At 40.0% G+C, this 288,009-nt stretch overlaps 6 protein-coding genes and 3 long non-coding RNA genes across 15 annotated transcripts in view; 6 read left to right on the top strand and 3 right to left on the bottom strand.

The window, feature by feature from the left end:
* LOC309478025 overlaps positions 1 to 778 on the top strand; it is a 2,109-nt gene extending 1,331 nt beyond the window's left edge. The window contains exon 2 of the long non-coding RNA XR_014198763.1: positions 1 to 778. This exon is cut by the window's left edge and continues 44 nt beyond it. This is a non-coding gene — a long non-coding RNA (uncharacterized lncRNA).
* Positions 1 to 5,547, top strand: part of galnt10 (UDP-N-acetyl-alpha-D-galactosamine:polypeptide N-acetylgalactosaminyltransferase 10 (GalNAc-T10)) — a 42,699-nt gene extending 37,152 nt beyond the window's left edge. For 3 of the 4 annotated variants that reach the window (XM_082141297.1, XM_082141298.1, XM_082141299.1), the window contains 3 exons: positions 2,002 to 2,118; positions 2,313 to 2,462; positions 3,827 to 5,547. In XM_082141297.1, the coding sequence (XP_081997423.1) occupies positions 2,002 to 2,118; positions 2,313 to 2,462; positions 3,827 to 3,988 (429 nt within the window). In that variant the 3' untranslated portion in view covers positions 3,989 to 5,547. The remainder of the gene's footprint in view (positions 1 to 2,001; positions 2,119 to 2,312; positions 2,463 to 3,826) is intronic. The other variant, XR_014198710.1, reaches the window with a different exon arrangement.
* A 3,146-nt stretch (positions 5,548 to 8,693) lies between these two features.
* Positions 8,694 to 21,457, top strand: sap30l (sap30-like). Its single transcript, XM_082141483.1, has 4 exons — positions 8,694 to 9,159; positions 10,073 to 10,195; positions 15,163 to 15,261; positions 20,866 to 21,457. Exons 1-4 carry the CDS (start codon positions 8,974 to 8,976, stop codon positions 20,992 to 20,994), a joined length of 537 nt encoding a protein of 178 aa, XP_081997609.1. The 5' UTR covers positions 8,694 to 8,973; the 3' UTR covers positions 20,995 to 21,457.
* Positions 21,458 to 69,214: 47,757 nt separating this feature from the next.
* Positions 69,215 to 115,953, top strand: larp1 (La ribonucleoprotein 1, translational regulator). Its single transcript, XM_082141236.1, has 19 exons — positions 69,215 to 69,715; positions 79,629 to 79,690; positions 84,376 to 84,441; positions 85,776 to 85,923; positions 87,076 to 87,210; positions 88,751 to 88,897; positions 90,587 to 90,749; positions 93,819 to 93,963; positions 94,403 to 94,577; positions 95,218 to 95,375; positions 96,536 to 96,904; positions 99,198 to 99,321; positions 100,758 to 100,963; positions 101,098 to 101,204; positions 101,766 to 101,923; positions 102,718 to 102,862; positions 112,289 to 112,398; positions 112,481 to 112,608; positions 114,002 to 115,953. Exons 1-19 carry the CDS (start codon positions 69,448 to 69,450, stop codon positions 114,293 to 114,295), a joined length of 3,108 nt encoding a protein of 1,035 aa, XP_081997362.1. The 5' UTR covers positions 69,215 to 69,447; the 3' UTR covers positions 114,296 to 115,953.
* A 2,407-nt stretch (positions 115,954 to 118,360) lies between these two features.
* Positions 118,361 to 131,070, bottom strand: faxdc2 (fatty acid hydroxylase domain containing 2). The gene is made up of 8 exons (XM_082139972.1): positions 130,969 to 131,070; positions 130,377 to 130,477; positions 130,151 to 130,254; positions 129,711 to 129,832; positions 125,292 to 125,497; positions 121,886 to 121,991; positions 121,641 to 121,807; positions 118,361 to 119,077 (listed from the first exon to the last, which is right to left on the bottom strand). Exons 1-8 carry the CDS (start codon positions 130,975 to 130,977, stop codon positions 118,918 to 118,920), a joined length of 975 nt encoding a protein of 324 aa, XP_081996098.1. The 5' UTR covers positions 130,978 to 131,070; the 3' UTR covers positions 118,361 to 118,917.
* Positions 131,071 to 137,860: 6,790 nt separating this feature from the next.
* On the top strand, positions 137,861 to 162,097 carry LOC309477949 (uncharacterized protein). The gene is made up of 9 exons (XM_082141476.1): positions 137,861 to 138,351; positions 138,942 to 139,188; positions 139,472 to 141,320; positions 154,757 to 154,842; positions 155,128 to 155,244; positions 155,456 to 155,587; positions 155,973 to 156,089; positions 161,310 to 161,426; positions 161,854 to 162,097. Exons 4-9 carry the CDS (start codon positions 154,793 to 154,795, stop codon positions 161,951 to 161,953), a joined length of 633 nt encoding a protein of 210 aa, XP_081997602.1. The 5' UTR covers positions 137,861 to 138,351; positions 138,942 to 139,188; positions 139,472 to 141,320; positions 154,757 to 154,792; the 3' UTR covers positions 161,954 to 162,097.
* Positions 150,117 to 154,325, bottom strand: LOC309477481. Its single transcript, XR_014198656.1, has 3 exons — positions 154,257 to 154,325; positions 150,312 to 153,973; positions 150,117 to 150,276 (listed from the first exon to the last, which is right to left on the bottom strand). It is a non-coding gene; the product is annotated as an uncharacterized lncRNA (long non-coding RNA).
* Positions 162,098 to 162,120: 23 nt separating the features above from the next.
* LOC309477794 (NACHT, LRR and PYD domains-containing protein 3-like) lies at positions 162,121 to 267,199 on the top strand. Of its 4 annotated transcripts, none has more exons than XR_014198705.1 (9): positions 162,121 to 163,646; positions 164,043 to 164,216; positions 166,388 to 166,504; positions 166,934 to 168,727; positions 169,125 to 169,298; positions 192,910 to 193,083; positions 226,739 to 226,824; positions 227,110 to 227,226; positions 234,701 to 234,734. XR_014198705.1 is itself a non-coding variant. In XM_082141205.1 (9 exons), the coding sequence occupies exons 1-9, from the start codon at positions 162,259 to 162,261 to the stop codon at positions 267,068 to 267,070; spliced, it is 4,176 nt and encodes a 1,391-aa protein (XP_081997331.1). In that variant the 5' UTR covers positions 162,121 to 162,258; the 3' UTR covers positions 267,071 to 267,199. The 4 variants fall into 4 exon arrangements, 2 of the variants coding, with proteins under 2 accessions (XP_081997331.1, XP_081997332.1); XM_082141205.1 differs by lacking the exons at positions 192,910 to 193,083; positions 226,739 to 226,824; positions 227,110 to 227,226; positions 234,701 to 234,734 and adding exons at positions 237,446 to 237,619; positions 246,518 to 246,691; positions 264,061 to 264,234; positions 267,064 to 267,199; XR_014198704.1 differs by lacking the exon at positions 169,125 to 169,298.
* Positions 202,339 to 203,642, bottom strand: LOC309478053. The gene is made up of 2 exons (XR_014198790.1): positions 203,525 to 203,642; positions 202,339 to 202,860 (listed from the first exon to the last, which is right to left on the bottom strand). It is a non-coding gene; the product is annotated as an uncharacterized lncRNA (long non-coding RNA).
* Positions 267,200 to 288,009: the final 20,810 nt, after the last annotated feature.

Genomic DNA, 288,009 nt, shown 5'->3' with positions numbered 1-288,009 from the left:
GCTGAACGAGTCGCTGCACAGATACACAACAGGAGTCAGATTTCCTTCATCACGAGAGTGAGACATTGACTAACAAGATGATGAGGAATATTTAGTGTCAAAGCGAAATGTAAAAGCGCCTATATAAGCGAATTTGTCATTGCACTGATTTGTTGTTGTGTTTTTCATTTAGAATAATAGGCTAATGAACTAATTCAAGCAATCTGCCCCGAATTGGCACTAATTTGAAAGTGAAACTAAAATGCGCACGGACACACGTGTCTATGGGCAGAACAGAGCGACGCGGACAGACGCATTTTAGTGTCGCTTTCAAATTAGCACCAGTTCAGGGCGGATTGCTTGAATGGTGAGATGTTAAATGAAAAACACAACAACAAAACAGTGCTACTCCGCACCACTATGAATGCCCGTGCGTTTTACTTTTGCCTTTAAATTAGCGCTTTAAAACCCCCACCGGTGACACCGGTATTACCAGTGTTGTCACACATCGATTAACCAGTGGGAAAATATCCTCACCGTCACATCCCTAGTCAGGAATAATAAAAACTTCTTTCCCACTCCAGTACTGAATGGGACATTCTGGTCGACAAATCTGTATTTTATAACAGTAAACACTCTTTTCATGTAGTCAGCCAATCAGAACAGTGTGTGGGTGGAGTCAGCCAATCAGAACAGTGTGTGGGTGGAGTCAGCCAATCAGAACAGTGTGTGGGTGGAGTCAGCCAATCAGAACAGTGTGTGGGTGGAGTCAGCCAATCAGAACAGTGTGTGGGTGGAGTCAGCCAATCAAAACAGTGTGTGGGCGGAGTCTCGCGGCGAGTGCACGGCACCAGAGAGTAATCTTGACGGCACTCGCAAGAAAATGGATAAGTACATAATCAAATTCACAAATATTACACCATTTAAACATTATTAAAATACATAGGCTGAGTTACTAAAACAATCTTTGTCAAAGAATACACTTGTTTGTTCACAGTTTGAACGTTCTTGTTTCCATTTGTTTAATTTGAAGATCTGAGGTGAATGTTCAGAGTCACATGACACGCTTTTAACATAAAATAAAGCACATAAACAGCACCTGAGATCATCATCGCCACACTTTGTGTTTGTTGTTCCAGCGCGACGACACAGAAAAATAGAAACCGTTTCTAGAATAGAGGCGTCGCGTGTCGCCGGCGCGGCTGGTTAGGACACACACTGATTAACATGGAAAACAACCTTTTATCGCACGTTGCGGCGAGGGTAGTTAGGACACGGTGTAAAACGTGATTGACACAACGTGAGGTCATTTTTTATTTTTTAATGTGCATTAATTTCTGACTCTGTGTGCGAAGACCTTAAATATTGTGCACCAATTAAACACAGTCACAGTCACTGTAGACAAAGATGTCCGTGTCAGGCTTGGGAGAGCAGACTTAAGTTTGGTCTCATTTTAAAGACCCTTGGCAGATTATGGTCTAAATGTCTAAAGACACACCTTTTTCTACATCACCTGACCAATTAATACTAGCACTTACCTTTTCTGTTCTATACTATTCTATTTGTTTTGTTTTTTTCTGGTTATAAAAAACCCTTGTGATTGGTTCTGTGCTAGACTAAAGACTCTCTTTCAGGTCGGGCCGATTTTCAGCTTTGTCGTGCGTCGTTTGTCGTGCAGTGTATGATCGGATACACTGTGTATGATCGCACTGTATAGTGTGAGCACATAAATGCTGAGCTTTGGCTTTACCTCGCATGCGATCGTCTCGCTCAGTGTGAGTGTATCTTGCTGAATTCTCACAGACATCGTACAGTGTCTGCCTGCCTTTACTGAGACTGGTTACAGCACTGTAACACTGTTCCCTCTTGCTGGTCTGATTGCTTCTATTGTTCTCATTTGTAAAGTCGCTTTGGATAAAAGCGTCGGCTAAATGATTATGTAAATTATTGTTGAAGTAAAAAAAAAAAAAAGGTTAAATAGTGTTTGCAGTGACACCGAGTGTGTGTGTGTGTGTGTTCCAGCTGCGTAACGTGGGCTCCGGCCTCTGCATGGAGAGCAAGCACTTTTCCTCGGGATCCCCGATCCGCCTGGAGAAGTGCCTGAAGGAGCGAGGCGAGCCGAGCTGGAGTCACGGTCAGGTGAGAGGCAGCGCTTGTACAGGAGCATTAGATGATGCTGAATGCTGTAATGTGGATAATGATGTGTGTGTGTGTGTGTGTGTGTGTGTGTGTGTGTGTGTGTGTGTGTGTGTGTGTGTGTGTGTGTGTGTGTGTGTGTGTGTGTGTGTGTGTGTGTGTGTGTGTGTGTGTGTGTGTGTGTGTGTGTTCTGCAGGTGTTCACGTTCGGGTGGAGGGAGGATATCCGTGTTGGAGACCCGCTTCACACTAAGAAGGTGTGCTTCGACGCCGTGTCCAACAACAGCCCCGTCACGCTCTACGACTGCCATGGGATGAAGGGTAACCAGCTGTGGGCCTACAGGAAGGTACTAGCCCACGCTAACACACTGTTATCTCTGTGAAGCTGCTCTGATCTGGATCGTTAAAAGCGCTGTATAATAAATGTGACTTGACTTGACTGTCCAGATCTTGCACAGCTGAGAGTCTGATGTCTGAGCTCTGTAAAGCTCCAGCTCTTCTCTATATCAGTGTCAGTGTTTCTGAACTCCTGAAACGCCTCCGCTGTAGTCTTGAGTTTCTCCCGGGAACGAACACGTCACAGTATTCCTCATTATAATAATTCATACACAGAATAAAGTGGCGGGGCCTGGTTGAGTTAGTTAGTAGTGTGTTAAGGGGTAAGGGGCGGGACATTTCCCAAACACACTCGAAGCGCTCGACCAATCACAACACACTGCTCCAGCCGACCAATTAGAGCACAGTGTGCTTTTCAGAAGGAGGGGCTTCATAGAGACAGGAAGTAAACAGAGCGTTACTGACAGACTGGGAAGAGAGGAGCCGCAACAATGGAGAATATGAGGAATATAAGGTACTCGAGGCTGTGCTGTATCGTGTGTCGTGCCGAACAACCCCTTCAGCCGTGACTTATTCCCGATACAGCACAGCCTCGAGTACCTTATTGCTTTTTACTACAAAATACATAAAAATATGTATCAATGCAACTTTCATGAAGTAAAATCCTTCCTTCCGCTGGAAAAAAATAGTCCCTGGCCGTAAACAGCAGCAGAAGTTAAACACATCATTTCTCCATTAGATGGCGGCAGAGACTGTCTTTATGAGTGAGTCGCTCAGAGAAGACTTTTATATTGAAACGGCTGAAAGTTGTTGTGAGAAGCAAGATGTAACTGATGAATGACTAGCGTGTCACAGGAAAACCCCTGAACTGTTTAAAGGACAAGATATCCAGCAGACATTCAAACTAATGTTTTATTACAAATATAGGACTGACCTGAAGGAAATGCTACTGTAAAAGCAGGAACTCTTACTCAATCTCTCACAATACTCTATAAGCTTCAATGAACGATATCAATGAGATCAAACATATGTTTACGTTGCTAAGAGTGGTTGCTAGGGGTGTTGTGAAGTGATACAGAGAACCGTTTATCGTGAATAAAACACAGCTATTGACCAATCAGAGTCTGGAACTTGTATATTTACAACATGTTTTTGAAGCGCTGACCATTGTAGCCAATCACAGACATATCCGATGAGCGTGTGAGCACAATGGCCAATCAGAGGTGTTTACGTGTTTAGAGGCGCTCAAAGCGTCACATTACAAGTTTCAGTGCCGACTTGGTACCGAAGTCAGTACTTTTGACAACACTAGTTAAGGATGAAGGTTCTGTGAGCAAATGATAATGTGTGTGTGTGTGTGTGTGTGTGTGTGCAGGATAAGAGCATCTATCACCCCATCAGTAACAGCTGTGTGGACTGTAGCGCTGCACAGAAGCGGATCTTCATGAACTCCTGCGACTCCTCGTCTCCCAGTCAGCAGTGGCTCTTCGGGAACACCAACGCCACCGTCCTGGACTCCTTCAACAGCGGCCAGTGAGCCGGATCCTGCGGTGACGCGCTGGTGAAGCTCTCGTGGAGACACACCTCTCGTGCCTTTACTGAACTCATGTGCGTCTGATCGTCTGCGGACGCTGGAACCGTCTTCATCTCAGTGCTAACTTCCACTCCTGCTGCTAATGCTACTGTTGAGGAGAGAGAACGGGCTCGCGTGTCAGTGTTTGCAAGGCTGCGCGTTATTGATGTTCCTCAATCCGCTCAGACTGGGTTTCTGTGATGAAGGGCCCTGTCACACACCCGGCACATACGGTTTATGCTAGTTTCAGCCCGACGCAGTTTTCATTTTCACGTCCTGCGACACGTTGTTTAAATAGCAAAATGCATTTGCGCCCATCTGTGGCCCATGGGCTGCTGGTCTGAGAACGAGTGTGTGTTCTAGCGCAGTGTTGGACCGTTGCTGTTATGAGGAACTGAAATAGACTGAGACAACTGAACTCTGCTCTAAAGTCAGTGGCGCAGGATTTTATTTTCTTATTTTAAAGAGCACGTTAGTAATATGAGCCTATCGGCGGGTCACAACGCACATGCACTCTGCTTATTACACACACACACACACACATACACACACTCTGCTTATTACACACACACACACACAGCTTTAACCTCGCGCACGTGCAGATCTGTTTCCTCACTAGAGAAGCGCTCAGTCTTTCCGCTTGTAAATTCCTCCATGTAAATAGCGAATCCGCCATGACACGAGCGCAACTGGCTTTTAAAGGGAAAGGGAGATGAGACTCTGATTGGTTTATTGCACGTTATGCCCAAAACACACCCATTACTCATTAAGAGAATAGAGACAAAACACACCCATTACTCATTAAGAGAATAGAGACAAAACACACCCATTACTCATTAAGAGAATAGAGACAACACTTTTAGACCAGCGCCGGAAGTGCCGACCATTTTACCTGTCGTTAAACTAGCACAAGTGGGTTCAGACACTGAGTGCTCTTGCGCTGTAGACCATGAGCTTAGATCCTTAAATTAGGGCCCTAAAGCTTAGATGAGCTTTGCGTTTTTAAGGAAAGGTTGGAAATCTCACACCGACAGCGATGATGTCACTGTATATGGGGAGTTGCAGGGATGCACCATAGATATCGGTATCGGTCCGTAATTGGTCATTTTTTACTGTGACGGTTATCGGTCGGATAAGAGGATTAGGTCGATATGTTAAAGCCATTATATGGGGGATTATTTCCTCCGTGGGCTTTGATTCGTGCCTTCAGCGTGACGTGACATCATGCATGAAGTCTATCAGTTGTAAACGATGTTCTTTCCCAGAGTCTTCTTAAAGTTTTAGTTTTTTTTTATTAACCAACACCTTTTTGCAAAACATATACATTGTACAAATCCAAATATTGTGTATCGTCGAATACGAGAATTCTGCAGCATAACTGAGTTACTGAGTTACAGCGGTGGAAGAGTAGAAACTGGAGACTTTTTAGAGGAAAAGAGAAAGAAAAATATACTGTCAAACCAACAATTATTCATTCATCAAAAAATTATTAACAAAGATGAATAAATACTGTAACAAATGTATTGCTCATTGTTAGTTTGTGTTAGTTTATACATTAATCAATGTTAACTAATGAACCTTATTGTAAAGTGTTACCGAAAAACTAGATTTATCGGCTAATATATCAGTTATCGGTTCATATGTCCGTTAAATCTGAGGACTGTTGATTCACACACACTCTCAGTGCCGGACACGACACACACACACACTCTCAGTGCCGGACACGACACACACACACACTCTCAGCGCCGGACACGACACACACTCTCAGTGCCGGACACGACACACACTCTCAGTGCCGGACACGACACACACTCTCAGCGCCGGACACGACACACACTCTCAGCGCCGGACACGACACACACTCACACGACACACACTCTCAGCGCCGGACACGACACACACTCTCAGGACACACACACACACACTCAGCGCCGGACACGACACACACTCTCAGCGCCGGACACGACACACACTCTCAGCGCCGGACACGACACACACTCACACGACACACACTCTCAGTGCCGGACACGACACACACTCTCAGCGCCGGACACGACACACACTCACACGACACACACTCTCAGTGCCGGACACGACACACACTCACACGACACACACTCTCAGTGCCGGACACGACACACACTCTCAGTGCCGGACACGACACACACTCTCAGTGCCGGACACGACACACACTCTCAGTGCCGGACACGACACACACTCTCAGTGCCGGACACGACACACACTCTCAGTGCCGGACACGACACACACTCTCAGCGCCGGACACGACACACACTCACACGACACACACTCTCAGCGCCGGACACGACACACACTCACACGACACACACTCTCAGTGCCGGACACGACACACACTCTCAGTGCCGGACACGGCACACACTCTCAGTGCCGGACACGACACACACTCTCAGTGCCGGACACGACACACACTCTCAGTGCCGGACACGACACACACTCTCAGCGCCGGACACGAGCGCGCCGCCTTGCAAACACTGCTATAATCCCTCAGGAGATGCAGTCATTAATGTTCCCTGTAGACATCGAACGCTTATTAATCTGGCCGTTTATCCGGGTCATTCCACAGAAGTGTGTGTGGTTTATTATCCATCTTCTGTTTGTGTGTTTATACACATTTTTTTGTTTTTGTTTTAGTGGACATAATATTTTATTAGAAAACCTTGACGGTGTATCAGCCCTGTTTACTGGAGTGATGCGGAGTCAGTGGCATGTACAGTCAAACTAAACCATATTCAGACACCAGATATAACTTTTGATATTTTTTAATTAGTGTGTGCAGGACAATATAGTTCATTTCTGTAAGTGAGGAGAACAAAATACAGTAAACTGAGACATATTACACCCAATAATTCTTCATACAATGAAAATTATAAAAATTTGGGAGCAAAACTGATTGGGACACTTTGAGCTGATCATGTTTTGCTGAAGTGTGTTTAATTGCTAATGCTCTTTTTACACACAGACTGAACACAATGAAGCATTGCTTGGTGATTGGTTGAGCTAAACTGGTATTATCTAATTGTGTAGTTAAATTTAACAGCTGACAGATATTCAACATAATTCATGTGTGAGACAGTCTAACAGAAGGACGGACAAAACCAGTCAAATATCAACTGAGTTCTGCTCATATTTTATTACCATTCTCTGAACTATAGTGAATAACCTGTGATAATGTGAGAAATGTTGAAGGTGTCTGAATACATGTTGGTTTGACTGTATATGTGTTTTCTGTGAGGGAAAATCTGAGATATTTAGTCCTGGTCATGTGATTTAGTACAGTAACAACAGTGTGGAATGACCCAACTATAAACCTCCAAGGTTTTGTGATGTTTTCCCACTGGTTCTCCACTGGTTCTCCACGATCCTGACGGTTCTCGATCAGCGCTTCCAGCCCAAAGACGGGATCTGCTCATGTCCCAGTGTTCGGTTCCTGACGCACACAGATAAACTTGAACCCAGTCCATGTGCCTTCAATCCCAGACTCTCTTGTAGAAGCATTTGACCTGTTTTTACCATTGAGTATTTTTGCAGATTATCTCTCAAGCACTTTTACATGTTCCTCTAAAGTTGATCTGTCCTGCACTTTCAGAGCCTATTTTCCAGTATGAATGAGATTTTTGTAACTTCTGTAGATTTGAAAGTGTTTCCTGAAGTGAGTGATTGCTCTGCTGTTGTTGTTTCTGGTGGACCACTGTGTCCAAAAGCACATGCAAAAACTATTGGACAAAAATCTAATGCTGTACGTTTGAACTGAATTGTTTGAAGACCAGCTTTTGTTTGTTGAATCTGATGGTTTGGTGGGAAATCTTGGGAATGCTGGTATTTTTATACTGATGCATTAAAATGGTTCTGATGGCACATCATATGTTATTATCACTGGAGTCATCTGTTCAGCTGTGTTATTTATCTTCATTTGTATCAATGTTTTTTTCTCTCTTGTAGTACCAACACTTGCTGTCTTATTCTGACCAGATGAAGGCCACAATACAGAAACACTTCAACTAACTTTTTTGTTTGGAATTGTAAGGATGATATACAGTTTATGAATTATTCTCTTACAGGATTGGTGAGATTATGATCCTGCATCACAGGACTGTAGTAAACATATTACACATGAATAGAGATTAACATCATTAAATAACTTGCAGTGCTTTGACCGTGAATAAAGCACTTTTTGAGTGTTTTTCTTCCGCAGGTCCACAGATGTCAATCACCAAAGATGGGAAACACAATTTCCTCCCCTGTAAAAGTCGGTAACCCATTTAGCTTTTTTATCGATGTACAAGCGTTCAATCTCAATTACAATAGCACTTTTTAGGACACTTCAAACAACATAACGCCTCAAGAAAGGCTATTTTATCTATATTACAATATTCGTCGGTGTTTTTTTTTCATACTAAGACATTCGGGTTTAGTTACTGAAGTTCCATGAAAGAGTCGAGTGTGTGTGTGTGTGTGTTTGAGTCATTTGAAGTGCACTAGTGAGGCGTTATTTCATGACATCAATGGCAGCGATCAGGAAGTTCAGTTTGAGCGACAGGCGCTCTAGCCAATCGGAATCAAAGACACGAGCTCGGCGGCCCGCCTTTGTCGGAAAACAACCAATGGGTGTTCAAAGCCACAGCTTCCGGTTTCTCTCAGGACATGTTTCATTGTACGGCGTACATTGTTGAGATGAGCTCGACTGTTGCTCGGTAGTTCGGCGCGTGTCAGATCCGCAGTTTCCGCGCACGCACGTTCGGTTCTGCTCGCGGGACCGAGTCCGGTGATCCAGTGAAGCCGCAGGATCTTTAGCGGCCCGGGTCCGCAGTGTTGCTGAGATTCTCCGTCCGTTAGTTCGTTGGTTTGCAGCGCGTCGAGCTCGTTAAGCTGCGTTGACGTCGCGTCGCTGCTCGCCGCCTCTGCCCGGTATGAACGGGTTCAGCACGGAGGAGGACAGCCACGACGGGCCGCCCGCGCCGCCGTTCTTCGGGCAGAGCTGCTGTCTGATAGAGGACGGGGAGCGGTGCGGGCGTCCGGCGGGGAACGCGTCGTTCAGCAAGCGCATCCAGAAGAGCATCTCGCAGAGGAAACTCAAGCTGGACATCGATAAGAGCGTAAGCCGCTTCTCTCCCGAACACCGAGCCGCGTCCCTCACTGCTCACTATAGCACAACACTCGTATAATAAACACCGATTTTGTTTTCGATTTGATACCGATGCTTTCAAAGGCCAGTATCCTCTATCAGTTCCGTTACCTCTAAACTGAACTTTAAAATGGTTTTATTTATTAATTAAATTACTAAAAGAGTAAAATGGGTAATGATACCCACTTAAAATTATATATAAAAAAACATTTTAACATTCAGTACTTCTTAATTGCAACTTATTTGAATATATTTTCGCTTACACATGGTGACAACGTGCTATAGTGGTAACCATGGAAATCTACTAATACTATAGTTGAGCTGGAGTCACTGTGGTAAAGCCATGGTTGATCTTCATAAGGTGCCGCTGACCCCTACTAACACTGGGTACAGAATATACTTATTAATATGTTGTAGTTCTACTACTCTATTATTCGCTAACATAGGTTATTTGTCCAATATTGTGCATTACGTTTCTTGTTAAATAAAATCGCTGGTAAAAGACACTTTTGTTTCAATATTTGTTAATTTGAGTATCGATACTTTCTCACACCAGTACTCACACCAGTATTGTTACTCCAGTGTTGATGTCTGGGTAATACGGGTGCTAAACACTGAACCTAACCTCATATTCCTGATGTGTTTGTCCTGTCAGTGTTTGACGTCTCCTGTCATCCATCCTCCACGTCTTCATGATGCTCTTGTAAATATAAAATAGTTTTCTTAAGTGCGTCTTCAGTCTGTAAATGCCGACACTGACAGCCATGAACAAATGTCACCAGTCACACACTTCCATAGTGTGTGTTAAATGTCATTTCATTGGTTATGTGCTTGAGTCCAGTTTCCTGCATATTCAAGAAACCTAAACCTTGTTTTCCATGTAGGTTCGGCATCTGTACATCTGTGACTTCCACAAGAACTTCATCCAGAGCGTTCGCAACAAACGCAAGAGGAAGACCAGCGATGACGGCGGAGAGTCACCTGACCATGATGTCGAAGTCCCCGAGGTAATGTGTCAGTGTTTCTGAAACGCCTCCACTGTAGTCTTGAGTTTCTTCCGGGAACGAACACGTCACAATCTTCCTCATTATAATAATTCATACGCAGAATAAAGGGGCGGGGCCTAGTTGAGTTAGTTAGTAGTGTGTTAAACTGGTGGTTATGGAAAGGGGCGGGACATTTCCCAAACACACTCGAAGCGTTTGACCAATCACAACACACCGCTCCAGCCGACCAATCAGAGCACAGTGTGCTTTTCAGAAGGAGGGGCTTCATAGAGACATGAAGTAAACAGAGCGTTACTGACAGACTGGGAAGAGAGGAGCCGCAACAATGGAGAATATGAGGAGAATAATCAACATTCAAGCAGGAAAACCGGTTCTAGTAGAGCCTGAAAACATCATCAAGACTTCGCACAATATGACCTCTTTAAAATCTTCTGTCCTTTCAGGGCTTTTTGGGTTTGTAGTGTAAATGCTGCATTGATGCACACTCTGTTTGCTCCAGCTGTAGAATGTGATGTTTATTAAAGTAAAGACTGAGAAGAGCAGAGCAGGGTAGTGGTGTTGGGAAGGTCAGAGGTCATATGCCACACACTGCAAACGGGTCATTCGTCTCAACTCAACCAGAGATTGGTAGGTTTATTAGTTAAATCTGTTGACTTTAGCCATCTTTGTTGCATTATATGCCAACGGTGACACTTCTTGTGTAATTTTCCACAAGTTTGCTTGCCTGTAACTCAAGAAGTATTAAAGGGATAGTTCACTCAAAAATGAAAATTGTGTCATCACTTACTCAACCTTGTGTTGTTCTAAACCTGTATGGGTTTCCCTGTTCTGTTGAACACAAAAGAAGATATTTTGAAGAATGTCGGTAACCAAACAGTTGATGGACCCCATTGACTTCCATAGTGGGGAAAAAAAAAATACTATGGAAGTCAATGGGGTCAAGGGCAGTCTGGGGTGATTTTGAGTGGCTCGATATGTTGGATTATCTGCATTTATTTATTGCTATATAAATAAGTGTTACGCAGGCTGTGGTCAGCAGGCACGAGACGAGTACATGTTCAGTAGTGAAACCGAAACTAAACAGTGTTAAAAGTGAAGTGGAGGAAACAAGAGAATGTCAAAGTGACGCCGGTTTCACACTGCACGCGTTAGCAGTGCGTATTTTTTTCGGCGCCCATGTTAACAGATTAGAGCATTCACACCGCACGCAGAGGCGGCGCAGCAGTGCGGAGCAGGAGCAGAGCAGGAACAGCAGTGCCGCGATCGTTTCGGCACCGAGTCCATTTTTGCTGCGCCGCTTACGCTGAATTAAAGTGACAATGCATTGATCATGGCCGAAATACACCGCAGTTTTATCCAAAAAGCACATTGATGATATCTATTGTGTTTTAAACAGTCAATCAAATGACCAACAGCAATTTAAAAAGAAAACAAATGTCCAAAAACAAACTTGTTGCCCGAACAATAAAAACAAAGATGAACCAAAAGTTATATAAATGAAATTATTAATAAAATAAGCTTCTTGACAAGTCTTTTCTCTTAAATGTATTTGAAAACGAAATAAAGCAATGCCAACTCACCCATTATAGAGTACTCTGTCTGTACACACGCCGCGGTTCAGCCGCGCGTGACTAAAGGCTAATTTATACTTCTGCGTCGAGTGTACGCCGTAGTGTACGTCGTAGGCTACGCACGTAGGCGACGCCGTCGTGAGCATTTATACTTCTGCGAATGTCTGTGTTGCTCTGCAGTTACACCGCCGAAACGCTAGTTGGCGCGGGTGGGTTTTAATGTTCCACTGTGTTTACATTCCTCGCGGCTGTTTTGAGTTTAGGTTTCTACGAGCAATGGCGACTGAAGGAGTCATACAGATGGCTGTATTTCCGCACTTCTTCAAGCAATCTCTCGGTCACTTGGTCTATTTCCATGGCTCTTCACTGATCTTCGTAATTTAAAAATGGCGGGCGGGCGTTGCAGAGTGCAGAAGATCATTCCGGAAATGCGTAGGAGGAAACGCGATGCTATCCAGCCGACCAATCACAGATCTTGCGGTCCGCGTCGCCGCGACGCGTAGTTACATTTTTGAGGAGGTGCGCGTCAGGGTACGGCGAAGGGTACGACGTATGGTACACGTCAATGCGTATGCTACGCCGTACCTTCTACGCGCACCCGACGCAGAAGTATAAATTGGCCTTAACGCTGCTAGTGTGAAAGCAAAACGCGCGTGTCCTGCTCACCATACGCACTGCTCCTGCGCTGCTTATGCTCTGCTAACGCGTGCAGTGTGAAGCCGGCGTAAGGGTCCCCATAACAGAACATAAACCTGACAATGAGCTCGTTAGGATATTTCTATATGTATAACCGTTAGTTCCGATCCTCGAATCTCACTTTACGAGAGGCTTTCTGCTGATGTCACCAGTATCGGCATTGTTCGTCTCTGCGCGTTCTTGGCAGCCTGTCACTCAGTGCAGTTACACTGTTACACCACTAGGTGGCGGCAGGGGACTGTCTTTGAGTGAGTTATTAAACCGTTCATTCAATGAAAATGTAAAAAAATACGGATTGATTCAAAGATAGATGTAATGAAACAAGGTGTTAATTATTTAAATATTTCATTTTAACTTTGAGCTCTACTTTTATGGGTAACACTGAAGCTGATGCGTAAACTCAGACATCAATGGCATTGATTCATTGTTTTGAGCAAACACTGGTCAGTTGAATTGGTTTCCTCTCCACAGATGTACGTGGGGAAGATGCTGGGTCATAAGCCATATAATTAACTACATAAAGTTCAATTTTATATTGTTATTGCTGAACGCAGACGCTTTCAGTAAGATGCAGGCCGATAGTCTAGAAACTAACATTTATTTACAAATCCAGGTCTGCTTTATATGTTTACGAAGGCTATGCTTAAAATACAGTCACATTAAGGCTAATTCACACAGTTCGTTGGGCTCTGTCCCGTTGGCTTTTACGGCTCTACTGTGAGCTACGAGGGGTTAATTCAGTGGACTACGGTTCTGTTGACCCTGTCAGCCCACATGATTTCATCTGGTGATAATTGTTTAACAGCAAAATCGCTAGTGAAAAGTCTTTTCGTCCAATTCAAATAGTGATTTGCTTCTAATCGAGGTTTGTAATGTTGTGATTCATATTTTAGCTGGTTGGTTTGGTTTAGGGCTGGGTATTGACACACATTTCACAATTCGATTCTATTTCGATTCAATATTGATTGTTTTGGATATCAGGTAGGGTAGAGTGGGGGGAAACGCCCCCCTGGATGTACAATACATGGCAAATTTCCAATCTCTTAACAAATCTCAACTATGGGAGTCAGTGGTAGCCTATAGGCTTCATTAGCCCACTATAATATTGAAGGTAAAAATGAACTGATTTGTAAAAATTTAAAGGGTTAGTTAACCCAAAAAATGAAAATGATGTCATTAATGACTTACCCACATGTCACTCCAAACCCGTAAGACCTCCGTTTCTCTTCTGAAGACATCTTAAGATATTTTAGATTTATTCCGAGTGCTTTCTGTCCCTCCATTGAAAGTCAATGGACGGTATACTGTTCACGTCCATAAAGGTAATAAAGACATCATCAAAGTAGTCCATGTGACATCAGTGGGTTAGTTAGAATGTTTTGAAGCATCGAAAATACATTTTGGTCCAAAATTAACAAAAACTACGACTTTATTCAACATTGTATTCTCTTCCGGTCTGTTTTCCATCCGCGTTCACGAGTCCACAGTGACGCTGCTGACGTGTTATCTGGTGCGCCCGAGCTTCGGTTACAGTCTGAGGGAGAAGCACGGTGTATGAATAAAGTTGTAGTTTTTGTTAATTTTGGACCAAAATGTATTTTCGATGCTTCAAAACATTCTAACTAACCCACTGATGTCACATGGACTACTTTGATGATGTCTTTATTACCTTTATGGACGTGAACTGTATACCGTCCATTGACTTTCAATGGAGGGACAGAAAGCACTCGGAATAAATCTAAAATATCTTAAGATGTCTTCAGAAGAGAAACGGAGGTCTTACGGGTTTGGAGTGACGTGGGTAAGTCATTAATGACATCATTTTCATTTTTGGGTGAACTAACCCTTTAAATTACACTTATTTATTTTTATAATAATAAAGTTATATGAAATGTAAACATTTAAATGGTTGCTGTCATAAAAACTTGCTAGGTTTATTCAAACATGCATTAAACATTGAAGAACATTAAAAATGATATTGAATATGTAATATGGTGCATATATTTAGCAGAATGTTCCTCTAGAGTTTATTTTTCTCGCTGACTGATGAGTTTATGGTCACTGGATATGGTTTTTCTGAGGTAAATGTGACGTTACATGACATTGTTTACAAGCTGTTGAAACACTGACTGAGCAATTCCATGTCACATGATACGGACTTCGATAAGTTGTACTCTACCTTCTAACACACTTTCAGATGCTCATTCATGTTTATTTCGCACTGTAACTGGTGTTAAGGCGGAAGAGAAGATCATGTGCTTCTCTAGAGCTGAGCCTGAACGATCTCATTTATGTTTTGGAATTTCGTAAGAAAATGGACGTAATTTGAAATCTGAGACTTTGTTTCATATCAATAGTAACAAAGCACAAAGATTATTGCAATTTATTGGATGGGATGCAGCGCTACAATGTTCCATTCATTCATCAGCTGAAAACAGGATGACTAATCGATTCTTGGGATTTAAGAATCGATATCGGTTCGTAAAAATGAGAATCGATTAAAATCGAGAAATCAATATTTTTTTACCCAGCCCTAGTTTGGTTCATGGCTTATAACAAAGACTTTATTAAAATCCCTATGGGAAGAATATTTCAATGGCACGGGAAGCCTGGGTGAACCCTGATGCAGCAGAGGCTGCTGGGATTGCTGCAGTGATGATGTGTGTGTGTAACTGTATTGATGTGTGTGTTCTGGGTCAGGTGGATCTGTTCCAGCTGCAGGTCAACACACTGAGACGCTACAAGAGGCACTACAAAATCCAGACCAGACCTGGACTCAACAAAGCCCAGCTAGCAGAGGTACTGCCCAAAACTCAATATTATCAATTTCAAAAACTAACAAAAATCGAATTTTCATATCATAATAATTAGGGCTGGTCCGAATACCATTTTTTGAGCTTCGAAGCTTCGGTAGTAATGAACATGGAATATTCGAAGCTTCGGAGAGAGGGTGCTGAACATATTCTTCTCTCTAATAAAGGCAGGAATCTCTATGTGTCGGTATATCCGTTTGCATTTTGATTATTTCGAGAACCGTTCATCCAATCGACTTCACTGGGAGTGCAGTGTCGTATTTGGTGCAATATAGATGGACATGCGAGACGCGACACATTCAGAATTAATAAACTTTTAATAAACTACAGAACAGCGCGAGCGGGAAGCGGCGCACCTCACGCTCCGCTGCACTAGTGTTATAAAACGCACGCACACAGGTCTGTTAAATTAAGCAATACTTTTAAGGTAGTCTCATATTTTTCTGACTAACAAATTACTGACACAGTAGATTTAAAAAAAGAAAAACGAAATTTAAATGAAGAAAAACGAAATTTAAATAAAGAATTTAATTTTGTATTTAAAACGAAATTTAAAATAAATAAAAAAACGAAATTTAAATAAAGAAAAACAAAATTTAAATAAAGGAAAAAACGAAATTTAAATAAAGAAAAACGAAATTTAAATAAAGAAAAAACGAAATTAATTTAAATTAAAAACAAGATTAATTTAGATTGATAATAACGGGTAAAAAGGCTAATACATTTTGTTTCTATTATTCTATTTTCCACAATGTCAAAGCAACGCAGCTTAACTCAAAACACAAGCTCAGGCATGCACTTCGGTCCATACAAACTCCGCTGTTCTGCGCTCTAGCCAGAGAACACTCCCGTTGCTGGAACACTGGGGTCGGTTCTATTTCTAGCATGCACGCGTTTTCCGCGTGGCTCGAGCCGCGCCTGAGACGCGTGTCTCACGCAGGCAGTGTGCAAACTCCAACCTGTTAACATGGGAGCCGAAAAACGCTCACGCCACGCAGCCAGTGTGTTGCCGGCCTTATTCAAGCGCGAATGAGAACCGTTTCGCGGGGGATCCCAGGTGTGGCCAAAAACAAAACAAATTTTCAAATCGAATACCAACCCACCGAACGAATATTCGAATATTCGGGTCCAGCCCTAATAATAATTGCTGAAGCTTTATTTACTGAATTAAGTTAGCAAAACTCAGGTGTTGGAATTATTCGCTGTAGTGTTGTCACGGTACCAAAATTTCAGTATTCGGTACCGATACCAGTGAAAATCCACGGTTCTCGGTACCAATTTCGGTACCAAAGCTTAATTTAGATTAAATTTACATAATTATATTAAAGTGTATATCACAAAGATGGAAACTGTAGTATTAAAAACACTTTACAATAAGATTCCATTTGTTAGATAACATTAGAAAAATGACCTAACAAAAAAAACAATAGTTATATACTGTCGCAATTATTCTCCTTTAGGGGTTAATTTAAAAATACATTTTTAAAATCAAAAGTTAACATTATTTCTGTTAACATTATTTAATGCACAATGAATGAAGTGAACAAACATGACCAATCAAGTGTTTTGTATTAAATAACATTCACAAACGTTAATTAATGTTGTAAAAATATATTGTTCACTCAATGTGAATAACGCATTAAGTGATGTTAATGAATGGTATCTTATTGTAGCATTACCAAACTATACAGGAGATAAAATGTTTTATTTGACTTGACTATACTTTTATTTAATCCAAAACTGTATTCATATTTAACTTTAAAAGGGCTTTTTAAACCTGCTAAGAGTTATCCAGCCAAGAATAAGACTAGAACTGCTTTTCTGACGGACTGATATTAATGACGGCTTTTTTATTTCTCATCTCCATAAATATATCTAGTAGTAAAGCTAATGCAAGGGCTAGAAATCAATTAATAGGCCTATGTCACACTTCCTCGTCGTCATGGAGAGCGCAGTTCGCACAAGCGTTTGTACTCCCGTGGCGTCTGTCGTTGCTATGCATCCGTGAACGCACATGGAAAAGCGAGCGCGCCGCTTCTATTATGATCGCGCTTGCCGCGCGCCATTTGAAATAACGTATCTGCACGCGCAAAAACATCAGCACCACATCAGCAGCAGCACCGCCGATCGCCATCAGCGCTTTTATGAAGAGGACGCAACTGCACGCGCTTCGGGCATGCACGCGCATCAAGTACCGGGTTTGAAAAAACCTGGTACCGTGACGTAAAAAAAAAAATAGTACCGACTTGGTACCGAAGTACCGGGTCTTTTGACAACACTAATTCGCTGTGTTTTGAAATGCTCACGATAACAATACCATACATGTTCATGATATACTGTATTACCATATATACAGTTGCAATCGAAATTGTTCAATCTCCACTGCAAATCAGGTTTATTGGCAACATTTACAGATGTTCAGCTGTTTGCAGTGAACAAATCAAACAAAAGTGATTGAGACAGCTCAACACAACAAAAGTTTCAAGTGGTTTCTCCAAATAGAACTGAAAATGGATCTTTTAATGACTTCTGCAGTCTCAAAATTATTCACCCCCTTCATGGCAAGCATCTTTAGCACAAGAACACACTTTTGCTGTAAACGAGATGTATAACAGACAGCAGCTTCTGTTTCTGAGGGATCTGAGCAGTTCCTCATGAGCAACGGCCTCCAGTTCAGGGATATTCCTGGGTTTGCTGCTGCAACCGCCTTCAACCCCGTCCAGTTAGTGTAACCACTGTTCCTTTAACTCTGAACTTGCAAACTATGCTTCCAACGGTGTCTCTGGGAACGTTTAGTTCCTTCCCTATCTTTTTGTATCCTGTTTCTTGTTTGTGAAGGGCGACGATATCTTCTCTTAACATTTTGGACCGTTCTTTTGACTTAACCATATTTCTAACAGATTCTGATATTTCATGTGTTCTAGCTCAAGCACACCTGGTGCAGCTAATGAAGCCCTTGATTAGTGAGACAACTCCTGTTTTGCAGATTTGTGCTGGAAACTGCAGAAGTCATTAAAAGTTGCAGTTTCAGTTAAATTTGGGGAAACCACTTGAAACATTTGCTGTTTGAGCGATTTCAATTACTTTTGTCTATTTGTTCATTGCAAACAGCTGCAAGTCTGTACATTTTGCTAGTGATGCACCGAAATGAAAATTCTGGGCCAAAACCGAAAATTTAGGATGCACTTGGCCGAAAACCGAAACTGAAGCCGAAAATGGGTTCTTTTAAATACTTATACTCTCTCTCTCTCTCTCTCTCTCTCTCTCTCTCTCTCTATATATATATATATATATATATATATATATATATATATATATATATATATAATTTGAATTTCTTGAATTTAATGGATATGAAATGAAAAATCACAATATGTGATGCGATCTGGGAAAACCCACCACATGGTGAAATTTGACCTATTACAGGTTTTGATATAATATGGAAGCTGGTATCAAGCCCTTTCCAAATCTGTTTTTATTTTTATCATAGCTTGTTGGTAGCAAAAGTTATGTTTATCTGAAGTCGGCCGATCGCTATGATTTTCTGGAACGGAATTTTGAGAAAAACAGGTTTAATAACGGTCACCGTCGGGACGCTTGGCACTCTTTTTTTTTTTAAACAGGATTGGCGTGAAATGCGCACTAATACACATTCACTGTACATGTTATGTGGTTTATTTTATAGGTAAACTATCTTTGTAGTGTTAAGAGACGGACAGGTGTGTGGGATATACGGCGATCACCTCTGCCGGGTGTTAGAGAAAATGGTCGCATAGAATGCATTAGAGAAAGAGAGTATTTTCAGCTTGACACTATCGCTGTTTTTCTGCACTAAACAAGGGAATTTTGCCAAGATATTTTCGGAGATAAGAGAAAAGATGTTATAGAATAATAATTTAATAAAAAAAAAAATTTGACAAAAAACTGACATTCAAACTATTTTGGAATTGACTGAAAACGGCCCAGCGCGACATCCGGCGGGTTTTCCCAGATCGCATCACATATAATAATCAAACTTTTATTAACACTTACATAACAAAACATTAAATATTTGTAACAATAAATATAAATAATAATACCAAATAATATTATTCTTCAAGTTTTATGTTCCATCAAATAAAATAGTTTTTTAAAAGTTGTGCAAAAAAAAATCCACAATTTTGGAGATTTTTGCAGAACAAATGTTACATATTATATTGCAACTTTGGTGTCCTCTCGTATAGGGCTGTCACTTTTGTGAAAAAATCCTGTTAGATTTTTGAGACATAAGTGTTCATTGAATCGTTAGTAAATTGCCTATATTTGGCGTTGATCCGTTTTCAACACCAAATATAGGCAAATCCACGGACAACTAACAGGCATTAGGACGAACGTAAAGAGGGCGCTTGAGACGCGCACAAGTCAGCAATGTGGACTGCCATAACATCAATGAAAAACATTACTGAAGGCTACATATTATGCACTATATTATGCAGAAATAGGCTGTGTGTGTGTGTGTGTGTGTGTGTGTGTGTGTGTGTGTCAGAACCTGCAGTTGCTGTGTGACACGCGTTCGCTGCGGGCGTATCGTGACGAGCTGTACGCGCTCAGAGAGAAGGCCGTTAAAATCGATTCTCTATTTTCGTTTTCGAAACTTGTGTTGGTTGGTCCGATCGATTGTGCGATAAGTGACAGCCCTCTGACATGCTTAATCTTTGATAGGCAGACGCGTGATAACAGCTCGACAGTGAGTGAAACCTAAGCGCTTGCGCACGGATGGGAGGGGCGGGTGACATTCATTTTCGGTTTACGTTTTCGGCTGTTTTTTTTATTTCGACCCGAAACCGATAATGCCATTTTCGGCCGAACATTTTCGGCGGCCGAAATTTCGGTGCACCCCTACATTTTGCCAATAAACCTGGTTGCAACTGTATATACACCGCTGTTCAAAAGTTTTGGATCGGTAAGATTTTTTATATTTTAGAAAGTTCACCAAGGCTGCATTTATTTGATTAAAAATACACAATTTTTTTTTTAAATATGACAATGTAAATCAGCTGTTTTCTATGTTATAATAGTGGTGTAATTTATTCCTGTGATCAAAGCTGAATTTTCAGCATCATTACTCCAGTCTTCAGTGTCGATCCTTCAGAAATCAGTATAATATGATGAATTGAAGATCAAGAAACATTCATTATTATCAATGTTGAAAACCGTCGTGTTCAATGTTTTTTTTTTTTAATGAATAGAAAGTTCCAAAGAACAGCATTTAATTTTGTATTTTTAATAAAATAAATGCAGCCTTGCTGAGCTTTCAAAAACATTACAAATCTTACCGATCCAAAACTTTTGAACGGCAGTGTATTTATATCCACACACGTCTAATCCACAGCAATAATTATATTTTACAGTGTAACTGCTTTGTCAAAACGGTTCATAACTAGTGAAGTGAGCTTAATAATGCAATTTCAGTGAAGTAGTGTATATGATTTCCTTGGCAACAGGAACACACTTTTAAATCTGTCAGCCAATGAGAATCCAGCATTCAGCAGTGTCAGCAGAGTTCACTCAGTGCTTGTGTTGGTAATGTGCTTTTTTGTTTCTTCTCCAGACTGTGAGCCGTCACTTCCGGAATATTCCAGTCAACGAGAAGGAAACGCTCACATACTTTATTTATATGGTGAAGAGCAGTAAAAGCCGGCTGGACCAGAAGTCAGAAGGGAGTAAACAAGTGGAATAAGATCTCAGACACACACGCGTGTCTCGACTCATGTTAGCTGGCTTTAAATCTCTGTTTGAATGCTTTCTGTGCAGACGTTGTTTCTGTACATGTCCAACATCAGGTGACACATGGGAGTCACTGCAAATCAGTGCGGATGATGATGATGAAGGGTAACTGCTTCAACTTCTGTGCCAAACAACAATATAACCACCGCTGTTTGAGTGACAAACATCACCGAGAGGACCTGAATGAAACCACGAGACACTGAATGACTGCTAATGCCAAAACTCCCAGAAGAGCCGGTTTCCTTCATACTGCCGTGTAGGGTTTCTCTGTTTCTGTTCTTTTGCTTTCAGCTCCATGTCTCTGCTTTTATATGACTGCTGTATATCTGCTCTATTGCATTTTTTTGTAGATTGTAATGTTAGTTTTCTTCCTTTTGTTTGAAATAATCAGAGTAAATACAGTTCTTGTGGCACTACTAATATTTCCGTTTATTATTTTTAAATGCATTCCACCTGTGGCATCTTACATGACTGTCAGTGTATTAGTGCTGTCAAATGGATTAATCATATCTTACATAAGTGTTATATAATGTGAATATCTTATTTTATATATATGTATGTATATATATGTATGTATGTATATGTGTATATCTAACTTTTATGTTAGATGTGATTTGTCGATTTGACAGCACTATATAGCATGTCCCACGTCCAGAGGTAAGTTGTAAGTCCAATCATTGGGGAATATATGATTGATTCTCATTTCAAATAAAGATATGAACATAAATGAGTTGTTCATGGGTCAGTGACAAGCAAGAAGAAAAAACATCAAACGAACGTCTTGTTTCACCTGACTAATTAAACCTGCAGTGAGCGATTTCCGAGAAATGCTGTTGTAGGTGGATCGGACCAGACCAACCAACACAAAACGCTTAAAGCCAATCAGCGGTAGGGGGCGTATCCTCTCGTGATGGGGGAGGAGAGAGAGTAAGTCAATCAGCAGTAGGGGGCGTGTCCACTCATGATGGTAGAGGAGAGTAAGCCAATCAGCTGTAGGGGGTGTGTCCTCTCGTGATGGGGGAGGAGAGAGAGTAAGCCAATCAGCAGTAGGGGGTGTGTCCACTCATGATGGGGAGAGAGCCAATCAGCAGTAGGGGGCATGTCCTCTAGTGATGGGGGAGGAGAGTAAGCCAATCAGCAGTAGGGAGCGTGTCCACTCATGATGGGAGAGGAGAGTAAACTAATCAGCAGTAGGGGGTGTGTCCTCTCGTGATGGGAGAGGAGAGTAAACTAATCAGCAGTAGGGGGTGTGTCCACTCATGATGGGAGAGGAGAGTAAACTAATCAGCAGTAGGGGGTGTGTCCTCTCGTGATGGGAGAGGAGAGTAAACTAATCAGCAGTAGGGGGTGTGTCCACTCATGATGGGAGAGGAGAGTAAACTAATCAGCAGTAGGGGGTGTGTCCTCTCGTGATGGGGGAGGAGAGAGACGATAGGGTGATTCAGTCAGGGTGCTTCTCAATATCCCTCTTCGTCTCCTCTCTACTCCATCCTATGACCCAGAAACCGATCGAGCTCAGCCATCTTGAAGGACATCTTAATTCTCTAATTGCACCACGAGGATCGAGGAGTGAGGAGATTAGCGAGGATACACGGGTGTATCCTTTGCGGGAGGGGTTTTATCCACTAAACGTGACGCACGTATAAATTCTCCTCCCCCATCACATCTGTCACAATCATTTTAATTTATACTTTACCTTTGCAGTTTATACAAACCACACATCTCACATATTTCAACAGGACATCTTGCTTTATTATTATTTATTATTAATTTCTTAAATAATCAAGCCTTAACAGCATAAGGGCAGATCCTTTGAGCGCAGTGGAGTGACGCTCGAGTGATCAAGTATTCCAATGTATAAATAAACTTTCCTTCGATTCCTCCGTCCTCGCTTCTTTTCCTTGCAGCCTTCCCTCGCACCCTACAGGGGGAGGAGCTGAGATGTGAGGAAAGGAAACGAGGATGCACAAATAAGAATCGAGAAGCACCCATAGATGCGCACCTTCTCCAGATGACGACACAGCTGTTCCACGATTGGCCGAATCCACCACGACAACGATTACGTGTGTTTCGTGAGAAAACATGACATGAAATGGGCTGATGGCATAATATGGCTGTGTGCATTGTCCTATTTGCCAAGTTCAAGGGTCTATCAAAAGACTGGTACTTAAAAAAACAAACAAAGTGGTCAAAATTTGGCTTTCATTAGGGCAGTACATTATATTTCAAGGCCTTAGGTCTGGTTTAACACATACTCTATGGCGGCCAAGAAACCACACCGTGAAATGGGCTGATGGTGCAATAGGTGTCTCAGTGTGCATTGTCTATCTATTATAGAAAACTAAATAGGGGCAATAGTCTGGAAATGCTAATATTTTTCCATACTCTGCTTTATTTTTTTCATACTTTTCCAGACCTGGAAATTACTTAAATCAAATTCCATACTTTTCCAAACTGCGTAGGAACCCTGTATTTCACTACAGCTGTGGTAAGTATGCAAACACCACGCGAGTGTCACTACGGGAAGCAGAAAGTGTCTGACTTCATGTCTCTGTTTTAATCGGTTACATCCACCAGCAGTCGATGTCCAACACAACTTTCATTTGTTTCATTACTGGATCAAGCCGTTTTTGAACAAATCTCTTAAATTAATGATTCAATGACAAAATAAAAAAAATTAACAGTCATTTGTCACCACCTACTGGTGTAATAATAGAAATAATAATATGTTTCACGAGTTCACACTTACATACAATTTGAGGGGGTAAAGTGTAATGGGTATTTGGCGTGCTGTCCGGGGAGGGCTGCGAGCTTGGAGTTCGGCCCGAACCCAGAGTACTCCCTCAAAAAGGCTAAAGAGCAGAGGACAGCCGCCGGACTAAAGACCCCCCCAAATGAGTGCCGAGTTTGGCGGGCTGGCATCTCGATAAGGGGGCTGGATGCTTGACCAGGAGGGCCGTGATGGCGGCTCACTGCACCGGACTGACGGGCCCTGCTGGCCTGCGAACGGGGAGTAGTTGTATTTTGGAACGACCAATCGGGAGAGTTTGCGCCTTTCTTGATGGGAGCAGTTCACGGCAGATCACGGACGGCGGACCGGAGTGACAATTCCGGTCTGTGCATACGGGAAAGTTCTTGTTGCGTCCGCTGTGAGACCAATGCTTGCTGGACAGAAAGAGAAAACAGGGAAGAGGAAGATGAGTACTTGACCGGGAGATTTTATCACTGCGTCCACTGTGAGACGAAATGCTCACTGGACAGAAGAGAAAACGTAAGTGCTCTACCGGGAAAGTTCTCGCTGCGTCCGCTGTGCGACTAAATGCTCGCTGGACAGAAAGAGGAAACAGGAAAGAGGAACACGTGTGCTCGATTTTTTATTATTATTTTTTTTTTACACGGGGGGTTTTAATCAATGAGGGTTTGGTGAGCTTTTGTAATGCGGAACCGGTTGGTCCTGATATAGTTTTGGAAAGCATCTGGGGACCATCTCCCAAAGGCTTGGATCTGCTGTTGGGAGAGGCCTTTTTGGGCTGCTGAAGTTGCTGCCCCGATACGGAATGAGTGACTTGAAAAATTCTTTGCTGGAATGCCTGACTGTTGGAGAACAGATTTGAGGTGTTTCTGGAACCAAAAACGTGTCACAGGTTTTTTGGATTCGTCTATGAACTGCGGTTCCAGAGGAGATTTAACCTGAGAGCTTCTCCATTGCAGATATGCCAGAATTGACTGGTATGATTGGATTGGTGATGAGAGGTTAAAAATGTAGATGAAATTACCTTTATTGGTTTGGTCAGTCTTACTTTGTTTAATCAAATATGAGATTGTTTCACCATCTAGTACTGACAAGTCTGAGATGGTGGGGTGGATTTTTGGGTCGAATTTGGAAGTGATAGCGAGTTCTGAGCATCTAAGAAAACCAAAAAAAGGCTAGGATAAACATAGCGTAGAGTGTGCGGGCGTTACTGCCCGGTAGCCTGTGCAGAGGGCGTGAATACATTTGGTGAGAATGTCTGGCGTTATGGGTTGTCTGGCGTCGGGACGGGTGGGCAGCTTGTTTGAGCTACTGGAGCTGCCGGCCACTGGAAGTGGGCGGGGTTGTAACCTGTTGGGTAAAACTGTTGAAATGGTTGGGCCTGTGCTGCTAGCGACGATAGCCTCACGTTAGTGTCTGCGACGGGAGCTGGAGGCCACTGAAAAGGAAAAGGGTTATGAACAGCGGGAGTATAAAACTGAGTGGCTGTGGGGAGGCCGCTGGGCCCGGCAGTATGCAGCGCTGCGGCAGCAGAAGCGTGGTGGAGGGCTGGGCCTCATCGAGAGGTGGGAGTGGACCTGCCATGGCAGAATCTGGGGGCGCGGCCCAGGCTCGCTTAAGGCCTGTTTCTGCGGCTCGATGGGCGATGCGAGCCGGATCTTGTGCAGGAGAACGACGGTGGTGACTGGGCAGGCGACTTTTGGGCCCTGCGGGCTTTGCTCTGCCTGTGGGTCGTCTTGGGAGTTGACTGTAAGGAAACGTACAGATCATACAGCTCCGCTTTGTTCATTTTTCACGAAGCCTGTATGTCTGAATTACCCAGCGCTTGCCTCAATCCAGCTACAGTCTATTTCCCGATAGGTGGGATCGTCGGGACGGCCGAGCGGTAGGAGAAGGCCGGGGAGGAAGATGGAAGTCTTGCCGGGGGCGGCGAAGACTGGCCTCGACGTCTTGGTGAGCGCAGGGCTGTTCGGGCCGGTGTGCGGCCGCGTGAAGAAGCCTGGGGCTCAGGTGCAACGTCCGGTGTACGAGGAATGGTCGTGGGACCGGCGGAATGCGAAGGCGCATCCATGGCGATGTTTGCTTCTTCGTCAGATGGAGAGCTTAGTCGTTGAGACATGGTAGCAGAGCGGCGAACCAAGAAGCTACTAAACTGCTGCAAAACTGTCAATGGATTGAGGTGAGACTGCTGAGTGTATATATACCTTTTACCATTGATTGCTGAGTGCTCTCCACTTGTGTTAATTATCTGAACGTGCTCCTCCCGAACTTTGTTAATAAAACATCATTGTCAGGCTTCTGGGTGGATGAAGTAGGAGGCGAACTCGAGGATGAAGAAACAAGGTTTTAATTCTCAATATTAACAAATACAAACAAAAAGGGAGCGTGTGCTCAGAGTACAGATATAACACTGACAAAAACCATTAACATAAACATTGACCGACAAGTGCAGGGTGAACAGAAGGAACTTAAATACACAGACAGATGAACACAAGACAGGTGATGCTGATGATGATGATGACGAACAGGTGGGTAATGAAGGGAGTGAGTTCAGGTGTGGCAACAAGGAGGATTCTGGGAACTGTAGTGAAGACGAAGACAGGACGATGACAGATGGTGAATGTGACAATCATATAATGATAATACATTTTATCTGTAAAACATCTTTTTCATACTTAAACTCAAAGCACAACGACATGTCACAAAATGCAAAACAATAATTAAGTATATAATAGCAATAATCACAATAATTTCAAATGAAAAACTTGTATGTGTTTTGAGAAGTTTCATAAAAAAATCTAAAGGAGCATTCCTAATAGAAGCAGGTAATGAATTCTGAAACTGTTGTGGAAAAGAAACAATTCTGGAGCATTGCAAGAAAAAGCCTTCCCTTTCAATGGTTTTAGGTTTACAGAGAGGCTGATTGAGAGAAAACCAGAGAGAACAGGACGGTATGGATGGTGTCCCATGTACTGCTTTATAAGTTAAAATCAGAACCAATATGTGAACTGGAAGCCAGTGCATTTGAAGAAGCACAAGGGTGTTGGCGTAAAGATGTACAAGTCAAGACACAAGCAGCTGAAATTTTGTATTTATCGCAACCTCTTAATAGAATTTGCTGGTAGGCCTGAAAAAAGTAAATTACAGTAATCAAGCCTCGATGTAATAAAGGCATGAATAAGACTTTTTGCATCAGGCCTAGAAAGAAAAGGTCTAATATGGATGATATTGTGAAGATACTTTTTTAACATTAAAAATCACACCCAAATTCCTCACCTGGACAGAAAGGGAAATTAGCCTATTGTCCATGGTAAAATAAAGTTCTTACACTTGTTAACATTAATTGAATTTAAGAAAGTTGTTTCATCCATGCCTTTATTTCCAGCAAACAAGCAGAGAGAGTAAAAGTCCTTGCACACTGAGTCCGACATTTTCATATGCGTTTTTTCGTATTTGTCATCCTAAAAATTTGTCAGGCACACACTGAGTCTGATGAGTATTAATTAATCGGTTGCGAAAAAAATAGCAAAACAATACAAAATGAAGTCTTAAAGCAGTGAGGATGATTTTGTTGTCCTCTCTCTTAAAAAGAGAAAAAGGAAATATTGGGTCCATCCAATCCTGAGACTGCGTAGAGAGGAAGGAGAGCTCGCTGTGGGATTATCCCGAGCCATTAAAACTTCACTTTAGGGTGCCAGTGATCGCGTCTGAAGCACGTCTGTCAACTCAGTCCAATGGTGAGACGCAACGTCACAGGCAGGTGAAGTCACAACCAGGAAAGCATAAAAGCACATCCGGAATGACTTCAATTAGCCGAAGCAAGTCGATCACAGGGATGAAGGAATTATGGCAGGCGATGGTTCCCTTATCAGTGAACAATGGTTACAGTCGTAAACTAAGACCTTCCCTTTCAAGGGAACTCGTGCTGCGTCAAGGACGCTTTGGAAACGACAATGCCCAAAAGCCATGCTTACAAGTAGTGTTGTCAAAAGTACAGACTTTGGTACCAAATTTTTTAAATGTGATGCTTTGAGCGCTGTTGAGCCAAATTGTACACACACCTGATTGCCCATTGTGTTCATGCACTCATTGGATATGTCTTATATGTGATTGTGATTGGCTACAATGATCAACGCATAGATCTCCTTCTCTTTTAAGAGAAGTTATGGCTAGAAGAAACACTGTCTTTAAGACCAGAACTTTTACTGAAACAGTTTCAAGGGATATCTGGGATATTTATGAGCGCATGTCTCTTGTGGGAAGAAAAAGCAGGAAAAGGGGGCGGCTGTGCAGTTGGGAGTGGCTGAACCGGGACCTCCAAGAGTTGAACCAGGGGAACAGAGCGCAATTCTTCAGGGGAGAGGCTGATCCTCTCTGAGCGAGGAACAATCTCAGGATGAGTCTTTAAAAATGCTTTTGAACAGGTACATTCTATCGATGGTCAACCTCTCCAGCCTGCTCGTCAGCTTTCCTAACCATATTTTGCTATTTTAAAAGTTGTATCGAGTGACCCAAGACACTCAGACCAAAAAAATACAACCCAGTTATTAGTACCAAAAAGCCGTCGGGAAATGCTTTTCCAGGCGGCTCATTGTAATCCCATGGCTGGACATTTAGGACAAGCAACGACACTAAATCGTCTCATGACCCGATTCTTTTGGCAGGGAATTCACGAGAACGTGTGCAGGTGGTGCGTGGCTTGTTTTGAGTGTCAGCTGGTAAATCCACCGGCCTCCCCAAAAGCCCCTTTGCACCCTCTTCCTCTAATGCAGGTCCCCTTCGAAACCTCATCGGGCCATTAGAACGATCGGCACATGGGCATCCTGTCACAGGGTAAGCCTGTGACTATGCACGGACTGAACACGCGCACACACACACGCACATTTCATACATACACCGGCATCATGTTAACACGGTCTGTTTGCCGGCACTGACAATCATGTATACACGGACTTGTGTAGAATTTTATGCTTTTGTATGTTTAAAGGTGTGTTGTGGTGTATTATGTCCTGTATGTTGATATTACCTGGTTTACGCGAGATATATGGGGAATCAGTGGCTGTAACATCAGCGCATATAACATGATAGGATTGTTGTCTTATGTACAGAAATAAATCACCCCACCATTATTATTTGATTTATATGGTTTATTAAGTACAGTGTTAAGAATGTTACAAATATACTTACCACATTTCACGAGTCATTTGCCAAACCTGTTCAGTTAAAAATCCGGTCTATTTATACATGGTGTTAGCGCCATCTTGGTAGCGCGTCACCGGGGGTTCCATCTATCATAGCTGTACAAAAGAAATGTTTTATGAGTTATTTGTTTGATTATTTGTGTGTACATAATGTGTGTGTTATGTGTGTATCTGCAGATATGAGTTGTTGTATTTATTATTATTATATGTATATGTTATTTATGTGAAACATAAATTACCTTTTCAAATAGTACGTCCCGGACCAGGGGAGGAGTTAGGCCTATAAAAAGGCTCCAGAAATTTAGTATGGGGATGGGAAGTGCTGTTTGTGTCGTGCGGCTGCAAGTACAGGTCAGAGTTTGTCTTGTTAATATAATTTATTTTGATCATGTGTCTAGTGCAGTTTGTATTTTGTTGCATTTAAGTTTTGTTTTGTTTTTGTGTTTTTTTTCACAATTATTGAGTGACTCAACGTGTGGCAAATAAAATGCACTCTTGAACCTGACCAACGGCTTCCTCTGTCACTTTGGGCCTCCATCCGCTACTGCTATCCTAACACATCCCTTTGGATTAGTGATTGTAGACTATGCAACACGATACCCAGAGGCAAGAGATCCTCACTGATCAAGACATGGTGTTTATGTCACGTACTGCTTGCATTGCTTTCTACTTTGAGTTCTAAATTACTCGCGAAGTGGCAAGGACCCTTTGAGGTCACACAGTGAATTGGAGATCTCAATTATGAGGTAGTTCGGTTGGATGGGAGCAGAGCACGTCAAATTTATCACCTCAACCTCCTTAAAAAATGGAGTGAGGCAGAGTCAGTGATGCTAGTCGATGACAGTTAGTGGAGAAGAGGATCTATTGATGTGAGGGAATTACCGATTGTTAAGTTGAAAGAAAGAAAAGTTGAAAGAAAGAAAAGTTGAAATTTTGATTCACGGTCTATAAGGGCCGCCAAAACAGCCCTAGAGGCCTGTGAGTAATTTGCAAGAAATGAGCCATCTAATTATATCAGCACCTTTGTGTTTTTCACGTGTGTAAATTATTGTACATCACGTGATTTTGCGCATACGTCCATGCAGGGGCGTAGCACCAAATTTTGGGCCCTGGGTACAAACCATCTTGCTGGGCCCCGTACCAAATACCATAGTGATACCAATGGGTGGGGTGTTGCATTTTTATCATAAAAATACTTAAAATGTAAACAAAATAAGCCACACTCTGATTAATATATTTTTGTTTTATTGTCAAAAGTACAAGATAATTGATGATTATTTGTCTGTTTAAAATAAATGCAGACTATAGAATCACAGGGTACACTAACCGCCAAACTAGACATTCAGTCTTTGAATTACGTTTTTAAAATAAGTCATTTTCAATCATTAAGATGTGCATTAAACTGAGAACAATCCTGTACTTAATGTAAGAGCGTGCGCGAGCTAATTTGCATAACATTGCGGTAAAATAGGCGCTAACGATCTGTGTTTTCGCGGGTGTTAGATTTTGACAATGGAGGGAAATATACAGTGTTTTCATGTAAACTTCTGACTCTGGGGAGAACTGCAGCAGAAGAGGAGACAAGCTGCGCATCTGCCTGGAGTGGCAGTGTGTTGAGCTCCCAGCTCCGCCTCCGTCTGCTTCTCACTCCGTTATTTACCCAGAAACATTGTTTGCTCGCTATGTAGGCTAGGTTGTGATACTATAAAGTATTGATATATAATTCAAATAGAGTACGAACATAAATGTATGCTATTCTACCTGGAGTAGATATTTATGTTAAAACAATGTCAATGCTCGATGATGCATTTGGAGCTCACCTTTCTTTTCAAAAAACTGAGTGAGCAACTGCTTGCCCTCATTTGCCTTTCTCTCTTTAATCTTCTTTTCTTTTCGTTTTTGAGCCCCTGATTTTCCTTTCTTAAGGAAAGACATGACTCTTCCCCTGTCTTCCTTGTAGTAGTTTCTTTTAATAACCTTTTATAACGTGCATCGTGGCGAGTGGAAGGATGACAACAGGTAAGTTGTTTGCATTTAATCACAGCAGCTGCGCTGACAACAAGCTCCAACAACCACAACACATATATCAATCCCTCCGCCTCTGAGCGGGCACTATTTAACCTTAGTATATGTGCGCGGCACTATATACTACATCCTCCTTTCTTATAACAAACAAAATCAAAAGTTTATCTTTAGCAGATAAGATGTAAAATGCAGCTTAGCTGAAACAATATTTCAATGTGTATCAATCAGGGATACATTCAACTTAAACTGAACATGTCATTGCAGATCTACTGTTTCCCTTTTTTTTCTTTTTTTTTTTTTATAAACACAACATCAGCCCAATATTGTATGCACTTATTGGCTTAACACATAGTCTCTGAATCTAACTGGAGGCCTAATAACTCGGCCGCTTCTGGTTTGACCCATTTGTGGAGGAGGAGAAGGCTCCATACATGCAGTCTCATCAGCACCGGTAGGAGCATCTGGGGTGCTGTCTTGCTCATCATCGAGACAGTCCGGTTCAGTATACACCTGAATGTTACTGGGTGTCTTCCTCAGGTGTCTCCTGTTGCGCCTGTACTGCTGTCCAGATGATGTCACTATGTCATAGGACCGTGGTTCAGCGCATTTCGCTTTGACAACAGCAGGACGCCATCCTCGTTCAGTTTGCATGTGAACAGTCCCACCAAGCGGCAGCACCGGAAGTTTCTTTGTGCCTCTGTTGTAATAAGCACGCTGTCTTCGCTGGAGGTCCTGAAGAGTAGAATGTGCATTAGTTGGTACTGCAGGTTGCAGCACTGTGCTTGAGCTGGGTAAAGTGCTTCTCAGGACCCTGCCCATAAGCAGTTGTGCTGGAGAATAGCCCATACCTGTGACGGGTGTGTTCCTGAGAGTTAGAAGTGCCAGAAATGGGTCAGTGTTGGTTTGTTTGGCCTTCTTTAACAGGTACTTAACAGTCATCACTGTTCTCTCGGCCAGGCCATTTGACTGCGCATAGCCTGGGCTGGAGTGAGTGAGCTTAATTCCCCATGCTGTGGCAAACTTTCTCATTTCTTGGCTTGCAAAAGGCACATGGTCGCACACAATCTCTTTAGGTATTCCCACTCTGGCAAATACCGATTTAATCTTGTTAATGACTGTGTGTGCTGTCTTGTCTCTTATGTTTAGTACTTCCGGGTATTTGGAGAAATAATCTACAACCAGAAGAAATGACTGACCACTGATTTCAAATATGTCAGCTCCTACTTTCAGCCAAGGAAGCTCTGGGATTTCATGAGAGATCATCGGCTCCCTCTGGTGGCGAGGTTGGAACTGCTGGCAAGTTGCACATTCCTCAACCATTTTTTCAATGTCTCTTGTCATACCTGGCCAATACCAGTGTACTCTGGCCAGAGCTTTGGTGCGCTGCATGCCTTGGTGTGCCACATGCAGCCTCTGTAACATGTCTGACCTCATTTTACTTGGTAGAATAATTCTGTCTCCTGCAAACATTATTCCTTCTCTTATTGACACAGAGTGCCTAATAGGCCAGTAATGTATCACCTTTTTGTCGACTTGTTTTCTGTGATGTGGCCAGCCCTGCCTGTGAATGTCCAGCAACGTTTGCAATATGACGTCGTTTTGTGTCTCAAACTTTAACTGTACCAGGGTCTCTGGGCTTAGGGCCTCTGTTGGCTCAAGAGCATAGATCACTTTTTCGTCAAAAATGTCACATTGACTCTGTTGCTCATGTGTAGTTGCTCGTGAGAGTGTGTCTGCGATCAGTAACTCTTTACCTGGCGTGTAGATTACATTCAGGTCGTAGCGTTGCAGCTGAAGTAGCATCCGCTGTAGTCTGGACGGAGCTGTTCCCAGTGGCTTTCTCAGGATCGTTTCCAAAGGTTTGTGATCCGACTGCACATTAACCTTGACTCCATAGGCGTACTGGTGAAAGCGCTTCACTGAAAACACGATAGCCAGAAGCTCCTTCTCTATCTGTGCATAGTTTTTCTCTGTGTCAGTTAGAGCTCTGGATGCATAGGCGATGGGATGTCCATCTTGCATTAGACATGCGCCTAAACCGTCCTTGGATGCATCTGCTTGTATCACGACAGCTTTCTTTGGGTCAAAGAATTTGAGAACAGGGGCTGTTACAAGCGCATTTTTTAGACTCTTTACAGCTTCCTCATGTTCGTGTTGCCATTGCCAAGCACTGTCCTTTCTCAGCAGCTGTCTCAGTGGCGCTGTGGCTGTGGCTTCTCCAGGTATGTACTGTGAGAGATACTTGATCATCCCAAGCATTCGTTGCAGAGCCGGTCTGTCTGTGGGTGATGGCATGTCAACTATTGCCTTAACTTTTGCATCGTCTACTTTAACACCCTCTGAGGTCACAACATGACCCATGTATTTAACACTGTTCACCTTGTATTGGATCTTCTCTTTGTTGAATTTGACGTTAGCCTCCTTTGCTCTAGTCATCACTTTTTGCAGTATTTCGTCGTGTTCCTTTTCTGTGGATGCAGCGATAATCATGTCATCAGCAATTATGTGAACACCCGTGATGTCCCCAAATGTCTCGCAGTTGCGTTGCTGAAAAACTTCACTCGCCGACTTGATTCCAAATGGTAGGCGCTTAAACCTATAGCGCCCCCATGGCGTGTTGAAAGTGCACAGTAGCGACGACTCCTTGTCCAGCTTTATTTGCCAATAGCCGTCTTTCTCATCCAGCACTGTGAAGATTTTCTTACCAGCTAGTTTACATAACACCTCATCTGCTGTGGGAATAGAGTAATGCTGTCTCAAAATAGCTTTATTTAAGTCAGTAGGGTCTAGGCAAACCCTCAGCTTCTTCTTGTCTTTCTTTTCTGTGACTACAAGGCTATTGACCCATGTCGTTGGCTCAGTCACTTGTTCAACAACGTCTGCTTTTAGCAGGTCATCAAGCGTGTCTCTCAGTCTGTCCATAACTGCCAGTGGTATTTTCCTGCAGCCATGTATGACAGGAGTGACTGTAGGGTCAATGTGGATGTGATGTTCACCTGAGAACTCACCAAGTCCTTCAAAGACACTCGCATGTTGTTTTAGCAGCTCCTCTTTTGTAGTTGGGAACTTGACTTCGAGCGTGTCAATGTCCATCCTCTTTATCAGACCTAACGCTTCACATGCATCCTTGCCTAGGATAGCTGTGTCTGAGTGGTTTGACACATAGAACAGCAGGTTGGATTTGGTTTTGGCATTGGAGCACTCCAGTGAGATTGTCCCTTCTGGTTTCAGCTTAACACCACCGTACGCCACCAACACAGTCTTTGTCGGTTTTAGTTGCAAGTTTATTCGTTTTTCACGCCTGGCTTTTCTCTTCAGTGTTTTGTACACAGCCTGCGGTAGTACATTTGTTTCTGCTCCTGTGTCTAACTTAAACTTAACAGACATGTCTCCAGCATCTATGTCTGCATACCATGAATTGTCTCTTTTAGTGCTTATTTGGTCAATATTCACTGTCCCAATGAAAAGTGTGTCTATTTCTGAGCTCAAATCATGCATTTTCATCTTATGTGTTGCTTTTGTAGTCTCACACATCTTTGCGTAATGATTGAGCTTACCACACTTTCGGCACGAGACTCCAAATGCTGGGCAAAGCCTTGGTTGATGTGACTTTCCACATTTCCTGCACACTTGATCCTTTATTTTCCTGCTGTCACTCTGGACTTGTAGTTTTCGTCCCTGTTTCCATTGTTGGTTGTCTTTACCTTTGGTCTTGTTCACTGCATGTATTGCTCTCTCTTGTGTTGTAGTACTCATTGCTTGTATTTGTGCTTTGGCAGTCTCCGCTGCTCTGCAGATGTCGATCGCCCTCTCCAGCGTGAGATCTGACTCTCTTAACAGCCTTTCCTTGAGCCGTGGATCATTCAAACTGAACACAATCTTGTCTCTGATCATGTCATTTTCTGATGCACCAAATTCACAGTCTTTGCTTTTCTGTCTCAACTCAGTCACATATTTCTCAATGGTGACTGACTCTGACATGGGATGAGCCCAAAACTGATGTCTTTCAAACACTGTGTTTTTCTTTGGCTGGCAATATGCTTTAAATGCATATAAAATATCATCCACTGTTAGCTCTGCTTCATCTGCTTGTACAACGTCTAGTGTGTTGTATACCTCGAGAGCATCTTCTCCGAGTGCATGCAGTAAGATAGCTACCTGTACTTTAGCTTCCTTTCCGTCAGCACCACTTGCAGTCATGTATATTTGAAAGCGTTGTTCCCATCTTCTCCAGTTTTCACTTATATTGCCTGTTAGCACCAGCGGGGACGGTAGTTTGAACTGTTCCATCTCTTCCCCGCTCTCGAGCGTAGCTGCCTGCTCGCTGACGCTAGCTTAGCCCTTAGTAAAAGTCCGTGTCTAACTTGGGCAAAATAAAAAAAAAAATTTTTTTTTTTTTTATCGGCGCACTGGACCAGCTTCTGACACCATGTAGTAGTTTCTTTTAATAACCTTTTATAACGTGCATCGTGGCGAGTGGAAGGATGACAACAGGTAAGTTGTTTGCATTTAATCACAGCAGCTGCGCTGACAACAAGCTCCAACAACCACAACACATATATCAATCCCTCCGCCTCTGAGCGGGCACTATTTAACCTTAGTATATGTGCGCGGCACTATATACTACATTCCTAGTTCCTATCACGGCTCACTCCAGCTCCTGTCTCATCAACTGATTCACCGACCGCAGGTCCACAGCAGAAGCACCTGAACTGCGGGTCGTACCATTTACATTGATTCGAGAGGGGTGGTGGGGCCCTGCACAGCATGAAAATGACTTTTTTTTATACCAAACCAGTGCCTAACTACAAGTTTAGTTTTGCACAAGAACTTTTTTATTTGTACATAAATGCTATACAAATGTTAGTGCATATATATGTATGTATAGAAAACTGACTTCTAAGGGCCCCCCCCCTGCCTCGGGCCCTGGGTACTCGGTACCCTTTACCCCCCCCCCCCCCCCCCCCCCTTTACGACGCCCCTGCGTCCATGACATTCATGCCATATGGTAGAACTCCTCATTCTGAGCAACTCTGCGTCTAGGACCGCAGCTGTAACGGTCACCAGCTGGACTGTCCTTGAGAGCCACCAGAGGGCACTCCACATCAGACAATCACGTTCACTCTCAGACTACATTTCCCATACTCACTGCCCGGACTCATCTCTGATCACTCATCACATTCACCTGTACCTCATTATCACTGATTGCATTCACCTATGTCCCATCATCCTGTTAGTCTCAGCCTATTTATACCATGTTCACTCATTCACTTACTGTTAAGTTTTGTATGTTGTTGCACTGCACTTCTGAGCATTTTCCCTGGTTTTCATGTCTCTTGGTAGTGATGGCAAAATGAGGCTTCCTGAACCACTGATACCTCGCAGCCCATTGCTTCAGCCAAAGGTTCATTACTCGAAGCTTCATTCAGCATTGCTCACTAGTGACACCTAGCTACTGTGCAAAGAAATAGCAGACAAATTCATTCATTCTGAACCAGTGTCACTGGCTTACACAAGTGACATTCTGAATCATTTTAGAGGTTACATTTATAAATCACACCATTTTATACATGGAATCAAATGTTAAATGATTTGACATTCTAACCTTCAATTACACTGTCATTAAATTCTCTGGCAGTAATCATCATGAATTAGGTTTCATCTGATTGGAAAAACAGTAATAAACAGTATAATATGTCTATTGGCTTTTTTGTCAAGGAGCTCGCTTTTTATACATGGACACCCCAATTTTATACACAATATATTTTTTAGAAAAATATATATATTTTAGAAAAATATTTGTATAAATAAAAATTAGAGGTCGACCGATTCATCGGTCGGCCGATTAATCGGCCGATTTTTTGCATTTTTTACATAATCGGCATCGGCCAATATCCAAGTGTATCAAGCCGATTATTAGGCGGGCGCATCTGTGGACAGCCTAGTGTTGTTGTTGTGGAACACGTGTTCGACGCACGCTGCGCCTAGAGTCATTTTCCAGCTGAGTGAGCAGAGCTCATCCAGTGCCTAAGGAAGGAGCTAAGTTCCTTGGAGAAAACTCCTTTATATTTAATTAAAAACTTTTGATATGTTACTGCCAACTTAGAGAAAAAACATGAATAGGCGACATGACGTTCGGCTACTTTGAAATTGATAGCGTAGTTGAGATTGCATTATCACAGCAGAAGGGTTGCTATCATGTTACAGTAAGTAAGCAAGAATTTACAGACAGTGAATCTGAGACTTTTATTTGTTCTGTTTGTGTGTCTTATATTTGAGAGGGTTGTCACTCAATGCAGAGAAATAAGTCATAAAAAAAAGAGACCAACTATAGGCTAGTGAAGGACTGGCTTTGCTTTGCTAGCGTCGTCGTTGCTAGGGTTGGGTATACAGACAGACCCGGTGCTAATACGGCACTGGTGCCTTAACGACCGGACCGAATATCAACGCGGATTTCTGTGCTTCATTTCGGTGCTACTGCTATGTCTGTGCTTCTCTTGGATGCTCTGAAAACGGACGTTAGAATAACAGAAACATCGCTTCGCTGCACGTGACGCTAGTCAGCAGCTAACTTTAGCATTCCGTTAGCAAGTAGCTGGATTAAACACGGTTAAAATGCTGGCCAAACAGTGTAAAGTGTGACTGTATTTCACTGTAGACTAGGGGTGGAACGGTACATGTATTCATATTGAACCGAATCGGTACAGGCTTCACGGTTCGGTGTATAAATTTCCACGGAGAATACACGCTATAAAAATAAATAAAACTCGTGTGCAAAGTAATGCGGAACTACTGTTAGATACGCGGGTTCTTTAGGGACACCTAATCTGTAGCCCCGCCTTAGCTCAGGCTGCAATGTAAAGATTGCAATGCTGGGATATGTTGTGTGTGTCAGAGCCATAGAGAGAGAGAGTTGCGACACTCTTTGATGTCGCCGCTATGGCTGTCACGTGGTTCATGTAAGCCCCAATAGTTCCAAAACGTACGCTGGCTGTCATGTTCTTCTATGGGACAGACAGCAGCGATTGCATTATTGAACGGTAAATATAAAATAAAACACACACCCAAGTACTTTTTCAGCTGTTATAGCATTATTGCATTTTGTTAATGTCAGTTTTGCAATTTGGAGATACGTTTTAGGCTATATTTTTGGAGGGAAAAGCTTATAGTGTTCATGTTCGCATGGGTAGTAGCACTGGCTTTAGCGGCTCTAACTTAACTTTTCCATATCATTCATCTGATGATGGACGTCTCATGATATTTATTTTAGCACAACTGGGCTGTATTAGGCTATTGATTCCCGTGATTTTGCTTATAAATTTTGATTCAGCCATTAGCCTACCTTCATGATCACGCAAGAGGTCTGCCGTGGCGGTCCGTTCAGAATTCGCTTAGAAGCTAGCTCACTTCTTCTGATGAAAGTGGCCACCCCCCAGGACCACAACGTGAAACATGATCATGTTAAGACTAAGAATATTATTTTAAGATTAAGCCATACACATTATCAAAACTATAACAGATTAAAAACGAATTTAAGCATGGCTGATACAAATGAAGGTTTTCAAATAAAATATTTTTTATTAAACAATGACAGACAACAAAAATGTGTGCTTGTGTGTGTGAACAAGAAAAACAAAAACCAGGGGCAGGTGATCCATGAAACAGACAGGACTGGTGATGGCCATAACAATCCTAAAGGTCCAGCATTGTTCTCACAAGCCGCTTCACTCAAGACAATAATAACATAATGAAAAGTTAGTATATCCCAAAAAATTTAATTAAATAAAAGTTGCTATAAAGGTGGTAGCGATTCATTACCGAACTCTTAGCTGACGAAGTCGCGCTAGCTAACTAACGTTAGCTAGCAGGCAGTGCTTGAAAATTGGTTGAAACAACCAACATAAAATATAAATAATTACGCTGTGCATGTACAAATGAAGACCAGTATAAGCATCGCAAAGGGCCTCTGATACAATATAGACAGTTGACAATTCAAAAGAGGTCGATATTTCGGCAACTTAACTCTGGAACAACTCGACGCGCAGCAATGTAAGTGAATGGTGTCCAACGCCCAAATGACAGTGTTTGGAACTATTCCGATCTTCATATCCCGGAAGTAGGCGGTTAAAAGCGCCGCCATTATTTACAACGGAGGTCTATGGGAGTGTCGCAACTCTCTCTCTCTATGGCACTGGTGTGTGTGTGTGTGTGTGAGAGAGAGAGAGAGAGAGAGAGAGAGAGAGATAGGCGCGGGCGCGATCGAAATGTCGCGTGTGTTTAAAGTCGCAAAGTGTTTACTTATATTTGTGTGTGCGCGCGCGTGTGTGTGAGGCGCGGGCGCGATCGAACAGTGGAAACATAAAAACATACTCCGTCATTTTGTTTATCAGGACATCATTCAAACTGCAAAGTGTTTAAGTTACTGTTAATTAAAATGTTAAGGAAAACAAATATATTAATCTGAAATGTAGCAAATTAATTTTCAATTCATTCAGGTACAATTACCAAACATATCTCAAGGTCTTTTTGTCTTTTGTACAAGTGCAGATTGGTAAAGTGTTCAATAAATGTTTTTGTTGAGAAATTTTGTCTATCTTAAGTAATTATTTGTGTTACTTTTTATCTTTCAAATAGAGGTTAAAAACAAGCGCATAATCGGCCAAATATCGGCCAAAATAAATCGGCAGCATTTATCGGCCATCGGCCGACCTGGATTTCAAAAGATCGGCATCGGCATCGGCCTGAAAAAACCCATATCGGTCGACCTCTAATAAAAATATGCATTTATTTATTTTGTACTCGCTGTTGATGTATGTAACATTTCATTTGCAATAATAAAAAGACATGAGCAGACATTTGTCCATTACTGTGTATAATATAAAATATGTATCTTTCTCTGTGCAGAGTCACACACACAGTTAATTAAATATTCATTAATTGTTTGGATAGTGACAGTATGAACAACAACAGTGACACTGTGTTGAGTGCAGTGCTTATGTTGGAGGGAGTGTAATAAAGTAAACTGCAACAGAATAGTCTGGAAGGAAGGATTACAATCGATTTTTATTGAGAAACAGAATTATTTCAAGTGTGTTGGGGTAACACACTTATTTAAAAAATGCCAGTGCCAGCTGGTATAAATGAGGATACTGATGCTTCTGTTGAGCCCAGACAGGGGAGGATTCCCTCTTTCTTGCTGGCTCCAATTTCCAGGAAAAAGGAAGAGTCACAAAAAGCAAACAAATCCAAAAGGACAATCCAAATAAAAGAATCCAGAGCAATCCAAATATTCTTATCTAATTAATATAACAAGACTATAATATAGCTAAGCCTACTATAATTAATAATAACAATATACTATAACTATTCTAACCTGATAATGTAATAATATACAGCCATAACAATGATAGTTCTCTAACTCTCTGACTCTTTAACACTACTACAACTGCATTTACTACTACTGACAACACCCACAAGGTGGCGCGAGTTTCGAACCGCCTTTTATCCAGAAGCGACACTCAGACCGAACCGATGACGTATCCACACAAACCGAGGCCTCGTTTGTCATCAGTCACGTGATTTTCACGTTAACAACACAAGCCTCGAATCGCGGCTTCATCTGGCACGCCCATTTTTTCTCGACACAAGCTCCGACGCCTCGGTTCAAATGTCACATCACTATCTCTTGGTTTTTGGATTTCTTGCCTGTTCCCTGGATTACTCTCTTGCCTCTGACCCCTGCCTGTTTTGTTTTGTTTGTTTGGACTGTCTACTTGTGTTTTGACCCTTTGCCTGTTTATTGGATTTCGTCTTTGGATTACCCCTTAATGAAGCTGCATTTGGATCCTCAACCTTCGTGTCTCGGAGCAGTTCGTAACAGAAAACTTCGCCAACACTGATCTAGCAGCCAAGTAAGACCCAGATCCATCATGAATCCAGCAGCACAGATCATGCGTCTCCGTCAGGGAGACCAGCCCATAGAGGTATACGTCATGGACTTTTTGGAGCTGGCTCGCTTGACCTGTATGGACGAGTTATGTCTCATGATCTTTTTTCGTGGAGGACTATCCGAGCCGCTTAGCTCCATAATGCCACTTTATCACCCTAGCTGGACTCTAAAACAGTATGTTGACCTGGCCCTGCAACTGAGTGGCTCAACTTTTTCTGTGGGTGTCACATCTGCCGAGCCTGAGCTTCACGTCATGCCCACTCTAGTGTTGGCAACTCCTGTGCTAACACCGCTCACCAGCGCAGTCACACCTGAGCCTCATCCCGCCGTGGCAGAGCCTGTACTTCACGCCAGTCCAGCCGAGCCTGCACTTCACGCCAGTCCAGCCGAGCCTGCACTTCACGCCAGTCCAGCCGAGCCCGCACTTCACGCCAAATCTGCCGAAGCCAAGGCAGTATGCGTCATGCCCGCCGCCCCTGAGACTGAGAGCGTCATGCCCGCCGCGCCTGAGACAGCAAGCGACATGCCCGCCAAGCTAGAGCCTTCACTGCTGGTCTCGTCCAGCACAGAGCCCTCTTCACCGCTGGTTCCGTCCATCTCAGAGCCCTCTTCGCCGCTGGTCCTGCCCAGCTCAGAGCCCTCTTCGCCGCTGCTTCCGTCCAGTTCAGAGCCCTCTTCATCGCTGGTCCTGTCCAGCTCAAAGCCCTCTTCATCGCTGGTCCTAACCAGCTCAGAGTCCTCTTCGCCGCTGGTCCCGTCAAGCTCAGAGCGCGCTGATCCTAAGCCAGAGCCAGAGCTTCACGTCAGTCCTGCCGAGCCAGAGCCAGAGCTAGAGCTTCACGTCAGTCCTGCCGAGCCAGAGCTAGAGCTTCACGTCAGTCCGGCCGAGCCAGAGCCAGAGACTGTGTACGCCACGTCTTCCACGCCTGTGTCTTCGGACGAGATGGCCGACTCCACGCCTGTGTCTTCGGACGAGATGGCCGACTCCACGCCTGTGTCTTCGGACGAGATGGCCGACTCCACGCCTTTGTGTTCCGACGAGACGGCCGACTCCACGCCTGTGTCTTCGGACGAGATGGCCGACTCCGCGCCTGTGTCTTCGGACGAGATGGCCGCCGCATCCTCTGAGCCCGTTCCTGTTCCTGAAACCGTTCCTGTTCCTGAGCCCGTTCCTGTTCCTGAACTGTCGGAACCGCCTTGGCCGCCTGAAGGGTCGTCTCCGCCCCGGCCGCCTGAAGGGTCGTCTCCGCCCCGGTCGCCTGCGCTGCCTGCTCCGCCCCGGTCGCCTGCGCTGCCTGCTCCGCCCCGGTCGCCTGCGCTGCCTGCTCCGCCCCGGTCGCCTGCGCTGCCTGCTCCGCCCCGGTCGCCTGCACTGCCTGCTCCGCCCCGGTCGCCTGCACTGCCTGCTCCGCCCCGGTCGCCTGTACTACCTGCTCCGCCCCGGTCGCCTGCACTGCCTGCTCCACCCCGGTCGCCTGCACTGCCTGCTCCACCACAGTCTCCAGGTCCTCTTCCGCTCCACGGGCCTGGCCCTCCATCCCGCACCCGGGTCCGCCTCCGCTCCACCACCCTCCTGGTCAATTTAGGAGCGTCTGGAATCCGCTCCTTAAAGGGGGGGCTATGTAACGGTCACCAGCTGGACTGTCCTTGAGAGCCACCAGAGGGCACTCCACATCAGACAATCACGTTCACTCTCAGACTACATTTCCCATACTCACTGCCCGGACTCATCTCTGATCACTCATCACATTCACCTGTACCTAATTATCACTGATTGCATTCACCTGTGTCCCATCATCCTGTTAGTCTCAGCCTATGTATACCATGTTCACTCATTCACTTACTGCGAAGTTTTGTATGTTGTTGCACTGCACTTCTGAGCATTTTCCCTGGTTTTCATGTCTCTTGGTTTTTGGATTTCTTGCCTGTTCCCTGGATTACTCTCTTGCCTCTGACCCCTGCCTGTTTTGTTTTGTTTGTTTGTTTGTTTGTACTGTCTACTTGTGTTTTGACCCTTTGCCTGTTTATTGGATTTCGTCTTTGGATTACCCCTTAATGAAGCTGCATTTGGATTCTCAACCTTCGTGTCTCGGAGCAGTTCGTAACAGCCGCTTTCAATCAAATCTTTTGTTAAAAATGTTAGATAATTTCAAAAACAACTTTGGCGAACTAGTCCTTGGTTTTTTGCTCAACCTCGATAAAACCACTGCGGCACAATTCTTGGGACTCTCTAGTTCCATAATTATCAAAACATGTTGTACTTTGTCCTTTGCATAGCTATAGACCAATTATAGGTTTGTAAATATCCGGGATGCGCGCGCATCGTGGTTGCAGAAAGACCTGTTTAACAGCTGATCATTACACGGATACGGATAAGAATAATACTAATAGCTCGATTTAAAACATTTTTTATATATATATTTGAGTTTATATTTAATTTTCGGAATGTTCTCCGCATATTTTTTTTACCACTTTTGGTCCCGACATGCGCAGTAGAACCTGCGTGACGCTGTGTGACGTAGGGTGATAACTCCCCTATAGCAGGGTCCTTTAGAAAACAGGCATGGCCAAGTGCATGCAAAAGCCTATCATTCCTAGATGAAAACTGCGACATATGATTCTAAAGCAGTATACAAACATTTATGGATGTCAAGCCATAGGTGGTGCTTTAACTGTTACAAAAGTGAAAAAAGCTTTAAAAAAGCATGTATTTCCTTAGTAAACTGCCTGTATAGGCTGTAAATTGTCTTTTCCATCTATAATCTAAGAGATTACAAACTTGCTAATAAAACATAATACCTTTTTACACATCAGTGGATATTAAACGTCACGCCCAACATGTAAACTCATCTACTCACTAGCTTTCTCAGCCTAATTTTTGTTTATAATCACAAATGCAAAGCACAACAACTTTGACCTTCTCCAAAGGTTCCCCTTGTCAAAAACAATCAAACTTCACTACTAACTTTAGATTAAATTACTTTATTAAAGGCAATTCCATTTTTGCTTAGTCTGAATATCAAATTATTTACAATACATTGGTCATCTGAACATGAACATCTGCTCATTTAGACACCTTCGGGCAATGCTTTTTCTTATGCTCATGTAGACTGGATAATCCAGTGAAACCAGCCACATGAAGAGCATTGGTGCGGTTTCTCTCCGGTATGAACTCTCTCATGCGTTTTCAGGTTTCCTGATGTAGTGAAGGTCTTCCCACAGAGTGAGCACTTGAACGGTTTCTCTCCGGTATGAATTCTCTCATGTGACTTCAGGTTTCCTGATGTAGTGAAGGTCTTCCCACAGAGTGAGCACTTGAACGGCTTCTCTCCGGTATGAACTCTCTTATGTGTTTTTAAGCCACCGGATTTAGTGAAGGTCTTCTCACAGAGTGAGCACTTGAACGGTTTCTCTCAGGTATGAACTCTCTTATGTGTTTTTAAGCCACCGGATTTAGTGAAGGTCTTCTCACAGAGTGAGCACTTGAACGGTTTCTCTCCGGTATGAACTCTCTCATGTGACTTCAGGTTTCCTGATGTAGTGAAGGTCTTCCCACAGAGTGAGCACTTGAACGGTTTCTCTCCGGTATGAATTCTCTCATGCGACTTCAGGTTTCCTGATCTAGTTAAGGTCTTCCCACAGAGAGAGCACTTGAACGGTTTCTCTCCGGTATGAATTCTCTCATGCGACTTCAGGTTTCCTGATCTAGTGAAGGTCTTCCCACAGAGAGAGCACTTGAACGGTTTCTCTCCGGTATGAATTCTCTCATGCGACTTCAGGTTTCCTGATGTAGTGAAGGTCTTCCCACAGAGAGAGCACTTGAACGGTTTCTCTCCGGTATGAACTCTCTGGTGTGTTTTTATGCTATCGTATGTAGCGAAGGTCTTCCCACAGTCAAAGCACATATATGGTTTAACTCCAGTATGGGTACGCTCATGACGTTCTAACATCTGCAGATATATAAAACTCTTTCCACACAAAAAACAAAAGTAAGGCTTCACACCAGTATGAACTTTAAGGTGTTTTCTTAAGTTTGATGCCACGATGAAGTTTTTATCACACTGATCACAGCTGAACGATCTCACTCCAGAGTGAAAGCGCAGATGATCTTCGAGAAACCTTTTGGTTGTGAAACTCTTGCCACACTGAGTGCATGTGAACGGTTTTTCTCCAGTGTGAATTCTCATGTGTCTCTTAAGTTTTTCTTTCTGAGCAAAACTATTTCCACACTGAGTGCATGAGAACGGTTTTTCTCCAGTGTGAATTCTCATGTGTCTCTTAAGTTTTTCTTTCTGAGCAAAACTATTTCCACACTGAGTGCATGTGAACGGTTTTTCTCCAGTGTGAATTCTCATGTGTTGTTTTAGGCCATATTTCCGAGCAAAACTCTTGCCACACTGAGTGCATGAGAGCAGTTTTTCTCCAGTGTGAATTCTCATGTGTCTCTTAAGTTCTTCTTTCTGAGCAAAACTATTTCCACACTGAGTGCATGAGAACGGTTTTTCTCCAGTGTGAATAATCATGTGTGTTTTTAGGCCATCTTTCCGAATGAAACTCATTCCACACTGAGAGCAGGTGAAAGATCCTTTTGACTCCAGTTTTTCCAGCTTGTTTCGGTGTTAAACTCCTTTCAGTCTGTGAAACGACAGTGTTTCCATCTTCAGGTTTTTGAAACTGATGGTGTTTGTCTTCATTCACTTCTATTGAGTCTAAAATATTAACAAAAACCATTAAATTCTCAAAATTCAAATAAAGGAGGACAAATGTGAAAAATATATATAGAGGAAGTTGTAAATGTATTTTTATTGAAACATGTTCTTTAAAAATGAAAACATTGAGTTAACCCAAAAAGTACCGGTTTTAAAAAGGAATGGTTCAGAATAAAATCAACCTAGGGTCCTTTGCACCCTTGCGAAGGTGTTTGGCTCGAGATCATGGTGCAAAGGACCTTAGGTTGATTTTACTCCGAACCATCCCTTTAAGTCAATTTAACACGATGCACATATCTTCACAGACATACTATACCATACCATCTAGATAGCATATGCTATATATGCTATGTAGCCTAACAGATATGGTATATCTGGAATAAACAAATCTTATTTGTTATATGTTGTGTTTACCAGCTTTCATTTATTCATTATGCCTACATAAAATGTTGCTCAACACATCTCATAATTGTACAAATTGTCATGTAAACCATCAGCCAGTAACGAAAATAATGTACAACATTGGTTAATTTCAAGTCGGATATGACGAAACAATATTCGATAACGTCTCAGTTTACTGTTTTAACCTTGGTTCCCTGAGAGACGGGAACAAGACATACAGTGGGGAGATCAAGTATTTGATACACTGCCGATTTTGCAGGTTTTCCGACTTACAAAGCATGTAGAGGTCTGTCATTTTTATCATAGGTACACTTCAACTGTGAGTGACGGAATCTAAAACAAAAATCCAGAAAATCACATTGTATGATTTTTAAATAATTCAAATGCATTTTATTGCATGACATAAGTATTTGATCACCTACCAACCAGTAAGAATTCCGGCTCTCACAGACCTGTTAGTTTTTCTTTAAGAAGCCCTCCTGTTCTCCACTCATTACCTGTATTAACTACACCTGTTTTAACTCGTTACCTGTATAAAAGACACCTGTCCACACACTCAATCAAACAGACTCCAACCTCTCCACAATGGCCAAGACCAGAGAGCTGTGTAAGGACATCAGGGATACAATTGTAGATCTACACAAGGCTGGGATGGGCTACAGGACAATACGCAAGCAGCTCGGTGAGAAGGCAACAACTGTTGGCGCAATTATTAGAAAATGGAAAAAGTTCAAGATGACGGTCAATTTCCCTCGGTCTGGGGCACCATGCAAGATCTCACCTCGTGGGGCATCAATGATCATGAGGAAGGTGAGGGATCAGCCCAGAACTACACGGCAGGACCTGGTCACTGACCTGAAGAGAGCTGGGACCACAGTCTCAAAGAAAACCATTAGTAAACACTAAGCCATCATGGATTAAAATCCAATGTTTGCCAATGACCATCTGGATGATCCAGAGGAGGAATGGGAGAAGGTCATGTGGTCTGATGAGACAAAAATAGAGCTTTTTGGTCTAAACTCCACTCGCCGTGTTTGGAGGAAGAAGGATGAGTACAACCCCAAGAACACCATCCCAACCGTGAAGCATGGAGGTGGAAACATCCTTCTTTGGGGATGCTTTTCTTCAAAGGGGACAGGACGACTGCACTGTATTGAGGAGAGGATGGATGGGGCCATGTATCGCGAGATCTTGGCCAACAACCTCCTTCCCTCAGTAAGAGCATTGAAGATGGGTCGTGGCTGGGTCTTCCAGCATGACAACGACCCAAAACACACAGCCAGGGCAACTAAGGAGGGGCTCCTTAAGAAGCATCTCAAGGTCCTGGAGTGGCCTAGCCAGTCTCCAGACCTGAACCCAATAGAAAATCTTTGGAGGGAGCTGAAAGTCCCGAAACCTGAAGGATCTGGAGAAGGTCTTTATGGAGGAGTGGGCCAGAATCCCTGCTGCAGTGTGTGCAAACCTGGTCAAGAACTACAGGAAACGTATGATCTCTGTAATTGCAAACAAAGGTTTCTGTACCAAATATTAAGTTCTGCTTTTCTGATGTATCAAATACTTATGTCATGCAATAAAATGCAAATTAATTACTTAAAAATCATACAATGTGATTTTCTGGATTTTTGTTTTAGATTCCGTCACTCACAGTTGAAGAGTACCTATGATAAAAATTACTAGGGGTGTCCCCGACTGGATTTTCATAGTCGAATCAGAATCGTCAAGTCTTGCCTATAGTCTACTAATAGTCGAATCATGTGTATGGGGGCGGGGCTTTAACATTTCAAAGCCGTGATGTAATTAAATCACACAAAGATATAGAAGAAAATGTATAAAAACATTTTGGATGAATAAAACTAAGAAATAACATATATAACTCCAGAAAGGCCACACTGCAGACAGGATTTACATTTCACATGCAAATCAAATTAAATCGGCTAAATTACTGGCTGTGCGAGCAGGCTCTAAGTACAGCACAACATCGATGCACCGAAAAAATAAACAATTAATTTTACTAAACTAAATTATAACAGAATATACCTTTCTAATAAATAAAAATACAAAACGAAATAAATCAGAATCAAGTCACAAGATGAGGAGCAAATGTGTGCAAAATGCCAAAAGTGCAGGGGAACATAAACACAAGCCACAAATAGTTATATTAGATAACCCTGACAGACCAATAAATACAATTAAAATAAAGAAATTATTAAAATAACGATAGTAGCCAGAATTTTCAACTTTGTCTTTTTAAATGCAGAAACAACAATAAATGCTAAACTGGAGTGGCAGTCTTTTTAGCTAAAAATGTTCACAGCATCCAAAAATCAAATTAGAACCGGCTGAAAAGTTTTGAAATCACTTGTACCCTATACCTGATCGAGAGAACAAATCCAGTCTTTCACTCTGTGTCTGTTGGAGTCTTTTCAAATTGTGCGCGCGGATAAAATACATTCTAAAACACTTAACGTGAAAAACGTTTAACGACTTAATCTCCTAAAATAGTTCAATTAAAATATGAAAACGCTTTACTAGGAGGAACGCATTGCGTTCATATTCTGGGTTCATCTGCTTATCTGCACATATGGTTTCTTAATAAAGTGTGTAGCCTACTGTGTACATGCATTAAGCCACGTTAAAGTGTGCCGTGGAAAACCAACTTGTTAACGTTGGCCGGCAGAAGTGCGATCAATGGTTTTCCTGATGCTAAATCCAGCCTTGGAGAATATCCTTTCTGATGGTGTACATCCACACTTTAGATTTTCTTAACCCAGACCTTGTTAAAGATTTAAATCCTTGCCGCCAAGACGCTCCTCTGTCAGTCACGGATTGAAAGTGAAACTTAAATCTGTCACGGGGTGTTTGGATTTATTCACGCACGTTAAAAAATATTTATTAAAAATGTATTAATCGGCAGTGAATCAAATAATTGTTCTCCCCACTGTAGCACAACTCTGTTATGGGAACTCTTCCCCTTCATAGAAATCCTGAAACCTTATAGGATAACGCCAATGAATTAACTGGCCAATTGGCGCGATTATGCAAATACTGACGAGCCTTCGGACAGTATAAAATGCAGAGGAGCAACAATGACGTCAGAATCTAAGACTGAACGCTTGCACAGCTGGTCTAGCGGCAAACACTTCAAATTAGTTTCGTTCCGCTTATAGCGCATAAACATTATCGAAGATTTATCGGACTCTTGATATCGTTTTATCGAGAACAAATTATATTGCGATAATTATTGTTATTGTTTTATCGCCCAGCCCTACATGAAAATGATCCGAACTTCCCACTATTAGTAGCAAAGTGTCATTTCTTCAGTGTTGTCCCGTGAAAAGATATAATAAAATATTGACAAAAATGTGAGGGGTGTACTCATTTTTCTGAGATACAGTATATATATATATCGTATCGAATCGTGATGAACTGTCCGATTTACACCCCTAACTAATACTAATAAATAAACAGTAGGCCTATAAGGTTAAGCTGTTAAAAGCGCTCCCAAACTAGTTTTGTTAATACAATGTTGGTAAGTCATTTAAAAATATACAAAATAACACTAAGTAAAAATAAAGTGGCATTTTGAGGTTATGGAAACAACAGTTACCATGGTGATACACAATACTAACAAGAACTGTTAATGAAACATGGAAACTGCTCCTGCTGAACAGAATGAACATCATACCTGCATGCTAATCCTTCTCAGCTAACACACGACATAGGCTACCAGTAACGAGATGTATTGGTATTTTACTTTGATTTCATGACAGACTGTGCCCAAAACAGTTATTTCAGCAATAACCCAGAAATAAGTGAGTTATTCAGTGACCAAAAGCACCCGAGATGCCAAAGACAGCATGTCCAACTTGTAAAACCTGGTGAAAGTGTTCTGTGAAGACCACTTTGCAGCGAAACATAAGTCCCGAATAGACATACCTCTAGACCAGGCCAATGATGAGGCTATAGCCCTCGTCGAGTGAGCCCTGATGTTGAGGGGGCATTCCTGTCCCTGGTTCTCATAAGCCAAAGCGATGGCGTCCACTATACAGTGAGAAAGCCTCTGCTTAGAGACTGCCCGTCCCTTAGCACAGCCACCGTAGCACACAAAGAGCTGGCCCGACTGTCAAAAGGTGGCTTGAGCGGTCTATATAACCCCGTAAAGCCCTGACAGGGCAAACAGCGCTCTGAGCATCAGCATCATGCGAAAGTTGACGACTCGGAAGACAAAGCGGGTTGAAAAATGACCTGCACTTTAAAGGGAGTAGAAAGAGACTTAAGCACGTAACCCGGTCTTGGCCAGAGAGTGACACTACAGTCATCATGTCCAAAACGAATACAATCGCCGTTCCCCGAGAACGCCTGCAGATCTCCAATGTGCTTAGCTGAAGTAAGGGCAAGAAGCAAAGCAGTTTTGAGAGAGAGCTCCCTCACAGTAATGACACCAAGGGCGGAAACAGGGGAAGAGAGCCTTCAGAACAAGATCCCACGGTGGTACTGAAGATGAGCGAGAGGGATGTAGTTTCCTCGCCCCCCCCCTGAGAAATCTGACCACAAGCGCATGCCGCCCAATCGATTGCCCGTTAATGGGGAACAAAACAAGGCGATAGCGGCCACATAAACTTTTAGCATAGACGGGAGGCTCCCATTATCCAACTTCTGCTGCAGGAAACGTAAAACTTCCGACACGGAACAGCTCGCCGGGTCGATGACGTTATCACGGCACCATTTCACCAACACTACCCATTACAGTGCATAATGGCACCTCATGGAAGGTGCACAAGACCTCTGAGACCCCTGAAGCAGCCACGCATGCAGGGTGCCATATCGTGCCGTTCGCATATCCGCCAGCATCTCTCTCAGGTCGGGGAACCAAGGCTGATTCGGCCAGTTCGGGACAACGAGGATCATCCTCCCTGATTCTGCATAACACCAGAGGCAAAATCGTCACCGGAGTAAAGTGCCACGCAACACGATGTCTGAGCATCTCCCGACAGCGGGACGTGAGACAGCAAAAAGAACAGTGGGCAGATTGTGTTCTCGCAACTGGGGGTGCGGGAAAAGGACCGAACCTGGCTGCCGGCTGACGATACAAGAGGGGGCTGAGGGTGGCAAGGCTTTACAGCGTCACACACCGCCAGTCTGGCCCTCTTGGGACCCAGGAAGAGAGGAATTTGCTATTTTTTTTTTAATGTGGGACTCCAGGGAGCCAGCGACGGAATACAAACAGAATCGAAACAAAGGTTCTCCAACCGGCCCTCTTCCGGGGGAGGGAGTGGTGCGGTCACCATCTCCCGAAGAGCTCGTTCTTCCATCCCTGGGTGGCCCGTGTCAGGGCCGCTTGTGCTTGCGCTTGCCACCTGGCCTGGCAACGGACTGGGCGGCCTGCCTACGGCCGTCTCCACACTGAGGTCTGGATGCAGGCTGCTGCTGTGGCCTAGCGGGAGCAGAGGCGGCAGCAGGGGGACGCCCTCGATGATGAGCAGGCGGAGGATCTGCAACCGGCGGACAGGTGGAGGCAGCAGCGGGCCGCCGGGGCAGGATATGCTGGATCGCCTCTATTTGCTTCTGGGTGGCAGAGAACTGTTGGGCGAAGTTCTCCACCGTGTTGCCGAAGAGCCCAACCTGGGAAATGGGAGAGTCCAGGAACCGAGACTTGTTGGTCTCCCTCATATCGGCCAGGTTGAGCAAGAGATGGCGCTCCTGGTCCCCTAATGTGGAATTCGCTAGAACGACTCCACAAGCCACAACATTTATGCCCTGGAGGGTGAGGTCGGTTGTGTTGCAAAGCTCACCCATGAGCTCTTGGTCTGGACTACACTCGTGCATGTCCATGAGTGCTTTGGCCAGGTGGACCTGCAGCAACGCCATGACATGCAGGGAGGAAGCGGCTTGCCAACAGGCTCTGTAAGCCTTGCCCGTGAGAACGGATGAGAACTTACAGGCCTTTGAGGGGAGACGCGAATCAAGAGGTAGAGGTAGCCGGCCAACAGCATCGTGACAGACCTTTCCACTGGAGGGATAACCATGTACCCCTTAGCCAATCCTCCATCAAGGGTAGTGAGGGGGGAGGAGGTACTCAGCTGGTTTCAGGCAGAAAAAGGTGCCACCCACGACCTCGTAACCTCCAAATGCACTTCAGGAAAGAATGGCACTGAGGACCAGCACATCCCACCCCAAGAAACCAATCATCCAATCGAGATGGTTCGGGACATGGTGGAGGTTTCCACAGGAACCTGACCATCTCGGTGGCCCGTTTCAGCATAGTTGACATTTCTGGATCTGGCTCGGGCAACGCTACTCTCCCAGGAGGCAGCCCAGCCGAGTTGTCCAGAGGCCAGCTCCCCATCCGTTGCAGTGATCGACATCCTGTCCTCAGGAGGAGCCCTGAACCAAACAACTGGTCGGTCTACTACAGAGGGACCAGCACATTCAATTGGAAGCTCCACCGGCTGAGGCATGACAGAGTAAAGGGAACTGAAAGGGAACACCAGTTCCTCACCAAATGAATGAGAAGAGTTTTAATCTAAATAAATGGCTAGTAGGATTGTAAAATGCAGTGTTTCCCCTACCATTGTTTTGAGGGGGCGGCCCGCCCCCGGCCCGCAATGACAAAAATATATTCCCAAAAAATTAAAACAGACGTGCAATCTCCATGTAGTAACTTTAGCGGTAAAAATGTCGAAAGGTAGAAATGTGTTTTATTTCTTAAGGCAAGACACTACAGATGAATAGGGTACATTTTTTAACTAGCAGATATCACCATGAAACTTTCCCAGTTGATTACCTACATTAAGATGAAAAAAAAAAAATTATTACAAGTTTTCTGTAATTTAATGTTTAAATATGCAAATTAGATGGGAAAAAATTACAGAGGGATTTATGGATATCTACTTTTGTTATCCTGTAAATCAGAATATACTGTCAATAGCCTTAAAAAAATGAATTTCGCCATGTATTTTGGAATAAAATGTTATATAAATCAGGCTAGGAATAATATATTTACAAATCCCTCTGTAAATGTCTTCATAATATAACTAGGTACAAGACTGGAAAGTTTGGTGTATATCGGTGCTACTGAAGTGGAGATTTCAGACTTGGAGAATGAGAGAAAAGTCTTTTTGAGAAAACGGGCTTTTGAGAAAATCATCAGCCAATGAGATTGCGCATTCAGCCCTTTTACTTTCACGATTGGTTGCTGATAAAAAGGAAATTACCATATTTGGATCCGACAGCATTGTACAGGAGAGAGAGAACTTTCCAGCGGTGCATGTGATGACAGGGAGCAGACAGAAATCGCGGAGCAGCATGTTAATTAAAGCTGCAGTCCGCAGTTTTTCCTCTTTGTCGCCATCTCTGTTCGAAATCTGCAAATGCAATTATTCGCGGAATTATCATCTTTACGTTGGTTGTGCGTACTTCTTTACTTTTGCGTTTTACAACGGGTGAATCTCCAGTTGTCATTGGTGATTGTCGTTTGAACCTTTCTGGATCCGCCATCAAACTGAAGTTTAATTATATCAAGTGCTGTGAGAAAAAGCTATAAATCTCCACCTCCAATATCCTCACACTCATAGCCTACTAGCCGAGACTCTTCTTCATGCGTACAGATGTGACTTTATGTGGACAGATGTGACGTAATGACGCAAAGACATGCTCGAATTTCCCGCGGATATCCACCAGTACCACTGGAATTAAAAACATTATTACAAGCTTACCATTTTTAATCGAGCTAAGGAAAGCAGATAGTGTTGAACACTAGCTGGTTATGTACTTGCTCAAAAAATTATTTTGGATAATTTTTAACCCAAAAAAGCTACGGACTGCAGCTTTAAGAACGCCTACTTTTGTTGAATTTATGAGAAATCTACAGACGCAAACAGACAAAGTGTAGTAAAATAAAGACCTAAATATGTATTTCAGACTTTTTTTCACCACAAGTCTGAAAGAAGACATGTTATTGAAGACAAATATCCAAATATCTCAAAATTGACCAGTAAAAAAAAACGATGTTTTTGCCTGCCGTGTCTCACCTTAAAAGCAACAAAATCCAGAGAACAACTCAACCAAAGCCAGCCTCTGTGGAGATGGTGGATAACTGATGATAGCGGATTAAATACAAGCTCCTTGCAACTTTCTGAGGAGGGAGTGAGAACCGGTGCTATTAGCAAAAAGGAAGCACCGGACTTCTGCAAAAATACAGCAAGTTTCTTAAACTCTACTTCTAGAAAATGAAAAGCAAAGAATGTCCCTCTGATTTCCGCAATGCAAAAAAAAAAAAAAAGTGGACAGAATCACGGAATCCAGTCATAAAAATGAAATTTACTATAAAATGTATAATTTCACAGAATTTGTAAAGTTTTCGATGAATAAATAAAATACAGTCCAGTGCACTTGAAATCAAATCGCGATAGTGTGTGAATATTAAACCGCAAAAAGACTATTTAAACACGAATCCTGCATGTTCTGTGTGAATGAATGGTGCAGACGACGCGCAGTTTAATTTATCTCACACACACACACACACTGAAGCACGTGTGTTGCTCGCGCTGTTTTTTGCCTATATGAGGAAACAAATGCATACACTTCATCTATAGACTCTAGATCCGCTCTGAGAGTCACTTCGTGAGCATTTAACCGCTTCATTTGAGAAAAACTATCATCATGTCACAAACACACAGAAACTCAATGGTCTTCAAGGCAACCTGTCAAAATAAAAGTTAGGTTTTACTTGACAGAAATATATTACTGTTGCACAGTAGAATTTAGATCTGTCTCAATGTAATAATAATACTAACACTAACAAAAATTATCATCAAAACTTTAAGGATTAATCAAAAAATGTATTCCATGTTTCAATTTTAACAGTAAAGCTCATTGTGCAGCACGTTGTTTGACAAAAAGTTTGTTTCATTTCATATGATTAAAAGAAATTAAATTAATGTTTTATGTCTTCATTTGATTACCAGAAAAAGCAACATTCAATTTGATTCAATTTGTGTGAAAAAGGCCCATTTCATTTCGTTGTGTGATGAGTAAATAAATGTTGTTTATATTTATTTACCAATTTATGTGCACTCTTGCCATTTCAGCTTACTCTAGAAATGCACCGATACAAACAACTGTCTACTGCGCACCGCATCTATGACAACACCACAAATCTGTAACACGCCTGCTCCACGACACTAGTAGTTTCGGGGGGTCTACCCCCCTCAGTCTCAGCATGTGGTTTCCAATAACGTGCATTTGGGAACGCAAAACGTCGGACACTGTTTGTGTTATCATTTATATGTGTGGAGCAGGTTTAAATAATTCAAGCGTTGTGCTTCTCTGTGGGAAAAAACAGAGCATTAATTTATTTAATTGAATCGCAGTCTTTGTGATTAATAATAATTAATATGATGAAAAATAATCTGTTATTTAAACTGTGATTAAATTATATATAGAAAGCGATCAAAGAACGCTCCCTTTACAATCGCTGGAGCTGTCAATCAAACAGCGTGTTCTGGACTCGCGCCGAAACTCCCGTTATAATCAACAAATCTCTTATTTATTGTCTGTCATCGGCTACAATGCTCACCACTGCACCCTTTCATGCCACGATATAAATATAATGCTATAATCAACACTTTTCACGATTAGTTAACCTTGATAGCTGTAACAGTAAAAACATGCTAAAAGTTTTCGAGAGAATTCCACATTTAATACTAGCTAGTTCATATCCAAAGCTAAAATCAGGGTCGGAAAAATGCATTTATTTTTAAATTATGACCATTTTTCATAAGTCATAAGTGCACCCCAGGAAACATTATAAAATAATAAAATAATGCAGTTCATGACCCCTTTAAAATACACAACAAGGAATTTTTATAAAGACAATTAATTAGACATGATTTGATTATTAATATTTAATTAAACCATTAAAATAGAAATCTAGAAAACTTAAAACGGAAAACACAGAATTTGGTAAAAAAATCAAACGGAATTTGAGGAAAAAAATAAACGCATTTTATAGGGCCCAAAATATGTCATTTTTGTTAAACATTTAATCAATTGTTAAATTAATTAGATGTGCTTTTTGATTACTACAATTTTATTTAACCATTAAAATGGAATCCAGAAAAAAACGGAATCCAGAAAAATTCAAACGGAAAAAAACTGAATTTAAGAAAAAAAGAAAGAAAGAAATTTTGGGAAAAAGTAAAACGTATTTCATAGGGCCATAAATGAGTTGATGTGATTGATCATTAAATTAAATTACTTATTTAATAATCAAATATAATGACTGGTACAAAGCATCACCTATGCCGCCTCAGATGCGTGCTAGTCAGAATGTGTAGCTTCTGTTGTAGATTCGCTCTACCTGGAACAACCCGCTGAAACACGGCAACTAAACCAAATGAATTCACAATGTTTTATTACAATATTGTTGTCTTTATAATGTTAGATGTCTTTATAATGTTATAACAGTCTCAATCATAGTTATTATTATTATAAACTATATACATATTATATACTATATTATTATATTAAGGCGAGACACGGCAGGCAAAAACATCTGGGTTTTTTTCACTGTTCAATTTTGAGATTTGGGGTTATTTGTCTTCAATAACATGTATTCTCTGAAACAAAGTCCAAAATACACATTTAGGTCTTTATTTTACTACACTGTTTGAGTGTGCAGATTTTGCCTAAATTCATCAAAAGTTGGCGTTCTAAATCATCCCGCTGCTCCGCGATCGCTCCCTGTACCCCTTCATCTCATATACCGTTGGGAAGCTCTCTCTCTTTCCTTTGCAATGCTGTCGGATCCAAATATGGTCATTTCCTGTCTATCAGCAACCAATCATTAAAGTAAAACAGATGATTTAACTCGAAATGCGCAATCTCATTGGCTGATGCCAATTTCTGACAACATGATTCGTTCAGAATCGTCACGTGACGCGCTCTGACATTTCCGCGGTAGTTCAAAATGTCGAAAGATATGCATGTAAAATTCTCTCAGAGAAGCCAAAAACAGTTGCTAGAAGACACAAGGGATTACCAACGAAGACAAAAGATGATGAAATGCCATCATAGTGCGTCGATGTGTTACGAACGAGCTGTAACATTTTGAACACATCTAAATGTAAGTCAAAAAGACATTACATTTCAAAGCACTTAAAACCCACGAGCCAAATCCTGAAAACAGTCCCCTCAGTCAGCTGATGGTGAAGCTAACCAACCAGGCTCCCTTCAGCACTGGTTCAAAACAACTCAACAGAACAAAACTAATTATGAATCATTCAAAATATCAATATTTAGAACATTGGAGAAAGCAAACAAAGTAGACTAAATTGTTATTTGACAGAGTATCTGCACACTGTCCGAATAGAAGAGACGGATCCTGACTAAATACAGGCTCAGTGACCACCAACTGGGTCAGACAGAGATGCACTTCCTCCTCCACTGGGAAAAAGTATCACTTAGATTTACACCTTGGACAAATAGGCAAAAGAATAAAACTTCCCAAAGTTAGCACCAGAAAAGAAGCTGGAAGTTCTCCTAGGAGAGGGTACAGCAGCTCCACTGAATCTGCCAGAGGGACTGTGATATTGAGTTTTCCCATTCCACCTGTGTGATGGACTGTTGATGTGTTGTTTTGGATGTTATGATCAGTGATGGATGAAGCAATAATGAGTTTTGGATGTTAAACGGTGTGATACATGGATTTTACTTGGACCTAAAGCATATTTTGTCTGTAATTCATGGCTTTCAATAGAAATTAGTGGAATTTTTCCATAAAAATCTTTAAAGGCCGTTTTCTCAAAATGAGTTTTTTCTCACACTCCTAGTGACGATTTTCCACTTCTGTAGCACCTACATACACCAAACTTTACAGTCGTATTCCTAACTATATTGTGAAGGTTTGTCCAGAGGGATTTGTTGATATATCATTCTTGGCCTGATTTATATAACATTTTATGCCTAAAAATAGGGCGAAAATAATTTTTTACGGCTATTGGCAGTATTTTCTGATTTACAGGGTAACAAAAGGGGATATTTTTACCTTAACTGAACAGCTTCGGAGTCATTGGAATGGTTATATTACTTATTTCGGGTTGAATGGTGGTCGTTTCGCACCCCCCTGGTGCCCGTGAGTGGAAAATACGCACTTGCAACTTTGAGCCGGCGGGCCGCCGGCCGCTGGGTCAGGAAGTCTCATGTGATATCAGGTCTCGCGATGTAAACAATTGCTTTACGGCCAAAAGAAATCTGCTAAAATGCTGTCATTATTGCGCTCCCTCACGCTGTCCGAACCCGAATGAAGAAGACGTTTTAAAGAATGTCCCATCTGCTTTGATGTCGTTGATCTATAGCCTCTGGTGTCTGAGAATCACCAACGAGTTTTTACAACAGTGTTGTCAAATATCTATTCCGAAGCTGTGGGGGGAGCTCTAGAGAGAAACCTGCGAGCAAAAAGCGAGAATACAGCGAAGAAGTCCCGAAGCTACTGAGTGCTGCTTTAAACGCCTCGGGTTCGTTTTTTTGGTTTGACGCGCCGCGTTAAAAACTGTCCGACCAATGAGATTGCCGCTTTTGCTCACGTGTCTGGAGCTTCTGAAGTTACAGTAAAACACAACTTGGGGGCGCTCAAACACAAAACGGTCTTGCCGAGCACTAGGGCTGTACTGTCCCAGTCGATTAGTCGATTAATTGGTCGATACGTTCTGGTTCGACCAAAATTCTGTTTGGTCGATTTTTTGCCGCGTTCATTTCATCAGTTTTGCTGCGTTTATTTCATCAGTTTTGCCGCGCTGAGGCGCGCTCATTTCATCAGGTGGAAAGCACTAACTGCTAATGGGGGTGTTTTCAGAGTACCCTTGTTTCACTTTAACAGTCTGTCTTCAGAACACCCCCCTTGTTTTCACCTTTTTTGGATTAGCCCAACCCAAGAGAGAGCGATAACTATAGAAGGTTTGATGCTGAATATTATTTATTTAATTGTGAGAGCGTTTAATAGTCAGTCCTCTTCTAACATGTCAACAACAAAGAAATCGACAGTGTGGCAGCATTTTGTTAAAATTGATAACAGGAAAAAGGTCGAATGCAAAGTTTGCAAGCAACAGTTTTCCACAGCTCGACGACAAACATGACATATCATCTAAAGTGGTAAGCTCACTTGTCTGCGTTAGCTTGCCCTGTCTGTTTTGAGTAGGCTATATAAACATATCAGAATTTGCATATTTCAATGTTTTAGTGTGATAACCTAACATTTTTTTTTTTTTTTTTTTTTGGAGCCTAATGCGCAATTGCGCTGTGCTGTTGGTTGTGTTAGTTTTGAGCCTAGGATGCTTTATTTTTCAGTTATGCACTTTATTTCGTTTCTGCTCTTGATCTGGTTTGTTTAATAAATATTCTTTTTTTATTAAAGTGGACGTGCCTTTTGTGTTTATTAAGAGTAAAAGCTTTAAGTTAATAGTCTATTCGTGTCTCAGCTGCGAAGCTGAGCTCATGTTCAGCCTCGCTCGGTGCGAGGACATGCACGGTGAAATGATAGTGTCTGACAGTTATAACTTATTATAACATATGACAAAAATCGTTGTCTAAATTATGTTGCATATTCCTCAACAGTTCTTGTGATGATATCACTAGTTGACAACATAGTAGGCTACTGTTTTCGGAAATCATAAGCTATGATATTGCGCAGGTGCACGTGATGCAACGCTGTCAGAGCCGACAGACTCGAGTGTCAGACTCATTTCAGTGCAAAATAATTAGGTCAAAAACGATTTAATATACTGCAAATAGCCTACTAGTTTTTTATGTTTATTTATAATTCATTTAGGCGGACAACAAGGCTACCAAGTACTGAGCACAGTGCGCATCTAATTAATTTAACTTTTTTTTTTCTACCGTCATTTTTAGTCGATTTTTAGTCGAAAATTTCAGGACTTCAGTCGACCAAGATTTTCTTTGGTTGAGTACAGCCCTACCGAGCACACATACGTAACAGCGAAGAAGATATACGCCAAGTAGCGTCTACACTGCCCATAGACAGACACTGCCGGGAAGAAATGACGAGGAAGATGCAAGGCAAGATGAATGTAGAGCTGCTGGTCTTGTTGGTGTCGGAATAAAGAACTATATGACAAACGCGACAGCGACTACAAAAATCTTGTTAAAAGAGAACTGTTATGGAGTGGTATTGCAGAGTATACTGTTATGGAGTGGTATTGTATTTCTGTTTTACATTAAGCGCCATCTAATGTCAGGGAATGAATTTGCATGTTCACTCGGCTCATCGTCAGCGAAAATCGCTTGGGTGTGAACACAAAAAACGCGTTGAAAAACGCTGGCGAATAATGCGCGCCGATATTCGTCCCGGTGTGTACGGGCCTTTAAAGGGATAGTTCACTTTGAAATAAAATTTTGGTATGTTTTAGCTTACCTCAAGGGCATCCAAGATGTAGGTGTCTTTGTTTCCGCAGTAGTTTCAATTTTTATATTTTTAGGTCAAACCGTTCTTGTCTGTCAGTCATATAATGCAGGTCTATGGTCACTGTCTCAAAGAGCATGCACAGAGTCCAAATTAAAACAATTCCCCATCGTAAGTACACACTAGATGGCCTAAGACACGAAACGAGCGGTTTGTGTGAGAAAACGAACAGTATTTATCTCGTTGTTACCTCTTGTACACAGCCACGTCCAAGTGATCTGATCTGACGTGTGCGCAGCAGACTGGTGCATAGATATACACTAGATGTCGCCTTGGCTAATGCAGTTCATTGGAACGAAACCGTAGCCAAGGCGACATCTAGTGTGTACTTACGATGGGGAATTGTTTAATTTGGACTCTGTACTTGCTCTTTGAGGTGGTGACCACAGACCTGCATTATATGACTGACAGACAAGAACGGTTTGACCTAAAAATATCAAAATTGAAACTACTGCGGAAAAAAAGACACCTACATCTTGGATGCCCTTGAGGTAAGCTAAAACATACCAAATTTTTATTTCAAAGTGAACTATCCCTTTAAGCATTTAAGCTGACCACTGGCGCATTTTACTACCGCATTAATTCTTAACCAAATGCATCCTATATGACATAAATCAGATAAATATTAGCCTACACAAAATAAACTTGCATTTGCACAAAACAAAAGGCTGCGAATGCACACGCAAACTTAATAGACATGAAGGTGTAAATGATCCCTAACATAATTCCGGCACACTCGCTTCATTTTTCCTCATGTCTGCTTCACGTGTTTCACGGTTGAGCATTAACCTGCTTAATCCACAATCGAGTTTTATCGATTTAATTATCATAGACAATTAATCGATCGTCGATTAATCGTTAGCATCCCTACTCTTGTCTTTGACCCATGTCACAGACAGTCAGAGATGTTCTTATTATGGGACTCTGAGAAGTTTGATGGACAAAATGGCAGATAACAACAAGGCTTAGCAGCGCAGCTAATACTTGACTAGGAGTGAATTTTATAGTTGTGTAGATTTGTTTTATTCTGTTGTGTTATTTGTTTTATGTATCTGTTTTACTTTTGTGCAGCACTTTGGTCGACTTACATGTGTTAAGAAACTTTGCTGCCGTACCATGAGTCCAGCAGGCGTAATGATATGACGCAGCGCCTGAAAATAGGTCGTCTAATAGGTTAGACAAACTTAGTCCCGGTCACGTTGGAAGTTACCGAGCTGGGGACTATTTTCAGGCGCTGCGTCATATCATTACGCCTGCTGGACTCATGGTACGGCAGCAAAGTTTCTTGATTATTACGCAGGAATGAGAGTATAGTTCCTAGCCATATCAGCCTAGAAAATCGCAACTTTTCATTTTCCGTCGGTCTTAGTACACGATGTAACTGGGTGAATGACGGATAAGGATTAAGATGTGAAAAAAAATAAAACTGCCAAAAAAATTCAAATTTTAGGACTTTCTATACTTATTAGAGTGTTGTGTATGTAATGCAATGACATGTACACATTTCAAGAATGTAATTAACCACTTTTTTGGTGAATCAGATCTTTTTCCCCATGAAAATGTCATTCCTGGGTAACGTAATGAATTTTTAAATTAATTACATTTCTACCATTGTTGGCATATACAAATGTACTGATATCCATAATTGGAGCTCAACAAACAACTAGTGCTCGTAAAACTACATTTTAATCACAATAAATATAATCAATTTGGGATTTCATATAGACATGGGCTCAGTTTTGGCTGCTGATAACTCAAAATTCAGAACCAAATTTTAAAAAAAGCTGGAAAATGTTTAAAAATGTTTTCCAATAAAGTAAATAAGACTTGTTTTATCATTAACTCAACAAAAAACAGAATTGTGTAATCTAACACACAAATATGGGTTAAATGAATTGCCTGTGTCATTGTTAGCCGGAATGACATACTGTTAGACGGAAGGACATTCTGCAATATTTTTCAGGATTACCATAAAAACCATCCTCAGTGTCATTTTTTCCTTTCCAACACTCAAACTTGAAACAAAGTAAGAGACACTGACAAGTTTTTAATGATTTAAAAAAGTTAAATTCATTGATAATGACCCATGTGACTCATTGAATCATATGAAATCAAGATGAATGACAGCTAAAATATGGCAAAAAACATACAATTATGTAAATAATGTTAATGTTAATAATATAACAATGATAACTTTGCCTAAAAGTTTACAAATGTTAATTAAAAACTAGATTGTTGTGCATATGTCATTCTGGATAACGGATGACATGTCCTGGCTAACAGGTTTTTTGTTATACAACAATGATATGTTGTTATCCAGGAATGACAAAAACCAATATTTTTTCTTTATAATCAGGCACTAACTTAACCACCTATGGAAAACTACAACTTAGCTATCATCGCTTAAGGTAACCTTTTAGATCAAATAGATCGTTTTTTAATATAAAATCATTATAAATGTTTTATTAGTGTTATCCAAAAGGACACATGATATTGCTACAAAGTGCACCAGTGACCGAAATATCAAAATATCGACATTTTAAGAGACGCTTCCTGACCTTTGCACATGTTCTAGTGCTCCTTCAGGGTCTTCTTTTTGATACAATATTATGTCACATGACATACCAAAATGCATTATGGTCCAAAATGGTCATTGATGTCTGTTATCTAGGACTGACATTAGAGAAATCACAATTTGGGGACAAAAGTCGTTCTGTCATAAAAATGTAAATAAGCTTAGTATTATCACTATATTTGTAGGAATCATTGAAAACATCAATACAATTATGCCCAAGTAGATTTTAAATACTTTTATTTATATTTTAAAAAATTTTGTTGTATTTTTGTATTCAGATTTTAAGCCGGGACAGTTACCCGGAATGACATTTTGAGACTTTTGAGCTCAATAGTTCCTTAAAGATTAATTATTTATAATGAATTCTCACATGAGTAATTAAAGAGGGGGAAGTTGAGTCACTTAATGAAGTGCATTTAAAAATGTATACATTTTTATATTATGAATATGCTTGGGACACCAGAATTGACACGCCACGTCATTGACCCAACTACAGAAGAGTCAAGTTTTAAATAGGAAAAATATCGTAACTCTTTGGTCATTTTTTTGAGAGAGATGCTAATGGTCTTGTCCGATTCAATGATCTATACTAAGCTATGCTAAAAGTAGTACCGCCAGACCCGGAGATCGGCTGAATGGATTGGAAAAAGGTCAAACTCAACTGTTTAACTCTGGGGGAGCTGTAAAATGAGCCTATTTCCAAAAAAAGTGGAGTATCCCTTTAACTAAACTATTTGATTGGCTATTTGGGATGACAGTGACTCTTTTTTACCTTTCATAAAGTCAATTCAGCTAAGACTAGCTAATCTGTAAACTCTTAATCCCAGACTAAAATGCCTGGTGAGAAGCAACTTGCACTGATGTATCTTAAAATATGTCAGTGCTATTGTTTTGTCTGAAGATTTTTTTTCGAAGGCACGTTTATAAAAGCTAACGTATGTACTAATTTAACTAAGGCTCACTCTTGGCTTAATCTAATCCCTGTCAGTGAAACCAGGGCACAAACACTTCATAATAATTACTTGTAATATATCCATTAAACTAAAGGTCGTTAGGCAATGTCACCAATAGCTATGTAGGATAGCTTGAGAAAACTACCATTATCTAAACTATTGTACATCACTGGATTGAGATTGTGTTTTACTATTACCTCAATCACATCCATACAAACAGAAAGCAATGAATAAACAATGTTTTATTTTAGTACATAATGATAATTATTTCATGAATTCACTTACCATTAGATTTTTTGAAGACTGTGGGGAAAATAACGGACGCGGTCTGTCGTCGAATGAGAAATGAGCGGGAAGAAGCTGCATTTGGACAGATAAGACCATACAATTAGATCATTTTACACCAATTAGGAAAACAACAATAAATAATAATTGATATTTTGTTTAGGTGATTTAAAATAGTTCTATGTATGCACAATTACCGTCGATTTCAGTCAGAATTTCAGTGAAAACGCAGCAATCCTGTCAGCAAACACCTCGCAAAAATCCTTTATTCATCAACAAGTTCGGATAACTCATCCTGTTATGTTATGATAATTAAAAATTGTTCAATTAGTGCAAACGTACCATTTTACTTCTTGTCAGGCTCTCGTAAAACTGGACATCACACGTCACGCTCGTCACCGCGGGAGGCGGGAGAAACTGAAGGAGGGGGAGGGGAAGAAAAGTGTCGATTCCTAAAAAGTCACTTCGTCGATTCAAAGGCTTTTATAATTGAGAATCTACTCCATCTATTGCAGTCACTGGAAGCCAAGGCATGTCGTTCCGTGCGTGACATGACTAATATTGGGAGAATTTCCTCGATTACTAAACTATTACCATAAGAACCATAACAGAGTTTGTTCAATTCTGTTCTCCAAGAAGATTCATTCACTGATTCATTCGGCGACTCTTTCTGTAGATTACAGCATTATTACACCAGTAGGTGCAACCAGTGAGTTTCTGAGTATTATGAGGGAATTCTTAGAATTAATTAAATTAATTAGTTCCAAACGCACATGGAACACATTCAGAATCATTTAAAATACATATTAGGACGGTAATAATTACTGAACTGATCAGTGTTACTTGTGTTTTTAAACAACAGGGAATATGTGAACACAGGGGGGCATTTAAAACACTAAATGAGATTACAAAGTGTATTCATTTTAAAATGCTTACATAAAATAGATACCCTTTTAACCTAGATACTAAAGATACCTTGACATTTCCTATCAATAGTGTAAATTATTCACAGCATTGATTATTATAATACACTTCACTTTTTTTCTTTAGAATCAATAAAATCATTATGGATTTACTCCAGTGTGAGGTCCCATGAGACTGATGATGCAGAATCCTTTTATAATATAAATAACCCTTTGGCGCTGCAAAGAATCTTTTGTACAATGAAAAGGTTTCATTGATGCTAAAGGTTCTTCATGGGATCATATAGCCACACAAAGAACCAGTTAAGAGCCTTTATTTTAAAGAGTGCAATATATCAATCTGAGGTAAAAACACAGGGTTGGTTTTCCTGGTCTGAGTTTGACTTGTAATGTCAGTCTCCGATTAGGGTTATTTTAAGGTTAATTGATCCACCAGGACGTCCTATTGTGGCTAAAAATATTCTCTTTAATCTCCCTTATACCAGTATGTTGATTTTTTAACTAAATCGTTTGTTCACTTGTACTATCTTCTATTAGAGATTCTACTGACTTCATCAATAACATTTCCATGTTACATGATTTACCTGAAACTTCTTTATTATTAACTTTGGATATGACGAGTCTATACTAACATCTCACATGATAAAGGGCTTAGGAATGTGTTTTTACCACAGTAACTGTAGCTCGATCCTGTTAGTAAAAGCCCACTGACCACATCACTTACCATATTTTTACCATAGTAACCATGGTTTTACTGTGGTGTTTGTAGTTAATGCACAGTAACACAACACTTACCATGGTTTTACCACAAATATGTTCAAAGAATGTTATATTGTGAGTAAAAATAAGGTTAAGTTTGTAACATTTAACATTATAATCACGACGAGAGAACTGGACATTTTCATGTTTTCTTTTTAGTCTTGTGGAACCCATACTAAACATAACCAATGTAAACGCTCTTAGATTCAGCAGGGGAAAATAATGTAGTTAAAACAAAAATGACAAAAGAATAATAAAAGACTTAAACAACTCAGGGACTCACAACTCATAACAGTCAGGGAACATTCATAAATAACTTAATGTGAATTTCAGCAAAAACATTCTTAGAACATATTTTTGTTACGGTTTGTTTTGTCAGAACTGGTAATGTTTGTGAGTTCCATGGACTTGAAGTGCCCTTGGTCTGAAATGCCCCAGAATGCACTGCTTATTGAGCAAATCCACGTTTTAAAGCTTTGGTCTGTGATTTGCTGACCAGCTGCTGAGTTGAGTTTTTATGCTGGGAGCCAGGGGCCGTTTCACCGCTGATTACACTACTAAAGAGGAACAATACGCTCACGTGTCACTAATGCCATGCGCTCAGAGAATGGGAGGTGAAGCACAGATGAGAAGCTGCTCTCGCTGTCATCAGAGTCTCATTAATAAGCCTGCTGTTTTCATGCTTGGCCAACGTTACATTTCATTTCGATCCATAATTCATTCTTAATAAAAGGTTCCAATATAAGCCCCAGACATTTTTTTTTTTACGATGGAGACTGTAAATCACAGAATATCATTTGCTAGATCACTTATATTTCTAATAGGCTGTATATTTTTACTTTTTGGATATATAATGATTTGTTATTTGCTGAATGTATGTTTTTAATAAAGTCTAGTGAGCGAGCGCACCTTTCATCAGTTTAGCTGGAAAAGGTCTTTGCATGACTGCGTTTCTAGTCTCATTCGCACAAATATATTCCTTAAAGGGGACCTAATATTCAAAATTCACTTTTAAATGGTGTTTGAACATAAATGTGTGTTGGCAGTGTGTGTACACAACCACCCTATGATGATCCATCCACTCTTCTTTTTTCAATCATCATTAATCATAAGCAGTGTCTCAGAACAAGCCGTTTGCAGATTGTAGCCTTTGTGGCCTTGCCCACAACTGCTGACGGACTCCACCCTATTAGCATAGGCCCCGCCCACAACTGTTGACAGACTTTACCCTATTAGCATAGGCCACACCCATAACTGTTGTCAGACTCCACCCTATTAGCATAGGCCCCGCCCACAACTGTTGACGGACTTCACCCTATTAGCATAGGCCACGCCCACAACTGTTGACAGACTTCACCCTATTAGCATAGGCCACACCCATAACTGTTGACAGACTTCACCCTATTAGCATAGGCCCCGCCCACAACTGTTGACAGACTTCACCCTATTAGCATAGGCCACGCCCACAACTGTTGACAGACTTCACCCTATTAGCATAGGCCACACCCATAACTGTTGTCAGACTCCACCCTATTAGCATAGGCCCCACCCATAACTGTTGTCAGACTCCACCCTATTAGCATAGGCCCCACCCATGATTGATGACAGACTCCTACCCCTATTAGCATAGGCCACGCCCACAACTGCTGACGGACTCCACCCTATTAGCACAGGCCCCACCCACGACTGCTGACGGACTCCACCCTGTTAGCACAGGCCCCACCCACGACTGCTGATGGACTCCACACCATTAGCATAGGCCCCACCCATAACTGTTGTCAGACTCCAACCTATTAGCATAGCCCCCACCCATGATTGATGACAGACTCCACCCTATTAGCATAGGCCACGCCCACAACTGCTGACGGACTCCACCCTGTTAGCACAGGCCACGCCCACAACTGCTGACGGTCCGCATGTTCATCTCCTCGCCAGAGCGTTCAAGAAATGTATTCTTATTAAAGCTACTAAAGTTATTCAGACAAGAGCAGTGAGTGATTTGATTCATATTAACAGCATATATAGCAGTAGGTTCTGTATATTACACTGCTGTCACTTTAATACACAGATCTAATACACACATGCAATTTCTTTCCCTGCTGTTTACATTCACAGACATAACCGACTGTGTTTATGTGAACATTGTGTGTTTTTGACATAACCTTGTGTGTATTTAACAGTTTAAGCTCAATAAGAAGTGGAAGACATTCAGCTTTCTGTGTGTGTGATTCGGGTGTGTGTGTGCGCTCAGAAAACCATATATCAGAAGTTCAGACTGATATGGCTTTAAAACGCATGCAGATAATACACTTTCATGATGAAGAACTGCAATGTCACATGAGCATTAAATTATAATCAAAACCAAACAGATGTTTTAGTTTTCGGCAGAGTATTCGAGGCACTAGTCTTTACTTCCCTAATGTGCCGTATATCCGAGTGAAACGCTTCTAGAACAAGAACAAGTGAGGGCGGGGCTTAATTTAGTCTGTGGGGAATTGATTGGATGGTTGTGGTTTGCTATTGGCTGATCTCATGTGAGTGACAGGTTGCCAGTCACATAAATACTATACACATATTGTGTATATAAAAGATTAGCATGTCTGAATTCACAATATAAAACAGTACTTTTCTTTTTACTATCCAATGAGAAGTTGTGAATGACAGTAAAGAGACACAACTGATGCAACATGGCAGATGTAGTACGTATGGATTATTCATACTACACATATTCATATAGAACATAAAAAAACGGTTAATATTGATTTAATGGGTACTTTAAGGTAAAAAAAAAATCGTAGTTATCATAATTAGGGGTAATATCAGTATTCTTTTTTTTTTACCTTAAGGAACGTGATTGCCAAGATGGATACACAGTCCCAAATAAAATGAACAATACACAAATACTTTCAGGTCAGGTCAGATAACTGTCGCCTTATATTGTAAAATGTTTTCTGAAAGAACAAAAAAAAAATTAAATACGAAAAGTAAGAGGAACGTGATATTTTTTCTTTGGAATATGACAAATAAATAAAAAGTCTCAAATTTCAATTTAATTGTACTGTGCATGAACAAGAGCCGTAGCGCTCATTTTATATGCAGGACAGTCACGTGGTGTCGCGGCCTAGCGTTGCCACGCCCCGCTACGCGTGCGTACGTGCGCGCTCACGTACAACGCGTGGTTCTTTCACATTGCCGTAAGTAGGGAAGGCTAGTCCGTCGTTTTAAAGGTTCCAGGGGTTCTTTTACATGTTTTAATTGAGATTCGCCACTCTGCGTCTTAGACTGAAGCCCGTTTGGTCTAGGGGTGGAGTGGAGAGTGCGAGAGGCTCCCGCTGGAAGCACACACATCGTTCGCTGATCATTGCGGTGGATTTGAGGGGTGTTTGTTAGAGGAGAAATGGCCACTGAGGTGGAGACTCTCCTGCCGAACAACTCGCTGCTCAAGCCGGAGGAGCTCGAGCACCAGGCCGGCGGAGACGGAGGGTTTGTGGGGAAGGAGCAGAGCCTGAAACGGGCGAAGGACGAGAGCAACAGCCAGGCGAAGGAGAACCTGGAGCAGGAGAGCGAGGACGACGCGTGTAAGACGGAGTTCACCGAGGCTCCGCCGCCCAAGGTGAACCCGTGGACGAAGAAGATGAGCGGCGTCAACGGACAAGCGCTGCACGGTCTGTACCAGTGTGTGTGTGTGTGTGTGTGTGTGTGGTTTAACACAACAAACCGTTGGCAACGAGCGAGTTCATCATCATGAGGCACATCTGTGAGGGAACATGTTGAAGAATAACGTCAACAGAACGTTCTGGGCTTTAATAACGCTCTCGAGACGTAAACCTCATGTGGCCGTTAAAAACGGTTCAGTTGGACTTTTATCTAACGGGTTTTTTTCTTCTTTTTTTAAATGTTGCAACTTGTTTCAGAACGTGAAAATCTAACATTCCCACAATGGAACGTTCCTTCAAAACATCCAGAAATAGCGTTTTCATGAGTTGATGGGAAGCTGGTTTTGTCCGCTGGGATGTCAGATGATGTTTATCGTGTTTCTCACACACATGACAGCAGATTGTAAGCACTAGTAGGCCTCGAATCTGCTCCAGGACCCGTATATTCAACTCGTACACGAGTGCATTGATATGATGCCAAATAAACCATATCTTTTTTATAATTATAGTCGCAGATGAGACGCAAAATGTCTTGTTGTTCTTCACCTTCATCGCTTTTCCGAACAAATGGCTATCGGGTTAGCATTAGCATTAGCGGCCTATGGGGCTCGAGCTGGTCTGACAGGCCGGCGCTGATGCCGCTTTGCTGTAACGTTACATCCGCTGCAAATAAAATCACGATTATTTATCGTTTTACGAGACGTTGTCAGACTAGATGAGATGCATTTGTTTACAGTGTGATATTGCAGTCGCTGATCGTGTGATGATCCGCTTTATGTGATGGCACGACACGTGTGAGATCCACGTGTTTGTCACGAACTCGCTCGGATTCGCGTAAACGCGTTTTTAAACGCATATCTGGTCAAATGCTGTTTTTATGAATGGCGCTCGTGACAGTTTGTCTCTCCCGTGGTGTTTAATGCACGTGCGTGCGCGAGTCCGGCTGTTAGCCGTTAGCCGTTAGCTACCGATCACTCCTCTTTTATTAATATTCATATGCTCGATTGACACAGGGATGGGATCGCAGGCATGGCATCGTCGCACTGCTGGTGTTCATCAGCAGAAATGATGTAATGAAGGGCTCGTGGAGATGCTATCAATCCCAGAGTTCCCCTGGATGAAGGCAACGTGGTGTGTGCCATGTGATCACGTGCGGATAGATGCGAGTCACTGCTCTTGCTTCCAGTGTGTTTATGGGCTCCCCAAGCTAATGAAGCTAATGCATGAGGACAATTAGCGAAGGCCGACTGATCAATGTTGCTCTAGACGCTGAGAGAATGAGCAGAGTGACGTCATGACAGCTGACTACCACTGTATAGAGATGATCAGTCCACTGAGAGCTGGCCAGTGCTGTACTGTACACGTCGAATCAGGATTGCTGGGAGAATTTAGTCAATTGAGGTCATTTGCATGAATTGAATGAATGTAAGGATACTCTCATGTCACGATACTGAACTCACGATACTCCTGGACATATGATAATAGGTTAATAAAAACTGTACTGTTGATTAAAATGGTGTCTTAATGAACAGGCTTGGACTTGGTGCTGTAACCCAAAGCACAGGACAATAGAGACACCAGAATAACAATATTCATGATTCTGAAGCTGAAAATACTGAATTATTGTAGATGAATATGCTTGATCTCTGTCACTGACTAGATATATTTAAAATAATGTAGCACTTTTTACACAATTATTCCCCCATTGCATTATTATACATTATATTCTACATTTATATATAGTAGTTTAATGCAGTACTGACACTAAAACTGTGAAAACTAGATTTTTTTTTTCTCACACAGTAATTTTTATTTTGGGTGAACTATCCCCGATACATGGTTGCATTTTTTTTTTTTCATATTGTTGCATATATATATATCAGGGATGGAAATTAACTTTTTTGTCCACAGGCCACTGTGGTTGGTGGATTTCAAAATCTACCAGCCACTCAATGTTTTTACCAGCCACTTTCTTGTTTTTAACCGACAATGTGTAACTGCATGTGAAAATTAATACTACAAAATCTACAATACTTAAGCAGTTTATTTAATCTCAAGTCTCAATGAAATACTGACATTTTCTCTTTCTCTCTTATATATATATATTTCTCTTTTTTACCTGGATGTGGCATTTGAATGATTCGTGGTCTTTTATGGCTTCCAGTTTTAGGTTTTTAGTCCCAACAATGAAACTAGGGCTGGGCGATATGGACCAAAAGTCATATCCCGATTATTTAGGCTGAATATCGATATACGATATATATCCCGATATTTTTTCCGCAAAGTGAGAGCAAATGTTCAGTCAAAGTCAAAGCCAAATATGACATGTCACAAGTAGTTTTATTGAAACCGGCTATTTCCACACACACAAGTACTGTCCCCCTTTACTTAACATAAATTGTAAGAATATGACTAATAGTAAAGACTAGTACTAATAAATAAACATTAGGCCTATGCAAACTAGTTTTTGTTAATACAACGTTCGTATGAGCCACATATAAAAAATAACACAAAGAAAAATAAAGTGGCATTTTGGGGTTAATATGGAAACGACAGTTACCATGGTGAATACACAATATTAACAATAACTGTTAATGAACCATGGAAACTACTCCTGGTGAATAGTATGAAAATCATCCCTGCATTACTTTTATTTTGTGTAATTTACAACGTAACGGCGTTGCATGCTCGTAGTTTATTTTGCACTTTATATACAGTGAGGCGATACACAGCGCGCGCCGCCGCATTTGCGCGTGCATTTGAAGAGTGTTCGCTATGAGAACAGGAGAACGGCTGACAGGACAGGACAAGAAAGTCCGTTTTTCTGAGGTGAAAGACTTTATTTCAGCGTACACTTATGTCCTCTAAAAGTGTCTGCCGTCTGTGTGAAACAGTATTAGAGGTCGACCGATTCATCGGTCGGCCGATTAATCGGCCGATTTTTTGCATTTTTTACATAATCGGCATCGGCCAATATCCAAGTGTATCAAGCCGATTATTAGGCGGGCGCATCTGTGGACAGCCTAGTGTTGTTGTTGTGGAACACGTGTTCGACGCACGCTGCGCCTAGAGTCATTTTCCAGCAGAGTGAGCAGAGCTCATCCAGTGCCTAAGGAAGGAGCTAAGTTCCTTGGAGAAAACTCCTTTATATTTAATTAAAAACTTTTGATATGTTACTGCCAACTTCGAGAAAAAACATGAATAGGCGACATGACGTTCGGCTACTTTGAAATTGATAGCGTAGTTGAGATTGCATTATCACAGCAGAAGGGTTGCTATCATGTTACAATAAGTAAGCAAGAATTTACAGACAGTGAATCTGAGACTTTTATTTGTTCTGTTTGTGCAGGGCTCCAGACTAACTTTTTGCCTTGGTTGCACTGGTGCGCCTAACTTTTTTATTTAGGTGCACCAGCACAAAATTTGGGTGCACCGAAAATGTTTCTCGGCTCGCGTCACCTTTAACGCCACAATTTCAAGGTCACCTTTTTATCACGCTCTATATACATTAATATTATGTAAATGATTTTAAACAAGAATAAGGTGTAGGTAAATAAAAATCAAAAAAAAAAAAAAAAAAAATTAAAATGCTTCACTGAGCTGCCAAACTAACTATTTTGAGTCTCTAGCTCAGGCGCGGTATAGCCTCTACCTCCGTCTCTGAGTCGGATGCCATCTCTGACGAAAGACCAGGGCTTGGCATCTTACCAGGGACTGGGGAGAATGGTGGCTGAAGTAGCTTCATGTCTGGGCTGTTGTCGGAGCATTGACCGGGGAGTAAAGGGTTTTAACGGTATTCCTACTCTTACCGATACTGCTTATCGATCCGGTACTTTAACTGTATTCTTATCGGTTCTTTTTGTTTTTATATATATATATATATATATATACACATATACACACACACATATATATATATATTAGTCTAAAAAGAAATCTAATAAAGTAATCAAATGTAAAATAACACTGCATAATTTTTCATAAATAGATTAATGCTTAATAAAGCTGAAGTTATTCTTTCAAGAGATTTGTAGTGATTTTTCTCTTGTTGTTTGATTCGCAGCAATGGCGCAGTCGTCCGCATGTTTACTAGACTGCGGCCCCTTTAAGACCGAGTGCAGATCTGCTACTGATCTGATGCATCATATTCTCCCAACTATTTCCATAACTACGTCCATTTAAGACATAAACTGTTTTTAGTGAATCTCCAAGCCGGTCATTTTGACATACTTTTGTGTACATTTGATCGTTTAGACACGCACATTAAACCCAAAGTAGGCTATAATTTGCTTGTTTCGGTTTCGGAGCGCGCGCCGCCTTGCGAACAACATCTCTTGCGCAGATTTTGTGCTTTTAATAGCTCTTTTAATTATTTAACGCGTCTCGCAAGTTAGCAACAGTAGCTAGACTGCATTTTACAACAATCACCGATCGTGCTGATTCTGTCGTTAGGTTTGAGTTTTAGGGAGAAATGACAGTGTAATGCTGCGAAGGGAAGAAGTTGCACTAGATAGAATGCGGCTATAGTTTTTAATGGTTTTACCTCAATATATAATTTTTTATAATCTTTGGAAGCCGAATTCAAAATCAGACTAATATCACAGACCTTAAGTGTAACCATGCTACGTTTGAATGTTTAATTCTGTCCTCCGTCATCACTCATTAAGCGTGAGAGAAGAGTGTGAGTTCCCATGAGTGTGTGAGTTCCGTCAAAGGAGAACAAACACTTAGTTCGTGGAGAGGCAGCGGATGCGAGGACGTTAGGTGCACCGGTGCGACCTAGGAAAATTTTTAGTTGCACCCTTACAAAATTTGGTCGCATGTGCGACCAAATTGGTCGCACTCTAGAGCCCTGTTGTGTGTCTTATATTTGAGAGGGTTGTCACTCAATGCAGAGAAATAAGTCATAAAAAAAAGAGACCAACTATAGGCTAGTGAAGGACTGGCTTTGCTTTGCTAGCGTCGTCGCTAGGGTTGGGTATACAGACAGACCCGGTGCTAATACGGCACTGGTGCCTTAACGACCGGACCGAATATCAACGCGGATTTCTGTGCTTCATTTCGGTGCTACTGTTATGTCTGTGCTTCTCTTGGATGCTCTGAAAACGGACGTTAGAATAACAGAAACATCGCTTCGCTGCACGTGACGCTAGTCAGCAGCTAACTTTAGCATTCCGTTAGCAAGTAGCTGGATTAAACACGGTTAAAATGCTGGCCAAACAGTGTAAAGTGTGACTGTATTTCACTGTAGACTAGGGGGGGAACGGTACATGTATTCGTATTGAACCGAATCGGTACAGGCTTCACGGTTCGGTGTATAAATTTCCACGGAGAATACACGCTATAAAAATAAATAAAACTCGTGTGCAAAGTAATGCGGAACTACTGTTAGATACGCGGGTTATTTAGGGACACCTAATCTGTAGCCCCGCCTTAGCTCAGGCTGCAATGTAAAGATTGCAATGCTGGGATATGTTGTGTGTGTGTGTGAGAGAGAGAGAGATAGGCGCGGGCGCGATCGAAATGTCGCGTGTGTTTAAAGTCGCAAAGTGTTTACTTATATTTGTGTGTGCGCGCGCGTGTGTGTGAGGCGCGATCGAACAGTGGAAACATAAAAACATACTCCGTCATTTTGTTTATCAGGACATCATTCAAACTGCAAAGTGTTTAAGTTACTGTTAATTAAAATGTTAAGGAAAACAAATATATTAATCTGAAATGTAGCAAATTAATTTTCAATTCATTCAGGTACAATTACCAAACATATCTCAAGGTCTTTTTGTCTTTTGTACAAGTGCAGATTGGTAAAGTGTTCAATAAATGTTTTTGTTGTGAAATTTTGTCTATCTTAAGTAATTATTTGTGTTACATTTTATCTTTCAAATAGAGGTTAAAAACAAGCGCATAATCGGCCAAATATCGGCCAAAATAAATCGGCAGCATTTATCGGCCATCGGCCGACCCGGATTTCAAAAGATCGGCATCGGCATCGGCCTGAAAAAAACCATATCGGTCGACCTCTAAACAGTATATTTTTATTTACCCGCCACGGTGGCCGGTAGGTGAAGCGAATTTACCCGACACAACACAATCACCCGCATTTGGCTGGTGGTGGGTGCTAATTTCCATCCCTGATATATATATATGTATGTGGAGTGAATTATCTTTAACAGCGATATACTGATTGTTAACAATAGATGATTAAATTGCAGCTTTTCCCGCTTTGGTCAGCGCACTCAGCCATATCACAGTGAGACAAGTAAACACTCAGTAATTAAACAAGAACAAATAAAAAACCAGCAGTTGCAACAAATAGACACAACTGAACAAAAGATTGGATTGAAATAAACTGTGTTTTCAGGTTCAGAAACTGTAGGCTAATGAAATGTAAAATAACGCTGTACTTTATAAATATAATATACATTACAAATATAGTTACTAAAGTTTAGTCAAGAACAGCGAGTGAATTTTGTCTTGTTGTTTGATTAGTGTTATTATAGAGCAGGAATATTAGTGTTATTATAGACCTTATGTAGCTCCGCCCCTTTTCAGCGCTGCGCTCGTTGTCTTTTGTCTGTATTTTCACAGCGATTTTTGCGTTTTTAATAATGAACGGCTCGTTTTAAAATCTTCCCGGTCGACTGACATTTGTTAAGTCATCTGCTTTAACATTAGTCCTCATGATAACATGCTAACTTTACATTAAAGGTGCTCTAAGTGATGTCACGTGTTTTTTAGGCCAAAACATTTTTTGTCACATCCAGCAAACATCTCCTCACTATCCGCTAGCTGCCTGTCCCCTGAACACACTGTAAAAAAACGCGGTCTCTCTAGACACCACAGGCTCCACAAACGGCAACAAAAACAAACTGGGCTCACCCGCACCACGAAACACAACAAACAGTGTTCCAGCCAATCACTGGCGAGAAGTATTTGAGGGGTGTGGTTTGGGGGTTAGTGCGCGTGCACATGAAGGGGGTGTGGAGGAGAGAGAAGCATGAAGAGGGAAGTTTGAATTATGGCCGACACACGACCAAAGAGACGACGTTCCGATGAACAAATTGTAAAGAAGAGGGACAAGGATAAGGAACGCGCGAAGTCCCGAATTTACATCGGAAAAACCCTGGAAAGGTGTCGAGAACTCCGCCGGCAGAAGGGCTTCCAATCAGACATTCAGTTGCTCTGTTTTTACAGAACAGGTAAATCCATTTTTCTTTCTAAATTGACGTTCATGTTCGCCAAACCAACACAAGGATGTAATTAGCTAGAACTATGCAGTCAGCGTTAGCTTTGGTGAATACAACATATATGTTTCTAGCAGCTAGCGATCAATCTCTATTGTAAATGATCAAGCAAATTCACAGTAGGGCGACAATTTGTGTGAATGATTGTTTTCACCCACTGTTTGTTATGGATTTGAATGTTCATTTATAGGCTATTGACAACTTTGACTAAATTTGTTTACGCCGCCGCCGTTGTTTATGCTCACTGGGAAACGCGAAGCTAACGTTATCTTGCTATTATTGCGTCCTTGTATGGGAGCTATAGTTATAACCTCAGGTGGCGAAATGATTTTAAGACAATGTTTCTCTTTTTCTGCATTCTGTTCTGCAATATATAACCCTAACCCTAAGACGGGATGAGGACATTTACATTTACATTTATTCATTTAGCTGACGCTTTTATACAAAGCGACTTACAATTGCTATATATGTCAGAGGTCGCACACCTCTGGAGCAACTAGGGGTTAAGTGTCTTGCTCAGGGACACATTGGTGTCTCACAGTGGATTCGAACCCGGGTCTCTCACACCAAAGGCATGTGTCTTATCCATTGCGCCACCACCACCCTGAGGAGGAGGGAGGGTCTAGCTAGTCTGTTTTGTTTGACAACAATTTGAATGTCAACACTCCCGGCATCACTTAGAGCACCTTTAAAGGGATAGTTCACCCAAAAATGAAAATTCTGTCATCATTTACTCACCCTCAAGTTGTTTCAAACCTGTATGAATTTCTTTTTTTCTGCTGAACACAAAAGAAGATATTTTGAAAAATGTCTGTAACCAAACAGTTGATGGACCCCATTGACTTCCATAGCAGAAAAAAAGAAATTCATACAGGTTTGAAACAACTTGAGGGTGAGTAAATGATGACAGAATTTTCATTTTTGGGTGAACTATCCCTTTAATGTAAATCCACTTTAAAAGCTAATTACTCCTTGACAGCAGCGCCATAGAGATATACAGAGCGACCGCAAAAACGCAAGTTAAAAGACAATATTCTAAAGATGGCGGCGCATAAGGTCTATAGAGCAGGAATATTAGTGTTATTATTGAGCAGGAATATTAGTGTTATTATTGAGCAGGGATATTAGTGTTATTATAGAGCAGGGATATTAGTGTTATAGAGCAGGAATATTAGTGTTATAGAGCAGGAATATTAGTGTTATTATAGAGCAGGGATATTAGTGTTATTATAGAGCAGGGATATTAGGCTGCTGTCCCTTTAAGAGCTGCACGGATCCAATATACTGATACACATGAACACAGAAAACCGCACACAAGTCGTCTTGCACTTCAATGGTTTAAAGTCAGTTTAAATGCTCACAAAGGAATCGATAAGAGGAATAGATTTTTATTTTATAACAAGTATTCGATTCCAGAATTGTGATAAATGTTCGATTCCCAGCCCTACTCTCAGCAGAGTGTCCTTAGTCTGAAACGGTGGGCTTCCGCGCTCTAACACAACGCCAGCCGGGCGTCACTCACACTTCATTACATAAATAAGCATATTGTGCAAAACTCAATGCTAAAGACCTTTTGTGTTGTTCTGTGACGTGAACGTTATGAAACTGATGGGCTTCCAGACTTTAGGTAATGAATGCGAAACACTGTAGCAATAGACCATTCTCTGAGAGGACTGAGTTCAGAGCGCACGTGTGTGTGTGTGTGTGTGTGTGTGTGTGTGTGTGTGTGTGTGTGTGTGTGTGTGTGCGCTCTTACAGCTGGAACAGACTCAAATCACACAAAGCAAGTTACCAGTAATCCTGTTCACACAAACAGCATATGACCCTGATGAACATTCTTGGCCAGAAATGTATACTAGTATTTGTTTTTCAATGACTATCAGTTCATAATCCTAGACACAACTTCATAAAGTTATTTATTGAAGCTTGTTTCGGGTCTCTAACCTTATTTCATTGAGAGCTTGGCTACTTTAAAAAAAAATTAAATCTCTTAAATAATGTTAACCGTATCAGAGAGACAATTCTTAATGGAAAACATGACTTTGTATATTAGACTGTGGTTGTAACTGTAGATGTTTTATAGATCACGGTTATTACGGTATTCTTACAATGTGCTGGAAATGTTCAAAAAGTACTTTGTCGAAAGCCAACAAACAGCTTTGCTTGGCACATTTATTAACTTTTTGTTGATCAAATGCAGTAAATACTGTAGTCCAGTAGTTTGATCACAGCGAGAGCAGGACTAGTGTCTCGACTCTCACAAGCTCTTGAAGTGACTCAGCTGAAAGGATGTAATGGGTTGTACGTTTTCATCAGAGAAAATCATCTTCTGAATAGCGTGAGTTCAGTGCATAGTGCATCACATGGCATGAGTTTTAAACGTTGTTCACTAAAATATTTTGACGATTGGTGTTTTTAATGTGGCTTTGCATCACAGGAACTTCTGTGAATTGAACAAAGATTCTCGTTGTCTGTTTGCGCCAGGCCGTACTTATATAAACCTTCTACACGTATGTTTATTGCTCTTCCTCCACTCTTTCTAGAGTAGACAGATGAGTGTTTGCTTGTCTGAAATGTTACTACTAGTGTCATTTGTGTTAGAATAATAAGGTTGCCATAAGTGTTTAATTCAGCTTATTTGACCTGTCTTTAATTGTCATGCTCTTTTGCTTCTCTAGAGCATTCTGGTCCCACAAAGGTTGTGAAGGCGGGGAACACTCGGTCGAGGCGCGGAGGAAAGGTGAGTGGCGTTCACTTGAGTCTCTCTACAGGAGCAGGACTGTTTGACCTACACTGGGTTACAGGTTTGCAACATTACATTTATTGAATGCCTTGTAAAGACTAAAGGTCCGTTCAGGCCAAGAGTGATCACTATATCAGCACCCACACCTGCGCTCTAGAGCGATCACTATATCAGCACCCACACCTGCGCTCTGGAGCGATCACTATATCAGCGCCCACACCTGCGCTCTAGAGCGATCACTATATCAGCACCCACACCTGCGCTCTAGAGCGATCACTATATCAGCCCCCACACCTGCGCTCTAGAGCGATCACTATATCAGCACCCACACCTGCGCTCTGGAGCGATCACTATATCAGCACCCACACCTGCGCTCTAGAGCGATCACTATATCAGCACCCACACCTGCGCTCTGGAGCGATCACTATATCAGCACCCACACCTGCGCTCTAGAGCGATCACTATATCAGCGCCCACACCTGCGCTCTAGAGCGATCACTATATCAGCCCCCACACCTGCGCTCTAGAGCGATCACTATATCAGCGCCCACACTAGAGCGATCACTATATCAGCACCCACACCTGCGCTCTGGAGCGATCACTATATCAGCACCCACACCTGCGCTCTAGAGCGATCACTATATCAGCGCCCACACCTGCGCTCTAGAGCGATCACTATATCAGCACCCACACCTGCGCTCTAGAGCGATCACTATATCAGCACCCACACCTGCGCTCTAGAGCGATCACTATATCAGCGCCCACACCTGCGCTCTAGAGCGATCACTATATCAGCACCCACACCTGCGCTCTAGAGCGATCACTATATCAGCACCCACACCTGCGCTCTAGAGCGATCACTATATCAGCGCCCACACCTGCGCTCTAGAGCGATCACTATATCAGCGCCCACACCTGCGCTCTAGAGCGATCACTATATCAGCGCCCACACCTGCGCTCTAGAGCGATCACTATATCAGCGCCCACACCTGCGCTCTAGAGCGATCACTATATCAGCGATCACTATATCAGCACCCACACCTGCGCTCTGGAGCGATCACTATATCAGCACCCACACCTGCGCTCTAGAGCGATCACTATATCAGCGCCCACACCTGCGCTCTAGAGCGATCACTATATCAGCGCCCACACCTGCGCTCTAGAGCGATCACTATATCAGCACCCACACCTGCGCTCTAGAGCGATCACTATATCAGCGCCCACACCTGCACTCTAGAGCGATCACTATATCAGCGCCCACACCTGCGCTCTAGAGCGATCACTATATCAGCACCCACACCTGCGCTCTGGAGCGATCACTATATCAGCACCCACACCTGCGCTCTGGAGCGATCACTATATCAGCACCCACACCTGCGCTCTGGAGCGATCACTATATCAGCACCCACACCTGCGCTCTAGAGCGATCACTATATCAGCCCCCACACCTGCGCTCTAGAGCGATCACTATATCAGCGCCCACACTAGAGCGATCACTATATCAGCACCCACACCTGCGCTCTGGAGCGATCACTATATCAGCACCCACACCTGCGCTCTAGAGCGATCACTATATCAGCGCCCACACCTGCGCTCTAGAGCGATCACTATATCAGCCCCCACACCTGCGCTCTAGAGCGATCACTATATCAGCACCCACACCTGCGCTCTAGAGCGATCACTATATCAGCGCCCACACCTGCGCTCTAGAGCGATCACTATATCAGCGCCCACACCTGCGCTCTAGAGCGATCACTATATCAGCGCCCACACCTGCGCTCTAGAGCGATCACTATATCAGCGATCACTATATCAGCACCCACACCTGCGCTCTGGAGCGATCACTATATCAGCACCCACACCTGCGCTCTAGAGCGATCACTATATCAGCGCCCACACCTGCGCTCTAGAGCGATCACTATATCAGCGCCCACACCTGCGCTCTAGAGCGATCACTATATCAGCGCCCACACCTGCACTCTGGAGCGATCACTATATCAGCACCCACACCTGCGCTCTAGAGCGATCACTATATCAGCACCCACACCTGCGCTCTAGAGCGATCACTATATCAGCCCCCACACCTGCGCTCCTGAGCGATCACTATATCAGCACCCACACCTGCGCTCTGGAGCGATCACTATATCAGCACCCACACCTGCGCTCTGGAGCGATCACTATATCAGCACCCACACCTGCGCTCTGGAGCGATCACTATATCAGCACCCACACCTGCGCTCTGGAGCGATCACTATATCAGCACCCACACCTGCGCTCTGGAGCGATCACTATATCAGCACCCACACCTGCGCTCTGGAGCGATCACTATATCAGCACCCACACCTGCGCTCTGGAGCGATCACTATATCAGCACCCACACCTGCGCTCTGGAGCGATCACTATATCAGCACCCACACCTGCGCTCTAGAGCGATCACTATATCAGCACCCACACCTGCGCTCTAGAGCGATCACTATATCAGCGCCCACACCTGCGCTCTAGAGCGATCACTATCGCTCTAGAGCGATCACTATATCAGCACCCACACCTGCGCTCTAGAGCGATCACTATATCAGCACCCACACCTGCGCTCTAGAGCGATCACTATATCAGCACCCACACCTGCGCTCTAGAGCGATCACTATAACAGCACCCACACCTGCGCTCTAGAGCGATCACTATATCAGCACCCACACCTGCGCTCTGGATGGTAGAAGCGCTGCAGTTTATTGGCTGACGCTTTAAATGCACAAGCTCCTCAAAGTTGGAAGGATTCTGATTGGCTGTCACTGTATTTATCGTTCATCAGCTGAAAAAAATGACTCTGGAAGTGATTCCAGTGATATGTGGCATTAGTTTTGGTGTGAAATCTGCTGTTCTTTTACATTTAGAGCGATTTGAACAACTCTATCGTTATCATCCTTGGTTTGAATGGGCCTTAGGGCCTGTTTTAGGGGTGCAACGGATCGCAGGTGATCGGGATCTGTACGGATCAGCTTAGAGTGAAAGTTGTTGGATTAACTGCTGAATTTAACCATCATAGAGTGAAAGTTTATCATTTGGCTGTGTTTTGTCTTGCCAATTTACACATTTAAATGCGTAAGAAGAGGCGAAAGAGACGGGCACGCTCGGACACCGAATTCATTCCTATTTTTTGCGTTTCCTTGCCCTTGAACGGACACATGCACACTAAATACCCCTAAATATCCGTCTAGGCAAGTGTTCTCTCAGTTCTGTCAGAAGCGAACACTTGAGAAGGAAACCGGATGTTTGTCAGGTTCTTCGGTCTTAAAGGGACAACAGCCTAATATTCCTGCTGTTTCTTGTCATTAGTGTTAATAAAACAACAAAATACAGCTTTAACAAAGATGAACCTATATTTAATTTCTGCAGTGAACAAATTTGACATTTAGACCTAATTATTAATTTGTATATATGAATACTACTGTTAGACTTTAACTTTTAGTATTCATCTCTGCTTGTAATTTGTGTATTATTTCTGCTATTGTTTTTAATAATAATAATGTTTGAACTTGATCAGTCTGGCTAGCAGTTTTTGCTGTGTTATTAAAGTACTTCAAGTAAGCTTTGAGTAATAAATGAAAATAAATGAAACCATGTACCCGTATTTTCCGGACTATAAGTCGCTTCGGAGTATAAGTCGCATCAGTCAAAAAATGCGTCATGAAGAGGAAAAAAACATATATAAGTCGCACTGGACTATAAGTCGCATTTATTTAGAAATTTATTTCACAAAATCCAAGACCAAGAACAGACATTTAATCTGGAAAGGCAAGTTATTCAACTACACAGTAGCACACAGAACAACAGGCTGAGTAGGTGTCCGGTATGTTAACGCAACACTAACAGTTATTCAGCTACACAATAGCATAAAGAACATATACCTGGGAGGCTGAATAGGCTAAATTAACATAAGCCAGCGAGTCCAACAAGCAAGTTACCAGTAAACAAGTTCACCAAGCTCCCGCGATCTCATTCCACATCATTTTCTTCATCCTTGGTGTCGCTTCTGAACAACTCCGCCAACTAGAGCGCCCTCTCGCGGCTGTAGACGGTAATGTTTTCTCTTGGTTCATCTCAGTCTGAATTAATTTTGATATATATAAGTCGCACCTGAATATAAGTCGCAGGACCAGCCAAACTATGAAAAAAAGTGCGACTTATAGTCCGGAAAATACGGTATATAAAACAATTTTTTTTGCTGATCCGAAAAACGATCCGTGGCTCAAAAACCGTAAATGATCTGAACCGTGAGTTTTGTGATCCGTTGCACCACTACCTGTCTCACACCGCATGTTAAAGTAGTGTGTTTTCAGATGCCCACAGCAGTAAGAGTAGAGAATCAGCTCAAGGTCTTTATTAGCAGAGGAAATGACACGAAACGCAGCACAATGGACCGAACACTGCTTATTCAGTTTATCTGACTGAGTCCAGATTATTCATATTCTTGCACGTTTAGATGTAAATGTGGTCGTTCTCCTCACATAAATGAGATTTTGTGCCAATAGATGTGATTAAATAATACGATAAGCATGTTAGTAGTGTCCTCGTCTCTGTGAGTGTGTCAGCGTGAGGCGAGTCTGCTGTGGTGTTTACACTGCTGTGTTGTGTGTGTGTGTGAGCTGCTGTCTAACGGGCTTAATGCTTAAATGTCTTTGAAGGTGGGGGATTTCGGAGACACGAACAACTGGCCGACGCCTGGAGAGATCGCTACCAAGGAGGTTCAGGTAAGAGCGCGCTACCAAACTGGGTCTCTGCTGTTCTCCATCTATACCTGATCAAAGCTCAATCCTGACGTGCGTCTCTGAAGTTACACACAACTGACAGTTCGTACAAGGTGCTTAGAGTGCTTGAATTTGACTTTTGGAAATTTAAGTCCTGAAAAACTCTTTAAAACAGACAATTTTGTGAAGAAGTCCTTGAAAAGTGCTTGAGTTCTTGAAAGACAATATATGGGAAATTTATGTAAAATGTTATTGATAAAACAATCTTTTCACACACAATTAAAACTGCAGTTTTCATGGCTATGAGTGTGATATTGCTCATATAAATATCAAGTATATGATACCGCTTTCATTCTTCAGCTCAATCATATATTCATGGGAGAAAGAATCAGTTTGAAAGAGGAGAGTGATATCTTTGTCATAGTGTCCTTTCAGTGGTTAAAGTTTCCACAGTTATTGCATCTGCTGCACTTTATTTGTACCATTTATGGCGCTTTTCCATTACCAGTACCAGCTCGACTCGCCTCGTCTCGGCTCGGCTCGCTTTTCGCTCCGTTTTCCATTGCAGATAGTACCTCCACAATAGTACCTGGTCATCATAGCGACGCCGCAGGAAACTGCCGTGACTTAATCTTCTACGTGAGACACACCCGCTACCCACACACACAGGACAATGGAGGAAATCGAGTGTATGCTGTTTTTGGATGTTTTTGTTTTTGCTGTTTTTTATTCAGGATACTCCGTCTGATGCGTGCAGTGATGACACAGTGAATAGTGACGATTCTCTCTGACCAGTCAGCAGTCTGCCGTGTTTTCACGTCACATTTTAGTATCGCCTCAGCTCGCTCAGAACCTCGCCGGAGGTGGTACGAAAAAAAGTACCTGGAAGCAGGTACAGGTACAACTTTTACACAGTGGAAAACCAAACAGAGCCGAGTCGAGCCGAGGCAAGCTGGTACTGTGTAGTGGAAAAGCGCCATTAGTTTTTATAGTTTATTTTTATTATCTATTTACCTTTTTTAGAATTTAAAAGAGAATCAAGAAAGATAGTTTGATAAATTAGATCTCTGATTGTAGTCCTTGAAAAAAAAACGAAAAAGTCGTGCTTCAAGTCCTTTGATTTTACAGTATCTGTGTGAACCCTGAACTTAGCGCTTGTTTTAGGCTACAACATGTGCAAAATATTGTCCTTTAGGGGGAAAGGTGGGATTCATCATTAAAATTGGCTTTGTAAAGACGGTTTCCTTTTCATACAGAGCCCATCTAGTGTAAAGTCAGACGAGTTTGTGATAATGCCACAATGTGATTGTTTTTACTCCTCTTGATGAACATGTCAGGTGGTGAAGAAGTCAGCGGTCAAACGAGAGTCCAAGGGAAAGAGGGAAAATGAAGAGAGCAAAGAAAACCTCAAAGCCAAATCTGACGACTCTGGAGAAGAGAAGAACACTGACGAGGAGTCGCAGAAAAACGGACACAAAAAGAGAGGTGTTTAACGCCAGATCCTTGACTAGAGTGTGAGAGGGAGGAAGTGAACACTCTTTTACCCCTTTTCCACCAAGGCAGTGCTGGTGCCGGTTCAGAGCCGGTGCCCACTCACGAACCAGTTCTTTGTGTTTTGACAGCCAAATAACCGGTTCTCGGCCAGGAAAACTGGTTTCAAAGCGGCACCAACTCTTTGCTGGACTAGAACCGTTCTTTTACCATGTCATGCTTACGTCGGGGGCTGGAGGCGGGGTTATTGTCGAACTTCCTCTCGAACGTAACCTCCGTCTATAGTAATCCAGACGAGCAGCACAAATGTGGTCTAAACGTCTTCTTCTGACCCCGATATAGGATCGCAAAGCCAGGAGAAACATTTGCAGAAAGACGATGTAGTCCAACATTGTAATTGTTATGCTTGAATTTGGCGCAAGCGTTTCTGGGAAAGCTAAGACGTATGGCAACGCACACAGTGACGTAACGACGTCGTTCGCTGGGCTCTCTAGTCCGTGGAAAAAACAAACAGATTATGAGAAGGTTCGCAAATTGAACCAACTTTGAACCAGCACCAGATCTGAACCAGTTCTTTTTTGGTGGAAAAGGGGTATTATTGTTTCTTGTATCGATTTTAAAGGAGTAGTTCACTTCAGAATAAAAATTTCCTGATAATTTACTCTCCCCCTTGTCATCTAAGATGTTTGTTTTTCTTTCTTTCTTCACTGGAAAAGAAATGAAGGTTTTTGAGGAACATTCCAGGATTTTTCTCCATATAGTGACTTCAATGGAGTTCAATGGTGTCCAACAGTGGTTAAAAGTATATAAATGTTTATTTTGTTCTAAAATGTCGGCTGGTTTGTCTAGATAAGACTCTTATTCCTCGGCTGGATCGTGTCGAGACTTTGAAGCTGCACTGAAACTCACATTTGGACCTTCAGCCCGTTGGACCCCATTGAAGTCACTATATGGAGGAACATCCTGGAGTGTTTTCCTCAAAAACCTTCATTTATTTTCCACTGAAGAAAGAAAGACATGAACATCTTGCATGACGTGGGGGAGAGTAAATTATCAGGAAATTAATTCTGAAGTGAGCTACTCCTTAAAGATTGTGATGTTATGAAATGAATGTGTGTAAAAAAACTGATGGTGGTGATGTTGTAGGAAACAAGCACAAGTGGGTTCCTCTAATGATCGAGGTGAAGTCTGAAGGTCCGCGCGAGCGCTCGGCCTCTCGGAACAACACACGCCAGTTTGACGCTCATCGAATCCCCCCCGGCAGCAGGAACGACCTGAGAGGTATGCCCTCGCTGTCTGCTTTCACTGGTGTACATCCTGGCCACATCTGATGCAGTGAGACCCGAACAGCCGTCACACATGATCAAACACACCTTTATCTGTGTGGACAACTCCATTATAAATGCACACATTAAGTTAATGTGCAACATGCATGTAGCGGAAACATGCGTGCATATAATACAAGACAAACAACAAATGAAGATTAAAACAATATATATTTGCAGTTCAATCATGTTTCGCACTTGTTTGATCTTGTCTGCTTACATTAAAGTCAGCATGAAATAAAACCGCATTTATTCGCGAAAAGCAAATTATAGATCTTATTGTGAACAATTCATCTGTGCATGCGTGTCATTTTCGTAAAGTTTAATCAGCGTCAGTCGTCTCTCCAGTGACGTGTTCTGCATTCTCCAATCATGCAGTCCGGCTTTAGCTCCGCCCCTGCAAGCAGGCGCTCATCTGCATACACTTTTGAGAGCCGCGCCCACATCTCAACATCCAAACCCTTCCCTACATTTATTCTTTTCCGATAATCTGTTACATTCAGATCTGTGTCACAATGCGGAAGAAAAGATCTGACGCCACTTCCTTTTCATTGCGACTTTAATTTCACATTATATGATTGTTTTGCAACCGCATAGCAACCACCCTGAGTACCTTAGCAACCGCATAGCAACACCCTAGCAACAACCCAGACTACCGTACCAACCACATAGCAAACCCCCTGAGTACCTTAGCAAGCGCATAGCAACACCCTAGCAACAACCCAGAATACCCTATCAACCACATAGCAACCACCCTGAGTACCTTAGCAACACCCTAGCAACCACCCAAAATACCCTAGGAACACCATAGCAACCACCCTGAATATCTTAGCAACCGCATAGCAACACTCTAGCAACCACCCTAAGTACCTTTACAACCACAAAACCCTAGTAACCACTCAGAATACCTTAGCAACCCCTTATAGCAGTCAGAGTAGCCAATTAGACTCATTTAACATTTTATCTATCTGATATATATCTATCTGTCCATCTAATGTTTCTGATATCTATCTATCTATCTATCTATCTGATATATATATATATCTGTCCATCTAATATTTCTGACATCTATCTATCTATCTATCTATCTATCTTTTAAAACTACTAAACTTAAACTGTTTCAAACTGAAAACCTTCAAGCTTTTAAAGCTACTTCAAACTTTCTGGCTTGGCTTTTTCAAGCCAACTTAGTTTGTCTACAAACTTCTTTTATCTTGTATGATATGCACACCCACTATCTAGATGCTCACTCGTATAAACTATACTTTCAGCTCTGGAGAGCCGCTGTCAGTCAGCCAGTTGTACTGTACCCTAAATGCTGCGGATGATCCCTTCATGGGGCATTTGAAGGAGACACAGTCTTCAAAGAATAGGACATGAGGATGATCACTACATAATCAACTCCCTGCTCCCAGATTACCAGAACTCCTGATGTCACTGGTGCACCAACAGCTCTTTTGATGTGTGTGTGTGTGTGTGTGTGTGTGTGTTTGCAGATTGGCATAGTGGGAAGTACGATCAGGAGTTGAGGGATGACCATGACGAGGTGTCGAGTGTGAAGAGCGAGGGAGCGCCGTACAGAGCCGGTGGCCGGGGCCGAGGCCGGGGTCGGGGAAGAGGAAGAGGACGAGGAAGAGGCAGAGGTAATGAACTCTATCTTCATCTGCCATTGATTGAGCAAACACTGAGTCCAAGCTCAAAGTCACGCTTACACCACTCACTAGACTAGCAATGCTCCAGAGTCGCTCTGCCATTAGCATTAGGGCTGGGTATCGTTTGAGTTTTAATGATTCCGATTCTTATTGATTCCTAATTTCGATTCCAATAAGGTAAAAAAAAACTTAGATATAATTCACATGTAGTCTTATTGCAAAACATGTAATTGTAGCTGAGTATCATGAACACAAACAGGCTAAAGAACACTTACACAAGGAGCATTTGCCTGTAGAAGAACAACTAGCCTAACTAATATACATTTCAAGCATTATTATAGACTCAGTAATTAAAAAAGAACAAAAAAAAAAATTTGCAGAAATTAGCAATTGCAAAAAATGGATACAGCTGAACAAAGATACGAGTGCAATAGTGTTTTAAGATTTTCAGGTTCAGAAACTGTGATCAAATGTAAAATAACACTGGACTTTATAAATAAAATATACATTACAAATATAGTTAGTTATTCAGTCAAGAACAGCGAGTGAATTTTCTCTCTTGTTGTTTGATTAGTGTTATAATAGAGACAGCAGGAATATTAGTGTTGTTATAGAGCAGGAATATTAGTGTTATAGAGCAGAAATATTAGGCTACTGTCCCTTTAAGAGCTGCACGGATCAATATACTGATACACATGAGAACAGAAAACAGAATGGTTTAAAGTCATATTGAAAAGCTCACAAAGGAATCGATAAGAGGAATCAACATTACAATTTTAAAACAAGTATTCGATTCCAGAATTGGAGTCCATTTTCGATTCCCAGCCCTAATTATGATTTTAGGGGTCAACCAGTATGGGTGTTTTTGATGGGCGACGCTGATATCGCTGAGAGCAGGGAGACCGATATATTATATTACATTTCATTTAAAGATAAAAACACCTGCAAACAATTGCTGAAGTTAAATTTATATATATATATTTACTAATATAGAAATGAGTAAATGGGGAAAATAAATGTGAAACATTTTTAAATGAACGAAATTGTTATAGTGCTATTTTAAAGTTTCCTAATGTTGTCTCCTACAACAGGCTCACATTCATCAAACATCAAAAACACTTTAATGTCCTCATAATCTCCACTGCAGCATCAGCTCTTTCCTCTCAGTGTCTGAAACGCTTCCATCAAGGATTCAGTCTCTCTAAGCCCCGCCTCTCTGAGAGCTGCTCTTCTCTGATTGGTCAGAAACCAAACGCTCATCATATCTGAATCTCAGCTCTTGATCACAGTGATACGAACAGTAACGATGGCATTGAATGCCGTTTATTTTCCTGCTTTTTTGTCCTTTGCCAATCACACCTTTGATGAACAACACGAACCAAACTCTTCCAGTCTCAGATACACTACAGTGTTTGAGGGCGGGGCTAAGAGACGCTGCTCAGCCAATCAAGACCATAAACTGGAATTATGCAAATTAGTCACAAACCTACACAGGTTCAGCAGGAAGTGAGACTTAATTACTGACGACTCGTTTCAGGCGGTTCAGAATCGCAGTTTGAACTTTGAAACTTTAGACCTTCTACATTCACAATCGGCTCCATTAAACACTACATGGGGGGTCATAATGAGGGCACTTTAATCGTGTGTTCCTGCTTGATTGTCCTGTTGTTGTCTCCTCAGGTCATTATGACTACTACTACGGCTATAAAGGCTTTGATGGAAAGGATGGAGCCTGTGGTCAGAAGTTTAACAGCACAGTGACGTACTATTATGACAACATGAGCAGTAACGACTTGTACACTGTGGACCATGACCTGCTGAAGGACTACATCAAGAGGCAGATGTGAGTAACACCATCCGGCGAGAGCCACGCGTTCCCGGAGGAATAGATGTACATCTGCGTTATGCATATGACAGCTCAAAAGCACTGTCAGAGAGCCAGCAGTATTCATCATCTATACAGTGCCAGGGTAACTCGACAGCTCGATGAGGAAGCCAGCCAGAGAAATGCAGAGAGGGAATCGTGTGTGTGAATACTTCAGCAATTATGACGTGTGATTACTAGTGCTGGGTTTATCGCATCCAAAGTTTTACATAATAAATGTGTGTGTATTGTGTAGGGATGTCCCGATCCGATCCACGGCATCGGTATCGTGCCGATACTGGCCCAAAACGCTAGATCGGATATCGGAGGAGAAAATTTTTTTTTATCCGATACCCATTAGGGGTGGAACGGTACATGTATTCGCACTGAACGTACGTTCGGTGCATGGATTTACACAGAGAATACACGGTATAAAAATAAATAAAACTCGCGTGCACATCATTTAATGTAATACGGAACTAACGTTACTGTTGGATACGCGCATATGCGGGTTCTTTAGGGACACCTAATCTGTAGCCCCGCCTTAGCTCTGAACGCGTGTCCTATTCGCTTTGGATGCGCAAATGGATTCAAACTGTTCAATCATCGAACTAGACGCGAGTTTGACACTCTATTCGCGTTTGGTGTGAACGCAGCAAAGTGAACAGGCTGCGATGTCAAGATTGCAATGCTGGAGTGTGTGTGTGTCAGAGAGAGGGAGGCACGGGCGCGATCGAACAGTGGAAACATAAAAACATACTCCGTCATTTTCATACTGGACATCATTAAAACTGCAAAAAGTGTTTTAAGCCTACTTATTTGTGTAAAACACAACATTGTGCTTTTGTCAAACTGTAAACTCTTGTCAAACTGTAACTACCACCCAACCAAAATCACACACAGACACACACACACACACACACACGCTGTTTAAAAGCAAAAATGATCTAATCTGGACATTCATCATATTGCATTGGTTTTCATTTCTTGTCCTAAAACAGAGCACTAATCTGTTTGTTTTTAAGTTACACATTCTACATTGAATAAAAAAGAAAATCAAATGTGTTTTTAAAAGTAGTATTATTTTATACAGAAATAAATTATTTATAATTCAGATGAGAATAAAGTTAAAGTTAATAAAAATTTTAAGGAAACAAATATATTGATCTGAAATATAGCAAATAAATTTAAAATTCATTCAGGTACAATTACCAAACATATCTCAAGGTCTTTTGAATAAAGGGTGTCAGTCTTTCATCATCAGCTGCTGTTGTGGACTATATACTGGAGAAGTATTTGTTCTCCATTTGAGTGAGATGTTTTTATGTGGCTAATTGAGCAAAGTGCTTCCATATATTTTATTAGTAGTAGTATTATTTCAAGAATAAAATAAAAATATCGGATTGATATCGGTATCGGCAAATAGCCAAAGCTGCGGCATCGTATCGGAAGTGAAAAAGTGGTATCGGGACATCCCTAGTATTGTGTATAGGAATTATTTTGTATATATAAATACACACACATGCATGTATATATTTAAGAAATATTTGTATGTATATTCTGTATATATTTATACTAAATAATTATACACAGTACAAGCACATATATTATGTAAACACACTTTTATTTTGGATGCGATTTAATCGTTGCCCAGCGCTAGTAATTAGTGATGCAAATGAATCATTTGTAGTAGAGCTGCATGACTCTGGATACATTGAGAATCACAGTTATTTTGTTTAAAATATAGATCACGGTTCAGGATGGACAACTACACAAAATAACATGTAATTTACTAGAGGTTCTGACAAAATGTTAATATCTGCAGTCTATTTAAAAAAAATATTTAAAAGCTGGATTGAGCGAATGATTCAACGACTCACTCATAGGCCTGGTTTACACTGCCAGTGAAATGTGACCCAATTCCGATGTTTTGCTCATATGTGACACAGATCGGATGTGTTCTATGACTGTGTAAACAGGAACAAAACGCATGCATTCGGATATTTCGAGATCGGTTTGAGATATGTGCCAATGCGACTGTCATGTAAACAGTCAGATCGGGTTTTCTGAGGCATTAGGCGACGTCTCCACGGTTTAATGACGAGAGAAACCCTGGCACTTTTCGTCCTCCTTCGCCTCAAAATCATGGTGATGTTTGGCAAACTTCGCATATATCGCAGAGCTAGCATCAAGCATATTTCGCGTCCGCCCATCTGTGCAAGAGAATTTAACCCTTTAAGCATGCGCGATGTTTCAGATAGTATGGCAAGTGTAAACGCATGAATCGGATATGGGTCACAGTGAGAAAGAACGTGTAAACGGACGGTCAAAAAAATCGGATAAAGGTAATAAATCAGAATTGGGCATCAAGACCTGCAGTGTAAACGAGGCCATAAAGACTTTGTTCCATTAGTGGATGAATCAGCGTTCTCTAACGAATCTGGCCTAATGTTTGTGTCCGCACTTGTTTGTGTGAGCTGTGTCTGCATCAGCTGAGCTGTGAGAAACCACATGAACAAACACTAATTGGCAGGAATTATGATTTAGCGATTAGGTCATGTAGTGATGATGCTTGTTAAGCTTCGAAAACCAGTCACTTGATCTCAGTAAACGAGGCTTCATGACGTCATTACTGTTTCGAAGCGTTTCAGGGGTTTGCCACTAGGGGGCGATGATCTCCCTGGACCAGTGTCTAAATATGATTTTTACCGGATACATTTTTATGAATGTGTATAGACATTTAATGACACGTTTGTATAATAAAAAAGAGTTAGTCAAGTCTCTTATCGGTCGGATTTAATCAAATAACACTCATTATAGAGGCACTTCATATTTAGTGGTATTAGATGATTTAAAAAAAAAAAGTTTAATAGATTACACCTTTAATAAAACATTTGCAATTGTTTTGTAAGTTGTTTTTAATGCATGTTTTTACACTGCTCTGACCAGCATTATAGGCGCTTCAGAAGCAGTCGGTTCAGTTCTGCAAGGCTTTGTGCCTGTGCTTCTCACTGGTGTTGAGCCTCGTTTACTCGTGTGTTTCCACAGTGAATATTACTTCAGTAGTGACAATCTGGAGAGGGACTTCTTCCTGCGCAGGAAGATGGATGAGGAGGGCTTCCTTCCGGTGTCTCTGATCGCCAGTTTCCACCGCGTGCAGGCGCTCACCACAGACGTCAGCCTCATACTGGAGGTGTGTCACACACACACACACACACACACACACACACACACACACACACACACACCCCTCTACCTGATCACCAGCTTCTACCGCGTGCAGGCGCTCACCACAGACTTCAGCCTCATACTGGAGGTGTCACACACACACACACACACACACACACACACACACACACCCCTACCTGATCGCCAGCTTCCACCGCGTGCAGGCGCTCACCACAGACTTCAGCCTCATACTGGAGGTGTGTTACACACACACACACACACACACACACACCTGATCGCCAGCTTCCACCGTGTGCAGGTGCTCACCACAGACTTCAGCCTCATACTGGAGGTGTGTTACACACACACACACACACACACACACACACACACACACACACACACACACACTCTGCTGCTGTAAGATCTACCGTGTCTGTAACTGAGGTTTGCTCTTCTCTCAGGCCCTGAAGGACAGTAAAATAGTGGATATCACGGATATGAAAATCCGCTGCAAGGAGGAGCCTGAGAAATGGCCCCTGCCGGGACTCGCTTTGCCTGACCAGTCGCAGACAGACTTCTCCCAGTTCATCAACTGCCCGGAGTTTGTTCCCAGGAACGTTGTGAACAAAAACACAGGTGAGCGCTGACTCGACGTGAGGGGCCGTCCTGGGGTGTGTTTCCCGAAACCATCGTTCTAACAAACATTCGCAAACAGCATCTCAGAGTTGTGTGTGTGTGTGTGTGTGTAACGACAGATCTCCTGTGGTTAGAAGAGTTTCTAGTGTTCATCACATGTGGACTCAATAAATCCTGATCTTGAGCAAAATAATCAAGCTGACATTCAGTGCAACCTGTGTCTTTAATTTACAATACATGCAAATGTCATTTACGTCTTTTAGTTCGTCAAGAGATTTAAAGTGTAGTTGTTGAAGAGTGTGTGTGTGTGAACGAGCTCTAGTGTGTGAGAACCAGTCTATGATCGAATCTGGAAATAAAGCAAAATGAGCAATAGTCCTCAGATGCCAGTCCGTAATTTATAGAAAAACATCTCGCATTAGTTCGATCTCAAACAGATTCATTAACAGTAGTTATTACTCCTCCACGTATGACATCATTAACCAACGTGGTTGAACGACCAATTTGTGCCAATACGGTTTTGGGAAACAGTCGAGACTCGCTAGTGGATTCTTCAATGATGATCGTACTGTGATAGTGAAGCACGAGTTACAGCAGTGTACGGGACACACACCCCTGACTGAACCTTTGACCCCGACAGGTTCCCCGAGATCCTCCACACCCCAGCACCACAAGACTGATGACGTCAGCAACCTGAAGCTGATGCCCAAGGGCCTGTCCGCCAGTCTGCCGGATCTGGACTCGGAGTCGTGGATCGAGGTCAAGAAGAGGCCGAGGCCGTCACCCGCTCGACCCAAGGTAGGAGGAGCACATTTATGAAGGAGTAGTTCACTTCAGAATTAACATTTCCTGATAATTTACTCTCCTTCTCCACATCATCCATCAATTCTTTTTTGATTGGAAGAATTTGGTAGATTATTTGAGATCTTGGATGAGTGAGATTGGCCTGTTTTAGGAGTATCCGAAGCTCGTGTAAAGGCTTCTCTTCTGAACAAATGTGACATGATCTGGTATTGTGAGCTTAGACACATTCTGGGGACACCGTAGATTTATATTACATCTCGTGAAAGGGGCTTAAAAGATCCCCTTTAATGATTAGCTCTGTTGAACTGGAAAAGGCTCTTGAAGAGGAGTCGATTTCCCTGGATTGAATCGATTCCAACTGTTGGAATCAACACTTCAGAATAAAGGGATTGATTATGTTTGGCCCTCCTGAACACGTCTGGGTCGTTCGTCCCGCCACAATCAAAAGGACAAATGAGAAATTTGATTTATTTGCAGCAACAACTCTTCGTATGTTGAGTTGATGCAAAACCATGACATAACACAGATGTAGTTGAGCTTTAATAGTTTAACAACGATTATCAGTTTAAACTAAAGGTTGGACTGGATATAGAGTTCCTTATACCTTACCGAAGATCCAGTGATCAGGGATATTGACATGCAGCAGGAATCTTGTTTCCTCACATTAATATGAGCCTGATTTCGACACTAAGGAAATACATAAAGCAAGTTTGCCTGTGAACGCTTTATATAAATGCAATATAGGTCTAATCCATGTGATCACTAATATCAGTGTTATATAAATCATCATATCATCCAGCCCTAAAACTTGTGTAGTTTTTTTGTCAGGGTTTATTTAAAAACATCAAATTATGCAGAATATACGATGGTAAATATTTATTTGAGTTGTCAATACAATATATAAGGTATGATTTTACCCCTAAATTCAGCATATTGACACAAAAATGCCTTGAATCCCAGCGATCCATTTGCTTCTGTTCTGTAGCTTTCGGCAGTCTGTAAAAATACACCTCAGATTTCTTGTCAAATCTAGTTGTTCAGTCAATCTCAAAGCTCTTTCCTGTTTTAGATGTGTTTAGTGTGTGTTTGTCCTCTGCTGTTTGTTGGCGCCTGCAGCATCACTAACCCTCTGGTGACGCTCGGATGTCTTGCAGAAAGCGGATGCGGTGCGTTCGCCGGCTCAGACCGTCCCGGCGTCAGGCGAGGAGCAGGACGAGCCCGAGGAGCTGGACTTCATGTTCGACGAGGAGATGGAGCAGATCGACGGCCGGCGCAACACGTTCACCGACTGGTCGGATGAGGACTCGGACTGTGAAATCGACGATCGAGACGTCAACAAGATCCTGATCGTGACTCAGACGCCGCCGTACCTGCGCAAGCACCCGGGAGGAGACCGCACGGGGAACCACACCTCGAGGTCCAAGCTGAGCAGCGAACTCGTGAAGGTCATCAACGACGGGCTGTACTACTACGAGCAGGACCTCTGGGACGACACGTACGAGCCCGAGTATGCCATGATCAAGGTGAGCTGGTGATTTTGTGTTTTGACTTGTTATAGAGAGAAAGCAGGATGACATCCTACTGTAGTGCACTTAAACTCGTCATAAAGGGGAGTTTCGCTGGTCTCTTCTCCTCTATTGAGTCGTATATCCGAGTGAAACGCTTCTGGAGCAAGAACACATGTGGGCGGGGCTTGATTGTGTCCGTGGGGAATTGATTGGATGGTTGTGGTTTGCTATTGGCTGATCTCATGTGAGTGACAGGTTATAGCCCCGCCCTCGTCATCAGAGAAGAGAAGAGATGCTGCAAGAGGTTATTCTGATTCAAGACTATTAAAACAATCCATAAATAGAATTGTCAGTTTTGATTTCATGGAGACTTTAAAGCGTTTAGGCGGCTCGGCGAAGAGTGAAACTGTTTTCAAAATTGCATTGAGAGTGTTCCTTCAGTGTTTTCATCCACAACATTGAAATATCTTAGTCCCCCTGTAGGCAATACATTTGATCCCTTAAAACTCATCTTTGATCACTAAAATTACATATTTAAACTAGGGCTGGGGGAATTAACGCGTTAATCTTTGCGATTAATTTGAAATGTTTAACGCGTTAAAAAAAAAATAACGCAATTGACGCAGCACTTTTTTTTTTTGCCTCGTTTTAATGATTTCCTGTTGCGTCTGCTATTAAAAAGGCCGAAATATGCCGTCCCGCCCCTCCATGTTCGGCGGTCAGGTTTCATTCTCGGGCAGCTTTCATGAGCGGGTCTTTTCCGCTCGGTATGTGCGTCGCGCTCTGTGCTCCGCGCGCGCGTGTGCGTGTGCGTGTGCGTCGGCTCGCTCTGTCGTTAATGGCCAAGCAGCGGCGAGCTCTCCGTTCCGTGTGTGTCGGCGGCTCTGTCGTTAACGGCCCAAAGGCTTCAATCATGTACTAAGCACTGGAAAAGTAAAGTCCACTCAAGTAACGTGAAATTTCTCTGTTGACTTCTGTTTGCTGAGCTGGTATAGCCATGCTGGGCAACAATGGTAAAATGACCTGCTCTGATCACATGCTCTGGTAATAATAGCTTTGTAGGACTATATTTTGTTTTAATAATTAATAAAATAATAATAATCTGTTAAATTGATTGTTGATTGATTATTGAAAAAGAATAATATATTGATATATTGATGTTTAATATTTTAATATAGGGCTATTTTCTGTTCCCTTTTTTTCCTGTGTTGTTTAATTAGGTGATTCTAAGTTTAAATATTGATGATTACAAGCTTGGGGGAAGCGCAATTAATTGCAATTAATTACAGAAATTGTGCAATTAATTAGTAAATTTTTTTTATCGATTCCCAGCCCTGATTTAAACGTTTTTTCCTTGAAAAGTGCCTTAAAATATCTTGAATGTAACTCGACACCCTTGCCTCATTTAGTATGCGCGGTTCTATGAATATGCAAATGAGCCCCGCCTCCACTCACTCACTCAGCTCAGAGATCCACTGGTTGACGATCACACGTTGATCTGATTGGTTACAAGGTAGTTTGTGACGTCAGAAACACCAGCGATTTCAAAGCGTGTGTTTGAGACTGTCTTTGGTTCACTGCAGTTTTAAGGAGGAAATACTCAGCAATGCTGTCGACTTATGAACTTACACATGGTTTGTTTTAAAGCTTATTAAAAACACCACAGACACATAAACTACATTAAAAGCTGGATTTAACACAGGGGGACTGTAAAGTTTATCAGTAGTGAAGGGTCATGTGACGTGGCAGAGATGTGTGCATTGATGTGTTATGAGCGGTGACAGCTGATCTGAGGTGTTGTGTGTGTGTGTGTGTGTGTGTTCATTGTGTCGGCTGTCATGAGATGAGTTTAATTCTGTCAGATTCTGGGTGTGTGTCCATTCTCCAGTGCTGCTTTTCTTCTCGTGTGCGCAGAGAGAGAGTGTGTGCTTTAGCGCAGTGTTTCTGGACCCGGCCGGACAGAATGGTCTTCCACCAGAGTGTTGTGGTCTTTTGTGCTGTGCTCTTTGTGCCGCTCACGTGCGAGTCCTGGAAGGCCAGCAGAGCCGCTAGAAAAGCCAGATAGTGTTAGCTTGTTCAGTTTACTGCTGTTTGACTAGCAGCTCGGGGGTTCATGGCTCTTTTCGGCGCACAGGTACGGGCGAGATGTTGTGTATCATCATGTGTTGCTGTTGTCAGTAAGTAGCATTACTGTTGTGCTTGTTTCGTTGTCCTGCTGGATTATATGGAGTGAGGAGGACTGTGTGTGTGTTCTGGTTTTTGTGTTTCAACAGCATGTTGTTGTAACTCTTGTATGTTTTCTCAACAGCAAGAAGTGGAGAACTTCAAGAAAGTGCACCTGATCAGCAGAGAGGAGTTCGACTGTCTGACCCCGGAGCCGCCCATCGACCCCAACCAGGAGGTTCCTCCGGGCCCGCCGAGACCCCAGCAGAGTGAGTGTGTTACTGCACCGTGACTCGTGCTCCAGTACTCGTGGTTCGTCACGGGTTAAAAAAATAAGTGTTCATTAATTTACATCCCAACGTGTCTAACAGTAACGTGTCTAAAACCATTCAAATAACGTTTAATTTATGGGCAGTATAACCGGTTGTAAATTGACACACAACATTATAAGCTTAACATCCGCATGGACAGTACGTGTGCATACTAGTGATGCTCCAATATGAACATTTTGGCCTATTATGATAACCGATAATTCTTCATATTTGAAAGCCGATAACCGATATATCGGCAGATAAATCTAAACTTGAATTTTATATAATTTTTGAGAGCCTGGTTACAAAAACAAAGGTCTCACCGTTAAAAGCCATGTCCCAAACACACAATTATATGATGTTCTCATGATAGTTTTATGTAGCTGATATGACGCATGTCGAACTGAACTGTATTTTCTGTTTTTGAAGTGATTCCAATCATATTTCAAGCAATTTAAGGCCATCACAGCAGTGCACAGCTGAAGGAAATACTCCATTATTTATTAGCTTTAATATATTGGGCAAATTTTCTTATTGGGATGATATCGTTAACGTTAAAAATGAACATAAATTGGCCGATGCAGATACATGGTAAAAAAGGTAGTAAATTCATCTCTATGATTCCTGCATATACCCTGTTCAAGCAATTTAAAGCCATTACAGCAGTGCTCAGCTGAAGGAAATACTCCATTATTTTATTTATTATGTTCAAAATGAACATATATTGGCTGATGCCAATACATCATGCATTCCTAGTGCATATGTATGTTAATAATAGTTATTTTAACAGTTAGCCTTCAAGTGTTCTGCAACATTAGCCTCCTAATATAACATCTCACAGGTCTTCAACAGCGAGAACAGTGACGGACCTGTACTCGCATCACTCCGGCTCAAGAGTTGGTAATGAGCAACAGACCACACATGAGTTCTGTCATCGTCCTCCCGCCTCATGTTCTCTTCACTCGCTGGTTTGAGTTAAAAACACTCGATGGCTTCAGACTAGCCAATGCCAGCCTGTGTTAATGATCTATACAGCATGAACAAACTCGTAGCTTTAATAAGGGAAATCTCACCACACATTCGCTTCAACCCTGACACCTTATGCAAGGTCATTTATTTGTTCGATGGTCTCGCATGCAGAATACGACGGTCTCTAGCACACAATTCCATCGCACGTATGCTGGGAAAAGCTAATCTTGGGATCAGGTCTGCAGAAGAGAGAATTATGATGACTCAGAAAATCATATTTTTCTTCTTGGATGTTTTTCTGCTTTTGCGTGTTGAACTCATTCTCAATACAATACAAAAATGAGTCCTCAAAAGATTATTCTATGACTTGACCTTCTCCAAACCTGTCATGTGGGCTTTAACCGTGAGTGTTTTCTCTCCCATAGTCCCCACGGAAGCCTTGGCCAACAAGCTGTTCGGCGCCCCTGAACCGTCGGCCATCGCTCGCTCTCTCCCGACGACAGTGCCTGACTCGCCCAACTACCGCAGCGCCCGAACGCCCCGGACCCCCCGCACCCCCCGCCTGAAGGACCCCACGCAGACGCCACGCTTCTACCCCGTGGTGAAGGACGGCCGGCCGCTCGATGCCAAAGTGCGTATGAGCTCTGGTCCTGCTTAGAGTAGTTCACTTCAGAATGAACATTTCCTGGTTATTAAATCAGGATATTATCAGGAGATTTTAATTCTGAATTCCTGAGTCTCACTCCCGCTTCTGTCCTCTTCCAGACCCCTCGCAAGAGGAAGACGCGACACAGCTCCAACCCGCCCATGGAGTGTCACGTGGGCTGGGTGATGGACTCGAGAGAGCACCGCTCGCGCACCGCCTCCGTCAGGTGAGAGAGAGACTGTGTGTGTTACAGGTGATGATGGCGGACCAGACTCTCGCTGATCTCCTGTTGAATGTTCCAATCCAATCTGACCTCTGACCTGTAATGCTGCCTGAATCATAATCACTTACTGTTGGCTAGTTGGCCAGAGGAGAACTGAGTGACTGAGTCTGCTTTCTCACACAAGTTTTTCTCCATTCTGTCACTGATGGAGTTTCTGTTCCACTGTCGCCTTTTACGCCTTTGGCTTTTGGCTTGCTTAGTCGGGGACATTTAATATTCAACAATATTATTGATCTCTTGCATTGACACCATTATATGAGAACTGAGCTTAGCTGGACGATGACATCACTGTTTTTTCCAGAGTGGCTATATATGAACTAAATTAATAACTTTTTTTTTTATTCAACAAAAATGATCCATCACTGAGCTTACTTATGCTGGACTGTGACGCTATTTTCTTCTAGAAACAAACTTGCATTATTTTCCTGTTGTCTCTGTAAAGCTGCTTTGAAACACTGTTGTAAAAAGAGCTGTATAAATAAAGATGACTTGTATTGTCTGTAGCTCGACCGCGAGCCCATCAGAAGGCACCGCAGCGATGGGGAACTACGGCTGCACGCCTCAGTCTCTTCCCAAGTTCCAGCACCCGTCGCACGAGCTCCTGAAGGAGAACGGCTTCACACAGCACGTCTACCACAAGTACCGGCGACGCTGCCTCAACGGTGGGTTATCACTATTTACTTTCATGTTTTGAATGGCTTTCTACCAGTGGTTCTCCACTTGTTTGGCCATGAGACCCACATTTTCCCCTGGTCATCAAGCCGTGACCCACTTTTTTAGGAATATATACAGTAGTCAACATTTGAAGTGGATCAGAAGAGTTCTTCATAGTTGTCCTAAGACTAGAACGGGTATTGTTCATGTATAACTTTGATGAAAGGTTTTGATCCACTTCAAATGTTGACTACTTTATATATATATATGTAGGCCTGTTATAATACATTTGTTTACACAAAAATGTACACACACAAGGACTGTCCCCCTTTACTTAACATACACAGACATTGTAAGAATATAACTTATACTGATAAATAAACAGTAGGCCTATGAGCTTAAGCTGTTAAATAGCGGTCCCAAACTAGTTTTGTTAATATAATGTTGGTATGAGCCACCACAGTCAATTCAAAATATACAAAATAGCACAAAGTAAAAATAGTGTCATTCTGAGGTTATGGAAACAGCAGTTACCATGGTGATACACAATACTAACAAGAACTGTTAATGAAACATGGAAACTGCTCCTGATGAACAGAATGAACATCAGACCTGCATGCTAATCCTTCTCAGCTAACACGACGTACCAGTAACGAGATGTATTGGTATTTTACTTTTATTTCGTTACTTACTCATTTAAAACGTAACAACGTTTCATGCTCGTAGTTTCTTTTCGCGATTACGATTAGAAATTCGATTAATCGTGCAGTCGTTCTGATCTGTGGTCTTTCTGGTCCTGCAGAGCGCAAGCGTCTAGGCATCGGGCAGTCTCAGGAGATGAACACGCTGTTCCGCTTCTGGTCCTTCTTCTTGCGGGATCACTTCAACAGAAAGATGTACGAGGAATTCAGACAGCTGGTGGTGGAGGATGGGAAGGAAGGATACAGGTATGAAAATAATGCTTGATGCTTTTTATTTGAACAGGAATGTTTGTTCGAGAGCGGGGTGTAAAGTCACTTCAGTGTTATCAGTGATTTTAATTGCTGTCTGAATCAAACGTTGGCATTTGGAGAGAATTACAGGCAGAATTACCCAGATTTTTTTTTTTAAGGCAAACTCACAGATCATGTGGCAGTTCAGTTCTCAGCAAAATCAACATCTCTGTTTTAGGGTGGTTAACGCATGCGATCAATGCATTTAAATAATTTAACACCAATAAATGACTGAAGCATGCAAAATTGCATCATTAACGTAATTTACATCGCGCAGTTTGATAATCTACTGAAGTCTGAAATTCTTGTCCGAAATTTGCACACGTTTAAAAAGTAAATGCGTCCTCACGTCGTGCCAATCACATTTACACACTGCCTCCGAAACTTCCGTCCGTTATACAAAAATCTGATTAGATTTGATTTTCTGCGTTTTTCAAATCCGTATCACGCATTCTGAGAAGGTTTTGACAGTTCAGAGCCAAAATCCAGAACTGTTCAGGATCAAATGGTTCACAGAAATTGGTGGTGGTCTTTTTTTTTATATACGCGTCTCCAGTATCGCTAGCAACGCATCAAACTGAGCCATTGACTCCCTAAAGTAAAGTCTGAATCATCAGGATAATCCCGCAGGAACTCTCCTTCCTCTACGCAGTCTCAGGATTGGATGGACCCAACATTTCCTTTTTTTTTTTTTTTTTTTTTTTAAGAGAGAGGAAGGGGTAAACAAAATCATCTTTACTACTTGAAGACTTCATTTTTGTATCGTTTTGCTTCTTTTTTTTTTACGCATTGGACTCTGTGTGCAAGGTGTCTGTGCGTGACGAATCTTTAGGATGACGAACACGATCAAACGCATATGCGCCACTGCAAATGCTCTGTCACCCCTGCTCTTCAGCTTTACCCGTGGGACAACTAAAATCAAATGCTCAGCAGACCTAAGTGCTCTTAGCGGAGCATACAGCTTGATCAGGTCAAAGATATTTAGGTGCAAAACCATTAAGAGATTAAAAAACAAACACTAAAATCTTAAAATGAATCCTGAAATGGACAGGCAACCAGTGAAGAGAGGCGAGAACAGGGGTAATGTGTTCCCACTTTCATGTACCCGTCAACAGGCGAGCTGCTGCATTCTGGACCATCTGCAGTCTGGAGAGAGAGGCCTGACTAATGTCTATATAGAGGCCATTACAATAATCCAGATGAGATGAAATGAAAATATTATCAAGGTTTTCTAAGTCTTTTAAAGACTGGTTAGATTTCACCTTGGTGAGTTGTCTCAATTGGAAAAAACTAGTTTAAACTACCGAGTTAATCTGTTTGACCAGTTTAAAATCACAATCCATAATAACACCTAAATTTTTTACATAGGGCTTCACAAGTGGCTTCAATTCACCAAGGTCCAAATCTGTTGAGTCATAAGTGCCTCTCGGCGTAAACAGCATAACTTCTGTTTTATTTTCATTAAAACTAAGGAAATTTAGTGCCATCCAGGCCTTAATATCCTCAAGACACCGCAATAGAGGCGCTAAAGTGCGAGTGTCTTTTCGTTTCAAAGGCAGATAAATTTGCGTATCGTCTGCATAACAATGAAAAGAAATATCAAATTTCCTAAAAATATGTCCTAAGGGGAGCATATACAGGGAGAACGAAATGGGCCCCAAAATAGAGCCCTGGGGGACACCCCACACGTGAAAGAAGCCGTTGAGGAGCTAAAGTCTCCAAGACGAACTGAGAAAGTTCTTTTGGACAAATAGGATCTAAACCATGGCAACGCAGTACCCTTAATGACAACACATTGTGCTAAGCGTGTAATCAAGATCTTGTGGCCCACAGTATCAATTGCAGCCGAAAGGTCTAGTAAAATCATGGCAGAGAAAATAGACTCGTGGCCAGATTTCAGTGAATTATTCATGTTATTAATATAATAATTCATTCATATAATAATTAATTCATTCCAGTGTCTGTTTAGCTTTAAAACACGAGCTCTGTAATATTCTGTGATTGTTTTTTGAAGTGCGTGAACCCTTACGCATCACGCTGTGTGAAATACAGACTGAGCGGAACCGATCAGATGATACGCAAACTGGATAAAGCAAACAGCGTCTCGCTAGTAAAGTTCTGCGGGATGTGGATTGCAATCAAGGGAAAGATTGCGGTGACGTACAGCAGGGATGGAAATTAGCACCCGCCACCAGCCAAATGTGGGTGATTTTGTGTTGTGGCGGGTAAACTCGCTTCACCTACCGGCCACCGTGGCGGGTAAATAAAAATAGCATACTGTTTCACACAGACGGCGGACACTTTTAGAGGAGGCACACCTTCAAAAAAATGTGGCGTTACATCGAAGGTCAAAAAACGTTTTTTTAAAGAACGATGGAGAAAAGCAGACAATGGGGAGTCCCGAGATTGGTTAGTTTACGAGACAAGGTGGGCCTTAAATTAAAAACGTTAAATTAAAACCGTTATTCAATCACTGTTTAACCTAATAAAAATGACTGATAAAATAACAGATTAAAATATAAAATAAAATATAGATTTTAATAGCTTGATGCTCTTTAAATACTTTGTTGCATTGTAAAAAGTGTCGGTGCATAGGACGGACCTATCCGCGATCGCTCTCCATGGTTCTGACCAAAGAAGAGCGCTTTGGAATCTCCATTACGCATCATAAGTAACGTTGTCTCTTAGTGCGCTACGAAGACTCTTGAGGTATAACTTAACTAAAGGTACCTATACTACCACTAAAGGTATAGCCTACCATTGCTAGGCGTCTTCAGGGCTATCATCCACTCGCGAGGCAGAGGCGCTGGCGCCCTCCCAGCAACGGCGCTGTTCGCCGAGAAAGATATACATCATGAGATGCGCAAATATATCTGGAGACATGACATGTAAGACATGATTTTGACCACTTCATTGAGTTTTGTTTTGTAGAAAGGCTCTTTTTAAAAGATTTTCGTTTTGTATAAATTGTATCTTAATTTTGATCAATGTTTTATCAACGAATTGCCTGTATTTAATACATAAGAAGAAAATATATAGCAGACAATGTAATAAGGCGCCGGCATGATCACTTGCATTGCATGTGAACTGGAGGGCGCCGAAACTCAGCTTGTGCCTCACAGATTTGAGAAATATAGGCTATTACAGAAAGCTTGAAATGTCTACTTTTAAACGAAAATATCCAAAACCAAAAGAAATAGGCTCTCTGATTGTGAAATCCATATGAAATCTCTGGCGTTCATGGCGAATCCGCAAAACACCAGTTTATTAATAAATAATTAAATGTCTCCTTGCTATTTTAGACACATTCATTTTCATTACTTTTACTGGTTCTTTGTGGCAAGCTTTATGCGTGCGGTCGTGCGCTTGAGTGCGGCTATATTACGTAAACGCGCATCCTGTAGGCTATAGCCTATTTAAGCATAATTAAAATAATATACAGGGGCGATGTATCCACGAATGGCTTAAATGAACAACAACTAGTCGACTAGAATTTTTTTCACATATTTTCGAACCAGGATCAGGCCATTCTGGGTTGAGCGAGCGACCTTGCGGAATGAGCGAGCGGAGCGGAATATTCAGAAATGCGCTCTCCACTCACGAGCTCTGATCGGAACAAACCCGTCTGCTGAATTTGCGCAGAAACATCAAGATAGACATAACCAGCTTTTTAAAAAAATTTAAACTAAACATTTAGACTATTTTAGCACAAATTATGATCTTATTGGCGATTTTTTTATAGTTCTTGACAAAATTAGAATATATTAAACGTTTTTTTTTTTTTTTTTGAGGACAAGTTTTGGGTGGGCCTGTTGAAAAGTGAAGTGGGTGGGCCTACTAACGCACCCATAATGCCTTGCCTGGTGTGTGTATAAGAACGAAAGAGAAAATGTCAGTATTTAATTGAGACTTGAGATTAAATAAACTGCTTAAGTATTGTAGATCTTGTAGTATTAATTTTCACATGCAGTTACACATTGTAGGTTAAAAACAAGAAAGTGGCTGGTAAAAACATTGAGTGGCTGGTAGATTTTTAAATCCACCAGCCACAGTGGCCTGTGGACAAAAAAGTTAATTTCCATCCCTGACGTACAGGAGTCGTATAGTAGCACGAGTGAGTCCGTTATATTAATGTGCAAAACAGTGTGTGTGCTCTCGACTCACTGATCACACGTTGTATTTATAAACAGACATTTCAGTACCTTCGTTATTTCCACACATTCAGGATAATGTTTTGATTCGTCATGTTGCTGTGTTTAGTCATTCTGAATGGATCCGTGTACTGTAGTGCAGTCAGATCAAGGCCATGTGGTTCTGCGGTGTTTCCTGAAAGCAGCGTTAGCCAACTATGATCGCAAGTTCTGTCGTTATCAGCAGTTCAACAAGTCTGTGTTTCCCGAAACCATCGTTCCAACAAACATTCTCAAACAGCATCTCAGAGTTGTGTGTGTGTAACGACAGATCTCCTGTGGTTAGAAGAGTTTCTAGTAGGGCTGTGTATTGGCAATAATCTGGCGATACGATACGTATCACGATACATGGGTCACGATTCAATATATTGCAATATATTTCGATACTGTGCATAAGGCGATATATTGGGATTTTTTTAAAGTAGGACTATAATTTTAGAAAAAGTAATATTTAAAAAAAGACATGATGTGCATAAAAGTCAAAGAAGTTTACTTTAGGTAAACAATTCAGTTGCCTACACAGAAAATCAAACTGCCAGTTTGGGATTGTGGTTCACAGGTTCTTAGTGAGCAAATTTTTATATGCTCAAGTAGGCCATAATAAAAGAAAATACATAGCCCCTGTCACAATACAAAACAACAACGTGAACTGGACGAAAATTAATAAAAGTGGATGAATGTGAACAAAACGAATGTGTCAAATATTGAAGTCAAGTTTTATGTGATAAAAGATTTTAAAAGAACTGGACGCGCGAATGAGGTGAGCCGCGCTAAAATGCCTCATTCGCGCCGCAGGGCCTCCAGACGCGCGTAAACGCGTCTTTGCATTGACTTAACATTGAAATCACTTGCGCCAGACGCTCTATGCGCGTTTGATGTGAACTAGAGGTCTTCTCGGGTCCTAAAAACTGTACCCGACCCGAATCACTACTTACCCGAACCCGACGTGCATAAATTAATTTTTTTTAAAGAAAAACCCGACCCGAGACAGACCCGATAAAATTAGACCCGAGTCCGACCCGACCTGACGCCATTTCCTTTAGAACCCGACTGGACCCGAACGTAAACGGCATTTACATTGTGCACAGCCTGCAGCCCTGCGTTTCAAATGTACTTAACATAGACGCGCAAGTAGGCCTACGCGCTGAAGTGCTGAAATGTCAATCACACATCACGGTCGGTAACCCATTACATCCTATAAAATTTGCCATAATGTTATTTACCGGACCATACGATGATTAACATTAGAACCACCACAGGGTAAAATTTACCGATGGCTGTTTTTCAAATGTAGCCTATAACAGATTTTCAATAAAATATCCAAAGTCTCCCAGTCATTGACTTTTACTAAAAAAAATTTATTTAGCCTACAATCCCGTTGTTAAAAAGTTGTTTAGATAAAACCAGATTAAAAACAAGGCATTAGAACCGCCATAGCAGGTCAAATTTACCATGTAGGCATATGTCTTTATTTTTGCAACTTTTCTTTATTTGAGCAACGTGTCTGCTTACTGTAAACAGTCACACAACGCACGTTCAAAATAAAATGTTTTAGCCTACTCATAAATGTTCAAACTTTGGATTATTTATTAAAACAATTTTTGCAATTTTGATCGTTTATTGTTTGCTGCTATTTATTCAAGTCTGCCCGTTTCCTGAAGAAAATTCCGATCTTTAATGTAGCCTAATGAATAAAAAAAAAAAATCTGATTACCCCAAGTTTATTGGGGTTGTTCACTTATTGAAATTATAAATTATATAACTAAGCAAATTAATAACTGAGTAAATAAATGCGGAGGCAACCGTGATTATAGCCCATTGCACGTAGAAGCGCGGATTCGCTCTCTCATTTAGAAAAAGTGAGAGAACGGTGTCATAGAGTTGTTTTAAATAATGCAATTTTGTTGAATGCCCAACATAGTTTGGGTCTTCTCGGGTCCATTTGGAATAAGCATTTTTATTTTAAATTACCCGAGACCCGAGGCCACTAATACCGAACTCAACCCGTGTCCGAGACATTCGTCTGAGTTTTGGACCCGAAACCGCTCGGGTCTCGGGTCGGACCTCGGGTTTTCGGATCCAAGTAGACCCGTGAAGACCTCTAATGTGAACGATGCACGCGATTACATTTAGAAATAGACAAGCTTTGTTTCCAAATGCACCAAGCAAAGATATCCTTTCAATTGTATAAACTTTTATAAAACCAGCCAATATAATCACAATAAACATCCAAAATGAAATATTTAACATATATATATATATATATATAACAACTGCACAACGTCTAATTTGTAAACAAAATGATAAACTAAATCCAGCATAAACTCCAGCACAGTTTATATAGGCCTATGTTTAAACTCTCAAGACAGACCTCACATGCCGAACCTCACATCAATTGGCTGCCGACCGCGTTTTTCGCTTGATATTTGCATAAAGTCGAGAACTGCCCAACTTTTTGACTCTCTCGAGTCTCTGTCGCTCTCAACGCTTTCTCCAGTCCGCTGTCAATCCCAAAATGTCCAGTGGACACGCACCGTTCGGCGAGCCTGGCGAGGACACTAGTGGTGCGTCTCAGCATAGCCATCTAGTGGTAGGGATTTAAACAACATAAACGTGAACCACTGTCTTACCATGAATATTTTTGGACGTAAAAAAAAATTTAAATCGATATTGCATTTTTGAAAATCGATACAGTATTGCAAAATAAAATATCGTGATACTCAAGTGTATCGATTTTTTTCTTACACCCCTAGTTTCTAGTGTTCATGACATGTGGACTCAATAAATCCTGATCTTGAGCAAAATAATCAAGCTGACATTCAGTGCAACCTGTGTCTTTAATTTACAATACATGCAATTGTCATTTACGTCTTTTTAGTTTGTCAAGAGATTTAACCCTCTGGAGTCTGAGCGTTTTTTTGGGCCCTGGGGGTGTTCTGACATGCCCTGACATTTGTGCTTTTTTCAGTTGCTTATAAACAAATTAATGGCAAAGGTGTAAATTCACTCTATATAGCACAAACAGGACTACAATAATATGTGAGCCACATGTATGTACATGTTTTCATTTTTGAGAGAATAATGTTTATGCGTGGTTATCGAAAAAACTAAAAATTAAAAATTTTGAAATAAGACCACAAAACACATACTAAATATGTGGCAATAAGACTTTTGACTTATGGATGTCGTCGCCTATAGTTTTTTCTTCAAAATTATGTGAAAATAGTCTTGCTTTATCGTTCACATAAAACCATACATTGATTTAAATTGATGTAAAACAGGTTTTGCTTGGAAAGCCAATATGCGAGGGGGCGTGAACGAGGAGTGGTTTACACCTTAGAATACACCCACTCTGCATAATTAGCCATTCACTCAGGTGTGACACTGACTGAGCCACAATGCAAAGACAAAAGATATATTTAGAAGAAGACTTATATTGACCATTTAAGATTTTGCTTACATCTATCTTGTAAATATGTTTTGCTATTTTATTAAAATGGTTACAATTACAACAATAATTACAATTTCAACAATATTTCAAGTGTACTCTTTCTTTGTAAAAAAAAATGATTATAGGCCCTACATTTTATCTATGTATTCATTAGTTTGAATATAACCAACATTGGAACAGCTAACATCTTAGTTGATGACTTTATTTTTGACAAAAATCGTATTTTATATATAGAAATGGCTAAACAAAAGCTTATTTGATGTGGCAGTATATTCTACAGTAAAAACTGTACCCAAATCTACTAAACAAAATGTTGTCTTTCATATTTCGTCTGACTGTAACGTTGTTTTCATGAAATATTAGGGCATATTGTTAATTTGCAGTTTAATACGTTGCTTATACAAATAGCCTACATTTTATTTCAACATTCAGTCGATGTTTACTTATCTCAGTATAGCAATACAGTTTGCTAAAACATCATCATTCATTCACACACGCGATTTAAATTTAAACTGTCTTTGCCAGCTGTGGTAAACAGCGCGCATTCATGGCGTTTATTCATTCATAAACAGAAACCCACGTGAAGAAATTCACGTGAGAAGGAAAAAACTTACTTGTATTCCTCAGCTCGCTCCTCGATATACCCGCACTTCTGAGGGACATTTTCGATTAGTATTATTCCTCACAGCGCTGCAAGACGGTGTAAACAATGATCTAAATAAACTTGTGTGTTTTCTCGAGCTGATGGGGGCGTTCACAGGATTGCCCCAGCCATTTGCGTTTGAATAGCGCGCGCTCTCCGTGGGCGGGGCCGATTATAACGTAATGAGATGAGATGAGCTCGACTGGAATCGCTCTCTTTTAATACAGATTTCACAAGATGAGAATAATTGTTTTTTTATATAAATGACTTCATTTAAAAGAAGAGAATTCAAGCTTCATGCCTGTGTGTCTGTATGTCTGTTTGACTGAGTATTCGCTGAGTTATTGTTAATTTTCGGACGCGTTTCAGAATGGACTTCACTGGCAGAGAGAAGGCAGAACTCGCTTCGTGTTTATTTTTCTTTATTTGGCAAAAAGCACAACACTTTGTTTTTATTGTGAGTATACACAAAAATAATACACATTTAACAGAATCGATTGATGTATGAAACTCCTATGGAAAATCAAAGTCAACAGAGTATTTATGAGTTTCTTTTACACTAATAAAAAAAAAGCGAGCTGGTATCGCCGGCGATACCGTAGACCTCAGGGGGTTAAAGCGTAGTTTTTGAAGAGTAAAACATGTGTGAAACACCCCTGTTCGGTATCGCGACTTGACTTTTCTTTTTTTTCCAAGTGTCCTTTTTTAGAAAGACACAAATTTACTTAAAAAAAAAACAAACAAAAAAAAAAAAAAACCTTGCAGAAATTAGTTTTGTGAGAATCACCCTTTAATCTGACGGTTTACTGTGCTGGAGCAAATGACGACAAAATGAACGTTAAACAAGATAAATTATGCTTAATTTTACTAAGTATGTGATTTAATCAATTTCAAAAAATGTAATCTATTGACAAGCCCTACTGTTTACAAGGAGCAAATGATATGAAAAATAGATTTGTTTCTATTATTAAAAGCTGATAATTTCACTTTTTCAGAATTGTGACCCCAGTATGGCGTTTGACTGCATTTCCAGTGTGATCTTTTGTTTTTGAGCGTTCAGTGATGTTCTGAATTGACAGTGCTGTGTTGTTTCTCAGGTACGGTCTGGAGTGTCTCTTCAGGTTTTATAGCTATGGACTCGAGAGGAAGTTCAGGCCGGACATATTTAAAGATTTTCAAGAGGAGACCACTAAAGACTATGAAGCAGGTCTGTCTTGGCAAACAACAGATGCATTTGTGAAGTGTGTGTGTGGAGCTCTTGTTTATTTCTTCTTCATACGCCCTGACAGGTCAGCTGTATGGACTCGAGAAGTTCTGGGCTTTTCTTAAATACTCGAAAACAAAGAACATGGAGATCGACCCCAAGCTGCAGGTGCATCTCAGCAAGTTCAAGCGTCTAGAGGACTTCAGAGTGGACGTGAGTCGTGCATTTCTCCTCATTTTCAAGCATGGAATCAACATGGTTAATTTCATAATCACATTGATTGCATTTTTCTAAATGAAAAAGTTTGTTTTTGGATTTTTGTCATGTTAGAAGTCACTGTCAAACTTTGTTCCTTCTTGGTTGACGTCACATGGGTCCTGTTTACAGCTGGTATTAAGAAATGTTTTGGTGGATCAGATCACAAGTAGAGGAGAGAGACACATTCCCGTTTACACCTGGTGTTTTTACACCTTCTGTCCACTTTAAACCACTTCTGTCCTGATTTCTTCAGGGGAGGGTCTATGGGCGGGTAAATGTGTGGGCTTTTTCAGATCTTTCACTCTATTGGTCGAAATAAGCTCACGCAATTTACATATGAACATCAGCTTTCGTTTCTGCTCTGACAGACACAAGACCAGCCGAATGCTGTGAGTGTGTTAGAAATCAGGAACGGTGAAGCTGAAAACTGAACCAAGCTCGATGTTCTCTCAAACCAAACTTGGGTCTTCAGCCGATGAAGTTTAGACCCGTCTGGCTAGAGCTCTTCCCATAATGTTCACGCATTCAGTCAGTAGACGGAGAGAAGACGGCCTTTAGTGGCTGTTTGAACACATTCGACCACATGAGTGTTTACACTACGAAAGCAAACCGGACGAATGTGTTTCAACTCCCTCTGGAAGTGGTGAAAGTGGACGAGCTCAAAACATCTTAGACCCGTTTTACACCTGCATTTATTAGAGGTGTAACGATACCCTTAACTCACGATACGATATTATTGCGATACTCCCAAGACATATGATAAAAGGTTAACAAAAAATGTCCTGTTGATCTATATTGCTGAATTTGATATTACATTATAGGTGTAAATGAATGAACAGGACAATAGAGACACCAGAACAAAAATATTCATGATTCTGAAGCTGAAAATACAGGATTATTTAAGATGAATATGCTTGATCTCTGTCACTGACTAGATATATTTAAAATAATGTTGGACTTTTTAGTAGTAACACCAGACATTTGGCATTATCAGGACACACTAATATTCCCCCATTGCATTATATCATAGTAGTAGTTTATATGTAGAACTGACAAAACTCTGAAAACTTGCCGAAAATTTATTTTTTTACTTGCACAGTAATTTTTATTTTGGGTGAACTACACACAATACAGATTGTCACTATCCATGATACATATTGTTGCATTTTTGTATTGCGATGTGTAGTGACACGATATATTGTTACACCCCTAGAGTGTCGTCCACTTGTGATCCGATTGACCAAAACACATCTTAACACCAGCTGTAAACGGCCTGAGAGATGCTTCAGTTTCAGGAGTTGAAAGGTTATGCTCAAGTACCAAACCATGTGTTATTTCTTGTTTTCAGCCGCCAATGGAGGAAGGTGGGCGTAAGAGACACTCTTCCAGCGGAGATGGCCGTCGCCGTCACCCTTCCCAGCAGTCCAACCGAACCCAGAACCAGGCCGCTTCAGGCTCCGCCCCCCCGGCTGGAGCTCCTCCCACCAGAGATGCTGCTTCGGGCTCCGCCCCCCCTGCTGGAGCTCCTCCCACCAGAGATGCTGCTTCAGGCTCCGCCCCCCCGGCTGGAGCTCCTCTCACCAGAGATGCTGCCAACACCCCGAGCCAGCGAACCGCTTCAGACGGCAAGCCCCCGAAGTGAGCGTCTCACGGGCCGCGGGTCCGACCGACCGAACACAAGCATGACGCAACGGCTCGCCAATGAACGGCTCACGATTGTCCAATCTAGGCTCTTCCATCTTCCCCTCGTTCACAGCATTTGTGCATCAGAAACGGACAGCAGAGGGCATGAGAAATACTTCCATTCTTCGTTTTATTAAGACTTTGAAGTTTTATTCCTGTTGTATCATTGGGGTACAAAAAGGCTTTTGTTGAATCTTTCTGCTTTATAATCCTCAGTGGACTCACTGTTTTATTTGGCTGAACGATGCGTGATTCCACCATGATCTTTTTCTTTTTTCTTTCCTTGTTAGAGATTGTGTTGAACGATGATAAGATTGCTCTTGACTAGACTAGGTACTGGATGAGGCAAACGCGTAACACAGAAAATAATGCAAATACTATAGATCTGCAGTTGTTTGAGCGAGATGATTTTGTTACCTTTTTTTTTTTTCGGGAGTGGACGCTAAATTCTATAGCTAATAACTTTTAGCGTACCGTAAGCTTGGCCATCACTGTGACACTAACGTCCCGCCTGCCAAATCCTCTCGCTTGCTTCCAAGTGTCACGGTCTGTTACAGAAGACGACGACTACCTTCACATGGACGAATCATTCCTCCGCTCATCATCGCTGTCGAGGACGACCCGAGGCGCGCAGCCGAGCTCGTTCACCGGCAGAATCACACCGTCTCCTGCCAACGGGAGTCATTACCAGAGTGTTGGTCCTAGTGTACATATGAATTCAAGAAATTAAGAGACATTACACCACCTTGGCTGTATGTGTCATTTATTGTTTATAGAGATATATTTGCCTTACGTGTTCACCTTTTTTATGCTCGCCCTAATGCGTTTTGAGTTATTATGGGTATGTTTTAGTATCACTTCTTGCTTTTCTTCATACAAGCAGCATGTCGGTCTGAGTAAAGGGAAACTGACCTCAGGGTTTCAACTGGAATCATGTGAAGAAAGGCAAACCTTGATTATGATTATTTGAGATGAATTTGAAAACTTTGCCCGACTGCCTTTGGATCATAAGCAATATTCCAATCTAATTTATGGGATTTCACTTTTGAATTTGGCCTCCATATGAACGTCTATACATTTGTTTGCTGGAATGTTTTGGGTCATGCTCTCTCTGGTAATATTTGGATTTAAATTTGATCTCATTTGAACTCTCGGCAAACATTTAGCAGCTCCCGTTCCCCGTTCCCCTCGGTGGGCTTCTTCATTCACAGTAGCTGTGGTCAAATCCTGATGAGAAAATCCTTGTGATCACTGATATAATTAAAAGGCTTTTATTCAACTAAATGGTCTTTTCCATTGTGCGAGTTGATGACGGGTGTTGGTGCTGCTTCAGAGGTCAACGGCTCGGATCACTGGGAACAGACAAAATAGTTCATCAAGCCATATAAATAACTGTATGTGATCCATTAAAACTGTTAATACTTAATTACCATGACTCGTATACATTCGGCTTATTGAGAAAAGAAAAATGGAATCTGTAAAATACTTGAACCAAATCTTGTATCATAACACTTCATCTGGATTATAGGCAGATGTGATTTGCTATTAGTGTGATTTGTAATTTTGCTTTTAATAAACGGGAAAAAAAAAACTTTAAAATGATCAAAAACCTTAAAACAGCTGTTGAACTTTTCTTATAAACCCCAAGTCATTTTCACAGGTGTTGGGATAGCGCCGATAAGCGCACATTCCCACTCAATTCTGTTGAGCCCAGCCATGCAGTGTTCTTTCTTCAGGTGATGTAACTTCATCTTGGTATGGCTGTTGGATGAAGCGTCCTCTGCGTGTTTAAGGTCCTCCACTGAAATCATTTCTAAGATGAGGTTTGACTTAGTTATTATTCTGTCATTCCTACTGAAAAATCCAGCATTGCTGGTCACCAACATGAGGAATGGTTTGCATGCTGGGACAGCTTGGGATGCTGGCTCCTGGTTGGCTGGTCTTCAGAATGGGAAGCAGGAGTGCTGGTGGATCAGCTCAGTTTTGCTGGAGAACACCATGATTATGCTGGTCTGCCAGCTACGCCAAAACTATACCAGAACTAACCATACTAACGTGGAGTACATGCTGGATTTTTCAGCAGAGATCAGATCGTCATAAATAGTGTGTGTCAGGGTGTACCGTACTTTTGTTTTGGGGCTCAATGACCGAAGCATCTTTTCGAACTTCAGGATCCATTCAGAAGCCCTTTCAAGTGTTCAATGAATTTGTTGACACGACTGAAGCTTCGTTTTTATCCAGTCATGACAAGATATCTTCATTTGTTCCTCAGGAAAGCTGGGCCAATTTAATTCAGAGAGTTATGGACTGTTCAACCATCTCATATGTAACAAGTTGCATGTTTTGCACTTTATTGTTGATGTATGTTTTGAATCGTGTTATGTCATTTCATGAGTGGAATCAAGTGCTCTCTCGATCACCCTGCACAGACAGCTCTGAGTCTCTCTGGGCTTTACGTTGTCTCCATCTCTCAAAAACATCTCCAGTATTCATCCACATTTTAATATGCCTCTAGTCATAGAGCTTCTTATATGGATGCCAAGGCTTTTTGGGTCTGGAAGAATCTGTTTGCTGGCTACCATGGCTGCAATACGCTGGATTTAACACATTATGGTATTTTCATGCTTTATTATAGGAAATAAATGACATACTGTTTAGTTTGTCTTCGAGCCATTCCTCCCAGGACTTCATGAACCCGTTTGGAATCTTGATGTTCCGGCCACAGATGACTCAAAATTGGACCCAAAGCTCCAATTGGATTCTCCTGATATTTCATATCATGACTTCACATTTGATCAGATGACTTTTCAGACCACTATATTCATGCCAAGTTTCATGTCATGGTTATAGTGTAGGGTGTACAGCCGACACATTTCCGAACCCGCTTCAGCTCGCCTTGATTAGCTGGTTCAGGTGTGTGTGATCAGGGTTGAGCTGAGCTCTGCAGGACAGTGGGTCTCCAGGAACTGAGATTGGTCTACACCTGGGGTTCTCAGCTCTGGCCTTCGAGGTGCACTGTCCTGCAGAGTTTAGCTCTAACCTTGATCAAACTCGCCTTTCTAGTAATCCTGAAGACGTTGATTGGCTTGTTGAGGTGTGTTTGATAAGTGTGGATCTTGAGGGCCATATAGTGGCTAAAGAGACTGTGTTGCCAGATCTGTCTAGGGAAAACCACAAACAAGAAAATGCCAAAAATAAACCTAAATGAGTCTAAATGATTGATATTGGAAATAAGACCAAAAATGCCTACTTTATTAAATACTAAGTTCTGTCATGAAACACTAGATGGCACAGGCTGATCCCAGATAGCAACATAGTGTGGGCCCACATGTGGATTGAACGCGTACCGGATCTGGGCCGACACTATGTCTAGTGTCACTATTGCTATCTGGGATAGATCCATAACTCAATTTGGTAGCGATCACATCATTATCTAAATAGTGCAGCTGATTGGTTGCTACAATTGGTTGTTTTAATTAAACATATAAAACATGCATACGTACACAGATTTGATTTAAGAGTGTGTGTACGCTAAAATCCACACCAACGTTCAGATTTATAAAATCAGTCTTTGACGTGAACACTATCTTTTCCCTTCTGGAAGAGAGTCGGAGAACTGCAGGTATTCAGAGATTCCTGTTCTTGCTGCTCGCCGTTCTCAAGTAACGCATTTAGACGTTGACTTGAGCTATATGTGTTATATGTATGTTAATGACATGAATGCAGCGGTTCATCAGGATCATTTGCGAGATTTACAGTTTTATTGCGAACATTTGTTCTCTGAATCACACAAACGCTCTTTTGAGAAATGATGGTAATAGATCAAACGCTGGAGGGTTTCTACGCAACATCTTATAAATGAGTCCCCTGGTGACTTATTCATTTTTTTGGGCCTTATGGAGGGTCCAGGCTCGTATGACAATGGATTTCTTTATGCATACTCTGGTTCCAGAGGACAAATTGAACAGCAAGTGTCATTATTTTACTCTGCGCATCAGAATTATTAATGATCAAACACACCCAGTGCAGCAGATTAGTTTTAATGAGTGATCTTCAGTCAGAAAATCCAGAAACTGATCTCATAAAGAGTGTATGATTAGGTGCACAACAGTACAGTCATGGACATGTTCAATTCCAAGAAACCAGCACCAGACTTTCAGTATTAAAATATAGCATTGATCAGTATTAAAATCATTTATCAACTGTAGAAATGTTGGAGGTATTCTGACACAATATGAGAACTCAGACACAGATTAAGAACAATAAAAAGGACTGTATAGAGGAATTGATCGTCTCTGTACGACACAAGGTCATTCGACAGCATTTGAACCCTGATCCCAAACAACGACTAGAGCAGCTTCAGATAAAGTAAAGTGAGATACAGTAAATTAGCTTAGTCCTGCATGTTAGCTTAGTACAGCGCTTTAGGTTGAATGAACCTTAATTCCGTGATACTGAATCCAGGAGTGTGTCCATACTCCAGATCGATTGCACTGCTTGCGTAAGAGTTATCTTTACTTAATCAGTAATGTAGCCTTGCAGAGAATACAGGAACATGTCTATCGCACACGTGGATTCTGGTTAGTCGTGCTCTTTCTTGGCGTGTTCGGGGATGCTCTGACTCAGCGGGGTCAGACCCAGCAGGACGGTGTGCCGATCATATGCCTTTGAGTTACGGAACTTGTCGTCTGTCCCGTGAAGCCTGTCCAACACACCCAGCACTCCATAGCACTGATTAAACCTGCGGGCGGAGAGGGTCAGAGGTCAGGCAAGGACTTGTGCTAAAGAGCAAGGTTTTACCGTAGTAGGTCTATCCAAACTGATGATGCCATCATGACACGTGTCATGTTTAATGTATTGCCTTTGATTTTCCTCCTAGAAAAATTATTTTTTTACCGTATTTGTATTGATGATTTTTAAGCATACAACATTAAGAAAAACAGGGAAAAGCAAACAATAGAACAAGGGGTTCTGTTTTGGGGAAAGTATAGATCCACATATACAGTCATTGATTGTTTACATTACAGTACTCAATCCATTTCTTCAAGTATTTTAGAAAGAGGTCCTTTTTAAGTCTAAAAATAAAAGTCAATTCTTCCATATTGTGCATTTCTTTAACAATTTCTATCCATTCTCTAAGTAAGGGGCGTCCTGCTTATACCAATAGAAAACATTGCTTTTTCAATGGAACACCAAAGGAAATGACGTATACATAATCACAATCTATATTTAGCCTCTATGCGATACCTGAAGCCAGTGCTGGAAACCCATTAGAGCAAGTCTGCAACAATTAGGGTATAAGTAGCTTGTTATTATGAAGACATGCAGTGTGGACAATGGACTACAAAATGGTGCACATTTCAGTTTAGGCTCACTCATCCTAACTGATGTCAAAGAAAGCACAAAAAGCTGATAGATTTTTTGCAAATGAAAAATGAAGAGGCGATCATTTACTAATAAGCTGCAAACGGGTACGATATGGAGTGAGAATTTGCAAATCATTTTCATAAAGAAGAATTGCCAATACATTGATAGTTTTGACTCTGTTACATGATGCATCACCAGTTTGCATGTATGTATCCTCACATGGACAGCTATCAGCTGGTTGAACAGCTCTCCAGAGTTTGCCGGTTATCTCATGAGAACAAAGTTGACTGCATGAGTTGAAAGTAGAGCACAGTTGAAAGGCTCATTGATTGGACAACAGCACAGATCAACTCTACCTCACAGTCATAAACATGTCTTACTGCACACTACCAGGACGCTTATAACTACAGATGCACCGGTCGACCGGCCATAAATCCCAACCGGCTCTATTTTTGCTGATCCCTATTCTGGACTTGTGGAAAAACTGCATTGCAATCATTTTCCTAAAATGTAATTTGTGTGGAAATGTTACGGAGTCTGTAAACTGAAACTGCTCTTCCACAAGCGCCACCTACTGGCAGAGAGTGAATCTGCATTTTCATTCAGATCAATCTGCTGTTTTTGTTTAGTGTAGGTGTGTCCTATGTAGCATCATTATTTATTTTTTTTATTTTTTTTATTCATTTATTTGACATTGACATTGCAATTAAACATAGTACAAAACAAGTTTGTAACTAATGCTATGCAAAAAGAGTTTATAGCTATTGCTAATTTTCAACTCCAGTCCATTACACAAGTCTACACTCAGACCACTCGGTTTTTGCTTAAAATCGTGAAATTATACCATTTAATTTAAATAAAAAACTGCTCATGTTACATGTGTGAAGAATGAATCTCTGTTTGGATCATGATTAAAATGCAGTGCTTCCCACTAATTTCAAATGGCTACACATTTTTTTTTTTAACCAATAAATAAAATTGCTTGCACAAAGATACACAAATAAATTAAATAAATACATTTGCATCGGACTATTGGAATCCGCCAAATTTGCGTAAAAAAAAAAGACTGGTGCATCACTATTATAACCCTTAATAAGGTAATTAGGTAGTTTCTGAGAACAAATATACAGGATTTACTTTCAGCTTTCAGGAAAAACTTGCACTTCTGGGATATAACTTGTGAATATAACAAAACATTCTTCATTTACTACTAATGGAACCACAAAGACTAAACAACATAAAAAAGCAGTCAACATTTGGAACCACTGTAAAAGTGACTGACATTCATACACACACTCTGTTATTTATTTAAAGTAGTAGTTCACTTCAGAATTAAAATGTCCTGCTAATTTACTCTCCTCCACGTCATCCAAGATGTTCATGTCTTTCTTTCTTCAGTGGAAAAGAAATGAAGGTTTTTGAGGAAAACACTCCAGGATGTTCCTCCATATAGTGACTTCAATGGGGTGCGTAATGTGTGTCTCATCACAGCTAGTGCAAGACCAGCATTTGTGGTTAAAATTATATAAATGTGTATTTTGTTATAAAATGTCGGCTGGTTTGTCTAGATAAGACTCTTATTCCTCGGCTGGATCGTGTCGAGACTTTGAAGCTGCACTGAAACACACATCTGGACCTTCAACCCGTTGGACCCCATTGAAGTCACTATATGGAGAAACATCCTGGAGTGTTTTCCTCAAAAACCTGCATTTCTTTTCCACTGAAGAAAGAAAGACATGAACATCTTGGATGACGTGGGGGTGAATAAATAATCAGGAGATTTTAATATTGAAGTGAACTAATCCTTTAAGATAAGCCTATTATTTAAGGCTCTGATTTACTTCAAATCGAAGAACGAACTGGTGTGACGTCGTTTCAAACTAAACAGATTCGTGTTCACCTCAGCCCTTCGTGGACACGCTGAGCGCTGGCCTTACTTGAGGTGGTGGTAGTCGTGAAACTCTGGCGAGGGCAGCAGGGGTAAGTGGTACCCGCAGTGGGAGACGGTGGTCACCAGCAGAGCGATGGTGAACCAGAGGCTGGTGGTGGAGACGTGTGAGCCGAGCAGAACCGGACCCGCCAGCGCCGGCAGCATGTTGGACAACTGCAGACACACACATCGAGGGCTTACAACACACACCCACTGTACGGGTCACATGATCACACCTGAGCCGGATCTTACCACATGCTCCACCGGATGAGCGTAGAGCGCCACCACTCCCACCGGAGCCGTCCACTCGTGGTGAATCTTGTGGATGCTCTTGTAGAGCGACGGATGGTGGACCAGCCTGAGAAAGAGAAGATGAGCGTTCATGAACGTGAGAAATATTTCAGATTCTGCGTGTGATGGAATTATGGCGAGCCGTTTAGACTGTTATTCATTCCCGGGATATGAATTCTTGATTTCAACAAATGAATTGCTACAAGGGACATGTTCATTTCTGATATATTCATGAATGTGATTCTATTAAGAAAGCCATTTTAGATATCTGAAATTACTAATGTAATAATGACAAATGTAACATGTTGAAATACATTCACAGATATCAAGTATTAATATTTCAACTAGTGACAGTTGAGTTAATGATATCAGAAATACATATTTTTACTAGTAACAAAATTATTAAAATCAAAAATGATATCTACTAGTAAGAAATTAATTCTTGATATCAACAATTGAATTTGATGATAGCCTGTGGTGAAAATACAATTACAGACATCATCTATAGTTTAAATAAAATTCATGATATCAAGAAAATTTGCCTCGAAGTCAAAATTAGACGTTTGTAGCTTTCAGCCTGTGTGTGTGTGTGTGTGTGTGCGTGTGTGTGTGTGTGTGTGTGTGTGTGTGTGTGTGTGTGTGTGTTTTTGTGCAAATGCACTACAGGGATTTTGTCAGATCAAATTCCCCGCAACTACTGATGTTCGATTCTTGAACAAATCTGTGTTTTAAGCCAGTAACCGGTCGAGCCAGTTCACAGAATTGAACTGAATCGTTGATTGACGGGTTGATGATGTAAGACGCACAGCATTTGCGGCAGAGAATGAGCCAATGAGAACGTCCAGATGGGTTATTGAACCAAAGAATCGGTTCAAAATGAACGAATCAAACCGCAGAGTTGGAAAGTCCAGGTTCAGAAAGTAAAAAGTCCTCCTCAGTATTTCTACATTTCTACCTATTTCTACCTCATCACGCTATTTCTACATCATTACGCTATTTCTACCTCATCACGCTATTTCTACGTCATTACGCTATTTCTACCTCATCACGCTATTTCTACGTCATTACGCTATTTCTACGTCATCACGCTATTTCTACGTCATTACGTTATTTCTACGTCATTACACTATTTCTACATCATTACGCTATTTCTACATCATTATGCTATTTCTACATCATTACGCTATTTCTACGTCATCACGCTATTTCTACATCATTACACTATTTCTACGTCATTACGCTATTTCTACGTCATTACGCTATTTCTACATCATCACGCTATTTCTACGTCATTACGCTATTTTTACGTCATCACGCTATTTCTACGTCATTACGCTATTTCTACCTCATCACGCTATTTCTACGTCATTACGCTATTTCTACCTCATCACGCTATTTCTACGTCATCACGCTATTTCTACGTCATTACGCTATTTCTACCTCATCACACTATTTCTACGTCATTACGCTATTTCTACATCATTATGCTATTTCTACATCATTACGCTATTTCTACGTCATCACGCTATTTCTACATCATTACACTATTTCTACATCATTACACTATTTCTACGTCATTACGCTATTTCTACGTCATTACGCTATTTCTACATCATCACGCTATTTCTACGTCATTACGCTATTTCTACGTCATTACGCTATTTCTACGTCATTGCACTATTTCTACATCATTACACTATTTCTACATCATTACGCTATTTCTACATCATTACGCTATTTCTACATCATCACGGTATTTCTACGTCATTACGCTATTTCTACGTCATTACGCTACGCTATTTTTACGTCATTACGCTATTTCTACGTCATTGCGATATTTCTACGTCATTGCGATATTTCTACCTCATCACGCTATTTCTACGTCATTCCGCTATTTCTACGTCATTCCGCTATTTCTACGTCATTACGTTATTTCTACGTCATTACGCTATTTCTACATCATTACGCTATTTCTACGTCATTACGTTATTTCTACGTCATTACGCTATTTCTACATCATTACGCTATTTCTACATCATTACGCTATTTCTACGTCATTACGCTATTTCTACATCATCACGCTATTTCTACGTCATTTCGCTACGCTATTTCTACGTCATTACGCTATTTCTACATCATTATGCTATTTCTACATCATTACACTATTTCTATATCATTACGCTATTTCTACATCATTACGCTATTTCTACATCATTACGCTATTTCTACGTCATTACGCTATTTCTACATCATCACGCTATTTCTACATCATTACACTATTTCTACATCATTACGCTATTTCTACGTCATTACGCTACGCTATTTCTACGTCATTACGCTATTTCTACGTCATTATGCTATTTCTACATCATTACACTATTTCTACATCATTACGCTATTTCTACATCATTACGCTATTTCTACGTCATTACGCTATTTCTACATCATCACGCTATTTCTACGTCATTACGCTATTTCTACGTCATTACGCTATTTCTACCTCATCACGCTATTTCTACGTCATCACGCTATTTCTACGTCATTACGCTATTTTTACGTCATTACGTTATTTCTACGTCATTACGCTATTTCTACATCATTACGCTATTTCTACGTCATTACGCTATTTCTACGTCATTACGCTATTTCTACGTCATTACGTTATTTCTACGTCATCACGCTATTTCTACGTCATTACGCTATTTCTACGTCATTATGCTATTTCTACGTCATTACGCTATTTCTACGTCATTACGCTATTTCTACGTCATTACGTTATTTCTACGTCATCACGCTATTTCTACGTCATTTCGCTATCTCTACATCATTACGCTATTTCTACATCATTACGTTATTTCTACGTCATCACGCTATTTCTACATCATTATGCTATTTCTACATCATTACGCTATTTCTACATCATTATGCTATTTCTACATCATTACGCTATTTCTACGTCATTGCACATGCGCAGTCCTTTAAGTTTCGGTTTTCAATCTGATCAAGTGTTTACATGTTCTCTCGATGGATTAGAAAAGGAATAAACTAGGAATAAACCCCTTTCAATCCGATCGAAATGTCATTGGGATCGAGCTGAGTCGGCTCGAGTAAGGTGTTTTACATGAAGGCTTTTCAGTCCGATTGAGCCGTCAATCCCATTACTAACGGATTATTTGGTAGCATGTAGACGTAGCCAGTGATTCTGCTGTATGATGTGACCGCTGACCTGTGTGTGTAGTGTCGGAAAGCTGACCTGTGTGTGTCGTAGAGGAGCATCATGTGACCGCTGACCTGTGTGTGTAGTAGAAGAGCATCATGTGACCGCTGACCTGTGTGTGTAGTAGAAGAGCATCATGTGACCGCTGACCTGTGTGTGTAGTAGAAGAGCACCTCCTCCATCAGGCCGCAGACGGACAGCTCCAGCAGGACCCAGTGGAAGCTGGGCAGCTCCGGGCCACACGGGTCCCCGCGCCACTGCATCAGCATGTAGACCAGAACCACCACCGGCCCCGACAGACACACCTGGTTAAACAGCACCGTCTTCACCGCATGACGCAACCGGCCCGCGTCCACCTGTCGGAAACACTCATTATACCTGATGCTCAGCAACAGACATTCTACTGACTATATGGGCCCTATTTTAAGGATCTGAGCTCATGGTCTAAAGCACACTCAGCACGAGTCCGAATCCAGTTTTGCTAGTTTAACAACAGGAAAAATGGTCGGCGCTCCCGGCGCTGGTCTAAAAGTGTTGTCCCTATTCTCTTAATGAGTAACGGGTGTGTTTTGTCTCTATTCTCTTAATGAGTAACGGGTGTGTTTTGTCTCTATTCTCTTAATGAGTAACGGGTGTGTTTTGTCTCTATTCTCTTAATGAGTAACGGGTGTGTTTTGTCTCTATTCTCTTAATGAGTAACGGGTGTGTTTTGTCTCTATTCTCTTAATGAGTAACGGGTGTGTTTTGTCTCTATTCTCTTAATGTTTTGGGCGTGACGTGAAATAAACCAATCAGAGTCTCATCTCACATTCCCTTTAAAAGCCAGTTGCGCTTGCGCCGCGGCGGATTCGCTATTTACATGGAGGAAATACCAAGCGGAAAAACTGAACACTTCTCTAGCGAGGAAACAGATCTGCTCGTGTGCGAGGTTAAAGCTGTGTGTGTGTGTGTGTGTGTGTGTGTGTGTGTGTGTGTGTGTGTGTGTGTGGTTAAAGCGAGATCATCTACGAGACAAGCCGGATTCACCATATCTTTATGTACACTATAATAATCTTCTTATTTTTAATACTTGGCATTGCTTGTGTGCTGCTGCGCATCCCTGTGTGTGTAATAAGCAGAGTGTGTGTGTGTGTGTAATAAGCAGAGTGTGTGTGTGTGTAATAAGCAGAGTGTGTGTGTGTGTGTGTAATAAGCAGAGTGTGTGTGTGTGTGTGTAATAAGCAGAGTGTGTGTGTGTAATAAGCAGAGTGTGTGTGTGTGTGTGTAATAAGCAGAGTGTGTGTGTGTGTGTGTGTAATAAGCAGAGTGTGTGTGTGTGTGTGTGTGTGTGTGTGTGTGTGTGTGTGTGTGTGTGTGTGTGTGTGTGTGTGTGTGGTATAAGCAGAGTGTGTGTGTGTGTGTGTGTGGTATAAGCAGAGTGTGTGTGTGTGTGTGTAATAAGCAGAGTGTGTGTGTGTGTGTGTAATAAGCAGAGTGTGTGTGTGTGTGTGTAATAAGCAGAGTGTGTGTGTGTGTGTGTAATAAGCAGAGTGTGTGTGTGTGTGTGTGTAATAAGCAGAGTGTGTGTGTGTGTGTGTGTGTGTGTGTGTGTGTGTGTGTGTGTGTGTGGTATAAGCAGAGTGTAGCACGTTGTGCACTAATATTACTAACGCGTTCTTTAATAACAAATAAAATCCTGCACCATTGACTTTAGACCAGGGTTCAGTTGGTCAGTGGCTCAGTGTATTTCAGTTCCTCAAAACAGCAACGGTCCATCAATACACCAGAACACACACTCGTTCTCAGACCAGCAGCCCATGGGCCACAGATGAGCACTAATGCATTTGCTATTTAAATAATGTGTCGCAGGACGTAAAAATGAAAACTGCGTCGGGCTGAAACTAGCAAAACACACTTGCGTCGCCGGGTGTGTGATCGGGCCCTTAGTCTTTGATACATGTCAACTTATTCTACTAACTTGAACCCTAACCTAACTAATGAGAGTTAGCTGACATGTAGCTGTTACTTATATCTCTAAAGCAGAGGTTACTCAAGGGTAAAGCATTATCTGATGTGAAAACCTCCTCAGGAAACGTTCAACTGTACAGATTATTATTATCAGACTTTTAAAAACCTGTTGCATCATATAATGACTGAGACTGTCATCGGTGAACTCTGAACTTTATCATAAACAGGGTATTCTTGAGCTTCTCTCTTTGCTTTAACAGCCAGACATTATTATTATTATACACTACATAATCTAAACATGTAAGTGTTTACGACTGATATTTTAAGCTTATATATGCTGTGTAATCTAAACTCATGCAATGCGTGCTAAAACTGTTATCAGTGCAGAAAGTTATCACTTTACAGGCCAATATTATCATTCAGCAGCATTTGGACTATGAGCTACAGTACAGACAGAAGAAACAAAGAAGAATATTTACTCTAATTTATCAATACATAGCGATATTTGCATATATTTGACTAATACACCCTAACCATCTTTGAGCAGTGCTGCAAACAAGTCACCAAATTAAGAGTTTTGAATTGATTCTCTGAAACACAGTCTAAAGTAATACAGAGAAATTACTTGGAAACATAGAAATCATGTTTAAATCAGAGACGATATTGAAACATGTCTGCATTATTAGTGAGTCACAAAATAAGGAAAGATCATGTAATTTGTCTAATGACAAGGTTGTTAAGAAACTTACTGGTCAAATAGTAATTGCATTAAAATCAGTGCAATATTCAATAATGTTGCTTAATCTTTCATTGTCAGCAAAATAATTGTGTGAATATTAAATATATTTCCCAGCGTCAGCAAGAACTGATCAGTGGGTTTGGGTCTTTTCTTCATTATACTAGGGCTGCCACTATCCATTATTATTATAATCAAGTCATTGACCAATTATTGTGATGATTAATCGAGCAATCAGATATTTTTTGTTATTAATAATTGGATCCATACAGTCTCAAAGGTAAGTAACACACTAGGGATGCACTGATATCAAAATGTTGGCCTGGTTATAACCATCAAACCCATCAAGGGCGAAGAGAGCACATCTGATGAGTCTCAGCTGAAGGAAATATTATTTATCAGCTGAATATATCGGCCAGATTTTCTTATTGAGACGATAACATTAAAAATGAACATATATCGGCTGATACCGATATGGAGGCCAATATCTGGTGCATCCCTAAAGCATACATGTAATATGCATGAACATTATCCAAATTAATCTAAATTCAGTTTAAATCATTACGTCAAGATGTCACATCATGAACTCTACTTAATGAATTTATTTTATTTTATCGTGCAATTGTAAAATTACAATACTAATGCCTTAATATATTTCTCAAGCGTTACACCATCAAGCTCGTATTAGTCCTTAAAGCTTCTCCTTTGTTGGCAACATGTTCATAAACGCTTGTCTTTACAAATCCGCGCTTCACTCTGAAACACACAGCGCATGCCTTTCAGGAGATCACAGCCTTGCCATGATTTGATAATCACTAAAGCCAACAGTGATTTAAATGTATTTCAACATATAGAGCAGGCCTTGTATAACATGGTCTAATAATGTAAGAATGTTTTTTTCATGTACACTACCAGTCAAATGTTTTGGATTGTTAATATTTGTAATTTTTTCTTCTGCTCACCAAGGCTGCATTTATTTGATTAAAAATACAACAAACCAGTAATATTGTTAAATATTATGACAATTTAAAATAACTGTTTTCTATTTGAATATATTTTAAAACGTAATTTATTCCTGTGATCAAAGCTGAATGTTCAGCATCATTACTCCAGTCTTCAGTGTCACATGATCCTTCACAAATCACTCTAATATGATGATTTGATGCTCAAGAAACATTTATGATTATTATCAGTTTTTTTTCAGGATTATTTGATGAATAGAAAGTTCAAAAGAGCAGCATTTATTTGAAATAGAATCTTTTGTAACATTATAAATGTCTTTACTGTAACTTTAGATCGATTTAATTAATCCTTGATGAATAAAAGTATTGATTTCTTTAATTTATTTCCACCAAATTTTTTTATAAAAATTCTTACTGACCCCAAACTTCTGAACGGTAGTGTTTAATGTTACAAAAGCTTTAGATTCCAGATAAATGCTGTTCTTTTGAACTTTCTATTCATCATAGCATCATGAAATAAAAATGTAAATAACTGTTTTTAAAATTGATAATAATCATAAATGTTTCTTGATCATCAAATCATCATATTAGAATGATTTGTGAAGGATCATGTGACACTGAAGACTGGAGTAATGATGCTGAACATTCAGCTTTGATCACAGGAATAAATTACACTTTACTATATATTCACATAGAAAACACATAGAAAAGTTATTTTAAATTGTAAAAATATTTCACAATATTAGTTTTTATTTTTTTATCAAATAAAGGCAGCCTTGGTGAGCAGAAGAACATTAAACATCTTACAGATCTTACAGTTAAAATGGAGGATTTCTACAAATGCAGTGATGGTGACAGCCCTGGGAAGAATCCCGCACCGTTAGAAACAGGCAGTGATGATTGAGAGCTTAAACAGGACGATACCGGATTGTTTTTGTCAGGCTGAATCCTGTAGCGTGTGATGAAGCTCGGCTTCCCCGTGGTGTCGACCAGCATCAGCAGGGCGTTAAACAGCCAGAACGAGAGCGTCGGCACCAACATGGTCCCTGTTCAACACCACAGACAACATGCAGCATTGATCCACTATTCATGTTTGGGCAGAAACCACTGTGAACTCTTAGCATTGTTGGGAAGATTTAATAAAATAAAATTGCCTGATGCAGAATACAGTGGCTTTTGCCAAAGTTATGCCATTTAAGTGAAGTTTTGAGAGACTGACACTAACAAAGATTGATATGTTTCTGTTTTGCACTTTGAGGCAGTCAGTTCAAGTCTAGAACAACAGATGCGTGAACACTTCATGATCAGTGTCCAGAGGGGAAGCTGCATAAAGGTTAAAAAACAAGTTTGACTGAATCTCTGACCGGTAAAAAACAAGGCGGCCTCATTTCCCCCCATGGCCTGGTGAAGCTTGGTCCACTGTGTCTGCCAGAAGTCTCCAGACGCTCCCCAAAACCTCTGCAAGTGCCTTCAAAACACAAGCAGCTCATTAATGATTAATGCTCAACCATAAAGGACACGGCGAGCGCAAGGTACAGATTAGCAGGATCTGAAATGTAAAGCAAGACTGTGAAAATGAAAATTGCTCACCATGTCACTGAGTTTCTAAACCCGACCAGGAAGAAAAGCCCAGATCCGATGACGAAAGCTGCTTTCTTCACCGAGTCCCAAAGCCCTCCAGTGTTTCCCTTCTTAGAGAGATGAAGACAAAATGCCACTTCATATTGTTTGAAGTTCAACAACTAATGTATATAAAGTGCCACCATAAGAGCATTTGTTAAACTTATACACCACCCGTGAAAAGCACTGTGACATAATAATAGAATAATAGTAAAGTCATCAAAACTACGACATGACACAGTGTTTCTGACAGGATTGACAGCTTGTAAACTGTTAATGGTGCAGAAACAATTCAGCATTTATTATTATTACTTTATTATATATATTTTCGATGTACAATTACAAGTTATTATATGCAATATGTTTGTTTTCATCAAATTGAAATAGCAGTTTCAATCTTTTAAATAGTTTCTTTGTAAACTTCAGACTCGTTATGCAAAATAACACGACAGCGATGATGTAACAACAGTGACACATCTATAGTTACACACACATTAAAGTAAGAGTTCAGTGAGACAGAACAAACCCACACAGTGAACAATAATGCAGTGAAATGACTTACTCTGTCCATGCTGACTGTGTGAGATCAGGAGCGGACAGTCATGTCTGTTTATACTGTACATGTTTACAGCCTCGTCTACGTCACCAGCTGACCTGTGATTGGCCAACCGCTGGTCAGCTGACGATCCATGCAACATGATTGCGGAGGAAACACCAGTCAGTACAGTAGCTGCTCCTTTCTTCATTAAAATATCAGGGTTCCCACACCTTGGTTAACTTCAAATTCAAGGACCTTTCAAGGACTTTCTAGGTCCAATACCCTCAAATTCAAGGACTTAATGTGGGGACACAATTCAAGTGAGAGTATAGGTTACATCGTGTTACCTTAAGACACATTGTTACAGTTTTTATGTGTCAAACACAAATATGCTTTTTTTTTTTTTTTTTTTTTTTTGGCCATATGACAGAGATCTGATATTCTATTAGTCGTATTTCTGTCTTGCATAACACTGGAGAATATTCAGTAGGCCTGCTACATCCTGTAGTCTAAAATGATCTAATATTAACTTTTGCATGATTTTTTTTAAAAGAGCTTAAGGCTGATACTTCTGCGTCGGACCTGCGCCGGAGCCTCTACGCTGTAGGCCACGCGTTGGTTTTCATTTATACTTCTGCGTCGTCGTCCGCGTTGACGCGCAATTACACTTGCAGAGGGAGCATGTGAAACCCGAGGGAGGGGTCCTAGCAGACCAATCACAGCGCTTGCGTCCGCGTAGAGTTGATGCGTTGTTACATTTTTGGAGAGGTGCGCGTCAGGGTAGGCGAAGGGTACGCACGCTACACACAGCCTACGACGTAGCTACGGCGTGAGTTCGACGCAGAAGCTCATGTAACCAGCCTATTTTCCACGTAACGCGTAAATGTGCGTAACTAACGTAAATGAAGCAAGCTAGTATGCACATGCCACCAAGTGTTGGCGAAATAACACATTAGCGGAATAATACGGATTTTTTCCAGAAAACTTCTTGGCACAAAATAAATGCAAGCACTTTTAAGGACCTGTATCTATGTATGTTTATTTTCAAAAACTTTCCAGGGCATTGACGTTTTTTTTCAGATTCACAAACTTTCAAGGAATTCAAGGACCCGTGGGAACCCTGAAATATGAATAATATAAAAATCTTGAATACAAAAATAATACCTAACAATAAAATTGCATCGACTATCATAGACACAGCAGATTGTATTAATTGAGAGATTTATTTGCAGTCTCAAAAGTAAGTAAAATACTATATGGGATGCACTGATATGAACATTTTGTCGATACTGTTAAGCGATTATTCTTTATATCTGAAAGCCGATAACTGATATATTGACCCATAAATCTAAATCCAAATTTTTATATAATTTTTGAGAGCCTGATTACAAAAACAAAAGTCTCACCATTACAAGCCATGTTCCAAGCACACAGTTATAATGTTCTTATTATAATTTTATGTAGCCTATATGACAGACTTGTGCTGAACTGTATTTTCCTTTTTTGAAGTGATTCCAATCATATTTTAAGCAATTCAAAACCATCATGGCGAACAGTGTCTCAGCTGAAGGCAATATTATTTATCAGCTTTAATATTTATTTATTTATTTGTAAGTTCAAAATAGGAGATCATTTTGGTGCCTAGCGTTACATTTAGTTGGAATAACTGTCTAGAACATCCCAATCATCAGATATCTGAACACAATAACACAACAGTTATTGACTTCCATCTGCACATCTGAGTCATCATGTAGGATCAGTAAGCTGGGCTTCCCCAAGTGCAGAAACTTTCATTTTATTAAGTTTCCCAGGAAGTGATGATTTAGTTCACATTACAATCTAGTACTCCTAGACCAGAGGTTAAAGTCACCATAAAATCAACATGGACAATTCTTGTTTTTTATGGAATATTGCAGTGTTTATTCTAAATGATTTATCAGGGCAACCTGTCACTCACATGAGATCAGCCAATAGCAAACCACAACCATCCAATCATCCAATCAATTCCCCACGGACTCAATCAAGCCCCGCCCACATTTGTTCTTATTCCAGAATATATATTCACTTGGATATACAGCACAATAGAGAAGAACCAGACCAGCACAACTTCTGTTTCATGACGACATTAAGACAATTAAGACCAACATTGAGCCCCTAACTAAAAACACACAATCCAAGCACTATATTTAATGGAATTTAATGATTTGTAATTTATACTTAAAACATTACACTTATGAAAACATTTGCAATTGTTTAGTAAAAGATGTCAATGATGTTTGAGTTCTAGTTTCACCAGCAGGTGTCGCCAACATTTCAAAACCAAAGCAGTTGCTTTAATTAAAGCTTCGTTACTCTCTGCCACCAATAATGAATCGACCACAGCTACACCTGACAGCTGGAGGCTGGTGTTCTCTGCGACTCTGCAGCGGCGCATTTGAAGGCTGAATGCGTCGTCAAGCACTTATTTAAAGGTGCAGTGTGTAAGAATGACAGCAAGTGGTGGAAATAGGAACTGCAGTCCAAATTCAAAATATCAGAGATCGTTGTTTCCTCCTCCTCCTCCTCCTCCTCCTCCTCCTCCTCCTCCTCAGACTCGACGCTCACGCCGGTTGCCATTCTGAGGACACGCGACAGGAACGAGCGCAATTGACAACGAACGCCGAGGAGACTTTGGCCGTTTCTCAAAACCAAGAATGCAAAGAACGGACTTGTGTTCTTGGGGAGAACGCTCTTGCTAGTTGTTCTTGGAAGAATGAACTCACAAGGTGACGAGCACACAGAACACTGCTGACAGTTTGAGACGATGTGTTCTTGCTGGTATTGCGCAATAATACCCCCGCACAGACGCCGTCTGCAGTACCCAAACATAACGCGATTTAAATAACGGTTTAAACGGGTTAAATAACGGGTTTAAATAACCCAAACATAACTCCTTCCTCGAATGCCGAAATGAATGCTGGGATATTTCTGCCGTCAAGTTCACACAAGTTACCAACCGCTGCATCCTCTGTAAAATGGGCGAGTCAAGAACACTTCCGGGATTTTTAACCGTTCTTGCCAAAATGCAAACTTGTGTATTGGGACAGTACTTGGGCAGCGAATGATGACGTTTCACAAGTTCACAAGAACACAAGTACAGACAAGAACGCATATTGAGAAACGGCCATACTCACTTACAAACTTACACTTCGTAAGTTAATGAGTTGATTTATCCGTGTTTTAATATGCTCTCGTTCATAGAGATTTTTAGATGGATATCGAGGCTTTTTAGGTTGTGTGGAATCTGCCATCTCTGACCCAGTTTGTTTGCTCATTTTCAAGGCTGCGATACGCTGTGTTTCCTGCCAACTGGCGTCCCAGGGTGTCGAAATACTATTGGCTGAGCTGGCAGTGGGCGGAGTCACACAGACCAAAACAAAAACCGACTGACAACACAGACCGTGTAAAATAATAAGTAAAATAACTTTCTGTAGAAGTGTTGCCCGTTCGTCGACGAACCGGCCGGTTCCGGCAATGATGACGACGCCTTCTCGGAGTCTCAGAGGATGAGGAGCCCATCCCGCACTCTTGCGTTCCCCAGGCTAACACCCCCGTGGCCTTACCCTAGTCCATCCTCCTGGACGAGTGTGAACATCTCTCCTCAACATCGAGTGGCCGGCTCCACAGAGCGCCACCGACCAGGAAAGGGACATTTACGACGGGAAACTGCTGGGACTAAATTCATGAAGCACATGAGGCACAACTGGAGCGACCCGCTCGATCTCAAACACGGTCTCGAGGGCCTTGAGGTGAAAGATATGGCAGCTCGTCCTCCGTAATGCTCGTCAGGCCATCCACGCCTGCCGGTGCTCCATGGTGTTTTCTGTAATGGGAGAGCGTGCGCTCTGGCTGAACCTGTTGGGCCTCGCAGACCGTGAGATGATGCCTCTGACCAGGCATTGGCTGCGCGCTTCTGTCTGTCAAGCCAGACTTGATGCAATCGGATGCTTTTTGTAGATTTGAAAATCATGCTTTCCCCCCATTATGGTTGAATCACGGAAGCTACACCAGTTACTTTTGCCAAGAGATCTCTATTTATTATGTATCATGTGTCAGACAGAGAGAAACAGGCATATAATAATATAAGGCTACATGAGAGGTGGTCTTCATTCTAGATTTCTCTGTTCCCCATTTCTCTATCTTCTCCCCCCATCATCTCTGTGTTTCCTCCCTCTCACGCCCTCATGCCTTTATGTTTCTCTGAGGTGGTACAGCAAGATTGAGCTTATATACATTGCAGAGAGACTTACAACTTCTTCGTAAGGTAGAAAAAACATGTTGCTTATGTTTAAAAATGGAATTTACCTAATGCTTTCACATGGTACAATCCACTATCCACATTAAGAAACTATTTCTCAGTGTATACATTAATACATTAATACATTAGTGGTAAACATATGGTACATTTGCATCAGTTGAAACATTCATTTTCTTGCAAAGAGCAACTGTACACACATGAAGCATCATCATCATTGGAGCATCTCTGCTAAGTGAACATTGCATACCTCTAAGCTAAATATAACTCTACCAGCTCTCTGCTCAGCACACAAGTACAAACATAGTCTGACTTCACAAAATACATTATGAAATTATAAAGAAAATGAATAAAGAAAAATTAAACTAAAAAATAACATTAAACAGTACATTTTTAGTCTTCACTTTTGCAGAGGAAGTTTTGAAGTTAAGCATCTTTTCTTTTTTTTTTTACATAACTGTTTATGTATGCTCAATAGTTTGTACATTATGTGGTGTAAAATAATAATTGAATGATTTCAGCCACTGGTTTGCCAGTGGCCGATCGTTAGGATAGGCTCCGTGTTAATGAGCCAACAGCCATCGAGTTTATTTGTTTGTTTATTTGTATTATAAGTTATTACTATTTTGCTTTGATGGTCTTTTAAAATAGTTTGCTTGATAACTTGTATAAATGAATCTGTGGTGGTATAATAAAGTTTCAGTTGTGATCATTCCTATCGCATTCTCAATTGATAGCCTGCATAACTTCAACTATATATTAGTATCAAAACACAATGAGAATGTTATGTTTATGTTTTTGACATGCATGAATTAATGCATGTAAACCGTCTTCATATTTTTCCGCGAAACACACATGCTCTATGATTAGAAACATGGTGAGATGGTGAAATGAGCAATCCTGCAGCACTTTCACAAGGCTTTAGTTCACAAGCTGACCACAACAATTTAAATGTAAAAATTCAATTACAAGTGGTTACACCGATCAACCACAAAGTTAAATGTTACTCATGGGGGTTTATTTACAAATGTGTATATGGAGAAGACATAATTGGCAAAAGTATGAGGATTGTTATTATTACTATAGGGATAATTAGGCACATACACTGCTGTGATTGTTCTGTCATTGCTTGCTCAGTTGGGAAATAATATCGAAGGATCTCTTTATTAAATCCTAAAGTGAAGTCTAATTTTTTTATATATATTATCAGGGGACATTCCTATCCTAATCCTAATTTTATTCACAAACGAGAAGTCATGGCATATACTATGACATAGAATTAGCAAAAACTTTTAAACACATATTAACACACTTCTTGGGATCCCAGACAAATGAAAGTTTGTTCAAAATTTTAAATACACTGAATTGTAATAAACAAAGTGAAAAAACAAAGTGTCTGCTTTCAGGGTATTGTAAATTACCTCTTTAGTTGTGATGTTCTATCCAGCCCACTGGGGGGACTCGAGGAGTACTGAATGCTAAAGTTACAGAGACAAGCGAATAACGGGGTTCCTTATGTAAACCACTATGTTTTACAGTCTATGGTAAACCATAGATATATCTATGATGTAAACAAGCTGAAGACAGTATTGTTGTTCCATGCGGCTCTTCAATAAACAAAATAGAGACGATTAATGCCTCCTTGCAAATGCATACAAGACATCTGCTTTGTCTGGTGTACAGGGATATTTACAAGGGATGTGGAAATGAAGCCTCATGAATCTGAGGCTTTCTCCTGACTGTTCCGGGAAAAGATTCAAAGCTTCGAGAGTGTCGAGAACAGCGCCGAGAGCAGCGCCATCTGGTGCTTATTTAAAATAAAGCAGCCAGAAGCCTGTGTTAGAAGCTCTGGCAGATGAAGCAACCACAACACACTCCGTAGTTTCAATGTTATGTGTACAAATAAAAGCCTTACATGTTTGTGTTTGATTTGTTCATTAAATAAATTAAATTTCTCTCCTCGCAAACCCATCAACCAGACTGAGCCAACAATGATTAGGCTTGTTCGACTTGAAACGGCGCTGCACAGACAGACCGATCATTTATGAGATCAAAGTACCGCGAGAGCAATTCAAAAGCATAAGGAGGCGTCTACTTTCTATTCGCTCTCGCGGTACTTTGATGTCATTCACCGATCGGTCTGTGCAGCGCCGGTTCAAGTCGAACAAGCCTAATAGGCTTGTTTGAGATGAGCAAAATCTGCGCAGAATCGATCACCGGTGATCAGCGCGAGATGCATGCCGGTTAGAAATGTGTCCGAGTGCGGTCCGCCTTGCTCTGATGTCATGCTGACGTATCTCGCGACCGCAAGTCGGACGTGTCGGATTCTGCAGTCGAGCACAGTTGCTCTCCACTGACTGCGCTGATCAAAAGCATGATGGGAAACGACTTACTGACGACACAACTTAATGCTCATTGGTTTAAACAACCGTGATGTATTGTTCTCTTTTAAACTGTTTGATTTTAAAACTCTGATATCATGTTTTATGTGTATGTCCCAAACTATCTGACAGTGCGATCTCTTTGGGTTATGCAATGTACATTTTTTATAAAAAAAACAACAAAAACAAAAAAAACACATATGTCTAAAGAAAAAAAGATTGATAAACATGTATTTGGATTGGAATTAAATAAGTACTTTGGGTGTCTTGTTCATTATATTTATTTTCATATAAAAGCAACAGAACTTAAATTCCATCCAGTTTATTAGCAACACTGTGCACGAGCGTGAATCCCGTGAATCCCGCGATATCCATCTTTGATCTCACAGGTGTCAGATCCACCACGAGAAGAGAGAACTGTCTTGCCTGCGCTATTTTCACTCCTCCTCTCACTGCAGCCGCCTACTCTCGCATACATTTCAGGCGAGGCAAGGCGCATCTCAAACAAGCCTATTTACTGACACAAGTCTTCTTTGGAAAAGAATCAAGGATACTAAGCATAAATCCATCTTTATAAACTAAAACGGCTCTGGGATGACTATTTTTCTTTCCAACACATATCTAACATGAGGGCGACCGAAAGAACTTTTCCAGAAACAAAGTGAAAGTAGATGTTCAGTGTTTACATGCGCCATTTTATACCAGGACGGAATACTTGGATCGGGAAAAAAGGTAGGCTATCTAATGCTAATGTAGCAATATTTAATAGTATTGTTTTTAGTTGTTTATGCAGGAACTTTTTGAGAAGCTGTGTCGAGTTAGACATTACCCTTATTAGACATTCTCTGGTCGAGTAACGTTGCATTTCTTTGCGTGGCAGGGGGAGCTTTTTTCCTAGCAATAGGATCCTATTGAGACATTGTTCAAAAAAAATTAAGCATAGTCTCATTACTGCAATGCATCTGGACATTTTACGTTTTTGTGTCTTTTTTTACATTTATTTTATTCTCATTACTGTTTTACAGTATTTTTCCACAGCAAAAACTGAATCACAGATGTTTTCAGACTGAGGGAGCATCCATCTAAACTAAACACAGACAATAAATCACCTAAACACAAATACCCTTTAAACAATATAAACAAACATAATATGAACTATTACATAGTTCTTGTTGCCATTACACAATAACCATTATACATTTATTAATTTAGCAGATGCTTTTAACCAAAACGACTTACAAATGAATGATACAAACGATTTATTTGAAGCTATCGTGTATGCACAATATATACTGTGACTTTATCTTGGGGTGAGGATTCAGGTTCAGAGATCGGAGTGTTTATGGATCTTCAGGTTATTCAGGTCTGACTCTAGTGTAAGCCACTGAACTGTGAATCATCAAAGGACCTGAGAGAGAACAGCGAGCTGTGAAACTCTCAACCTGAAGAAGTTTCAGAACAGCTGCAAGCACGACAGAGAAACGCAACTCTATCCATCTGTGTTTGCTGGCGCGTAGCCATGGGCCAGGGCGGCACTGGCCCGCCCACATTACTCGCTGGCCCGCCCAGGCAAGTTTGATCAAAATACATTTTTAGTTTATTTTTATTATTCAAATGTATTTAAGAAAATATATTAATATAAACCTGATTTATTGTTGACTGGTGTGTGTGTTTAATTTGTTTTCCGAATAAAATGGAATTGTTGAAGCAAGTTGTAGAAAGCCTATGGTTGCTAGGGCGACAGGAAGACTCTCTGAGTGGCGGGCTCTGGCAGCCTTTAGCCAATGTATTAACATCGCCACAATAATGGCTAAACAAGTTTCTTTAATGTTTTATTTAATAAAAAAAAAAGAGTTGAGGAAGAAGACACGCCATCTGCCGAGTCTACCCAGCCCAGTTCTTCAGACTCATTAACCCACAAGAAGGCTAGTCAGGCGCTGGTGGCGGCCGCCGCTCTCTCCCTGCTGGCAGTGCCAGTGCTCTCTCCCGGTCAGCCTGACGCGGGTTTACCCGATCTGAAGGTATTTCCCTGCACTGTCAAGAATAGAAAATTCGAAAAATCAAGGAGCTTCTCATCAAAGTGGTATGGACAGTTTTCTTGGTTTTATTTTTTGTAGTTGCTATTTTTTTTTGGCACAAAAGCTTAATTTCCACCAGTCTGATTGCATTGTAACGTTATATGGTTGAGTTAACAGAAATTAGGGAGTGTGTTGTTATTTATTTCAAACCGTGCTCTGCTGAGAGTTTTCATTTACGTTATTTGAATTTCGTTTACTTTTAGCCTAGGCCTAGGGGAGAGCGGGGCACAAAGTAACGCTTTTTGACTTTCTCAGTTTGTGTAAATCTACTTATGGTTCAGAGTATTTCTTTTTTCCCACATTAATTTCCCACATATCTTGTACAATTATGTGTTTTTGTTTTAGTAATACAGTGTAGCCTATACTTTTTTCTTGATACACCCCGAAATAATGGAAGTGAAATGTTACAACATGCCCCATAGGTGGGGTACATTGTAACATGTGTGGGGCACATTGTAACATAACATATGACAGCTTAAAATGTTATCTGATCTAATAAAAAATATATACAAAAACTAAAATATTTTCTAAATAAAATACAATTAAAAAACTTTTTCATATAAAATAATGGCAATTTTTAATAATTAAATATAAACTCATTTTTGAGTTTTGACTACGAACACATGAAAACACAGCTACGGAAGTAGAATAATGTCAAATGTTTTTGAAATAAAAAGCCTGTTGAATTGCACTACTTGAAAAAAAATAGGCATAGCATTAACCATGCTTGCATTTTAATGCATTGTATTTTTAGTGCTTACATTTTTATGGGCTGAAATTCAACATGGTTGAATATTTAAGCTGTGAATATTTCAATTAAAAACATTTCAAACACCTTTTCATTATTAAAAATTCAATAATCCATAATCACCTTTCATATTTCACTTCCAAAATAGGGAAGTAGGGAGCATCCATCTAAACTAAACACATACAATAAATCACCTAAACACTAATACCCTTTAAACAATATAAACAAACATAATATGAACTATTACATAGTTCTTGTTGCCATTAGACAATAACCATTATACATTTATTAATTTAGCAGATGCTTTTAACCAAAACGACTTACAAATGATTTATTTGAAGCTTTTCATATAAATGTGTGTATGCACGATACTGTGATTGGGGTGAGGATTCAGGTTCAGAGATCGGAGTGTTTATGGATCTTCAGGTTATTCAGGTCTGACTCTAGTGTAAGCCACTGAACTGTGAATCATCAAAGGACCTGAGAGAGAACAGCGAGCTGTTAATCTCTCAACCTGAAGAAGTTTCAGAACAGCTGCAAGCACGACAGAGAAACGCAACTCTATCCATCTGTGTTCCAGCGGGTCAGAGAGACTGAAACTGAACCCCGGCTGTAATTAAGAGACGTTTAACGTAAGTAATACTTCACAGGAGTCTTCACTTCGAGTGTCTGATAGATGTAAACAGTGAGAGATCGTGTGGCTGGTAGTGGCCGGCGCGATGCTAATAGAGCCACGAGACGCGCGCTGCATTTGTTTAGTTTTTTTAAACCTTACATATTGTGTAAGTATATGTAACGCCACTCGAAGATTTTACCCCTACAGCACTTCGATAAAGTGTTCAAGTGTGGCGTAAGAAAGTGACTTTCTAGTTAACGTAAGTAACCACATATGAACTTAATGATTATCTAAATTGTTTGTCTTTTTGTTGGACATATTTGTTAAGAATGACATACAATTACACTTTTTATGCCTAATTTTCGTTATCTACAGATAGGGGAACACTACCTGTTACTTCTAAATGCGTAACGTTCTAGAAACCATTGTAACGCTGTTTGTACTGTTTTTTTCATTTTCTGTGTAAGTTAACGTCAACTACAAAGAGTGCTGTTGTTATAACCTACATATAAAAAGTAAATAAACATGAAAACATTTTATTTTCAAACAGCAAACAAGTTGGAATAAATATTGAACACATATTTGTGCATGTTAGTCACTTCACAGATGTACTAAATGTTGGCATATACAATGAGCACAGTGTGTTTGTGGGTCCAGTCGAAGCACATTGTTACAATCATCTCAGCTATAATACTTATGTGACCTTTGGTTTTTTTTCTCTCTCTGACCCGGTTTGTCTCACCCCTCATCAGCACACACACTCAGAATATGAAATCAGGATTCTTTATTTTCCTGCATACTGCATACAGAGCAGTCAAAGAGAAAAGACGGGCAGTCGTTATGCAGTTCAAGCTCCACCTACAGCAGTTTTCTCTAGCTCTGCTGCACTTAATATCACAGTAAACATTACTCAATATTTTAAATGTCAATATTTCTTAACACAGAGAATACAACTAAGTTAACCGAGTACATTTTTAAACACTATGATAAACATTTACCTGCATACAGAGCAGTCAAAGAAAAGACAGGCAGTCGTTATGCAGTTCAAGCTCCACCTAATCAAAATACGTTTCACCTCATTAGAAAGCACATGGAGAATGACGCAGATAGAAAGATCGTATAATGCATACAAACAGACATGAAACGATCAAAATACTCAAAAATATAAACAGAAAACATGCTCTATAAATCAATCAGTATCTACTGCGAGCAATCCTTGCATACAGTGTCAAACATCTTATATGAAATTACATAATTTTAACTTTTAGTGTGGAGCAAACACAGAACCGACTCACCTACAGCAGTTTTCTCTAGCTCTGCTGCAGATTACTCGAACACAGTGTCCTATAGCGCCACCGGTGCAGCCAATAGGAAACGCAATCCCATTATTGCAGGATTTACTTAAAGGGACCTCAACTTACAATATTTATCTCGTTACACTTATATATCAGTGGCGTAGGCAGAAATTGTATTTTGGGCGGGCCATTGAAAAAGCAACATGACATCATGACTTTGCGTAAACATACACGCCACTTTCATATGGAACGCCGTTGGGGACAATACCTATTATATGTATGGAAGGCCAAAAGGGCCAAAACGTGTGAAACTGTCGCGTTAACGCGTATTTACGTGTTAACGCGTAAATTGCGTGTTAACGCGTAAATGACGTGTTAACGCGTACCTAAATTTGGGACATTAGCACCACCTACTGGTTTGGTGCTGCTCTTGCTCAAACACAGAGAACCTAAATTAAGCTTGTAAATAGCAGTTTTTAAGGTGAAAATACATGTTCAACAATGACTTTTCAGAATATAGGTTACAACTAGGCCTACATATAATTACAGCATATTTTAAATTGGCCTCTGAAAGTCATGACCATTTTCACAATCACAATAGAAGTTGTGTTAGGATAATATTACACATTTCCTTCAAATAGTATTTTCATGTAGCCTACACTCCTATTGTAGCATATTTCTAAAGCATCTTTTTATAATTTAACTACTATGCATTATTTGTTAGAGAGCCCCTTCTGATAACACATTAAGCCTTGTGAATCTGACTGATATATATCGTATATATATCAACACACACTTTGCACATTATACATTATAATGTGTAAAAAAAAGCTACTTTCAATCACCTCGCGCCCAACGACCTACCCACTGTAGATATTTAGTGGCAGGTGTCCTTTTGTCATAAACACAGGAATTTTGTGCAAATATACTGTCTGTTATTGGAAATGTAAAAAAAAAAAATCTTCCACTTGCTTGGGCGAGAAAAAAATCTCTTGGTGTGACTAGGGCTCTTACTGGCGCCCCCCGGCTGTTTGCGCCCTAAGCAACTGCCTAGTTTGCCTATGCCTAGAAACGGCCCTGGCTACATGTGTGTGAGTATCTCTCTGTTCTGGAAATTATTTTGAGTATTAAAGAAACTTTCTTCATCATCCTGTTCTAGTCTGTCTTCCACTCAGCGCGTTGTGACAATAGCCAGAACTTAGAGTTGTTTATTTTTTTACAACATTGTGTTATTATTTATTTTATTAACGAAATGTCAATCTTCGTGTTTATAACAGATCATGGTTACTACAGTGATGGTTACTATGGTTTTACTGTATTGATACAATAGAACTGTAGTAAAACCATGTATCTATCTATCTATCTATCTTTACTTATTTGTTGTGTTATTCAGTTTATAATAAAGTTTATAATAACTGCATCCAATTTCTAGATTTTTTGTAATTGTGTCATCATTTTATTTGATTAGTTGTGCCATAAAAGTAAAAGCCTTAAAGTATTTATTTTTTTTATATATAATTGATATCGATTATTTAATTATCTTGTAAATACCATACAAATGTGGGGAAACTCTGGGGGAAAAAATGATTAAATGTGTTAAGACATAGGCTAGCCTATTCTAGTACTATAACTCGCTGTTAATAGACATATCACAGGGGGTTAAATGACCAAATATGTGAGTCGAAGAAAATGCATAACTCTGAAACATCAACTCTTATGGATTCCATGCAACGGTATTTTTGATGTATTGCATATAATGGCAGGCTGTCGCGCTAATTGCGAAGCAACAATCTCATGACAAACTTAAATAAAGTTTTTAAAAAAAAAAACTATTTTCAACCCACCGTAATATGTTTAACAGTGTTTATTATAACCGAAAGCTAGTTTGTTCACAGTTACCTGTAAAGAAGTGTAATATATAATTTGGAAAAACGATGTATGGATTCCCGTCTCTCTATACGATTCTCATCACGGGCGCGCACCGAACGGAAGATGCCAGGTGACGTAGGCTCATCGTATCCATGAGGTAAGCGCGCTTTTTCGCAATCTCATGAATAAATACAATAAAACGAAGGTGTGCGTCACCAAATTAATAGTCATGAGAATGATTACAAACAGTAACGACAGGCGGTGTCACCGTGACACAACACCTTTATTTTATTTGAATTATTCATGATAGAGTGACTCAAGCACTACGCTGAACATACCTCATGAGCCATCATGAGCAACGACACTGATGGAAGGGTAACTTCCAGGAAACTGAATAGATAGATCACGAGTGTATTAGCACTCCAAATCTATCCAACATTTTGGCGAGAATATAGATTAATCTCTTGTTCTGTGTAGTATTAATAAAATATATATTATTACTTTTGGTCCTATATTCATGATTTCACAATGTAATATCCATTGTAAAAAAAGAAAAGCAGAAGTTCTGTTTCATTTCATTTATTAAAAATTCAAGCCAATCACTTTAGATTATTATTATTACGCATGTGTGTGTGTGTTTGTGTTTGTGTGTAGTGTGTGTTGTAATATAACTTTGTAATATAGCATATATATATATATATATATATACACATATACATACAGGTGCTTCTCAATAAATTAGAATGTCGTGGAAAAGTTCATTTATTTCAGGAATTCAACTTTACAGGTGAAACTAATATACACTTTTTACATGCAAAGTGAGATATTTCAAGCCTTTATTTGTTATAATTTTGATGATTATGGCTTACAGCTTTTGAAACCCCCAAATTCAAAATCTCAGAAAATTTTAATATTACATGAAATCAACAAAAAAAGGATTTTAAATACAGAAATGTTGGTTCTCTGAAAAGTATAATGCATATGTACTCAATACTTGGTTTGGGCCACTTTTGCTTATGGACAGTTTCACCTGTTAAGTTGAATTCCTGAAAAAATTAACTTTTCCAAGACATTATAATTTATAACCACCTTTATAGCCTATATATATATATATATTATTTGTTATATTTTATTGAGCTTGTTATCTTCGAAAAATACTGCAAAACAATGCATCTCAAATCTCAGATTCTTCTAAATTCTCAGATTCAAGGCTTAATGGTGTTAACAGAAGGGGTTCTCTAACAAATAATGCATAGTGGTTCAATTATAAAAAGATACTTTAGAAATATGCTACAGTATAAGTGTACATGTAAATACTGTTTGGAGAAATGTGTAAATATATTACACAATTTCTATTGTGATTTGTGAAAATGGTCATGACTTTTAGGGCTTGAACAGTTATAGTTAACTGTCTAAATATGCCCATTTAAAATATGCTGTAATTATTCTGAAAAGTCATTGTTGAACATGTATTTTCACCTTAAAAACTGCTATTTACAAGCTTAATTTAGGTTCTCTGTGTTTGAGCAAGAGCAGCACCAAACCAGTAGGTGGTGCTAATGTCCCAAATTTAGGTACTCGTTAACACGTCATTTACGCGTTAACACGTAAATACGCGTTAACGCGTAATGACGTGTTAACGCGTAAATGACGTGTTAACACGTAAATACGCGTTAACGCGACAGTTTCACACGTTTTGGCCCTTTTGGCCTTCCATATATATGCAACGCGTGAAATTTGGACGCATTAACACGCACAGTTTGTACGCGTCTTTTTGGTCCGTGTAAACGCGAACGTTTTGTACGTCTAAACGCGAAGTTTTTTGTCATGTTATTTAAAGACACGATCGTTTGTATCGCCTTAACGCAACATTTTTGGCCGTGTATTTTTTGTTACGTGTTTCTAGACGAACGTTTTCGTCGTGTAAACATGACATTTTTGAACGTGTAATATTTCTGAGTCTTATTTGATGTGCGACATACAAATTTTTCTGTTTTAGTTAAACTGGTGATAATTTAGAGTCAATGATTAAATACATTCAATGACTGCATGAATTAACATTATATTCTTTTGTAACGTTAAAGGAATTTGTCCTGTATAGGAAAAGTGAGTGGTCTCTGTGAGCCAACGACCATATTTCCCCTCTGGTTAATGCATTCGAGGTGTCTATTTGGACCACTGCAAATAGCCTACTTGTTGGCAGAACTAATTACACTAGGCCAGTCTACCCTATATGTGGAAAAAGTCACCTCTTTAGTCAGCGGTTTCTGTGGCGTAACGTGTAAAGGGAGACCGGGGTTCTATTCCCACTGACAGCGCTTTTTTTTTTTTTTATAACTTTACAGTTATTAAACGCATTTGTTTTCAATAAAAATTATTTGACTTAAAATTCATTTTAATTCATAAAAGTTACATTTAGGGTAAGGTTAGGGGTAGCTCTAGTCTTTAATATCTCAATAAGTTGCCATGATTTTAATATTGTTTTATAAATCTAATAATCTACTGTCAGTTATATTGCAGGATGTTTAATGCACAACAATACTGATGAGCAAATAGTAACGTTATCTGTCACTATTTATAGCATCTAAATGTCTACTGAATCCACAACTGTTGCTATTTACACTTGGACTTGGACTGGCTGCCCCACAGTTTACGTGGTCCGCCTTAGTGATTCTGTAATGTTTATGTGTCGTATGATTGTGTCTGTGTTTAAATGTTGAATAAAGATTTGTAAATTGTCATAGGCTACTGGTGCTTTGTTTTCTGCTTTTGTATTTGCCTTATTGTTATAATATAATTGTTAAATTTGTGATTGTTACAATATATTGTTGTTATTAGATTATTTTTATCTGACATGTACAGTATACAGTATACATACAGTCTATATGTGTATTAATTATTTCCAGTCAAACTGACATCCCGACTTCAAGGAGCATTCCAGAGTCTCTCATACCAGATTGATGCTGGCCCACTCGGAGATTACTCCAGTCATTTTGAAAAAACAATAGCCACAGTATTTAGTATTTAGCCTTTGCTAACTTTATTATTCATTGTATTTATTAAAGTTGAATGATTTATGGCATTTATTGGCACTATTATGTATAATTATTGACACCCCACCCTGGACCTCACTAATTATTAAACCCTGGCTATGGCCGTATCCAGTGTTGTATGTTGTATGTTAACATATGTTATACACAGGGCTTAATTTGAGCCGGAACACGCCGGAACATGTTCCGTCACCTCCGACATTGGATCCGGCACCTTTTTTATTGGATCCGGATCATCCGGCACCTACTGTGTCACTAAAATTAATTGCCTAAATGAAAAATAAATAAATAAATAAATACTGTTTGTGTAGTGTTCAATGTTTGTGACACATGACTTGCGCGCTTGTTGTACGAGTTGAGATTGCTGTTAGCCTCGATCGTTTCACGCAGGGGAAAAATGTCAAAAAGACAGGAAAGTTTGCTTAACTTTTTCAAATACGCTGGACAGTCAGATCCCAAACAAGCAAAAATCGTTTCCGCTGATCAAAAAGGAGACCACGGTGGACACAGTAGCCTAGTATCGACATAATATTTCGTTATTTCGACATAATAAGGGGACATTCTAATCTGCATTAAGCCACATTAAGCGTTCTTATAATGGGTTTCTATGGGAGGAAAATGCTTAACGTGTAATTGCGTTCATATTCTGGGCTCATTTGATTTGTTTTTCTGATTTGTGCTTTTCTGTTTTTTGTACATAGCATAGCCTATTTGTTAGGATTTTAGTATCATAATGATTAATAAATGCACGCACAATTATCCGTGAACTTGATTTGAACAAATGCCTTTCAACTTGTGTGTGCAAAATTCTGAATTAAATTAATGTGCAGAAATTTTTACAAATAGAAAGTATGTAGGCCTACTATACTGTTTTAGCCATTAAAAAAGCGTATTTAGTTTCATATTTGTTAAAATATTATAATGTTATTTTTTTTTCCATTTATGTTGATTTATGAAAAGTCAACAGCACGACCGAGTAAGATGCGCAATATGAGACATGGAGCGGGTCAGACATGATTTTGACCGTTGAAGTTGAAGTTGTTTTGTAGAAAGCCTTTCTTTAAAGTGAATTTCGTTTTGTATAAATTGTATCTTAATTTTAATCAATTTTTCATCAACCAATTGCCTGTATTTAATCAATAGGCCTACTAAACAAATATAACGGAGGCGCCCGCGCGCTCACTTGCATTGCACGTGAACTAGAGCACACCCTAACTTAACGAAACTCAGTGTATGCCTCACACAGACATGACAAATACATCAAATACACAAAGCTTGAAATGTCTTTAAACGAAATAATTCAAAACGAAAAAAGAAAAAGGCTACTCTCTGATTATGTAATCCATTAGGCTTATTCTGTGCATTTCTCTCTATAAGCGCGTTCACACGGAGATGGCGATCGATCAACTTCATCTTTGCAGCCGAGTCGACACTTTTAGAGAAAACACTTGTTTATTAATAAAAATCAATACACGCGTCACCGGATTTACAGATGCATGCACACATATTATTTCGAAATAACGAGATATTGTGTTGAAATAACATTATTATTAATAATAGCCTACATCTTTTAGAATAGGCCTATTTGATTGAATGCTGAAAGTTGCCCTTGTTCAATTTAATCAAATTAAAACTTTAATTGTGATCATTAACATAACTGAATATTAAATATTTAGTGGCCAAGTTTTGCGCGGCTCTCCGTCAAATCTAGCACCCACTCAGCACATGCGTTAAAAATTCTCTGGCGCTGTCCCTGCAGAGAAGCTACGTAGGCAGTGTAATTTATTTATTTATTTTTAGTTTTGTTTTGTTCCGTTACCTCCAACCCCCGTTTTGAGTCGCCGGATCCACTGCGCTCTGGGACCTCCCACTTTACAAATTAAGCACTGTACATCCTGTTATAAGAGGATGCCAACTGAACGCAGTCTGTAAAAGTTCTTTGACAGTTTAATAAAACATTTCTAAGAGCCATCGTAGAGAGCAATCCAAAAAGAGAGCAATTTTACGATCTCATCCACTTTTCCACGTTACCGGAGACAAAAAAACCTGCATGAGTAGGCTACAAACGGGATGAGATGCCACAGCATGACACAGCACTGACATCACAGCCAACGTATAAATGCATCATTGACTCTAAAGTTTTACGCTTGCCTACGTACATGCCAACGTAAAATTACGATCTCATTCACGAACAAATGTTACGTGTGACGTTTGCATAGGTATTTGCTTACCTAACAGCACATCATCCCTCACGGAAAGAAATGTCGTCTGATGTTTATATATGTATACAGCAACGTGCCATCGCATCACAAATGCAAATGAAATCCTAAATAGAGCAACGCTATTGGCTGTTGTGCGGTCTGACGCGACACCCGAACATATACTTCGTATTGACGCGTACAAACTGTACGTGTTAATGCGTCCAAATTTCACGCGTTGCATATAATAAGTATTGTCCCCAACGGCGTTCCATACTTTCAAGTCAAGTGGCGTGTTATTTATACGCATTTTGAGCTATCCGCGTGTATGTCCACGCCGAAACGAACCGTCATCTTCCGCGTGTATGTCTACGCCATTAAACGTCAGAGTGATTCCGCGTGTATGTGTACGCCGTTAAATGTCCGAGCGAAACTGAGCAAAATGTATATCTACATCTGGGGAGCAATATTTTTTTTCCTAGGATGGTAGGGGAACACTCATAAATGGTATTAACCCCAGTGACGGGTAGGTTTGTAGGTCATATATATTGATATATACAGTAATGTAACGTTAAGTCACCGGCGTTGATAAACACGCTGAAAATCGATTATGCGTGTTGATAACACGCCAAAAATGGGGCCTATAGTTTTTCTTAGAAAAAAAAAAAGACAAATAATAATTAAACCTTAGAGAGTAGAAAAAAGAATAGACAAACTGCAAAAAACAGTTACACCTTTATTTTGCAATATTCGTTAAAGACAATAACAAAACACTGTCTAATCATCAAGTTCAACCAACAGAGCTCAATAAAGGCTGGACAAACCACTAGACAATAACCTATTTTATTCAGGTTAGTCAGCAGTGCAAGACAGTTCACCCGAAAATAAAGTAGGGGATCGCGGGGCACAACGTAACACAGGGCTTGTTGTAACACGCTTGTTTTAAATACTTCCGCACATGCTTGGATGACGAAACTTGGTGTATTTACTAGTTGCCATATCAACACTATATAGAAAAAAAAAATCTGCCAATTTTTTTTTTTTTGAAGATATCCATAGACATTTATTAAACCATAGCAAAAGTACATTTCTTACGTAAGTTAATTTTTCATCTCTATTTTTTGTGTTTATTTAAAATAAGACAAATCTGATATTATTTTAATCTCCAAGATGTTATTTAACAGTTGAGATAGTTCTTTAATGCTTCGCTAACTAGCAGAAGACACTAGCAGGGTTTAAATCCCAGTTGTGCAGGCGGGGGCATGTTGTCACACTGCGTTACAATGTGCCCCTATTACAAATATGCTATTATATTCTATACTTTTATTAATTTTATTGAGAAAACGTGAGAAAAAGGTGAATAAAGACTGAGAGTCAATGTTCAGAAATTACAAATTATTTATTTGTTTTGAACTATGTTGTATAGCTGTGTATGGAAGTAGAATAATGTCAAATGTTTTTGAAATAAAAAGCCTGTTGAATTGCACTACTTGAAAAAAAATAGGCATTGCATTAACCATGCTTGCATTTTAATGCATTGTATTTTTAGTGCTTACATTTTTATGGGCTGAAATTCAACATGGTTGAATATTTAAGCTGTGAATATTTCAATTAAAAACATTTCAAACACCTTTTCATTATTAAAAATTCAATAATCCATAATCACCTTTCATATTTCACTTCCAAAATATTCAAACTGTTTAAAAATACAACCAATAATATTCAACAGGCAATTTTCGGTCCATTTTATTTCGCTTTGCAAATTCGCTTCCACAAATTCAGTGGTTCAAATTCGACAGTAAATTCAACACTGACGTCCAGGAACTGCAGGAAAAGCAGTAGATTACCGAGCATACTCTCCATCTGCTGTTAGTCGACCTCACCAGCAGGGGGTGCAAAAGCGCGTGTTGAAGACCAGCAACAGTTAGAACAAGTCATTCATTCATAAAACTCATTTACAGCAATGTAAGTGTATTTGTGATTATTATGACGGCAGTTTTATGTTAAATTCAGTGTCTTCACGGTTACTTTTCCTATGTAGCCTACATGCATCTTTCTCTACCGTGAACGAGATTATAATGTTATTCCCCGATGCGGATGTACAGATCCAATGTTACATTTTTGAGGTTGACATATATTTCTCTTGGTTGTTTAGTTGCCTTAACTTTATATTGTGGCGATGTGCTGCATGCAGGCTATTAGGGTTTCCCTCAATACTTAAGGATTCCCCTGCTGGACATATACAACGCTTAACGTAGCTTAATGGACTACAGTGATGTAAAAGACCAAACTCGCAGGCAAGCAGATGGACTCAGAATAACGCGCAAAGCTTAATGCTGAGCGTTTCCCAGTGATAGACTGGCATAAAGTTGGCTTGACGTTGGACATTCGCACATTTAGGGACCGTCTCTAAAGTGATACGACATTGGTATACACGTTTCTAACTCCGATAGCATTTGAATAGAGCGACTTACAGTCATAAAACCAACTGTAAAGTGTTAATTTAGTGTCAGGCATAATGCGCACCCTTTGGATTTTTGATATTTATTCAAATAAATTTAAGTTTGCTATTGAAGTTAGAAACGTGTATGCCAATGTTGTATGCAACTTTAGAGACGGTCCCTAAATGTGCGAATGTCCAATATCAAGCCAATTTTCACATTTAGTCATTTAGCAGAAGCTTTTATCCAAAGCGATTTACAGTAACTAACAATAGGAGGACAATATGCAAGTGCTGTGACAGTTTAAGCTAATGCAATACACGTATGCATCCTATATATATATATGTATGTGTTGATTTTATGCCAGTATATCACGAAACGCTCAGCATGAAACTTTGCGCGTTAAGTTCATATTCTGAGTCCATCTTCTTGCCTGTGGCCTATATAATAGCCTACAGCCTACTTCCCTAATAAGGTGCAAGATTGGTCTTTCATATCACTATCAACGGAAGGGAAATCCTTGAGTATGAGGTATTGAGGGAAACCGATTATAATCCCGTTCATGGTAGAGAAAGCTGATGACATGTAGAATACACAGGGAAAGTAACAATGAAGTTATTGAATGAAACATAAACACAGCTTTTGTGTGTTTATCATCTTTTCCGCATATACTGACACAGATAATCATTTTCATTTTATGAATGAATGTCTTCGTCAGCAACAAGCGCTTTTGCACCATCTGATGGTGAGGTCGACTAACAGCAGATGGAGAGTATGCTCGGGAATCTACTGCTTTTCCTGCAGTTCCTGGACGTCAATGTTGAATTTACTGTCGAATTTGAACCACTGAATTTGTGGAAGCGAATTTGCAAAGCGAAATAAAATGGACCAAAAATTGCCTGTTGAATATTATTGGTTGTATTTTTAAACAGTTTGAATATTTTGGAAGTGAAATATGAAAGGTGATTATGGATTATTGAATTTTTAATAATGAAAAGGTGTTTGAAATGTTTTTAATTGAAATATTCACAGCTTAAATATTCAACCATGTTGAATTTCAGCCCATAAAAATGTAAGCACTAAAAATACAATGCATTAAAATGCAAGCATGGTTAATGCTATGCCTATTTTTTTTCAAGTAGTGCAATTCAACAGGCTTTTTATTTCAAAAACATTTGACATTATTCTACTTCCGTAGCTGTGTTTTCATGTGTTCGTAGTCAAAACTCAAAAATGAGTTTATATTTAATTATTAAAAATTGCCATTATTTTATATGAAAAAGTTTTTTAATTGTATTTTATTTAGAAAATATTTTAGTTTTTGTATATATTTTTTATTAGATCAGATAACATTTTAAGCTGTCATATGTTATGTTACAATGTGCCCCACACATGTTACAATGTACCCCACCTATGGGGCATGTTGTAACATTTCACTTCCATTATTTCGGGGTGTATCAAGAAAAAGGTATAGGCTACACTGTATTACTAAAACAAAAACACATAATTGTACAAGATATGTGGGAAATTAATGTGGGAAAAAAGAAATACTCTGAACCATAAGTAGATTTACACAAACTGAGAAAGTCAAAAAGCGTTACTTTGTGCCCCGCTCTCCCCTAGGCCTAGGCTAAAAGTAAACGAAATTCAAATAACGTAAATGAAAACTCTCAGCAGAGCACGGTTTGAAATAAATAACAACACACTCCCTAATTTCTGTTAACTCAACCATATAACGTTACAATGCAATCAGACTGGTGGAAATTAAGCTTTTGTGCCAAAAAAAAATAGCAACTACAAAAAATAAAACCAAGAAAACTGTCCATACCACTTTGATGAGAAGCTCCTTGATTTTTCGAATTTTCTATTCTTGACAGTGCAGGGAAATACCTTCAGATCGGGTAAACCCGCGTCAGGCTGACCGGGAGAGAGCACTGGCACTGCCAGCAGGGAGAGAGCGGCGGCCGCCACCAGCGCCTGACTAGCCTTCTTGTGGGTTAATGAGTCTGAAGAACTGGGCTGGGTAGACTCGGCAGATGGCGTGTCTTCTTCCTCAACTCTTTTTTTTTTATTAAATAAAACATTAAAGAAACTTGTTTAGCCATTATTGTGGCGATGTTAATACATTGGCTAAAGGCTGCCAGAGCCCGCCACTCAGAGAGTCTTCCTGTCGCCCTAGCAACCATAGGCTTTCTACAACTTGCTTCAACAATTCCATTTTATTCGGAAAACAAATTAAACACACACACCAGTCAACAATAAATCAGGTTTATATTAATATATTTTCTTAAATACATTTGAATAATAAAAATAAACTAAAAATGTATTTTGATCAAACTTGCCTGGGCGGGCCAGCGAGTAATGTGGGCGGGCCAGTGCCGCCCTGGCCCATTACTGGCTACGCGCCAGCTTATATATATTAATACTTGTGTGAATGTTCTATATCAAACTGCACAAGAGAACCTGTTGATTCCGATGATATCAGGTTGTCATTTGATTCCAATTATAAAACTTAAGTGAACTGATACAACATGCATGTCATTACTTTATAATCTATTTTCACAGTGTTGCAGAAACATTATCACATTAACACATTTTAACAGCATTACTGTTGTTGTTACAGTAGTTTAAAGTAGTACTTTAAGTTATAAGTGTTTACAAATGACATAATGGGGGGAAAAGGGAGAGAAATATGGCGAATGTGAAACTTCTGTGTTTGTGTCAACTTCTCAAAGACACACAGGACATCTGTGTCATAAATCTGCTCCTCTGTCCTCATATATTACATATGAAGGTGAAATACTTTGTCAGTGTGTCTGAATCAGTGTTTCTGACTCTTCAGGCTTACCTGTGACGCTCCATGAAGACTGAATGAATCATGGAGGACAGAGAAACATTCAGAGATGGAGATGTTTCTCCAGCATTCAGGTACATCACAATCTTCATATGACCTTAATGTTATGGATAATACAGTGTATGTCACATAACAGGGTGTTCTGCATGTTTGCCATGATTGGGAAGGTGTTCTGAGAGCTAGTCTGGTGCCGTGAATGGAATAGATAGATGGCTGGATTTATCCTTGTGCAATGTCTTCACTCTTCAACTTTTGTGAAGCTTCTCTTGGATAGACTTGGATAGATTCTCTATATGAGGTTTATCTACATGTAAAATAAGCTAAATTAAAATTAATTTCTGTCTCCTATTCTGATACAGTAAATTCCATGTGAAGAGATCAATCTCACCGGAGTCCAGCTGTGTGTCCATGAAGAGTGACCAGTCTATGGAAAAACCACCAGAATTTAAGGGAAAACACACATCAACTGATCTGAGGTACAACATTTCTGTCTAGATAAATAGATATATAGATGATGCTATCATTATCCAAGTTTTCGTATTACATGTGTATTTTTTGTCTATTCTGTTGTCTCTATTATGTGAAAATACAATACAACATTTGGATGGATGGATAACATTATCATGGTGCAATGTAAAATTGTCAAGTTAATTACATTAATTCTTCTTATCACAATTTCTTTTAAAGTCAATCACACAGTCAGAGATCAATCTCACCGGAGTCCAGCTGTGAGTCCATGAAGAGTGACTGGTCTATGGAAAAACCACCAGACTTTAAGGGAGAACACACACCAACTGCAGCAGCCACGAGTAACAACAGGTAAGGCTAGCGGTTAAAGTCATCTATGCATAATTTGATTTGACGACAGTTACGAGACCGATTACTCGATCCAATCACGTTGATGGATAAAAATAAAATTTTAAAACAAGCATGTAACGAGTAATGACCACAAACAGAAGAAAAATAGCGGAGTAAAAGTACCAATACATCACTTTAAATGTAGGCTACTCAAGTAAAAGTAAAATTACACAATTTTTAAACTGCTCAAAAAAGTAAAATTTCTGAAAAAAACTACTTAATTACAGTAACGTGAGTATTTGTAGTTTGTTACTTCTTCACACCACTGTGGATAACATTATCATGGTGCAATGTAAAAGTGTCATGTTACCTACATTAATTCTTCTTATCACTATTTCTTTTAAAGTCAATCACACAGTCAGAGATCAAACTCACCGGAGTCCAGCTGTGTGTCCATGAAGAGTGACCAGTCTATGAACAAACCACCAGGATTTAAGGGAGAACACAAACCAACTGATCTGAGGTACAGCATTTTGGATGATGGATAACTATCATGGTGCAATGTAAAATTGTCAAGTTAAAGGGATAGTTTATACAAAAATGAAAGTTACCCAATGATTTACTCTCCCTAAAGTCATCCTAGGTGTATATGACTTTCTTCTTTCAGACGAATATAACCGGAGTTAAATAAAAATAAAAATATCATTGCTCTTCCAAGCTTTATAATGGCAGTGAATGGAGGATGAGATTTTGAAGCCCAAAAAAGTCCATCCATCATTAAAGTAAATCCATATGGATCCAGGGGTTAATAAAGGCCTTCTAAATCAAAGCGATGTGTTTGTATGAGAAAAATATCCATATTTAAAACTTTATCAACTTAAATAAGTAGCTTCCGACAGCCAGCTGCACGCATTGATTTACGGTGAAAGAGTAAACCTTGACCTGACTCATGATGTACTGACGAACGCAGAAGCGCAGAGGATCGAGCAAAACAAAACACCAGTCATGAATTAAGTCTATTTTTAAAGAGAAATATGGGAAGACTTGAGTTTGTTGCCCAGCCCTGTTTGTTTGAACCGTGAGAGGCGTCAAAGCTTATGATACTCCTACATCCTTCGTCATACATCACGTCAAGAGTTACTCTTTTGACGTAAGTCGACTTGCGCAAGCTTGTTATTGTAGTTGAGAAAGTTATAAATATGGATATTTTTCTTACACAAACGCATTGCTTTGCTTCAGAAGGCCTTTATTAACCCCATGGTAACCCGTATGGATTTACTTTTATGATGATGGATGCACTTTTTTATAACTCAGATTATATTCGTCTGAAAGAAGAAAGTTATATACACCTGTTGGAAACTTTTCCTTCGTCAAAGCAGAGACCAGGAGACGTTGGGATTGCGTTCAAACAGAAGTTATTCTTTTATTGAGAACTTCGCTGTGCGTTGCTGCAGTTCATCCAACAGTCTAACTCAAACAGTATACATTGTAGTTTATATACCTTCCAAGGGTGAGGGATTTACATTTGAGGTTGAACAAAGCATGTAAATGAGTATACAGGTTTAGGAACCTGCCCTAGACTCCAGAGTGTTACCAATACTAATCCAATCAGCATAACTATTCAATGCATAGATGCTAATCCAATCAGCCTAACTATTCAATGTCTGGGGCTGGGGCTCTGGCTCCAAGAGCCATTAAAGACAAAAGGTGAGAGTCTGACTCATTTAACTTCCAATAGAAAAACAGGTCTGGCAGGAATCTCTTGCTGGAAACTCAATAATCATCATTTATACCTCAAATGCTAAATACAATATTATTCACCGTGATGTTATGTAAGGAAGCATATCTGAAATAGATTCTTAAATTTGTTATTCCACACACCTTCCATGATCAAATTAAATAAACTGGCACTGAACACAGTAAAAACTAACTGCATGATTTTAGGTTCAAATTATAACATTAATCAAAATCCTGTAATTAGGGGCCAAGCACAGAATGTGCGTAGGCACCTATTGTCTCTTTTGGCGTACCAAAAATAATTCTTCTTTTTCTTCCGCTCTGGGAGTCTATGGCAGCCCATAGAACCGCTTGCGGGAAAGTTGTGCAATTTGGCACACTGATAGAGGACAGACTGAACAGTCACCATAGCAAATTTGGAGTCTCCAACTCATTCCCTCTAGCGCCACCAGCTGGCCATTTTCAATTTTTCGAAAAATCTACTTTTTTGAACTCCTCCTAGGCCGTTGCTCCGATTTTCACGAAAATTTTACCAGATCATCTACAGACCATGCCGACAAAAAGTTATGGAATTCAAGTTGTTTCGTGTAACAATTTTCGAAAAAATCCACGAACAAATTTAACGTAGCGCTTGCGAAAACAGACGTAAGGCTGTATCTCCGCAACGCTTTATTGGATTCAGACCAAACTTGGTACATGTCATCCCAACCATGACCTGAGGCTACATGCTGCGTTTCGGCACAGCGCCACCTACTGGTCCGGAGATATGAAAAATGGCTATTTTTGCTTATAACTTCCGAATAGTTTGCCCAAAAATCATAAAATTGGTCTCGTTAGATTCAGGCCAACATGCTGAGTCGACTGATATCCAATTTTACCATATCGGCCATTTTGGCTGTCGGCCATTTTGAATTTTGTGCTAAAATGCTGTATTTTAAGAACGCATGAATGGATTGTTACGAAACATGGTATGGGTCATCAGCACGATGCCCTGAAGGAGCGTGAGAAGTTTCGAAACAGCGCCACCTTGTGGTCAAAAGTTATAACAACATTTCCAAAAAGGCTAATAACTTTGAATAAATCTGCCTATTGAAATGCCACTGGTCTTAATAGATTCCCTGGGTCAAGCCGAGAACATAGATACCGATTTTGCCATATTTGGCCGAACTTCCTGTCCGCCATCTTGATTTTCATTCAAAACCTACTTTTTCGAATTCCTCCTAGACCGTTTGTCCGATTTTCACCAAAATCGAATCGTATCATCTCCAGACCGTGCCGACTAAAACCGTTTTCGTATAGCGCAGCAGCAAAGTTGAGGCATGATGCTAAAAGCACTATTCAGGCTTGTGCAATGCTTTGACATATTGACACCAAACTTTGTATGTGTCATTGTCACTTCACTCTGACCACATCACATCAGTTTTGTAACTGCTCCACCTATTGGTCGAAAGTGATAATCCATTAAATCATATTCTGAATTACTTTTTATATGATTTTTCAGCCATTTCGCCTAAAATCCTCTTTAAATGTCTTTAATTGCTCATTGTTGCAGTTGGTCTGACACCTTCAGCCATGTTGGCATATCCTGTCATCTGCTTGCGCTTGGCCCCGATAATTGCTGCTTGCAGCTATATTTAATATTAAAATGAATAACGTAACTATTAAACAGGTGCACGAGACCAAACTACTGGGTGTAACAGTTGACTCTAGATTATCATGGAAAAAACATATTAATAATATTATTGCAAAAATGGGAAGAGGTATATCTATTATGAGAAGACATGCAAATTTTTGAACTTCAAATATTATGAATTATGCGATGAAAGCACTAATATTGACATCTTTCATTTCTTTCATTTCATTGGTGAATATATGAATAAATTACAACTTATACAGAATAGAGCTGCTCGTGTAGCACTTAGGTGCAGCTATAGGAGAAATATTATATTAATGCACAAAGATCTTAACTGGTTGTTGGTCGAAGATAGACTGTTGTATTCACTGTTAATTCTCATAAGGCAAGGCAAGGCAAGGCAAGTTTATTTATATAGCACATGTCATACACAATGGCAATTCAAAGTGCTTTACATAGAAGAAATTAAAATAATAAAAAGAAATAAGAATAATTAAAACAGTTTAGAAAAATAAAATAAAATACAGTACTTAAAAAAAAAAAAAAGAATATTATTATAGATCTTTCCTTCAAAGGATTCCCTTAAGACTTAAATCTTTCAACCTTCTTTTAACCTTCAATCTTCTTCCATCTATCAACTTTCCTTTAACTTTCTTTTCTCCCTCATTTACTCACACGTTCTTTTCACTTTCTTTAGCACTGCGTTCACATTCTTTCTCAGACGAAAACTGTTCTACTTTCAAACCCACATTAATACACGTCACTTTCACATTATCACTTTCTTTTACACCTTCTGAGTGGGCATTTACAGTTACGGGCTAAATGCCCTGCTGACATAGGAGAAATTAAAATAATTAAAAGAAATAAGAATAATTAAAACAGTTTAGAAAAAATAAATAAAATACAGTACAGTACAAACAGTCGGACGAACAGCGGCACAGTGCTCATTCAGTAAATGCATAGCTAAACAGAAGTGTTTTGAGTCTGGATTTGAATGTGACCACTGTAGGAGCACATCTGATCTCTTCTGGAAGCTGGTTCCAGCTGTGGCTGGCATAATAGCTAAAAGCAGACTCGCCATGTTTAGAGTGAACCCTTGGTATTTCTAGCTGATATGATCCTAATGATCTGAGTGATCTGTTGGGTTTATATTCAGTGAGCATATCTGCAATGTATTGAGGTCCTAGGCCATTGAATGATTTATATACCAGTAATAATACTTTAAAATCAATCCTAAATCTAACTGGGAGCCAGTGTAAAGACCTGAGGACTGGTGTGATGTGTTCATATGTTCTGGTTCTGCTCAGCGTTCTGTATGAGCTGCAACTGTCTTATGGTCTTTTTGGGAAGGCCAGTGAGGAGTCCATTACAATAGTCCACCCTGCTGGTGATGAAAGCATGAACAAGTTTCTCTAAGTCTTGTCTGGAAACAAAGCATCTAATTCTTGCAATATTTTTCAGATGATAGTATGCTGATTTAGTTATTGCTTTGACATGACTACTGAAACTAAGGTCTGACTCTAGTGTCACACCAAGATTCCTGACTTGATGTTTAGTTGTTTGACCCCATAAGAAACATTTCCATCTCAAAATTGCCTTCTGTTTTGTTCAAGCATCTTTCTTTCAGTGTAGACAATCATCAGTACAGTACTAGACATGCAACTAAAGGCAACTTCACCTTACCCATAGCAAGAACAAATGCCATAAAAAACACTGTTATGTTCAGAGGTATGAAGGAATGGAATAAACTGCCAAAGAATATCATACTTACTAACAATGTCAATCAATTTAAATTATATGTAAAACAGCATCTATCAAAATAATACATCTGACTGTTTATATTTATATTTATTTATATATGTGTGTGAATATGTGTGTACATGCACATGTGTAGGTATATTTATAGGCGTATGTGTATGAATGTGTTCTTATATGTGTGTATATTTCATGCCCGTATGAGGGTACATATGTACGTTGATAGGTGTATATACATGTGTATATGTGTATGTGAATGTGTATTTACTTTTTCCATTCATTTGTTGTATTTTTAATGACTTTTTAAAAAAAATTTATTTATTTATTTTTTTTGTTTATGTATATATTTTTCAGGACCCCAGGAAGAATAGCTGCAGCACTGCTGTAGCTAATGGGGATCCTTTCAATAAAAACAATAAAAACAAAAACAAAACCTTAAGGGTGAGTAAATCATGGGGTAATTTTCATTTTTGGGTGAACTATCCCTTTAACTACATGAATTCTTCTTGTCACTATTTCTTTTAAAGTCAATCACACAGTCAGAGATCAAACTCACCGGAGATTTTCATATTCTCCATATTTTAATATCTCTATTCTATTGTCTCTCTTCTATTATAGTGAATTACATGTGAAGAGATCAAACTCATCGGAGTCCAGCTGTGTGTCCATGAAGAGTGACCGGTCTATGGACACATTAGTTACATTTAATGAAAAACACACATCAACTGATCTGAGGTACAATATTTTAGTTAAACAGACAGATAATAATAATGAAACATCTGTTTAACCATTTCCTTTATTTTTTTTAATAAAACTGCAACATTTCGATCAAAAAGATCTTCGTCAGTTTTTAAAAAGTTTTTTTTATCAAATCGTTGCTGTTTTTTTTGTGCAAATATTTTGTATTGATCCTGCACCAGTTGGAGGGAATTTGGATGTGTCTTTTCTTCCTCTTTTTTTAGACAGACAGTTATAAATGCCATTTCATTTCATCCCTCAAACCCAGAGTATTTGTTAACATCCATGCTTTGGACCACTTATACTGCACTGTAGTCACACTAGCCAAATGAATAAATGACTTTTAAAAGAATAGTGTTGATTTATTTTACTATCACTTCCACATCTATAATTCATGTTGTAATCTATTATGTTAATCTTTCAGTCATGACTCTCAACTGGTCCAAAGCAGATTCAAATCAAATCTGCTGAAGAAGTTTCAGTGTATGAAGGAACAGCAAAGCAGGGAAACCCAACACTCCTGAATGAGATCTACACAGAGCTCTACATCACAGAGAGTGAAAGTGGAGAGATCAATAATGAGCATGAGCTAAGACAGATTGAGACACAATCCAGGAGAGCAGGAACAGAGGACACACCGATCAAATGCAATGGCATCTTTAGACCTTTACCTGGACAAGACAAACCCATCAGAACTGTGCTGACAAAGGGAGTCGCTGGCATTGGAAAAACAGTCTCTGTGCAGAAGTTCATTGTGGACTGGGCTGAAGGGACAGAGAATCAGGACGTCCAGCTCATATTTCCACTTCCTTTCAGAGAGATCAACTTGATGAAGGACAAAACACTCAGTCTTTCAGATCTTCTTCATGTCTTCTTCCCTGAAACAACAGAAATGGAAATATCCAGTGAAGAATATAAAGTGTTGTTCATCTTTGATGGTCTGGATGAGTGTCGTCTGTCTCTGAACTTTAAGAGCGAAGTGAAACTGTGTAATATATCTGAATCAGCCTCAGTGGACGAGCTGCTGATGAACCTCATTGAGGGGAATCTGTTTCCCTCTGCTCTCATCTGGATCACCTCCAGACCAGCAGCAGCAGATCTCGTCCCCTCTGAGTGTGTCCATCGAGTGACAGAGGTACGAGGCTTCAGTGACACACAGAAGGAGGAATACTTCAGGAAGAGAATCAGTGATCAGAGTCTGGCCAATACAATCATCACACACCTGAAGTCCTCCAGGAGCCTCCACATCATGTGCCACATCCCAGTGTTCTGCTGGATCTCAGCCACTGTTCTAGAGAAGATGTTGAGTGAAGCAGAGAGAGGAGAGATTCCCAAGACTCTCACTCAAATGTACACACACTTCCTGATCATTCAGACCAACATCAAACATGAGAAGGACTATGAGAAGAGAGTGAAAGATGAAGACATGATTCTCAAACTGGGGAAACTGGCTTTCCAGCAGCTTGTGAAAGGCAACCTGATCTTCTATGAGGAAGACCTGAGAGAGTGTGGCATTGATGTGACAGAAGCATCAGTGTACTCAGGATTGTGCACTCAGATCTTCAGAGAGGAGTTGGGCTTGTATCAGGGGAAAGTCTTCTGCTTTGTTCATCTGAGCATCCAGGAACATCTAGCAGCTCTATATGCACACATTTACTTTACAAACAAGAACATAAATGTGTTTGACCAAATCACCAAACAAAGTATGTTGTCTAAGGTTTTAAACTGGTTGAAATATTATTCATTATCTGAGCTGCATCAGAGAGCTGTGGATGAGGCTTTACAGAGTAAGAATGGACATCTGGACCTTTTCCTGCGTTTCCTTCTGGGTCTCTCATTGGAGTCCAATCAGACTCTCTTACGAGAACTACTGACACAGACTGGAAGCTGCTCCTACAACAAAGAGAGAACAGTTCAGCACATCAAACAGAAGATCAGGAAAAATCTCTCTCCAGAGAGATCCATCAATCTGTTCCACTGTCTGAATGAACTGGGTGATGATTCACTGATGCAGGAGATCCAACGTTATCTGACATCTGGAGAAATAGGAGAAACCAAACTCTCCTCTTCACAGTGGTCAGCTCTGGGTTATGTGTTGCTGACATCAGAGCAGAAGATGGATGAGTTTGATCTAAATCAGTTTATTGGAGCACAAAATACAGCAGATGAAGTTCTTCAGAAGCTGCTGCCTGTGGTTAAAGAATCCAGATCAGTTCTGTAAGTCACTCTGACAACAATCACTGCACTGATAAAACATGATCACATTTATGATTTTAGCAGGTGCTTTCTAACTAAAGCAACAAAAGTGGTACATTTTCTGGTACATGTGAGACACATTTACTAAAGCAGCTGAGGAGGTGTGTGTGAGAGATGATGATTGTAGAGGTCAGTGTGTGAGACGTGATGAAGGATTGAATGTGACGTGGATCAAAACTGACAGCAAACAGCAACAGTGTCTTTAACAGTGTCTTTTTTTATATATTGATGCTGTTTGTCCTCTAATGATGTTTATGTGAATGTTTTACTGCCTCTAGAAATCACATTTGTAGTTTACACTTTTTATTCTATGTTTGCAGCTGGTATCAGTTCACCATGTGTCTTTAATCTCCACAGGTTGAGGGACTGTGATGTTACAGATGAAGGTTTTGCTGCTCTGGCTTCAGCTCTGAGATCAAACCCCTCACACCTGAGAGAACTGAATCTGACTGAGAATAAACTAGGAAACAGAGGAGTGAAGCTGCTCTCTGGTGGACTGAAGGATCCTCACTGTAAACTGGAGAAACTGTGGTAAGATTGTATAAATGTGTCTACATCCTCCATTTTCTTCATATGGTCAATAATGAACAAAATAAACAAAAAGAAGACTAAAAATGGTCTGATAGATAATTTTGTTGTTTAATCTTCTTTAGATTGTTTCCAAAGTTTTTGAGGGTTTTTATTACTAATACTTATATGTAATGGATAAACCGTGGCTGGCTGTGCATTCAGGGCGATACAAGACCCTTCTGTTTCAGTCCTGATCAACCTGTCAGGTTTATTCTGTGATGAGCACCATCTGAATATATATTATCCTGCTTATTATACATCTACTTGCCACATAAGTAAATAATTGGACACAAAATATTGATTTGAGTTTAAATTTTATATTTTATATTATCAGGAAACTCAATGTTTCCGCAAAGTAAAAATGTTCCTAGTGTAGGATTACAAATTTAAGAATATGTTTTAGATCTGCTGATCCTACTTCCTTACATAACATCACATAAAAAACTAAGGTGAACTATACTGTATTGGGCATTCAAGGTGAACATGAGGGCATCCATTTACTGATTAGATTTAACAGTTTCCTTTGAAGGGGTTTTGTTAGTCTTTGATCTTTCTACTAAGAGTTGAACTATGTGTGAATGTTTACCTAGTCTTAGTTCTCGTGACCATGTGTTGTTTATACAATTTGGGGGGTACCATTATCTCAGTTGGGGGTAATTGCCTTTATTGTCTTTAGATGATTAGATTCAGTAGTCATCCCTAAAGGCTGTGTGTAAGTTCAGCACCTTTAAGGACAGCCCACTGAAATGCCTATAAAGAAACCATGTAAAGTTCCCTTAGTTAGATTTTGTTGGACGAACTGCAGCCGCGCTCAAATAAAGAAACTCTTCTGTTTGAACGTGATCCCAACGTCTCCTGGTCTGCTTTGAAGAAAGAAAAAACTTTCCAACACTAGGAAGCAGATTTGAACCAAGACGAACGAATAAGCTCAAACAAGACGACCATTTAAGGGATAATATACAGTCATGACACTTATTACACGGCTTTTCACTAAATGAATAATTTTGTGGACATTAAATATTTATTTGAATTGAAGCTGTTTCAAAATCTTCCATGTGTATTATAATCCATTACAGCAGAAGTGTTCAATCCTGCTCCTGGAGGGCGACGTCCTGCAGAGTTTAGCTCCAACCAGGGCTGCTATACACTTCACTTTTAGACACACACTCGTGAACTTCCCTAAGCACTTTCCCTCTGGGGAATCCCTGCCGCCAGTGTGTTAGACATCGTGAAGTGGATAAGGGAAGTTTATATGGACAGACCCTTGACCCCTCGAGGGAGCGAGTCTTCTTCATATGTAGACAACACGATTGCTTTTAATTTACCTCCACCCCAAACAACTAATATTAATTATTTTTTAAATATTTAAAACTGTCCAAGCATACCTATATACATATAGAATGCTACATTAAACAAATTTGTAAGAGAAAATTTTAATAATAAATCAACTCCATAGCTGAATCCAAGTGATCAAGGGCTTAGGACGTTCCAATTCAATGTAATCCTCAGATTTCCTTCTTAAGCCGGCGCACACTGTGTGATTTTGGCCACGATTTGGCCGTCTGAGACAAATTTTGCAAAACCTAAAAGATTCCTCTGATCATAGGCTAAAATCTGAAGTCTTTGATTGTTAGTTTGACATGTTCACCGACAGCCGATTAATGACAGTCATTTTTACATTTATATTTTTACATTTTTACAGCCAATTTTACCTCAGATGAAATTCTGGCAGTGTCAGAAGATTTGACTCTCAGTCCTGCAGTGATTCTCCTACGGCAACTGTCAAATTGTCTTCGTTTTTCAAGACTAGCCATGACCAAAATTAACGTTAGAGATTTCTTCGTAGCCATCAGTTCAATCCCGCGTGTAATGCAGCTCACATCACCGAACGTGTCATTGATTGATGATGTAAAACATGAATGTGTCATTAATGACAACTGAGATCTGACAGTGTGACATCAATGACAACTGAGATTTTTCATTTTTGGGTGAACTATCCCTTTAACTACATGAATTCTTCTTGTCACTATTTCTTTTAAAGTCAATCACACAGTCAAAGATCAAACTCACCGGAGATTTTCATATTCTCCATATTTTAATGTCTCTATTCTATTGTCTCTCTTCTATTATAGTGAATTACATGTGAAGAGATCAAACTCATCGGAGTCCAGCTGTGTGTCCATGAAGAGTGACCGGCCTATGGACACATTAGTTACATTTAATGAAAAACACACATCAACTGATCTGAGGTACAATATTTTAGTTAAACAGACAGATAATAATCATGAAACATCTGTTTAACCATTTCCTTTATTTTTTTAAATAAAACTGCAACATTTCGATCAAAAAGATCTTCGTCAGTTTTTTAAAAGTTTTTTTTATCAAATCCTTGCTGTTTTTTTGTGCAAATATTTTGTATTGATCCTGCACCAGTTGGAGGGAATTTGGATGTGTCTTTTCTTCCTCTTTTTTTAGACAGACAGTTATAAATGCCATTTCATTTCATCCCTCAAACCCAGAGTATTTGTTAACATCCATGCTTTGGACCACTTGAACCAACTCACTGTAGTCACACTAGCCAAATGAATAAATGACTTTTAAAAGAATAGTGTTGATTTATTTTACTATCACTTCCACATCTATAATTCATGTTGTAATCTATTATGTTAATCTTTCAGACATGACTCTCAACTGGTCCAAAGCAGATTCAAATCAAATCTGCTGAAGAAGTTTCAGTGTCTGTATGAAGGAACAGCAAAGCAGGGAAACCCAACACTCCTGAATGAGATCTACACAGAGCTCTACATCACAGAGAGTGAAAGTGGAGAGATCAATAATGAGCATGAGCTAAGACAGATTGAGACACAATCCAGGAGAGCAGGAACAGAGGACACACCGATCAAATGCAATGACATCTTTAGACCTTTACCTGGACAAGACAAACCCATCAGAACTGTGCTGACAAAGGGAGTCGCTGGCATTGGAAAAACAGTCTCTGTGCAGAAGTTCATTGTGGACTGGGCTGAAGGGACAGAGAATCAGGACGTCCAGCTCATATTTCCACTTCCTTTCAGAGAGATCAACTTGATGAAGGACAAAACACTCAGTCTTTCAGATCTTCTTCATGTCTTCTTCCCTGAAACAACAGAAATGGAAATATCCAGTGAAGAATATAAAGTGTTGTTCATCTTTGATGGTCTGGATGAGTGTCGTCTGTCTCTGAACTTTAAGAGCGAAGTGAAACTGTGTAATATATCTGAATCAGCCTCAGTGGACGAGCTGCTGATGAACCTCATTGAGGGGAATCTGTTTCCCTCTGCTCTCATCTGGATCACCTCCAGACCAGCAGCAGCGGATCTCGTCCCCTCTGAGTGTGTCCATCGAGTGACAGAGGTACGAGGCTTCAGTGACACACAGAAGGAGGAATACTTCAGGAAGAGAATCAGTGATCAGAGTCTGGCCAATACAATCATCACACACCTGAAGTCCTCAAGGAGCCTCCACATCATGTGCCACATCCCAGTGTTCTGCTGGATCTCAGCCACTGTTCTAGAGAAGATGTTGAGTGAAGCAGAGAGAGGAGAGATTCCCAAGACTCTCACTCAAATGTACACACACTTCCTGATCATTCAGACCAACATCAAACATGAGAAGGACTATGAGAAGAGAGTGAAAGATGAAGACATGATTCTCAAACTGGGGAAACTGGCTTTCCAGCAGCTTGTGAAAGGCAACCTGATCTTCTATGAGGAAGACCTGAGAGAGTGTGGCATTGATGTGACAGAAGCATCAGTGTACTCAGGATTGTGCACTCAGATCTTCAGAGAGGAGTTGGGCTTGTATCAGGGGAAAGTCTTCTGCTTTGTTCATCTGAGCATCCAGGAACATCTAGCAGCTCTATATGCACACATTTACTTTACAAATGAGAACATACATGTGTTTGAGCAAACCAAACAAAGTCTCTTTTCTAAAATCTTAAACCAGAAGAAATATCCTTCATTATCAGGTCTGCATCAGAGAGCTGTGGATGAGGCTTTACAGAGTAAGAATGGACATCTGGACCTTTTCCTGCGTTTCCTTCTGGGTCTCTCATTGGAGTCCAATCAGACTCTCTTACGAGAACTACTGACACAGACTGGAAGCTGCTCCAACAACAAAGAGAGAACAGTTCAGCACATCAAACAGAAGATCAGGGAGAATCGCTCTCCAGAGAGATCCATCAATCTGTTCCACTGTCTGAATGAACTGGGTGATGATTCACTGATGCAGGAGATCCAACATTATCTGACATCTGGAGAAATAGGAGAAACCAAACTCTCCTCTTCACAGTGGTCAGCTCTGGTTTATGTGTTGCTGACATCAGAGCAGAAGATGGATGTTTTTAATCTAAAACAGTTTATTGGAGCACAAAATACAGCAGATGAAGTTCTTCAGAAGCTGCTGCCTGTGATTAAAGAATCCAGATCAGTTCAGTAAGTCACTCTGACAACAATCACTGCACTGATAAAACATGATCACATTTATGATTTTAGCAGGTGCTTTCTAACTAAAGCAACAAAAGTGGTACATTTTCTGGTACATGTGAGACACATTTACTAAAGCAGCTGAGGAGGTGTGTGTGAGAGCTGATGATTGTAGAGGTCAGTGTGTGAGACGTGATGAAGGATTGAATGTGACGTGGATCAAAACTGACAGCAAACAGCAACAGTGTCTTTAACAGTGTCTTTTTTTTATATATTGATGCTGTTTGTCCTCTAATGATGTTTATGTGAATGTTTTACTGCCTCTAGAAATCACATTTGTAGTTTACACTTTTTATTCTATGTTTGCAGCTGGTATCAGTTCACCATGTGTCTTTAATCTCCACAGGTTGAGGGACTGTGATGTTACAGATGAAGGTTTTGCTGCTCTGGCTTCAGCTCTGAGATCAAACCCCTCACACCTGAGAGAACTGAATCTGACTGAGAATAAACTAGGAAACAGAGGAGTGAAGCTGCTCTCTGGTGGACTGAAGGATCCTCACTGTAAACTGGAGAAACTGTGGTAAGATTGTATAAATGTGTCTACATCCTCCATTTTCTTCATATGGTCAATAATGAACAAAAGAAACAAAAAGAAGACTAAAAATGGTCTGATAGATAATTTTGTTGTTTAATCTTCTTTAGATTGTTTCCAAAGTTTTTGAGGGTTTTTATTACTAATACTTATATGTAATGGATAAACCGTGGCTGGCTGTGCATTCAGGGCGATACAAGACCCTTCTGTTTCAGTCCTGATCAACCTGTCAGGTTTACTCTGTGATGAGCACCATCTGAATATAAATTATCCTGCTTATTATACATCTACTTGCCACATAAGTAAATAATTGGACACAAAATATTGATTTGAGTTTAAATTTTATATTATCAGGAAACTCAATGTTTCCGCAAAGTAAAAATGTTCCTAGTGTAGGATTACAAATTTAAGAATATGTTTTAGATCTGCTGATCCTACTTCCTTACATAACATCACATAAAAAAATAAGGTGAACTATACTGTATTGGGCATTCAAGGTGAACATGAGGGCATCCATTTACTGATTAGATTTAACAGTTTCCTTTGAAGGGGTTTTGTTAGTCTTTAATCTTTCTACTAAGAGTTGAACTATGTGTGAATGTTTACCTAGTCTTAGTTCTCGTGACCATGTGTTGTTTATACAATTTGGGGGGTACCATTATCTCAGTTGGGGGTAATTGCCTTTATTGTCTTTAGATGATTAGATTCAGTAGGACAGCCCACTGAAATGCCTATAAAGAAACCATGTAAAGTTCCCTTAGTTAGATTTTTTTGGACGAACCGCAGCCGCGCTCAAATAAAGAAACTCTTCTGTTTGAACGTGATCCCAACGTCTCCTGGTCTGCTTTGAAGAAAGAAAAAACTTTCCAACACTAGGAAGCAGATTTGAACCAAGACGAACGAATAAGCTCAAACAAGACGACCATTTAAGGGATAATATACAGCCATGACACTTATTACATGGCTTTTCACTAAATGAATAATTTTGTGGACATGAAATATTTATTTGAGTTGAAACAGTTTCAAAATCTTCCATGTGTATTATAATCCATTACAGCAGAAGTGTTCAATCCTGCTCCTGGAGGGTGACGTCCTGCAGAGTTTAGCTCCAACCAGGGCTGCGATACACTTCACTTTTAGACACACACACTCGTGAACTTCCCTAAGCACTTTCCCTCTGGGGAATCCCTGCCGCCAGTGTGTTACACTTCGTGAAGTGGACAAGGGAAGTTTAAATGGACAGACCCTTGACCCCTCGAGGGAGCGAGTCTTCTTCATATGTAGACAACACGATTGCTTTTAATTTACCTCCACCCCAAACAACTAATATTAATTATTTTTTAAATATTTAAAACTGTCCAAGCATACCTATATACATATAGAATGCTACATTAAACAAATTTGTAAGAGAAAATTTTAATAATAAATCAACTCCATAGCTGAATCCAAGTGATCAAGGGCTTAGGACGTTCCAATTCAAGGTAATCCTCAGATTTCCTTCTTAAGCCGGCGCACACTGTGTGATTTTGGCCACGATTTGGCCGTCTGAGACAAATTTTGCAAAACCTAAAAGATTCCTCTGATCATAGGCTAAAATCTGAAGTCTTTGATTGTTAGTTTGACATGTTCACCGACAGCCGATTAATGACAGTCATTTTTACATTTATATTTTTACATTTTTACAGCCAATTTTACCTCAGATGAAATTCTGGCAGTGTCAGAAGATTTGACTCTCAGTCCTGCAGTGATTCTCCTACGGCAACTGTCAAATTGTCTTCGTTTTTCAAGACTAGCCATGACCAAAATTAACGTTAGAGATTTCTTCGTAGCCATTAGTTCAATCCCGCGTGTAATGCAGCTCACATCACCGAACGTGTCATTGATTGATGATGTAAAGCATGAATGTGTCATTAATGACAACTGAGATCTTACAGTGTGACATCAGTGACAACTGAGATCTTACAGTCTGACATCAATGACAACTGAGATCTTATAGTCTGACATCAATGACAACTGAGATCTTACAGTGTGACATCACTGACAACTGAGATCTTACAGTGTGACATCAATGACAACTGAGATTTTACAGTCTGACATCAATGACAACTGAGATCTTACAGTGTGACATCACTGACAACTGAGATCTTACAGTGTGACATCAATGACAACTGAGATTTTACAGTGTGACATCAATGACAACTGAGATCTTACAGTGTGACATCACTGACAACTGAGATCTTACAGTGTGACATCACTGACAACTGAGATCTTACAGTGTGACATCAATGACAACTGAGATATTACAGTCTGACATCAATGACAACTGAGATCTTACAGTGTGACATCACTGACAACTGAGATCTTACAGTGTGACATCAATGACAACTGAGATTTTACAGTCTGACATCAATGACAACTGAGATCTTACAGTGTGACATCACTGACAACTGAGATCTTACAGTGTGACATCAATGACAACTGAGATTTTACAGTGTGACATCAATGACAACTGAGATCTTACAGTGTGACATCACTGACAACTGAGATTTTACAGTGTGACATCAATGACAACTGAGATCTTACAGTGTGACATCACTGACAACTGAGATCTTACAGTGTGACATCAATGACAACTGAGATTTTACAGTCTGACATCAATGACAACTGAGATTTTACAGTCTGACATCAATGACAACTGAGATCTTACAGTGTGACATCACTGACAACTGAGATCTTACAGTGTGACATCAATGACAACTGAGATTTTACAGTGTGACATCACTGACAACTGAGATTTTACAGTGTGACATCAATGACAACTGAGATCTTACAGTGTGACATCAGTGACAACTGAGATCTTACAGTGTGACATCAATGACATCTGAGATCTTAGTGTGTGACATCAATGACAGCTGAGATCTTACAGTCTGACATCAGTGACAACTGAGATCTTACAGTGTGACATCAATGACAACTGAGATCTTACAGTCTGACATCAGTGACAATTGAGATCTTACAGTGTGACATCAATGACAACTGAGATCTTACAGTGTGACATCAATGACAACTGAGATCTTACAGTGTGACAACTGAGATCTTACAGAGTGACATGAGTGACAACTGAGATCTTACAGTCTGACATCAATGACAACTGAGATCTTACAGAGTGACATCAGTGACAACTGAGATCTTACAGTGTGACATCAATGACAACTGAGATCTTACAGTGTGACATCAATGACAACTGAGATCTTACAGTGTGACATCAATGACAACTGAGATCTTACAGTGTTACATCACTGACAACTGAGATCTTACAGTGTGACATCAATGACAACTGAGATTTTACAGTCTGACATCAATGACAACTGAGATTTTACAGTCTGACATCAATGACAACTGAGATCTTACAGTGTGACATCACTGACAACTGAGATCTTACAGTGTGACATCAATGACAACTGAGATTTTACAGTCTGACATCAATGACAACTGAGATCTTACAGTGTGACATCACTGACAACTGAGATTTTACAGTGTGACATCAATGACAACTGAGATCTTACAGTGTGACATCAATGACAACTGACATCTTACAGTGTGACATCAAGTCAAGTCAAGTTTATTTGTATAGCGCTTTTCACAATACAGATTGTATCAAAGCAGCTTCACAGTATTAAATTAAAATAATACAACAAAGTTTGTTTCAAGAGGAATTTATTGATTGAAAAAATTTAATTAAATATCCCCAAAATATCCCCAACTGAGCAAGCCAAAGGCAACAGTGGCAAGGAACCGAAAAACTCCATCAAGTGACCTAATGGTGTCCTAAAACTCCATCAGGTGACCTAATGGAGAAAAAAAAACCTTGGGAGAACCCAGGCTCAGTCGGGGGCCACTTCTCCTCTGGCATTTATGAGCTAGAGGCCGGATTGTAGTTTGAACTGTAGGATTATATGAATGCCTGGCTGAAGAGATGCGACTTTAATCTAGTTTTAAACTGGGAGAGCGAGTCTGAGCAACGAACAGTATCAGGAAGACTATTCCAGAGTTTTGGAGCCAAATGTGAAAATGCTCTCCCTCCTTTGGTGGTTCTGGATATCCTAGGTATGACTAGGTATGAATTTAGTGATCTTAAAGAGCGCGATGGATTATAGGGTGATAGAAGATCCGTTAAATAGACTGGAGCTAAGCCGTTTAGGGTTTTATAAGTCAGTAGCAATACCTTGTAATTAATACGGAACTTTATAGGTAACCAATGCAGCGATGATAAAATCGGTGTTATATGATCATATTTTCTTGATCTCGTAAGAACTCTAGCGGCGGCATTTTGGACTAACTGTAGCTTGTTTATTGAGGATGCAGGACAACCAGCTAATAAAGCATTACAGTAATCCAGTCTCGAGGTCATGAATGCATGAACTAACTTTTCTGTATCAGAAACTGATAGCATATTACGTAGCTTAGCAATGTTTCTAAGGTGGAAAAAGGCTGTTTTTGTAACATATGAAATATGATTTTCAAAAGACAGGTTGCAATCGAGTATAACACCCAGGTCTTTTACTGTAGAGGATAAAGTAACAGGACATCCTAGGATGTTAAAGTTGTATTGTGCGAGGTTTTGTGGGCGGTTTTTTTGAACCGATAAGTATTACCTCTGTCTTGTCTGGATTTAATAAAAGAAAATTACGCGTCATCCAATCTTTTATATCTTTAACACACTCTGTCAATTTGGAAAATTTTGCGTTTTCATCCGGCCGTGATGAAATATATATTTGAGTGTCATCAGCATAACAATGGAAACTAATTCCATGTTTCCTTATAATATTTCCAAGTGGCATCATATATATTGAAAATAACAGAGGGCCTAACACAGATCCCTGCGGCACTCCATAGTTTACTGGAGTTATGATCGATTTTTCTCAATTTAAATAGACAAAATGGTAGCGGTCAGATAGGTATGATTTGAACCAGCTTAGTGCTTGTCCTTGAACACCAGTATCATTTTGTAGTCGATCTAAGAGTAATGTATGATCTATAGCAGGGGTCGGCAAGTAACTTTGGCCGCGGGCCAATATTTTTTTTTGCCAGTAGATGGCGGGCCAGCTACACGGAGTAGGCCTATGGATACAAATTAAATACTCTTATATAGGCCTATAATTGTGGAATATGATGTGTCCGTCACCGTCCGTGGATCATTCATTCAATCTTTTTTTTTTTTTTTTTTTTTTTATTAAAACCAAAAATAAAAAGATGAAAAACGACTTGTTTTTCCATTATTTATTTCCTGAACTGAAATGAAAAAGAAAAAAAAAACGAATAAGGACGGGTTTTCTGATTTTCTGATTGTGCTCAGATCAAAAATAGAAAAAATGTATTAGACAAATTTTAATTTTAATTTTTAATTTATGCATATATCAAGGAAATCATTTTAAACAGATCAAGTACTATTGTGGTAACAGATTACAGCCATTTTAATAAAGGTGTGAATAGCAATCATGCCTCATTCCGTACAGTCCGACTTTTGAACTTTATTCCTTTTTTTTTTATTATTATTTATTCGGGGACACACACATACACACCTAAGGGTTAAGGAGGTCTGCGGGACTGTTTTTTTTTCCGTCCCGCTCCCACAAGGTTCTATTCAGCAACCGCTTAAAATATACTCGGTGTTACCCCCGCTTTATTTCCCGACCTGACGGGTCTACAAAATTTAGATCTCGTTTCCATAATCTCACATTCAAATGTCTCTAACGGAAAGAAGGAGATTAAGTAGCCTATAATAATTATAAATGCTATACAAAAATTGTGTTCGTGTCAATATAAATAGTAGGCTATTTTAACATTGTACTGTCAGCAGAGAAAAAAAATGCCACAGAAAAAAAGAAAGAAATATAAATAACAAATTAAATAGGACAAAGCCTATCACTCAAATTTCTAAGCAACATAAACGAAAATCATATTGCCCTACTGACGAAATGAAGTAGGCTATTTTCTGCCGAACTATTTCAAACATCCTTGCAAAAAAATAATGTTGTTGACTGACAATGGTTTCAGTACCAAACAGCTCCTCAGAGCAGGTGTACAGGTGGTCAGAATTAAGTGCGGATACGCTGTCAAAAGATGTCGGGAGTGCGAGTGGGCTATTGTCAGTCAGACCGCCCGCTCCGTCCAAAGTACACCAGAGTTCTGACCGCTACCGTCTTTTGACCCGCGAACGGACACAAAGTGGTCAAGCGTATAACTAGACGCGGCAGGCGCGAATTTGACGCGCTATTCGCGTCCGGTGTGAACGCCAGTTATACTTTAAAATGTAATCCCGCGCCGCATGATTCCCTATGGGCGTTTCACACAGTATGCGGCGGTGAAATCGCCGCGCGACTACGGCTTTTCTCAAGTAGTGGAAGAGTTTTGTGCAGCATTTAGGACTACCAAAATAATCCGGCGGGCCAGAAAATATTGCTGGCGGGCCAGTTTTGGCCCGCGGGCCGCCAGTTGCCGTTCCCTGATCTATAGTATCGAACGCAGCACTAAGATCAAGTAAAACTAGTTCTACCAGAAAGACTCGGGAGAATAAATACTGTGACAATTATCCATTTATTAGCAACCCAGCAAGCAATAAAGTTCTTTGGCGTAGGCCCCATCCGTAGCTCGCAATCTGAGGGTCCGGACTCTGCATATCCTGCCTGAGATCAAGGCAGGGGCGCAGCCGACCCCCGTGAGGTATGGAAGGGACCATCCTGGTGGTGGGGGTGAGGGGGATGGAGGGAAGGATTCAATTTGGAGGAGGTGGGGAGGATGGTGGTGAATTGAAGCGTCAGCATCTGCGAACTCAAACATGAGTAAGTACCGATCTTTTATACCACAAGTGTTGGAATGTGATTGGATAGATGAAAAGGTAGAATGACGTAACAATTAAGTAGGGTTGGGTACCGAAACCCGGTTCCAATAGGGAACCGGTTCCGACGTAAACGGTAGTAACCAGACCGAATAAGAACGAAACTTTCGGTGCCTGATTTCGGTGCCTGACTTTTTTCACCGCCCCCTATAAAACATATCGCGGCACGAATGATCCAATAACAAAACATCTCCAGTTAACCAGCAGAGCATTCATTTCGTTCGTTTGTTAAATAAGAGACGATCTAGCGCTGAAAATTCTTTTCTCTTGTGGCTCACGCACACCGCACTCGTCTCGGACGCGCGCTTCAATACGTTGCAGAGATCGATCTATTTATGAGGCGCCGTCTATATGAGTAACGTTATGTGCTTGGAGAGTTTGTGTGTGCGTGCTCGCGTCTCAGATGTGTGTGCGTGTGTGTGTGTGTGTGTGTGTGTGCTCGCGTCTCAGATGAGCATGTGCGCGAGTTTGTGTGTGTGTGTGTGTGCTCGCGTCTCAGATGAGTATGTGCGCGAGTTTGTGTGTGTGTGTGTGTGTGTGTGTGCTCGCGTCTCAGATGAGTATGTGCGCGGTGTGTGTGTGCGTGAGCGACTTTAGATGTGACGTTGTGCATTTCATATAGTTGGAGCATTCAGCAGTATACATGCATGTGTGACTACTTAGTATATGTGTATGCAAGCGTTTTATGTGTCCGTGAATGAAGTTCGATTTAAGCCCTAGACGGCGCCTCATATCTATTCGTTCTGGTGAAATCACAACATATAATGCACACAAAGTGTCCCTGCTTGATATACAACCACTGATGAGCATAATCGGTTTAAAAAAACTACGCATGCGGATTAGAACCCAAAACCTCTGACATTCTTGACTAAAGTTCAAGTTCAGCTGCAGTGTTCCTCTTCGGGTAAGTCTAGTATTTTAATACCAACAGCAAATCTTGCATATCAAGTATGAAGTATATCAAGTATATTTATATGAGGCTATACTTTGTGTGTTAAATATTTCTGCTCAGTGTCAGATATTTCTCTGTTTTGTAAAAGTCTATAATATATAATATGTAATATAATTGATATATAATATATATATAATATATATAAATAATATTAGAAGACAACATTTTTATCTTAACTTAAGTGTTTTCGGCTACATCAGCACAATTTTTAATTTAATCAGAAATCAGAAAATCTTTTTCAGAAAACACGCACAGATATATTTTTTTTGATAAAGTGTGTGCAGTTTCGTTTTCTTAAGTACCGGTTTAAGAACCGTTTAAGCACCGGAACCGTTTGAAAAATACCGAGTAGGTACTGGTATCGGATAAAACCCAACCAATACCCAACCCTACAATTAAGTCTTCCTGGCAGAACTTAATGCTAAAGCTTTCATTATTGAGATACAGCCTTGGTCAGAAGCTAAAAGTAAATCATTTGTGATTTTAACGAGCGCAGTTTCAGTGCTATGACGTGGTCTGAATCCAGACTGAAACTTTTCATAGATATCATTTTGTTGCAAGAAAGAGCCCAGTTGAGCGGACACCACTTTTTCTAATATTTTAGACATAAATGGAAGATTTGAAATGGCTCTATAATTTGCTAGATTATTATTATCTAATTGTGGTTTCTTAATGAGAGGTTTTATAACTGCCAGTTTAAATGTTCTTGGAACATGACCTAAAGATAAAGACGAGTTAATAATATTGAGGAGAGGCTCTTCCACTACAGGTAACACTTCTTTCAGTAGTTTAGTTGGTATAGGATCTAATAAACATGTTGTTGTTTTAGATGAAGTGATACGTTTATTTAACTCTTTTTGTTCTATAGTTGTAAAGCACTGTAATTGTTCTTGCGGGGTGATAATTGAAGCTGAATTATAAGGCGCGATTGAAGATTGAACGTTTACAATTGTGGTTCTGATGCTTTCTATTTTCTCAGTGAAGAAGTTCATGAAATCATTACTACTGAACTGTAACGGGATATTTTGTTCGGGTGACGTCTGTTTATTTGTTAGTCTAGCCACGGTGTTAAATAAAAACCTTGGATTGTTTTGGTTGTTTTCTATTAGTTTGCGGAGGTGCTCAGCCCTGGCCGCTTTTAGGGCCTTTTTATAACGTGACATACTGTCTTTCCACGTGATTCTAAAGACCTCTAAATTAGTTTGTTTCCATTTACGCTCTAAAATACGGGTTTCTCTCTTTAAAACATGCGTAGTATTGTTATACCATGGTGCTTTATTTTTCTCTCTGACCTTTTTTAATTTAATAGGTGCTACCACATCCAATGTTCTAGAGAGAATGGTGCTCATAGTGCTAGTTAGTTCTTCTAGTTCATCTGTTTGTTTGGGTTCAGGCGGCAGCTGAGACAGATTAGATAAGCAATTTGAGAAATTATCTATGGTGGATGGGAGGATTGTTCTGCCTGGTCGATAACGCGACGCCGCATGACATATTACAGCAGTACGTAATATGCAAGTTACCATGTAGTGATCAGTGACTTCATCACTTTGTGGAATGATATCTATATCGGTTGGATCGGTTCCATGTGATATAATTAAATCGAGTGTATGATTAAGACGATGTGTTGGTCCGGTGACGTTTTGCTTGACCCCAAATGAATTTAATAAATCTGTAAACGCAGCCCCTAACGCATCATTTGGATTATCTACGTGTATGTTAAAATCTCCAACAATTAATGCTTTATCGACATTGACTAATAGGTCTGAGAGAAAATCTGCAAACTCTTTTAGGAAATCAGCGTAAGGCCCTGGCGGTCTATATACGGTAGCCAAGGCTAGAGATAATAGCGATGTTTTTCTAACATCTAAGAGCGTAACATTTAGTACAAGTACTTCAAATGAAATAAACTTATAACCCGTTTTCTGAGTAACATTTAGAATATCTCTATAAATGGTTGCAACACCTCCGCCACGACCAATCAGACGGGGCTCATGCTTATAACAGTATCCAGGAGGAGTAGACTCATTAATACCGAAATAATCATTTGGTTTAAGCCAGGTTTCAGTAAGGCAAAGTACATCGAAGCTATTATCTGTGACTATTTCATTTACAATAACTGCCTTAGGTGTTAGTGATCTAATGTTTAGAAGACCTAGCTTTAGAAATAGTTTTTGTTTACTAATAGCAACATTTTCTGTTTTAATAACAATTAGATTTTTCCTAGATCCTGCATTAGATTTATTATTTGATCTCACTAAACGAGGAATAGACACGGTTTCTATGCAATGTTCTACACTAGTATTTATATCAGTTGAATTGGTGCAGCAGAGACTATGATTTGGACTTTTGGTTACTAGTCAAAGGGTATTTAACATTTTGGAGATATTATCTGACAGAAGATCCGCTCCGAATCTGCTTGGGTGTAAGTCATCAGCACGGAAAAGCCTAGGACGCTCCCAAAACAGATTCCAATTATTTACAAAGAGCAGTTTCTGCTCATTGCACCATGACATTAACCATTCATTTAGCGCAAATAATCTGCTGAACTTTTCATGCCCTAGTCGGTACGTGGGAAGCGGTCCAGTGTGACATCACTGACAACTGAGATCTTACAGTGTGACATCAATGACAACTGAGATCTTACAGTGTGACATCAATGACAACTGAGATTTTACAGTGTGACATCAATGACAAGTTTAATTTTATCAATCAAAAAAATTCCTCTTGAAACAAACTTTGTTGTATTATTTTAATTTAATACTGTGAAGCTGCTTTGATGCAATCTGTATTGTGAAAAGCGCTATACAAATAAAAAACTAAAAAAACTAAAAAAAAAAAAAAAAAAAAAAAAAACTGAGATCTTACAGTGTGACATCACTGACAACTGAGATCTTACAGTGTGACATCAATGACAACTGAGATCTTACAGTCTGACATCAATGACAACTGAGATCTTACAGTGTGACATCAATGACAACTGAGATCTTACAGTGTGACATCAATGACAACTGAGATTTTACAGTCTGACATCAATGACAACTGAGATCTTACAGTGTGACATCACTGACAACTGAGATCTTACAGTGTGACATCAATGACAACTGAGATTTTACAGTGTGACATCACTGACAACTGAGATCTTACAGTGTGACATCAATGACAACTGAGATCTTACAGTGTGACATCACTGACAACTGAGATTTTACAGTGTGACATCAATGACAACTGAGATCTTACAGTGTGACATCACTGACAACTGAGATCTTACAGTGTGACATCACTGACAACTGAGATCTTACAGTCTGACATCAATGACAACTGAGATTTTACAGTGTGACATCAATGACAACTGAGATCTTACAGTGTGACATCACTGACAACTGAGATCTTACTGTAACGACAATGACTATGACATTTGAGTCACATAAGGAAATCCTGTTTTGGAGAATCCCCTCTAAAACCCCCATTTCAGCATGGTTTCCCCCAACCTCACAGACTCGTGACATTCCAGAACACACACACACATACACACACACACACACACCAACATCCTTTTGTGTTTAACTTTTAAGTATGTAACTCAGGCTTGTATCTGAACTTCCTGTATGCATGTGTGATCAATGTTGTTTTGATCATATAGTTATGATCTTCGAGTGTTTGGCTCTGAAAGGTATTTTTAAAGAAGGTTCCTCAATAGTGGTTTTGTAACCCTACCTCAGACCATAAAACTTTACGACCCAGGAAAGCAGACATTCCCAGCAGTCACGTCCCAAACACACCACTCACAGACCCACAGATTTTCCCCTTGACTTACCATAGGACATTACCAAAATGTTGATATATTTCTGAGGTGCCTTTTGTTATGACCATGTCATATTGGGGTGTCTACGATTTTGTCATGTGGTAATCAAGACTTTAAATGTGTGTAATTCTGCATATCTCCTGTAACTTCGCATTGCTACAACCTTCATGTGATGCGTTTGATATCTCTGTAATCCTCTCCAGCTAACGGAGTTGAATTCCGATAGCAGAATTCAGTGATGCGCATTGTTTTATAAGTTCATATGTCTGGAGAAAATCCTCTCCAGTTAAAGTCAATCATGACTCATTCAAGTGGGCGTGTCTAACCGGACAAAGGAATCTTCCCGCTCGAAAAATCTCGACAGCTGATTCGTCCTACACGAAGGAGGGGACGGCACATGGGACACTGATAAAAGTCCAAACCTTCTCTCTTCCAATTCTCTTTCTCTCAACTCATCCTCTCTTCGGACCTTCTCCTCCACGCGCAGCGCTTCTCCCAACGCAACCAGCGGGACAGGCCTCAGCTTCTCCTCTGGACGCAGGCCCGCGTCATGTAGAAGCTGCCGCTCTCTCTCTCATCCAACTTCTCTTGACCCTCGGCGCAGCGCTTCTCCAAAGGAACATCTGGAGGAGGCCCTGGCCTTCTCCATCGAGCGAGCACATGTTCGAGTCGTAGCTGCGTCCCTTGCAACAAAGACTTTAAACCTCTCCCTGCCCGGGAGATGAATCTGAACTTTCTAGGTAACGTTAAATTCAAGTGAGCCTTTACATCGTCTTGCGAAACGACCCAGAAGACGAAGCTAGACGCAAACCAGCCGGACACGCGCACGCGCGCCCCCTCTTCAGCACCACACTGAAAGAGCACAGAATCTTGCACGTAACGTAACTCTCTCTAAACGCTGATTTCAGGTGTCCAGGTCTTAGGTCTGTGAACTAAGTTACCCTCTATCTTCCCTCTATATCTTTCTTTCTTTCATTTCATTTCATTCTGATCACGCTATGTTTATGTTTTTGTTCGGTTAAATGTTTGTTTGTTTGTTTGCATTTTTACGTACGTTTATGTTTGTAGTTTATATAATCTCTAGTGTGTGCCATTTTATTAATAAACCCATTTATACTTTTAATTGTCTCTGTGTTTGAAAAACCACCTTATAAAAGTCAATGAAACTAAAAGATCTAAGCTACAAGCTCGATATTGACTACCTTGAGTAGTTTTAATTCATAAACTCAGAAAGTTTGATATTCGTGGCCAGAAGATAAAACTTTCTTGGAGTTTGAAAAGGGATACCCCCTTCTTAACTGTAATGATCAGACAGTTACAGAACAAGGGAATCTCGATAATTGATCAAATAAATGTACATGCGACTTATGAATTATGACCATGAGTCATAATTATTAATATTCCCAAGATTCCCCATATTCTTGAGCTAATTCACATTTACCCCGAGTCGTTATTGTTACATTACAGTCTGACATCAATGACAACTGAGATCTTACACTGTGACATCAATGACAACTGAGATCTTACAGTGTGACATCAATGACAACTGAGATCTTACAGAGTGACATCAGTGACAACTGAGATCTTACAGTGTGACATCAGTGACAACTGAGATCTTACAGTCTGACATCAATGACAACTGAGATCTTACAGAGTGACATCAGTGACAACTGAGATCTTACAGTGTGACATCAATGACAACTGAGATCTTACAGTCTGACATCAATGACAATTGAGATCTTACAGAGTGACATCAGTGACAATTGAGATCTTACAGAGTGACATCAGTGACAACTGAGATCTTACAGTCTGACATCAGTGACAATTGAGATCTTACTGTCTGACACCAGTGACAATTGAGATCTTACAGAGTGACATCAGTGACAATTGAGATCTTACAGAGTGACATCAGTGACAACTGAGATCTTACAGTCTGACATCAGTGACAATTGAGATCTTACTGTCTGACACCAGTGACAATTGAGATCTTATGGCGCTTTTCCACTACACAGTACCAGCTCGCCTCGACTCGACTCGACTCGGCTCTGTTTGGTTTTCCACGGTGTAAAAGTTGTACCTGTACCCGCTTCCAGGTACTTTTTTTCGTACCACCTCCGGCGAGGTTCTGAGCGAGCTGAGGCAATACTAAAATGTGACGTGAAAACACGGAAGACTGCTGATTGGTCAGAGAGAATCGTCACTATTCACTGCGTCATCATTGCACGCGCCAGACGGAGTATCCTGAATAAAAAACAGCAAAAACAAAAACAAAAACATCCAAAACAGCATACACTCGATTTCCTCCATTGTCCTGTGTGTGTGGGTAGCGGGTGTGTCTCGCGTAAAAGATTAAGTCACGGCAGTTTCCTGCGGCGTCGCTATGATGACCAGGTACTATTGTGGAGGTACTATCTGCAATGGAAAACGGAGCGAAAAGCGAGTCGAGTCGAGCTGATACTGGTAATGGAAAAGCGCCATTACAGTGTGACATCAATGACAACTGAGATCTTACAGAGTGACATCAGTGACAACTGAGATCTTACAGTCTGACATCAGTGACAGTTGAGATCTTACAGTCTGACATCAATGACAACTGAGATCGTACAGTGTGACATCACTGACAACTGAGATCTTACAGAGTGACATCACTGACAACTGAGATCTTACAGTGTGACATCACTGACAACTGAGATCTTACAGAGTGACATCACTGACAACTGAGATCTTACAGAGTGACATCACTGACAACTGAGATCTTACAGTGTGACATCACTGACAACTGAGATCTTACAGAGTGACATCAATGACAACTGAGATCTTACAGTGTGACATCACTGACAACTGAGATCTTACAGTCTGACATCAATGACAACTGAGATCTTACAGTCTGACATCAGTGACAATTGAGATCTTACAGAGTGACATCAATGACAACTGAGATCTTACAGTGTGACATCACTGACAACTGAGATCTTACAGAGTGACATCAATGACAACTGAGATCTTACAGTCTGACATCAGTGACAATTGAGATCTTACAGTGTGACATCAGTGACAACTGAGATCTTACAGTGTGACATCAATGACAACTGAGATCTTACAGTGTGACATCAATGACAACTGAGATCTTACAGTCTGACATCAATGACAACTGAGATCTTACAGTCTGACATCAATGACAACTGAGATCTTACAGTGTGACATCAATGACAACTGAGATCTTACAGTGTGACATCAATGACAACTGAGATCTTACAGTCTGACATCAATGACAACTGATATCTTACAGTCTGACATCAATGACAACTGAGATCTTACAGTGTGACATCAATGACAACTGAGATCTTACAGAGTGACATCAATGACAACTGAGATCTTACAGTGTGACATCACTGACAACTGAGATCTTACAGAGTGACATCACTGACAACTGAGATCTTACAGTGTGACATCACTGACAACTGAGATCTTACAGAGTGACATCACTGACAACTGAGATCTTACAGTGTGACATCACTGACAACTGAGATCTTACAGAGTGACATCAATGACAACTGAGATCTTACAGTGTGACATCACTGACAACTGAGATCTTACAGTGTGACATCACTGACAACTGAGATCTTACAGAGTGACATCACTGACAACTGAGATCTTACAGAGTGACATCACTGACAACTGAGATCTTACAGTGTGACATCACTGACAACTGAGATCTTACAGAGTGACATCAATGACAACTGAGATCTTACAGTGTGACATCACTGACAACTGAGATCTTACAGTCTGACATCAATGACAACTGAGATCTTACAGTCTGACATCAGTGACAATTGAGATCTTACAGAGTGACATCAATGACAACTGAGATCTTACAGTGTGACATCACTGACAACTGAGATCTTACAGAGTGACATCAATGACAACTGAGATCTTACAGTCTGACATCAGTGACAATTGAGATCTTACAGTGTGACATCAGTGACAACTGAGATCTTACAGTGTGACATCAATGACAACTGAGATCTTACAGTGTGACATCAATGACAACTGAGATCTTACAGTGTGACATCAATGACAACTGAGATCTTACAGTCTGACATCAATGACAACTGAGATCTTACAGTCTGACATCAATGACAACTGAGATCTTACAGTCTGACATCAATGACAACTGAGATCTTACAGTGTGACATCAATGACAACTGAGATCTTACAGTGTGACATCAATGACAACTGAGATCTTACAGTCTGACATCAATGACAACTGATATCTTACAGTCTGACATCAATGACAACTGAGATCTTACAGTGTGACATCAATGACAACTGAGATCTTACAGAGTGACATCAATGACAACTGAGATCTTACAGTCTGACATCAATGACAACTGAGATCTTACAGTGTGACATCAATGACAACTGAGATCTTACAGTGTGACATCAGTGACAACTGAGATCTTACAGAGTGACATCAGTGACAACTGAGATCTTACAGTCTGACATCAATGACAACTGAGATCTTACAGAGTGACATCAGTGACAACTGAGATCTTACAGAGTGACATCAGTGACAACTGAGATCTTACAGTCTGACATCAATGACAACTGAGATCTTACAGTCTGACATCAATGACAACTGAGATCTTACAGAGTGACATCAGTGACAACTGAGATCTTACAGTGTGACATCAGTGACAACTGAGATCTTACAGTCTGACATCAATGACAACTGAGATCTTACAGAGTGACATCAGTGACAACTGAGATCTTACAGTGTGACATCAATGACAACTGAGATCTTACAGTCTGACATCAATGACAATTGAGATCTTACAGAGTGACATCAGTGACAATTGAGATCTTACAGAGTGACATCAGTGACAACTGAGATCTTACAGTCTGACATCAGTGACAATTGAGATCTTACTGTCTGACACCAGTGACAATTGAGATCTTATGGCGCTTTTCCACTACACAGTACCAGCTCGCCTCGACTCGACTCGACTCGGCTCTGTTTGGTTTTCCACTGTGTAAAAGTTGTACCTGTACCCGCTTCCAGGTACTTTTTTTCGTACCACCTCCGGCGAGGTTCTGAGCGAGCTGAGGCAATACTAAAATGTGACGTGAAAACACGGAAGACTGCTGACTGGTCAGAGAGAATTGTCACTATTCACTGCGTCATCATTGCACGCGCCAGACGGAGTATCCTGAATAAAAAACAGCAAAAACAAAAACAAAAACATCCAAAACAGCATACACTCGATTTCCTCCATTGTCCTGTGTGTGTGGGTAGCGGGTGTGTCTCGCGTAAAAGATTAAGTCACGGCAGTTTCCTGCGGCGTCGCTATGATGACCAGGTACTATTGTGGAGGTACTATCTGCAATGGAAAACGGAGCGAAAAGCGAGTCGAGTCGAGTCGAGCTGGTACTGGTAATGGAAAAGCGCCATTACAGTCTGACATCAATGACAACTGAGATCTTACAGAGTGACATCAGTGACAACTGAGATCTTACAGTCTGACATCAGTGACAGTTGAGATCTTACAGTCTGACATCAATGACAACTGAGATCGTACAGTGTGACATCACTGACAACTGAGATCTTACAGAGTGACATCACTGACAACTGAGATCTTACAGTGTGACATCACTGACAACTGAGATCTTACAGAGTGACATCAATGACAACTGAGATCTTACAGTGTGACATCACTGACAACTGAGATCTTACAGTCTGACATCAATGACAACTGAGATCTTACAGTCTGACATCAGTGACAATTGAGATCTTACAGAGTGACATCAATGACAACTGAGATCTTACAGTGTGACATCACTGACAACTGAGATCTTACAGAGTGACATCAATGACAACTGAGATCTTACAGTCTGACATCAGTGACAATTGAGATCTTACAGTGTGACATCAGTGACAACTGAGATCTTACAGTGTGACATCAATGACAACTGAGATCTTACAGTGTGACATCAATGACAACTGAGATCTTACAGTGTGACATCAATGACAACTGAGATCTTACAGTCTGACATCAATGACAACTGAGATCTTACAGTCTGACATCAATGACAACTGAGATCTTACAGTGTGACATCAATGACAACTGAGATCTTACAGTGTGACATCAATGACAACTGAGATCTTACAGTCTGACATCAATGACAACTGAGATCTTACAGTCTGACATCAATGACAACTGAGATCTTACAGTGTGACATCAATGACAACTGAGATCTCAGTTGTCAGTTTTCATTGACACACACACACACACACACACACACACACACACACACACACACACACACACACACACACACACACACACACACACACACATACATAAGTCACTCACACACAGAGAGAGAGGAGATCGCGCTGATCACACAGAAACATTCAGGAGCACAGAAACTTATCAACGCTGTCCCGCAACTTTAAGTAATAAAATAGCTTTGCTACTGAATCGCTACATTATATTTCTCAGCAGCGAAGGGGTTACATCGCTATTCTGAAGTAATTAAACTCACAGATTCGTTGTTAATAGAGAGAAGCTGAACAGACACAGGTACAAATATCTCTCTTTCTCTCTCTCTCTCTGTCTCTCTCTCTCTCTAATTAATTCAAATAAATACTATAATTTGTTCTTTCAAATAAATCTAATCTTATACACTACTTTATCTCTGTGTCTGATTCAAAGCGGGCAGAATACTTGATCTAACTTAATACTTGATTTTGTCTTTGACAAAAGCTTGATTTTCTCACGTTAATGCTCAAAGCGTTGCTTTTTTATGAAACTTGCCCACATTCAAGTGTTGATAAAAAAGAATGCATGAAGCTAGAATAAAATATTCTGTGGGAAAGAGTTAATATAGAGCAGTGATTAAACTACCTGTGCATTAAACAGTTTGAACACAAACCCTTCCAGCCAATCAGAATCGAGTATTCAGACAGACCATGGCCTAATCCTAACCACTGACTCTGCCGTAGATTAAGTCTCTGTTTCTGATTGTGAAGTTCCTGCTTATCTGAGCTGTAGATCCTTAACTGAGACTTAAGAGTGTCATTGAATCAAACATGAATAAATACAGGGATTAAAGTTCTCTGTCGCTACGACGGATTTCCGTCAGTTGTAGGGTTCCCGTCTGTCCTTAATGTCTTAAATTCACTTTTCATCATTTTAAGGCCATAAATAGGCATATATTTCTCAAATAGTATAATAAATGTCTTAATTTTTGTGTGAATAGGTCTTAAAGGTCCCCTATTATGCCCCCTTTCACAAGATGTAAAATAAGTCTCTGATGTCCCCAGAGTGTGTATGTGAAGTTTTAGCTCAAAATACCCCACAGATCATTTTTTACAGCATGTTTAAATTGTCACTTTTTGGGGCTCAGAAAAACGCGCTGTTTTAGGCCCTGTTTACACGAGAACGCTGGCGGGTGAAAACGTAAAAATATTTGATCAGATGTGCCTTTCGTTTAGATGGCGACGGCGTTTTTGGGGCTTAAAAACGCAAAAAAGTGAAACCACCCTCCAGAATGGAAATCTTAAAAACGCTCCACCGCCGCGTTTCCGTCTAAACGGTAAAAACGCAAAAGTCTGCTAGACAGTGAAGGCACCGATCAGTGCTTCATATTGCCACCTAGCCGCCTGGAGTGCATACTACATTGAATTTCACACACTTTTGCGTCACCGTATGCACGCAGATTTCCCCCCCATAACGCTCGTCTAAACGCAGAATAGAAAGTGATCACTTTTGCGTTTTCTCTTCAGATCGTTTCCGTGTAAACGTAGCCTTAGTGTGTGCCCTTTAAATGCAAATAAGCTGCTGCTGCCGGCACAGGGGGCGGAGCCTCACGAGCTTGCGCTCAGTGTCAGAACAATATCAACTCATGGAATGATGATAATATCAGAAACTCTCAGTAACGGTGTTCATTTCGACCCGGAGTCGGACAATAATGCCTACAGAGTCAGAGTGCTGTATAGAGATTGAACAGGTATAGTTTAGTAGTTTAATTACGGTTATAACGTATTTGTCATCTGCTTGTATATGTATCCACTATTAATAGCCTACAAGTCTGCTGTTTCGGACCAGGGGCCCGTTCTTCGTACGTCGCTAACTCAGTTAGCTGGATTTGATTGTTGACGATTTGGCATGATCTTGGATTGTTTGGTTCTTCGACGCTCATCCTGGACTTGCTGTCATAGCAACAGGTGCGCAAACTTGAACCTGCTCGGGAGCAGGCTTATTTCATGTAAACAGGATTAGATCGCGGCTTCATAAGCGGAGCTGATACGGGAAGTCCAGCGCAGCGCGATAGTGCACTTTCTGAGATTGAATTTTTTTTCTCGTGACTCGTGAGATTGTCGTTTACATTATTAATTTGTTGGAAACGCACATTATTTTCGACTTGTCGGAGTCGGGCTTTAACTACAGCACAAACTGTTTGCATTGCCCTAAGATTATTTGCGAGTGGCTCTTTCCTTTACACTATTGGAGATGCAGAGAACTTGATGGAAAGTGCTGTCTGTCGTGTCATTCGGAGTTTACCTGGCGCTTTTAGGTTTAAAAAACAGTTTTAGGTATTTAAGACCCAATGTTGTAAAGCAGTTTTTTTAAAGCAGTTTTTTTTTTTTTTTTTTTTTTGGCTATCATTTTTTATGAAGATCATGCAATCATGACCATGCCGATTACAGTATGTCACTCAGGCTTCACTAACGTCATTGGTACCATAGACTATAGGCTTCCATAGACTGCCATCAAGGCCTCAATGAAGGGGATTATGTGAACAGAAAGGGGGTTCACAATGTAAATGTGCAGCCCAGTTACTATTGGGAGTCTTAATATTCCAGATTAATAATATTATATCAAATAAAAAAAGGCAGTTGACTAAAATCTTCCATATCACAAATGTGAAAGCAAAATGGCCAGGATCTGTGCATGACTTAAGAATTTTCAGAGATTCACATTTATGCACATTATTTGAAAGTGGTAAGAAAAGTTCCACAATTAAATATCAAGCTCACTGTATTACATACACTTATGCTGATCCTAACAGAACTGCATTTCTTCATAGGTGATTATGACATGTTCCTGCCTGCAGACAGGTGTTTTATGACCCCATTCCCTGACCCAAACCAGTTACAGTGCAGCTCTAGCCAGGACAAGGGCACACAATGAAATGAACTTTGGCTAACTAAAGGGAAGATTTCAGTGTCTGATAAGTCTGAGGTTTGCACACCTGACAGGGCCTGTGACATTGCTGCATGTGCCATATTACACAACATTGCCCCAAAAAAAAAAAAAAAAAAACTTTTCATTATAATATAATGAAAAGTTTAATAAAAGACCAATATACTTAGTTCCTTGAGTTTTATTTCAATTGTTCTTTGTAAAGAAAAGCCAGTGTTCAAGTGCCTGCAACAAGAGATATTAGACACATGCCTCATGCAACAAATAAAAAGGAAAAGTTGTCTATCCACTGCCCACCTGTAGGCCTATGTCTCCTCTGTCTGTGCAGACTCTTCTGTAGGCCTTTCTGTAGATGTGGAATCCTGCAACTTATATTGCTGCCATAAAGCATACAAGTATAAATTAAGTAAAGTTATTTATGCACTTGCAGGTAGGCTAGTTCCTCCATATGACAGTTATCTGAGAGGGTTTATTCACTGTCCAGTGAAATGGAAACAAATGGACATTACAAAGTCTTATACTTTCTTTCCTTTGGAAAGTTATAAAAAAAAAGTCCACTTACTGCACATATTTCAGCCACCACTTTCTTGGGAACAGATACAAGTGTTGGTGTATTATGTAAAAGTGCACAAAAGAGGAAAACACAATGTCATTATATGAACTACACTCTGGAAAAATATTTTTACATTAATATAAGTTTATTAGTTTTCACTTTCACAAGTCAAAGCAATTCATCATTACTCAAGATTTAACAGTTGAAATGACTATATGGCCTTAATTTAATGCAGCAAAAAATATTTTACAGTGTAGGCTACTAAGATCTTTTCTTCTTTTTTTTTTTTTTTGCTCAGCCTTTTTCTTGGTTGCTTTTATAAACAGCCAACCATTTATTTAACAGTGTCTTTTATAAAAGAGACTATAATATAACAAAAAAATTACCATTATGTAGAATATTTTTGTACTTCACTTTTGTTTGTTCCCATGTTCTAGTGTGGTGACTCTGACATTACAATGAACAAAGTAATTATGCAATTATTCAAATACAAAAATATAGGCTAATAAGTGATAAAAAACATCTAACATGGCCACTTCTAACGGATTTAAATTGTCTGCTACTTTTTGCCAGCCCTCTCTCCTGGCTTTTGCAGACTTTGAGGTGTTCCCTGGCGTTTTGCATTAAAACATTAAAATTCCGAATAAACTTCGACTATTAGTTCTTGCTCTGCTGCGGAGAAAAACTGAGCGCGCTCTTTGGCCATTCTGAACAGCCAATAGCAGCGTTGCTGATCAATGTTTCTACTATCGATACATGTCCCCTTTTAACCCAGCGCATGAACGCGCAATTATCTCAGATAACTCAATCCAGCGATACTAATCCTATCCGGCAAGTGTGTTCGAAGAACCGAGTTAGCCAGATCATGATTAGCACGATGATATTATCTTGGATGTGTCATTTGATCTCGGATGTAATAAGCAACGTACGAAGAACGAGCCCCAGGTCCAAATGATGATCAGACATATACTGATGAGTTTAATAAAGTTTATTGTACATAACACAAAAGATGAAGCATCAGTTTTACTCCAGAAAATCACCGTTAGAGCTGAGTAAACAGTATAAGACGTGCGTAAGTACATAAATGAGTTTCGGTAGAGTTTCGGGAGCATTTTCTTTGAAAACAAAATAATTCCACCTCGTCTTCAGCGGCTGCCTCAGATTTCAGGAGTACATCCAGCCACACAACACCTACAACGCTTGGGAGACATTCTCGTCAGTGCAGCAGCTGTGAACTCGATCAGGGCGGGGCTATGTTAGAACGGCAGTGTCTGTCAACACTCGTGGGCGGGACCTGTGCTAGTGACGTCACTAAAACAGCATTCTGAAAACAGGTAGTTGGGAGACACTGCTGATGATTTATGGGGATTAATAAAAAAGGAGTGAGTGGATTTTTATCACTGTTGGGTGGTTGTGTACACACACTGCCAACACGCATTTATGTCCAAACAGCATGCAAAAGTGAATTTTGCATAATAGGTCCCCTTTAAATTAAGGAAAGACGAGGTGTATTCACCCTGCTGAGGGGGATGTGATGTATTTAATATATTGATTCATTAATTTATTCTTTAAGATTAATGTGTTGGTCGGTTGTGAAACATTTTGTGACAGCGCTTTCCCTCACTCTCACCAGCAGAGGTCCTCGTCGAGGTTGTAGGAAGCATTGGAAGATGAAGATCATGTTCAAAAAAGGCTTTTTTTGCAAGCAAACACAACTTAATATTAATGTAACCAAACCAATGAGAAACACAGCAACTTAAATAGTAAGGCAAACAAGGGTAATTAATGACACACAGCTGAACAGAATGACCAATCATATCTGTAACCATAATAAATCATGAGTGGTGGGAAACCAGAACAAAGGAAACATGTGACTGGAGATAAACAAAATAAAAAGTCCATTAAAATGAATTTAAGAGAACATAACTGTGACAATTTTACCCAAACCGTGCCATTTCAAAAAATAGTACGGTGGCAAGTGGATCAACTATAAACGTCTCTAGGTGTGTGCAAGTCAGAGGACAGTTGCGGTACAGTGTTGGAGAAATTATGAAGACTTCATGCTTTAGACTGGACCTGTCAATCATGTCATGGATTAAGTGTCTGTTTCTGATTGTGAAGTTCCTGATTATCTGAGCTGTAGATCCTGAACTGAGAGACTGAAGAGTGTCATTGTTCTCTACAGGTTGAGGAATTGTGGTGTTACAGATAAAGGTTGTGCTGCTCTGGCTTCAGCTCTGAGATCAAACCCCTCACACCTGAGAGAACTGAATCTGTCAGAGAATATCCTAGGAAAAAGAGGAGTGAAGCTGCTCTCTGGTCTGAAGAATGATCCACATTATAAACTGGAGATGCTTCGGTGAGTAGTGATGACTAAACATGTTTGAATTTTAATTGTAAATTAATATAGTTTCTTCTTCTGAGGTTACTTTCTTGGTAATATTTATGCACTGTACACATGTTTAATAAGAGTTTGACTCCATTTATAGTTAGAATAAAGTATATTAATGTTTCTTTTTATGTCAAAACAATACAATATATCACTTGTATCATTAGCTACGTTTACATGGACCCTAATAATGAGATTGTAATCGGACCAGTAGCACAATCGGAATAAAAAAGTAACATGTAACACGTCAATCGGAATGAATTGGCCAGATCTGATTAAAATTCTATTCGATTGTAAGGGGTGGTTTATTCCTTTTGTAATCCGATCGAGAGGACATGTAAACACTCGATCGGATTGAGAACAGAAACTGGAGAGCTCTGTGCATGTGCAATGACGTAGAAATAGCGTAATGACGTAGAAATAGCGTAATGACGTATGACGCGCGGATCGAGCTGCTCTTCCTGTTGAATAAAGTGTCATAAACGAGTGTCCTGTCATTCTGAGATTCTCTTAGCACTCATCGTCTGTGAAGTGGAGCAGGACAGTCCTCGTTTCAGACTCTCATCCACAGAACACACAGTTTTGGGCACGGGAAGGGGCTTTACTGCTGGATAAATACAAGCAGCACGGCTCAACGGTTCATGTGCTCGTCAACACATAATTAGGACCCCAAAAAGATAAATATTAAGTCTGCGTTTTAAAACAAAGAAAAGGAGGATGGTTAGTATGCAACAACAGCGGGAAACTCTGTATATTCGTGCAGTATGCGCATGTCAAAAGATTAAATCCCATCAGAAGCTTGTGACATATAAACACACATCAACCCGATCACTTTTTTAGATTGAAAATCCGATTGAAGAGATAATTGAATTTGTATAGGGTCAGAATTAAATGTATATATGACAGTATCATCCGCATAAAGTTGAACCTGACAGTTTTTAAGAAGTAATGGTAAATTATTTACATAAATAGAAAAAAGAAGTGGTCCCAAAACTGAACCTTGAGGCACACCTCTTTGTTGAATCAGAAAATCTGATTTATTCCCATTTAGGACAACATATTGTTTCCTGTTATGCAGATATGCATTAAACCACAAAATTTTATTTTTTGAAAAACCAATAGCATGAAGTTTATCTAAAAGCAAATAACGATAAACCAAATCAAAAGCTTTAGTCAAATCAAGAAAAATAGCACCTGTGAGCTTGCCATTATCTGAGGCTGAAAACACATCATTTGTAAACTTAAGTAATGCAGTAGTTGTGGAATGATTAGACCTAAAACCAGATTGAGATGATGATAGAATATTATTAATACATAAATAATTTGAAAGTTGTTTATAAATACATTTTTCAAAAACTTTAGCTATAGAACATATAATAGATATTGGTCTATAATTATTGAGATCAAGTACATCACCTCCCTTATAAAGTGGAGTAATGCATGCACATTTCCAGATCACCGGCAACTCGCATGTAGACAAAGAAAGATGAAATAAATCAGCTAGTGGATACATAAGAGTATGTGAAGTTCATTTAAGATATCTATTTTCAATTCCATCTAATCCTTCACCACTAGTCACTTTTAATTCATCAATGGCACTCTGAACATCAATTGGAGCAATCTTCCCAAATGAAAATGTACTATTACATGATGCAGTCTCATTACAAATATCAGTATTCAAGTAAGAGGCAGATACTAAAGTAGACCAAACTGAAGAAAAATGCTGATTAAATTCTTGCGCAATAGATAAGGAGTCATGAAGTATTGTATTATTATCAACTCTAATTTGATTAACTTAATGTTTATTTGATGTATTAATAATGTTTTTAATTTTATTCCAGAATTGTTTAGGATTTTTATAATGAAAAGAAAGACATTCTTTATAATAATTAGACTTTGCATTTCGAGTTTTTGTCTTGCTCAAATTTCTCAAATGTCTATAGACTTCCCAATCAGCGTTACTTCTTGTCTTACGAAATGTTGTCCATGCTTTGTCCCTTTGCCTAAAAAGACTAATACTGCGCTGTCGTCGCGTCCAGGCACAGGTCCTTCATCAGATCTGGATACGGCCTGGATCCGACGGACTGCGGTAAACCTCGGGATAAACAGAGAGACTAATATTAGCGTAGACGCCATTCTTCTTATGATGTAACGAGTACATCAGGATTTATGGGAAGTGTTCCCGGTTCCGGCTGACCTAATCTATGCAGCCTAACATTAAATTATAGAAGTCTATAATGTGTTATGTGAATGCTAGGTCAAAGAGATGTGTCTTTAGTCTAGCTTTGAACTGACAGAGTGTGTCTGCTTCCCGGACAATGTTAGGAAGACTGTTCCAAAGTTTTGGTGCTAAATAGGAGAAGGATCTACCGCCAACAGTCGATTTTGATATTCTCTGTATTTTTAACTGGCCGGAATTTTGAGATCGCAATAGACGTGAAGGACTATAATGCGTTAAGAGCTCGCTCAAGTACTGCGGAGCTAAACCATTTAGTGCTTTGTAAGTAATCAGCAATATTTTAAAATTGATGCGATGTTTAATAGGCAGCCAATGCAGTGTTGACAGAACTGGGCTAATATGGTCATACTTCCTGGTTCTGGTAAGAACTCGAGCTGCTGCGTTTTGGACCAGCTGTAGTTTGTTTATTAAGCGTGCAGGGCAACCACCCAGTAGAGCATTACAGTAATCTAGCCTTGAGGTCATGAACGCATTAACTAATTGTTCCGCATTTGTCAATGAGAGCATATGGTGTAATTTAGATATATTTTTATGATGGAAAAATGCGGTTTTACAGATACTAGACGTGCTCGTCCATATAACATTTCTTTTAAATACTTTTTTATATTTTATACTTTTTTCATTTTTGGATGATTTATCCCTTTAAACTATTCCTCTCTGACCAAAGTGCACATGCTAGTACGTACACGGATATGACGTGTGTTGTTCACACAACTCCATGAATGAAGTCTGACATTATTCTGAAGTTTTCCCTCCGCTCTGAATCGCTGAACTCGCTGCCACCAGTGTCTACTGCTTATCTTCATCCAGAGACAGTGTGAAGAACACAATGGCAGTGTAGGAAACCCTGTCTGAAGCGGCATTGCTATCACAGTTTGATGTTCATCACAGCGCAGAATAACCATCCAATACGTCCATAGAAATGTGTTTAGTGTTTGACTTAAGTAGATTAAAACAGTGGCCAGTAACACTCCTACTCTATGTGAGTTCATCATTTGTGCTGTGCATTGGAGTATGAGAATAATGGTGGTAAAAATAACCACACTTCTTATAGCAGATAATCAGAATGATGAAAATTGCATTATTTTGAATATCATTTGCAATAGAAGATAATGTTAAATATTTATTACTACTTTTGTTTTAATAAATAAAACTGACCCAATGATAGAAAGAGGACAGTCATACAGGATTATGGATAAGGGTCAAGGTTCATCATTCATGGTTGTTTGGAAGCAAAATCAAAATCTGAATGGTTAAGAGATATTTAAAAAATTGTACATCACAGGGTTATTTTATTATCTCTGACTAATAGTGCAAATAGTTTGTTTTAGTTGTTCTACAGTGTATAATTTGACTGTCTGTGTTTTACTGACAGGATTAGAAACCTTCTCTAGATCAGCTGATGGAGAATAAAGAGCCGCTACAGACACATCACATTCAACAGAATCAACACACACAAACCCATAGTGATCATCACACACATGTGTTTGTGTAACTTTCCAGAATGATCCAATCCTTCATCCAGAGTCAAACATGGAACACTTTTGTTTCTTCTTCAGAACTGACATGTGTACTGGTGCCTTATTTTACAGGATAATATTTCTAGTTGTTTGTGAGAATCTGTGTATCTTCTGTTCACATTACAATAGATTTCATCCCAACATATAAATATGCTTTACATTGGGTTAAAGCTACAATATGTAGTTTTTCGCCGCTAGAGGTCGTCTATTCAATGCTTGATGACGCTGAGATTGAGCGTGGAATCATGGGAGTTGTTGTCTTCATCTCACAGCCGGTGGAAAAGAATCCGATGGGACTCGGCCAGAAATCCTGTTCATGGGTGAGATTATTAAAGGGATACTTCCGGATTTAGCATTAAGCTTTGTATTAGTAGAAAACCTGTAGTATTTTCGAATTACCGTGCTTTCCACCCTCATATCCCCCTGAGACGAGAGATTTGTGTATTTTTTGTCTGGAAAAAATCCTCCGATGACGCAAAAATCGTCATTTTGCGTCATCTGAGGATTTTTTGGCCAGAAGCAAAAGACTACAGCCAGTAGGAGGGGCTGTCCCACATGTTTTCAGGCCGCCCATAGGGGGATCTCACTCACAGAATGTACACATAGTATCAGCCGTCTTTCTTTGGAAGCTAAGCTAGCAGGCTCTTGTTCTGTGGAGAAAGCTGAGTATTAGGAGAAAGCTGAGTAGTAGGGGTTACCATCCTCCTTTTCCCGGACATGTCCGGCCGTCGAGATCGTCCAAAATGTCCGCGTTTCGGCTTTTGCTTTCTGCAGTCGCCATTCATTGTTTACATGCACACCTTTTGTTTCAATCTAACTGAATTCATTCCGATTGGTGAATCTGAATGTAGTGTTTACATGAACGCTAAACAAGTGATCGGTTGATGTGCGTTTTAACATTGCTAAGAAAATTCCCGCTCCTCCGTGAGAGATACGAGACCTGTGCGTCTCAGTGATGACGCCACCGGCCTCGCGCTGTTCTCCCGCGCCCCTCAGCCTCGTCCTCGTCCTGCTCGCCACAGTAAACATGATGACGTTCTCCCGCGGCCGTCAGCCTCGTCCTGCTCGCCACAGTAAACATGATGAATGGCGACTGTAGAACGCAAGAGCCGAATCCCGTACATTTTGGGCGAAATCCCGGGCAAACTCGTCACGGAGTCTCACTAGTAGCCTAGCCTTGTTTTCAACTGCGCACTCTTACCGGTAGGCGTGGCTTGGGAGTGGCCTCCTAGGGCAGTGAAGCAAGTGCATTCTGGGAGTTGTTGTCTTTCATCCACATAAGCCAAAAATAAATTTTCTGGCTTTTCTCAGTCTAGAAAGCTCCAAATTCAAAAATAATTTCACATTTCTTCTACATAAATGACCTATTTTAAATACACATTCATCTTTCCAGAGGTGAAGTATCCCTTTAATGTTACTGTAGTATGAAGCAGAGCAGGGGAGCGGAACGAGCGATTGCTAATGAGAGACGAGCGCGAGACACGACTCAGCTGAACTTTTATTATGTCACCGCTTCCGCTTCTTCCGGTCAATAGTGTGTGGAGTAACACAGCGCTGTTTTATCATTTACATTTGTCTGTTGAAAATGATTTTATAACATTTCTCTGTGTGTTCGCTCGGCGGCTGCTATGAGACACTTGTTGCACTGCAGTGAGATAGAGTGATATTAGAATATCATTTTAATAAATGCTGGATGACTTGTGTTGCTAAATTGCATGCAATTAATTATAAAACATTGTATGATGGTCAAAATAAAGCTGCATCTGATTATACCATGTACATGTATATACCATTTAGTCACTTGACAAAATAGTGTTTTTCTGAGGCACGGTAAAAACTCACAGAAAATCAAGAAAACAAGCGATTTAAACAATTAAACTAACAGTGTTGAACTATATAACAATGATTCGGTTTCTGTCTATAAATGTATCCAAACAGTTGTTCCCTTGTCTAATAAAATGTATGATATTTAAAGCGTGTTTGGTGTATCCATGGTTTCTACTAAATAAACCTGGAAATCGAGGGTAACGCAGGTATGACTGGATTTAAACATTCTTGGAAACATCTGGGATAATGTAAGTACTCAAGTCAACAAAATATATAACACTGTTCTAGTGGTCTTTGGATATTTTAATCCCAAAAAATTACATATTGTGCCTTTAAAGTCCGGGTCTTTATTTATGATGAATTGACTTGATAATGTTTTTAAAAGAACAGGTTATTTCCTGCAGGTCATTTCTCAATGTCTGTAATCTGATCCAATATGGAAGTGCAGCTGTAGTTGTTTGACTCCAATACTTAAAGACTTAAGAGGCTATTTATTTTCAAACTTAAACATTTTTACTTTTCTTTTAGTATGCCTGTGTCGTGTCTCTGTTACCGAAGTGTGTGAGCAAATTTGGTGAATATAAAGCTTAATATGATACAGATAAGTAATAAGTTTGCAGACTTCATGTCTTAATGTGTAGCTATAAAAGCAATTGTTCTAGTAGTAAGCACATTTTAAACATCACTATTTATTACAGTACATACACAAGCTTAAAGTGTCAGACCTGGGCCTATATAGCATAATAAAGAAGTAACTGTTACATGTAATCTGATTCCAGGGCGCAGAAGTTCAAAGGTCAGATTGGATCAAATCTTGAAAATGGGCTGTTCAAAAGAAAGAAAAAGATTCTGAAATTAGGCAGTTTACCCAAAAATTCTGTTATCATTTACTCTCTCAAGTTGTCCCAAACCTGTATGAATTTCTTTCTTCTGCTGAACACAGAGGAAGATATTTTGAAGAATAAGGGTAACCAATCAGATTTGAGTCACCATTGACTTCCATAGTATTTTATTATTATTTTTTTCTATACTATGGAAGTTAATGTCACAACGCTGTGTAGATGCTCAAACTCGAACACGATGATGAAGAGAGATGAGACACGATCATTTGGGAGTCACACTTGTTATCTTCGTGGTCAGAAGTGACCGGACACCTGTAAATGAAACTTCCTCCACCCCAGTAAAACTAATATAATATATTTTTGTTCAATAATATTTTGTATTTTGAGAGGATTTAATGTTACTAATTAATATTTATACAATAATTATGGTTAATTTTTGCCATAAAAAAATAAATAAAAATTCTTCTAATTTAAAAAAAAAAAATTTTCAATTAATGTTATATTATAGATTAATATAGAGACAAGGCCTTCTAAATCCAATTTATTAAGTCAGAACCATCTGTTGAGAGAAAATAAAATAAGACATGTCATTTCATGTTGTTACCAGTAGATGCCTGTATAGCTCTCTATAGAGAGGCTTGTGAATTCACTAGTAGTTTTTGGACAAAATTACTTACTTTTAAGATGTGGATTTGAATGTACTTTTTAGAAATTCTCAAATAATACTTTTTGTCAAGATTTAATGTGACATTTTTGTCACATTTTTAATGTGAAGTATGCACGTTTTTGCATTATTATTATAGCCTGGAAATCCAGACCCAAATCCGAAAATCAAATTGTGCTCTTGCGAGAACTCTGGATTTCCAGGGTATTATTATTACTACAGTGAAACCTGAATACAGAGAAAGCATTTTGTTACACGTAACATTAAAATTCAATTAAAAAAATTACAAAACAAACAGGAATGCTTTATCACAGCTTAATCCATCTGGATCGGATCTCATTTCAACCTCTAATTTCAGTCTTCTGACTTAATTATGCTGTATGGTAATAGCCCTACCAGTACTGATTATGATTCAGAGAGTGTCAAAATTAAGTATGACCCTATGATATTACCTTTTTTAGCTATGCGGTAGCTCACCAGATATGCAGATTATTTTTGGAAGTCCCTAAGCCTGAATGGGAGTGGATAATTTTTTTCTTCTTCTGCAGTTCCTCAAATTTTTCTTGGAAATAACTTGCAGACATGTCTTGTAATTGACTATGTCTTGTTTGTAAGTGCCGTACTATATATGAGGGCTTGAGACTGCTATTAGCTAAAACTTCAGCACAGACTACACATTGCAGGTTTGGACTTTCTGCATCACCAATCCATGTAAACTCAAAACCAATGAACTGTCACTGTATTTGCGTTTCTTACTTAAAGCTGGCGTCGGTAAAAAAATTTTGATCATATTCAGTGAAATTGACACTATAATCCGACAGAACAACATAAATAAGGTGGTTTTAGAAAAAAACCTGAGCTTCTAACTCCACCTGGAGCGTGTTATTTGTTTTGCAAAAATCCAGCGCTCCCGCTTCATCAGGTCCAATCAGCGCAGGGGGGTGTGAGATCTGACTGTCAATCACAGGTCGTGCACACGCCACAGATCCCCCCTCACTCGCGCACGTTAATATCACATGCACACGCCACGCCTGAAGTTCGCCTGGAGATTGCATGAAGCGTGATGGCGGAGAGAAAATCTACTAACAAGCTTCCAATTCCTCGGTTATTGCTATCTATGGATAGATTAGCCAGGGCAGCCTACCTCCGAGTCCATGGTGTTGGTAGATGCTGAAGAGACGGACGCGTTCACAGAAAATCAGGTACACACGCACAGTGACGCACTGACGAGCACGACCTCGATGGGAGGGTGCTCGCTGGTAGTGGGGAGGGGCATGAGAGTTGTAAACATTCAACATTTCCGACTGCAGCTTTAACATTTTCTCACTCTGGAATGTAGGCCTATTTCTCTTGACCAGCACATCTCTGTTAGGTTTCTCTGTTCCCGCCTCTTCACCCCGTCTTCAGTCTGTTCGATCGGGTTTCTCCATATATTCAGCGCCATGGTCGGTGCACATCTCCACAGAAGAGGCCAATGTAGATGTAGATCACTCCTACTGTCCCTTGATTTCTTTAAAGTGCCCGTTTTTAACCAGGTGTCCATTTTGATGAATGTAGTAAGCGAAAAAATAAATGAATGAATTATCACTTTGCGCCTAATATGAACAGGGCTACTGTGACACAGACGAGCTTGTAAAATGAAATCAAATCATGAGTCATTTATAGCTTGTAATGTGAAATTTTATTTCTCAATAAAACTTTCGCATGCGAAGTTTACCTCAGTTAAATACGTAAAAATAATAAAGAGACAAACCATTTTTTCCCGCCATTACAAACATTCTCTCGCGCACCCCCGGTGGTCAGTCTCTGCACCCCAGTTTGGGAACCACTGCTCTAGGGTCTAATTTGTCTGTTTGATCAATTTGAAGATTTAGTCTATTGTCTGATATCAGGTTGGGTCTGTGTGCCACAGGCAGGCATCGCCCCCCCATAAACTGATCAACAAACAGAGAGAAAACATTAAAATAAGCCAAGTCTGTCTTGTTCCCTTTCAAGGGAACTCGAGCTGCGTCGAGACGCGGTGGGAACGCCCTGCGTGAAGCACGTGTATAATCAGTCCAATGGAAAGACGAGACGTCATAGGCGGGTGACGTCATCGACCAGGAAGCTATAAAGCACCCCTGCGACAGACCGCGGCAGCTTCTGTGCCTTCAGCAAGCGATCTGTGTATTCTGTCCTTGTCATATTTATTGTTGTCTGTCAAGTTGCAATATATATATATATATATTATGGCAAAAGAGAGCAAGCAAGCGTTGTGTTGTTCCCTGCCCACGTTATATCACGGGTGGGGACACACACTTCAGCTTTGTGTTGCTTGTTTGGGAGTGGAGCATGCCAACAGTCAGTTCTCGAGGGGGCTGACTGTGAGCATTGCGAGAAGCTGTCCGTGAGGACGCTCCGCTCCCGCCGGCCGTTCTTCGAGGAGGACGGTTCGGTGCACGCTCCCCGAGGCGCGGGTCCTGCTGCTGCCGAGGCACGGCGTCGACGCGCATCTTGGGGATCGCAAATGGATCGAACAGCGGGGTTTGAGACGGGCCCCGCCCTATCTCTGCCTTCACCTGTTAGATCCAGTGCCTTATCTCGGGGAAAAGCACGCTCTGCGGTTTCTCCTCCCCGGGATGAGGCACTCATGCTGCCACATAATCATGCAGCTTCCTGTTATGGAGCAGGAAGTACTGATACTTCTGCAAAAGGAGCTATAGAAGGGGTTCCTCCTCCCAGCAGACAGTCAGGGTTTTACAGCCGTTACTTCATTGTTCCGAAAAAGGGTGAGGGGTTGCGTCCCATTCTAGACCTGCGTCAATTAAATAGCAGGTTTCAGAATCTCAAGTTCAAAGGATGCTTACACTAATATGATTGTGTAATTGGTATCGTTAGTGTTTTTGTTAAGAGAACAAAACAATTAAAAATAAAGAATAAAGCAGATGTTTATGAGTTTTCAATAAATAAATAAATAAGTCAGCTCATAACTCTGTTGAATAAAGAGGAGAAAAAGAAAAGAAACTTTTAAAAGGAGGTTTTATCTAGTGCTGTTGCTAAGTTAAATATTACTGGCCAGCCGGTTATTATGAGAGTTAAAATATAAGGAAAACTCTATATCTCAGCCTCCTCGTCAGGGAATGCCGTTTTTTCCCTATCTCCACACTGAGGTGTCGAGATCGTGGAATAAACCGGTTTCTATTTATGTGTTTAATCCCCAAACTTCTACTATAGTAATGTTATGGGTATTAAGTATCATGGTATGACAGTGCCTTGAGTTTAAGAGACGCTTGTGAGCTATCTCTCTCCCGAGTCGGCGTCATCATAACCCCGACGTTACCCACCAGCCATCATAAAAATAGATGAATATTATTAAAAAAAGGCAGCGCTGGTGGGTAAAGTATATAAGGACATGGATGATTGTGAGGATGTCAGCACTGACGCTATTCGAGAATTGCATCACGCAACAGATAAACTATACCGGGGAGGGACGGTTTCAAGAAATCGTTTCTCCTCGGCGTCCTCTGGGGGGCGACTCTCTGAGGATATATATTATATATATATAATAAAAATAAAAAAATTTCTGATGTAAAGAAAAATAAAGATAAAATAAGTATTTTCTTCTGGACGCTCTTGCTTTCAATAAAACGAAGAATAAATTATTCAGCGGCGTTCCAGAGGTTTCTTCCTCACCAATCTAATGTTCCTGAGACTGCTGGGCGGGAGCAGTCTCAGCCTACTAAAGCTCCTCGCAGCATAAAGGGTCATAGAGCAGTCATTTCGGTTTCCCTGCCGGTTCGCCGTTTCAGGGCGCCGAGGTGCCTGCTTTTTTCCAGCGATCCTCCAAGGAGGGTCGTAGGAACAAAGCTAGTTAGAGGTAGGCAAGATCTGAGTACTGTCGTTATCTCTATTAAAACTTAGACAAGAAGTCCTGACGCTGAGGCTATCAGGCTTCTGAAGGTTACTCCGGGGCAGGGACGGTTTTGAGAAATCGTTTCTCCTCGGCACCCTCTGGGGTGCGACTCTCTGAGGAGGGTCGCAGCGCTGCCAGTTCGGTTGTTCCCTGCCGGTTCTCCGTTCAGGGCACCGAGGTGTCATCGTCCCCATACGATCCTCCGAGGAGGGGCGTAGAACGGTCAGTTCGGTTGTTCCCTACCGGTTCGCCGCTTCAGGGCACCAAAGTGACTGTTCAACCAAATCCAGAGGCCAGTCTCGAGAGACTGGTTCTCCTAGTAGAATTTCTGGCAGCGTGGAAACTACTGCCATATATTTCTCAGTGGGTCCTGCACACTATAGAAAAGGGTTCAGAATTCAGTTCGGTTCTCGTCCGCCCAGATTTCTAGGGGTCCTCCCCACAGTGGTGGACCCCGAGCAGGCTCTGGTTATGGAGCAGGTTCCGCAGGTTACTTCATTGTTCCGAAAAAGGGTGAGGGGTTGCGTCCTATTCTAGACCTGCGTCAATTAAACAGCAGGTTTCAGAATCTCAAGTTCAAAGTATGCTTACGCTAATATGATTGTGTAACAGATTCAGTCCCAGGACTGGTTTGTCACAATAGACTTGAAGGACGCGTACTTCCATTTTTGGAAGTTTGCTTTCGGGGGCGAAGCATACCAGTATTGGGTTCTTCCCTTCGGCCTAGGTTTATCACCCCGCATCTTTACAAAATGCGTGGATGCAGCTCTGGCTCCTCTGAGACTCCAGGGCATTCGCATATTAAATTATCTCGACGATTGGTTGATTTTAGCTCAGTCCGAGCAGTTGGCAGTTCGGCATCGAGGTGTCGTTCTGTCTCACATAAAGAGGTTGGGGTTGTGGAGTGAATATATTTAATTTTACTCGTCTTAATTCAAAGCTTGATCTTACTTTTTCTACAGTAGCTATGATCTATTGCACGTATAAGATGTTTGTCATTTTTACTCTTCTTGTATCTCCTGAACTACCCTTAATCATTGTGGAAACACCCAGGGTGAAACGCTTTACTGAGGATATACTACCAGTTAAATAGGCTACTCAAAATATATGCAGAATTTTGTTAGCATTTGTTGATGCGACAGGCTGAGTGTCTGTTGAACAGCCCGCATGAACAGACTTTGGGGAGAGCTGATGATACTATCGCAGGATAGCATGACCTTTGACCTCCTCGATTTTGAAGGCTTTTTTGTTAAAGACCCTAAAGCTAGTTCTTAATTGCAGATGTGTAAATTACAAAACAGCATTTTTCAACCCAGTGAATCTACACATGAGAGGTCTTCAGAAGTCATAACTTCAGGCGTCAATGGGTCTCCTGAGAATATTTAATTTCCCTTAAAAACCAAAGATTAAGCTAAATGACACTAGTTTCCAGCGTTTACCACACTCTTGTAAAGACTATGGACTAACTTTAAAACATAATCGATGCCTGCCTGTGGCACACAGACCCAACCTGATATCAGACGATAGTCTAAATCTTCAAATTGTTCAAACAGACAAATCAGACCCTAGAGCATTACCAAATCAACAGAGGTATTCCAAATATCCACTGGTCATAAAAGGGTCATACTGACCCCAGAGGATGACCCAGGATCAAAGGTGCAAGGTCACAGGTGAGCACAACGTGGGTGGTCCATATGGGGGAGGGCCATAAATCAGTGGTTCCCAAACCTGTCCTGAAGGCACCCCAACACTGCACATTTTCTTTGTCTCCCTAATCAAACACACCTGATTCAACTCATCAGCTCATTATCACATGGGTTAATGAGCTGATGAGTTGAATCAGGTGTGTTTGATTAGGGAGACAAAGAAAATGTGCAGTGTTGGGGTGCCTTCAGGACAGGTTTGGGAACCACTGCCATAAATCATAGGGTCATACATAATTTTGACACTCTGTGAATCATAATCACTACTCCTACTCCTACTCCTACTACTACTACTCCTAATCACTACTCCAGTTCATTTGTGTTTATAATTGTGTGTGTGTGTGTGTGTTTGTGTTTGTGTTTGTGTGTGTGTGTGTGTGTGTGTTACAGTGGGTGGGTCTGTTTTGCACTATTGATGTTTTACAGTTTCACCCCTTCATTGCTCAGCACTTTTTTTTTTTTTTTTTTTTTTTTTTTTTGATTTGATTTGTAGAGAATGTATGTGTTTTTGTCGATTTCCCATTCATTTCCTATGGTCGGTCATTTTTTATCAAAGAGCACAAGTGTGATTATTTATTTTTATGACCACTTAGCCTGCTCAAATCATGCCTCAAATTTGTTGTGTGTTCACATTCCAAATGCCATAAAAGTCACCAAGTTTCGTACCATTCCGATGAAGCTGTGATTTTTATAAATTCAAAACAGAAAAATTTTGGTCAGAAATGACCGAAGAGCAGCAGAGGAATATGTCCTAATAGGCTCGTTTTATTTAGATTTAAATGGTGTATAGGCTATATTCTGTATGATATAAATATGATATGTAATGTATGATTTTAAAAGAATATGAATGTATAGATTATATTTGAACTATAATGTTTATGCTGCCTCATTATCATCTCGCAACTCGCACTAAGAGGGCACGCAGCAACACAAGCGAAAATCAGAAAGAGTAAGTACATATTTACCAAGCGGCAACCTCCCTGTCTCTCTCTTGAAACCAACACGGAAGTAAATTAAACAGCAATTCGTCAACTGGCCACTTGAGGCTGGCTGCAAAAGTGAGTCAAGTCTGCATCTCCCCCATGTTAAAATGCCCAACTTTACAGCAGAAACAAACATGTTTACAGCCTGGGGCAAAAAGTGGTTTTGACTTTTGAGTGACAGGTGTATTCCCGCTGCTGTGGTCATTAGTCATCATTAGCCGTTTGTCTGCTGTCTGTTAGCCGTCACGTTACCTCAGCTCATTGTCTGACTGTAAAAATAAATAAATTTGAGTGACGCGCTGCCAAGATGGCGACGGTCGGCTACGGCCACTTTAGGCTTCAAAAACGGTCTTCAGAAACCTACGGGTGACGTCACGGACACTACGTCCGATTATTTTTTTTACAGTCTATGATATTTACCCACTAGTTTACAGATGTTAGTTCAATTTTGTTTATATACTTAGTGATAAAAAAAAATGTAAATGTGCCTGTGTGGCTTTACAAAAATTGTTTTGTTGCTGTTGTTGTTATGCATGCACAACATTTGAATTAGTGATTGATAATGTTAATATTATATAGATTAGTTTTTGTTGTTATTATCAACATGCTTAATGCCCATCAGTTATGCATGTACTGGTATACTTTGTTCAACTTTTTATTTTTAGGAATGTGGTAGCATCACTCTCACCTTCACCTGCAACTCACACAGGCGACAGGTGTCGTTCAGTTTTCAGAACAATTGAAAATGATACTGAGTAAGTACACCTTTACCCTTTCTTTTAGATTTTCTGTTTACATATTCTGTTGCAAAGAGGGCCAAGACAAACGTTCAGGCAAGCAAAAGGCAGTCACTCTGTCATGGAAAACAGAGACTGAAATTGATATGGTTCCACAGACTCTGAGATTCCTGCCGACACGGGAACCTGGACCACAGCTGAGTCCTGCTGACACACACACTCCCCAGAGTCTCTTCAAGATGTGTTTTCTGAGAGTGCAGTGTCAACTCTGTGCCACAACAGCAGGCGCTGCCATTGCAAAAGGCCGCAAATATAAATGGCCAGATGTCAGCATCAGTGAGATGTACCGAAACATTGAGCTGCTGTTTTACATGGCCATGGTGAAGGTGAGCTCCATCAGGGACTACTGGCGGCAACACAGTCTTTTCTCTTTGGCTTTTCCTGCCACAGTCATGTCAAGAGACAGATACCGAACCATTGCATGGAATGTGCACATGAGTCTCTCAGATGCAGGTGAGGAGAATGACAGAAAAAGGGGCACAGCTGAACATGACCATCTTTTCAGGGTCAAACCTCTCATGGACACTATCCATCATGCTTGTAAAGCCATTTATCATCCTAAAAGAAACTTAGCTGTGGATGAAAGAATGGTGGCATGTAAAGCACACACTGGTATGACACATGGCAAAGGACAGCTTGCTAAAAGGCAGGACACACATGGGAAATGCCAGGCATGTAATGTTCACTTGTGTCTTCCATTGAACAGGAACTGTTTTAAAAAATGTCACAAAGACTTGTAACTCTATTCTCAAATCTGTGTGCCGTGAATGTCAAAGTTTACGAAGCTTATGTGCAATACTATGTGAGCGAGTAGGCTATATGCATAGGTGGATGAGGGGGCTCATATTCAAACCGTCCATCTTCAGTAAGACTCTCGTCTCTCTCTATGTGCACTGAACACTTTCATTATTTTTCTTCCATCTTGCACTGTCCCTGTTTGCACTTTTGCCCTGAATGTGTCTTTTGCACTGTCTTTTGTATAGTTATACTTTTATTCAGCAAGGATGCATTACAGTGATCAAAAGTTACAGTAAATACATTTATAATGTTACAAAAGCTTTCTATATCAGATAAATGTTTTATTTTTATTGTTATTTTTTTTACTTTATGTTCATCAAAAATTACTGAAAAATGTTTTACACAACTGTTTTCAACATTGATCGTAATCATAAATGTTTCTTGAGCATCAACTCGACTCGGTTACTAACGTAACCTCGGTTCCCTGAGATAAGGGAACGAGTATTGCGTAGCTACAGGCTTTGGGGAAAACCCCTTTTTCTCAGAATACTTAAGTCTTTTGTATAACAAGTAGTCTTTTGCTACTGGACAGCCACAACAGTGCAGCACACACCCACCCCGCTGAGCGCAGAGCCCGCCAGAATGGGCATCTGCCTATAAAAGACGCTTAATTTCGCCATAGATTCAGATTTATCTCTTAGAAGTCTTCTTCGCCGAGAAAGCAGATCCAGCACACTCGTCAGCTAGCGGATCATCGCGGCGAGCTGTCGCGCTGTTTCCCTGTGTTCTCCGGCGAGAGCTTTTAAGGTGGTATTTTTTTCTAAAAGAGTAGCGATGTTGCTTTAACCCCCTGAGGTCTACGGTATCGCCGGCGATACCAGCTCGCTTTTTTTTTATTAGTGTAAAAGAAACTCATAAATACTCTGTTGACTTTGATTTTCCATAGGAGTTTCATACATCAATCGATTCTGTTAAATGTGTATTATTTTTGTGTATACTCACAATAAAAACAAAGTGTTGTGCTTTTTGCCAAATAAAGAAAAATAAACACGAAGCGAGTTCTGCCTTCTCTCTGCCAGTGAAGTCCATTCTGAAACGCGTCCGAAAATTAACAATAACTCAGCGAATACTCAGTCAAACAGACATACAGGCACACAGGCATGAAGCTTGAATTATCTTCTTTTAAATGAAGTAATTTATATAAAAAGCTAATATTCTCATCTTGTGAAATCTGTATTAAAAGAGAGCGATTCCAGTCGAGCTCATCTCATCTCATTACGTTATAATCGGCCCCGCCCACGGAGAGCGCGCGCTATTCAAACGCAAATGGCTGAGGCAATCCTGTGAACGCCCCCATCAGCTCGAGAAAACACACAAGTTTATTTAGATCATTACTTGTTTACACCGTCTTGCAGCGCTGTGAGGAATAATACTAATGGAAAATGTCCCTCAGAAGTGCGGGTATATCGAGGAGCGAGCTGAGGAATACTAGTAAGTTTTTTCCTTCTCACGTGAATTTCTTCACGTGGGTTTCTGTTTATGAATGAATGAACGGCACAGATGCGCGCTGTTTACCACAGCTGGCAAAGACAGTTTAAATTTAAATCGCGTGTGTGAATGAATGATGATGTTTTAGCAAACTGCATTGCTATACTGAGATAAGTAAACATCGACTGAATGTTGAAATAAAATGTAGGCTATTTGTATAAGCAACGTATTAAACTGCAAATTAACAATATGCCCTAATATTTCATGAAAACAACGTTACAGTCAGACGAAATATGAAAGACAACATTTTGTTGACTAGATTTGGGTACAGTTTTTACTGTAGAATATACTGCCACATCAAATAAGCTTTTGTTTAGCAATTTCTATATATAAAATACTATTTTTGTCAAAAATAAAGTCATCAACTAAGATGTTAGCTGTGCCAATGTTGGTTATATTCAAACTAATGAATACATAGATAAAATGTAGGCCTATAGGCCTAATCATTTTTTTTACAAAGAAAGAGTACACTTGAAATATTGTTGAAATTGTAATTATTGTTGTAATTGTAACCGTTTTAATAAAATAGCAAAACATATTTACAAGATAGATGTAAGCAAAATCTTAAATGGTCAATATAAGTCTTCTTCTAAATATATCTTTTGTCATTGCATTGTGGCTCAGTCAGTGTCACACCTGAGTGAATGGCTAATTATGCAGAGTGGGTGTATTCTAAGGTGTAAACCACTCCTCGTTCACGCCCCCTCGCATATTGGCTTTCCAAGCAAAACCTGTTTTACATCAATTTAAATCAATGTATGGTTTTATGTGAACGATAAAGCAAGACTATTTTCACATAATTTTGAAGAAAAAACTATAGGCGAGGACATCCATTAGTCAAAAGTCTTATTGCCACATATTTAGTATGTGTTTTGTGGCCTTATTTCAAAAACTTTAATTTTTAGTTTTTCCGATAACCACGCATAAACATTATTCTCTCAAAAATGAAAACATGTACATACATGTGGCTCACATATTATTGTAGTCCTGTTTGTGCTATATAGAGTGAATTTACACCTTTGCCATTAATATGTTTATAAGCAACTGAAAAAAGCACAAATGTCAGAGCATGTCAGAACACCCCCAGGGCCCAAAAAAACGCTCAGACTCCAGAGGGTTAAATGTCGCGCCAGTGTGGCACATGCAGACACAGCGAGTGTGTAAGGCCCATGCAGACGCAGCGAGTGTGTAAGGCCCATGCAGACGCAGCGAGTGTGTAAGGCCCATGCAGACGCAGCGAGTGTTAAAGGCCCATGCAGACGCAGCGAGTGTGTAAGGCCCATGCAGACGCAGCGAGTGTGTAAGGCCCATGCAGACGCAGCGAGTGTTAAAGGCCCATGCAGACGCAGCGAGTGTGTAAGGCCCATGCAGACGCAGCGAGTGTGTAAGGCCCATGCAGACGCAGCGAGTGTGTAAGGCACATGCAGACGCAGCGAGTGTGTAAGGCCCATGCAGACGCAGCGACTGTGTAAGGCCAATGCAGACGCAGTGAGTGTGTAAGGCCCATGCAGACGCAGCGAGTGTGTAAGGCCCATGCAGACACAGCGAGTGTGTAAGGCCCATGCAGACACAGCGAGTGTGTAAGGCCCATGCAGACACAGTGAGTGTCTTTTCAGAACGCAAAATAAAGTAAACTGTGACATATTATACCCAAAAATTCTTCATACAGTGACTACCTGTAAAATATATAAAAATTTGGGACCAAAAATGATTCCGACACTTTGACCTGACCATGTTTTGCTGAAGTGTGTTTTCTTTAATTGCTAATGCTCTTTTTACTCACAGACTGAACAAAATGAAGCATTGCTTGGTAATTGGTTGAGCTAAACTGCTATTATCTAATTTTGTAGTTAAATTTAACAGCTGACAGATATTCAACATAATTCATGTGTGAGACAGTCTAACAGAAGGATGGACAAAACCAGTCAAAGTGATTTGATAACTCTGAGTTCTTGTCATATTTTATTACCATTTTCTAAATTATAGTGAATAAACTGTGTTGATGTGAGAAATGTTGAAGGTGTGTGAATAAATTTTGGTTTGACTGTTCATGCTGCTCACATATTACAGTAGCCCTGATTGTGCTGAATACAGTGTAATCAGACATTAGCCATTAATGTCACAAGCTTCGAAAATGGCGAAAAAATATTTTAAACTTGACAGATTCGGGACCGTTTGTAAACATAAAGCGAGCTTGCCATAATATAACAGAGTACAGAGAAACAACGTTAATAAAGCATTTCGAACACGGAAAGCATATTTTAATGCAAGCGTTTGTAAACACTGCGGCCGGCCAGGATCAACACAAGCGAAGTAATGCAGTCCGGGGCAAACGCCAAAGTGACAGTGGGATCATCAACATACTTTACCTGTTGCTGTCCGGAGATGTGCACCCGTGCCCAGGTCCGACTTCCCGTGGTGCCAGCTGCAAGGACGCAAGGAGCATTATCCCTGCTTCTCAGGGGCTGGGGCTCACTCGACATCGACCGGGAGGTGGATCTATCGGTGGTGGGGAGCAGAGATCTCGGACAAAGAGGGCTGTGACGCCGGGCTTGGTGAGCACCGAAGGCCTGGGTTGGCCATCTGTCGGCGCGTGGATCGTCAACAACGGCTTTCACCGTTAAGGAGCAAACATCTATTTCCTTGCCCTACGTTTCTGATCCTACTGGATCATATCGTCCTGATGTCACAGTAACTGGTCATTGCGCTCAAGGTAAGCGTGAAAATCTGCACGGTACAACCCACAGTGCATTCAAGGGCATCGTAAACCCTGCTCTGAAAAAACACCGCAAACTGAACTTTTTTTAACCCCCTGGGGTCGGCGGTATCGCCGGCGATACCAGCTCACTTTTTTTTTTCTTATCATTTCAAAAGAGATTCAAAATACTCTGTTGACTTTGATCTTACAAACAAGTTTCATACATCAATCGATCCTGTTAAGTGTGTATTTTTTTTGTGTATACTAACAATAAAAACAAAGTGTTGTGCTTTTTGCCAAATAAAGAAAAATAAACATGATGTGAGTTCTGCTTTCTCTCTGTCAGTGTAGTCCATTCTGAAACGCGTCCGAAAATGAACTGTAACTCAGCGAATACTCAGTCAAACAGGCATACAGACACACAGGCATGAAGCTTGAATTCTCTTCTTTTAAATGAAGTAATTTGTATAAAAAACAAATATTCACAGTTTATGTAATATGTATGAAAAGAGAGAGATGTCAGTCGATCTCATCTCAGCTCATTAAGTTTTAATGTGACCCCGCCCACGGAGAGCGCGCGCTATTCAAACGCAAATTATCTGAGGCGATCCCATACAGACCTGTGAAACGCCCACATCAGCTGGATAACACACACCGCGAGTTCACTTTCAGACTCATGTACTTTACGACGCTGTGAGGAATAATACTATCTTAATAATAATCCTGGAAAATTTACCTCAGAATTGCTGGAAGTTTCATTTCGAGGATCAACGGATCCGGCTGAGGAATAGGTCAGTTCAATATTTCCTTTGTTCTAATCGCAAGTGTCTGTACACGCAAAAAGACTGTTTAAATATGAATCGCGTTTCTGTGTGTGAATGAATGAACAGCTTTTATCAAACTAAGCTTATAATGTTGCCAATTTCTGCTCATATGAATTGAATTACGTATGATAAAATGTATAATTTCGTTTTTACAAGTAAAAATTACACTGGAAATATTGTTACAATTTTTATTGTTGCTGTAATTGTATAACCTTTTTAATAAAATAGCACCAAAAAAAATAATAATAAAAAAAATATATATATATATATATATATACAAGGATAGATGTAAACAAAATCTTAAAAGGTCAATATAAGCCTTCTCTTTAAATAATTGTATTGTGTTTTATTAGTGACACATTTGGGTAGAGAATATATTCCAAATCTGAAAATACAGTATGAAAACAATTAACAGCACAATTACTAGAAATGTTTACCTTGGATATTATACAATTTGCAAGCACAATTTGTGGAAAAAACAACAACAACTGTGAACCAATTATATAATATATTGTCCTTGCATTCTTTCTTGTGGCTCAGTCACACACCTGAATGAAAGGCTCATTAAGTATGCAGCCTCATTATGCGGGCCCCATTGTCTCCTCAGGTGTGAATCACGCCCACTCGCATATTGCCTTTCCAAACAAAAAGTGTCTTACAAAATTTAAATCAATGTATTGTTTTATGTGAATGATTAGGCAGGATGATTTTCACATCATTTTGAAGAAAAAACTCTAGGCGACAAAATGCATTATTCAGAAGTATTGTGGACACATATTTAGTATGTGTTTTGTGGCATTATTTCAGAAATTAAAATTTTTAGTTTTTTCAATAACCATGCATAAACATTATTTTCTCAAAAATACAAACATGTACATACATGTTGCTCACATATTATGGTAGCCCTGTTTGTGCTAAATAGAGTGTAATTACACCTTTGCCATTAATATGTTTATAAGCAACTGAAAAAAGCACAAATGTAAGGGCATGTCAGAACATCTCAAGGACCCCAAAAACACCTTAGGCCCCAGAGGGTTAAAACCGTCAATCACTCTCGACTGATCTGGGATTAACAACTCAAACCTAGGGGTCTCTTTGGAGGGCATATGAACATCCGTAGCCTCACCCCAAAGTCTTAACAAGTACATCATCTTCTCACTAACTCTAACTTAGACTTTTAGGCCTGTCAGAATCGTGGTTACATAACAACTCTCCATCTGCTGCATTACATGTACCAGGGTATAATATCTTTAGACGGGACAGATCTGAGGGAAGAGGGGGAGGGGTCATGATTTACATAAAAGATCACATCAACTGTCATCAGATATGTTGGCCTTTTTACCATGATTTGGAGTGTATTGGGTTGAATATAGTGCTCTCATCTGAAATGTATTTTGTGCTCATTGTTGTATATCGTCCACTCTCCTCTAATAATGTTTTTTATATCACTTTTAAAAAGCTACTTCAAGCATGTGATTTTAAAACCGAGGTAATACTACTTGGTGATCTAAACCAGTGGTTCCCAACCTTTTTAGGGTACTGTACCCCCAAAACACTTTATCCTGCCTGAAGTACCCCCACAAGCGCATGTGATCGGTGTGATTTTTAGATTTGGTGTAAAGTTTAGGTTTGCACAGTGTAACATCTATATAATTGACCTGTAAATAATGATATTTTTACTTCCTATAATAACTCATACTTGTCTTCGTTCAATATTTGTATGAATTTTTCACATCTTCACATGTCCAGACCAATTATACAAAAACAAAGATCACATTTTATATACATAGTAGCAGCCTACTCTAAATATGTTTAGACCTGTATATGACACAAGGACTCACCAATCAATGAGAAACTTGACCCTGTCTCTCACTCATAAGCTTGGTCAGTCTTGGGGGCAGTGTGGCAACAGCAGCTATCAGGCTTTTCTCCAAGTTGAGTCTGTTCCTGTGCTTGGACTTGATTACGGCCATGGATGAAAATGTCACTTCACATAAATATGTAGATCCAAATGGCAGGAGTTCATTCTGTGCATGTTTCCCCAAATCAGGATATTCCTTCTCCACATCACACCAGAACTGTGACAGGTTTATTTCTGAGTACCTCATCTTCAGTCCACGGTCTGAGGACTAGAGATGCGCGGATGGGCTATTATTTCATCCGCAACCGCATCACAAAACTCATCATCCGTCCGCCATCCATCCGCACCAACGTTTTTGACCAATTTTCAAAACCGCACCCGCCCGCCATCCGCTGATTGGGCGCTGCAAGGCGCTGCTGATGACTTGGTTCAACCGCCCGCCACCCACCCGAATTTAATTAAAATATTATTTTTCGTCACGTCATCCGCCCGATCCGCGGTTTATCCGCCAACCGCGCATCTCTACTGAGGACACATCCAGCAGATTTTCCTGTAGTCTGGTATGAATGTTGTTATCCGTACTTTCAGTCATGAAAGGATTACGGACCCAGTCAAGTTTGGCAGACTTGCTTTCAATATCAGGGAAGTAGTAGTTGAACTCACTGTTGAGTCTGGATAAATGTGTGCTTACTAGTTGCACTATAGGAGCTCTGTCAACATCACCTGCAGAAAGGTAGCTGTTGAGCTGCTGGAAACAACTTGTGTCCCCATCTTCACATTTACTCTCCCACAGTTTGATCTTCTTCATGAATCCACACACTTTGTCATACATGTTTAGGATGTGTGTGTCTTTACCCTGCAAAGTTAAATTCAGGTTGTTCAGTTTGCTAAAAAAATCTGCCAAAATCCCTGCAGAGGAAACACAGCGGCTGAGGCGGTTCAGTAGGTGTGGACGTGAAACCGAAAACGACATACTGTTCATGAAATGGCCGGTACTTTGACTTATCAGCTTTCTTTCTTTTTTCCATGGGTTCACTTGAGCTGCCGCTAGCACTGCACTGCTTGGAACGACGCATATTTTTAGCCATTGATCCATAGCTAGCTAGTGTTTTACTCAAAGCTATAGCCTCTCTGCCTGTTGCTATGGTTACACTACCACGCGGTCATGGACAAGCAAGCTGAGAATCAGTTGGCGGGCAGGACAGGATGACTTAACTGAATGGTTTCCATATTATAACATGATTTTATCATCCCACGTACCCCCTGGGGACTGCTCACGTACCCCCGGTTGGGAAACACTGATCTAAACTGTAACTGGCTAAATAAGACTAATAGGAAATCCCTTAAAGAGGCTACATGCAATTTTCTGAAATTTAAACTCGCGACTGACACCTGTGGCCAAAAAACGGAACTGCTCTTCCTTTCTGCTCGCTCTCGTACGTGCACACTTCACAAGTCATCCGCTGCAAAGAAGTCAACATTATGTTTACAGAGGTAAGAACAGTCAAATACATATATTGTTTGAGAAACTAAGTTTGTTTGCTGACTAGCGGTGGTGGCAGAGTGATCTGAAACGTTTAACATGAACGAGCTTGACGTCACATCCGCAGACAGCGCGCGAAAAATCCGACCCGACAGAAAATAGAAAAAATAGGATACAGGCTTATAGGTGCACCCACTGTGAGCGGACAAGGTGTCAGTATGCTCATCAGGAGATGTTTGAGTCATAAATGGTAAAATAAAAAGGCTATTGTTACGTTTATTTTGGGGGAAAAGTTGCATATAGCCTCTTTAAGTAGATCTCAGACAGTCTGGATTTTATCCAATTATTGGAATGTCCTACTAGAATAACCACATCACATTCAGAAACAAGCCTGAACGAATTGTAAAAACATTTAATTTTATTACTGGACTGTCTGACCATAATCTGACATTACTGTCAAGAAAACTTACAAAAAAGCACTTTCATCATTCTAATAAACCTGTGGAGCAACTCAGGATTCCAAAGAATGAAATGCATAATTTTCAAAGGGCAGTACAGCAAACTAAATGGACAAATATACTTACTGGGATCAACATAGAAGTTGTTAGCAAGATGTTTGCCACCAAGCTACAAAGTCTAGTTAAGGAGTTCAGTAGAAAGGTAAAAGGAAAGGAAAAAAACAAATGCACTCCCTTGGCTCAATACTGAAATATTTAATCTGATGAAAGAAAGAGACTCTGCTCTAAAAAGACCATTAAAAACTAAGTAAAATAGTGATAGGCATAGGTTCACTTCATTACGTAATCAAAGTGATCAGAAAAGCTAAAGCCAATTTTTTTATAACAATTATTAATGAGGGAAAGGGTAACACAAAGCTGATCTGGGAACAGAATAAGAATGTGATGGGAATTAGCCAGAGGCTTAGAAACCAGTTAGAGTTGAACCTGAATGGTAAATTAATACAAGATCCAACACAAATAGCTGTAGCCTTTAATGAAAATTTTTGCAACGTGCTAGAGAAAGCAGGCGAAGGCGAGGATCTATCTGCAGGGTTTTAATGAAATAACACATAGAACAAATAATAAAGAACTCCAGGGATAAAGAAACAAAACCACGAGAAGGACCGAACTAGAAGCAACCATACATGTACAACAACTGACAAAGTAACAAGTGAAACACAAGGGCTATAAATACACAGGGGCAAACAAGCTTAACTAGGAAATGAGGAAACAAGATACACCTGGGGAGACTAATCAACATGAAAAACTACATAGGACTACAAGACTTAGCACAAGACAGGAAATGACAAAAGTACACACAAGACAAGTGGAACACAAGACAGGAATTTGTCATGATTCCTGTCTTGTGTTCCACTTGTCTTGTGTGTACTTTTGTCATTTCCTGTCTTGTGCTAAGTCTTGTAGTCCTATGTAGTTTTTCATGTTGATCGGTTTTATCAATTCTGTGGATGAAATCGCACAGAATTTTCCCCTATGGATATTGTCAAAATAGATGAAAGCAAGTATTCTTTTAGCATTAAATCTATCTCTGAAATTTAAACCCAGGCAATTATTAATTCTCTTAAAATCTCAACAGCAAAAGATATTTATGGAATGGATTCTAAAATGCTTAAATCCCTGAATGAACATCTAGCCTACCCTATCACACAAATTGTTAACCAGTCAGTACTAGAGGGGATATTTCCAACTACCTGGAAGACTGCAATTGTAACTCCCATATTTAAGTCAAAGTCAAATGACCCTCTGAACATATTTAACTACCGCCCAATCAGTATTCTACCTGTGGTCTCCAAGGTTGCTCAAAAATGTGTATCAGAGCAGCTTGTCTCTTTCTTTAATAATAGTCCATTTACTCTTCATCCGATGCAGTTTGGCTTCAGGGCCAATCACTCTGCAGAAACAGCAAACTGTTTCTTTTTAGAGACTGTTCGAGCAATGGTTGACAAGGGAGGTGTTGTTGGCGCTGTGTTTTTAGACCTTCGTAAAACTTTTGACACAGTCAACCATCAGGTCCTTATTGCCAAACTCTCTACTTTTAATTTCTCCCCTTCTGCAATCAAATGGATTGAGTCATATTTAACTGGTAGAACTCAATACATTTCTGTGAACAACCATCGTTCATTAGCTCTTAATTTATGCACAGGGGTACCACAAGGATCGATACTTGGCCCACTTTTGTTTAGTCTATATTATCAATGATCTGCCATCAGTTTGCCCTGATATCAATACACTAATGTATGCGGACGACACTGTAATTTATGTGCATGCCAAGACAAAACATCTGGCTGCTGCCAAACTGACCATAGCTATGGATCAGATCACCAATTGGCTAAATCGTTCGTGCCTTCAACTAAATGTAGATAAAACTGTGGGAATGTTTTTCACAAAGAGACAATGTAACATTGTGTCAAATATAACGATTTCAGGTCAAAACATTTGTGTATTTGGGCGTTATTATTGATTCATATCTTTCTTTTAAAGCACATATTAAGAAAGTGTGCAATAGGGTCAACTTTAGCCTAGCTAATTTTACATATATTAGAAATGCACTTACTTTTAATGCTGCCAAATTATTTATGGATGTCATGATTGTGACACATCTAACATATTGTCTGACAAGCTGGGGACAAACTAACAGTTTATCACTAAAGCCATTAGAAACTCTTTATAAAAAAACTCTCAAAGTTTTGGACCAGAAGCCTAACAGTTCACATCATTGTATTATTCTTAATAACCATAAACTGCTAAGCTGGGAAGATGTAATTAAATACAAAAACATCTGTCTGGTCTACAATTTTTTGCATAATACTGCTCCTGCTCCTTTTAATTATTTTATTATCCAACGTAATAATAGCAGTCAGATCACCAGAAGCACCACATGAGGTGACCTTCTAATCCCATTCAGGAAAAGCACATTTGGTCAATTATCATTTTCTTTTACAGCAATACAAAACTGGAACTCTTTGCCCACTATAATCAAAGACATACATACGTATTCCACCTTTACTATACACCTTAAAAACTGGCTGTCCGACAATTATAACTGCACACATTAATCTGACAGATGTGATGTGACATGGTCATGCTGCTGCCACTAGATCTCTGCTGCCTGTCTCAATGTTAGGTCCTGTGCGTTTCAATGTGGCCTCTGTGTGATTATTTTGTATGTTGATTTGTACTGTTTTAATGCATGAACTGCTTTTATGCCTTTGCAATCTGTGCTTGTTTGTTTGTGCTTGCCTCAATTTTGTGCCACACGTTTGTATGTCTTACTCCCTCTTGCTTAGCCCTGCTGTAAATATAATTGTAATGCATTTTATTTGATGTATGCCTTCTAACAACTGGCCGGGGACTACAGCTGGAAAATAGCCGTAGAGGCTAAAGCTGCTCTTTTTATCACAAGGGACTGTCCACGTCATTATAAACTAAACTAAACTAAATTAATTGATGTGTTTTAAAGCAACTGAAAAAAGCATAAATGTCAAGGCATGTCAAAACTTTTCCAGGGCCCCAAAAACCCCATGGACCCCAGAGGGTTATCAGCATATATAGCAGTAGGTTCTGTATATTACACTGCTGTCACTTTAATACACAGAAATCACAGATTTCTTTCCCTGCTGTTTACGTTCACAGACATAACTGACTGTGTTTATGTGAACTTTGTGTGTTTTTGACATAACCTTGTGTGTGTTTGACAGTTTAAGATCAATAAGACGTGAAAGAGAACTTAGTTTAATACTCACGGGATGCTCCGTCTGACAGCCAGCTTTCTGTGCGCGTGATTCGGTGTGTGCGCTCAGAAAACCATAGGCTTGTTGGACTTCATACAGCACAGTGCAGAGCGATCGGCGGCTGACTTGAAGCAGTGCATGCCGGATAGAAATTGTGTCCAACTTGAGACAGCGCCGACGCCTCGTGACTGTGACGTATGACATCAAAGTACAACGAGAGCGATTCGAGAGCAGCGGCTGGTTCATTCTGCGCAGTTTCAGAGTGGGTCACAAGCTCTGATGAGGACACAGCTGTTCCACGATTGGCCGAATCCACCACGACAACGACCACGCGTGTTTCGTGTTTATTCTCACACCAGCAGTTCCACTAATGCTCACAAATCTGTTATTTACAACAGTAAAGTCTCTTTTCATGTAGTCGTGATGTTATATTGTGTCATGTGTAACAAAATAAAACTGATAAAAAAACGTAGACCGCGCTGCATTGATAGTATAGCCAAGCTTATGTTGAATTTTTCTTATTGTACAAACAGACGCTGTATTACAGTACATAAAGTTTTAAATGAAAATGTCTCTGAAATGTCTGTGTATTTGGCAAATATTGCATCTATTTCACTTCAGCTGTGGTAAAGTATGGAAACACAGTGCAAGAGTCAGTACAGGAAGCAGAAAGTGTCCGACTTCACATCTCAGTTTTCAGCTCCTCCTCTTCCAGCCGCAGCCGATGTCGAAAACACCTCATATATCAGAAGTTTAGACTGATATGGCTTTAAAACACATGCAGATAATAAACTTTACTTTTGTCACGTGAGCGTGAGATTACAGATGTTTTCATTTTTAGCAGATTATCCAAGGCACAAACTGTAAGGCTCTGCCCTCTTCTGGAAAGGGGGCGGAGCAGCAGCTCATTTGCATTTTTCAAAAATTGACATTTACAACATGGTATAATAACTGATCTGTGGGGTATTTTGAGCTGAAACTTCACACACACACAGTCTGGGGACACTGAGACTAATATTACATCTTGTAAAAAGGGGCCTAATAAGTCCACTTTAATTTATGCCATTTCCACTGTCAGTTGTGCTCGTTCCTGTTGCGCGTCCTCAAACTGATAACGCACATGAGTCTGTGCAGGAGGAATGAATCTCAGCCAATATTTGATGTAGACTGCAGTAATATTCAATCACCACAATAGTGCTAATGCACTACAACAGAGAACAAGTACAAGCTGCAATAACAAACGCCTCGTACGCGGGACTCGATCGTTCACGTCAACGCCATGCAGCAAAGCCACTTCACAGGTCAAATTACATTAATTGTTCATTACATTAAAAGACACTAAAATAAAAACAAAAATACTTTTGAAAAACTAGAGATTGTGAAAAAATGATAAAAATAATTACACTTTTTAACGGATCTCTATAGTCGTCTAAAACCCTTCTGATGATGTAATTATTGGTTTCATTGCATTGCTGATCATGGTTTGGAGTACTGATACATCTGTCCTCTCCAGTGAACACAGTAATCTCAGACACACACAACTAACTCAACAGAGGATGTGATTGGATATAAATGCAGCATCTATCTCATCTCACAGTACAATATCTCAAATATTGTTTTATTCATTCTGAAATGCCTGAGCCGAAGTCATGAAATGATTTGATGTAATGACCTCCCAGAACTATCTAGAACATCCCAAACATCAGGTATCTGAACACAATAACACGACAGCGCTTGTTATTAACTTCCATCTGCACACCCTGAGTCATTTATCATACAGGATCAATAAGCGACAGTGGCTTACACAGCAATTTACTGAGATTTTTTGAGATAACCATTTTATTGAGATTTGATGCCAGTTTCCCAGGAAGTATTGATTGTGTTCACATGTTGTGATCTAGTACTCTTAGACCAGAGGTTAAAGTCACCATAAAATAAAAATGGACTATTCTTGTTTAAAAAAATAAAAAATAAAAAAAAAAAAATAATAATAATATAAAAATACATACAAAATTATGTAATATTGCAGTGTTTATTCTAAATTATTTATGGGTGCACATCATTATAGTGTTAAAAATCTTGAATCAGAATAAGTTCCTCTTGCAACATCTCTTCTCTTCTCTGGTGACAAGGGCGGGGCTATAACCTGTCACTCACATGAGATCCACCAATAGCAAACCACAACCATCCAATCATCCAATCAATTCCCCACGGACACAATCAAGCCCCGCCCACATTTATTCTTGTTCCAGAGGCATTTCACTTGTATAATCAGAACAATAGGGAAGAGAAGACCAGCACAACTTCAGTTTCATGATGACTTTAAGACAAATTAAGACCAACATGAAGCCCCTAACTAAAAACACAATATATTTAATGGCATTTAATGAATTGTAATTTATACTTAAACCATTACACTTGTATGAAAACATTTGCAATTGTTTATTAAAAGGTGTCAATGATGTTTGAGATCTAGTTTCACCAGCAGGTGTCGCCAGTGCACAACGTTTCCAGACCAAAGTAGTTGCTTCAATTAAAGCTTCTTTACTCTCTGCCACCAATAACAAATCGATCCACAGCTACACCTGACAGGAGCTGGAGGCCGGAGGAGAGACTCATGCTGCGACCTAATCCGCCTACTTATACTACGCCCTAAAATTATGTACTCTTTGTACTAAGAAAAAGTACATACTTTTGAGTGTGTAGCAAAAGAGTAGGCAAGCTTTGGGACATACTACTTCGTCATCTTTAACAGACAGCTCTGTTGCTTACAGAACTATCACAGGCTCAGCTCCCTCCTACTTTCACTCACTCCTACGAGTCTACATCCCTACCAGACACCTACGATCGGTCAACGAGCGACGTCTCGTGGTTCCATCACAGAAAGCCACAAAATCACTTTCCAGAACATTCTCATTTACAGTTCCATGCTGGTGGAACGCTCTCCCCACCCTCATCCGGAATGCAGAATCCCTGACAACATTCAAAAAACAGCTGAAAACCAATCTCTTCCGTGAGCACTTAACCTTATAAAAAAAATAAAAATAAAAAAAAGAAAAAAAAATCCTTTCCCTTTGAAACATCACTTATCAGGCTTATGCTACTCTGAATAATACCAGAACTTCGTATTTTGAGCACTTCCTGCGTTGTTGTTGCTTTTGCCTCTTTATGATGACTCGCTGAACTTAGTCCTAATTTGTAAGTCGCTTTGGATAAGGGCGTCTGCTAAATGACTAAATGTAAATGTAAATGTAAGTTACGTGCATCCTGTCACCATAAACTGCCCTGTCAATCATCTTGTCACAGTTAAAATCCTCCATTCCATCTAATTTCATTTCCTACCGTTTCGGAGAGAAATGTTGTCGCACGTTGATCTGCAGTCGTGGGTCTTTCATGCGGAGACTCTCCTCATGTGTTTGCAATATGAATATAATGATGCATTTAAAGGTTAATGGCTAAATGTATCTTTACAAAAGTTCACACTGTTGTTGCAGATGAAATATAATGTGGACAACATTGAATAAATACATTTTCGTCAGGTTAGATACTGATAATTAATCACTCAAACCCCTTTATCTGAACCTCTCTACATAACTACCGGACTTGCACTTCCTCCATGTCTGTTTTTTTTTTTTTTTTTTTTTTTTTTTTTGTAGTTCTAATCAAATCCTTGTCCAACACGCAATTGGTTGTGGGTAATTTTAGCCATTAGAGTGAGCACGGATCTGCACCTCGGATTCTGACCGGAAAAAGTAGACCATCCGGGTATCTTTGGAATAATAGAGAATTCCTCCTTCTCCATTTATTCCCACTAAACTGCACCGTATAGCAAAATGCAATCAAATATCAAGCTGCTCTCTCTCTCTCTGCCGCTATATCTCTCGTCTCACTGTTGAAGTAACCATGGCAACGAATAGTGTATCCTGCCAAGATGGCGGCGCCTTCCCGAAATGCGACCAGGGGGCTAATCCATCACCCGAAAAGCGTACCTCCCCCGGGGGCTGCCATTGGCTAACAAGCCTTCACCTGCTGTTAGCATTCCATTGACTCCCATTCATTTTGGCGTCACTTTGACAGCGAATAACTTTACATCTGAGGCATTTAAAGACTATTTGTCCATTGTTTATTTCTAAAGAAACGCGACAATGTATAAAAGGCTCCATTACCTTGTATCTTACGTTATGGCCCCGTAGAAGCAGTTTTTGTAAAAATAGGCTAACGATTGTGTCGTAACCACGCAACTCTCTGGAAATTACCGTATAGACAGGAGGAGAAGCTCTCAGTCAATCGGGGGGACATGGAGGCATAAAGTCTGATAAAGTCAAGGGAGAAGCCCATAGAGAGTCATAAAGTTGCTCCTGCTCCTAGCTCATGGACATCTCCTACTCACGCTCTCCGTCTCTGCAAGGTTCGGAAGGGAATGATTCAGATTTCTCTTGGCACAGCTACTAGAAGACAGACGGGTTGCTCACGTCACATCTACGTGGTCAAGCTCAGTGTGAGTCTGCGCTCAGCCATCAGGAAGTGAGTGCTTCTAATTGACTTCACTTTTCTCCGTTGAAATCTATGGGGTCGCTGTGTCCATTTATTTTACTGTCTATGAATGCGACGCGGAGTGAAACGCGTGACGTCACAGAGACGCACCGTCAGAATTTATGCCCAAGCTTCAATTTTTTACATTTTCATAACAGTTTATAATGATTTAATTAGTGTGCTTGTTTTGACTGAATGTTGATTGGCATTCAGGTCATGTAACATTCGATTTCAGCAAATTACATTTTAAAGAGATGCACCTTAAATGCTTGTTTGTGAATGTTTTTGACAAGTGCTTTTCTTTTTTTCCAATGTGCTGCTGTGTAAATACCTGATACTAGTGATGAACAAAACAACATATAATGATAATAATATTCCCATGAGTTATCATCTTCAAGCATAAATCCATCTTTATAAATTAAAAATGCTCTGGGATGTAAAGACTGTCCCTGTTCTGCTTTGTTTGGGTGACTATTTTTCTATCCAACACATATCTAACATGAGTTTCTATTACTGTCGTTTTTACTTATTTCCACATGTCTCCACACAAAGTTCACAGCGTGAAATTATTGCTGATGGAAGGAAACGGCGACCGGAAATTTTTTGCCAGAATGAAAGTGAAAGTAGATGTTCAGTGTTTACATGCGCCATTTTACACCAGGATGGAAGATTTGGATTGTAAAAAAGGCATCTAATGCTAATGTAGCAATATTTAATAGTATTGTTTTTCGTTGTTTATGTATGAAATGACGTGCTCTTAAAAAACATGAACGTTTTGAGAAGCTGAGTTGAGTTGCTTTTCGATCAAGTGATCAAGTATTCAAGTGTGGCGCATGAAAGTGACTTTCTAGTTAACGTAAGTAACCACATATGAACTTAAAGAGGATCTAAATCTTATTATTGTGTCTTAATTGTCTTTTTGTTGGATACAGAGGCCCTATTTGTTATGTAGGCTTAATGTTCGTTATCTACACATAAGGGAACACTACTTCTAAATGTGTAACATTCTTTAAACCAAACACTTTTTGATTTTACGTTTGTAGTGTTTTGATATAATATAATCAAAAGTTAATGTCAATTACAAAGAGTGCTGTTGTTACAACCTACATATAATTAGTAAACATTTTTTTTTTTTTTACCAGCAAACAAGTTGGAATAAATATTGAACACATATTTGTGCATGTTAGTCACTTCACAGATGTACTAAATGTTGGCATATACAATGACCACAGTGTGTTTGTGGGTCCAGTCGAAGCACATTGTTACAATCATCTCAGCTATTATACTTATATATATATTAATACTTGTGTGAATGTTCTATATCAAACTGCACAAGAGAACCTGTTGATTCCGATGATATCAGGTTGTCATTTGATTCCAATTATAAAACTTAAGTGAACTGATACAACATGCATGTCATTACTTTATATAATCTATTTTCACGGTGTTGCAGAAACATTATCACATTAACACATTTTAACAGCATTACTGTTGTTGTTACAGTAGTTTAAAGTAGTACTTTAAGTAATAAGTGTTTACAAATGACATAATGGGGGGAAAAGGGAGAGAAATATGGCGAATGTGAAACTTCAGTGTTTGTGTCAACTTCTCAAAGACACACAGGACATCTGTGTCATAAATCTGCTCCTCTGTCCTCATATATTACATATGAAGGTGAAATACTTTGTCAGTGTGTCTGAATCAGTGTTTCTGACTCTTCAGGCTTACCTGTGACGCTCCATGAAGACTGAATGAATCATGGAGGACAGAGAAACATTCAGAGATGGAGATGTTTCTCCAGCATTCAGGTACATCACAATCTTCATATGACCTTAATGTTATGGATAATACAGTGTATGTCACATAACAGGGTGTTCTGCATGTTTGCCATGATTGGGAAGGTGTTCTGAGAGCTAGTCTGGTGCCGTGAATGGAATAGATAGATGGCTGGATTTATCCTTGTGCAATGTCTTCACTCTTCAACTTTTGTGAAGCTTCTCTTGGATAGACTTGGATAGATTCTCTATATGAGGTTTATCTACATGTAAAATAAGCTAAATGAAAATGAGTTTCTGTCTCCTTTTCTGATAAAGTCAATTCCATTTGGAGAGATCAAACTCACCGGAGTCCAGCTGTGTGTCCATGAAGAGTGACCAGTCTATGGAACGACCACCAGTGTTTAAGGGAGAACACACATCAACTGATCTGAGGTACAACCTTTTGGATGGATAGATAACTATCACGGTGCAATGTACAATTGTCAAGTGAAAAGGGTAGTTCACCCCAAAATGAAAATTACCCCATGATTTACAACCCGAATTCCGAAAAAGTTGGGCCGTTTTTTAAATTTGAATAAAATGAAAACTAAAAGACTTTCAAATCACATGAGCCAATATTTTATTCACAATAGAAGATATATGACATAACAAATGTTTAAATGGAGAAATTTTACACTTTTATCCACTAAATGAGCTCATTTTAAATTTGATGCCTGCTACAGGTCTCAAAAAAGTTGGCACGGGGGCAAAAAATGGCTGAAAAAGCAAGAAATTTTGAAAAGATTCAGCTCGGAGAACATCTAGCAACTAATTAAGTTAATTGATATCAGGTCTGTAACATGATTAGCTATAAAAGGCAGAATCTCTCAGAAGTAAAGATGGGCAGAGGCTCTCCAATCTGTGAAAGACTGCGTGAAAAGATTGTGTAATACTTTAAAAACAATGTTCCTCAACGTCAAATTGCAAAGGCTTTGCAAATCTCATCATCTACAGTTCACAACATCATCAAAAGATTCAGAGAAACTGGAGAAATCTCTGTGCGTAAGGGACAAGGCCGGAGACCTTTATTGGATGTCTTTGGGCCCTCAGACGACACTGCATCACTCATCGGCATGATTGTGTCAATGACATTACTAAATGGGCCCAGGAATACTTCCAGAAACCACTGTCGGTAAACACAATCCGCCGTGCCATCTGCAGACGCCAACTAAATCATGCAAAAAGGAAGCCATATGTGAACATGGTCCAGAAGCGCCGTGTCCTGTGGGCCAAGGCTCATTTAAAATGGACTATTTCAAAGTGGAAAAGTGTTCTATGGTCAGACGAGTCCAAATTTGACATTCTTGTTGGAAATCAGATCAGATTCAATTCTGATTCAAGATTCAACTTTATTGTCATTAGACAAGTACAACCTGTACAACTAAATGCAGTTTTACATCTAACCAGTCAATCAATCATTAAAGTGCTTTTTTTTTATAGCAATGTTAAAAAAAAAACATAAAAATACAGAATGCAGTATGATTATTAAAAAAAGGCATTTTGCAAATATGATGTATAGAGTTCTGTAAAAATTCAGAAGATCCATAGGCCATATAAGTAGAGATTTCTTATAGTGCATGGTTGAAATGTATTAGTAAAGTGCATAGTGATCAGAGGTAGTCAGACAGTCTATAATCCGAGTGCAAGAAAATAAATAAAGGAGAGAAATGGCGGAGCAGCACAGGGACAGGGGCTAGTGTTGGGGCTTGATGTTGAGCAGCGTTATGGCGTTGGGAAAAAAGCTGTTTCTGAGCCTGCTGGTGCGACTTCTAAGGCTCCTGTAATGTCTCCTAGACGGGAGGATGGAGAACAGTCCTAGACTGGGGTGTGTGTGGTCCTTGATGATATTGTGAGCACGTCGCAAACACCATGAGTGATGTAGATCAGTAATGGCTGGGAGTGATGTGCCAATGATTTTTTGTGCAGTTTTCACCACTCGCTGTAGTGCTTTCCTGTCTGCCATTGTGCAGTTCCCATACCACACCGTGATGCAGTTAGTGAGAATGCTCTCAACTGTGCAGCGATAGAAGTTATAGAGTATCTGAGGGGACAGTTCAGCTTTTTTTCAATTTCCTGAGGAAGAAGAGGCGTTGTTGAGGTTTATTGATCATAATGATCACCTTTTATTATATGCTGATGATGCTACAATAATTGTTACTGATGAGAGGAAAGAAATAATAGAAAGTGAATTAAGTAGAGAGATTGCAGAAGTATCCAACTGTTTGTTTGTTTGTTTTTTCAAAATAAGCTGTTTTTACATTTAGGGAAAACTGAAGCTATTTTATTTGGCTCTGCGGCTAAATTGAGAAAATGTTCCAAATTAGATGTAAGGGTTGGAGATTTGACTATTACTTCTAAACAAGAAGTGAAATACTTAGGATGTACTTTGGATAATAAATTGACAGGGGATAGCATGGCTGTTGTAGTTCATTCTAAAGTATGTAATCGAATAAAATTCTTAGCAAGACAGGCTGCTTACTTAGATAAACAAACCTTAAAATTGTTAGCTGGTGCATTAGTGCAAACACATTTTGATTATGCGGCAACTTTCTGCTATAGTGGCTCTACGAAACGAGTCAAAAGTAAATTACAGACTGCTCAGAACAAGTTGTGTAGAATTATTCTGAGGCTTCATCCATGAATGCAATTGAATAATAATCATTTTAGGGAAATAGGGTTTTTAAAAGTTGACAAAAGGGTAATTTTTCTTAAGTTGATGATGTGTGTCCAAAATATTACAGAGAAATGTTCCGAAGTACTTGTATGACTACTATGTTTTTATAAGAGATGTTCATGGTTTTTCTACAAGGGCAAGGATAAATAATAAATACTTGTGTCGGTTTAAGAGTTTAATTGGGAAGAATTATTTTTTGTATTCTAGTGCTGTTGCTTGGAATGAATTGCCTGATTGCTTAAAACAAATTCAAGAAGAAGGTCCTTTTAGAAGAGAAGTTAAGAAATGGCTTTTTTAACTATGTTTCTAGATGTTATTATGTGATATGTTGATGTGTGTTGATTTCATTCCCATTATGAACTGCTCGTCCATTTTTGAATACAGAGGACCACAATGGAAATAAACCTGTGGCTTTATTGTGTATATCCTCGACAGTTTTTAAAAAATGTGTATGAATTGGTCTTTTGGGCTTGATTGTACTTGTTTTAACTTTTATTGTCAAATAAAAAAATAAAAAATAAAAAAATGAAGGTATTGAGTGACCAGGAGAGGTCTTGTGAAACGTGGACACCCAGGAGCTTGAAGCTAGTGACCCGCTCTACTTCAGCCCCATTGATGTAAATGGGTGTGTGGGTGCCTGCCTTTGCTTTCCGGAAATCAACAATGAGCTCTTTGGTTTTGGAGGTGTTGAGCGCAAGGTTATTATTTGCACACCATGCAGCCAGATGCTGCACTTCCTCCCTGTAGGCTGATTCATCATTGTCCCTGATCAAGCCAAGCACCATTGTATCGTCTGCAAATTTGATGATGGAGTTAGTGTTGTGAATGGGGGAGCAGTCATGGGTGAAGAGGGTGTACAGTAATTGGCTGAGCACACACCCTTGTGGCACACCAGTGTTTAGAGGAAGTGTAGTGGAGAAGAGGTTATTTAACCTTACCATCTGGGGTCTGTTGATCAGAAAGTCCAATATCCAGTTGCAGATGGATATGCTGATGCCAAGCCTGTGTAATTTCATGATCAGATCAGATGGTATGACTGTATTAAAAGCTGAACTGAAATCGATGAATAGCATCCTTGCATATGAACTGCTATTATCTAGATGGGTAAGGGTGTTGTAGTTTAATTCTTTTCAGGGGAATGACTTCAGAGATATTTGATGCCAGAAATATTAGACTTTATTAACAAACAAAGCCGAGTGCCCTTCTGCAGAAAGACCCTCTAAAGCAGTGTCCAGCTTAACATATATACCTACATCCTTGTCCAAAAGATGGTAATACATTCTATAGGTATTTTGAGAAATAGTTTTGTACCATGTGACATTACCAGGGACGCGGGAAGTGGGGGTGCTGGGGGTGCTGCAGCACCCCCTGTTTTCACAGAATTGTAAATGCAATGCATATGTTAGTTCATTAAAATGTATTCATTTTTAGCATTTAGTCATTTATTTGTAATAAACACTTTAAGTGGGCTATTTAAAAATTGTTATATATGTTAAATTATGTTTTTAAAACATAAGCGCAGAGTGTAGGTGTGTGTGTGTCGAAAGAATTTGTCCGCAGCTGCAAAAAAAAAAAAAAAACAGTCAAAAACCCCACTGTTAGTGTTTTGTAAGGAACAGGCAAATATGTAAAATATAGCAGGAGACATTTTAATTGTTTACTAATAAAACAGTTTTTTTTTTATGTCAGTGTGGGCTATAGCCACGAAGTTGACGAATCGCGATCTTCGCAGCGCCAGAGAGAAATGCACATTTCATACGAATTAGGCCTACATAAGCAGCGCAGTCTGTTTTCTTTCGTTTTGAATTGTTCTGCTTAAAAGTAGACATTTCAAGCTATCTATATGTCTCAGGTCTGTGATGCGATAGGCTACCTTATAGGCCTACGCTGAGTTTCGGTTCATTATGAGACGAGCTCCAGGTTCGCCAGCGCCTCCGTGTCCTGATAATCTATTTTCTAATAGCCTTCTTATTTATTAAAACCAGACAATTTTTTTTGATGAAACATCGATTAAAATTAAGATACAATTAATACAAAACGAAATTAAATTTAAAGACAGGCTTTGTGCTTTCAGTTTGAGGTCTCTGTGAAAGTTTTAAAACATTCGTTTAGTGCCGCTTTAGAGCGCTCACGTCCGTAGCTGAGAACTGTCTGAAACATGTTTTTTTCTTTTTTTTTGTGAAATAAATTTCTAAAAAAATGCGACTTAGTCCAGTGCGACTTAAGCTATAGGCCTATATGTTTTTTCTTCCTCGTGACGCATTTTTTGACTGATATGCGACTCTGGAGCGACTTATAAAATAGGCTACGGTAAGTTATTTATTATTTTTGTGCAAATGTCCCATACAGTCCCATCCTTTAAGGATTAATTTATGTCCCGTTGACCGGTCCATTGCGTTACGAATAAAAGCAGAATCAATAAAGTAAAAAATGTGATGTGCAGTCAGGTTTAAGTGTGTGCTATTTGAACAAGTGTTCTCACTGATACGTTTGTTGTGATACGCGGAGATTTGACGAGTTTTATAGTCTTGATATTGTTTCTCATTCAAAAGTGGTGACGCCCCCCCCCCCCCCCCCCCCCCAAAAAAAATCAGCACCCCCAACCTAAAACCTCTTCCCGCGCCCCTGGACATTACTGAAATAGAATTCTCTGCTGTAACAACACATTCTGCTCTCAGGTTCCAAAGTCAAGCAAAAGTCACCCACAGACAGAAAGGAAATAATAGTGTACAAAAAATACCGCTAAATTACTTATTTTCTAAATAATAAAATCTTCAACAAGGACAGAGTGGAGGAAAGTGTATATGGCATCCTCAGTCGATCTGTTGGCACGATATGCATACTGGTGGGGGTCTAGTGCAGGAGGAAAACTGGGCTTGAGGTGAGCTAGGATTAGCTTCTCAAGATATTTGGTGATGATGGGGGTCAGTGCTACCGGTCAGTGCTACAAATCACGGACGCTGTGTCCTCCGGGATGAAGAGAGGGGAGACCTTCCAGCATGTTTTCAGCGTTCAGTTCATAAGCCAGCATCTCTGATGGTATGGGGGTGCATAAGTGCATACAGTATGGGCAGCTTGCATGTTTTGGAAGACACTATGAAGGCTGAAAGGTATATAAAGGTTTTAGAGCAACATATGCTCCCCTCCAGACGACGTCTATTTCAGGGAAGGCCTTGTGTATTTCAGCAGGACAATGCAAAACCAGTGCTTAACCCCCTGGGGTCGGCTATGGCGCCGGTGCGATAGTCTAGCTTTTTTTTCTTATCAGTGCAAAAGAGACTCAAATAACTTCGTCGATTTTTGTCATACAGGCAAGTGTTATACATCATTCAAAACTGTTAAATGTCTTCTTTTATTTGTGTACACTAATAATAAAATTAAAAAAAGGTTTTGTTTTTCGTAAAATAAAGATAATTATTTAAAATATAGAAAATAAACTGCCGTCTCTCTCAATGTGAAGTTCATTCTGAAACACGACAGAAAATGATCTGTAACTCAGCGAATGCTTGTCACTGTGACATGAAACATATGTCTTTACAAAGCTTGAAGTCTCCAATTTTAAATGATGTAAATCATATCAAAAACAAATATTCTCTGTTTAAGTAATCCGTATGAAAGCAACGACATGTACAGTTTCTCCAGTCCGAGCTAATTAACTCTAATGTGACCACGCCCACGCGCGCACAAGTGATTGACATGTAAATAGTCCACGTGAAGGAACGCAGACCTGTAAACGCCCTCATTACCTCAAAACAAAGAATCAGAGACTACAGTAACGTACTTCTCTGCTTTTCGTCGAGACTGTGTTTGTGCTGTGCTGTTTACCTTGGATTTACCTCAGAAGAACTAGAAGAACGCGATTTGAAGATGAGAAGATTTTTAAGGTAAGACATTTCCACTCATAATAGTAAGCATGTTATTGTTGTATAAACTTTACATTGTCTGATTACATTACATGTACGACACGAGGATGCTTTTCGATAATAAAACACAGCATGATAAAAGTAGGCTAGTATAAGTGTTTACTCTAATATGGTGATTATTATAATGTTTAGACCAGTGTTTACTGTTAAATACTTTGTTTGTGGATATCTTCTCAAATGTAGATGGAGGCAGGTGGTGCAAATTAATCAATAATCATGTAACAAGATGGGAGGGGCCAGACAATTGACAAGAGAGCACATGGCACAAGGAATACAAGACAAGCCATGTGCTCACAACTAACCAGACTAAACACAAACACATGACAAACCGGGAATGTCAGAGCTCTGTCACCAAACAGAGGTTCTGATCAACTTTTTTCAACTTTTATTATTATATTTATTTTTTCAGAAAATTGCATTGTGATGCTTATTAAGTGATGTAATATTCATAGTGTATTTTTCAGTAATACATGTATAACTATAATGTTCTACACATTTTTTTTTTCATAAATATAGCTCTGCCATAGCATTTCACTGATTTTATTATAATGTATTTATGTTCAAGAGATTATATATGCTGCTGTACTTTTTAAATTTACTCTTATGTACAGTATTTATTTTGCACTGTACACAAGATAGTATATTAAAGTTTTCTTGATTTCAGAGTGTGTATGTCTTAACATTTTATATTTAATTATTTTTCACTTTTAATATACAATTTTAAGTATACTGAATAAAACAGCTTTATAATAAACTATTAGTATAATGCTAATATATTTCTAATGAGCTAAAATGCTATTGAAATGTTCTTGAAGTACATTAAAATGAAGCTTAAAATATATTATAACTGTAATTTAAGACATATGAAAGTACATTTTAAATGAACTGTAAAGAAATACACTTAAACACTAACATTTTTGCACAACTTAATATATTACAATGTATTACAAGTAGCTTAAAATTGATCTTAAGCATATCTTGAAATACATTTAATATACTTGGAGTTGTTTCAAAATAACACATTTAATATGCACTTAATATAGTATAAGTTAAATATACTAAGTATGTCCAAAAATGTTATATACATTTCCTTTTCACCTGGGAAAGTTGGAAGAGCCAGGATCTTTTTTAATATAACTGTGATTATATTCGTCTGAAAGAAGAAAGTCATATACACCTTAAGGGTGAGTAAATCACGGAGTAATTGTAATTTTTGGGTGAACTATCCCTTTAACTACATGAATTCTTCTTGTCACTATTTCTTTTAAAGTCAATCACACAGTCAGAGATCAATCTCACCGGAGATTTTCATATTCTCCATATTCTAATATCTCTATTCTATTGTCTCGCTTCTATTAAAGTGAATTCCATGTGAAGAGATCAAACTCACCGGAGTCCAGCTGTGTGTCCATGAAGAGTGACCGGTCTATGGACACATTAGTTACATTTAACGAAAAACACACATCAACTGATCTGAGGTACAATATTTTAGTTAAACAGACAGATAATAATCATGAAAAATCTGTTTAACCATGCAAATATTCACTCTTTTTTAATTTAATTTTTTATCAAAACGTTGCTGTTTTTTGTGTGCAAATATTTTGTATTGATCCTGCACCAGTTGGAGGGAATTTGGATGTGTCTTTTCTTCCTCTTTTTTTAGACAGACAGTTATAAATGCCATTTCATTTCATCCCTCAAACCCAGAGTATTTGTTAACATCCATGCTTTGGACCACTTATACCAACTCACTGTAGTCACACTAGCCAAATGAATAAATTACTTTTAATCGAATAGTGTTTTTTTTTGTTTTTTTTACTATCACTTTTACATGTTTAATTCATGCTGTAATCTATTATTTTAATCTTTCAGTCATGACTCTCAACTGGTTCAAAGCAGATTCAGATCAAATCTGCTGAAGAAGTTTCAGTGTCTGTATGAAGGAACAGCAAAGCAGGGAAACCCAACACTCCTGAATGAGATCTACACAGAGCTCTACATCACAGAGAGTGAAAGTGGAGAGATCAATAATGAGCATGAGTTGAGACAGATTGAGACACAATCCAGGAGAGCAGAAACAGAGGACACACCGATCAAATGCTGTGACATCTTTAGACCTTTACCTGGACAAGACAAACCCATCAGAACTGTGCTGACAAAGGGAGTCGCTGGCATTGGAAAAACAGTCTCTGTGCAGAAGTTCATTGTGGACTGGGCTGAAGGGACAGAGAATCAGGACGTCCAGCTCATATTTCCACTTCCTTTCAGAGAGCTCAACTTGATGAAGGACAAAACACTCAGTCTTTCAGATCTTCTTCATGTCTTTTTCCCTGAAACAAAAGAAATGGAAATATCCAGTGAAGAATATAAAATGTTGTTCATCTTTGATGGTTTGGATGAGTGTCGTCTGTCTCTGAACTTTAAGAGCGAAGTGAAACTGTGTAATATATCTGAATCAGCCTCAGTGGACGAGCTGCTGATGAACCTCATTGAGGGGAATCTGCTTCCCTCTGCTCTCATCTGGATCACCTCCAGACCAGCAGCAGCGGATCTCGTCCCCTCTGAGTGTGTCCATCGAGTGACAGAGGTACGAGGCTTCAGTGACACACAGAAGGAGGAATACTTCAGGAAGAGAATCAGTGATCAGAGTCTGGCCAATACAATCATCTCACACCTGAAGTCCTCAAGGAGCCTCCACATCATGTGCCACATCCCAGTGTTCTGCTGGATCTCAGCCACTGTTCTAGAGAAGATGTTGAGTGAAGCAGAGAGAGGAGAGATTCCCAAGACTCTCACTCAAATGTACACACACTTCCTGATCATTCAGACCAACATCAAACATGAGAAGGACTATGAGAAGAGAGTGAAAGATGAAGACATGATTCTCAAACTGGGGAAACTGGCTTTCCAGCAGCTTGTGAAAGGCAACCTGATCTTCTATGAGGAAGACATGAGCGAGTGTGGCATTGATGTGACAGAAGCATCAGTGTACTCAGGATTGTGCACTCAGATCTTCAGAGAGGAGTTGGGCTTGTATCAGGGGAAAGTCTTCTGCTTTGTTCATCTGAGCATCCAGGAACATCTAGCAGCTCTATGTGCACACATTTACTTTACAAACAAGAACATTTATGTGTTTGAGCAAACCAAACAAAGTCTGTTGTCTAAGGTTTTAAACCAGAAGAAATATCATTCATTATCTGAGCTTCATCAGGGAGCTGTGGATGAGGCTTTACAGAGTAAGAATGGACATCTGGACCTTTTCCTGCGTTTCCTTCTGGGTCTCTCATTGGAGTACAATCAGAATCTCTTACGAGAACTACTGACACAGACTGGAAGCTGCTCCTACAACAAAAAGGAAACAGATCAGTACATCAGACAGAAGATCAGGGAGAATCCAGAGAGATCCATCAATCTGTTCCACTGTCTGAATGAACTGGGTGATGCTTCACTGATGCAGGAGATCCAGCGTTATCTGAGATCTGGAGAAATAGGAGAAGCCAAACTCTCCTCTTCACAGTGGTCAGCTCTGGTTTATGTGTTGCTGACATCAGAGCAGAAGATGGAGGATTTTGATCTAAAAAAGTTTATTGGAGCACAAAATACAGCAGATGAAGTTCTTCAGAAGCTGCTGCCTGTGGTTAAAGAATCCAGATCAGTTCTGTAAGTCACTTTGACAACAATCACTACACTGATAAAACATTATCACATTTATGATTTTAGCAGGTGCAGGTGTGTGTGTGTGTGTGTGTGTGTGTGTGTGTGTGTGTGTGTGTGAGAGAGAGAGAGAGAGAGAGAGAGAGAGAGAGAGAGAGCTGATGATTGTAGAGGTCAGAAACTGACAGCAAACAGCAACAGTGTCTTTAACAGTGTCGTTTTCTATATATTGATGCTGTTTGTCCTCTAATGATGTTTATGTGGATGTTTTACTGTCTCTATAAATCACATTTGTAGTTTACACATTTTATTCTATGTTTGCAGCTGGTATCAGTTCACCATGTATCTTTAATCTCTACAGGTTGTGGGATTGTGGTGTTACAGATGAAGGTTGTGCTGCTCTGGCTTCAGCTCTGAGACCAAACCCCTCACACCTGAGAGAACTGAATCTGTCTAAGAATAAACTAGGAAACAGAGGAGTGAAGCTGCTCTCTGGTGGACTGAAGGATCCTCATTGTAAACTGGAGAAACTGTGGTAAGATTGTATAAATGTGTCTACATCCTCCTCCATTTTCTTCATATGGTCAATAATGAACAAAAGAAACAAAAACAAGACTAAATATGGTCTTATAGATAATTTTGTTGTTTAATCTTCTTTAGATTGTTTCCAAAGTTTTTGAGATTTTTTATGACTAATACTTATATGTAACGGATAAACCGTGTCTAGCTGTGCATTCAGGGCGATACAAGACCCTTCTGTTTCAGTCCTGATCACCCTGTCAGGTTTATTCTGTGATGAGCAGTGTTGGGGAGTAACAGAATACATGAACCGGCGTTACGTATTCAGAATACAAATTATGAGTAACTGTATTCCGTTACAGATACAATTTAAATAGTTGGTATTTAGAATACAGTTACATTGTTGAAATCAATGGATTACATGACGATACTTCTCTGTTTCACGAGTTTATTCACTCTCTAAATAAATTAAGGCAACTCCATGCATTTCCCAGAAGCCCCAATATGAAAACGAAAAAAAATTCGCGATTTGCGTGATCAGTCTCAATGGAGTCGGAAGAGGAGCAGCGGGAGATAGAGGTAGAGATGGAGCCGGAACAGAGGCAGGGCAAGAATGCGTTTATATCTTGGAAATTCAAACAGCATTTCACATTAGCATTTCACAAGAGAAGGGAGAACGAAATAAATAACTGTGCAGTGCAACCTCTGCTTGCCAGCAACCAACCTCCTTTCAGCGTCCAAAGACTCCACCTCAAACCTGAAGAAGCATCTTAAAGTAAATTTTTTTCAAATACGTAGACCTACACCACAAACCTATTTGAAGATATATATTTTTTAATTGGTCAATTCCAGCGTTATGGACGTGACATTTGCAGTCAAAACTATAACTATGAAATATAAATTCTCAGAAAATGCATTATTACCAATAGTGAAACGTCTGTTTATATATCCATACTCCCTTAATAAAGGAGTCCAGACATTAGAAAAATATCGGTCTACATGCGTTTTCTATTTAATATGAGGGAAATAAACATGCGTGACAAAAAAACTTAAACTTTTAGGTGGCAAAATATATATATTTTGTAATTCTGTGAATTACACTGCGCAAACCAAAAGTAATACTACTCACCGGATGAAGAAGGGTTGGCTCTCGACAGAACATAAAATATTCATTTTATTTTATTTTTCGTATTCGCATTTATGAGGAAAAAAACATTGTTACGGATGGGACAGTTCTCCGTTACGGACGTGAGCGCTCTGAAAGCGACACTAAAAGACTGCTTTAAAACTTTCACAGAGACCTCAAACAGAAAGCACAAAGCCTTTCTTTAAAGTGAATTTCATTTTGTATTAATTGTATCTTAATTTTAATCAGTGTTTCATCAACCAATTGCCTGGATTTAATAAGAAGTAAATATAGCAGACAATAGATAATCAGGAAATGGAGGCGCCGGCGCGTGAACTGGAGCTCGTCTCATAAGGTAGTAGGCCCTACTTGCCTCACAGACATGTCTACTTTTAAACAGAACAGTTCAACACGAAAGAACTGCCCTCTGCATATGTAATCCGTATGAAATGTGCATTTCTCTCTGGCGCAAGTCAGCATCGCCAACTTCATCTTTGTAGCCGACACTGACAAATAAAACACTTTACATAAAAATAAACAATTAAAACATCTCCTTTCTATATTTGACATATTCATAATTATTACTTTTGCCGGTTCTTTGTGACAGCATTTAGGTGCTTTATTGGCATACGTGTCACCACCGCATCACCGCACCCCCACCCCACAAGAATAGGCCTGTTTATTAAGCAGGATTTGATGGACGACACTTATAAAATGCAATTCAATGTGGAAGTAATCCAAGTATTCAGAATACGTTACTCAGAATGAGTTACAAATTGCATTTTTGGGCATGTATTCTGTATTCTGTAACGAAATACGTTTTGAAAGTATCCTTCCCAACACTGGTGATGAGAACCGTTTGATCTTGCTTATTATATATCTACTTGCCCCATAAGTAAATAATTGAACACATAATATTGATTTGAGTTTAAATATTATATTATCAGGAAACTCAATGCAGAATGACAGAACGAGTCCATGTTGTGATTCAAGAGACATGAAAGAAGCACTGGATTCAGATACTGGGATGAGCAGTGTAAAGCCCCGGTCACACTGCACTTTTCCTTCCATTGACTTCCATTTATTCCATTCAGACCAGAAAAGTTTCGCATTTCGCTGCATTCCAAACTTCAAGTTTGGTGAACTCTGATCTGCAAATTCGCATCACGTGAAGACGCGCGACCAGTAGTAGATGGAAGTGTAAGAGCCACACAAATGACCCAATGAAAGTATCCATGTGTGTCTGAAGGTTTCCTGTGCGTTCTGTCTTTTCCATCTCAATAGGGGTTATGCGCACCATTCTTCCGGGTTCTACAAAACAGGTTTAATTACTTCCGTCCGTCAGCTACTGAGGAAAACACAGTGTAGTAATGGCGACCTTCTATAGCCGGTGTTTACAGGAGCTACCCCTAATATCAGTTTCCGATGTACACCGTATTGCCAAACGGGTTTCCTGTGCGTTCTGTCTTTTCCATCTCAATTGTGCCTAACTGTCACAGTGTCTGGTTTGTGTATCCCGGGTGTCCACTAGAGGTCTCTTCCCCATACTGTCACCATTACTTCATGAACTGCATTTCCCACAATCCTTGTCTGGACTCATCACTGATCATTGCACTCAGCTGTTCTCTATCACATTGTTAGTGTCTGTGAATATATACCCTGTCTGTTTCAGTGTTTGTCACGGAGTCCTTGTTTTATGTCACCACACTTCCGATGTCTGTATCTGCCTGGTTCTTTGTTTCTTGTGTTTTGGATTGCCTTGTTGGATTTTTTACCTTTGCTAACGTTAGTCAATAGATTCAACTTTTGAATCTGGCTGGCAAAACTACGAACACATCTTCCTTTTTTAAGAATGACTTAACGGCACGTTCTTTGCTCTTTTCTCAAAGAAAAGCTTAACTCCAAGTCCTCCAGAGTCGCGGCCAAAGCCGATTCGAAAGACTGTACTCCAGCAGCAGCACAATTCTTTGTTTTCAAGTAGCAGGGCACCGTCGCAACTCTGTCGTCATTATGTTAAGCCCACCCCGCCTACTCTATACACGATGTGATTGGCCTGACCCAATTTAGGTTTTACAGCTCCGAAAGTCAACGGAGAGTTGCTAGACTACCCTGGCTGCAAAATACATTTTGCTGCTGCTAGGGTGCGTATAGATTTCTAGGCTAAAAATATTGTGCTGCAAACATCAATAACAGCTTTAACAGATCAAAACACATGTGAACAAGAAGCAGAAACAAGCTATATCATATGTAATATGCACATGTAAAATAACACGATCACCAACATTAATCAGCATATAAATCAAACTGCCTAAAGTTACTGAATGAAATGTCGACCCAGGATGAGCTGCAGGACTGTGAAGCTTTGAGGTGTTGATGGACTCGATCTACTCCATCTGTGTTTGATCATCGTTCTGAATTACATCTGGATGTAGTCTTTGACAAAAGCTTGATTTTCTCAAGTTTATGCTCAAACCGTTGCTTTTTTATGAAACTTGCCCACATTCAAGTGTTGATAAAAAAGAGTGCATGAAGCTAGAATAAAATATTCTTGGGGAAAGAGTTAATATAGAGCAGTGATTAAACTACCTGTGCATTAAACAGTTTGAACACACACCTTCCAGCCAATCAGAATCGAGTATTCAGACAGACCATGGCCTAATCCTAATCACTGACTCTGCCGTAGATTAAGTCTCTGTTTCTGATTGTGAAGTTCCTGCTTATCTGAGCTGTAGATCCTGAACTGAGTGTCATTGAATCAAACATGAATAAATACAGGGATTAAAGTTCTCCGTCGCTACGACAGATTTCCGTCAATTGCAGGGTTCCGGTCTGTCCTTAATGTCTTAACCCTCTGAGGTCTGAGCTGTTTTCTGGCCCTGGAGGTGTTCTGACATGCTCTGACATTTGTGCTTATTTCTGTTACTTGTGACATTGTCATGGCTAACGTCTTATTACACTGTATTTAGCACAAACTCTGCTACAATAATATATCAGCAGCATGTATGTACAAGTTTGTAGTTTTGAGATAATGACATTTATGCGTGGTTTGTGAAAATACCCCAAAAAATTGTCACTGAAATAAGGCCATGAAACCCATACTGATTATTTCTTCACAAGACTTTTACGTAGCCTAGAATATTTGCTCCAAAACTATGTGAAAATCACCCTGACTGCTCATTCAGATAAGACAATATATTGATTTAAAATTTCTAAGACGTGTTTTGTGTGACAAAGCCTTATGCGAAGAGACGTGATCATCTCATGAATATGTAAGCCTTCAACACCTGAGAAAGACAAAGACACTCCCCTCTGCCCTATTAGGAGCTATCAGGCCCTGTCATTCAGAGCAACCTTGCACAAAGAATGAGGAGATTTAAAAAAGAATGGCTTTTAGATTGTTTGGATTTATTTACAACACAACATAATCCAAAAATACACAACAAATGACAAAAGAGCACATTGAAAACAATGATCCAAAGACAGAGACCTTTGTGCCATTCCTAAAAACACTGTACATACCTTTCATTTCCAAGGTGTTTGATTTTCACTTTACCATGTTCATGTACAGAGACTCATGTGAATGTTGAAGTCAGCAGGTCCATGAAAGAAAAGAAAAAAAGTGAACATACTGGTATCAAGAGAAACTAGGCCTGCACGATTTTGGGAATACATTTTAGAATACATAGATTTTTCTGGTTAAAATTGCTTTTTAAAATTCACAGAACACACACACACACACACAAATGTTTCCAACAATATATAATATAATGAACACCATGTTTGTTGTGCCTTGTAGGCATAAGCTATGTGCAGTACTGCATAAAATAATTATTACAATAACCTATAGCAGCCTATAAATCTTCCAAAAGATTTCAGTAACAATGCTAGAGAAAAATATATTGATTATCTTATGTTACTTCAAATGTTTCCATTCGTTATGATGATATGAAATGAGATAATAGTAAAAACATAAAGCCTAATGTTTGGTGCATTTTTCCTTTCAAACGCAATCGCGCTCCAAAATATGATACATTCAAACGCACAGCGCGCTCCAAAATATGATACATTCAAACGCACAGCGCGCTCCAAAATATGATACATTCAAACGCACAGCGCGCTCCAAAATATGATACATTCAAACTCACAGCGCGCTCCAAAATATGATACATTCAAACGCACAGCGCGCTCCAAAATATGATACATTCAAACGCACAGCGCGCTCCAAAATATGATACATTCAAACTCACAGCGCGCTCCAAAATATGATACATTCAAACCCACAGCGCGCTCCAAAATATGATACATTCAAACGCCATCGCGCTCCAAAATATTAAACATTATGGTTATACATATCTATGTTTGAGCAGATATCCACAAACAGTATTTAACAGTAAACACGGGTCTAAATAGTATAATATTCACCATATATCTAGCAACAGTTCAACTGCAATGTGAAGTTTATGCAACAATACCATAAACTAATAAGTAAGAATTTCTTACCTTACATCTTTCTTGTCTTCAAATCGCGTTCTTCTTCTTCTGATGTAAATCCAATGTAAGCTCAGACATGTCTTCCAAACTCGACGAAAAGCAGAGACTTGTGAAGTGTTTTGGTGTTTTGTGTTTGAGGTAACGAGGGCGTTCGTGTCCCATGTGGAGATTTGCATGTGAATCTCTTTTGCGCGAGTGGGCGTGGTCGAATTAAAAGTAATTAGCAAGCGTTTGAGATACTGGACATCCTGTTGGTTTTATACAAATTACTTAAACAGAGAATATTTGTTTTCAGTTTGAATCCGATCATTTAAAAGTACACACTTAAATGTGTATAAAGGTATATGGCTCATAAATGTGTGACAAGTATTCGCTGAGTTTTGTTTCAGTTTATAGACGTGCTCAAGAAAAAAAAGTTCACCGCGACGGAGAGGCAGAACGCACACCCTGTTTATTTTCTTTATTTTACAAAAGCACAATGTTTTGATTTGATTGTAAGTGGACACATACAAAAGTAGAAATATCACAGATTCTTTTTTTATATTTCTTTTTTCTGTATAACCATAAATGACGGAGTAATTTAAGTTTATTGTACTACAATGTGAAGAAAATCCAGCAAACCGCGGGGGCGCGTTTGCCGACCTCAGAGGGTTAAGTTCACTTTTCATAATTTTGAGGCCGTAAATAGGCGTACATTTCTCAAATAGTATAATAAATGTCTTAATTTTAGTGTGAATTGGTCTTAAATCAAGGAAAGACAAGGTGTATTCACCCTGCTGAGGGGGATGTGATAAAGCCTGGAGTGGAGCGAAAGCACGTTCCTCTCTCCACTCTAAGCATTCTGTAATCACTCTGCTCCGGGTCCACTCCAGGTTTTACTCCCACTCACGGAAAAACTGCTCTGTGTTCACTCCAATTTCAAAGTTTTTCTAATATGTTTATTTTTTTATATCACGAACGTCTGAACACGACATTTATAATACTATATGTAACGGTTTGGAAAGTATTCTACACGTTTAATAAATAGAATTGCACAAAAATGTCCAAATGTAGTGAACCTGCCTATATAGAGAAATGCACATACATAAGAGAGTAGTCTGTTTCTTTTCGTTTTGAATTGTTTTGTCTAAAATTTCAAGCTTTCTATGTTTATATTTCTCATGCCTGTGAAGTAGCCTATACGCTGAGTTTCGGTCCATTTATGAGACGAGCTCCAGTTCACGAGCAATGCAAGTGATCGCGCCGGCGCCTCCCTGTCCTGATTATTGTCTGCTATATTTGCTTCTCATTTATTAAATCTAGGCAATTGGTTGATGAAACATCGCTTAAAATTAAGATACAATTTATACAAAACAAAATTCGCTTTAAAGAAAGGCTTTATACAAAAGAAAACTTAATGAAGTGGTCAAAATCATGTCTGACCCACTCCATATGTCTTGCGATATATTGCGCATCTAATCATCCTATCTTACTCATGCTGTTACTTCATGCATATGAAACTAAATGCGTTTTCTTTAATAGCTACAACACGTATAGTAGGCCTACATTACAGAGAAATTTGCCGGTGAGCATGTGGGGGAGGAGTGCGATTTTCGAATAATAATCGAATAATTCCCAGCGATCATCGAATATTATTTTTGAAATGCCCCATCCCTGCCATAAATGCACTTTTTGTTCTGATGCTGGTGCTTTTAGTTTCCCTCTTCTGTTCAGTGTTAACAGGTTGAGTTAGAACATGCATTATAATTTGTTATTATAATGCTCAGGTTAAAACTGAATTTATTATTATTATTATTAATATTATTATTATAATTATGTCCAGGGTATAATGGCTAGGTTAAAAACAGATATTATATTACACCTGCATGTAAATCATTCCCAGCTAACATATGAAGTAAGTTGCATAATTTATTGGCACTTTTTGGTAATTTCATGACTTACTAATTGACATCAGCTATGATGTTGTATCATGCTTGTAGTTTCTTTTGTGCTTTATTTATAATGAAGTGACATAAAGCGCATGCTTCCACATTTGTGCGTGTAATTGAAGAGGACGTGAAGTGTCACAATAAATGGGAAAAAAACAAAAGACATATAATATGTGGATCTGGCAACACGGAGGCTGCACCCGTGCCCTCACTCACAACACGCTCTCAAGCCCCGTTCACTGCGCTAGCTTTTCACAGCGACATGCACAACTACAGTGCACCTGTATTTATTTACTTTATAAAACTGTATTTATATACTCTATTCATGAGTTTTATTTGTTTACAAACAGGAAAAATATCCACATCGACAATACAAAATGTTGTCTTTATTGTTTTATTGTTCTTTGTTTCTTCTTTTATTGTTTTGAGTTACTAGTGTTACGATCTCTTCTGAATCGCAACAAAATAAGGGAGTCATCACACACCAAAGCCAATTAATAAGTGAATTTATTTATCAGTATAAGACAGAACAACATTAATGATCAGTTTAAATGGTAATCAGTGTGTCAGCAGATATGTGCAAAGGTGTAGCATTTATGAAAGACAACAGTCCAATCATTCTCAGTCCATGAAACCTCCAAGAACAACAACCATCCCAAAGCGACAGCGCTTTCCCTCACTTGCACCAGCAGAGGTCCTCGTTGAGCTCTGATTTGAAAAGCTTCGAGTAATGAACCTTTTTCGATACAATTGTGTTGAAAGCTTCGCTGGTTCAGAAAGCTTCACTTCGCCATCACTAATATTTTTGTCATGTTTAGGTTGTAGGAAGCATAGGAAGAAGAAGATCATGTTCAAAAAAGGCTTTAAAAATTCCATACAAACAAACAATCCAAAAGGCAAGCGAGCAAACCAATGTAACCAAACCAATGAGAAATACAGCAACTTAAATAGTAAAGTAAAGGAGGGTAATTAATGACACAGCTGAATAGAATGACTAATCATATTAGTAACCATAGTAACTCATGAGTGGCGGGAAACTAGAACAAAGGAAACATGTGACTGAAGATAAACAAATTAAAAGTCCATTAAAATTAATTGAACAGAACATAACTGTGACAATTTTCCCCAAAATGTGCCATTTCAAAAAATAGTACGTTGGCAAGCGGATCAACTAAAAATGTATCTAGGTGTGTGCAAGTCAGAAGACAGTGTCGGTACAGTGTTGGAGAAATTATGAAGACTTCATGCTTTAGACTGGACCTGTCAATCATGTCATGGATTAAGTCTCTGTTTCTGATTGTGAAGTTCCTGATTATCTGAGCTGTAGATCCTGAACTGAGAGACTGAAGAGTGTCATTGTTCTCTACAGGTTGTGGGAATGTGGTGTTACAAACAAAGGTTGTGCTGCTCTGGCTTCAGCTCTGAGATCAAACCCCTCACACCTGAGAGAACTGAATCTGTCATGGAATAAACTAGGAGACAGAGGAGTGAAGGTGCTCTCTGGTGGACTGAAGGATCCTCACTGTAAACTGGAGAAACTGTGGTAAGATTGTATAAATGTGTCAACATTAGGGGTGTAACGGTACACGAACATGATGGTTCGGTACGTACCTCGGTATTGAAGTCACGGTTCGGTACAGCAGGGGGGAGTAAAATAAACACAAAATTGCTTTCTCTTTTTTTTATTAAACTGTTTTTTTTTTAAAAAAGTGTATATGTGTTTAAATAAATATTATTTTAATTAATTTTCTTAAGGATAAAAAAATCGATGTTATTGATTAGGGTTGGAGATGAACTGTGCAGGATAGTGATCGACAGGAGCAGGATTGGGCACTCCTGCTGTAAACTATATTAGGAGCTAGGGGTGGGAATCACAGGGTACCTCACGATACGATACACGAAACACGGCTCACGATAATAACACGATACAGCAATTCTGCGATAATCGATATATTGCTAGACAATTCTATAATGATACATCACAATATCTGTCTCACTGAAAACAAAATGCCTGTGTAAAGGTTAAGTGCAGGTTTTCTCTCTTTATTAAAATCCAATCTGTTAGAAAACAGCACAAAAAGTTTTTCAGTCTGTAAATTAAATTAAACATTTTAAGTAAATTACATAGACAAATCCACTGATAGACGCATGCTTTCAAATGCTCCCGTGTGTATCTGTGTAAGCCCTCGGTGAAGAGCGTCAAAGATGTCTATTTACTACAAGTTTTGTTATCAACTAGTCTAAAAGTAAAAACACTCTAAAGACTTGTGTATATATGATCCATTTGAGCACTTAATATATGAATCAAACTGTCAAATCCCATAATAATAAAATAAATCAGATTCTGAAGCACAGTTACTTTTTCTATGTTGAAGTGATGGGCATTTGCTTGCTTCGGCTATCTCATCTACTACATACCTACTATGTCCTGAATATGGTTACGCATGGCTCTAGTGGAATTATATTACAAGTAAAACGAAAATAAACAGCAGGTGCTTCATAGTCGACTGCCAACCATACATAGACAAAACACAACGTAAATGTCCAGGCCTGGTCTTCTCTCGTCTTCCTCTGTCGTCACGCCTCCTCTTATCCTTCACAGCTCCTGGGACTCCAGACGGTTCAGTGCTCAGTGACGTTCATTAACCCTCTGGGGTCTAAGGTGTTTTTGGGGTCCTTGAGATGTTCTGACATGCCCTGACATTTGTGCTTTTTTCAGGTGCTTATAAACATATTAATGGCAAAGGTGTAATTACACTCTATTTAGCACAAACAGGGCTACCATAATATGTGAGCAACATGTATGTACATGCTTGTATTTTTGAGATAATAATGTTTATGCATGGTTATTGAAAAAACTAAAAACTAAAGTTTCTGAAATAAGGCCACAAAACACATACTAAATATGTGGCAATAAGACTTGTGACTAATAGATGTTGTCGCCTAGAGTTTTTTCTTCAAAATGATGTGAAAATCATCCTGCCTAATAATTCACATAAAACAATACATTGATTTAAATTTTGTAAGACACTTTTTGTTTGGAAAGGCAATATGCGAGTGGGCGTCAACGATCCAACACCATCATGCATATTTAGTGGTTCGCACCTGAGAAGACAATGGGGCCCGCATACTTAATGAGCCATTCATTCAGGTGTGTCACTGAGCCACAAGAAAGAATGCAAGAGCAATATATATATATATATATAAGGGGTGTAACGATACGCGTATTCGTATCGAACCGTTCGGTACGAGGCTTTCGGTTCGGTTTTCGGTACGCATTACGTACCGAACGGTTCGTTGGACCATTTTTTCTGCCGACCAAAATTTCGTTATTTAAAATGAAGGCGGGTCGCGGGTGGCAAGCGCGCTCATAGAGGCTGGCGCGACCACAACATCAACTGGCAAATGCAATGTAAGGAACGAAACTGAGCTACTCGTATTGTGTTTGTGTGGACCGTTTATCAGTTTTGACCTGTGAAGCGGGACTCGCGAGCCCTATGCGCGAGCCTGATCAAGCAACACCACACAGCGCTAAGAGATCCAGACTAGTAAAGAAAGCATTTGAATTTCAAATGCTTTTTGAATTCGCCACTGAAGTAATAACATCGCTGCGAGATCTATTGAGAAACATGCACATTTCTCTGTTATTAACGGATCAAACAGCGCTGACGTGGAAACCAGGAAGAAACATCGTGCCATGAATGAACTGGCCGGTGTCCACAGATCAGCAACATTCACTGTGGAATGGATTTGCTGTAGTAACACTAACTGCAAGGTATGGAAGTTTGTCAGGAATAGTGGGCTATAATGCTTTCAAGTAACATTACGTCTGTTTTATTTTGACATTATGAATACAATTGCTGCCCTCAAATGTTAATCTGAACTAAAATAAACCTTTGTTTATAACTAGCCTACTACTACAATATTACATTTCATTTTGTCCAAGGAGCTGTTTTGTTTTATATGCTCATAAGAAGAGTCAAGTATAGCTCCATTATTGCTTAAAAAAAATAAAAAAAAAAATAAAAAAATCATTCTTTATGATGTTAGTTTCATTAAATAAAATAATAATAATAAAAAAATTTAATTCAAGGAAATTTCTCTGCCATTTATTTATTTTTGCTGTAGCCTATGGAAAACGTACCGAACCGAACCGTACCGAACCGTGACACAAGTGTATCGTATCGAACCGAACCGTGAATTTTGTGAACCGTTAACACCCCTAATATATATATATATATATATATATATATATATATATATATATATATATATATATATATATATTCTACCAAATTGGTTCACAGTTGGAAGCATCTAATTTTTATTTTTTTTTCACAAATTGTGCTTGCAAATTGTATAATATCCAAGGAAAACATGTCTAGTAATTGTGCAGTTAATTCTCATACTGTATTTTCAGTTTTGGAATATGTATCCTCTCCCCAAATTTGTCACTAATAAAACACAATAAAAATTATTTAAAGAGAAGGCTTATATTTACCTTTTAATAGTTTGTTTACATCTACCTTGTACATATATTTTTTTTATTAAAAAGGTTACAATTACAACAACAATTCAAGTGTAATCTTTCTTTGTAAAAACTAAAGTATACATTTTATCATACATATTTCAAAGTTAAGGATTCATTACTTTGAATATAGCCTAGGCTACATTGGAACAAACACTATAACATATTATTTGATGACTTTATTTTTGACAAAACATACTATATTTAACATATGAGCAAAAATTGGCAAACAAAAGCTTATTTGAGGTGGCAGATATTTTACAGTAAAAATGTATAATCTATCCAAAACTAGTCAACGAAATGTTGTCTTTTGTTTTTATTATAAGAAATATAAATGTTAATTTGCAGTTTAATACGTTGCTTATACAAATACATTTTATTTCAACATATTTCAGTCGATTTTTACTCATCTCAGTATTGCAATACAGTTTGCTAAAAGCGGATCATTCATTCACACACAGAAATGCGATTCAAATTTAAACCGTCTTTTTGCGAGTTGTGGTAAACAGCGCATCTCTGCCGTTCATTCATTCACACACAGAAACGCGATTCACTTGAGAATGAAAAAAAACTTACTACAGTATTCCTCAGCTCAGCTGCGAAAATACCAGCACTTCTGAGGTACATTTTCCATTATTATTATTACGATAGTATTATTCCTCACAGCGCTGCGATACGGTGTAAACAAGTACAATGATCTGAATAAACTTGATGTGTTTTCTCGAGCTGATATGGGGGCGTTCACAGTTTGCGTGGATTGTCTCAGTCATTTGCGTTTGAATAGCGCGCGCTCTCCGTGGGCGGGGTCAAATTAAAAATAATGAGCTGAGATGAGAACGACTGACATCTCTCTTAGATGTAGATTTAGAATACATATTACATAAACTGAGAATATTTGTTTTTTTTATATAAATTACTTCATTTAAAAGAAGAGAAATGCCTGTGTGTCTGTATGCCTGTTTGACTGAGTATTTGCTGAGTTATTGTTCATTTTCGGACGCGTTTCAGAATGGACTTCACTGACAGAGAGAAAGCAGAACTCACATCATGTTTATTTTTCTTTATTTGGCAAAAAGCACAACACTTTGTTTTTATTGTGAGTATACACAAAAAAAATACACACTTAACAGGATCGATTGATGTATGAAACTTGTTTGTAATATCAAAGTCAACAGTCAGTCAGTCAGTCATATTTATTTATAGAGCACATTTAAAAACAACAACTGTTGGCCAAAGTGCTGTACAAAGTGTACACAAGTATCCTAATAAGTAAACATAAAACCACAGATAAACAATGCACAAGACAATGGAAACCACTAAGCCCACTTATGACCATAAGCAGCAGTAAATAAGTGGGTTTTAAGCAAAGATTTAAAATCAGTATATGTTGGGGCAGTCTTTATGTAAGATGGCAGATTGTTCCAAAGCTGTGGAGCCGCCACTGAGAAGGCACGATCTCCTTTTAATTTTAAACGTGTCCTTGGAACAGTCAGCTGTAGACTACTGGTTGACCTAAGATTTCTAAAAACATTATGGTGGAATGAAAGGAAATCAGAGATATATGGAGGAGCCAGTCCATGCAATCCCTTATAAACAAACAACAGTGTTTTGAACTCAATACGATGTTTAACTGGGAGCCAGTGGAGAGAGAACAATACTGGCGAAATATGTTCTCTTTTCTTTGTTCCTGTTAACAATCTAGCAGCAGCATTTTGGACTAGTTGAAGACGTGACAATAGGGACTGTGAGACACCCAAGTATAGTACATTACAATAATCTAATCTTGATGAAATAAAAGCATGTATCACAGACTCCATGTCTCTGGGTGATAAAATTGCCTTAATTTTTGCAATATTCTTTAACTGATAAAAGCAACTTCTGACCACACCATTGATCTGTTTGTCAGAAGTCAGAGCAGAGTCAAAAGTAACACCCAGATTTCGAACATGTGTATGGCAATTGCCAGATAAAGGTCCCAATTTACCGGCAACAACCTCTGTGAACGTAGATGAGCCAAAGATTAAGACTTCCGTCTTGGAAGCATTTAACTGAAGGAAGTTGGCAGACATCCACTGTTTAACATCTCTCAAACAATCAAATAAACACTGCAAACTAGAGTCATCCTTTGGATGTAAAGGAACATAACACTGAGTATCATCTGCATAGCAGTGGTATAATACATTATACTTGCTAAAAATAGTATACAGCGGGAGCATGTATAAGGAAAATAAAACAGGACCCAAGATCGAGCCCTGCGGAACCCCATATAAAACTGGTGCACGAGCTGACAAGTAATTGCCCGTCTCTACTGAGAAGGTTCTATCCTTTAAATATGAAGCAAACCAATCCAAAACACAACCTTGGATACCAATTTGCTGTAAACGATTTAAAAGAATGCCATGATCGAGAGTGTCGAATGCCGCGCTAAGATCCAGCAGAATTAAAACAGCACATTTACCAGAGTCGACAATCAAAAATAAGTCATTTAGTACTTTAAGCAGTGCAGACTCTGTACTGTGCTGTGATCTGAAACCAGACTGATATTTATCCAAAATACCATTTTCCTGTAAGAAGGAAGAAAGCTGATTAAACACAACCTTCTCCAAAACTTTTGATAAAAATGGCAATTTAGAGATGGGGCGATAGTTGTTCAAAACTGTTGGATCAAAGTTAGATTTTTTGAGCTGTGGCTGCACAATGGCATGTTTAAAATATGATGGAACTATCCCACTAACTAAGCTACTATTAATTATTGACAATAAGCTAGGAGTAATAGAATCAAGTATATCTGTTAAAAGGCAAGGATAGACAACATCCAGTGAGCAAAAGGTGGACTTCATTTGTCGCAAAATTTGTTGCAGATGACTATGAGACACTAGAGAAAACTCAGATAGATTTGTTAAATTCTGTGATGATAATGACTGAAGTAGGTCCAAAGAAGAGTCCAAAAAACATGATCTTATAGCATCAATTTTGTCGCAAAAAAACTTTAGGAAGTTTTCACAGGCCGTAGGAGAGGGATCAGGATATAAATTCGAAATCGGATTCAGCACATTATTTATAGTATTAAATAGTATTTTTGGGCTGTGTGCATTTTTAGCGATAAGCTCAGAAAAGTATTTTGCTTTTGCGAACTTAACAACTTTTTGATATTGGATCATACAATCCCTAACACATTCATAAGATATTTGTAATTTGTCCTTCTTCCACTTCCTTTCTGCTTTTCTCCATTTTTGTCTAATAGCCCTAGTATCATCATTAAACCAAGGGTGTACACAGTTTCTAGTTCTCTTCAATTTAAACGGGGCAACGACATCCAGTATGTTTGAACATAACGTATTGAACATATTCACTAGCTCATCTGGGTTTGCTCCAAGACTGTTTAACTCAATTTATGTTCACTAATAAAAAAAATTCACTAATAAAATCCTTATTATACTTCGGGGGTCTGTAAACTAATATACATAAAATTGAATTACAGCCACAACAGAGTATTTGTTGTCTCGTTTGAACTGATAAGAAAAAAAGCGAGCAAATCACGCCGGCGTGATAGCCGACCTCAGGGGGTTAAAGGGATAGTTCAACCAAAAATGACAATTAAATGACATTTTCATTTAATGAAAATTAAAAGTGAACTATCTCTTTAACATTCACTCCACCGGCCTCACTCCGTTTCCGTTTCCGCGCCCTGCTCTTCACAGGAACATTAAATCTTCTTTATTTTTTCTGTGTAATCTATTGTTTTCAATGTCGACTAGTAGCAGTTTTATTGTTTAGTCGACTAGTCTTGCACATCCCTATTAAAAATCTTAATAATCTTAGGCTAGTTAACTTATGTTCACATTTCCCTCATTCATGTGTTAACACTACCTCAAGGAGCCATGAAGTAGTGATGCTGAGAGCAGGGAAATCTATTTAAAGCACCTTTTTCTATTAATTTAAATATCGATATTTGGTGCCAGCGTATCGATTATCGTATAGCATGGAGAAGGACAACGATATATATTGCTCGATCGATATTTTGTCCCACCCCTATAAGGAGCCCTTCATTACACATTACTATAATCTCACATTTTACAATTAACAACAGAGCCCAAATTATTAAATTAATTTGCTATTTATTTTTAAATAAAATAATCAACGCTCAACAAAAAAAAAAAAAAAAAAAAGAATGCACATAGGGTAGGTTCTGGATTAACTTCTAAATATAATTAAAAAATTAATTTTCTACTCCACTTCATTTTTGAAATATAATCACTTGACCAATCTATTTAAACATACATTAAATAACCAAGACAGGTTAAGTAAATATATGAATTGGCTAATATAGTGCATATATGAAATGCTTCTCTCTAGAGTTAATCTCTCTAGCGAACTACCCTGCGGTCGACACTAAATGCACGAGGTAAATGTAATGCTACGTGAGATTTTATTCTCAAGATGTTTTATTGATATCTTTCCGCAGTCGAAACATTGGATTAAAGATGTGAACATATCGAGTGATCTTCTTCTTCTGCACATTTTACTGCCGCACGCCCCCTTTTGGATCAGAGTGTGGATCGCTTGTGACTGAATGTATTCGTCGTTCGACTGCATGCACTGGACCATGACATCCGTACCGTACGATTCAGGACGAATACATGTACCGTTACACTCCTATCAACATCCTCCATATTCCTCCCAATGTAAATATTGAAAATTACAAAACAGTAAAACAAAATTAACTCAAAAGCCTAAAAGACTGACAATGGCTGCGTTTGAAACCGCATACTCAATGAGTAGGTACTTAATTTCAATAAGTACTTACTTAACGAGCGCTAAAAGAGTAGGTACTTTATAGCCTGATCTTGTTGAGTATGAATGTGAACCGGACATCTGCCATGTTGACGTTATCATGTGACCTATGACGCGTTATCACAAGCGCAACAACTTAAAAGAATTCATCTATCTGTAAATATCTTGATATTGATTAAACTTGCTCATTTTGTGGTCTTTTTGAAGAAACTGCCGCCCATTTATTTTGTGAATACATTTAGGGTGGATTTAAGTTCTTATATTTAACCCTACTAATGTGACCCACCGTTTTATCCTTAACGATATTATTTATTTTTATTACAAAATCCCAAAATTGTCATCTCTTGAATATGTTGTTAATTTCTTTATTTTATATCCAAACATTTTCATCCACATGCAAAAGTGGCTTACTGCTTTATGTTTTCCTCTTTTTCTTGTTGACTTTAACTCTCGTTTCAGCCCTCAGGCCTAAGCCTATAAATAACAAAAAATATATATATTTTTAAATTATTTAAGAAAATATATATATTAAGATATTCAACCTTGTAGGTTCTTTTTTCCTGTGTATAAAATCTTATATTATGTATGCAAACCCATGATATATATATATATATATATATATATATATATATATATATATATATATATATATATATATATACTGTATATACACTCACCTAAAGGATTATTAGGAACACCTGTTCAATTTCTCATTAATGCAATTATCTAATCAACCAATCACATGGCAGTTGCTTCAATGCATTTAGGGGTGTGGTCCTGGTCAAGACAATCTCCTGAACTCCAAACTGAATGTCAGAATGGGAAAGAAAGGTGATTTAAGCAATTTTGAGCGTGGCATGGTTGTTGGTGCCAGACGGGCCGGTCTGAGTATTTCACAATCTGCTCAGTTACTGGGATTTTCACGCACAACCATTTCTAGGGTTTACAAAGAATGGTGTGAAAAGGGAAAAACATCCAGTATGCGGCAGTTCTGTGGGCGAAAATGCCTTGTTGATGCTAGAGGTCAGAGGAGAATGGGCCGACTGATTCAAGCTGATAGAAGAGCAACTTTGACTGAAATAACCACTCGTTACAACCGAGGTATGCAGCAAAGCATTTGTGAAGCCACAACACGCACAACCTTGAGGCGGATGGGCTACAACAGCAGAAGACCCCACCGGGTACCACTCATCTCCACTACAAATAGGAAAAAGAGGCTACAATTTGCACAAGCTCACCAAAATTGGACAGTTGAAGACTGGAAAAATGTTGCCTGGTCTGATGAGTCTCGATTTCTGTTGAGACATTCAGATGGTAGAGTCAGAATTTGGCGTAAACAGAATGAGAACATGGATCCATCATGCCTTGTTACCACTGTGCAGGCTGGTGGTGGTGGTGTAATGGTGTGGGGGATGTTTTCTTGGCACACTTTAGGCCCCTTAGTGCCAATTGGGCATTGTTTAAATGCCACGCCCTACCTGAGCATTGTTTCTGACCATGTCCATCCCTTTATGACCACCATGTACCCATCCTCTGATGGCTACTTCCAGCAGGATAATGCACCATGTCACAAAGCTTGAATCATTTCAAATTGGTTTCTTTAACATGACAATGAGTTCACTGTACTAAAATGGCCCCCACAGTCACCAGATCTCAACCCAATAGAGCATCTTTGGGATGTGGTGGAACGGGAGCTTCGTGCCCTGGATGTGCATCCCACAAATCTCCATCAACTGCAAGATGCTATCCTATCAATATGGGCCAACATTTCTAAAGAATGCTTTCAGCACCTCGTTGAATCAATGCCACGTAGAATTAAGGCAGTTCTGAAGGCGAAAGGGGGTCAAACACAGTATTAGTATGGTGTTCCTAATAATCCTTTAGATGAGTGTGTATATATATATATATATATATATATATATATATATATATACCTCATAACTGTTACAGAGGAGGCTCCCGTACCGCCTCCTCCGCACCACCGGAGGGATCCGTCTCCTGAATATTAATCATATCATTTTGAACTCCATTTCCCATAATGCTTCTCACCTGGGACTGATTGCCCAACACACCTGCACCTCATTTACACACACATATAAGCCACTTCCACACACCACATCTCTGCGAAGTCTTGATTTGCCCTGGTTGTCACTACTGAGCGTTATTCCCTGTGTTTGCTTCTTGTATTACTGACCTTGGACTGTTTCACCATTTCCTGATTGTTTCTCTGCCTGGCCTGACTTGGATTGTTTATTGGACACTGATTATTGCTGCCTGCCCTGACCTCTGCCTGTTATACGGATGTTCTCTGTGATTCCTCCATTGATCTGTCTGCTGTTGTTGACCCTGCCTGTACGACTATTCTTAATAAAGCTGCAAATGGATCCTACTGAGTCTGGTGCTGCGTTACAGAAGACTTCGCCAAAACCTGATCCAGCAGCGGTTACGCAACTGTTCACAGAATTGTCAGTTCAAGCTTAACAACTCACGTTGCATCACCACCAGCTTAACCATCTGACGACGCTTACTGAGGAGCTAGTCAAGGATCTACAAGGTCTCTGTGCGTTAGTGACTAATGCTCCCTCTGTACAACCTCAAGAAGTTTCTCCACCCACCGTGAGTACTCCAGTTAACCCTCGACTAGTCTTTCCTGAAAAATTCGACGGCACCCCAACAAAATGCAAAGGTTTCCTGCTTCAATGCACACTCTTCGTCGATCAACAACCATCACTTTACTCCAATGATTCCAGCCGAATTGCATTTGTATGTTCACTACTCACAGGAAGAGCATTAGAGTGGGCCACTGCTGTCTGGGGACCAGATGGGTCATCTTTCACATCCTTCAGGGCTTTCCTTCGACAGTTTCGCAACGTTTTTGAGCATCCTACTGAGAGAGGAAGTGCTGGCGAACAACTGCTCCATCTTTCCCAGGGAAGAAGAACAACAGCAGAGTATGCATTAAGCTTCCACACGCTCGCTGCACAAACCAACTGGATAGAAGATACACTAAAAACCATTTTCAGAAAGGGATTAACTGTTGAACTGCAATCTGAGCTAGCCTGTCGGGATGAAGGCAAAGACTTGAATCAATACATCGATCTGGCCATACAAGTTGACAATCTAATCCGTTCACGACGTTCTACCCGAACATCACATCGCTCTTTCCAAGAATCAACATCCGATCATGAACCGATGCAAGTTGGTTTCACTCACCTCACGCCAGAAGAACGTGAACGACGAATGCAGAATCACCTATGCTTGTATTGTGGTCAGTCTGGACACATGAAGTCTTCCTGCCCAGTTCGTCCTTCGTCCAAGTCTCCACCGGTGAGTTCAAATGTTAAAACCCACACAATATTATCCAGTCTCACTCTACCTGTGCGTCTGCTAGTCCAGGGTAATGCTATTTCAACCACTGCTTTAATAGACTCAGGAGTAGCAGGGAACTTCCATCTCTCACAAATTTGCTGTACAGTGTAAACTACAACTGAATCCCTGTCATACCTCCCTGACAGTGGAGGCGCTAGACGGGCGACCCCTTGGTGAGGGCAAAATTCATCGCATAACAGAAGAAGTCAAGATGCACGTTGGATCCCTACATTCCGAATCCATCAAATTCTACATCATCCATGCTCCATATCATTCCATCATTCTCGGGTTTCCTTGGTTACAGACGCACAATCCACACATCTCTTGGAGAGACGGTCAGATTATTCAATGGGATCACACTTGTCACAGTCAATGTCTATCCAAAGTCATGCGTATATCCTGTCCAGTCACAGTTTCCTCAGCACCAGAGCCAGAACTAGAAAACTTACCATCCGAGTATGCCGATCTCTCTGAAGCTTTCAGCAAGAAAAAAGCCTCACAACTTCCTGAACATCGCTCGACTGATTGTGCCATCGATCTAACTCCCGGTACCACACCCCCAAAGGGAAGAATATTTCCTTTATCCCAACCTGAGTCCGAAGCCATGAAGAACTACATAGAAGAAGAGCTAGCTAAAGGTTTCATCAGACCTTCCACATCTCCAGCAGCCGCAGGTTTCTTCTTTGTGAAAAAGAAAGACGGAGGGCTTCGACCATGCATCGATTACCGGGGGTTGAATGAAAACACGGTCAAGTTCAGATACCCTCTACCACTTGTTCCAGCCACCTTAGAACAACTCCGTCAAGCCAAATATTACACCAAACTAGATTTACGTAACGCTTACAACCTGATCCGCATCCGCGAAGGTGACGAGTGGAAAACAGCGTTCTCAACCACTAGTGGGCACTATGAATACCTGGTTATGCCCTTCGGCCTGGCTAACAGTCCTTCCGTGTTCCAGTCCTTCATGAATGACATCTTCCGGGATATGCTGGATAAATGGGTGATCGTATACATCGACGACATTCTGATCTACTCAAACTCCATGGAGGAGCACATCCGTCAGGTCAGATTGGTCTTACAACGTCTGATTCAATATCAACTCTATGCCAAGGTCGAGAAATGTGAGTTTCATCAGACGAGCATGTCTTTTCTGGGGTACATCATCAGCCAAGAGGGGGTAGCTATGGATGAGAAGAAAGTCCAGGGAGTTTTGGACTGGCCATTACCCCAAACCATCAAAGAGCTACAACGTTTTCTGGGGTTTGCGAACTTCTACAGGCGGTTTATAAGAAACTTCAGTCTCATAGCCGCTCCTTTGACTGCCATGACCAAACTTCACACTGCTCGTCTGCACTGGACCACAGAAGCACATCAAGCGTTTCAGGATTTAAAGACACGGTTCACATCAGCACCCATTTTACGTCATCCTAATCCTGAACAACAGTTTATTGTAGAAGTAGATGCCTCCAATACAGGAGTAGGAGCTGTCTTATCGCAACGGCAAGGTAATCCAGCCAAGATGTACCCTTGTGCTTTCTTTTCCCGCAAACTTTCTCCAGCCGAACGTAACTACGATGTGGGCAATCGTGAATTGTTAGCTATGAAATTAGCTTTGGAGGAATGGCACCATTGGCTGGAGGGAGCAAGTCAACCGTTCATAATTCTCACCGACCACAAGAACCTCGAATATCTACGATCCGCCAAACGTCTTAATCTCCGCCAGGCCAGATGGGCTTTGTTCTTCACCAGATTTAATTTCACTGTCACATATCGACCAGGCACCAAGAACACCAAAGCTGACGCTCTCTCCCGTCAAACCGAAGAAACAACCCAAAAATCCCACTCCTGAAAACATCCTTCACGAACATCTGCTAGTAGCTCCCGTTCAATGGGATATCATCACCGAAATTCAACAAGCTAACCTCCAAGTACCACCTCCCGCCGAATGTCCAGCGAATCTCCTCTTCGTCCCAGACCCACTATGTTCCCGCCTCCTCAATCAGGTGCACTCTTCACCAAGTTCTGGTCACCCTGGAATCACTGCCACCACACAATTACTCCAAAATCGCTTCTGGTGGCCCACTCTTCTGTCAGATACCATCAAGCATGTTCAGAGCTGCACCAATTGTCACACCTCCAAATCACTCCGAAAATTACCTGCTGGTCTCCTAAACCCACTTCCCATACCTCAACGTCCCTGGTCTCATATTGCCATCGACTTCATCACCGACCTGCCTAATTCCCAAGGATACACCACCATACTCACCATCATGGATCGATTCTCCAAGGCCTGCCGATTAATCCCTCTAACCAAACTTCCCACTGCATTCGAAACAGCAGAGTTCCTTTGCAACCAAGTGTTCAGATTTTATGGCTTACCTGAAGATGTAGTATCTGACCGAGGACCTCAATTCACCTCCAGAGTGTGGACAGCATTCTTCAAGCATCTAAATGTCAACATCAGCCTTACCTCAGGTTACCATCCTCAGTCAAATGGTCAAACTGAACGCCTTAATCAAGATGTCATCCGCTTCCTCCGATCTTACTGCCAACAACATCAAGCTGATTGGAGTAGATATTTGTTCTGGGCCGAATACGCCCAAAATTCACTGGTCAAACCTGCCACTGGCATAACTCCCTTTAAATGTATACTTGGTTTCCAACCTCCTCTCTTCCCCTGGTCCGGCGAACCCACAGAACTTCCATCCATCGCCGAATGGCTACACAAGAGCGAGGAGGTCTGGGATCAAGCACACACTCACTTACTCCACGCTGTCAGACGACAAGAGCAACAAGCCAACCGCCACCGCCGCCCAGCTCCAGAGTACCACATCGGCCAATGGGTATGGCTTTCCACCAGAGATCTACGACTCCGACTTCCATGTCGCAAACTCAGTCCCAGGTATGTTGGTCCGTTCCAAATTGTTAAACAATTATCTCCTGTATAATTTCGCCCGCTAATTATCGTATTTCTCCTACTTTTCATGTTTCCCTGCTAAAACCTGCCGGTGGTCCGAGGGGAGAGCCGGAGGAGGGAGCCGCCTCTCAGACTCCCCCACCTATTCTGGTTGACGGCGAGGAGGCGTATCGTGTGCACAAGTTGCTTGACTCTAGACGTCGGGGTAATATTCTCCAGTATCTAGTTGACTGGGAGGGGTTCGGTCCGGAGGAGCAATCCTGGGTCAATTCAGGGGATATCCTGGACCCCACTCTCACTGAGGAGTTTCACCGGATGCACCTGGAAAAACCGGCCCCTCGACCTCGTGGAAGGCCCCGGCGTCGTTTGCCTCCTCGCGTCAGGAGCCGCTCGCAGGGGGAGGGCTCTGTTACAGAGGAGGCTCCTGTACCGCCTCCTCCGCACCACCGGAGGGATCCGTCTCCTGAATATTAATCATATCGTTTTGAACTCCATTTCCCATAATCCTTCTCACCTGGGACTGATTGCGCAACACACCTGCACCTCATTTACACAAACATATAAGCCACTTCCACACACCACATCTCTGTGAAGTCTTGATTTGCCCTGGCTGTCACTACTGAGCGTTATTCCCTGTGTTTGCGTCTTGTATTACTGACCTTGGACTGTTTCACCATTTCCTGATTGTTTCTCTGCCTGGCCTGGCTTGGATTGTTTATTGGACACTGATTATTGCTGCCTGCCCTGACCTCTGCCTGTTATACGGATGTTCTCTGTGATTCCTCCATTGATCTGTCTGCTGTTGTTGACCCTGCCTGTACGACTATTCTTAATAAAGCTGCAAATGGATCCTACTGAGTCTGGTGCTGCGTTACAATAACATCAGTAACTCGACAGCCCTACCTAGAACGGTTTTCGCAGCGTTTGTAATGTCTGCACAAAGGGCAGCTGTGTGAAGATTCGCCTTTGGAGAAAACTCAAAAAATGTAAGTATCATTAATATTAAAAATGTATATTGCCCCAGAATAAATTGCATTGCTATCCCACCCCAAAACATACAATAATAACAACAACAATAAATGCTGACCAATACTTAATTATATTACTTTTTACTGAAAATTATATAATTCAATAAAACAAACAAAATGTAATGTATGTCATATGACATAGCTATGCATGAATACACTCTAGATGTGTATATAGTGAACATATCTACATTTTCATTCAAACAATTAATTTAAGCATTAATTAATTAAATAATTGTATTTTATTTACTGACAACAATGAGAAATATTAATAAATTAGTAAAGAATGAATGTAAGTCACCATCACACAATAAACAAATGCATATACAAGTCCTACAGGCGCTGAACCCCAAATCCTACTGCCATCTCAACACAGCGGTTCCCATTCTGTGGCTTTATTCTGATGAATCAGCTGACCGCCAGAGGTGAGCCGTTCCTTTGTGCCGGAGGTTGTTGCATGATGTGTTGTGCTTCACAATCTGAGGCAATAAGGGCAGGTGGAGTGATAGAGGGTCTCATAAGGACAGGTGGAGTGATGGAGGGTCTCATAAGGACAGGTTGAGTGATGGAGGGTCTCATAAGGACAGGTGGAGTGATGGAGGGTCTCGTAAGGGCAGGTGGAGTGATGGAGGGTCTCATAAGGACAGGTGGAGTGATGGAGGGTCTCATAAGGACAGGTGGAGTGATAGAGGGTCTCGTAAGGGCAGGTAGAGTGATGGAGGGTCTCGTCCATGGCACCATCTCCAGGATTCAGCTCTGTGCTCTTCATCCTCAGTGATCACACCAGTCTGCTGACATTTCAGATCCTACAAAAATGCACAAACATAACACAAAAGCAGTCATTTTAACCGCACAATGTAATTTGATTTCAGTATTATTTAGAAGACAAAAACGCTTTTTTTCACAAATGCCGCCATCATCTTTCCTTGCAGGTCCTGCTCCACCACAAAAGCTGTGTAGCAAATGCACAGAAATCAAGAATCAGAAAAGTGCTGTAATAGCTCTGTTTGAAATTACAATAATATAAACTACAACTTAATATTGAAATAGTTGTTGTTATTCATTTCTGTAGTATACTCACTCAAAGCCTTTGATGGCAGCATTCAGCTTCATGAGCCACTCTCCACTGGATAAACACACATCTGTTCATCTGTCCCTGTAACATCCAGACAAGATTCACGTTACCTCTGTGATTTATGAGCTCAACACTACATTTACATGTTGAGGTTGTTTTAACTTTTTATCCAACATAAATGTTCCTCAATTTGTCAACATTACTAATGGACAAATAAAATAGATAACTTATGTTTAGTTACTTTATAGATTTGTTCTATATAAACACACATACATCACTCAGATGTCTATTTCATGTTGTGATGTGCTCTTCTGCAATACTTATTGAAGATTTTAAGACGTATATGTTTTATGTAAATCCACTTTAGAGGCGTAACTTACGTGTCCTTACATACATAATAAAACGTGTTTTTACAGCAAAATCACAATTAAACTACACTTTACACCTTCAACAATTCAACAGTTTACTCTACAGTAGTTCAACACATGCAATTTTAACACAAGGAACCGTGTTTACTCACATTTGAAAGCACCCGCGTCACTGATCTCTGTGATGTTTGATAATGACGTATCCTCTCGCGTGGCCTCCTGGGATAGAAAAGTATTCATCGGATGAGCACTCGTCCTGGCCGGAAGCATTAAGCCATCTGGAAACTTCTCGCCTACTCTTTTATGAATACTGATGTTTCGAACATACTTTTTTCTTTCACGTACTGTTTTCGCATTCTATATAGTAGGAAAGTAGGCATATTTGAACGCACGTCGAACGCATAAGTATACGTACGTCCGAATCTCGCAATTATTAGTACATCACCCAGGTAATTCTCGCCTACTCTTTTATGAATACAGAGGATTCGTACATACTTTTTCGCTCGCCTACTCTTTTTCCCATACTATATAGTAGGGAAGTATGCGGTTTTGAACGCAGCCAATGTGTGCTGTAAGAAAACTTCATTAAATTCTTTCAAAAGTGACATAATTGTAATTATCATTATGATGAAAACATGAGTTAAATGATTATGACATTTTTTCTGATATTGAAATAAACCCCCTGAAGCAGCATGTAGAAGCAGGTCTGAACCTTAGACTGGACCTGTCAATCATGTCATGGATTAAGTCTCTGTTTCTGATTGTGAAGTTCCTGATTATCTGAGCTGTAGATCCTGAACTGAGAGACTGAAGAGTGTCATTGTTCTCTACAGGTTGTGGGACTGTGGTGTTACAGATAAAGGTTGTGCTGCTCTGGCTTCAGCTCTGAGATCAAACCCCTCTCACCTAAGAAAACTGGATCTGACATTGAATAAACTAGGAGACTCAGGAGTGAAGCTGCTCTCTGATCTGAAGGATGATCTGCATTATAAACTGGAGACGCTTGAGTGAGTAGTGATGACTAAACATGTTTGAATTTTAACATAAATTTTAACAATTTATAGTTAGAATAAAGTATATTAATGTTTATTTTTATGTCAAAACAATACAATGTATCACTTGTATCATTAGCTGCAATTCTAAGGGGTGGTTTATTCCTTTTGTAATCCGATCGAGAGGACATGTAAACACTCGATCGGATTGAGAACAGAAACTGGAGAGTACTGCGCATGTGCAATGCCGTAGAAATAGCGAAATGACGTATGAATGGCAGATCGAGCTGTTCTTCCTGTTGAATAAAGTGTCATAAATGAGTGTCCTGTCATTCTGTAATTCTCTTAGCACTCATCGTCTGTGAAGTGGAGCAGGACAGTCCTCGTTTCAGACTCTCATCCACAGAACACACAGTTTTGGGCACAGGAAGGGGCTTTACTGCTGGATAAATACAAGCAGCACGGCTCAACGGTTCATGTGCTCTACAATGCATAATTAGGACCCGAAATAGATAAATATTAAGTCTGCGTTTTAAAACAAAGAAAAGGAGGATGTTAGTATGCAACAACAGCAGGAAACTCGGTATATTCGTGCAGTGTGTGCATGTCAAAAGATTAAATCCCATCAGAATCTTTTGACATATAAACACACATCAACTAGGGGTGTAAATCGGAGCCTACATGACGATTCGATACGATACCGATTTCTTAAGCCAACGATTCGATTATTTTCGATACTTCAGAATTCCCCGCGATACGATTCGATACGATTCAATACTAGATTTTTACATGATATCTATTAAGTTTCAAATAAATCAACAAAAATACTATATAATTTGCCTTTTATTGAGAATACAGAATACAATTGCATGTCACAAAGAAATTGTTTTTCCACCTCCACGAATGAATGTTGTTCATTATGTCGCCTTGTTGAGGTAAATTGTAGTTTTCCTTGCTTTACCCCGGTCTTAAAGTAAAAAAGACGACTGTGAAAAATAGTAGAATTAAATTAAATACATTTATGGTGAGATTACTACAATTTCATGTCAATCTGTGTTCATTTTGACCACAAAACATGCGCTGTCACTTTAATTCAGCGCGTGCAGCACAGCAGAAATAGACTCGGTGTGGAAACGATCTCTGCACTGCTGTATACGCACCGCAACTGGAACGGATAAACGGACCGCAACCGCGTGCAGTGTGAAAGCTCTGACCTGTTAACATGGGTACTGAATAAAAAAATACGCACCGCATACGCACTGCAAACGGGGTATGTGTGAAACGGGCGCAATCAGACAAACGGCAACATCTCTTACCACTGCTCCATCTGTTTTCCTGAAGCCAAAATACATCCACACCCATGACTTGACGCCGACTGGAGTGTGTAACATTTCACTGTCATTGCCAGCTCGCTCTGAGGGATCCATCGCTCTTGAAAGTCAGACTCAACAATGTGTGTGAACATAGATAGACTGTGAAATGTAAGTAACGCGTGTGAAGCGGTGTGAAGTAGAAGACAATAATGAGGTTAGCGCCACCCGCAGCTTAGTAGGTTGTACGCATTTTTCAGAGCAGATCGCTGAAAATAGACAGGCGGCAAAATAAACACATGAATCGATACTCTTGCGGACGCATCGATGCATCGAATCGTCGGCTGTATAATCGATGCATCGATACGAATCGATTAATATTTACACCCCTAACATCAACCCGATCACTTTTTAGCGTTCATGTAAACACCATTGACTATGTTTACATGAACTCTCATAATGTGATTGTAATGAGATTTAGTCGTGTAAACACAATACTTCAATCAAATTGATTCGATTAAGCTAATAATTGAAGTAACCATAATCTTAGCAAAATATGTGCCGTGTTGATGTACACACATGTGAACACCTTAAGGGATAGTTCACCCAAAAATGAAAATTAAGTCATCATTTACTGACCCTTGTGTTGTTCTAATGCCATTTACCCTTCTTTCTTTTCCAGACCACAAAAGCAGAAATTTAAAGAAATGTCCCACTCGCGCTCGTCCATATAACATTTCTTTAGAATACTTTTTTATATTTTATACTTTTTTCCATTTTTGGATGATTTTTCCCTTTAAACTATTCCGCTCTGATCAAAGTGCACATGTGCTGGTACGTACACGGATATGACGTGTGTTGTTCACACAACTCCATGAATGAAGTCTGATATTATTCTGAAGTTTTCCCTCCGCTCTGAATCGCTGAACTCACTGCCACCAGTGTCTGCTGCTTATCTTCATCCAGAGACAGTGTGAAGAACACAATGGCAGTGTAGGAAACCCTGTCTGAAGCGGCATTGCTATCACAGTTTGATGTTCATCACAGCGCAGAATAACCATCCAATACGTCGATAAAAATGTGTTTAGCGTTTGACTTAAGTAGATTAAAGCAGTGACCAGTAACACTCCTACTCTATGTGAGTTCATCATTTGTGCTGTGCATTGGGGAATGAGAATAATGGTGGTCAAAATAACCACACTTCTTATAGCGCATAATCAGAATGATGAAAATTGCATTATTTTGAATATCATTTGCAATAGAAGATACTAGCAAATATTTATTACTATTTATTTGTTGGCATAAATAAAACTGACCCAATGACAGAAAGAGGACAGTCATACAGGATTATGGATAAGAGTCAAGGGTCATCATTCATGGTGGTTTGGATGCAAAAATCTAAATTTGAATGGTTAAGAGATATTTAAAAAATTGTACATCACAGGGTTATTTTATTATCTCTGACTAATAGTGCAAATAGTTTGTTTCAGTTGTTCTACAGTGGATAATTTGACTGTCTGTGTTTTACTGACAGGTTTTAATGGTGAATGATTCTGACCTTCTCTAGATCAGCTGATGGAGAATAAAGAGCCGCTACAGACACATCACATTCAACAGAATCAACACACACAAACCCATAGTGATCATCACACACACATGTGTTTGTGTAACTTTCCAGAATGATTCAATCCTTCATCCAGAGTCAAACATGGAAAACTTTTGTTTCTTCTTCAGAACTGACATTTATACTGGTGACCCATTTTACATGATAATATTTCTAGTTGTTTGTGAAATATAAAAATATATATATAAATGCTTTACATTGGGTTAAAGCTACAATATGTAGTTTTTCGCCGCTAGAGGTCGCCTATTCAAAGCTTGATGACGCTGAGATTGAGCGTGGAATTATGGGAGTTGTTGTCTTCATCTCACAGCCGGTGGAAAAGAATCCGATGGGACTCGGGCAGAAATCATGTTCATGGATGAGATTATTAATGTTACTGTAGTATGAAGCAGAGCAGGGCCAGTGCTGTGGAGCGGGACGAGCGATTGCTAATGAGAGACGAGCGTGAGACATGACTCAGCTGAACTTTTATTATGTCGCCGCTTCTGCTTCTTCGGGTCAAGAGTATGTGGAGTAATACAGCGCTGTTTTATCATTTACATTTGTCTGTTGATTAAAAAAAAAAAAAAAAACATTACTCTGTGCGTTCGCTTGGCAGCTGCTATACACACAGTGTTGTAGTCTATGTGATACGCAGGTATACGCCGTATACCCACTAGGACATCAATTCCCAACCTGGGGTCCGCGCACCCCTCAGGGGGGCGCCAAAGAGCACAGGGGGTGCAAGTCTTTAACTGGTTTGAGGTTGAGGTAAAAAAAAAAAAATATATATATATATATATATATATATATATATATATATATTTGCACATGTTAAAAAATTATGATAATATACTACAATAGATAATGTATACAAAAGTCTGTATATAAACTATATTTATTTTTTGTTCTTGCTTAAAATTGTAGGCAGGCTACTTAGTAGGTCAAACCTCCGTGACCTCTTAACCTGTGACCCTTGCTGTCATCAGGTCAGCTGCTGCTATCATCCTCGTTTTTCCTGCCGCCACGGCATCACTATTTTATGAACGAAAACATGTCGGAGAAATTTAAAAGTGCTGATGACTCCTCTGAATCAAAAAGGAAAGTAAGGCTATTTCTGAGAGTTACCTCAATTCCGGTTTTATTGAATGACAGGACAAGTTTCGGCCAGAATGTTTCATTTGTGGCGAGAAGCTAGCTAATGACAGCATGAAGCCAAGCACAATGAAACGACACCAAGAAACAAACCACCAGGAGAAGATCCACGGACATCAGAAAAGCATTTGAAAGAGCCGGCAGTGATTTACACAGAGCCACGGAGGCGTCATTTGAGTGTTCGCTATTAATTGCCAAGGCTAAAAAGCCACACACTATTGGAGAGCAGCTAATCAAACCCGCCTGCCTGAAAATTGTAGAGAGACTGTGTGGCCCACAGGTGGTGGATAAAGTGAAAACCGTCCCACTCTCTGATAACACTGTCAAACACAGAATTAATAAAATAGCTGGAGATTGTCAAAACCAGCTGCACAAGACACTTAGAAATATTCCCTTTGCCGTTCAGTTGGATGAAACGACAACAGTGTCAGACGAGTCTGTGCTCATCGTTTATGTGCAATATATTCACGGTGAGGACTTGAAACAAGACATTCTTATGTCTACCAATCTAACCACAACAACAACAGGACAAGATATTTTTATGGCTGAGGATTCTTACCTCTCATCAAACAACCTGCCCTACGAGAATCTTGTTGCATGCTGCACTGATGGCGCTGCAGCGATGATGGGCAAAAACAAGGGATTTAACAGCCGATTGAAGGAAAAAGCCCCGGGATGTGCTATTTTTCACTGTATGTTACATCGCCAAGCCTTAGCCAGTAAAAAAAACTTTCAGAAGACCTCAGTGACACCCTGGCTACTGTTGTTAAAGTTGTAAACTTCATCAAAGCTCGCCCTACTGTTGTAAAGTTTTCTTTTATCGAAGCAGAGACCAGGAGACAGTTGGGATCACGTTCAAACAGAAGAGTTTCTTTATTTGAGCGCGGCTGCGGTTTCGTCCAACATAATCTAAAGTATATACATTTACATGGTGTCTTTATAGGCATTTTAGGAGGAGGGACTTTTGAAGGTGGAGACAAATTCAAACAAAGCATGTAAATGAGTATACAGGTTAAGGAACCGCCCCAGACCGGCAGTCTCAATTTAATCAGCATACCTATTCAAATGCTGATATTGGCCAGGAACTCCGGTTCCAAGGGCCATCCCAGAGCCATTAAAGACAAAGGTGAACGATTCAATGTCTGGGCTCCGAAAGGTGAGAATCTCAGTGATCTGACTCATTTAAAACACAATAGAGATTGCAACTTTGCTGACATCTTAACCTTAAAAGCTAAAATCAGTATTCTTCACCGTGATGTTATGTAAGGAAGCATATCTGAAATAGATTCTTAAATTTGTAACCCTTCACTACGAACAAGAGACTGTTTGCCCAGCTGTGTGAGGCAGGGGCGGATCTAGAAAAATATTTATGGGGTGGCGAGAGGGGGGCAGGAATTTTTGAGGGGTGGCAACATATGGCAGACGTATATATACTGAATTTAATCACAGTTAAATTGGCCATAACTTTTAATTCGTTGCTGCCAATAGGGATGGGTATCATTCGGTATTACTACTCTTACCAATACTCCTTATCGATCCGGTACTTTAACGGTATTCTTATCGCTTCTTTTTGTTATATTAAAAAAAAGGGGAAACAAATAATTTAGAACAATTAATATTGCTTTATATTTTGAAATGTAAAATAAATATCTATAGCAAAAGAAAAAGCAATGCTTTAACAAAACAAATAAAACATGTATGTTATGCAGAAGCGTGCAGGCTTTTGTGTTTTATATAGACAGACAGGACACCAAAAACAAAGTACAAACACATGGTCAAAAAAAAAAAAAAAGTATACAATTAAACAAATATACAAATTATATATCCAGTGCTTTAATTTCAGTAATGTCTACTGACGTTACTGTTCAGGAGTAATATGGGCTAAAAAGACATCTAATAAAGTCAGATTTAAAATAACACTGCATAGTTTATCATAGATAGATTAAAGCTGATATCATTCAAGAGCTGCGATTGATTTTCTCTTTGCCTTTTGTTGTTTGATTCACATTAATGGAGCAATCGTCAGCAGGTTTATTAGACTGCTGCCTCTTTAAGACCTAATGCAGATCCAATCATTATTACGCATCATATTTTCTCCCAACAATTAACGCCCATACTTAATCCTATTGTATTTGTTATTTCCCCAGTTGTAACCTGGTTTCATTGCTGTGATATCTGAGAGGAATTGGATGTAATAGGACTGCTTAGCTAATCAAATGATCGATCTCCTAACTGGCACTGTATTGTGTGTTGTAACGTACGTCGGCGTAACAGGGACCATCAGTAAACGTTATGGATACAAACAATATTTTTTATTTTTTATTAAGCTGTTCTTGTCTTTACTAAAATCAAAATTAGGCTAATCAAAGGGAAGAGTGCTCTTACAAATCACGAGGGAGCGATTTGACCGCTGATTTTGGCTAACCTAATAGACTCGCTGTTTTTGCTGATGCTGAATTGTCTTTAGCATACAATACATTCATTACAAATGTAACTTTAAGTTAAATGTGTGTTTAAACTACACCTGGGGAAACTCACTTCACCTTCAGAGGCTCTGGGGCAACTCAGTCTCTCCAGTCGGGTTGTAAGACACTGCGTACTGCAGACAGATGCACTGTGCTGCCTGCCGAGCTGCCCTGCTGCCACTGACTGGTGAAATTTCGCGGGGGTCGCTGCCGTGCTGGTGATGGGTGAAACCATTGTGAGGGGGAGGGGATTCTAAATCGGCGATTTCTATTTGAGAGGAGTTTGGTGCGGGTCTCCTTGGCCTTCAACGTGTAGGCTATGAACATAAAATATACTTAAAAAATATTATCTGATTTATAAATGGGGTGGCAACAGGGGTGGCAAGACTGTATCCCAGGGGTGGCAGCTGCCACCCTTTGCCACCCCGTAGATCCGCCTCTGGTGTGAGGATGAAGCGCATCAAACACTGCTGTTATACACAGAGGTACGTTGGTTGCCGCGTGGACAAGTGCTTGTGCGTTTTATGGAACTGCAGGAAAAAATAAAGGAATTCTTGAAAGATCACAATCGACAACTGTGCGAACAGCTGACTGACGCATTCTGGATCAAAACGGCATACCTAGCAGACATATTTGCTCTCTATAATGAGACAAACAAGCGGATGCAAGACACCGGATCAAACATCATGCAGTGGAAAGACGCTCTCAACGCTTTTGTGCGCAAAATGGAATACAGAGTTGGGAAAATGTCTTTACGCACTGAGTTTACCCGACACATGAACTTGTTCCAGGAGGAAATTAAGTCCCGTTTTGCTGATGTTGACGAGTACTTATCAAAAGAGTCGTGGGCGATGGACCCCTACATTTCCAGCATGGAAATATATCAAGAAATATTTCCAGGAGAACGGCTACAAAAAGTTTGGGATCGTCAAAGGACACGCTGTTGCACCAAGACTGGCCAAACACGCAATTATAAGGATTATTCTCCCATTCAGCACCACATATCTGTCTGAGACGGCCTTCAGCGCCCTTGTAACAACAAAAACAAAGGCCCGTAACAGGCTTGATGTACACCAGGACTTTAGGCTGGCCGTCATCCCTAGTCAGAGGTCTGCAAGCCCAAGGTGGCCATTAGTTCATGAATGAACAGGATGACACAGAGTAAAACATGTTCATAAGAGTTTAATAAGTTATTGATTATTATTAGAGCCAGATTATCACATAATGTGCTGTAGCTGTGTTAAAACAGGTTTATCATGATGTACATTTGCATAAAAACCTAAGAAAGACTTATTGTTATTGTTACTGAGTCGAATTCATTCTTAATAGCTATGTCAAAACCACATGAAGTGCATGTGCATGATTACTGCATCAGTAACTAATACAGATTCTAAATGATTAATAGATTAAGTAATATATGAATTGTTATTAATTAAATGTGTCATAATGTATTAATTTCTTAATAACATATTTTATTAACTAAAAGTGTAAATTAATGCGTTAATTACCACAATTGGTCAAAGCAATGTACTTCAACTTCCAGTTGTCTGCTTTAATTAATCATTAACTAATGATTTGCAAATGTATCATTATGACTTTACTTGTTGAGGCACAACTCCTCCATCTCCAACCCTAATCAAACACACCTGCCTTTAATTTTCAAGTGATCCTGAAGACCTTAATTATTTGCTTCAGGTGTGTTTGATTAGAGTTGGAGATGAACTGTGCAGGACAGTCGATCGGCAGGAGCAGGGTTGGGCACCCCTGGCCTAAACTCACATGGAGAATGAAAAATAAAAAAGGTAATGTTAAATTCGACTTTTTTGATTACAATTCTATTGCGGAAACTAATTTGCAAACACATTTATTAGTTTTTGGTTGGTGGTACTGTACTGTATTTTAAAGAAATAACTTATTTTACACTCACCTGGCTGTATAAGACATGTTGTTATGTAGAATGAACTAGTGATGTGACGTTCAGCACAGAGGCTTCGAAGCTTGTATCAAAAAAACGAAACCTCTCACATTGAAGCAGTGTATCGGAGCTTGACTCGTTTTGCCATAACCACGTGATCTGTGACGTCCGAAGCTTCGTTCCCACCGTGGTTCCCACACACAGTAATGTGACTGCTTCGTATTCAGATTCAAAAATAGTGTGAACCCCTTGAGCAGGTTTCGAGTGTCATGCCCTTCGGTAGTAGTAAATACAAAAAGAAATAGACTTAGCCCTCACACTGTTGAACAAGTCCTGTTCCAAAGGTCAACAAAGTTAATTTGTCCCATTTATAAAAAAAAAAAATTTCTTCATAAATTAATTCATAGAGTTGTTTGTTCGTACATTGCGTAAGAACTACATCAACACTTACACATGAATTATGAGGATTAATTTTATTGCTTTGTGGTTTACAGAGCACAAAGGGATGCATTACATGAAAAAAAAAAATGGATTGGTCTTCTGGGACAGAAAGGCAGCTTTTCCACCTTTTGACCACAAGATGTCGTTAGTGTGCAACGTGTTGAAAAGCTTCGAGTAATGAACCATTTTAGGATACAGTCGAGGGGGAAAGCCCCGGTGCTTCACAAAGCTTCATTTCACCATCACTAGAATGAACTGCTACTGCAACACACTATTAAATGTTTTCAAAAACTCCTTATAGACTATATATTATAATGTTTAATCCTGTCAATCGATACCACCTTCTCCTCAAACCAACTCTCAAACTCAAAAGGTTCTTCTTAATGATTTTTATGGCGGTTGGCATACAACCTCAAAGTACTGCCACCTGCTGGTTTGGAGTGTGTGGTCGAGATCGCAACACCTTTTCCTAACTTGTTCTAAACACCTTTATTCTTTTATCTAAATCAGTCATAGCATTAAAAAACAAATCAAAACTTCATCATATGAGTTCCTTTGAAATATATTTTGCAAGTCAAAATTCATCTTAATTCTTTAAAAATTGTAAGTCGATATTCTCCTTTCATAAGGCCTACAATGTTCGCCTCCTGTCTCATGTTTCCCCATTTTTTCCAAGCTACTAAATGTATGCTCAAATCTAAGCCTAGAAATAATTGAATCTTCCTCTCTATTTCTCCTTGTTACTCTACCTTTATCAGCATTTCTTTGGATGTTATAAAGCCATCTTCCTGTTTTTTTTCTTCCTCCCATTGTTTCTGCCATCTACTTTTCACATTGTTTTATTAACTTGATCTCAGTCTTACTAATTTACTTTAATGTCTATCTCTAACTTTCCTTTGGCTTCCTGACATTCACCTGGCAGTTCATAGGCCTATATATCCTTTTACTAACTCTAGAGGTTGCATTACAGGAAAAGAAAATGTTTGTTATAAATAAAACAGTAAATTATTATATATTAATTTTACTGTATAAAATTCTAGACATCTGAGCCAAACAGAACCTGAAGTAGATAATTGAATTTCATTAATAGTTGAATTAGGTGTTAAAGCAGTTAAAGGTGCTCTAAGTGATGTCACGCGTTTTTTAGGCCAAAACATTTGTCACATACAGCAAACATCTCCTCACTATCCACTAGTTGCCTGTCCCCTGAACACACTGTAAAAAAACGTGGTCTCTCTAGACACCACAGGCTCCACAAACGGCAACAAAAACAAACTGGGCTCACCCGCACCACGAAACACAACAAACAGTGCTCCAGCCAATCACTGGCGAGAAGTATTTGAGGGGTGTGGTTTGGGGGGTTAGTGCGCGTGCACATGAAGGGGGTGTGGAGGAGAGAGAAGCATGAAGAGGGAAGTTTGAATTATGGCCGACACACGACTAAAGAGACGACGTTCCGATGAACAAATTGTAAAGAAGAGGGACAAGGATAAGGAACGCGCGAAGTCCCGAATTTACATCGGAAAAACCCTCGAAATGTGGCGAGAACTCCGCCGGCCGAAGGGCTTCCAATCCGACATTCAGTTGCTCTGTTTTTGCAGAACAGGTAAATCCATTTTTCTTTTTCTAAATTGACGTTCATGTTCGCCAAACCAACACAAGGATGTAATTAGCTAGAACTATACAGTCAGCGTTAGCTTTGGTGAATACAACATATATGTTTCAGCTAGCGATCAATCTCTATTGTAAATGATCAAGTAAATTCACAGTAGGGCGACAATTTGTGTGAATTATTGTTTTCACCCACTGTTTGTTATGGATTTGAATGTTCATTTATAGGCTATTGACAACTTTGACTAAATTTGTTTACGCCGCCGCCGTTGTTTATGCTCACTGGGAAACGCGAAGCTAACGTTATCTTGCTATTATTGCGTCCTTGTATGGGAGCTAACGTTATAGTTATAACCTCAGGTGGCGAAACGATTTTAAGACAATGTTTCTCTTTTTCTGCATTCTGTTCTGCAATATATAAAAGCATTTATCTAACTTGGTGACATTACACATTGAATGAAGTATCAGTAAAACTTAACTTTGTTTTTAGTGACTACTTTGACTTTCCTTTATGCCGGAAGGGAGGGGAGGAGGGAGGAGACGGGATGAGGAGGAGGGAGGGTCTAGCTAGCCTCCGTTTTGTTTGACAACAATTCGAATGTCAACACTCCCGGCATCACTTAGAGCACCTTTAATCTCGTGTTCAGGGTTGCTTGATAATGAGTTGGAACTGAAGTCTAGGACAGTCGCTCTCCATGAGCAGGGATGGAGACCCCTCGTCTATACAAATCTCATGATCTTTCTGGGTACTTCTTCTACACACTGCAGTAGAGCAGGGGTTCCCAACCATGTTCCCATTTCATGTTTTACAGTCTGCACATTCTGTATCTCTCCTTATCTGACACACACCCGCTTCTGCAGTCTAATGAGCGGATGAGTGGAGTCAGGAGTGTTTATGTGTTTATCAAATGTGCAGTGCTGGTGGGGACTATCCTGGATGTTATGAACATTCCCTTTGGTAAACAAGTTATTAAGACAATTATCAAAAATGATGAAGAAATGGCAGGTCAGGTCAGACATGCATATTATAATAGTGGAAGAAAATATAAGTGTACAGAAATCTATTAATGCACAGGATGTGAATAGAAGGAACAGAAGGGAGTGATGGATTAAAACATTACGAAATAATAAAAAAAAAATATATAGAAATAAACTTTTTTTTTTTTATAAAAAAATATAGATGAATGCCGGTAAGTTAACACATCTCATCGCCTTAGCAGCTAGCAACAACAGTCACTTAAAATGCATAAATTATGTCAATACAATATTAACATTAAACATTATTTGATATTTAAAAATATATATTTGATCCACAGTCTGCTCTGATTCCCGACCTGCAGCTGAATCAGAAAATATGATGTAAATATTTTTCCACCATCAACTATTAGCGATTCACATTTCACACATTTATATGTAAATTAATTATAGAAAACTTTACTGTCAGTAAACAATAGTGAATTAGATCAATGCATTTATTTCCATTCAAAGGGATAGAAACCAAATTAATAACAGTAGACTTAAACGATTCCTTATCCTATGGCGCCCTCTAGCGGACAACGTTAATATAACAGCCTTCATCTTTTAGTTGAAATGGCTGATGGTTTCGAGCAGGGGTTACAATACCAAAAATTCTATTATAATAGATGTATGAATTTCTGATGCTCGGGAGGAGAAGAGCAAATTCTAAACCAGAGGTTCTGAACTGATCAGGGTTGGAGCTAAACTCTGCAGGAAAGTGGACCTTGAGGACCAGAGCTGACGACCCCTCCTGAGCATCAGAGATTCATACGTCTATTATAATTGCACTTCTTTTTGGTCAGAAGTTACCATGTTATTCGGTATTTAGTAACAAACATGATATTTGTTGTAACAAATAAAAAATAAAAAATATCATTTGAAAATAATACGTTTATGAAATACCTCAGAATACCTTGTTCCCCACGTCATTAAATGTTGAAGAAAATGTTGAATGACTTAAAGAGAATTAAGGCGAGATCACTAGAAAACAAGGCAAAAAGAAAAAGATGTGCATGGGCTCTAAGGGCTAGTAAAAAATAATGCCTTTGATGTTCAAAACATGTTAATTTTTTTACACACTAACGTAACAGCCAATATATTTACACTTTTTTAATGTTTTTAAAGGGGTGGTAAAATGCCATTTTCACAAGATGTAAAATATATCTCTGATGTCCCCAGAGTGTGTGTGTGAAGTTTTAGCGCAAAATACCTCACAGATATTTTTATATAGCAAGTTAAAGTCGTCACTTTTTGAGGGTTTGCAAAAACGCACCGTTTTGTGCCTGGCCCTTTAAATGCAAATGAGCTGCTGCAGAGGGCGGGGTTTCAAGAGCTCGTGTCTGTTAGCAGCTGCTGTTACCTCATGCAGACACACTAAAATGACAGAAACTGTCCTGCCTTTAATGTTAAAACCAAGCGGCAACCTCCCCGTCTCTCTCTTGAAACCAACACGGAAGTGAGTTAAACTGCAATTCGTTGACTGGCCGCTTGAGGCTGGTGTCAAAAGTGAGTCAAATCTGTATCTCCCCCATGTTAAAATGCCAAATTTTACAGCAGAAAAAAACGTGTTTACAGCCTGGTGTCTGTATGTGGCTTTGGTCTATACAGCTAATTTTGCCCTTCATGACAACTGTGAGAGGGGTGAATTTTTTTATAACTCATCCGTTTAGTTGATTAATATTTAAAGTTCTGCATAATTAAGGGTGTGTCCACTTGAGTGACAGGTGGATTGCTGCGGATGTCAATGCTAGCCGTTTGTCTGCTGTTACTAGCAGTCACTTCACCTCAGCAAATTTTAGCTGCTGAACTTGCCATCTCTGCAGTGTTTGTGCTTTTTTTTCCAGGATTATTTCATACAATTTAATACACCCATTACTTCGCCCACGGCTTAGGATTCCGTCATTGTCGTCGAGTATCGTTCGAGAGAACAACCAGCGCTGTATTTCAGTTGTTTTCCTCTGTGAACATGCACTAATGGATGTCTGACAATTTCGTTGCTTTTTGGAGTTTTCAGATTTAAAAACGTCAATAAAGGCTCGTTCGTTCTGCTCTCACGGAACAGATAGATTATAATATGCTTATGTACCATCAGATGAAATCCTGCAGGTGTCGGCGCTTTCTCCGTCCATGCAATACATGCACATCCTTACATGAGCACGGATTTCCAGCGCATTTACTTGAACTTCATAGGCAATATATCTATGGTTTAACCCATTTGAGAGGCGGCCAAAATAAGAATTTAAAATGGACTGAATAAGCTCTCTACGAACTTAATGAGCGATGCCGCGCTGACGGACCATAGACTATAAAAAAAGAGTGACTGACATGTATGCACATAAATCACTGTCACACACACTCTCTCAGAGTAATATTAAGTTACTGCATATACATTTTCAACTAGCAGAATAGTACAGAATCACGATACACAGTCTCACTTGTTGCCATGTCTTTTAACTATTATAATATTTCGAAGGGCAAAAACAGGAACTTTTAATTGGCTTTACATCATCAACTGTCACTTTAGCGCGAGGCCCTGTGCAGTCGCAGACTTGGTACTGTCAGTAGCATATAGCATAGCATTACCTCCCCACCCGCCCCACCTCTTTGCCCATTTTCTGTTATCCGGGAGTGACGCGAGGCCAAGATGGCGACGGCCGGCTCCGCCCACTTTAGGCTTCAAAAATGCTCTTCAGAAACCTACGGGTGACGTCACGGACACTACGTCCATATTTTTTTACAGTCTATGGTTAAAACAGAGTCAGACAAAGATGGAGAGACTCAAGAAGAAGTGACAACATGTAGAATGCAACAGGACGTCTCTGAATGGTTAGTTGATGAATTTATGTTGCTGATGTGGAGTTAACTATCTTCAATTAGGATATTCTGTCATGATAAATCTATAAATCGCTCGTATAGGAACTGTTGTGAGATGCACACAGAGTGACTTTCTATTGCATGTGAAAAGATGGATGCTAAAGTTTGAGCTGACTCACAAATGTACTCTAATACAACAACTTTCCCTCTTCTCAACATGGACTGCGTGTTCCCGGGGGCGGGGTTTATGTAAATTCTAGGGTTAGTGATGTCACTAACCCGGGAGGAATGTCGTGTAGTCCCAACCAGCCGTTTGTTGTAGTCTTTTTCTTTAAATGCAAATATCTTCCTTTGCTTTGAACTTTGAGTATTGTAACTTTGCAGATGTTGTTTATGCTCAAACAGCAACATTACACACTAACTAAAGTTAGAAAAGTGAAATCATAATCAACCACCCCTTTAAAAGAAGTCTCTTCTGCTCACCAAGGCTTCATTTATATGATTCAAAATACAGCAAAAACAGGAATATTGTGAAATATTTATACAATTTAAACTGTTTCACCATTTATACAATTTAAACTATTCTATTTGAATATATTTTAAAATGCAATTTATTTCTGTGCTGGCAAATTTCAAATAAATGCTGTTGTTTTGAACTTTCTATTCATCAAATAATCCTGAAAACAATTGTACATAATTGTTTTCAACACTGATAATAATCATAAATGTTTCTTGAGCATCAAATCATCATATTAGAGTGATTTGTGAAGGATCATGTGACACTGAAGACTGGAGTAATGATGCTGAAAATTCAGCTTTGATCACAGGAATAAATTACATTTTAAAATATATTCAAATAGGAAACAGTCATTTTAAATTGTATAAATATTTCACAGTATTACTGTTTAAAATATCTTGCTGTTCAAAAACGTTTGACTGGTAGTGTATATCAAACATTGAATAAACGTATAGTTATTACGCACCAGTGGCCCTTTTAGTAAATTTAACTGTAACACATAATCAAATGTAACGCATGTATCAAATGGAAAAGTAACTAATATATTTATCAACTGTTTTACCCAACACTTTTATAGCAGATGTTATGTGACTTGTGGACGCGCGCCGCTGGGCATCGGTCATGCGCGTGCTCGTCTCCTGCGCGCTCTCTGCTGATCGGGTGTGTGTGGATCGCGTTGTGGATTGTGTGTGTCGGACGCTGTTTGAGCTGGTCTCGCTGTAGCAGACAGTAGTGGACTGAACTCGGACACACTCTCTACTGTAAGACATCAAGTGTCATCAGTGCATGTGCTGCTTTAACACACTTTCAGGAGACTGTCGCGCGCTGCACGCTCACTGACGGACGCAGTTCCGCGGCCGCGACTCAGGAAGTTCCAGCTGTCATATAATCATTGGAACAAACCAAAACATCGCTCTAGCTTTATGTATCGCCGAATGAGACGCGCGTTATGATGTAAACACAGTCACAGTGATTCTATTTCTAGTCTGATCACATAAACTCAAAACAGCGCATTCATTTACAGTGTCGTCAGTTCTGCTTTTAAACGAAACCCGATGCTTAAAAGATCTTAATGTTAAAATGGTGTATCAAACTCGCTTTGATTGTTATGCAGAAACATATGTATTCGGCTTTTTAATACATGTGGCACCCCCTAATTGTATAACTGACTACGCCACCCCTTGAGCTTAGCTGGTTAGTGCAAGTGTCAGAGCAAGGGGAACTCTGCCCCAATAAAATGTACAAACACAGGTTCGTAGAAAAGTATAAAAATACAATCTTTATTAATAAATATTTGAAGGTGTTGGTTGGCCTGAAAAAAACAAACAATTTTATATATATATATATATATATAAAAACAAGAAAATCACCAGGCCATCAGCATGGGAGCCAGTAGAGCGGTTTGAGAAAGCACTAAGAGAAGGCCAAGTTCTCACTACCACCTGTGAACAGAGGCACAGCACCCTTTTAAGTAGTACACACTAGAGCTCAATGTTTACACTGCAAACTCACAGCACTCTAATAAATATGGTTAAAAGACATTAAGGTTCACACTACACGGCACTGCAAACGTCTTACTTGAGCAAGAGAAAATAGAAAAAAAGAAAGAAACAAAACCCACTTTCCAGTGAAGTCTCTTGCACTACCGAGAAGGCTCCGCCCACACTGAGGCCGTTTACAAAAAACAAAACAAAAGGGGAAATTGGGAATAAAGGAAATAATACAAAAATAAATAAGCCCACTCTAGCCTGCGACATACAATTCATGCAATCACATACAACAACAGCTTGCCAACAGGCTAGAGGAAAACGAACGAAAAGAAAAGAAAAAAAAATAAATAATAAAAGCAACCTATGCTATAAGCAGAACCCCACAATCAAATCACACAGTATGGAAAACAGCAGCCAGCAACTCAGGTGTAGCTGTACATGTCTGTAAACACAACCACACCATTTAAGGAACAATCCACCCATTTGCATTAAGCTTTGCATTGTTATAAACCCAGTCATACTATTGAATGGTCGTGCAACACTCTCATTTTCCCCTGAGACGGGAGAAATCCGTATTTACCTCTTAACACTTCCTCCCACAACGACGCAAAAATCGTCATTTTGCGTCATTGTCGGAGGAAGTGTAAGAGGGGGGATTTCTGTTGAGACTACAAGCACTAGTTCCCACACTTTCAAACCCGCCCATAGGGGGTTGGACCTAATGCGCTAACAGGCCTATCACAGATCAGTGCCAGTGCGTTTGATTTCCAATGCCATCCTCTTTTTCCCGGACACGTCCAGCCGTCGAGATCGTCCAAAATGCTTTCTGCAGTCGCCATTCATTGTTTACATGCACACCTTTTGTTTCAATCTAGCTGAATTCATTCCGATTGGTGAATCTGAATGTAGTGTTTACATGAACGCTAAACAAGTGATCGGCTGATGTGCGTTTTAACATTGCTAAGAAAATTCCCGCTTCTCCGTGAGAGATACGAGACCGGTGCGTCTCAGTAATGACGCCACCGGCCTCGCGCTGTTCTCCCGCGCCCCTCAGCCTCGTCCTGCTCGCCACAGTAAACATGATGAATGGCGACTGTAGAACGCAAAAGCCCAATCCTAGGACATTTTGGGCGATCTCGAAATCCCGGGCACACTCGTCACGGAGACTCACTAGTAGCCTAGCCTTCTTGTTTTCAACTGCGCTCTCTAACCGGTAGGCGTGGCTTGGGAGTGGCCTCCTAGGGCAGCGAAGCAAGTGCATTCTGGGAGCTGTTGTCTTTCATCCACATAAGCCAAAAATACATTTTCTGGCTTTTCTTAGTCTAGAAAGCTCCAAATTAAAAAACATTTCTTCTACATAAATGACCTATTTTAAATACACATTCATCTTTCCAGAGGTAAAGTGTCCCTTTAAGAATATTTGTTTGATCATGATTTACAGTCAATACAAATCACGTTTTAGATGCAGTCTTCACACATTACATGATAAAATGGCCTCATAAACAAAGGTGGTCAATATTACATTGAACTGTCTTCATATACTAAGCATACAAGACAAATACACTCCTATATACATATTAGTTAAAACAGCAAAGGGAAATTTTAAACATACCTGTCGTAGCATTAACAGTGAATGGGAAACACTAAGTTGGATGTAAACATCACACTGCAGTCACAGTATCCAGCCGACGCTTGATAAACACGGAAGTAGTTTGGCAATACTTTGCCATAGTTCGCTTGCCCATTCACGGTCTCACAAGGAAACAATTTTGCACCGCGGCTCAATCAGCGTCGGCTCGTCCACTCACTATGAAAACAAACATTCGCTTGGCATACTAAACCCCAGTGAATACGACAGACAAGGAAAAGGCTTTTGAACGTACCTGAACACTCAAAAACAGCACCTGAATCACTGATTCACCACACCAGAGCCAGCAGTAAATTGACACGGTCCTGGTCTAAGGACCCCAGGTGTCTATATATAAGCCTGCTTCCCTCACATTAAGTGGTTTACTAAATGCCCGCTCCACCCCCCAATTAGTGACGTGATTAAACATGAAACTAAAGAGTCAGAGAAAGAGAGTGAACTGAAGGATCCTAATCCTAACCCGGCTCACAGGCTACATACAGAATAAAAATATATATGCAGCACCTAATCTAGCTATAATTGTTTGAATCTTAAAGGGACAGTTCACCCAAAAATGAAAATTCTGTTATTTACTCACTCTCAAGTTGTCCCAAACATGTAAGAGTTTCTCTCTTTTGCTGAACACAGAGGAAGATATTTTGAAGAATATGGGTAACCAATCAGATTTGAGTCACCATTGACTTCCATAGTAGTTTTTTTTTTTTTTTCATACTATGGAAGTCAATGTCACAACGCTGTGTAGATGATCAAACTCGAACACGATGATGAAGAGAGAAGGCAGAGGCATAAAGGTAAATCCGAACAGAGAGAGCTATACACACACATAACATAAACGATACCCGACAATCATTGTTCGAATTACGGGAGGTATTGGGGAGGTCCGAGTCGTCCGACCCCCCTAGATGAGACTTGGACCCTCCCAAAAGGGATGAAAATAATAGTTTGGGGGTACTAAAATTTTTTTATAAAATATAATGTTAGCCTATCCAAAATGGTATGTATTTAAATGCAGCATTACCATCACAGGGCTTCAGCCTATAGCCCCCCTAAAAATGTGTGATTAAGTGTAGGCTACACAAATTCGTGTTCGCTTCAGTCTTGTTATAATCAGATTCAGCGCGTTCTTCATCTTCAATCCGCAGCGGCGCCGAGCAGAGCGCACCTCAGAAACAGAGGACAGGGTGTGTGTTTGAGTGTGTGTGTGTGTTCATCTGAGCTTCATTGGTCTGTCACTGCTCGTCAATGTCAGAATATTTGAGATGACCAATCAAATCAAAGTAGACGGGCTTTATGTTCACAGAAGCTGAGCGCGAATTTTAGCAGAGCGACTCTACGCTTCAGTTTACGGTCAAATGCGAGATAAGATGTAAATGGCTAAACTAAACTAAAGATTTCATATTTGACAGTTTTTTTAGGTCATAAATGTTAAACGAATGACTAAAATAATCAGGCAAACTAATAAACTTTTGTCTAATTTCGCCCTTTTGAACTGAAAATAGGCCTATATGTAACGTGACTCATGTAATAATTAGTGTCATTGTGAGGGGAGGGGACAAGAAACATTAACAAAGCCGTTTTCATCATGTTAGGCACAAGATTAATTAATGTGTGCATATTGAAAATTAATATAATACAATTCGGAGCCTTCAGTAAATTAAAAAAGCTCAGCTTTAGGAGGGGAAGAGACAGGGCAAGATGAGGAGACTGAGAGAAAAAGAAAGGGTGATGGAGATGAGGAGAGAACAGGTATTGACAAATAATCCACTGCCCGCTAAATGGTTTTAAAGCTATTATATAAAATGGAGAGTGACCAGTCGAAATAGCTGTACCCCTGAAGCTCACGGTATAATTCAAACACTGCCGACAATGAAACACAAACAGAACTGAACTTGAGTACACTTGATAATGAGTACACATAATAAGTGACCAAGACAACAAACGACTAACTCAGCCAGAAGATGGTGAGACACAAAGTCCAAACTAACAGACCGTGACAGAACGCCCCTTCCGGCAAGGCACGTCCTCGAACCGTAGAGAGAAGGAGGCATGGAGGATGAGGAGATGCCGAAACAGGCAGAGGAACCTAGATATGAGGAACCTAGATATGAGGAACCTAGATATGAGGAACCTGGTATGGCAAGCCGTTTTAGCTTAAATTGTACCCAGCGTTACTCGTCGTAATTGCCTTTTTACTAGTAAGAATTCAATTAGAGAGCTCTACAATTCAATTCTTACTAGTAGCAATTACAATTAGAGAGCTCTCCAATTCAATTATTACTAGTAAGAATTACAATTATAGAGCTCTCTAATTAAATTATTACTAGTAAGAATTACAATTAGAGAGCTCTACAAATGAATTTTTACTAGTCGTATGTCTCCATTGACTTCCATTCATTTTTAATTACGGAGCTGTACAATTGAATTGTTACTAGTAAAAATATGAATTAAAGATATGTATAATTGCAGAGCTCTGTAATTGAATTAAAGAGCTCTGCAATTACATTCTTACTAGTAACAACTGAATTAGAGAGCTCTCTAATTGGAATTGTTACTAGTAACAATTCCATTGTACAGCTCCGTAATTAAAAATGAATGGAAGTCAATGGAGACATATGACTTGTAAAAATTCATTTGTAGAGCTCTCTAATTGGAATTGTTACTAGTAAGAACTGAATTAGAGAGCTCTGTAATTGTAATTCTTACTAGTAATAATTGAATTAGAGAGCTCTGTAATTGTAATTCTTACTAGTAGTAATTGAATTGGAGAGCTCTCTAATTGTAATTGCTACTAGTAAGAATTGAATTGTAGAGCTCTCTAATTGAATTCTTACTAGTAAAAATGCAATTACGACGAGTAACGCTGGGTACAATTTAAGCTAAAACGGCTTGCCATAACCTGGGCTATGATTGTCTATGACTGAGGTGGAACAGAGGGGCTGATGGGAGGCAGCGATGATTGGGTGGCAGAAATGGTTGGGGACTAAGAAGTAGTGTTGTCAAAAGTACCGACTTTGGTACCAAGTAAAAAAAAAAAAAGTGACGCTTTGAGCGCTGTTGAGCAGAATCGTAAACACCTCTGATTGCCCATTGTGTTCACGCACTCACCAGATGGGCTTATGTCCACTTTAACACACCCACTGAGGCTGCCGAGAAACAGCACTGCGAAATGGGCAAAAAATGCAATAGGGGCTCATTGTGCGTTGAGTAATGTCAAGTTCAAAGGTTCATAAAAAAAGAATTCCACAGTAAAAACTGCACTCATGTCCACTTTAACTTCAACTCTGTGACGGCCGAGAAACTGCACAACTAAAAGGACTGATGGAGCAATAGGTGGCTCTGAATGCATTGTCCCATTTAAAACTTTAACGGTCAATTAATAAATATCTGTACAGTAAATTGTGCCAATATTTTGTTTTCCACTAGATCAATATATGCTCTATTAATCCTTTTAGTCGGATTTAACGCACCCTTACATGTGGCTGAGAAATGCAGAATTTCTTCATTCAATTCTAACAGCTTGCCATTCACACAGTGTGCTTAAGGAAGCGTTGAGTCATTTAAGGGGAGGTTCACGCGTCAATAAGTAACAAACGTTAACAAGTAACTGGATTCAGCCTTGTGCCATTTTAGTAGATGTTCAGTGTTACATGCGCCATTTTACACCAGGACGGAAGATATGGATCGGGAAAAAGGCATCTAATGCTAATGTAGCAATGTTTAGTATTGTTTGTCCTTGTTTATTTTCCTTGTTTAACGTAAGTAACCACATATGAACTAAATGATTATCCTAATCTTATTATTGTGTCTTAATTGTCTTTTGGTTGGACATAGTCTTAATTGTTCATTTGTTAAGAAACTAGATGTACCGCATCGCGGTACAAAATATGACCGCCGCTCAGGCCTGCACTGGCTTTCCACAAAAATAAATGACGTGGAGTAATTTGGCTGTATTGCGTGTTTATGTATATACCTAAAAAAAGTAATAGTATGTGCATGTCTGTCTGTGTGTGTGTGTGTGTGTGTGTGTGTGTGTGTGTGTGTGTGTGTATGTGTGTGTATTTGTGTATGTGTGTGTCTGTGTGTGTGTGTGTGTGTGTCTGTGCGTGTATGTATGTGTGCGTACATGTGTGCGCGTGTGTGTTTGTGTGTGTGTGTGTCTGTGCATGTGGATTTGTATGTGTGTGTATGGGTGTGTGTGTCTGTGCGTGTGGATGTCAGTGTGTGTGCATGCTTGCGTTTGTTTGTATTCCTGCATGTGTGTGTGTGACAGTATCATCCTAAACCAGCAACCCTTCGCTCAACAGCACCATCTACAGGCCGATGAGTGTACAGTCACTAAATGTGCACATAAATGAATTTATTTTATACCCCCCCATGGATGAAATTCTACAAAACTTAGCAGAGGATACCCCCAGAGGTTGTCAAGTTAATCATACACATGAAATATGGTGCAGTTCTGAACATCTCCACTGAAGATAGGGGCGATTAAAGCAGAATAATATTGCATTTTCATTTTTTATATCTTTTTATATAATATTGCATTGGCCCCCGGGGACCAAACGAAATTTTTCCGTAGAAGTCTAGTGGGGCTACATGCCCACCAAATTTCATGTTCCCCGGTGTTTCGGTGTCCCTGGTATCGTTGACGAAAAATTTACGGGGGCCCCAGCGCAGGGGGGGGAAGTGGCCCCCGGGGACCAAACGAAATTTTTCCGTAAAAGTCTAGTAGACGAACATACCATAAAAATTTCTTCATCCTCGGTGCCACGGTTCAGGTAGTTATTTAGGAAAAACTGCATTTTTTTGGGTTTGGGGGGGCCCAGCGCGGGGGGGGAGTGGCCCCCGGGGACCAAACGAAATTTTTCCGTAGAAGTCTAGTGGGGCTACATGCCCACCAAATTTCATGTTCCCCGGTGCTTCGGTGTCCCTGGTATGGTTGACGAAAAATTTACGGGGGCCCCAGCGCGGGGGGGGAAGTGGCCCCCGCAGACCAAACGAAATTTTTCCGTAAAAGTCTAGTAGACCAACATACGATAAAAATTTCTTCATCCTCGGTGCCACGGTTCAGGTAGTTATTTAGGAAAAACTGCATTTTTTTGGGTTCGGGGGGGGAGTGGCCCCCGGGGACCAAACGAAATTTTTCCTTAGAAGTCTAGTGGGGCTACATGCCCACCAAATTTCATGTTCCCCGGTGTTTCGGTGTCCCTGGTATCGTTGACGAAAAATTTAAGGGGCCCCCAGCGCGGGGGGGGAAGTGGCCCCCGGGGACCAAACGAAATTTTTCCGTAAAAGTCTAGTAGACCAACATACCATAAAAATGTCTTCATCCTCGGTGCCACGGTTCAGGTAGTTATTTAGGAAAAACTGCATTTTTGGGGGTTTGGGGGGGCCCAGCGCGGGGGGGGAGTGGCCCCCGGGGACCAAACGAAATTTTTCCTTAGAAGTCTAGTGGGGCTACATGCCCACCAAATTTCATGTTCCCCGGTGCTTCGGTGTCCCTGGTATCGTTGACGAAAAATTCAGTAAGGTGACGAAAAAAAAAAAAAAAAAAACTTTGACAATCCCTATATGACCGGCTAGCTACGCTAGCGGCGGTCATAATTACACTTTTTATATGTAGGCCTAATTTTTTATTACTTCTAAATGTGTAACATTCTAGAAACCATTATAACCCTTTTCGCTTTAATGTTTGTAGTGTTTTTGTGTGTGTGTGTGTGTGTGTGTGTGTGTGTGCTGTGTGTGTGTGCTGTGTGTGTGCTGTGTGTGCTATGTGTGTGTGTGTGCGCGCGCGCTGTGTCTCAAAC

The sequence above is a fragment of the Leuciscus leuciscus genome (assembly GCF_965113295.1).
Source record: "Leuciscus leuciscus genome assembly, chromosome: 16".
NCBI lineage: Eukaryota > Metazoa > Chordata > Actinopteri > Cypriniformes > Leuciscidae > Leuciscus > Leuciscus leuciscus.
Note: the sequence above shows the minus strand (reverse complement) of the source record. Positions and strands in the feature narration are given on the sequence as shown.

Coding starts and splice junctions, on each gene's coding strand:
- sap30l (XM_082141483.1), top strand. CDS start 8,974: ATGAACGGGTTCAGCACGGAGGAGGACAGCCACGACGGGCCGCCCGCG. Junction 9,160..10,072: donor AGCTGGACATCGATAAGAGC/GTAAGCCGCTTC, acceptor TTTTCCATGTAG/GTTCGGCATCTGTACATCTG. Junction 10,196..15,162: donor ATGATGTCGAAGTCCCCGAG/GTAATGTGTCAG, acceptor GTTCTGGGTCAG/GTGGATCTGTTCCAGCTGCA.
- larp1 (XM_082141236.1), top strand. CDS start 69,448: ATGGCCACTGAGGTGGAGACTCTCCTGCCGAACAACTCGCTGCTCAAG. Junction 84,442..85,775: donor TCGCTACCAAGGAGGTTCAG/GTAAGAGCGCGC, acceptor TGAACATGTCAG/GTGGTGAAGAAGTCAGCGGT. Junction 94,578..95,217: donor CGTTGTGAACAAAAACACAG/GTGAGCGCTGAC, acceptor TGACCCCGACAG/GTTCCCCGAGATCCTCCACA.
- faxdc2 (XM_082139972.1), bottom strand. Junction 130,255..130,376: donor TTTAGAAACTCAGTGACATG/GTGAGCAATTTT, acceptor TGTGTTTTGAAG/GCACTTGCAGAGGTTTTGGG. Junction 121,992..125,291: donor CTCTTCTACTACACACACAG/GTCAGCGGTCAC, acceptor TCTCTTTCTCAG/GCTGGTCCACCATCCGTCGC.
- LOC309477949 (XM_082141476.1), top strand. CDS start 154,793: ATGGAGGACAGAGAAACATTCAGAGATGGAGATGTTTCTCCAGCATTC. Junction 156,090..161,309: donor CACAAACCAACTGATCTGAG/GTACAGCATTTT, acceptor CTTCTATTATAG/TGAATTACATGTGAAGAGAT. Junction 161,427..161,853: donor CACACATCAACTGATCTGAG/GTACAATATTTT, acceptor TTAATCTTTCAG/TCATGACTCTCAACTGGTCC.
- LOC309477794 (XM_082141205.1), top strand. CDS start 162,259: ATGAAGGACAAAACACTCAGTCTTTCAGATCTTCTTCATGTCTTCTTC. Junction 166,505..166,933: donor CACACATCAACTGATCTGAG/GTACAATATTTT, acceptor TTAATCTTTCAG/ACATGACTCTCAACTGGTCC. Junction 246,692..264,060: donor TGTAAACTGGAGAAACTGTG/GTAAGATTGTAT, acceptor TGTTCTCTACAG/GTTGTGGGACTGTGGTGTTA.